Raw genomic sequence first — 279,792 nt, forward strand, 5'->3', positions numbered from 1 at the left:
AGGTTGGATAATGTTGAGCCCAGGGGGTGTGTCCCTGACAGTCTTGGATCACAGGAAGGGTTTGGATAATGTTGAGCCCAGGGGGTGTGTCCCTGACAACCTGGGATCACAGGAAGGGGTTGGATAATGTTGAGCTCAGGGGGTGTGTTCCTGAAATCCTGGGATCACAGGACGGTTTTGGATAATGTTGAGCCCAGGGGGCGTGTCCCTGACAACCTGGGATCACAGGAAGGGGTTGGATAATGTTGAGCTCAGGGGGTGTGTTCCTGAAATCCTGGGATCACAGGACGGTTTTGGATAAAGTTGAGCCCAGGGGGTGTGTCCCTGACAACCTGGGATCACAGGAAGGGGTTGGATAATGTTGAGCTCAGGGGGTGTGTTCCTGAAATCCTGGGATCACAGGACGGTTTTGGATAATGTTGAGCCCAGGGGGTGTGTCCCTGACAACCTGGGATCACAGGAAGGGGTTGTAAATGTTGAGTCCAGGGGGTGTGCCCCTGACAACCTGGGATCACAGGAAAGGGTGTGTGTCAATGACAGCCTGAGCCCACAGACAGTGACTGGAATACTGAGCTCGAAGGTGTATTGTTGACAGCCTGGGCTCTAAGAAAGTGGTTAGATCAGCAATGGGCAAACTACGGCCCGGCGGACCTTTTAATCCGGCCCGCGGAGCGTGATACTGTCAGGATGGCTGTCAGGATGTGTGTAGGCGGGGCAGCGTGATGAACGTGAGGGGAGCTAGGCTCCTCTCACAGTCCGCCCTGAAGACCGGAACGGCGCGGGAACACGGCGAGAGGAACGCGCGGAGCAAAGGTAAGTGAATTGACACAGGGGGGGACTTGGCTTACTACTTGGGGGGGAATAGTACTATGGGGGATGAAATACTATATGAGGGGTGAATTAATATGGGGGATGAATTAATATGGGGGATGAATTACTATATGGGGGATTAATTACTATGGGGGATGAATTACTATGGGGGATGAATTACTATGGGGGATGAATTACTATATGGGGGATGAATTACTATGGGGGATGAATTACTATATGGGGGATGAATTACTATATGGGGGATGAATTACTATATGGGGGATGAATTACTATGGGGGATGAATTACTATATGGGGGATGAATTACTATGGGGGATGAATTACTATGGGGGATGAATTACTATATGGGAATTATTACTATGCTTACTATGGGGGAATATTACTATACTTACTATGGATGACACATACACATCATTCATCTACTCTTGGTCTGGCCCCCGGGTCCAATATATGAACCCATTGCGGCCCTCAAGTCAAAAAGTTTGCCCACCCCTGGGTTAGATGATGCCAAGCCCAAGGACAGTGTCACTAACAGACTTGGATCACAGGAAGGGGTTGGATGATGTTGATCCCAGGGGGTGTGTCCCTGACAGCTGGAAATCAAAGGAAGAGGTTGGATAATGTTGAGCCCAGGGGGTGTGTCCCTGACAATCTGATATCACAGGAAGGGGTGTGTGTCAATGACAGGCTGAGCCCACAGAGAGTGACTGGAATACTGAGCTTGAAGGTGTACTGTTGACAGCCTGGGCTCTAAGAAAGTGGTTTGATGACACCAAGCCCAAGCACAGTGTCACTAACAGACTTGGATCACAGGAAGGGGTTGAATGATGTTGATCCTATGGGGTGCCACTGGCAGCCTAGAAACACAGAAGAAGGGGTTGGACGATGTTGAGCCCAGGGGTGTGTCCCTGACAACCTGGGATCACAGGAGGAGACAACTGTTTTTTTTGTGTATTAAATCTCATCTCCGTCCTTCCCTCCAGTCTTGCACAGTTGTACCGGCTCCTCTCCTGGACTGAAATTATTTCCTCTGCTTTCACTGCACACTGTGAGCTTCTCACAATATGCATTAGAAGCTGCAGCAAGCCAGGCCAAGTCCACCTTATTTTCTAGAGGATGTCCGACATCATAAAGCCCATTCCTCCCCAGCCTTGCATTGAGGATTGGAGGACAGTTCACAGGAGAATTCACAGCAGACCTTGGTGCCCGATGCTCGGCAGAGAAATGTCCATTGCCTTCTTTATAGAGCAGAAAACCGTCCAATAGCAGAGCAGATAACACCGCTTGGATCTGAACTGGTTAATGGAGGTGGAGAGGCCTCCTGAACGATCCTGGTGGCTCAGCTCTGTACAGTCAGGATCTCCATTGTCAATGTAGAAACAAGATGTTCTAGTTCCTCAATGACTCATAATGAGCATCCTTGCTTCCTGCGCTTTTCCTAAAACGGATGAACAAAGTTTTGCCTATGACAATATTTTATATCCGTCCTTTATTAAAGGTCGCGTCCCCTCTCTCTGCCTGTGCTCTCTTCTCTGATCTTTATTCTCTCTGCTGTTTGTTCTTTTTACTGCTCAGCTGTCTTTTTTTTTATACAGTTCTGTACAAGTATGATGCTGCAACGTGTACAGTGCACAATAGCTCATGCAATGGTCTAATGATACCGCCATCTGGCAGCTCATAGGAGCCTCAGGTACTGTTCACTCCTGACCCCAGTATTGTGCCCTCCTGACCCCCCTGTACTGTGCCCTCCTGACCCCCTGTACTGTGCCCTCCTGACCCCCCTGTACTGTGCCCTCCTGATCCCAGTATTGTGCCCTCCTGACCCCCCCTGTACAGTGCCCTCCTGATTCCAGTAATGTGCCCTTCTGACTCCCTGCATACTGTGCCCTCCTGATCCCAGTATTGTGCCCTCCTGACCCCAGTATTGTGCCCTCCTGCCTCCCCCTGTACTGTGCCCTCCTGACCCCCTGTACTGTGCCCTCCTGACCCCCCTGTACTGTGCCCTCCTGACTCCCCCTGTACTTTGCCCTCCTGAATCCCCTCTGTACTGTGCCCTCCTGACCCCCCTGTACTGTGCCCTCCTGACCCCCCTGTACTGTGCCTTGCTGACCCCCCTGTACTGTGCCCTCCTGACTCCCCTGTACTGTGCCTTCCTGACCCCCCTGTACTGTGCCCTCCTAATCCCAGTAATGTGCCCTTCTGACTCCCCGCATACTGTGCCCTCCTGATCCCAGTATTGTGCCCTCCTGCCTCCCACTGTACTGTGCCCTCCTGACCCCAGTATTGTGCCCTCCTGACCCCTCTGTACTGTGCCTTCTTGCCTCCCCCTGTATTGTGCCCTCCTGATCCCAGTATTGTGCCCTCCTGACTCCCCTGTACTGTGCCCTCCTGATCCCAGTATTGTACCCTCCTGCCTCCCCCTGTACTGTGTCCTCCTGATCCCAGTATTGTGCCCTCCTGATCCCCCCTGTACTGTGCCCTCCTGATCCCCCTGTACTGTGCCCTCCTGATCCCAGTATTGTGCTCTACTGCCTCCCCCTGTACTGGGAACCTCAAACATGGCACCACTTGCCTGGAGTTTGCATGTTTTCCCTGTGCCTGCTTGGGTTTCCACCGGGTACTCCGGTTTCCTCCCACACTCCAAAGACATGCAGGTAGGTTAATTGTCTCCTGTCTAAATTGGCCCTAGTATGTGTATGTATGAATGTGAGTTAGGGACCTTAGATTGTACACCCCTTGAGGGTTAGGGACTGATGTGAATGTACAATACATATGTAAAGCGCTACATAAATTGATGGCGATATATAAGTACCTGAAATAAATAATCTCCCTATTTGACAGACATCAGATAGGAGGTGAAGAGAAATCCCCCATACAGGGACCCAGCTAGGCAGTCTTATGTGTACGTGTCATGGCAGAAAAATGTGGCTGCCATTGTTGACTTAAAATGCCCGTTGCCTGGCAGTTACCAACTGGCTTCAGTTCTTTGTAAATGCCACAACTAGAATAACTGCGTCTGTTATACTTGTCTCTGGGCAGAAACTCAAATTAATAAAGATAATCGATCAGCATGCTAGCCAGATAACCAGCATTTTCAGAAGAAAAAGTCAGCACTGGAACTTGCTCTGTTTTTCCCATGACAAATTTTCTTTAATTTAACCCCCAAAGAGCAATTTTCAGCCATATTCTGGTATCCAGTGCAATACCCCAAATCCACCAGCAGATGGCACCATGTTATTATATGCTGACAGCACAGGAAAGCCTTCTCAGAATGAGATATGTGAATACCGTCCATTCTATCACATTTCCCATAGGAGGATTAGTCCTCATTTCAGGACAGTGGGTGGAGCCATGACAATTCCTTGATGCCCCAGTGGCCATATGCACATATAGATCCGGTGGTGTACAATGCAAATGTAGCACTACCTTCTTGAGGGCCGTTGGATTTGTTTTGGGTCCCCCTATGCTCTGCACGGCCAGGCAACACACATTTTACACACTTGCACATTCAAAGTCAGTAAACAGTCCTTGAGCTGGTTTTTAGTTGTTTTTTATTTAGAGGTTAACAACTTGGATGGGGTTTAGGGGTATATGGGATGCCCAAGGAACTGCAAACTTGGGGACAGGGGCGGACTGACAACTCATGGGGCCCACGGGCAATAGGGGATCATTGGGCCCCTGTGTCCTTGCCCAAACTCAAAAAAGCCTTTGAAAAAGGTACCAGGGGCATCTCATGGGGGCCCCCAACTGACCCCGGGCCCTTGAGCAGTGCCCGAGTTTCCAAATGGTCAGTCCGCCCCTGCTTGGGGACAAACTTCTTAGCAACCTGTGCACTATACAAAATGTAGATCTGAAAAAATAACATTGTCTCTTTAAGAAGCTCTAACGTCCCCCTTGGTATACCTCCTCCAACCCCAGATGATCCTACTCTTCACCCAGCTGCACTGAGGGTATCCCTGAGTAAAGGATTCCAAGATCTAGCAGTTATGTAGTCCCAGATGAGAACTAGTTGGGCCTTGCACCTGACTGCCCTCTTCCTTCATCTGGTCCAGGGGTGTAGAAGTACTCACACTGTCCTGTCCTGTCACTGTGGTGGGATGGTAGCTGCATTCAGACCTTTTGGTGGGCTGGTTCATTCCCTGCTGCTCAGGATGTCCTCCCTGGGAGACTTTGGGCAGTGGAGATCCTCCTGTCCGGCAACCAACCTGTAGGTAGGCTCCCCTCCCTGGGGCCCCCTCCCAGGCTCCACACTAAAGCTTTCTTCTCAGTCCACCTTCCACCCAACTCCAACACCACTCCTGTTGCTCAGGTTTTCCAAATGTAAAGGTTCTCTTTGGTCACCATGCCCAGCCTCCTTCCTGGGGATTGGCCAAGGTCCCCCAAACATGCAGATGTGGGCCTCCTCCCCTCCTCTACCCCACTTCCAGAAAGGTCTCTGAGTTTCTGGAAAGGTGGAAGGGCTCCAGAAGCTCTGATCTGTAGAGCCCCCCAGCCTGTCCTAATGTGAACTCCTGCCTCACTCTTAGGCTGACTCATCCCAGGCTGCTACACAGCCTCTGTCTAAAGAATGAAAATAAAGCCTATCTAGCTTTCCTATAGGCTGTTCAAGAAATATAGATTAATATTTATTTATTACAGGTACTTATATAGCACTGTCTATTTACACATTACAAATATACAGTGCTCAGCATAAATCAGTACACTCCAACAGATCCATCAGAAAACCTTTCCTTTCCTTTCAGAATCCACATGCTGGTAGGTGAATTGGCTCCTGTCTAAATTGTCCCTAGTATGTGTATGTATGAATGTGAGTTAGGGACCTTAGATTGTACGCCCCTTGAGGGTTAGGGACTGATGTGAATGTACAATATATATGTAAAGTGCTGCGTAAATTGACGGCGCAATATAAGTACCTGAAATAAATAAGTAATAAATCTCCTCGGAGACATTCTCTATTGCAATACTGCTATTTCTACACCCACGTGGGAGTGATTCATGAGAGCATTCAGGGTTTCACAGAGACAGAAAGAAGGTCTGAAAGAATAGAATAAATAAATAAATATATATATATAAAATGAAGCAACATATTAAGAGTAGCAGGTTCTTGAAATTACCATAGAATAAAATATTTGATATACAGCATGCCAACCAGCAGGACTGCATTCAAGGCGGCTTATTGGACAACTCTTCATGCTGAGACTTATTAGACATTTCTATGTTAGTAGGATGCCAGTCCTGAAGATGTGAGGTACACTCTAAGATTCATGTCAGCATGTTTATTGTGAAAATTTAGGTAAGGAAAGAAGGCAAAATTTTAAATATTTTGTACTCTGACCTATTTTATTTGGTGCTCCTGCACATCAACCAAAAATAAAGGGCATCCTCTATCATTTTTAACTTAGAAACCTCCAAGCAAAGTCCAACCATCACTGAATAAACTACATATGAAATGGTTCTTCCTTCTCTACGTACCTAATTAAATAAAAAATGATGCTCCATACAATTTTTGTAATCTATACCATGCTATTATGTTCACTTTTATGGACCATATGAATGCGCAACCTCCCTGCCCCACTATGTTTTGGGCCCCAATATCCCACCTGCGGGCCTGGGACCCATATGGTGGGTGCAACCTGGTAGAGCAATGGTAGACTGGTGAGCCTTTAATCTGCAGGACTGAGCTATCAATTTGGTAGATTGGGTCCTGCTCTGCATTTACTGTAGTTATGAATGAGAGATGGACTTTTGTTTTTTTTTCAGCCAGAGTAACTATGTAACTATGTAAGAGATACTATTGCAGCTTTCATTCATAAATACTTTTATTGTAAACAATTAAAAATGTACACTTTTTAAAAGCAACATTTTAGCCCTTATTAAGCCTCAGTGGACATTAAATAATTTGTATTAATTATTTAATTACAGGGCCAGATCTGATTTGGGGGTGCAGTATAAAGCATCAGGGGGCAGGGGATGCAGGGTCAGCAGGGTAGTGTACTGGGGGTCAGCAGGGCAGAGAATTGGGTCAGCAGTTTGTAGGGCAGAGTACTGAGGCCATTAGTTTGTAGGGTAGTGTGCGTTCTCAAGGCAGTGCACAGGTGTTAGCAGGGCAGCAGACAGGGGGCAGCAGGGCAGTGTACAGTGGGTTAGCAGGGCAGTGTACAGTGGGTTAGCAGGGCAGAGGATGAAAGGTCAGCAGGGGAGTGTACAAGAGTCAGTAGGGCAGCACGCAACAGAGCTTCCTATCCCATCCTGGCACTGCTCGCCGCATGGGCACTCAGCCGATTTCTTCCTTCCCAGACAGAACATAGCTGAGAGCGGATTCCCTTACAGACACAGCCTCGATCTGCACAGTGTGTAGGAGATCAGTGCCCCACGCTGCCCACCCCTTGTTCCAGCCCTGAGTGCAGGAATAGGGAAAAGGAGCTCAGTGGCCAAGCAAAACATCTATGGGAGGGCCTGCCTGGGGGGGACAACTGAAATCTGGGGGGGAGGGTGGGTGCAGCCCACTCCAGCTTCCCCCTGGGTCCAGGCATACTTCATTATTTTCTTTTAGTATATTTTTTCCAATCTTTTAAAAAATTATTTATTTGTAAACTTTTAAAATTTGCATTGGTTTGTGTTTGTAGTACCAAACAAAACAAAAACAAAAACATGAAATGTGTAATTACTGTATTTAGTTATCCCTTTTTTAGCCATAAAATTTATAGATAAAATTTAAGTTAACCCTAATTCATTTTTTTCTCTCCTTCACTTTTCTCTCCCCTTAGTATTTATTTTTTTAATCATTGTTATAAAAAACATTTTAAAAGCAAAAAAACTTTGTACCAGAAACATGATTTCTTGCCTTGATGAAAAGAGACAAATCACAGAATTAAATTTGAAGTTATCTACGTATCTCTTATTTTTTTAAACCTAAAATTTGTAATTCATTTTTAGTTAACCCTTCTAATTTTTTCTTGATTCTCTTCTTTTTTTTTCTATTTTTTGTTATTCATACAGAATACAGTTTGTGGTTAAACCTAATTATTTGTAGTTAAAATTTTCGTTAACCCTTATGGTTTTTAGTAACCCCTTCATTCTCTTTTCCTTAGCTTTTTTTTTTTTAGTTTTGTAGTATACAGAATAAACGTATTGTGGCTAGCCCTCATTTTTTTTTTTTATTTTAGTTGACTATTATATTTTTTAAATTCATTCCTTCATTACCTTCTCATATTTTTTTTTGTGGTGCCGAATTAATGAGCTTGGAGTGGTTGGGAGAGGGGTTTGGGGGGGAGGGTGCACTTCGGTATCCTCGCCTTGGTGCCAGGGGGCTTTGTTCCAGCATCCTCATTAGCTTCATTATTTTAGACACTGATTATAAATGCTTAAAATAATAAATAAAGTCGCAGCACACTAATAACAATCAAATACACAAAAAGAGGGAAAAACAGAAATACAAACAACACAAAATTAAATAAAATACCTTAAATATACTCCCTTTAAATAAAAAGATGATTTTGCCTAAGCAGCTCGATGAATGAAATGTATTATTTTGCTTTGTTAACATTTTGCTGATGGCAGCGGTTTTGTAATTTCACTTTTAAATACAATTTCCCTAAATCTGTCTACTCATCCCTGGTGGCCGAATGTTGAGGTACACGTCGTGTCATACTGTATCTGCTGAAGGCCAAGATCAGACAATCAACAGCTCTGCTTGAAAATGCCAGCCATAAATGGGTCCAGGGGTGGACTGACAACTCATGGGGCCCCTGGGCAATAGGGGATCATGGGGCCCCTGTGTCCTTGCCCAAACTCAAAAAAGCCTATGAAAAAGGTACCAGGGGCATCTCATGGGGCCCCCTACTGACCCTGGGCCCTCGGGCAGTGCCCAAGTTTCCAAATGGTCAGTCCGCCCCTGCATGGGTCGAAATTCGACCGATTTTTCGTCCGAATAATCAGCCGATTTTCGCTCTGTTAGTGGGTCAATGGCACCAGCTGATTTTTGTGGTCCCTCCCCTTTTCAGTGATCGGGTCGTGAAAAATGACCGATTTTCGACTCAATGATGGTCAAATTGTACGATTATTTTTCCGAAAAGAATATGCGCATGAGCCGTGACCTGGAAGGAACAGAAGTTTTGCCTGTTATATGGGGTGAACTTTATGACTTGGTTGGCTTATTTTTGAAATCAATAAATACATAAATAGTGCAGCGCTACATAATAAATAAACATATATATAAATAAATAAAAATTCAAATCAATAAATGTCTGTGCAACAGTGCAAACAAAGTGTAATTCGTGTGTTCCACCAGGAAACATCAAAAGTGACCACGTGACAAATTAATAAATGAATATCCTAATCAATATATATCATATACATGTGCAAAATTGCAGATAAAGTGTAACACGTGTATTGCACCAAAACATAAAAGTGACAAAGTGACAAATATTGCTTAATAAGTGCAATCAATGTGTTCCCTATACGGGAATATTCAAAGTGACCAAGTGACCTAATAACCTATATAACACAAATGATCTAGAAACCAACACTCTGTGTAAACATGTCCATATATATATATATAGTGTATTTCATACACAATCTTCATGCAAGTGCCATTCAGTGTCCACACTGTGTATATCCAATACTAGCTGCAATGGCCCCTCACCTCCTTACATTGACCCCACAGGGCCAACACGCTTTGGGAAGCAAACACCACTCTGGTTTATCACAGGATCCTCCCCAGCGATGTATGCTCTATACCCAGCTGCTCCTCCGGTTCCTCCTTATATAGAACTCACAGGGACACCTTGCCTCAAGGACCAAACCCCACTCTGTTGTATCTCAGGATCTTTCCAACCGCTGTACACTCTATATTCCTCTCCGGTTCATACATAAACAGAAGACTCCCATAGTGTAAAACCGCATTTAATAAATAGATTATACAGAAAGAAATTTACTCACATTCTTCTTCATCTTTCTTATAACATATATATGGCTCCTTCACCTCATGCTATGCCTGCCTTGCATGGGTAATGAATATAGGGGTTTCAAATATGGCCGCCACGCCGGAAATGACGTCACCGCACTTCCCAGAATCCTCCTCGCGCACCGACGCATTGCATCACGCTGATCACGTGACTTCCTCAGGAGACGTGATCAGCGTGACGCAACGCGTCGGTGCGCGAGGAGGATTCTGGGAAGCGCGGTGACGTCATTTCCGGCGTGGCGGCCATATTTGAAACCCCTATATTCATTACCCATGCAAGGCAGGCATAGCATGAGGTGAAGGAGCCATATATATGTTATAAGAAAGATGAAGAAGAATGTGAGTAAATTTCTTTCTGTATAATCTATTTATTAAATGCGGTTTTACACTATGGGAGTCTTCTGTTTATGTATGAACCGGAGAGGAATATAGAGTGTACAGCGGTTGGAAAGATCCTGAGATACAACAGAGAGGTGTTTGGTCCTTGAGGCAAGGTGTCCCTGTGAGTTCTATATAAGGAGGAACCGGAGAAGCAGATGGGTATAGAGCATACATCGCTGGGGAGGATCCTGTGATAAACCAGAGTGGTGTTTGCTTCCCAAAGCGTGTTGGCCCTGTGGGGTCAATGTAAGGAGGTGAGGGGCCATTGCAGCTAGTATTGGATATACACAGTGTGGACACTGAATGGCACTTGCATGAAGATTGTGTATGAAATACACTATATATATATATATGGACATGTTTACACAGAGTGTTGGTTTCTAGATCATTTGTGTTATATAGGTTATTAGGTCACTTGGTCACTTTGAATATTCCCGTATAGGGAACACATTGATTGCACTTATTAAGCAATATTTGTCACTTTGTCACTTTTATGTTTTGGTGCAATACACGTGTTACACTTTATCTGCAATTTTGCACATGTATATGATATATATTGATTAGGATATTCATTTATTAATTTGTCACGTGGTCACTTTTGATGTTTCCTGGTGGAACACACAAATTACACTTTGTTTGCACTGTTGCACAGACATTTATTGATTTGAATTTTTATTTATTTATATATATGTTTATTTATTATGTAGCGCTGCACTATTTATGTATTTATTGATTTAACTCACACTGGTAGGAGGGCAAGTGTCAGCAGCTATAGGGAGAGGGCCCCATTCTGAGCGCAGGAAGTTGTTATTTTAAATTATCTGATTTTTGAAATCATTGACGGCACCATCGGATTACCGAGTGAACAACGTTTACGATTTTCGGACGAAAAATCGCTTGGAATTTGACCCATGTATGGCCTGCATTATTCAGCAATTATCATGTGGCCTTGGCATTTGATCACTTGATAGGCTGACATGGGACTCCAGAGCAATGGTGTCTTCTGTTGCTGATTATGTTTTCAGTCAGAGTAGAAGACCACCTTGTATTTCATTGTCTACCCCTATCCTGATGTGTATCCAACCCATAGATGAGATGGGGAGATAAATGGCAACAATTCCCATAGAATTCACGTTGAATGATGCCCAAAAGTTCTCCAGGAAACCACAAGAGAAATTGTCCATCTTGTCCCCAGAATTCTCCGCCATAGTCCCCGGGACTGTCTGACTGTGCAGAAAATGTTCTTCATACAGAGTGTCCATGAGGCAGCTTTGAGTTTGCTCCTAAATGGTCAGGACATTTTCGAAGTGTTCCGGCATTAAATGGTAACTCAAGGCTAGATTTCCCATCTCAGCACATGCTGCTTTTATTCTCTTTACTATCAATTAGAGTTTTGAGCTGAACCATTGTCTATATTAGGGGTCTCAGAACTTTCTAAGCCAGATTGCTGTTCTTCAGACTTTAGGGATGGCAGATTTTGGCCAGTGGGAGAAAATGTCTCAGGCTTTGTGGTCAGTGGGAGTATATAGCATCTGTGGTCATTAGAAGGAATAGTGCGCCATGATTGTTGTCAGTGGAAAGAATAGTGCCCCATCATTGGTATCAGCGGGAGGGATAGTGCCCAATCATTGGTGTCAGTGGGAGGAATAGTGTCCCATCATTGGTGTCAGTGGTAGGAATAGTGCCCAATCATTGGTGTCAGTGGGAGGAATAGTGACCCATCATTGGTGTCAGTGGTAGGAATAGTGCCCAATCATTGGTGTCAGTGGGAGGAATAGTGACCCATCATTGGTGTCAGTGGTAGGAATAGTGCCCAATCATTGGTGTCAGTGGGAGGAATAGTGCCCCATCATTGGTATCAGTGGGAGGAATAGTGCCCCATCATTGGTGTCAGTGGGAGGAATAGTGCTCCATCATTGGTATCAGTGGGAGGAATAGTGTCCCATCATTGGTATCAGTGGAAAGAATAGTGCTCCTTCATTGGTATCAGTGGAAAGAAAAGTGCCCCTTCATTGGTGTCAGTGGGAGGAATAGTGCCCCATCATTGGTGACAGTGGAAAGAATAGTGCCCCATCATTGGTATCAGTGGGAGGAATAGTGCCCCATCATTGGTGACAGTGGAAAGAATAGTGCCCCTTCATTGGTGTCAGTGGGAGGAATAGTGCATCTTTGATGGTGTAGGTGGGAGGAATGGCACCCCATCATTTATGGGAGAGGGAGGAATAGTGCCCCATTGTTAGTGTCATTGGAAGGAAATATTCTCCACTGTTGGTGTCCATGGATAGAATAGTGCCTCATCATTGGTGTCAGTGGAAGGAATAGTGCCCTATCATTTGTGTCAGTGGGAGGAATAGTGCACCTTTGCTGGTGTCATTGGAAGGAATGGTGCCCCATCATTGATGTCAGTGGGAGGAATAGTGCCCCATTGTTGGTGTCATTAGAAGGAAAGGTCCTCCACCATTGGTGTCCATGGAAGGAATAGTTCCTTATCATTGGTGTCAGTGGAAGGAATAGTGCCCCATCATTGGTGTCAGTGGGAGGAATAGTGTCCCATCATTGGTGTCAGTGGGAGGAATAGTGCCCCATCATTGGTGTCAGTGGGAGGAATAGTACATCTTTGATGGTGTCATTGTAAAGAATAGTGCTCCTCCATTGATCTCAGTGGGAGGAATAGTGCCCCATTGTTGGTGTCATTGGAAGGAATACTGCTCAATCATTGGTGTCAGTGGAAAGAATAGTGCCCCATCATTGGTGAGAGTGGAAAGAATAGTGCCCCATCGTTGGTATCATTGGGAGGAATAGTGCCCCATCATTGGTGTCAGTGGGAGGAATAGTGCCCTATCATTGGTATCAGTGGGAGGAGCAGTGCCTCATATTAGTGGGAGGTATAGTGCCCCAAGGTCTGGATATAGGCAAGCAAAGGGCCACAGCATATATACTAGGCCACCAGGCTTATTCACTACTCGTTACAGTGAAGTTTTCAAATAGGAATGATTCTATAGTCAACTGGAGCTAAGTGGCATATTTATAAAGCAGTGATTGTACCTTTTGCTGAACATTCACTGGTGGTGAATCAATCACTGCCATTTACAACACATGTACGGTGAATGTTTGCTGAATGTCAGATTTATGGCATTATTAATATGCCCGTTCAAGTGTATCTCAAACCAAACATTTGTTTTCTAAATTCGGATGTAGTGGGGAAGGATAAGAACTCCTGTTGGGTTTATAAAGCTTTTTCGGGGTTTCTTTAGAGATATTTACCGTCACTTCCTGTCCTTCTGGTAACATTTCACCAGACAGGAAGCATGTTCTTGACTTCTCCTACTTCGCCAGAATGAAGCATTTCTGTATATGCCTGGGTTTCTGGTGGAGCGTTCTCCTCATTTCCTGTCTGAGAAAACATTTTCACCAGGAAAGGAAGTGAAGATAAATCTCTAGACTGGAACCGCAGGTGACAGTAAAAACCTGAAAGGGGTTCTAATCCTCCCCTACGTCATGCACAACAAAGACAAGTCATTTGGCTGGACATACACTTTAACAGGAATGTTGAAGAACAGAAATATGTATCTAAGACTCAATACACAGGCAGATGGTGGCAAGACAACTGCTTGACCTAAACACCAGCCATGTACCACTGCCAGACTGGTTAGGTCCCAGGTGGGGCTTCTTTGTGCATATCCTGACTAATAAAGTTTTTTTGAAAGGTGACACTGGGACATGAAACAAGCTGAGGAGCGGCAGCTATTCCTGCTTCTATCTTCTTGACCTTGGCCTGGTGGAACCATCACTATCATCTTGTCTTCCACTCCTAGAGGCTCAAAGTGGTTGCCAGGTCTCTGGAAACTGATCTCTGACCCCAAGCTCATCCCTGCAGCTGCCTGCATCCATCATCCTTAGCCTGAAGCTTCTATATAGAGATGAGCGAATCGAAGTAGGCGAAGTGGAATTCGAGTCGAATATTGGAAAATTCGAAAAATAGCCTACTTCGGACGCGCGAATCGAAATTTTTCCTAAAATGACATGTGCGGCGACGGAGCGGGGATGTCTGGGAAGGCGCGCAGACAAGGCGCGCTGACCCATAATGCATTCCTTAATGACATGTGATCGCATTAGCCAATCAGCAGCCAGGCAGCCAGCACTGTGTAATGGTCGAGCTATAAATAGCGGCCATTTTAGAATTCTTCATTTGCCTCCAGTCATTCAAGAGAGGCAGACCGCTCTGTATTAGGGACAGAGTTAGGGCCACAGAAATGTTACTTGGGGACAGAGAAGCATTACTCAGGGACACAGAATTGTTAATGAGGGCCACAGAATCGTTACTTAGGGCCAAAGAAACGCTAGTTAGGGCCACAGAATTGTTACTCAGGGACAGACAGAATTGTTACTGAGTGCCAGAGAATTGTTACTTAGGGCCACAGAAACGTTAGTTAGGGCCACAGAATTGTTACTCAGGGACAGACACAGAATTGTTACTGAGGGCCACAGAACTGTTACTTAGGGCCACAGAAACGTTAGTTAGGGCCACAGAATTGTTACTCAGGGACAGACACAGAATTGTTACTGAGGGCCACAGAATTGTTACTTAGGGCCACAGAAACGTTACTCAGGGACACAGAATTGTTACTGAGGGCCACAGAACCGTTACTTAGGGCCACAGAATTGTTACTCAGGGACAGACACAGAATTGTTACTCAGGGACACAGAATTGTTACTGAGGGCCACAGAACCGTTACTTAGGGCCACAGAAACGTTACTCAGGGACACAGAATTGTTACTGAGGGCCACATAACCGTTACTTAGGGCCACATAATTGTTACTCAGGGACAGACACAGAATTGTTACTGAGGGACACAGAATTGTTACTGAGGGCCACAACCGTTACTTAGGGCCACAGAATTGTTACTCAGGGACACAGAATTGTTACTGAGGGCCACAGAACCGTTACTTAGGGCCACAGAATTGTTACTCAGGGACACAGAATTGTTACTGAGGGCCACAGAACCGTTACTTAGGGCCACAGAATTGTTACTCAGGGACAGACACAGAATTGTTACTGAGGGACACAGAATTGTTACTGAGGGCCACAGAAACGTTAATCAGGGACACAGAATTGTTACTGAGGGCCACAGAACCGTTACTTAGGGCCACAGAATTGTTACTCAGGGACACAGAATTGTTACTGAGGGCCACAGAACCGTTACTTAGGGCCACAGAATTGTTACTCAGGGACAGACACAGAATTGTTACTGAGGGACACAGAATTGTTACTGAAGGCCACAGAAACATTAATCAGGGACACAGAATTGTTACTGAGGGCCACAGAACCGTTACTTAGGGCCACATAAAAGTTAATCAGGGACACAGAATTGTTACTGAGGGCCACAGAACCGTTACTTAGGGCCACAGAATTGTTACTCAGGGACAGACACAGAATTGTTACTGAGGGACACAGAATTGTTACTGAGGGCCACAGAACCGTTACTTAGGGCCACAGAAACGTTAATCAGGGACACAGAATTGTTACTGAGGGCCACAGAACCGTTACTTAGGGCCACATAAACGTTAATCAGGGACACAGAATTGTTACTGAGGGCCACAGAACCGTTACTTAGGGCCACAGAATTGTTACTCACGAACAGACACAGAATTGTTTCTTGAGGGACACAGAATTGTTACTGAGGGCCACAGAACCGTTACTTAGGGCCACAGAAACGTTAATCAGGGACACAGAATTGTTACTGAGGGCCACAGAACCGTTACTTAGGGCCACGTAAACGTTAATCAGGGACAGACACAGAATTGTTACTGAGGGACACAGAATTGTTACTGAGGGACACAGAATTGTTACTGAGGGCCACAGAACCGTTACTTAGGGCCACAGAATTGTTACTTAGGGACACAGAATTGTTACTTAGGAACACAGAATTGTTACTGAGGGCCACAGAACCGTTACTTAGGGCCACAGAATTGTTACTTAGGGACACAGAATTGTTACTGAGGGCCACAGAACCGTTACTTAGGGCCACAGATTTGTTACTTAGGGACACAGAATTGTTACTGAGGGCCACAGAACTGTTACTTAGGGCCACAGAATTGTTACTCGGACAGACACAGAATTGTTACTCAGGGATACAGAATTGTTACTGAGGGCCACAGAACCGTTACTTAGGGCCACAGAATTGTTACTCAGGGACACAGAATTGTTACTGAGGGCCACAGAACTGTTACTTAGGGCCACAGAATTGTTACTCAGGGACACAGAATTGTTACTGAGGGCCACAGAAAGGTTACTCAGGGACACAGAATTGTTACTGAGGGCCACAGAACTGTTACTTAGGGCCACAGAATTGTTACTCGGACAGACACAGAATTGTTACTCAGGGACACAGAATTGTTACTGAGGGCCACAGAACCGTTACTTAGGGCCACATAAACGTTAATCAGGGCCACAGAATTGTTACTGAGGGCCACAGAACCGTTACTTAGGGCCACGTAAACGTTAATCAGGGACAGACACAGAATTGTTACTGAGGGACACAGAATTGTTACTGAGGGACACAGAATTGTTACTGAGGGCCACAGAACCGTTACTTAGGGCCACAGAATTGTTACTTAGGGACACAGAATTGTTACTGAGGGCCACAGAACCGTTACTTAGGGCCACAGAATTGTTACTTAGGGACACAGAATTGTTACTGAGGGCCACAGAACCGTTACTTAGGGCCACAGATTTGTTACTTAGGGACACAGAATTGTTACTGAGGGCCACAGAACTGTTACTTAGGGCCACAGAATTGTTACTCGGACAGACACAGAATTGTTACTCAGGGATACAGAATTGTTACTGAGGGCCACAGAACCGTTACTTAGGGCCACAGAATTGTTACTCAGGGACACAGAATTGTTACTGAGGGCCACAGAACTGTTACTTAGGGCCACAGAAAGGTTACTCAGGGACACAGAATTGTTACTGAGGGTCACAGAACTGTTACTTAGGGCCACAGAATTGTTACTCGGACAGACACAGAATTGTTACTCAGGGACACAGAATTGTTACTGAGGGCCACAGAACCGTTACTTAGGGCCACATAAACGTTAATCAGGGACACAGAATTGTTACTGAGGGCCACAGAACCGTTACTTAGGGCCACATAATTGTTACTCAGGGACAGACACAGAATTGTTACTGAGGGACACAGAATTGTTACTGAGGGCCACAGAACCGTTACTTAGGGCCACAGAATTGTTACTCAGGGACAGACACAGAATTGTTACTGAGGGACACAGAATTGTTACTCAGGGACACAGAATCGTTGAATTAAAGAGTATGTCAGACAACATGCAGAGGAGTGGCAGAGGAGGCAATGTTTTAGGAGCGAGCAGACGTGGCAGCAGAGGAAGGGGTCGAGGCAGCACTATTCGCAGCCAGAGGCCAGTGCTCCCGGTGTCATCCAGCGGTCGTGTCTCCACCGACAACCCTGCCGTCGTCGATTGGTTGGCTCGGTCGTCTTCCTCTTCCCAGGTCACCTCTGACACCTACAGCCAACGGTCGGTGGGTACGTCAGACACAACCGTTAGTTGGCATGGCCCAGGACCAAGCCCACTGAAATCACATGTCCTCTACCTGCCCCTGTCCTTTGGTGTTCCCTCACCAAACGAAGTATCGCATGCTGTGGGCTCAGCCCCACTGTACAGTGAGGAAGAGCTAACAGAGGGCGGTCAGGAACGGGGGGAGACATCCGCCTTTTCAGCAGCCAGGCGAAGAAGTAGTGGCGAGGAGAGTGGCTCGGTAGCCGGTCTAGAGACAGGTCTGTCTCCTGACCCAGACGCAGCCGAGGGGGCTAGTAGTGAGGCGGAGACCCTACTTGATGATGAGGAGGTTGATCGCACTTGGCAGCCTCGTCGTCATCAGGCAATTTCTTCCGCATCATCAGGAGAAGAGGGTGGCAGCTTGGCAGCGAGCAAAACAGTCGGTGGGTTGCCCAGGAGACAGCAGCAGGGTCGCAGCAGTGTCAGTGGAGCCAAACGGCCACGGAGTAGAGCACCAGCTCCACTGCAGCCTACCACCACGGCCAGTAGTGGTGCCGGTGTGCACGGAGGAAGCAGCAGTCAGCCAGTGAGGAGTATCGGGGGCAAAGTTTCCTACTCGGCGGTGTGGCAATTTTTTGTCAAGCCGCCCGAGGAAGTAAACGTAGCCGTATGTCGACTATGTGGCCAGAAAGTCAAGCGTGGCCAGGGGGCCCATGTTGGGACTACAGCGTTGCGGCAGCATATGCAGCGTCGCCATTTGGTGGCCTGGGAAAACCGTGATAAAGATACGGCGGTTCTGCCCGCCCCAGCCCCCGCTCCATCACCCGCTCCGTTACTTGCTCCGTCACCTGACGTCAATCGCCCTCCATCAGCCAGTCAAGGCTCCAACACCTCTGCTGAGGGGAGTTGTCGCTCGTTGGCATCTTCCGCTCGTTCAGATGCTCCTTCTCCTGCTACTCCTCTTCACGGATTCCGTCAGCAGTCTTTCTTGGAATCCGTTTCCAAGAGACAACAGTTTGCGAGCACGCACCCGACGGTGCAAAAGCTGAACGTCCTCCTGTCCAAGTTGCTGGTGCTGCAGTCCCTCCCTTTCCAAGTGGTGGACTCAGCACCTTTCCGAGAAATGATGGCTTGTGCCGCGCCGCGGTGGAGAGTGCCAAGCCGTCATTTCTTCGCCAAAAAGGCAGTGCCAGCCCTGCATTCACATGTAGAAGAGATGGTGGGCCAGTCTTTGAGCATGTCGGTCTCTGCCAAAGTGCACGGCAGCGCCGACGTGTGGAGCTGTAACTACGGTCAGGGACAGTACATGTCATTTACGGCCCACTGGGTGAACGTGGTGCCGTCACAGCCGCACCAGCAACTTGGACAGGTCACGCCGCTTTTGCCTCCACGTTTGCACGTCCTTGGTCCGGCAAAGATGTCCGCCTCTACCACCTCTTCTTCCGCCGTGTCCTCAGCCGCCACCCCCGTGCCAAGTCCCATTACCCGACCGGCATATCACATGTGCAGGGCGCAACGGTGTCACGCTGTGCTGCACCTGGTATGCCTTGGCGAACGTAGTCACACAGGGGAGGAACTTCTGAGTGTAATGAACAGAGAAATCGACAGATGGCTGTCTCCGCGCAAACTGAAAATCGGAACCATGTTGACCGACAACGGAAAGAACATGTTGTCTGCTCTGCGTCAAGGAAGGTTGTGCCATGCGCCATGCATGGCTCACGTGTTCAATCTGGTTGTCAAGCGGTTCCTAAAATCCACCATCCCACTGCAAGACATCCTTAAAATGTCACGTAAACTTTGCATGCATTTCAGCCATTCCTACACCGCAAAGCACACCCTCCTTGAGCTGCAGCGGCAGAACGGAATTGCACAGCATCGCCTGATCTGCGACGTTGCAACAAGGTGGAATTCAACCCTACACATGTTAGACCGCCTTTACGAACAGCGAAAGGCCATCACCGATTTCCTGATGTTACAAGCGGATAAAGGTACTCCCCTGTGTAACTTTGATGTCAGCCATTGGCAGCTCATGCGTGACACCTGCCACTTGCTCAGGCCCTTTGAGGAGGCCACGCTATTCGTGAGTCGGCAGGACTATGGGATGAACGACGTCATTCCTCTGTTGCACGTCCTGGAACAAATGCTGTTAACAATGGCTGGTCAGGGTGCGGTAGACGTGGCGCACAGATCTCAACGCCACATGACCCCTGTGGGGGCAGGACAGGAAGAAGAGGAGGAGGTAGAGGAGGACATTTGTGCTCAGGAATTATTAAGTGAAATGGGTGGTTTTTCCACTCAGCGGACAGGAGTGGAGGAGCAGGAGCATCTGGTAGAGCAGGAGGAGGAGGAGACAGAGGACCCAGACGCACCGTGGCAGTATGCTGTGGAGATGGAGGCAGGGAGTCCCTCGCATTCCTTGGCACAAATGGCCCATAGCATGCTCGGTTGCTTGCGTAGCGACAGCCGAATAATAACCATCAGACAGAGGGATGACTTTTGGCTGTCCACCTTGTTGGACCCTCGCTACCGTTCAAAAATGGTGGCCTTTTTCACACCTGCTGAGAGGGAGGCCAAAATAACGTACTATAAAAACCACCTATGTAGTCAGTTGGTCTCTGCCTTTGTGCGCCAACGTCCATCCTCAGACACTGTGGGCCCTGTGCGCTCGCGTTCCGCTGCCATGGCAGCAGGGGAGGGGTGGGGTGGTAGGAGCAGTGGCAGCTCCACCAGCAGTGGCTGCCTCAGTCTGCAGTCGATGATGAGTAGCTTTCTTCACCAGCGCAGTGAGGAAACTACTAACCAGCCGCAGCAGCAGCAGCAGCAGCAGCAGCAGCATCAGGTGGACCTGGAGCAGGACCTCAAACAACAGGCTTGGGCCTACTTGGACAGCACCCTGCCAACCGAGGTAGACAATCCCCTTGACTACTGGGCAACAAAACTTGACCTTTGGCCCCAACTAGCTGAATTTGCCCTTGAAAGGCTGTCATGCCCGGCCAGTAGCGTGGCATCGGAGCGCGTGTTTAGTGCGGCAGGAGGTATTGTAACTCCGCGGAGGACACGACTGTCCACCCAAAGTGTGGAGAGACTCACGTTTGTGAAAATGAATCAGGCGTGGATTAGTCTGGATTTCAAACCACCAGTTCCTGACACAACTGACTAAATCCGCCATGAATCATGCCTCAAACATGTGCCACTTTCAGGTCTCCTCACACACTGCTGGTGTGTTCCATTTTTTGTCATAGGGTGCTGGCAGATTACGGGCCTCCCATAGCTGCTGCCAGGCCCCTAATCTGCCATGGGCCCCTATATACCGCCTCCTCATGCTGCTGCCAAGTCCAGAGTCTGTCATGGGTCCCTGTACGGCCTCCCATTGCTGCTGTCTCCATCGCCACACTCTGCCATGTGCCACTTTCAGGTCTCCTCACACACTGCTGGTGTGTTGAATTTTTTGACATAGGGTGCTGGCAGATTACGGGCCTCCCATAGCTGCTGCCAGGCCCCTAATCTGCCATGGGCCCCTATATACCGCCTCCTCATGCTGCTGCCAAGTCCAGAGTCTCTCATGGGTCCCTGTACGGCCTCCCATTGCTGCTGTCTCCATCGCCACACTCTGCCATGTGCCACTTTCAGGTCTCCTCACACACTGCTGGTGTGTTGAATTTTTTGACATAGGGTGCTGGCAGATTACGGGCCTCCTATAGCTGCTGCCAGGCCCCTAATCTGCCATAGGCCCCTATATACCGCCTCCTCATGCTGCTGCCAGGTCCAGAGTCTCTCATGGGTCCCTGTACGGCCTCCCATTGCTGCTGTCTCCATCGCCACACTCTGCCATGTGCCACTTTCAGGTCTCCTCACACACTGCTGGTGTGTTGAATTTTTTGACATAGGGTGCTGGCAGATTACGGGCCTCCCATAGCTGCTGCCAGGCCCCTAATCTGCCATAGGCCCCTATATACCGCCTCCTCATGCTGCTGCCAGGTCCAGAGTCTCTCATGGGTCCCTGTACGGCCTCCCATTGCTGCTGTCTCCATCGCCACACTCTGCCATGTGCCACTTTCAGGTCTCCTCACACACTGCTGGTGTGTTGAATTTTTTGACATAGGGTGCTGGCAGATTACGGGCCTCCTATAGCTGCTGCCAGGCCCCTAATCTGCCATAGGCCCCTATATACCGCCTCCTCATGCTGCTGCCAGGTCCAGAGTCTCTCATGGGTCCCTGTACGGCCTCCCATTGCTGCTGTCTCCATCGCCACACTCTGCCATGTGCCACTTTCAGGTCTCCTCACACACTGCTGGTGTGTTGAATTTTTTGACATAGGGTGCTGGCAGATTACGGGCCTCCCATAGCTGCTGCCAGGCCCCTAATCTGCCATGGGCCCCTATATACCGCCTCCTCATGCTGCTGCCAAGTCCAGAGTCTGTCATGGGTCCCTGTACGGCCTCCCATTGCTGCTGTCTCCATCGCCACACTCTGCCATGTGCCACTTTCAGGTCTCCTCACACTGCTGGTGTGTTGAATTTTTTGACATAGGGTGCTGGCAGATTACGGGCCTCCTATAGCTGCTGCCAGGCCCCTAATCTGCCATAGGCCCCTATATACCGCCTCCTCATGCTGCTGCCAGGTCCAGAGTCTCTCATGGGTCCCTGTACGGCCTCCCATTGCTGCTGTCTCCATCGCCACACTCTGCCATGTGCCACTTTCAGGTCTCCTCACACACTGCTGGTGTGTTGAATTTTTTGACATAGGGTGCTGGCAGATTACGGGCTTCCCATAGCTGCTGCCAGGCCCCTAATCTGCCATGGGCCCCTATATACCGCCTCCTCATGCTGCTGCCAAGTCCAGAGTCTGTCATGGGTCCCTGTACGGCCTCCCATTGCTGCTGTCTCCATCGCCACACTCTGCCATGTGCCACTTTCAGGTCTCCTCACACTGCTGGTGTGTTGAATTTTTTGACATAGGGTACTGGCAGATTACGGGCCTCCTATAGCTGCTGCCAGGCCCCTAATCTGCCATAGGCCCCTATATACCGCCTCCTCATGCTGCTGCCAGGTCCAGAGTCTCTCATGGGTCCCTGTACGGCCTCCCATTGCTGCTGTCTCCATCGCCACACTCTGCCATGTGCCACTTTCAGGTCTCCTCACACACTGCTGGTGTGTTGAATTTTTTGACATAGGGTGCTGGCAGATTACGGGCCTCCCATAGCTGCTGCCAGGCCCCTAATCTGCCATGGGCCCCTATATACCGCCTCCTCATGCTGCTGCCAAGTCCAGAGTCTCTCATGGGTCCCTGTACGGCCTCCCATTGCTGCTGTCTCCATCGCCACACTCTGCCATGTGCCACTTTCAGGTCTCCTCACACTGCTGGTGTGTTGAATTTTTTGACATAGGGTGCTGGCAGATTACGGGCCTCCTATAGCTGCTGCCAGGCCCCTAATCTGCCATAGGCCCCTATATACCGCCTCCTCATGCTGCTGCCAGGTCCAGAGTCTCTCATGGGTCCCTGTACGGCCTCCCATTGCTGCTGTCTCCATCGCCACACTCTGCCATGTGCCACTTTCAGGTCTCCTCACACACTGCTGGTGTGTTGAATTTTTTGACATAGGGTGCTGGCAGATTACGGGCCTCCTATAGCTGCTGCCAGGCCCCTAATCTGCCATAGGCCCCTATATACCGCCTCCTCATGCTGCTGCCAGGTCCAGAGTCTCTCATGGGTCCCTGTACGGCCTCCCATTGCTGCTGTCTCCATCGCCACACTCTGCCATGTGCCACTTTCAGGTCTCCTCACACACTGCTGGTGTGTTGAATTTTTTGACATAGGGTGCTGGCAGATTACGGGCCTCCTATAGCTGCTGCCAGGCCCCTAATCTGCCATAGGCCCCTATATACCGCCTCCTCATGCTGCTGCCAGGTCCAGAGTCTCTCATGGGTCCCTGTACGGCCTCCCATTGCTGCTGTCTCCATCGCCACACTCTGCCATGTGCCACTTTCAGGTCTCCTCACACTGCAGGTGTGTTCCATTTTTTGTCATAGGGTGCTGGCAGATTACGGGCCTCCCATAGCTGCTGCCAGGCCCCTAATCTGCCATGGGCCCCTATACCGCCTCCTCATGCTGCTGCCAGGTCCAGAGTCTCTCATGGGTCCCTGTACGGCCTCCCATTGCTGCTGTCTCCATCGCCACACTCTGCCATGTGCCACTTTCAGGTCTCCTCACACTGCTGGTGTGTTCCATTTTTTGTCATAGGGTGCTGGCTGATTACGGGCCTCCCATAGCTGCTGCCAGGCCCCTAATCTGCCATGGGCCCCCGTACCGACTCCTCATGCTGCTGCCAGGCCCGTAATCTGTCATGGGCCCCTGTTGTCGCTTGTTGGCATATTCCGCTCGTTCAGATGCTCCTTCTCCTGCTACTCCTCTTCACAGATTCCGTCAGCAGTCTTTCTTGGAATCCGTTTCCAAGAGACAACAGTTTGCGAGCACGCACCCGACGGTGCAGAAGCTGAACGTCCTCCTGTCCAAGTTGCTGCTGCCAGGCTCGTAATCTGTCATGCGCCCCTGTACCGCCTCCTCATGCTGCTGCCAGGTCCAGAGTGTGTCATGGGCCCCCGTACCGACTCCTCATGCTGCTGCCAGGCCCGTAATCTGTCATGGGCCCCTGTACCGCCTCCCCATGCTGCTGCCAGGTCCAGAGTGTGTCATGGGTCCCTGTACGGCCTCCCATTGCTGCTGCCAGGCCCGTAATCTGCCATGGGCCCCCGTACCGACTCCTCATGCTGCTGCCAGGCCCGTAATCTGTCATGGGCCCCTGTACCGCCTCCTCATGCTGCTGCCAGGTCCAGAGTGTGTCATGGGTCCCTGTACGGCCTCCCATTGCTGCTGTTTCCATCGCCACACTCTGCCATGTGCCACTTTCAGGTCTCCTCACACTGCTGGTGGTTTCCATTTTTGTCATAGGGTGCTGTATGGCCTCCCATTGCTGCTGCCTCCACCGCCACACTGTGGCTCCACACTCTGGTTTTGGCCCCGTGACTGCCCAAATGAGTGAAGTGTGCGGTGATTCTAAGATCGACGGCACTCATCTGTATGTCATACTGACTGACAGTATTATTTCTCTTCCCCAGCAGACTCCAAGGGCATTTAAATTAAAGGTACAGTGTTCTGCACTAATATTAAGTCTCTCTGAAGCCTAGAAACACCCTTTTTTAAGTTAAATTCACAGTGAATATATTCGACTCGAATCGAAATTTTTCCACGAATTCGCCGAATCAGTCGAATCGAATTTTTGAATACTTCGCTCATCTCTACTTCTATACTTGAATCGACAAATCTAATGACTTAGTAGATTGCCACCGAATACAATTTCTGTAGGCTGTAGACCACTTACCATTACCTAAAATGTAGACTGGTGGCATCATATAGCAAAATAATGTGACCCAAACACTCTACTTGATCCCTGGCCTCTGCATTATTTGGAAAGCCCTCATGGACATGCTCTCTAAGGACATTCATGTCCAGTGCTGATCCAAACACCATTCAGAAACCCCCAGACACCCCAACATACATGATCCTCACTTGCAGCTTGGAGAACCTCTTTGTAGCAGTTGACCTCAGCATTGATCGACTTGGTGAGAAGGAATTCTCAGGACTGCTGGTTCTGTAAGATAAGGATGACTTGTTATCATGGCCGGATCTAGGGAGGTGCCGGGGTGGGCTATGCCCCCCCCCCAGATTTTAGTTGTCCCCCCCCCCCCAAAGCCAACCCTAACCTGCTACTTCACTGCCACTGAACTACCTTAACCTGCCACTATCCTGCCCTAATCTGACACTCAGGGGCGGACTGACCATTTGGAAACTCGGGCACTGATGGCCAGGGGTCAGTAGGGGGCCCCATGAGATGCCTCTGGTACCTTTTTCATAGGCTTTTATGAGTTTGGGCAAGGGCACAGGGGCCCCATAATCCCCTATTGCCTGGGGGCCCCATGAGTTGTCAGTCTGCCCCTGCTGACATTATTCCACCCTAATCCGATACTTTACTGCCCTAGTTTGACACTATACTTTCCTTGACTGACACTCTACTGATCTCAGTTATGCATTGTGTGAAGAGGAGGAGCTCTGCTGCCTGTGGGCAGTGCAGAGATGGGGGAAGCAGCTGTGCCCCTGTCCTCTGCCCTGCCAGCAATGACCCCTGTCCTCTGCTCTGCCTGCATTGACCCCTGTCCTCTGCCCCGCCAGCAATGACCCCTGTCCTCTGCTCTGCCTCCAGTGACCCCTGTCCTCTGCCTGCCTGCAGTGACCCCCAGCCTCTGCCCCGTCAGCAATGACCCCTGTCCCCTGCTCTGCCAGCAATGACCCCTGTCCTCTGCTCTGCCTGCACTGACCCCTGTCCTCTGCCCCGCCAGCAATGACCCCTGTCCTCTGCCCTGCTTGCAGTGACGCCTGACCTCTGCCCCCGACAGCAATGACCCCTGTCCTCTGCTCTGCCTGCAGTGACCCCCGGCCTCTGCCCCGCCAGCAATGACCCCTGTCCTCTGCCCTGCCAACAATGACCCCTGTCCTCTGTTCTGCCTGCAGTGACCCCTGTCTTCTGCCCCGCCAGCAATGACCCCTGTCCTCTGCCCTGCCTGCAGAGTCCCCTGTCCTCTGCCCTGCCTGCAGTGTCCCCTGTCCTCTGCCCCCTGACATTTTTTACTGCTCCTCCACATCAGACAGCCTAGATCCAGCCCTGCTTGTTATTGGGGTAAATTGAACAAACATTAGTATATTATGGCAAACATTTGTGGACACCTACAGTATATGAGTTTGTTGGACATTCCATGTAAACATCAAAGGTCTTAGTATAGAGGTGGATTTCATTTGTGGCTATGACAGCCTCCACTCTTCTGGAAAGACTCTCCACAAGATTTTGAAGGGTGCCTGTGGGAATTTGTGTCTATCAAATCTAAAGAGCACTTGTGAGGTCAGGTACTAATGTGGGATGAGGACAACTGACTTGCAATCGGTGTTCCAATTCATTCCAAGGGTGTTCAGTAGGGTTGAGGTCAGGGCTCTGTGTAGGCCACTTTAGCTCCTCCACACCAAACTGGTCAAACCTTGTCTCTATGGAACTGGCACTGGAAAGGTCACAAGGATGAACGTGCGCAATTGTCTAAAACAGCGGTCTACTTTTCAGTACAAGGGCCGCATCACATATTTTACAAATAATCACAGGCCTAAAAAAAAACAAGTTTTATAATAATAGTTTGATATGATTCAGAACAAACAAGAAAGGACTTTATTAAGAGTGCCCTATCAGAGACCACGTTATATCAGAGCCTCCATCAGAGTCCCATCCTTACACCAGGGTGTAAGAGGAACTTGCAATTGGCTACATGTTGGCTCCAAGAGCACAAGTCCATGCCCCGCTTCTCTCCTTGCTAGAACAGTGACCCTCCTGCTGAGGCTGTACCCTCCATCATTTGTGCCTGCTCCATGCCAGAGGCCTCCTCCTGACCTTCCCAACCAATGACCTTCATATCCCCAAAGAAAGGAATGTCCACACATAAATAGAGTTGCTGCACTTTACTGTTGGTACTTGGAAACATTCACATCACATGGACATACTATCCGGGGTCGCTTGACAGTATATGGTCAAGCACATTTACTGGACAGTCCACAGTAGTTGCATGTGAAAGCATCACACAGCACTTTAAGTAAGCCATCTTTAATTAACAGTCTGTCTCCACCTGGGGTCATTAATATTCACTGGAATAAGATCTCTGCAGTCATCTCCATAGGTACACTTCTCACGGGACGTCTCGTTTGTCTCTGTCATTCTTTATATCCCTCACTCCGTATTGCCCCAATATGTACTCTTTGATTCTCAGTCTATTGACCCGCCCATACAGCCGCTCCACGCCCCCCCATCCCCTATTTAAATGGCCTATCTCAGTGGCCAATTAGATCTGATGAAAAAGCTGATTGCTTAGAAACGCGTCACCTCCCCTTCCTGACGTCACTTCTGCCCGGCGGCCATCTTGGCTGTGTTCCAGGCTGGTTCTCCCTACGTGACCCAACCCATGCTGGCTGGAGAGGCCAGGCACACCTGCTAAGAGACCCGGCTCTCTCATGCTCCCTGGACATCCATCTGCCCTCCTTGCTCCTCCCTTGGGATCGATCAAGCAGTACCAGCTATCACGGTAGCCGTGGCCCCTGGAACCCCAGCCATCCTGCTCATGAGATCCTGCCCGGATGACGTCCTTCCATTATTGATGCCTAATATACATCTACTTCTTGTGAGTTTTTTATATTTGTGTGCAATAAACTGACTTTCATACTACACTTAGTCTGGCGCACCTCTCTCTCCTCTACACTTCTCAGAGGACAATCCAGGGGAATAGCCTCACTAAGGGAACCTTGGCCATGCCTAAAAGGCTTTTTGAAACCCACCCTAGCCCCCACCTCTATAAGAGTCAGGAAGTCCACAGCCAGTTGTCCAAGGTGCGGGTCTAACTCTCCGCGGCCTCCAGCCAGGGGCAGACTGACCATTTGGAAACTCGGGCACTGCCTGAGGGCCCGGGGTCAGTAGGGGGCCCCATGAGATGCCCCTGGTACCTTTTTCATATGCTTTTTTGAGTTTGGGCAAGGACACGGGGGCCCCATGATCCCCTATTGCCCGGGGGCCCCATGAGTTGTCAGTCCGCCCCTGCCTCCAGCCCTGTCCTCTTGTGAGTTCTGGGGCAAACACGCCATTGGTTGCTAGGATGCTGGTGGTCCAAGGGTGGGGGTTGAGTGGGGAGAAGCGGAGAACATAGGCAGCCTCTGCTAACCCGAATCCTTAGTCTGTTCCCATTGAGGATACTATACACCACTGATTTGTAAAGGGCCAGATGGGGCCCACTGGCTGTAGATTTGGGGCCCCTTTTCCTTGTATCCTGTAGCAGTAACAGTACTCTTCACTGTAAACACACGAGCTCCATCATTTTAGAGGGGCGATCATGCGTTTTTGGTCATAAAATAGTTGTGAGGGTCCATTAAATAAAGTTTTCCCCTTGGATGTGTTGTAAACGGTGTCGGCCTACATCAGATTCCTGCTTAAAATATTCAACGAAGCCTGCCTATGACCCTAAAAGTAAAATCAGGAGCGGGATTGGACGGTCTTTTGCTGCTGATGTGAGATGGAGCTTTAAATCTCAGCAGGCCTTGGTACCAAGAGGAGCCGGGATTTGTGTTTAGTGGTTAGAGGGTCAAAGTCTGCCTGTGCTTTCTGTAATGTCAACTCGGCATGTAGAATGTTCACAGCAGGGGCGGGCTGACCATTCGGGCTCTTGGGCACTGCCCGAGGGCCCAGGGTCAGTAGGGGGCCCCATGAGATGCCTCTGGTACCTTTTTATGGGCTTTTTTGGCTATGGTTTTAGTGTGGGCGAGGACACAGGGGCCCCATGATCCCCTATTGTCCGGGGGCCCCATGAGTTGTCAGTCCGCCCCTGGTTCACAGCTCTACCAGTGACTTGTACTAGCCAATGCCCTGTGGACTATGTATTCAGTATTATACAGCTGGATTTTCCACCAAGGTAGGGATCACTGGTGTTTCTTTCTCTGCAGTGATCGCCGCCCTCTGTTCTGACTCTGCCAGTAGAAAAAATGGAGAAAATGTTTTATTCAGGGACAAGCACTTGCTAAATAATTGATCAAAATATGATACTGGCAAAGCAAAGAGTATGAGGACTCTACTGCAGGGCGACACTGCCCTCTACTGGCTATTTGGGGAATGCTCAAAATGTAACATTATAACACTGCCCTCTACTGGCTGTTTGGGGAATGCTCAAAATGTAACATTATAACACTGCCCTCTACTGGCTATTTGGGGAATGCTCAAAATGTAACATTATAACACTGCCTTCTACTGGCTGTTTGGGGAATGCTCAAAATGTAACATTATAACACTGCCCTCTACTGGCTGTTTGGGGAATGCTCAAAATGTAACATAATAACACTGCCCTCTAGTGGTGAATTGCAATGTTATCAGAAGAAAATATTTTAGGACTACTATTTATTTATTTATTTCAGGTACTTATATTGCGCCGTCAGTTTACGCAGCACTTTACATATATATTGTACATTCACATCAGTCCCTAACCCTCAAGGGGCGTACAATCTAAGGTCCCTAACCCAATTCATATACAAGGGCCAATTTAGACAGGATCCAATTAAACTACCAGCATGTCTTTGGAGTGTGGGAGGAAACGGGAGTACCTGGAGGAAACCCATGCAGGCACAGGGAGAACATGCAAACTCCAGGCAGGAGGTGCCGTGGTTGGGATTTGAATCAACGACCCGAGTACTGCCAGGCGGAAGTGCTAACCATTTAGCCACTGTGCTGCCCACTATTTTAACATGTTAATTTAAAAAAAAAAAATACATCATATTTTTCTTGTAAAATCAACATCTTATATTTGTTGAGGTCTTTGCAGTGGATTGTTACTCTCAAGCTCCAATTGTTTGTACTGGTGACACCAGTGAACCAGCTCACTCTCCCTGTTGCATTTACTAGCAAAAGAATGTCTGACAACTCCCTTTCATATGTTACATAATTACATAGTTAGTCTGGCTGAAAAAAGACAAAAGTCCATCCAGTTCAACCAATAAAAAAAAAAAAAGTTATACTTCTACACCCACAGTTGATCCAGAAGGCAAAAAACCCAGCAAAGCATGATCCAATTTGCTCCTGCAGGGAAGAAAATTCCTTCCTGATCCCCCGAGAGGCAATCAGATATTACCTGGATCAACTTTACCTATAAATGTTATATCCAGTTATATTCTGTGTTCCTGATGCTTCTCCTGCCCACTTGGAAGATTTGGGGGTCCAGATTCTCTCCTGTTAGATTCTCTATAATATAAAGTAAAAATAAAGGAGTGAGGTTGGAAACATTGATCTCAACCAGGGGCGGACTGACCATTTGGAAACTCGGGCACTGCCCGAGGGCCCGGGGTCAGTAGGGGGCCCCATGAGATGCACCTGGTACTTTTTTTATAGGCTTTTTTGAGTTTGGGCAAGGACACAGGGGCGCCATGATCCCCTATTGCTTGGGGGCCCCATGAGTTGTCAGTCCACCCCTGATCTCAACAATAAAGTCCCTGAGAGCAGGGGCGGACTGGGCCAGGGGTGGGGGGGGCAATTCTCCTCCCCCACCCCTCGCCGGGTCACTCTGATACCAGTAAAAAGGCCCCACTGATTCTGCCCCAGAATGGTAGCTGTGTCTCGGTGTCCTGCGGATCCAAGCTATGTCCCACCGCTGAGTGAGCCATGTTCTCTGGTACCACACATTGGAAACGCATTGGTGCATTATTGACGGACGTCATCCTGTTCCGGCATCCCAGCAGTATCGAGGTTTGAGAGATAGAACAGACTGTCACTGTCAGATGGTTTTAGGGCTCGTTTGGACTTTAACACACATTAAGGCGAGGTCCAGACCTGTGCGGTTTTTGTGCATTTTGCAGAAACGCAGTACATGCCATTTATCATGATTTCCTATGGATCATGTTCACATCTATGCAGTTTTCGCAGGCACGTTTTTTGGAAAGGGTCAGGGACTTCTTTTCCCCCCAGCAGTTTGCGTTTTTAGTCCAAAAGACTTCAATAGAGTTGCATATAAAACGAAAGTGCTGCATTTTGCGTGCATTTTTTACGTGTTTTTGGCGCATTTTTGATGCATTTTGTGTTTTTAATCTACCCAGCAACAAGTTGGCAAAAAAAATATTAAAAGATAAAACTGCAAAATGCATCAAAAACACATTTGCAAAAACGCAAAACGCACAAATCACTGCAGAAATGGATCAAACGCAAACTACATAGGTGTGAACCGAGCCTAAAGTGTCTACAGCTTCAGCATTCTTTTTTTTAAGCTTTGATGAAGCTTGGCAAATGACCTGTGTGTTAGTTTTCTATTTGTTTCAAAGGGATCAAGTACTGTTGATCCCCAGCTCATTAGTACCCCCCGCTCAGCAGATCCCCAACTTCTTAGTAACATCGTTTAGCAGATCCCCAGTTCAGTAGTACCCCCAGATCTGCTGATCCCCCACTCAGTAGTACCCCAAGCTCTTCTGATCCCCCACTCAGTAGTACCCCCAGCTCTGCTGATCCCTGCTCAGTAGTAACCCCCAGCTTTGCTTATCCCCCACTTAGTACTACCCCCAGCTCTGCTGATCCCCACTCAGTAGTAACCCTGAGCTTTTCTGATCCCCCAGTCAGTAGTAACCTCCAGCTCTGTTGATCCCTCACTCAATATTAACCCGCAGCTCTGCTGATCCCCCACTCAGTAGTACCCTCAGATCTGCTGATCCCTGGATAAGTAGTAACCCCCCAGCTTTTCTGATCCCCCACTCAGTAGTAACCCCCAGCTCTGCTGATCCTCTGGTTTGCTGATCCTCATCTCTCTCTGGTCTCCGCTCACCTCCCACTATATTGCTCCCGTGCTGCGCACCACATGTAACATTTGCTAGTTTCTCCTGCTCTGGTCCCCCAGCTCTGCTGATCATCTGCTGCTCAGTACTATCTCTCTCCGTTCCCCGATCACCTTCCGCTACAGAGTTCTCATGTTGCACACCACGCATGCAGTCTGTTAGTTGCTCCAGTCCGGTCCAGACCTCGCTCAGTTTCCTGCTGCTCCAGAATATATACACATGAACTGGAGGTGACTGCTGATTATGTCTTTTTGCTTTTATGTTTACAAGTGACAGTAGTGAGCAGTGAGCAAGGGCCCAGTGCCGGAGGAAGCTGAACTCAGTTCCACCACCTTTCAGCTGAAAAAAAGCCTAGAGTAAAAATAATGGTACCACATGCAGTCAGTTTTTAGCAGAGAGGATATCTGGTATACTCCCCCCCCCTCCTGTTCAATCCGTATTCTATTAGATGTATTAATGGCAAAACTATGTGTAATGCTTAGTTTTTTTTTCGTTTTTTTTCAGAATGGAAAGCATCTGCAATTTCATCCACAATTATTTTTCTCTGAGTTATGGATGTTCTGGTTTACTGGTGAAATTTTTTGGCTTTCATATTTTGAGAATGGCACAAACCTTTGAGACCACTTTCATGGAATTATGGCCACCCCCCTCTCAGACTGGGGTATGTTTAAACCAATAAGGGGTAGGTTAATCACGTGTGGGGAAAACTTTGGTATTGGTTCCTTTAAATTATGCAAAGCAGTGTTCCAAAGATCCAATCAGGAGGCATGGAAGATTCTGGAGCATTGGCGGGACAGGATATAAGGGGCACCTGGATCATTTGGGATCAGTGGCCAGCCTGCATGCAGAAGAGCTCCCTGCCGGAGCATGGACGTCCCTGCCATGTCTGAAGAATCTGTTCTACAATGCTTCCTGGAGAAGGTACAGAGTGGCGGTGGGGAGAAGTGGCTGCGCCGCTGCCTGGCGTTGGCTGAAGAGGAGAGCCGCGACCCGCACGAGCCGGTCGGCCGCAGTGGGGTGTTGCCTGCAGGGCCAGGAGAGGGTCGGAGGATGCCCAGGAGTGCAGCCAGGGGTCCAGTCCGCTGTGGCAGACAGCAGCGTATTGCTGTGAATGTCAGATCGAGAGCAATAATTCTAGCACCAGCCCTCCTGTGTAACTCTAAACTGGTAACCTGTAAAAGCTTTTAAAGCGTTGCCTGTAGAGATCTTAAAGTACTGTAATTTGTCGTCGTCTCACGGGCGGACACAATTTTTAAATTCAATTTTAAAGTGTTAGGTATCTATTTACTTGGCGTTACATCATCCTTTATATTTTACTGAAAAATAGTTTGTTTTTTTTTTTGCATTGTGTTTATGTGCACTTAAATTCATTAAAGTGTATTTTTTCCAAAAAAATTGCGTTTAGAAAACCTCTGCACAAATACCGTATAACATAAAAAATTACAATGCCCACCATTTTATTTTCTAGGGTCTCTGCTTAAAAAATAATATAATGTTTGGGGGTTCTAAGTGGTTTTCTAGCAAAAAAAAATGATGATTTTATAATGCTTTTGCGAGAAATCTTGTATTCTAGGGTAGGTAAGAACATACTGTATTTCTGGCACATCAACATTGTTTTGTTGTGCCTGCAGTGTGGTTAAAGGGATAACAATTAGGGGAAGTGTCCATGTATTGCAGAGATGTACCAAACAGGGGCGGACTGACAACTCATGGGGCCCCCGGGCAATAGGGGATCATGGGGCCCCTGTGTCCTTGCCCAAACTCAAAAAAGCCTATGAAAAAAGGTACCAGGGGCATCTCATGGGGCCCCCTACTGACCCCGGGCCCTCGGGCAGTGCCCGAGTTTCCAAATGGTCAGTCCGCCCCTGGTACCAAATAAGGTTTTTATTTTTGTTTTGCCTTGATGTATGCTGTATTGCCCACACATGGCACATATGCATCACTAGGCAGCCGTGGTTTCGGTGCATACACACCCTGCAGACGCTGAGCGGGTAGGTGTTAAGAATGTGGCAGGAAGTTTATATGAAGCTATGTGCAAAAATTGGACCCAACTAATAGATGAATCTGCAGACTCTTTAATGAACAATAAAACGACTCCTTTATATTGATGATGATTTCGGCAGAGTGCAGCACAAGTCTTATCGATAATGTGGATTTAACCTCCCTGGCGGTATTCCTGAGTGTGGCTCGGGGTAAAGTTTCAGCACCACAAGCGGTAACCCCCCCGAGCTACACTCAGGAATACCATGCGGCGCTGCTCCAGGATCTGTTCTTCTCTTACCTTGTCCTGCGCTCCCGCGATGTCCCCCCTGCAGTGTCCCCGGCAATGTCCTCCAGCCGATGCTGGCATCTGTCATCTGGGTTCCGTTCCCTGCGACGTCGGGGAGTACGGGGACAGAACGGCGGGAAATTTGAAAATGACAAAAAGTGACATTCACTAAATACACTAAAATCACATAGTATAACATTCCTGTATCAAACCATTTCACATACATTTTGTCCCGAGTTCTTTGTCCGGCGCCCTGCCTGCATTTTTACTGTTCTTTCTGCCTGGAAACTGAGAAACGTCAATGGCGTCCAAAAAGCGTTCCTTTAGGTCAAAAGCGGTTTTAGACCGGCTAGAGAACAGCGATAGTATTTCAGAACCACTTGCAGAATTGAGTGATAATGATTCGTGGGGGAAATTCCTCATCAGACACTGAAAACAATTCTGCGAGTTTGCTCAGCGATGTGCGAACTTGGCGCTATATTTCAAATTTCAGTGTTTTTGGTTTGATTATATTATTGAATTAAATGTATTATTATATTATTCTTTTTTATGATTATTTATTAAATTATAATTTATGATTTCGTGTTGCAAATTGTAACATACCCGGATGTTTACTAGACTCTTGTTCGGACAGATTTCAGTGAGTTATTCCTAAAAATTACAGGCCTACAATAAAAAACTACATATTTCCATGCAAAAAAATGTACCGCTTTGAGCATAGAAATACTGACATAATCAGACCGCTACGGAGGTTACAGTGTTGCCTGGGGAGATCTTTAAGTACTGTAATTTGTCGTTGTCTCACGGGCGGACACAATTTTTGAATTCAATTTTAAAGTGTTAGGTATCTATTTACTTGGCGTTACATCATCCTTTATATTTTACTGAAAAATAGTTTTTTTTTTGCATTGTGTTTATGTGCACTTAAATTCATTAAAGTGTATTTTTTCCAAAACAATTGCATTTAGAAAACCTCTGCACAAATACTGTATAACATAAAAAATTACAATGCCCACCATTTTATTTTCTAGGGTCTCTGCTTAAAAAATAATATAATGTTTGGGGGTTCTAAGTGGTTTTCTAGCAAAAAAAAATTATGATTTTATAATGCTTTTGCCAGAAATCTTGTATTCTAGGGTAGGTAAGAACATACTGTATTTCTGGCACATCAACATTATTTTGTTGTGCCTGCAGTGTGGTTAAAGGGATAACAATTAGGGGAAGTGTCCATGTATTGCAGAGATGTACCAAACAGGGGCGGACTGACAACTCATGGGGCCCCCGGGCAATAGGGGATCATGGGGCCCCTGTGTCCTTGCCCAAACTCAAAAAAGCCTATGAAAAAGGTACCAGGGGCATCTCATGGGGCCCCCTACTGACCCCGGGCCCTCGGGCAGTGCCCGAGTTTCCAAATGGTCAGTCCGCCCCTGGTACCAAATAAGGTTTTTATTTTTGTTTTGCCTTGATGTATGCTGTATTGCCCACACATGGCACATATGCATCACTAGGCAGCCGTGGTTTCGGTGCATACACACCCTGCAGACGCTGAGCGGGTAGGTGTTAAGAATGTGGCAGGTAGTTTATATGAAGCTATGTGCAAAAATTGGACCCAACTAATAGATGAATCTGCAGACTATTTAATGAAAAACAAAAGGACTCCTTTATATTGATGATGATTTAGGCAGAGTGCAGCACAAGTCTTATCGATAATGTGGATTTAAACAGCACAACATATTTTCAGTACCATAAAAAGCTGCTCAAACCAAGATGTGATAACACCTAAAAATGTAATGGCAATTGGCAGAGATGAGGCTGACATGACTGAGGGACATGCAGAATATCGAGGCTAATACTTATCACCCGGGGCAGACTGACCATTTCGAAACTCAGGCACTGCCCGAGGGCCCGGGGTCAGTAGGGGGCCCCATGAGATGCCCCTGGTACCTTTTTCATAGGCTTTTTTGAGTTTGGGCAAGGACACAGGGGCCCCATGATCCTTTATTCCCGGGGGCCCCATGAGTTGTCAGTCTGCCCCTGCTTACCACCTAATCCATAAAACAACCACCCATTCAACCTTCCCCACCTAAAAAACCACGCGACTCTCCTTTTGGTGTAAAACCGTCCATAGCAGCCCATTTATGTAACATAACTCTAACATAACACTTCTTACAGTACACTCAAATAATAACTGACAGTAATAATCCCAACCAGGTCCAAGGTCTTCGAAGGCACTCACATCAAAAACTCGGTTGTATCTGACACCCAATGAAAAGGCCCTCAGCCGCTACTACACCGCCTCGGAGACAATACTACAGTTACGTAGTCCCAGATACAGCCAATGAACTCCCACTTTACCAACCTAACCTTATAATTATGAAGGGACACCCATACCTACGATGGACCCAACCCATAATCCACCAAATGGTCACTCCAGCACCGCCTTCAAAGACCCAGCGACCCCTACCGGCTGCCATGAAAAAACAAAAAAAACAGACAAACACCTCAGGACACTAAATGCCAATCAGGTAAAGAAAACAAAGTCAACAAACCCACACAAAACAAGCAACATGACCAGGGGCGGACTGACACCTCATGGGGTCCCCATGCAATAGGGGATCATGGGGCCCCTGTGTCCTTGCCCAAACTCAAAAAAGCCTATGAAAAAGGTACCAGGGGCATCTCTTGGGGCCCCCTACTGACCGCGGGCCCTTGGGCAGTGCCAGAGTTTCCAAATAGTCAGTCCGCCCCTGAACACGACAAAAACAAAAAGGACAAAACCAATAACCAAAGCAAAGAAAACAAAAACTGCAAAACAAAACAACGAAACAGCTCCAGGGAGGAAGGGCGGGAGAAACCACCCCCGTGCTGGCACAAGCTCCGACTGACCTCCGACAAGTCCCAAGACCACTCTCAAGCTCGAATACTCCAATCAGGTGAGTAACCACCCCCACCTCCTGAATATCCTCCCACCCAAATCCAATCTCCGCCTCGTCTGCAAGCCCCAGTCATGCTGGCCCTCCCCTTAGCTCCGCTCAGTCCAGGCCATGACTTGTTATGAGGGCTGTTATTGCATTTGTTTTAAAAATATGTCTTTTCAGCCTCTTTTTTAACACTTGGTTTCGGTAATCGATTACATAACATCTAGGTCAAATGTTCAATATTCTTTGCAAGAATGGAGGATAATGCTATGCCATGTCACCACCATAAATCGGAAATCTTTGTTAGATGCTGGAATCAGGGGAATCACTAGCACTGGGCACGCAAGGCACATGTCTCGTATCTGTCAACTGGTGCCCTGGTTACCCATGCTGCCAACCCGCCATGTTTATTTGTACACTGCTGCTGCATGACAGAGGCAGAGCTGCTGGTGTGTTCTATGTTTCGCGGTGCCTGAGGTTAGAGTTGTGGCTAGGGGGGTGTTGAGTGCAGAAAGGGGAGCTGTGGATGTGTGTTTGGGGAAGGGGAGGCATAGGTGAGGGTGATGGTTGCAGAGGTAAGAATTGGGGATGGGGAGTTTCTGGGTGCAGAGGCGAGAGTTGTGAATGGGGGGGGGGATTGCTGAGTGCAGAGGCGAGAGCTGTAAATGGGTTTGGCTGAGCGCAGATGTATAAACTGTGCATGGGTGGGGGTTGGGTACAGAGGTACAAACTGTGCATGAGTGGTTTAGAGAAGAGTTGTGGATGCAAGGATCAGAGATAAGCTGTGGATGAGGGGCACAGAAATGGGTTGTGCACAAGGGGCACCAATGTGAGCTGTACATGGCGGGTGCAGAGGTCAGCTGTGGACAAGGAGTGTAGAGTTGAGGTGTTGGGGTGGGGGCATAGAGGTGAGCTGTGGATGGGGAAATACAGAAGTGAGTTATGGAAGGGGGAGAGCAGAGGTAAGCTGTGGATGAGGGTACAGAGGCAAGCTGTGAATTTAGGGGGGGATTGTGCAGAACTGAGCAGTGCATGGGGTGAGCTAACATGAGCTATGGATGGAGGCTGTGGATGGGAAGCCACAGAACTGACCTGTAGACAGGGGACGTGCAGAGGTGAGCTGTAGATGGAGGAGTGCAGAGATGAGCACAGAAGTGAGCTATGGACAAAAGGGTGCAGAGGTGAGCTGTAGGAGGGGAGCAGAGAGATGAGCTGTAGGAGGGGAGCAGAGAGGTGAGCTGTGGGTAGGGGTGCAGAGAAGTGAGCTGTGAGTAGGGGTGCAGAGAGGTGAGTTGTGGGGAGGGGAGCAGAGAGGTGAGCTGTGGGGAGGGGAGCAGAGAGGTGAGCTATGGGGAGAGGTGCAGAGAGGTGAGCTGTGGGGAGGGGTGCAGAGAGGTGAGCTGTGGGGAGAGGAGCAGAGAGATGAGCTGAGGGAAAGGAGCAGAGAGGTGAGCTGTGGGAGGGGAGCAGAGAGTTGAGCTGTGAGAGGGGAGCAGAGACATGAGTTGTGGGTAGAGGTGCAGAGAGGTGAGCTGTGGGTAGGGGTGCAGAGAGGTGAGCTGTGAGAGGGGAGCAGAGAGGTGAGCTGTGGCTAGGGGTGCAGAGAGGTGAGCTGTGGGTAGGGGTGCAGAGAGGTGAGCTATGGGAGGGGAGCACAGAAGTAAGCTGAGCGAGAGGAACAAAGAGGTGGGCTGAGGGAGAGGTGCAGAGAGGTGAGCTGTGGGTAGGGGTGCAGACGTAAGCTTTGGATAGGGGGCACAGAAGTGAGCTAGGGAATGGGGGGGTCGCAAGGATCATGAAGACCTGTGTAGAGTCGAGACACCCACTCACTGTTATATTTGTTCGAAAAAACATGTAGGAGCATACTATATTTCTGGCACATCAACAATTAATTTTCTGCACTTGCAGTATGTTGAAGGAGGTAAAGCAAGGGGGGAAGTAAGCATGTACTGCAGTGATGAACACTTTCGGGTGTATTCAAACTTGCAAATGCACCTGCATCCTGTTTACAGGCAAGAACCCCATTGGGGGTTCCCGAGATTAGCTGCAAGAGACATTTGAAAGCAATGGGAGGCTGCTAGCTAGCGCAGGTAATCATACCCACTTATGTGCAATCTCTCAATCATCCCCAATTGAGGATGGGGAGTTTCTGGGTGCAGAGGCGAGAGTTGTGAATGGGGGGGGGGGGTATTGCTGAGTGCAGAGGCGAGAGCTATGAATGGGTTTGGGTCAGCGCAGATGTATAAACTGTGCATGGGTGGGGGTTGGGTACAGAGGTAAGAACTGTGGATGAGTGGATTAGAGAAGAGTTGTGGATGGAAGGATCAGAGATAAACTGTGGATGAGGGGCACAGAAATGGGTTGTGTACAAGGGGCACCAATGTGGGCCATACATGGAGGGTGCAGAGGTCAGATGTGGACAAGGAGTGTAGAGCTGAAGTGTTGGGGTGGGGGCACAAAGGTGAGCTGAGGATGGGGAGATACAGAAGTGATTTATGGAAGGGGGAGAGCAAAAGTAAGCTGTGGATGAGGGTACAGAGGTAAGCTGTGAACTTGGGGGGGGGGGGGGATTTGTGCAGAAGTGAGCAGTGCATGGGGTGAGCTAACATGATTTATGGATAGGTGGCTGTGGATGGGAAGCCACAGAAGTGAGCTGTAGACAGGGGGTGCAGAGGTGGGCTGTAGATGGAGGAGTGCAGAGATAAGCACAGAAGTGAGCTATGGAGGCGAGGGGAGCAGAAAGGTGAGCTGTGGGAGGGGAGCAGAGAGGTGAGCTGTGGAAGGGGAGCAGAGAGGTGAGTTGTGGGTAGGGGTGCAGAGAGGTGAGCTGTGGGTAGGGGTGCAGAAAGGTGAGCTGTGGGTAGGGGGGCAGAGAGGTGAGCTGAGGGAGAGGTGCAGAGAGGTGAGCTGTGGGAGGGGAGCAGAGAGGTGAGCTGTGGGAGGGGAGCAGAGAGGTGAGCTGTGGGAGGGGAGCAGAGAGGTGAGTTGTGGGTAGGGGTGCAGAGAGGTGGGCTGTGGGAGGGGAGCACAGAGGTGAGCTGAGGGAGAGGAGCAGAGAGGTTAGTTGAGGGAGAAGAGCAGAGAGGTGAGCTGAGGGAGCGGAGAAGAGAGGTGAGCTGAGGGAGAGGAGCAGAGAGGTTAGTTGAGGGAGAGGAGTAGAGAGGTGAGCTGAGGGAGAGGAGAAGAGAGGTGAGCTGAGGGAGAGGAGCAGAGAGGTTAGTTGAGGGAGAGGAGAAGAGAGGTGAGCTGAGGGAGAGGAGCAGAGAGGTTAGTTGAGGGAGAGGAGTAGAGAGGTGAGCTGAGGGAGAGGAGAAGAGAGGTGAGTTGAGGGAGAGGAGCAGAGAGGTAAGCTGAGTGAGAGGAGAAGAGAGGTGAACTGAGGGAGAGGAGCAGAGAGGTGAGCTGTGGGTAGGGGTGCAGAGAGGTGAGCTATGGGAGGGGAGCACAGAGGTGAGCTGAGGGAGAGGAGCAGAGAGGTGAGCTGTGGGTAGGGGTGCAGACGTAAGCTTTGGATGGGGGGCACAGAAGTGAGCTAGGGATTGGGGGGGTGGGGGGCGCAAGGATCATGAAGACCTGAGTAGAGTTGAGACACCCACTCACTGTTATATCTATTTGAAAGAACATGTAGGAGCATACTATATTTCTGGCACATCAACAATTGATTTTCTGTACTTGCAGTATGTTTAAGGGGGGAAGTAAGCATGTACTGCAGTGATGAACAAATTAGGGTGCATTCACACTTGCAAATGTACCCGCATCTCATTTACAGGCAAGAACCCCATTGGGGGTTCCTTAGATTAGCTGCAAGAGACAGCCCCTTTGAAAGCAATGGGAGGCTGCCAGCTAGCACAGCTAATCATACCCATTTATGTGCAATCTCTCAAGCTGCATGTGAGTGATCGTCCCAGACTGCCTGTGTCCAACTCACATGTAATTGCAGCATGAGAGATTACATGCGAGTGGGAGGGATTACCAGTGAGGGCCGACAGCTTCCCATTGGTTTCAAAGGGGCTTCCTCTTGCAGCTGATTGTGGGAACCCCTGCTGGGGTTCCAGCATTTAATTTTTATTATTATACAGGATTTATAGAGCGCCAACAGTTTGCTCAGTGCTTTACAATATAAATGGGGACAGGACAGTACAATATAGAAGGAATAGGAGGGCCCTGGTCATGGAGCTTACAACCTAATGGGAGGGGGAAGTGGTACAAAAGGTAATGGCTGCAGGGGATGATCTGATGGAGTTGGCCAAAGTACAATCGGGCCTCGGGTGCGTTTGAAAACGTGAATACACGCTTCAGAATGTGATAAAATAAAATAACAGGAAGGAGGAAGCTTGTGGTAAGCGAGGTGCAACCATTCTATTCAGCTGATAGACAAGTTAAGGAAATGCTTTTATGAAGAAACAAAATAATTCATTTATTATGATGAGGATTCAGGCAGAGTACAGCTCATGGGCAGCACAGTGGCTAAATGGTTAGCAGTTCCGCCTGGTAGTACTCGGGGTCATTGGTTTGAATCCCAACCACGGCACCATTTCTTCTCTGAACCCACAGTATGTCCAGCTACGCCATTTCATTGGTGGCCTTGCATCCATATGGTTGAGTCTGCACACGTCATGCGAATAGTTGTGTACCAGGAAGACTCCTCATCAGCGTCATTTAATATCTGATATTTACTCGATCTTGTTTTCCAATTACCAACCCAAGAACAGTAGAAGTGCCAGGTGTGGGAGCGGGACTTAAACCTAGATTTGTCTGCTGAAGAGTGGGAAAGATTTTCACGCACTTAAATAAGGGTTCAATAAACTTGTCTCCAAAAGAAAATGGGTACAAAGTACTCTCGAGATGGTCTAGAACCCCTCTAATACTTCATAAATTTGCTCCAGCAACTCCGTCCTAGTGCTGGCGCTGTGCCGATGCTCCAGGCTCCTTTCTACACATTAAGTGGTCCTGCCCCTCCGTCCAGCCTTTCTGGTTGGAGGTCCAGTGGCTAAATGGTTAGCACTTCCGCCTGGAAGTACTCGGGTTGTTGGTTTTTATCTCAACCACAGTACCACCTGCCTGGACTTTGCATGTTCTCCCTGTTCCTGCATGGGTTTCCTCCAGGTACTCCGGTTTCCTCCAATACTCCAAAGACATGCTGGTAGGTTAATTGGCTCCTATCTAAATTGTCACACTAGTATGTATATGTATGAATGTGAGTAAGGGACCTTAGATTGTACGCCCCTTGAGGCTTAGAGACCTTAGATTGTACACCCCTTGAGGGTTAGGGACCTTAGATTGTACACCCCTTGAGGGTTAGGGACCTTAGATTGTACCCCTCTTGAGGGTTAGGGACCTTAGATTGTACACCCCTTGAGGGTTAGGGACCTTAGATTGTACGCCCCTTGAGGGTTAGGGACCTTAGATTGTACGCCCCTTGAGGGTTAGGGACCTTAGATTGTACGCCCCTTGAGGGTTAGGGACCTTAGATTGTACGCCCCTTGAGGGTTAGGGACCTTAGACTTTACACCTCTTAAGGGTTAGGGACCTTAGATTGTACGCCCCTGGAGGGTTAGGGACCTTAGATTGTACGCCCCTTAAGGGTTAGGGACCTTAGATTGTACGCCCCTTAAGGGTTAGGGACCTTAGATTGTACGCCCCTTGAGGGTTAGGGACCTTAGACTGTACGCCCCTTGAGGGTTAGGGACCTTAGATTGTACGCCCCATGATGGTTAGGGACCTTAGATTGTACGCCCCTTGAGGGTTAGGGACCTTAGATTGTACGCCCTTTGAGGGTTAGGGACCTTAGACTGTGCGCCCCTTGAGGGTTAGGGACCTTAGATTGTACGCCCCATGATGGTTAGGGACCTTAGATTGTACGCCCCTTGAGGGTTAGGGACCTTAGATTGTACGCCCCTTGAGGGTTAGGGACCTTAGATTTTACGCCCCTTGAGGGTTAGGGACCTTAGATTGTATGCCCCTTGAGGGTTAGGAACCTTAGATTGTACGCCCCTTGAGGGTTACGGACCTTAGATTGTACGCCCCTTGAGGGTTAGGGACCTTAGATTGTACGCCCCTTGAGGGTTAGGGACCTTAGATTGTACGCCCCTTGAGGGTTAGGGACCTTAGATTGTACGCCCCATGATGGTTAGGTACCTTAGATTGTACGCCCCTTGAGGGTTAGGGACTGATGTGAATGTACAATATACAGGATATATATATAAAGAGCTGCATAAATTGACAGCGCTATATAAGTACATAAAATAAATAAATATGCTGAACTAAACAACAATGCATTTTCAGTGCCACAAATTTGTAGCTGCTTTATCCAGAAAGTGATAACACCGAAAAATGTATTGACAATTGTCACAGATGATGCCAACATGTCATGCAGGATTTTATAACAGTTCTTTAAGAATATTTTTTTTCAGCCTCTTTTTTTTTTTAACCATGGGTTTTGGTGAGAAGACGGTGTACTTGTTTCCATACCATCTATGTGCAGGGCTGGGGAAGACAAAAAAAGTTTTATGCTTGTCTAAAGGCTTTTTGCATCTCTTTTCTCCTGCCTGCCTCTGGCACCTCTACATGCCCCCTGGGTGGCAGAGAATCAAGATCCAGCTTTGTACTTGGAGTTACCATACTAAGGGCTTTGCATGTATAATAACCAATCCTACATGAGATATGTTGCTGTATGCCTTAATGGGACTGATAGAACACTGGGGGGGGGGGGGATTCTGACTCAACTATAGAACGATAAACCTTCTCTCCCACGCAGGGGCGGACTGACAACTCATGGGGCCCCAGGCAATAGGGGATCATGGGGCCCCCGTGTCCTTGCCCAAACTCAAAAAAGCCTATGAAAAAGGTACCAGGGGCATCTCATGGGGCCCCCTACTGACCCCGGGCCCTCGGGCAGTGCCCGAGTTTCCAAATGGTCAGTCCGCCCCTGCTCCCACGATGTATACAGCTATACCACGTAGTGTTGAATTTATCCATTGCATCGGGTCAGATAGTTTAACCCCTTGCCCTCCTGAGGATTTACCCCCCTTAATGACCACGCCTCTTTTTGCTACTTGGCGCTGCACTAATTCAACTGATAATTGCGCGGTCATGAAATGCTGCACCCAAACGTCCTTTTATTCACACAAATAGAACTTTCTTTCAGAGGTATTTGATCACCTGTGCGCTTTTTATTTTTCACGCTATAAACAAAAAAAGACCTAAAATTTTGAAGAAAAACAATATTTTTTACTTTCAGCTATAACAAATATATAGTAAACTCAAAGTTGGTAATAAATTTAGGCCAACATTTTTCTGCTCCATGTTTTTGGTAAAACAAATCCCAATAAGTGTATATTGATTGCTTTGTGTGGAAGTTATAGCGTCTACAAACTATGGTATAGATACTGCAATTTACGCCATTTTTTTGCTATACAGCGCTGCGCTAGTTTAACGGACAATTGCGCGGTCATGCAATACGGTACATAAATGAAATTTACATCCTTTTTTTCCCAAAAATTGAGCTTTCTTTTGGTGGTATTTGATCGCTTGTGCGTTTTTTATTTTTTGCGCTATAAAAAAAAAGGCTGACAATTTTGAGGAAAAAAACAATATTTTGGACTTTTTGCTATAAAACATGTCCAGTAAAAAAAATGTAAAAATCAAATTTAGTCATAAATTTCTGCCAAAATGCATTCTGCGACATGTCTTTGATAAAAAAAACCCAATACGTGTAAATTAATTGGTTTACGTGAAAGTTATAACGTTTACAAATGGCGGGAAAGATACTGGGATTTTTAAATTTTTTTTATACTAATAATGGCGGCGATCAGCGACTTATGGCGGCGATCAGTGACTTATGGCGGCGATCAGCAACTTATGGTGGGACTGCGGCAGACATTCTGACACTGGGGGGGGGAACTGACTTGGGGTCGCTGACATCCCCAGTGAAACCAATACAGTGATCAGTGCAAAAAAAAAAAACACTGACACTGTACTAATGGCACTGGGGAGGAAGGGGTTAACTTTATTATTCAGTGAAAGGGTTAACTGTGTGAGGGGGAGTGTTTTACTAGGGGGCGGGGTGTGTACTGCAGGGAACACAGCTGATCGGGACAGATAAAGTCTTCTGTCCCGATCAGTGTGTCAGGAGCTGTCAGAGAACTGACAGAAAGCACAGCTACTGCAGCTGTGCTCTCTGTCACTGATTGCCGCTAATCGCTGGGACATAGCCGGTAACGACCGGCTGTGACCCGGCGACTGACATCCGCGGCTGTGATCGGCGGGACAGGTAGGGCGGTGGCGCGCCTCCTACCTGTTTTAAAAACACATGCTTTAAAAAGTGGTTTTGCCCAGCCGTGCTGCGCTGCTGCCGTATTTCTACAGTGGCTGGGCGGCATGTGGTTAACTCAATGAATAAACTCACATATTGAGGAAGCCAGATGAAGAAACCCATTCGAATGTTCCGTTTAATGGAGAATATCATAGGTAGAAAAATGTTAATGTTGTAGCCTCATAGAAGATGCATTCAGGAAGAGAGGATACAGTGGAATGATTACAGGGAGAGGCAGAGGGGAGGAGTATACACAAGTACTGTGAGAAAAAGAGCTCAGCTTAGACAGAAGGAGACAGCTTAAAAACACAGAGCAATAATAAACAAGTGATGGTCACAGAGAAATAATAATACATCAAATAGTGTAACACAACAGGGGGACTTTATGGGACTGTGAGGGCTTCCCATTCAATTTGGGCAATATTAGCCTTCTGTTGCACTTCAAACACCAAAAGCGACGATCAAAAATCGTTCCACGTTGTCTTCAATTCAATATGTAATTTGAGTAAAAAACAAATCACTGAATATACAGTATACAGGATAAGGACATACACTGAGAATTACACCCAGCAGAACAGGAGCGATGCTCTGCGGTATTCATGCTTACAGAATAAAAAGTAAACAGGAACATGACTTCAAACTAACGGATACTATAAAAAAAACATAAAGCGCACACACAGAAAGCAATTGAGAACTGAAACCATTCTTCTGTTAGCAAGAAAAGCCATAAGACATTTAGAATAAATATCCGTTATTCGCTGTGATTGGTGCGCGGGTTTGGTATAAAAAGAGCAGTCACGAGGACGCGGTTACAGCTGACGCAGCAGAAAGGTACGAGAACCATTCCGAATAGTTTCTTACAACTTTAGGATAGAATTAAAGCTAAAACAGAAACATTGTAAAATCAAATAGTAGATGTAGAATTGTACATAGATGTATTAGTGGCAAAACTATGTGTAATAATTATCTGTTTTTTTTTTCAGAATGGAGATCATCTGCAAGTTCATTCGCTGTTATTTATCTCTGAGTTATGGGCATTCTGGTCTACTGGTGAAATTTATTGGCTTGCCCATTTTTAGAATACCAATCAATCTTCCCATAGTGATACCTATCGAAGACTGGATTGGGAGGGTATCAACCTGGATTGGAGGCAACTAAATCACCATTCTAAATTTCAAAATGATATCGTATGAAACACGCTTAAGTAGCTCTTTACCCTCCCCGCTCCAGCGCCAGGTCTCTTGGGGCTTGTGGCCATGAACCGGACAGATGCCCATGCAACACGTGTCCTCAGGAGACCAGGCTCCATACCAGCTTACTTATTCTGCGGAAGCAACGTGGTCCATGCAGCTGCTATTCAGAGTATATTCACCTGTAGTTCCTGATAACGAAGTTTAACTGGAACCCACACAGCGACAATGGCTGCCAGGACGGAAAGCAGCAGTAATGTCACAGTTTACACAGTGATGAAGATTGCTGAAACAAAGGTGCCCATACAACTATGGAGTTTCCAGGATGATGGCACCCTTAGAACATCAAGGGATGCACAGAATTGTACAGATTCACAATCAAGACTGTCTGGATTTCATATTTGCTGACTTTCCATACATAAGTATGATCTGCTTTCACATTATAAAAAAAAAATGCAAATCATTAATTTTTCTGATTTATTGAATCATAATGTGGAGAGCTATGCTGTGCACAGAACGCAGGATCGAGGAGCACACCATGCATGGATTGCAGGGTCAAGGAGCGGCGAGAAGGTGAACTGTAGGTGCAGCGATAAAAAAAATGTACTTTAGGTGCAGCGATAAAAAAAGTGTGCCGTAGATGCGGCGCTAAAAAAAAGTGTAACGTAGGTGCGGCGATAAAAAAAAGTGTACCGTAGGTGCGGCGCTAAAAAAAAAGTGTACCGTAGGTGCGGCGCTAAAAAAAAGTGTACCGTAGGTGCGGCGATAAAAAAAGTGTACCGTGTGTGCGGCGCTAAAAAAAAGTGTACCGTAGGTGCGGCGCTAAAAAAAAGTGTACCGTAGGTGCGGCGATAAAAAAAAGTGTACCGTAGGTGCGGCGATAAAAAAAAGTGTACCGTAGGTGCGGCGCTAAAAAAAAGTGTACCGTAGGTGCGGCGATAAAAAAAAGTGTACCGTGTGTGCGGCGCTAAAAAAAAGTGTACCGTAGGTGCAGCGCTAAAAAAAAGTGTACCGTAGGTGCGGCGCTAAAAAAAAGTGTACCGTAGGTGCGGCGCTAAAAAAAAGTGCGGCGATAAAAAAAGTGTACCGTGTGTGCGGCGCTAAAAAAAAGTGTACCGTAGGTGCGGTGCTAAAAAAAAGTGTACCGTAGGTGCGGCGATAAAAAAAATGTACCGTAGGTGCGGCGATAAAAAAAGTGTACCGTAGGTGCGGCGCTAAAAAAAAGTGTACCGTAGGTGCAGCGCTAAAAAAAAGTGTACCGTAGGTGCGGCGCAAAAAAAAAGTGTACCGTAGGTGCGGCGCTAAAAAAAGTGTACCGTAGGTGCGGCGCTAAAAAAAGTGTACCGTAGGTGCGGCGATAAAAAAAAGTGTACTGTGTGTGCGGCGATAAAAAAAGTGTACCGTAGGTGCGGCGCTAAAAAAAAGTGTACCGTAGGTTCGGCGCTAAAAAAAAGTGTACCGTAGGTGCTGCGCTAAAAAAAAGTGTACCGTAGGTGCGGCGCTAAAAAAAAGTGTACCGTAGGTGCGGCGCTAAAAAAAGTGTACCGTAGGTGCGGTGCTAAAAAAAAGTGTACTGTGTGTGCGGCGATAAAAAAAAGTGTACCGTAGGTGCGGCGCTAAAAAAAAGTGTACCGTAGGTGCGGCGCTAAAAAAAAGTGCGGCGATAAAAAAAGTGTACCGTGTGTGCGGCGCTAAAAAAAAGTGTACCGTAGGTGCGGCGCTAAAAAAAAGTGTACCGTAGGTGCGGCGCTAAAAAAAAGTGTACCGTAGGTGCGGCGATAAAATAAAGTGTACCGTAGGTGCGGCGATAAAAAAAAGTGTACCGTAGGTGCGGCGCTAAAAAAAATGTACCATAGGTGCGGTGCTAAAAAAAAGTGTACCGTAGGTGCGGCGATAAAAAAAAGTGTACCGTAGGTGCGGCGCTAAAAAAAGTGTACTGTGTGTGCGGCGATAAAAAAAGTGTACCGTAGGTGCGGCGCTAAAAAAAAGTGTACTGTGTGTGCGGCGATAAAAAAAGTGTACCGTAGGTGCAGCGCTAAAAAAAAAGGGTACCGTAGGTGCGGCGCTAAAAAAAAGTGTACCGTAGGTGCGGCGATAAAAAAAGTGTACCGTAGGTGCGGCGCTAAAAAAAAGTGTACCGTAGGTGCGGCGATAAAAAAAGTGTACTGTGTGTGCGGCGATAAAAAAAAGTGTACCGTAGGTGCGGCGCTAAAAAAAAGTGTACCGTAGGTGCGGCGCTAAAAAAAAAGTGTACCGTAGGTGCGGCGCTAAAAAAAAGTGTACCGTAGGTGCGGCGATAAAATAAAGTGTACCGTAGGTGCGGCGCTAAAAAAAAGTGTACCGTAGGTGCGGCGATAAAAAAGTGTACCGTAGGTGCGGCGCTAAAAAAAAGTGTACCGTAGGTTCGGCGCTAAAAAAAAGTGTACCGTAGGTGCGGCGATAAAAAAAAGTGTACCGTAGGTGCTGCGCTAAAAAAAAGTGTACCGTAGGTGCGGCGCTAAAAAAAAGTGTAGCGTGTGTGCGGCGATAAAAAAAGTGTACCGTAGGTGCGGCGCTAAAAAAAAGTGTACCGTAGGTGCGGTGCTAAAAAAAAGTGTACTGTGTGTGCGGCGATAAAAAAAAGTGTACCGTAGGTGCGGCGCTTAAAAAAAAGTGTACCGTAGGTGCGGCGCTAAAAAAAAGTGTACCGTAGGTTCGGCGCTAAAAAAAAGTGTACCGTAGGTGCGGCGATAAAAAAAAGTGTACCGTGTGTGCGGCGATAAAAAAAGTGTACCGTAGGTGCGGCGCTAAAAAAAAGGGTACCGTGTGTGCGGCGATAAAAGAAGTGTACCGTAGGTGCGGCGCTAAAAAAAACTGTACCGTAGGTGCGGCGCTAAAAAAAAGTGTACCGTAGGTGCAGCGATAAAAAAAGTGTACCGTAGGTGCGGCGCTAAAAAAAAGTGTACCGTAGGTGCGGCGATAAAAAAAAGTGTACCGTAGGTGCGGCGATAAAAAAAAGTGTATCGTGTGTGCGGCGATAAAAAAAGTATACCGTGTGTGCGGCGATAAAAAAAAGTGTACTGTGTGTGCGGTGATAAAAAAAGTGTACCGTAGGTGTGGCGGTAAATACAAATGTACTGTTGGTGAGGAGGTACAGTACACTTTTTTTAAGGGTGCCGTCATCCTGGAAACTCCATAGTTGTATGGGCACCTTTGTTTCAGCAATCTTCATCACTGTGTAAACTGTGACATTACTGCTGCTTTTCATCCTGGCAGCCATTGTCGCTGTGTGGGTTCCAGTGTCTGGAGTGGTGAGGTTCTTGCACAAATGGAAGAGTTAAACTTCGTTATCAGGAACTACAGATGAATATACTCTGATAGCAGCTGCATGGACCACGTTGCTTCCGCAGAATAAGTAAGCTGGTAGGGAGCCTGGTCTCCTGAGGACACGTGTTGCATGGGCATCTGTCCGGTTCATGGCCACAAGCCCCAAGAGACCTGGCGCTGGAGCGGGGATGGTAAAGAGCTACTGAAATTTAGAATGGTGATTTAGTTGCCTCCAATCCAGGTTGATACCCTCCCAATCCAGTCTTCGATAGGTATCACTATGGGAAGATTGATTAGTATTCTAAAAATGGGCAACCCAATAAATTTCACCAGTAGACCAGAATGCCCATAACTCAGAGATAAATAACAGCGAATGAAATTGCAGATGATCTCCATTCTGAAAAAAAAAACCAGATAAGTATTACACATAGTTTTGCCATTAATACATCTATGTACAATTCTACATCTAATGTTTGATTTTACAATGTTTCTATTTTAGCTTTAATTCTATCCTAAAGTTGTAAGAAACAATTCGGAATGTTCTCATACCTTACTCCTGCGTCGACTGTAACCGTGTCCTCGTGACTGCTCTTTTTACACAAAACCCGCGCACCAATCACAGTGAATAACGGATATTTATTTGCATAATGTAGAAGGATTCCCGAAACTTCTAAATGTCTTATTATGGCTTTTCTTGCAAACAGAAGAATGGTTTCATTTCTCAGTTTCTTTTTGTGTGTGCGCTTTATCTTTTTTTTATAGTATCCGTTAGTTTGAAGTCATGTTCCTGTGTACTTATTATTCTGTAAGCATGAATACCGCAGAGCATCGCTCCTGTTCTGCTGGGTGTAATTCTCAGTGTATGTCCTTATCCTGTATACTGTATATTCAGTGATTTGTTTTTTCTGAAATTTCATATTGCATTGAAGACAGTACACAGTACACCTTTTTTTCCGTCGCACCTACAGTACACCTTTTTTTAATGCCGCACATACAGTACGGTCAAAAAAAGTGTACTGTAGGTGCGGCAGAAAATAAAAATGTACTGTAGGTGCGGTGGTCAAAAAAAGTGTACTGTAGATGCGGCGGTAAATAAAAATGTACTATAGGTTGGCGGTAAAAAAAAGTGTACTGTAGGTGCGGCGGTAAAAAAACGTGTACTATATGTGCGGCGGTAAAAAAAAAGTGTACTGTAGGTGCGGCAGTCAAAAAAAGTGTACTGTAGGTGCGGCGGTAAAAAAAACCCAAAAAAACGACTCTGCGTAACCGGGTGCTCGGATAACGCCACGTTCCTTAACCCTGCGCTCCCTGCAGGCCGTGCTACTCAACCCTGCGTTCCGTGTGGCAGTAAAAAAAGTGTACTGTAGGTGCGGCATTAAAAAAAAAAAAGGCACTGTAGGTGCGGCGGTAAAAAAAAGTGTACTGTCGGTGTGGCGGTAAATAAAAGTGTACTGTAGGTGCGGCGGTAAAAAAAAAAGTGTACTGTATGTGCGGCGGTAAAAGAAAATTGTACTGTAGGTGCGGCGGTAAAATAAAAAAACGACTCTGCGTAACCCGGTGCTCAGATAACGCCATGTTCCTCAACCCTGCACTCCCTGCAGGCCGTGCTACTCAACCCTGCGTTCCGTGCACTCCATGCTCGTGGATCCTGCACAGCGTGTGTGGAGGATCCTCAATCCTGCACGCTACGCTCCTCGTCTCTGCGATCTGTGCTACTCAACCCTGCGTTTGGTGCACGGCACGCTAGGCGACCCTGCGCTGTGTGTGCGTCACGCTCCTCGACTCTACACGCAGCGCTACTCATCTCTGCGATCTACACTTGTAGACTCTGCGCAACCCGGTGCATTCATCAATGCTGCGCTCGTCGACAATGCTTTCCATGTGCGCCACTCTTTTCAACCCTGCGAACCATTCATGCCACGCTTGTCAACCCTGCGCAACCCGATGATCTATCCACGCCACATTCCTAAACTGTGTGCTCTCTGCAGGCCACGCTACTCAGTACTGTGACCCTTGCACTCCGTGTGCCACGCTGCTCATCTCTGCAATCTGTGCAACCCACACTCGCTGACTCTGCGCAACCTGATGATTTGTTAACGCCGCACTGCTAAACCCTGCGCTCCCAGCAGGCTGTGCTACTCAACCCTGCGTTCGGTGCATGCCACGCTAGTCAACCCTGCCCTGTATGTGCGGTACGCTCCTCGACCCTACACGCAGCGCTACTCATCTCTGCAATCTACGCTCGTAGACTATACGCAACCCGGCGCATTCATCAATGCTGCGCTCGTCGACAATGCATTCCATGTGCGCCACTCTCCTCAATCCTGCAAACCATGCATGCCATGCTTGTCGACCCTGCGCAACCCGGCAGTCCATCCACGCCATGCTCCTCAACTGTGTGCTCCCTGCAGGCCGTGCGACTCAACACTGTGATCCTTGCACTCCGTGCACCACGCTGCCCATCTCTGAGATCTGCGCAACCCACATTCGCTGACTCTGCGCAACCTGACGATTAATTAACGCCGCGCTCCTGAACCCTTTGCTCCCAGCAGGCTGTGCTACTCAACCCGGCGTTTGGTGCATGCCACGCTAGTCAACCCTGCCCTGTGTGTGCGGCACGCTCCTCGACCCTACACGCAGCGCTACTCATCTCTGCGATCTACGCTCGTAGACTGCGCAACCCAGCACATTCATCAATGCTGCGCTCATCGACAATGCTTTCCATGTGCGCCACTCTTTTCAACCCTGTGAATCATGCAGGCCATGCTTGTCGATCCTGCGCTCCTCAACGGTGTGCTTCCTGCAGGCAACGCTACTCAACACTGTGACCCTTGCACGCCGTGCTCATTACCCCTGCGCAACCCAGCCATTCGTGCATGCTACAATCCTGAACCCTGCGATCCATGCACGCCACGCTCCTCAACCCTGTACTCCCTGCAGGCCCTGCTACTCAACCCTGTGATCCATGCACGCCACGCTCCTCAACCCTGTGCTCCCTGCAGGCCCTGCTACTCAACCCTGTGATCCGTGCAGGCCGTGCTCATTGACCCTACATTCCGTGCACGGCACTCTTGTTAACCCTGCGCTGCATGTGCGTTATGCTCCTCGACCTTGCAAGCACACTGCTAATCTCTGCGCTCTGTGCACTCCATGCTTGCTGACTGCACAACCTGACGATCTGTTAACGCCGCGCTCCTCAACCCTGCGCTCCCTGCAGTCCGTGCTCCTCAACCCTGTATGCCGCACTCCTCATCTCTGTGATTTGTGCACCCTACACTTGTCGACTCTGCGCAGCCCAGCGATTCATTAATGCCACGCTGGTCAACCATGCTCTCCATGTGCACCGCACATCTCAAACTTGCTATGCGTGCATGCCACGCTCATCGACCCTGCGCAACACAGCGATCAGTGAACGCCACGCTCCTCAATCCTGTGCTCCCTGCAGGCCATGCTACTCAACCCTGTGACCCATGCATGCTGTGCTCATCGACCCTGCACAACCCAGCGATTCATGCATGCCACGCTCCTCATTCCTGCCCTCCCTGCAGGCTGAGCTACTCAACCCCGTGATCTGTGCAGGACATGCTCATCGACCCTGCTTTCCATGCATGTCACACTCGTCGACCCTACGCTGCGTGTGCGGTATGCTGCTCGACCCTGCATGCTGCGCTCCTCATCTCTGTGATCTGTGCACCCTACGCTCAGCGACTCTGTGCAACCCGGCGATTATCGACACTGTGCTCCCTGCATGCCCTGCGTGCTCCCTAACCCTGTGATCTGTGCACGCTGTGCTCGTCGTCCCTACACTCTCTGCATGCCACGTACGTCAACCCTGCACTCCATTAACACCGCACTCATCAACCCTGTGCTTCGTGCACGCCAGTCTCCTCTACCCTGTGATCTGGGCACGCTGTGCTTGTCGACCCTGTGCAACCCACTCATGCTGCGCTTATTGACTCTGCGCTCCCTGCACGCTACTCTATTCAACTCTGCGATCTGTGCACCCTGCGCTTATTGGCCCTGTGCAACCTGGCAATTCATGAATGCTATGTTCATCAACCGCGCGCTCCCTGTATACCGCTCTACTCAACTCTGCAATCTGTGCACCCTGCGCTCAATGACCCTGTGCAACCTGGCAATTCATGAATGCTATGTTCGTCAACCCTGCGCTCCCTGTATACAGCGCTACTCAACTCTGCAATCTGTGCATGTTGCGCTCAATGACCCACATCCATGAAGGCCATGCTCATCAACCCTGTGCTGACTGAACGCCACGCTCCTCAACTCTGCCATCTGTACGTGACGTGCTCCTCGACTGTGCTCTCCGTGTGCACCACTCTCCTCAACCCTGCAATCCACTCATTGACCCTGCACAACCAGCGATCTTTGCATGTCATGCTCATCGACCCAGCAAAACCCGACAATCCGTGCTCCTTGCAAGCTGCAATACTCTATTACCCGTGCACACAGTGCTTGTCGACCCTGCGCAATCCAGCAATCCATGCATGTCACGCTCCTTGTCCCTGTGCAACCAGGAAATCCATGCATGCCGCTCTCCTCGACTCTGTGCTTCCTGCAGGCTGTGCTACTCAACCCTGAATTCTGTGCACACCATGCTTGTCGACCCTGCGCTCCGTGTACGGTACGCTACTCGATTCTGCTCTCCATGTGCACCGCACTCCTCAACTCTGCAATCTGTGCACCCCACCAGGGGCGGACTGACCATTTGGAAACTCGGGCACTGCCCGAGGGCCTGGGGTCAGTAGGGGGCCCCATGAGATGCCCCTGGTACCTTTTTCATAGGCTTTTTTGAGTTTGGGCAAGGACACAGGGGCCCCATGATCCCCTATTGCCCGGGGGCCCCATGAGTTGTCAGTCCACCCCTGCACCCCACGCTTGTCCACCCTGTGCAACCCAGCGATCTGTGAACACCGTGCTCATCGATCATGCACCCCCTGCAAGGTTACATAGTTACAGTGAAGGAAATAAGTATTTGCTCCCCTGCTGATTTTGAATATTTGCCCACTGAAAGGAATTGGCTCTTATTCCTCTCAAGACACATGACCCCCGTCTGTCCCTGGTTGACCAGTCACTGTCCTCAGGCCTGGAGCTCACTCTGAGATATAGGAAATGCACACATAGACACATGGTGGTATCTCAGACTGAACTGAGTTTTATTCTTCCGTGAATTTTGTATATATGTAAAACTCAAACAATGCACAGGAATATAAGAACCAATCATATGTCAAGGAATATAAAAACCAATCATATGTCATATACGTCATATTTGAACTTTTAAGCACTTATGGAAAGTTTCAAATTCTCAAAAAAAAATGCCTATATTTATTTATAACATACTCCTCAGGATGCGCCTAACCACAAACTTTCAGTTTAATCTGAGTAGAAGAAAAGGAGAAGTTGGAGCTTAAGAAAAAGGGGAAGTTTTAAACTTCTTGGAAAAAGTAAGAGACACTTAATTATTTCTATAAGTACTGAACAAGTTTAAAATAGATACTTATTCTAAAATGGCAGAACTTAAGCTAACAGGAACAAGATGGCTTTGCTTAGGTTAAAGATTAATTCTTAACACAAAATGGCAGTACATTAACCTCCCTGGCGGTATTCCCGAGTGTAGTTCGGGGTAAAGTTTCAGTACCAAAAGCGGTAACCCCGAGCTACACTCGGGCTTACCATGCGGCGCTGCTCTGTGGGTCCCTGCAGCACTTCCCTTGTCCTGCACTCCCGCGATGTGTCCCCTGCAGCGTCCCCGGCCATCTCCTCCGGCCGATGCCGGCATCCGGCTCCTGTGTTCCGGTCCCTGTGATGTCGGGGCGTACGGGCGCCGGCAGGAAATTTGAAAATTTAAAAAAAATTTCATTTTTTTCAAAACGAATTTTACATAGTATAACATTGCTGTTTCAACCCATTTCACATACATTTTGTCCCGAGTGCTTTGTCCGGCGCCCTGCCTGCATTTTGACTGTTCTTTCTGCCTGGAAACTTAGAAAAGTCCATGGCGTCCAAAAAGCGTCCCTTTACGTCAAAAGCGGTTTTAGAACAGCGATAGTAAATCAGAACCACTTGCAGAATTGAGTGATAATGATTCGTGGGGGAAATTCCTCATCAGACACTGAAAACGATTTTGCGACTTTGCTCAGCGATGTGCGAACTTGGCGCTCTATTTCAAATTTCAGTGTTTTTGGTTTGATTATATTATTGAATTAAATGTATTATTATATTATTATTTTTTATGATTATTTATTAAATTATAATTTATGATTTCGTGTTTCAAATTTTATCCTACCCGAGATGTTTACTAGACTCTTGTTCAGACAGATTTCAGTGAGTTATTCCTAAAAATTACAGCCTACAATAAAAAAAATACATATTTCCATGCAAAATAATGGTACCGCTTTCAGCACCAAAAATCTGAAATAATCATACCGCCAGGGAGGTTAAGCTAAAAGACTAATTCCTTCACGCACTCACAAAGAAATGATCGGTCTACAAATCGAATGTTCAGTGTATTGTAACACTGAGAGACAGAATAGCAACAACAAATTCAGCAGAAATGCGTCTAACAAATGATGACTGATCTGCATGTTCATGAGGGAAATAAATATTTGATTCCCTTCACAAAACATGACTTAGTACTTGGTGACAAATCCCTTGTTGGCCATCACAGAGGTCAGACGTTTCCTGGAGTTGGCCCCCAGGTTTGCACACATCTCAGGAGGGATTTGGGCCCACTCCTCTTGGCAAATCCTCTCCAAGTCATTAAGGTTTGGTGGCTGACGAAACTCGAACTTTCAGCTCCTCCACAGATTTTCAATCGGATTAAAGTCTGGAGACTGGCTAGGCCACTCCAGGACCTTAATGTGCTTCTTCTTGAGCCACTCCTTTGTTGTCTTGGCCGTGTGTTTTGGGTCATTGTCATGCTGGAACACCCATCCACAACCCATTTTCAATGCCCTGGCTGAGGGAAAAAGGTTCTCACCCAAGATTTGATGGTACATTGCCCGTCCATCGTCCCTTTGATGCGGTCCAGTTGTCCTGTCCCCTTAGCAGAAAATCACCCCCAAAGCAGAATGTTTCCACCATGTTTCACAGTTGGGATGGTGTTCTTGGGGTCATAGGCAGCATTCCTCCTCCTCCAAAAACGGCAAGTTGAGTTGATACCAAAGAGCTGGATTTTGGTCTCATCTGACCACAACACTTTCAACCAGTCCTCCTCTGCATCATTCAGATGTTCAGTGGCAGACTTCAGACGGGCCTGGACATGTGCTTTCTTGAACAGAGGGACCTTGCGGGCACTGCAGGATTTCAGTCCTTGTCAGCGTAGTGTGTTACCAATTGTTTTCTTGGTGACTGTGGTCCCAGCTGCCTGGAGATCATTGACAAGACTGTAGTAAAGAACAAAAGAAAAGAGTGCACCAACCCTGCGCATTACCTCAGTAAACAGTTCATGTATTTATTAATAAATTATACTCACAAGAGTAGCAGTAAAAAAGGCATTTAAAGTATACTGCTATTCTTGTGAGTATAATTTATTAATAAATATTCTCCCTGTGCCTGCGTGGGTTTCCTCCAGGTACTCTGGTTTCCTCCCACACTCCAAAGACATGCTGGTAGGTGAATTGGCTCCTGTCTAAATTGTCCCTAGTATGTGTATTTATGATTGTAAGTTAGGGACCTTAGATTGTACACCCCTTGAGGGTTAGGGATTGATGTGAATGTACAATATATGTGTAAAGCGCTGCATAAACTGACGGCGCTACACTGCGTCCCAAATTATTATGCAAATTCTATTTAAGTGTCACAAAGATGAAATATTTTGTTTTTCAGTGTAACTTATGGATGGCATTGTGTGTCAGGGCTCTTTTGATCACTGAAAACAATCTCGGACACCTGTGATAATTAGATTGGCCGGTGAGCCCAATTTAAGGAAAAACTACTAAAGGACGGCGTTCCACATTATTAAGCAGAGCACCATTTTCAAGCAATATGGGGAAGAAAAAGGATCTCTCTGCTGCCGAAAAGAGTGAAATAGTTCAATGCCTTGGACGAGGTAGGAAAACATTCGATATTTCACGAAAACGTAAGCGTGATCATCGCACTATTAAGAGATTTGTGGCTGAGTCAGAGCACAGACGGGTTGGTGCAGATAAAGGCACATTGAGGAAGATTTCTGCCAGATCCATGCATCGGATCAATAGAGCAGCTGCTAAAATACCATTACATAGCAGCAAACAGACATTTGAAGCTGCTGGTGCCTCTGGAGTCCCACGGACATCAAGGTGTAGAGTCCTCCAGAGTCTTGCAACTGTGCATAAACCTTCTATTTGGCCACCACTAACCAATGCTCACAAGCAGAAACGTCTCCATTGGGCAGAAAAATACATGAAGACTAATTTTCAAACAGTCCTGTTCACTGATGAGTGCTGTGCAACCCTGGATGGTCCAGATGGATGGAGTAGTGGATGGTTGGTGGACAGCCACCCTGTTCCAACAAGGCTGCGACGTCAGCAAGACGGTGGTGGAGTCATGTTTTGGGCCAGAATCATGGGAACAGAGCTGGTCAGCCCCTTTAGAGCCCCCGAAGGTGTAAAGATGACCTCTGCAAAGTATGTGGAGTTTATGACTGACCACTTTCTTCCCTGGTACAGAAGGAAGAACTATGCTTTCCGTAATAAAATCATCTTCATGCATTACAATGCGCCATCTCATGCTGTAAAGAATACCTCTGCATCAACGGCTGCTATGGGGATAAAAGGAGAGAAAGTCATGGTGTGGCCTCCATCCTCCCCTGACCTCAATACTAGAGATGAGCGAATCGAACCAGGCGAACCGGAATTCGAGTCGCATTTCAGGAAATATTCGATTCGCGTCGAATCCGAAATTTTGCCTACTTCGGGTGCGCGAATCGAATATTTCCCGATCAGCCGGCAAAAGTGTCCCTGCAGTGAGCTCCGCTATTTCTGACAGTTCTCTGACAGAAGGAACACATGTAAAGAGGTTGAAACATTGTATCTATTAGTTTCCATTTAGGATACAGATGTTTCAACCGCTGTACATGTGAAGAAGCTGTCAGAGAACTGTCAGAAATAGAGGAGCTCTGCACATACACTTTTTGCCGGTTTGGAATTCTTATTTTCATCCTACTTCTTCTTCTTCTTCTTCATCCTCATCCTCATCCTCAGAAGAAGAAGAAGAGGATGAGGATGAAGAAGAAGAAGAAGTAGGATGAAAATAAGAATAATTCCAAGCCGGCACAAAGTGTATGTGCAGAGCTCCTCCAAGTGTATCTGCAGAATAGAGGAACTCTGCACATACACTTTTTGCCGGCTTGGAATTAATCTTATTTTCATCCTACTTCTTCTTCTTCTTCTTCTTCTTCTTCTTCTTCTTCTTCATCCTCATCCTCAGAAGAAGACGAAGAGGATGAGGATGAAGAAGAAGAAGAAGAAGAAGTAGGATGAAAATAAGAATAATTCCAAGCCGGCAAAAAGTGTATGTGCAGAGTTCCTCTATTCTGCAGATACACTTAGAGGAGCTCTGCAGATACACTTAGAGGAGCTCTGCACATACACTTTTTGCCGGCTTGGAATTAATCTTATTTTCATCCTACTTCTTCTTCTTCATCCTCATCCTCAGAAGAAGAAGAAGAGGATGAGGATGAAGAAGAAGAAGAAGTAGGATGAAAATAAGAATAATTCCAAGCCGGCAAAAAGTGTATGTGCAGAGCTCCTCTAAGTGTATCTGCAGAGCTCCTCTAAGTGTATCTGCAGAATAGAGGAACTCTGCACATACACTTTTTGCCGGAAACCGCTGTATGGAGGGAATGTCCCAGAACTGTCAGAAATAGACTATTTATGACAGTTCTGGGACATTCCTTCCATACAGCGGTTGAAACATTGTATCTATTTGTTTCCATAAATGGATCCATTTATGGAAACAAATAGATACAATGTTTCAACCGCTGTATGGAAGGAATGTCCCAGAACTGTCATTAATAGTCTATTTCTGACAGTTCTATGACATTCCTTCCATACAGCGGTTGAAACCGCTGTATGGAGTGAATGTCCCAGAACTGTCAGAAATAGTCTATTTCTGACAGTTCTGGGACATTCACTCCATACAGCGGTTGAAACATTGTATCTATTTTTTTCCATAAATGACATTCTGCAGATACACTTAGAGGAGCGCTGCAGATACACTTTTTGCCGGCTTGGAATTATTCTTATTTTCATCCTACTTCTTCTTCTTCATCCTCATCCTCATAAGAAGAAGAAGAGGATGAGGATGAAGAAGAAGAAGAAGTAGGATGAAAATAAGAATAATTCCAAGCCGGCAAAAAGTGTATCTGCAGCGCTCCTCTAAGTGTATCTGCAGAATGTCATTTATGGAAAAAAATAGATACAATGTTTCAACCGCTGTATGGAGTGAATGTCCCAGAACTGTCAGAAATAGACTATTTATGACAGTTCTGGGACATTCACTCCATACAGCGGTTTCAACCGCTGTATGGAGGGAATGTCATAGAACTGTCAGAAATAGACTATTAATGACAGTTCTGGGACTGTCCTTCCATACAGCGGTTGAAACATTGTATCTATTTGTTTCCATAAATGGATCCATTTATGGAAACAAATAGATACAATGTTTCAACCGCTGTATGGAGTGAGTGTCCCAGAACTGTTAGAAATAGTCTATTTCTGACAGTTCTATGACATTCCCTCCATACAGCGGTTGAAACCGCTGTATGGAGTGAATGTCCCAGAACTGTCAGAAATAGACAGAAACTGTCACAGAACTGTCCTTCTTCTCATCCTTCTCCTTCTTCTCATCCTTCTTCTCATCCTTCTCCTTCTTCTCATCCTTCTCCTTCTTCTCATCCTTCTCCTTCTCCTTCTTCTCATCCTTCTCCTTCTTCTCATCCTTCTTCTCATCCTTCTCCTTCTTCTCATCCTTCTCCTTCTTCTCATCCTTCTCCTTCTTCTCATCCTTCTCCTTCTTCTCATCCTTCTCCTTCTCCTTCTTCTCATCCTTCTCCTTCTCCTTCTTCTCATCCTTCTCCTTCTTCTCATCCTTCTCCTTCTCCTTCTTCTCATCCTTCTCCTTCTCCTTCTTCTCATCCTTCTCCTTCTCCTTCTTCTCATCCTTCTCCTTCTGCTTCTCCTTCTCCTTCTCCTTCTTCTCATCCTTCTCCTTCTTCTCATCCTTCTCCTTCTTCTCATCCTTCTCCTTCTTCTCATCCTTCTCCTTCTCCTTCTTCTCATCCTTCTCCTTCTCCTTCTTCTCATCCTTCTCCATCTTCTCATCCTTCTCCTTCTTCTCATCCTTCTCCTTCTCCTTCTCCTTCTTCTCATCCTTCTCCTTCTCCTTCTTCTCATCCTTCTCCTTCTCCTTCTTCTCATCCTTCTCCTTCTCCTTCTTCTCATCCTTCTCCTTCTCCTTCTCCTTCTTCTCATCCTTCTCCTTCTTCTCATCCTTCCCCTTCTCCTTCTTCTCATCCTTCTCCTTCTCCTTCTTCTCATCCTTCTCCTTCTCCTTCCTCATCTCCAAGGGCATTTAAATTAAAGGTACAGTGTTCTGCACTAATTTAAAGGCTCTCTGAAGCCTAGAAACCCTTTTAATAAGTTAACTTCGTAGCGAAGAAATTCGCATCGAATCGAATTTCATACTGGAATTCGCCGAATCAGCCGAATCGAATTTTTGAGAAATTCGCTCATCTCTACTCAATACTATTGAGAACCTTTGGAGCATCCTCAAGCAAAAGATCTATCAGGGTGGGAGGAAGTTTACATCCAAACAGCAGCTCTGGGAGGCTATTCTGACATCTTGCAAACAAATTCAAGCAGAAACTGTCCAAAAACTCACAAGTTCAATGGATGTAAGACTTGTGAAGCTGCTATCAAGTAAGGGGTCCTATGTTACAATGTAACGTGATCTGTTAAAATGTTTAAAAAGTTAAAATGTTGTTAAAAGTTTGATTGAAATAGCTTTTGATTTCAGTAAATATGCTGCAAACACAACAAATGACAATTTTCAGTTCTTTACAACCTATAAAGTGTTTTGAAACTTACTGTACGGAATAATTTGGAACAAAAATCCTGTTATCATTAGGAGGTTTGTGCAATAAAATGTGAATTGTACTCTTAATAGTTGATAACATGAGAATTATGCCGACTGTTATTTACATCAATTATTTAGGGAAATGAGAAAAATATAATTTGCATAATAATTTGGAACACGGTGTATATAAGTACCTGAAATAAATAAATAAATAAATAGATATCAATATATTTGGGAAGAATATATAAAAAATATATTTAAAATATAATTTTTTTCCATGTGGGATATCATGGATAATGGAATCCCCTTATAATGGGCACAGGAGGTGAACTCAGAGATCTCTTCAGTAGAGTTGTCGAGAGAAGAAACTGTCCACAAACACTGAGATAATAGTTTTAGGTGGACTGATCCTTTAACGTGGCTTTCATTATTCAAAGAATATTCTTCATCATTCACAACTGTAATGAAATTCATAACTCTCTTCTATACAGCCAAATATGATATATTTTACTACAGGAAAATAAATACTCTTTTATCATTAAATACAGATTTTTGACAATAAATATTTCATGTGAACATTCAGAACACTACAAGATGATGAAATGTGAATCCATACATGCAGAAAAATAGATATTTGATATTCCTCTAGATCAGTGATTCTCAACCTTCCTAATGCTGTGACCCTTTAATACAGTTCCTCATTTTGTGGTGACCCCCAACCATAAAATTTACCCAGTAATTATAATTCATGAGTGTCGTTTTACCTCCAATACTGCTGCTTTCAACACAGTAGCTGCTTTTAACAGAGTAGCTGCTTTCAACACAGCAGCTGCTCTTTACACATCAGAAATATGTGTTTTCTGATGGTCTTAGGGGACCCCTGTGAAAGGGTCGTTCGACCCCCAAAGGGGTCGCAACCCCCAGGTTGAGAACCACTGTTCTAGATTCACTAAAACCAAAGTATCATTCCTAAGGGACAGGGGATTCTAGGGACAAATTCCTAAAGCCTTGAAATAAGTTGATCTATCGGAGAGGATCAGGACTTATGTTCTTATACAGAAAGTTCCCAGGTCTCTTGGGATGTCTTCATCAGATTTTATTTCAAGATGTTGTCCTGTCAAAAGAAGAAAAGATGAAAGTCAAGATATGGATTAGATCTTTATAGGATTTTGAATTTATCATTTATAGAAAATCTGACAAAACACCACAGCTGAGACACTGGGATTGATTTACTAAATGATTTATACATACGATGAGACATTGATCCTGCGCAGACAAGCAAATCATTATTTATTTATTTCAGGTACTTATATAGTGCCACCAATTTATGCAGTTCTTTACATATATATTTACATTCACATCAGTCCCTAACCCTCAAGGGGTGTGCAATCTAAGGTCCCTAACCCTCAAGGGGTGTGCAATCTAAGGTCCCTAACCCTCAAGGGGTGTACAATCTAAGGTCCCTAACCCTCAAGGGGCGTACAATCTAAGGTCCCTAACCCTCAAGGGGTGTGCAATCTAAGGTCCCTAACCCTCAAGGGGTGTGCAATCTAAGGTCCCTAACCCTCAAGGGGCGTACAATCTAAGGTCCCTAACCCTCAAGGGGTGTGCAATCTAAGGTCCCTAACCCTCAAGGGGTGTGCAATCTAAGGTACCTAACTCTCAAGGGGTGTGCAATCTAAGGTCCCTAACCCTCAAGGGGTGTACAATCTAAGGTCCCTAACCCTCAAGGGGTGTGCAATCTAAGGTCCCTAACCCTCAAGGGGTGTGCAATCTAAGGTCCCTAACCCTCAAGGGGTGTGCAATCTAAGGTCCCTAACTCTCAAGGGGTGTGCAATCTCAGGGCCCTAACCCTCAAGGGGTGTGCAATCTAATGTCCCTAACCCACATTCATGGGCCATATTAGACAGTATCTAATTAACCTATGGGAGCTGATCCATTTGGAGTGACAGCAGAGTTGGAGGATCTTTGAGAGGGATCCAATCGAGCGTTTTGACCTGCAAGGGTCGAAGTTTTGAGGTGAGAGGCTGATCTAGCCGGTGGTCGAATTATCGTCTGTCAACCATTCACCCACGTGTTCACACAAATATCAGCATGAGTGTTTGATCCGAATGTGGTCATCTATGTGTTTTTTGGACTTTAGGAGCACAGAAATAGAGTTTTTGGTGTGTGCAGTTGCAGTTTTGTTTCTTCACTATTGTACACAGTTTATGTACTCAATTATTTGATCACCTAATGGGGTATTTGTAGTTACATGTGTGTATTGATGTACACGTTTGCTCACATTTTTTAGATTTTTTCATGAGTCAATTATTATTTGAATGTGATTATATATTTTTACAGCTGGAATTAATATTTTTCACCATCACTGCTGAGCCTTTTTTGTGTTCACATATAGTAGTGTCACTTGTTATTAATTATTATTTTGCATGATTTCACTTAATTTGGCACTATATTACATATAGTATATGTATTTTTTTCTCACTTATATTTTTTATGTATTTATATGTAGTAGTTTATGGGAGTAGTGCTACATTCCTCCATGCAACTAACGTACCAGCATGTCTTTCCAAAGAAATTAGTGTGGGAGGAAACTGGAGTACCTGGAGGAAACCCACACGGGCACAGGGTGAACATACAAACTCCAGGCAGGTGGTGCCGTGGTTGGGATTCGAGCCAATGACCCTAGTACTGCCAGGCGGAAATACTAACCATTTAGCCACTGTGCTGCCTGTACTTACTGGAATGTATTATGCACTGAAGATGTGCATGAAAAAGCATACATATAGCTCTTAGATTGTAAGCTCCAAGGATCAGGGCCCTCCTAACCCTCTTGTATTGAACTGTATTGTTGCTGTATTGTCTCCCGTTATATTGTAAAGCGCTGAGCAAACTGTTGGCGCTGTATGAACCCTTTATAATAATATAATAGTAATAATAGCATACATTATATAAATTGAATTTACTAACAAGAGAGATGTGTACACATCATTGTCTGAACACACCCCATCTAAGCCTTGACATTCCTAAAATAAAAATGTGATTTTCTCTAATGTATTTGGGTCTATTCAGCCATTTTATTTCTATGTCTATAGATTGTGACATATGAGCAATGTTTCCTCCATCATTATGCAGTGTGATGATGGTGAACCCAGGGATGTATCACTGACACCCTGGGATCACAGAAAGGGGTTGTATGAAGTTGATCCCAAAGGATGTGCCATTGACAGCCTGGGATCACAATTAGGGATTGGATGAAGTTGATCCCAGGGGGTGTCCCACTGACAGCCTGGGATCACAGCAAGAGATTAGATGATGTTGAGCCCACGGGGGGTGCCACTGACAGCCTGGGATCACAGGAAGGGGTCGGATGATGCTAATTCCAGGAGGTGTGCCACTGACAGCCTGGAATCACAGGAAGGGGTCGGATGATGCTAATTCCAGGAGGTGTGCCACTGACAGCCTGGGATCACAGGAAGGGTCGGATGATGTTAATTCCAGGAGGTGTGCCACTGACAGCCTGGAATCACAGGAAGGGGTCGGATGATGCTAATTCCAGGAGGTGTGCCACTGACAGCCTGGGATCACAGGAAGGGTCGGATGATGTTGATTCCAGGAGGTGTGCCACTGACAGCCTGGGATCACAGGAAGGGTCGGATGATGTTGATTCCAGGAGGTGTGCCACTGACAGCCTGGGATCACAGGAAGGGGCTGGATGACAGCCTGGGATCACAGGAAGGGGTCGAATGATGTTGATTCCAGGAGGTGTGCCACTGACAGCCTGGGTCCACAGGAAGGGGCCGGATGATGTTGATTCCAGGAGGCGTGCCACTGACAGCCTGGGATCACAGGAAGGGGCCGGATGATGTTGATTCCAGGAGGCGTGCCACTGACAGCCTGGGATCACAGGAAGGGGCCGAATGATGTTGATTCCAGGAGGCGTGCCACTGACAACCTGGGATCACAGGAAGTGGTCGGATGATGCTGATTCCAAGAAGCGTGCCACTGACAGCCTGGGATCACAGGAAGGGGTCGGATGATGTTGATTCCAGGAGGTGTGCCACTGACAGCCTGGGATCACAGAAAGGGGCTGGATGATGTTGATTCCAGGAGGTGTGCCACTGACAGCCTGGGACCACAGGAAGGGGGCTGGATGATGTTGATTCCAGGAGGTGTGCCACTGACAGCCTGGGACTACAGGAAGGGGCTGGATGATGTTGATTCCAGGAGGTGTGCCACTGACAGCCTGGGACCACAGGAAGGGGCCGGTTGATGTTAATTCCAGGAGGCGTGCCACCGACAGCCTGGGATCACAGGAAGGGGTCTGACGATGCTAATCTCATTGACTGCCTATGGATTACTACTATTCATGTGATCACTGATTGGCCAATCGGGGATCACATGATCGGGACCTCACACAGAGGTTCCGTACAGCAATCGGTGTTCCGGATCACGGTGCCACAAGCTCCTAGGGAGCGCACACAGGCAGGGAAGCGGGGAGGATGTTTATAAACGGCCTCCCGCTCCTGCACTGCTCCCGTCCGGCCATTTCTATACATGGGCCGAACGGGAAGTGGTTCAAAGTGAAGTCCAGATATTTGGGAAGGCAAATTTCAATGTGAACATCAGTGATTTTTCGTTTCTTTAAACGTGCTTTTAGGATGTCTGCTTTTTTAGACGGATTCCTTTATTGTGTCCATTAGTAAATTTGCTTTTTTTGTCTATTTGTTAGATGCTTTCTTTAGTAAATATCTTTGCCATCTAAAAGTGGACGGATTCCAATAAAAAGTAGACTTTAGCCTACGGAAGTGCGCCTAGACGCCATTTATGCACTTTAGTAAATCAAGGACCTTGCGTCATGTACTTTGTATATCCAGAGGTGTGGGCTTCTTGCTGGGCTGTCTGGGGTGGGCTCCTGGCTGGTCTGGGTGCCTGGCTGTTGATTAGCTTATGTTAACCACTTGCCGCCCGGCCAATAGCCGTTTGGCGGCCGCAAAAATGCACTAGCTTTCTGGGTGGACGCCATTTAGCGCCCTCCCGCACATGCGCAGTTTTCGCGCTTGCAGAGCCGTGCAGCGGCGTGATCTGTCACCGGCCGTGTACCTCGGACACGGCCGATGACAGATCTGAGTATCGGCCCTGTTGCCCGTACCATATGACCTGCTGTGACCAATCACAGCAGGTCACATGACAGTTGTATACAATGGATGGCTTCATTCATGCCATCCATTGTATACTAGTGTCTAGTTGTGAATGGTCACAGCGATCACATGCACATGTCATGTGATTAGCTGTGGCCAATTCACAGCTAAGCAAAAAAAAAACCCTGAATGAATCGATGTCATTCAGGTAAATGCTTGCTTATAGCAAAGTAATTCTTTGCTATAAGCAAATTGTGTAAAAAAAAAAAAAAAAATACTGATCACTTCCCCAAAGTAGTACAATGTTACTATGGTAACATTGTACTACTTTGGTCATAGTAAAATATGAAAAAAAAATCTTAAAAAAATAAAAAAAAAATGTAATAAAAAATTAAAATTAATAAAATTAAAAAAAAAAAATATATATTTTTTTTTCATACTGTCACCAGTCAGTGTCCCTGTTCACCGCCATGCCAGTTATATGATGATGCTGTACTGCACTGGTGACAGTATGCAAAATAAAATAGTGAAAATAATTTTTTTAATTTTTTCATTTTCCAAAAAATTATGACAAAAAAAATACAACTTCAAAAAACTCGCCATGCCTCTTATGAAATACGTCGGACTGTCTACTCTGCAAAAAGGGGTCATTTGGGGGATATCTGTACTATTCTGACATTCTTGGACCTCAAGAAATTAGATTGGCTGTCAGTACTTCAGGATTGATCAATATTCAGATCTATACCATAGTTTGTGAACTCTATAACTTTCCTACAAACTAAAAAATACATCCTAATTTGGGTTATTTTCACCAAAGACATGTAGCAGAATACATCTCGGCCTAAATTTATGAAGAACAATTATTTATTTGTAAACTTTTATAACAAAAACAAAGAAAAACGTGTTTTTTTTTCAAAATTTTTGGTCTTTTTTTGTTAATTTAGCAAAAAATAAAAACCCCGGCGGTGATTAAATACCACCAAAAGAAAGCTCTAGTTGTGTGAAGAAAATGATAAAATTTTAGTTTGGGTACAATGTTGTATGACCGCGCAATTGTCATTCAAAGTGTGAGAACGCTGAAACCTGAAAACTGGCCTGGGCAGGAAGGTGTAAAATTGCCCGGTATTGAAATGGTTAATTAGATCGCTGTTACGGCTCATACACACGATAATAAAATCATATGAAAATTTTCATACGAGGACCGATCGTCCGATAATCAGATCGTTAGTACACAGCTTTTGAGAGCTGATCATGACAATTCATGTGACGATACCAAATCGTACGTTTTTCATTTAATCAGTACAGTAGTCAGCTGAAAATACAATACAAATACATGACATCACTTTCGAAATTCTATTCAGTCGTACGAGAATTTTCGGAAGTTGATCAACCTCTTCATTCTCGATATGGAGATTAGCATGCAAGAAAAAAAAACCAGACGATTATTCGTCTGATATGAAATTCTGTGACTCCTAAGGGGGTAGTGCTACATATGTCATGGCAGAAAAATGGGGCTGACATACTTCTGAAAATGCCAGTTTCTTGGCTTCAGTTCTTTCTAAATCACACTCCTAGAATGAATATGCAGGTCTGGAATGATGGATTAAAGTTAGGACATGCCATCTGCATACTTGCTACAGGACAGAAGATCAAAGTAATAAAGTTAGGGGTCAGCATGACAGCCAGACAACCAGTATTTTCAGAAGGAAAGGTCATCCGTTGGTTTCACAAATTTCCTTGAATTTAACCTTAAATTGCAATTTCCTCAAGCATAGATACTCTGGTGTGCAGTACCCGAAATCTACCAGCAGATGGCACTATGGTAGCAGTTATTTTTCACTGACCCAAGAGGCATGCAGGAGCTCAATTATGAGGAAAGATTAGAGGAACTGAATGTATTCTCTACTGAGAAGAGATTAAGGGGGGATATGATCTCCATGTATAATACATAAGGGGGGATATGATCTCCATGTATAATACATAAGGAGGGATATGATCTCCATGTATAATACATAAGGGGGGATATGATCTCCATGTATAATACATAAGGAGGGATATGATCTCCATGTATAATACATAAGGGGGGATATGATCTCCATGTATAATACATAAGGGGGGGATATGATCTCCATGTATAATACATAAGGGGGGATATGATCTCCATGTATAATACATAAGGGGGATATGATCTCCATGTATAATACATAAGGAGGATATGATCTCCAGGTATAATACATAAGGGGGGGATATGATCTCCAGGTATAATACATAAGGGGGGGTATGATCACCATGTATAATACATAAGGGGGGATATGATCTCCATGTATAATACATAAGGGGGGATATGATCTCCATGTATAATACATAAGGGGGGATATGATCTCCATGTATAATACATAAGGGGGGATATGATCTCCATGTATAATACATAAGGGGGGATATGATCTCCATGTATAATACATAAGGGGGGATATGATCTCCATGTATAATACATAAGGGGGATATGATCTCCATGTATAATACATAAGGGGGGGATATGATCTCCATGTATAATACATAAGGGGGGATATGATCTCCATGTATAATACATAAGGGGGGTATATGATCTCCATGTATAATACATAAAGAGGGATATGATCACCATGTATAATACATAAGGGGGGATATGATCACCATGTATAATACATAAGGGGGGGATATGATCTCCATGTATAATACATAAGGGGGGATATGATCTCCATGTATAATACATAAGGGGGGATATGATCTCCATGTTTAATACATAAGGGGGGATATGATCACCATGTATAATACATAAGGGGGGATATGATCACCATGTATAATATATAAGGGGGGATATGATCTCCATGTATAATACATAAGGGGGGATATGATCTCCATGTATAATACACAAGGGGGGATATGATCTCCATGTATAATACATAAGGGGGGATATGATCTCCATGTATAATACATAAGGGGGATATGATCTCCATGTATAATACCTAAGGGGGGATATGATCTCCATGTATAATACATAAGGGGGGATATGATCACCATGTATAATACATAAGGGGGGATATGATCTCCATGTATAATACATAAGGGGGGGATATGACCTCCATGTATAATACATAAGGGGGATATGATCTCCATGTATAATACATAAGGGGGGATATGATCTCCACGTATAATACATAAGAGGGGATATGACCTCCATGTATAATACATAAGGGGGGATATGATCTCCATGTATAATACATAAGGGGGGATATGATCTCCATGTATAATACGTACGGGGGGATATGATCTCCATGTATAATACGTACGGGGGGATATGATCACCATGTATAATACATAAGGGGGATATGATCTCCATGTATAATACATAAGGGGGGATATGATCTCCATGTATAATACATAAGGGGGGGATATGATCTCCATGTATAATACATAAGGGGGGATATGATCTCCATGTATAATACATAAGGGGGGATATGATCTCCATGTATAATACATAAGGGGGATATGATCTCCATGTATAATACATAAGGGGAGGATATGATCTCCATGTATAATACATAAGGGGGGATATGATCTCCATGTATAATACATAAGGGGGGGATATGATCTCCATGTATAATACATAAGGAGGGATATGATCACCATGTATAATACATAAGGGGGGGATATGATCTCCATGTATAATACATAAGGGGGGGATATGATCTCCATGTATAATACATAAGGGGGGATATGATCTCCATGTATAATACATAAGGGGGGATATGATCTCCATGTATAATACATAAGGGGGGATATGATCTCCATGTATAATACATAAGGGGGATATGATCTCCATGTATAATACATAAGGGGGGATATGATCTCCATGTATAATACATAAGGGGGGATATGATCTCCATGTATAAACACATCAGTGGTTCATATAGTGAGCTCGGTGTAGAGTTATTCATCCTGAGATCATCACGGAGGACAAGGGGGCACTCTTTACATCTGGAGGAAAAGAAATGTAATCTCTAAACACGGAAAGGTTTCTTCACAGTGAGAGCTGTGAAAATGTGGAATAGACTTCCTCGGGAGTTGGTTCTGGCCAGCTCAGTGGATTGCTGTAGGAAAGTCCTGGATTATTTCTTAGATACACAGAATATAACTGGATATAACATTTATAGGTAAAGTTGATCCAAGGAATATCCGATTGCCTCTGGGGGGATCAGGAAGGAATTTTTTTCCCTGCAGGAGCAAATTGGATCGTGCTTTGCTGGGATTTTTGCCTTCCTCTGGATCAACTGTGGGTGTAGGATTATAAATGTTTTTTAATGGTTGAACTGGATGGACTTTTGTCTTTTTCCAGCCAGACTAACTATGTAACATCGCACAATAAAGCCTTCTTAGAACAGAAGTTATTCACATGTATCATTCCATCGCATATCCCACAAATAGGAGAATTATTCCTCATTTCAGGACAGTTGGTGGAGACATGCACATCATTCCTTGATGCCCCCATTGGCCAGATCCAAATCCAGAATTCCATAATGCAAATATGGCCTGATAATATAGAGCCATTTATTCCAAACTGCATCCCCCCGTCCTGGAATGAGAAATATTCCTTTTATTTTTGGGATGTGATAGAATGAATCATGTCATATACGGGGGTTGGGGGGGGGGACATGCATGTCATATATACAGGGGGGACATGCATGTCATATATACAGGGGGTTGGGGGGGGGACATGCATGTCATATATACAGGGGGGGACTCACCGTTATCTTGTCCTCTGGGGAGCTCTCGCTGCCTTGTGCGCTGCAGAAGCTGCTGCTATTGGACGAGGAGTAGGACGGCATTGGTTTTCGGCAGAACTCCAAAGTCTGGTTTGTCAGATTTCTTACATATGGAGAGAAACAAAGACATCAAGGGTTAATCATTTCCTGCATTTTCAAATTGCTTACACACATAATGATAACAGGGTCAGCTCACTCCAAAGTGATATTTTAATTACAGGTGGAGTCTGGTGGGCTGAGCCAGTCCCTGGTTTCTTATAGGTCTGGGATACTCCAACTCTGAGATCTCTTGGGCATAATTCTCAGATATGTACATGTCTACCTGAGAGTATTGGGTGTTTCTGCTCCTGCTGTTATGTTCTCCAGGATAAAGATTAAATATAATAAATCAGAGATGGTTGGAACCCCTTATAATGGGCACAGCGGGTGTACAGACCCGGGCACCCGGTACAGGGATGGTGGGAACCCCTCATAATGGGCACAGCGAGTGTACACACCTGGGAACTCAGCATAGGGATTGTGGGAACCCCTCATAATGGGCACAGCAGGTGTACAGACCTGGGAACTCAGCATAGGAATGGTGGGAACCCCTCATAATGGGCACAGCAGGTGTACAGACCTGGGCACACGGTACAGGGATGGTGGGAACCCCTCATAATGGGCACAGCAGGTGTACAGACCTGGGAACTCGGCACAGGGATGGTGGGAACCCCTCATAATGGGCACAGCAGGTGTACAGACTTGGGAACTCAGCACAGGGATGGTGGGAACCCTCATAATAGGCACAGTGGGTGTACAGATTTCGGAACTCAGCACAGAGATCTCACTGATAGCATCCATTGGAGACAGAAGAGGGTAGAGGGGGTTCAATTCTGTGGCATCCACCTGCATCAGTTTTAAGTGGACTAATAAACCTATCACTAACCATTCACATCACTGTTTAGCCCAAAGGAGGTTACAATCTAGTGTTCTTTTTTCAGTCATACAATTTTATACACATATATATATATATATATATATATATGTCCAGATTGGAATCCAGTTATCCTTACTGCTATTTATTAGGGCTGTGTTAGGAGACCATAAGACCTAAAGGGGTATACACAAGGAGGACATGTACTCTTCATACAGATAGTGTCCCTGATAGGATTTGAGATCACAGCCCCAGTGCTGCACAGCAATAGTTCTGATGACCGAGATCAGCCATTCTCAACCAAGGGGCATTTTTCCGAATGACTCTCAACGGACTAATCCTACGAGGGCTTCCCTGAGACCTGAAAATTCATTCAAGGGTTCCTCTGGGGAAAAAAGGTTGAGAAAGGATGACCTAGATCAGGCCTTGAAATTTCCACTCGCCTGCTCGCCAATGGCGAGTGGAAATTATGGTGGGGGCGAGTGTTTCCCCCAGGGCCGTCTTGCTGAGCAGGCTCGGAACTCAGGCCGGATCGTTCATTGGCACTGGGAGCCGTCAGACTGCTCAATAGCTGAGCGCAGTGAAAGCAAAGGAAGGAGTGTGTGCTGTGCTCTCTACCTCACCCAGAGTGCAGTACCCGGCTCTGTGAGTGAACAACGAAGTACTGCAACTTTTTATAGGGATGTGTGTGTGTGTGTACATGTGTATGCGTGTACAGTATGTACATGTATGTGTGTGTGTGTGTGCATTTACATGTGTATGTATGTACATGTGTCTGTGCGTGTGTATTTCTATGTATGTACATGTATCTGTGTGTATGCGTGTCTGTACGTGCCTGTGTGTGTATACATATGTCTGTATGTGTGTGTGTGTACATGTGTCTCTGTGCATGTGTGTATGTACATGTTTCTGTGTGTGTGTGCGTGTATGTACATGTCTGTGTGTGTGTACAGGTGTCTCTGTGTGTGTTTGTTGGTGGCGAGTAACTCTTAGGCCTGGCTAGTAGCTCAGGACTTGAAATTTTAAACATTGACCTCGATTATTTAAATCCTCTATAAGTGCAGCATGTGGAATGCTGGATAAATTCATTATAATTTTTGGCAGCTCTGCTGTAATCAGGGCCGCTGATAGAGGGTAGAACCGGCCCACCTGTACCAGGTCCTGGCCCCATCAGTTCAGCACTTGGCCCAGAGGCAGAGAGGGGCCTCTTTAAGTAACTTTGAGTGGGTGAGGGGAGCGGCCCGGTCAAGCAGACAGCATGGGGCCCCAAGATTTCTAATGGCTGCCCTATCTGTAATAATGGAGAAAGGTTGTACTTGTCTGAAAACTAGACCCATATATGTTGGCTGACATTTTCAGTTTGCCATTAAATGTCACATTTAAGCAGAACACAATAGTTCTGGTGAGGCCGCTTCCAGCACAAATGGTGGTACCCCTTAGCTAGGGGACCCAGAGTTTGGAATCCAGGAATAGAAAGTCTAAGGAGAGCACCAGGCCAAGGGACTGAGAGCCCAACAATTTTAATATTGGTGCGAATTCATAACAAGAAGACATGAAACAGCCGACACGCTTCGGGGATCAAAGCTCTCCCCTTCTCAAATACTGTATGTGGTGAAGAGGACTCAAAAAACTGCGCAATCAACAAAATGAATTATTTGAAGACTGGACTTGTGGAGGGTCACTGTAGAAGCTGCGCTGTGCCTTTTTTTGAGTTCTCCTAACCCATATACAGTATTTGAGTCCTGAAGAAGTGGGGGAGATCTTTGAACCCCGTAACGCATTCAATGTTTTACTTCTTCTTCCTTTGATCACAGTAATATTCAATATTAACAGGTCACAGTCACCTTTAAAACAATGGTACCCCCCTCCCCCCCAGCCAGATGCCCTGTCTACCTTTTCTCCTCGGAGACGCTCTCAATGGCAATGCTGCTACTTCTACACCCACGTGAGAGAGCGTCACGGGAACGCTGGGGACTCCGCAGAGACAGAGAAAAGGTCTGAAAGAAACAGAAATTACAACAAGGCAATATATTGAAGAGCGGAGGAGATTGTTGAGATCATACAGCATGCTAGCCAGCAGAAATGAATACAAGATAGCTGAGACTGTATTGTGTATTATATGATGTGGGATGGCAGACTTGGAAGCCCTGAAGAAGTGAGGTGCACTCTAAGATACCTGAAGTGTGTCGGTTCATTTATCTTGCAGATCTAAGAAAGGAAAAGAAAGACCAAAAAAACCCAACCCAAACTGTCCAACAATCACTAAATTAAAATGTTATTAAACCTCGGACCCTGCATTCACTATATCTGTTCTCCCCGGACCCTGCATTCACTATATCCGCTCTCCCCGGACCCTGCATTCACTATATCCGCTCTCCCCAGACCCTGCATTCACTATATCCGCTCTCCCCGGACCCTGCATTCACTATATCTGGTCTCCCCGGACCCTGCATTCACTATATCTGGTCTCCCCGGACCCTGCATTCACTATATCTGGTCTCCCCGGACCCCGCATTCACTATATCTGGTCTCCCCGGACCCCGCATTCACTATATCTGGTCTCCCCAGACCTTGAATTCACTATATCTGGTCTCCCCAGACCTTGCATTCACTATATCTGGTCTCCCAGGACCCTGCATTTACTATATCTGGTCTCCCCGGACCCTGCATTCACTATATCCGGTCTCCCAGGACCCTGCATTCACTATATCTGGTCTACCCGGACCCTGCATTCACTATATCCGGTCTCTCCAGACCCTGCATTCACTTTATCCGGTCTCCCACGGTATACAGAACATGGAAATGCAATTAGTTTAGTAAATATAAACTGCTAAATACCTTTTCTTATCAGCAGTTAGAGCAGTCTTGTGACTTCTATCAGTGTCCAGCAGAGTTCTGGTTAATCTTGTAGGAGGAGTTTTCATTCTCTCACTGCGCTATGAGATTGCATAACCCCTGACCCTCTGTCTGGACAGTGCTGATTGGCCCTGTGCTGATCACATGCACCCTCCCAAGAAAAAGAAAAAAACTCTCTAGCAGTACACACCAAACTGAGCATGTGCAGAGTGTCCCCAAGGCTGTGTTTTATCAGGACATGGGGAACGTGGAAGAAGGGGAGGATCAGAGAAGACAGGATCAAACATCCTTTTTACACAATGCAGAGGATTAACCCCTTAGGTTCCACAGTGAGTATAACAAGCATGCTTTACTGCATCTACAGACTGAATGTACTGTTGTGGGTTTAGTAACACTTTAAATGGTTGCATCACTTTCCTTCCGTCATACCTAGTGAAATAAAGATTGATGCTTCATACAACGTTTTGTCCTATATCATATCTCTATCTATCTATCTATCTATCTATCTATCTATCTATCTATCTATCTATCTATCTATCTCTCTATCAATCATCTATCTATCTCTCTATCTATCTATCTATCTATCTATCTACCTACCTATCTATCTATAAAGTGAGTCCAAGGATATAACACGTGGTTCCATTCAGCAAACTAGTTATACATTTTCATTTTAGGGGAACATGTCACCATAGGTGGGATACATATATTACTGAGCCTCTATTCACTCTTCAGCGTGAGAACAGCCAGGTGGTTTAGAGGTTGGCAACCCCACCTTGAGTGCCAGGGGGTCTGGCACTGCTTTCATTGACCTCCTTATACTGGACACATAATATTGAAACTCATTTGAAAAATAAGCATTCAAATAAAAATCAAATACACAAAATAGAAAAAAAAATATATTAAATAAACTAAAATACCCTTTAAATGAAAAAAGCATTTTTTTTTCAAACAAATTTAGCCTAAGCAGCTCAATGAATTTCATTTAGGTTGTCCGCTTTTGGCAAACGTTTGCCACAGCAACATTGTAGTTTTGTTACTAATACAATTTTTCAGAAATTAGTGACCTAGGTACTGGTCAAGGAAGGCCCAGAGTAAGAAGAAAGAAGACCTGAACGAAGGGCCGGCATGACGGGGGTTAAAGGGGGTTGGGAGAGGCAGAGTTCCATTAGTATAAGGGGGAGTCAAAACAGTTAAGGAAGGAGTCGGGGGGGGAGCTACGAGGGGTGGTCTTACAGGGTGTGGCAGGGGGTTTCAGTCTGAAGAGAGTTTTCACAGGGCAAACTTCCCTCCCGCCTGCCTGTTTGATGGTTTGTCTTGGTGGTGGTTGTGCCATATTGATGCTGGGGGACGTTTGGCGGGGTGCAAGGTCCTCGTTGGTTAAGGTGGGCACAAGAAAAGGCACTTTGTAGGAACCCGTCTGAGGTACAACTTCCAGTTGTGCTGGTGGGGGTATCTGTGGTGGTGTCTCCGAGTCGGTGAAGTTGCGGCTGAAGGCCTAGTTAAGCAGGACGCAGGTATTCATTTTTCTTCATGCCTATTGGGACCTTGCAGGAACGTATGTTTATACTGTGTGTTTCTGTTATTTAAAAAATGTTATTTATTGATGGTTGTAATAAAAGGCTGGTTTTGGGCCATTAACTCCATTTGTTGTCTGTGTAGTTACTTAGGTTAAGGATGGGGGGTAGGCATTGTTTTAGTGGGACTTACAAGCCATCTTTAGTCCCTTGGTCATGTGATGTCTGCTGATGGGCAAGATCAAACAATCAGGAGCTTTGCATGAATTTCTATCCTCTTATTCATCTACTATTATACGCCCAACGCCTTGGCATTTGGTCGCACTACAGGCTGTCATGGGTGCCCCAGAGCAGTGGTAAGTTTGTCTACTTTTACCTATGATAACCTTCAAGCAGGGTAGAAGACCACATTGTCACAAAGTTGATGGATACAAAAGAAGAAATTCATGGTCTACTATTACCCTGAGGTGAACCCAACCCATAGACGAGATGGGAAGATAAATGGGAAAAAAATCCATAGAATTCACATTGAATGATGCCCACCCCTCTGTCACTTACTTTAAAGTTCTCCAGGAAACCACTAGAGGAGTTTTCCATCTTGTCCCCAGAATTCTCCTCCATAGTCCCCAGGACTGTCTGACTGTGCAGAAAGAGTTCTTCATACAGAGTGTCCATGAGGCAGCTGCGTGTTCGCTCCTGAGGAGACAAGTGTTCAGACATTACCTGGCAGTTCAATAAGATTGGGCATTTCTGCATTTAGCAATTTTTACTATTAGCAAGTATGAAAAGTTTTGAGCCCAACCATTGTCTATACCAGCAAATATGCTGAGTCACCTTGGCTTATCCATTACGTTTTACAATGAAGGCTTCAAATAGGTACTATATGATTCTAAAGTCATCCGGAGTTCAATACTTAGAGGCAGGGCTGTTGTAATGCATGGGCTTCCCTGGGTACTGCCCAGGGGCCCAGCTGCATGGGGACCCTATGATAATCTTGCAGTACATCATATTTTCCAACTGTCCCAGATTTGCTTGGAAAGTTACTGATCCCAGTATTGTGCCCTCCTGACTCCTCCTGTATTGTGCCCTCCTGATCCCAGTATTGTGCCCTCCTGATCCCATTATTGTGCCCTCCTGACTCCTCCTGTACTGTGCCCTTCTGATGCCAGTATTGTGCCCTCCTGATCACAGTATTGCGCCCTCCTGTCCCCCCCTGTACTGTGTCCTCCTGACGCCCCATACTGTGCCCTCCTGATCCCAGTATTGTGCTCTCCTGAGTCCTCCTGTACTGTGGCCTCCTGATCCCAGTATTGTGCCCTCCTGACTCCCCTGTACTGTGCCCTCCTGACCCCAGTATTGTGCCCTCCTGACTCCCCCTGTATTGTGCCCTCTTGATCCCAGTATTGTGCCCTCCTGACTCCCCCTGTATTGTGCCCTTCTGATCCCTGTATTGTGCCCTCCTGATCCCTGTATTGTGCCCTTCTGACCCCAGTAGTGTGCCCTCCTGACTCCTCCTGTGCTATGCCCTTCTGCTTCCCCCATCCAGTCCTGTGGCCTTTATGTAGATTAGTCTTTGATTTATGGCATTTTTTTATTGATTAAAATATATTGTATTGAAAGTACTAATAAATATATGTTTATCAACTATTTATACTTTAATTCCTGAGAGTAGGTGCCTAAATTTGGGCAGGCTGGTAGGGGCCCCAGTGCTTTACTTTGGCCAAGGGCCCATGATGTTATTAGGACAGCCCTGCTTAGAGGTATATTAATAAAGCAGTTAATGTAACTTTCACTTTGTGGAACCATCACCATCATCTCTGACTAAAAGTGTTTCAATTTGTACTTTATTAGTGGTTCAAATTGTACTTTGGAGGCGCAAGTAGCTGGTCTTGCCTAGGCAGTAAAATAGTCTAGCACTGGCCCTGGGTGGATGGGGTTTTAACCAGCAGCCTACCACCTAATGTACCACTTAAGCCCTCAACCCTTGACACAAGCTTAACCTAGAATCTGATCCCTAACACTGAATTACCTTCTACAGTTGTCTGCATAACTTATCTTCAGCCTGAAGCTTCTCAACTACGATAGCACTGAGAGCAACCCATCCATTCTTTGTAGACTGTAACAGAATACAGCAATTTCCATAGACTACAGACCACATATTACCACATAAAATTTGCAATAGTGACATCATATAGCAAAATGGTTTGACCTCGGAAAATATTCTACTCGATCCTTGGCCTCTGCAATATTGACTTCATGGTCATTCTGGCTAGTGTGTTCCTTACCCTTAATGTCCAATGCTGATCTAGATACGATTCAGAAGACATCAGATACCCCAAAATACTTGTTCCTCACCTGAAGCTTGGAGAACCTCTCTGCTTTGTAGCAGCTAACCTCAGCATTGATCAATTTAGTGAGAAGAAATTCTCGAAACTGCTGGTTCTGGAAAGGAAGGAACACTTGTTATTGGGGTAAATTGAACAAAAATTATGTATACAACATGGGCAAGCCTACACCTACAATATGAAAGCTCATTGGACTCCCCAATCCAAAATGGTGGGCATTCATATGGCAGCCTCAAGTCTCTAGGGAAGGCTTTCCACACGATTTTGGGAGGTGTCTGTGGGAATTAGTGCCCATTTAGCCAAAAGAACATTTGCCAGGTACTGATGCTGGATGAAAAGACTTGGCTCACAATTGGCATCCAAATTCATCCGAAAGATGTTCAATAAGGTTGAGGTGAGGGGTCTCTATAGGTCGCTCATGTTCTTCCACCCCAAGCTGGACATAGCATGTCTTTATAGAGTTGGCTTTGTACAGAGGGGAACATCCTAATTTAGACCCACTGATATCATCACTGGGTTTCTGCACATCTCTGATGGGAGGAACTGGCAGGGTGTTGTACATAGCTTTCTGAAAACATCACAACACCCTGCTTCAGTACTCCTCTCAAGAGCCCTCAGTCCTGATGCAAGCAGTGGGCTGGCTCTTGGAAGGAGTTACACAAATATCCAAATGCTTTGATGGGTGCATCTCAGTCTGGAGGTGTGGGCGTTCCTAGGTAAACTGTATTTGCATCCAGCCCACCCTAAGTAACTCCCACATGTCAACCTGAGCCTTTATGATTGGATGAACTGAAACCCAATCAATAAAAAGGGTGGGCCAGGGACAGTCAGCCTGAGGAGGAAAGTGATAGATGATGCTGGATGTCCTTCAGCCAGCAAATGAAGTGGGCTCTATCTGACTTGCTGCAGCTTATAATACACACTGTGAGCATGTCAAAGGTATTCTTCTCATGTATACTGTTGCTTATATAATTGCTCTCATCATGCTCTATGTTCAGCGGTCAGCCCTCTGTAGTTTATATAGCACAGCAGTCAGGTGTCTATTGTTTAACGTTCAGCAGTTACTGGATGCCCCTGTAGTCTATACAGCACAGTGATCAGGCCATTGCAGTGTATAGAAATCAGTACTCAAGTCTAGTGCATACAGTTCAGTAGTCAGGCTTCTATAGTGTATAGAGTCAAGCCATCAGGCCCCTGTAATGCATAGAGTTGGGCAGGTAGGCCTCTGTAGTGCATAGAGTTGGGCAGGTAGGCCCCTGTAGTGCATAGAGTTGGGCAGGTAGGCCTCTGTAATGCATAGAGTTGGGCAGGTAGGCCCCTGTAGTGCATAGAGTTGGGCAGGTAGGCCCCTGTAGTGCATAGAGTTGGGCAGGTAGGCCCCTGTAGTGCATAGAGTTGGGCAGGTAGGCCCCTGTAGTGCATAGAGTTGGGCAGGTAGGCCCCTGTAGTGCATAGAGTTGGGCAGGTAGGCCTCTGTAGTGCATGCAATGGTCTCTGCAGTTTATAGAGTTCAACCATCAGGACTACATAATGCACAGAACAACAGTTCAGTGGTCATGATAGTGATGCTGGAACACCCTCCTTGCTGCCTTTCACACATAATAAAGAAAATGTCAGCTTCTCACAGCCACCAACCAGGTTCCTGTTCTGGAAGTTGAAATATAATTAGCAATAAAGGAAGATAGACAAAGTGCATGCTGCAGGAAGTACACCACTACTACTACTACTACTACCCCCTGCTGACCACTTGTCAAGGTATGTATGCATATTCTATTGGGTAATGGTACAGATATGCCTGGTCTAGTTCCCCTTTCTGGCCTGCAAGAGTTTATAGAGTAGGTGGGGTCCAGGACCACTTGAATTGATAGGCAGGGTAGGTGTCTTAGGAACCACAAGAGGTCCCCATAGGTAGGATGCCAGTGGGGGCATTTAGAGGAAACACCACTTCTATCCTGGGCACTGTTGGTAGGAGGCTAAAAGTATAGATTGTTTTGTTTTGTCCAGGGCAACAGGATTCAGTCTTGATGGAAAGCTATAGCAGGACATAAGGATTCATCTTCTTAGAGCTTCCCTTTAGAAAAGAAGGAAGCAGAGGAGGAGGACTTTTTAGATCACTTGCATCCCTAGCTAGGGATGTAGGACTTAGGCAACCCTTGTAAAATACAGGCTACTCCTCCGCTCACACTCTTTATAACTATCAAATGCTTTTGCTTTCATTTAGGGGATTGGGCCGTTACCTGGGATCAGGATGACTGGAGGATTTGATGGGGTATGTCAGTAAACAATTTGAAAAGGTCTTCTGCTTTTGCTCTTCTCCTAACCTTTGTTTATAATATCTCCTGGTAACAGGCTTATGCGAATGTGGGCTGTTGTTGGACTTATTGCTAGAAGGCCTAAGGAGGGTATGTGGAGAATACTGCCAGGTCAAGCCAGGTGTCACGAATGGGGTAAGCTCTTGGAGTCCCTGTTCTCCTATCACCTGTTGCTGTCAGTAACATGGCATCTAGATTGTCAGGTTTTCCTTTGTTACCAGAGCATGCACCTTTAGAACTGCCATTGAGCTGCGAAAGTGATGGGGGAGAATCTAGGGGTATCCTGAGAATACATCTCCCCTCTGCTACAGTGCCAGGTATGAACCATTTGGGGGTTCTAACTGGTGTGGCTCTGGAATTCTCTCAGGATCCTAATTGGCTGGTGTTCGACCACAGAACGTTGGGAGTACTTGTCCACTCATGGAGGACAAAAGCTATGGCCTGATAGGAGAGACATTGTGGCCTGGTCCTTGAGAACCACCGAGCTAGACCGCAGTTACCACAATCTACTGCTGTTCAGAATGCAGTGCTCATGCCAGAAAACAAGATGAATAACCTCCCAAGTGATATCATACTGACGGTGGTAGTTGTTGGGGAGCCTACAAATATAGGAGAACACACAGAAGAAGCCATGAAGGAGAAGATATGAACCCCAGGTATAAAGTATTTGGGAATGATGTACATTTCTTCAGCAAATCATCAAGGCATATGTCTTGTGTTAATATATAGGTATCTTCCCTGTGTAAGGTTGGCATCATGATTACCTTTTGAAACACGGCAGGATTTGGCAGAGCTGGCCCGAATCCTGGCACATCATCGCGAGCTGTAACCGAGACCTGGGAGGACGATATATATGAGATTACTGTAACCTAAAAAATTCTTGTCCAGATAAATATGAGTTATAACAGAAAAAAGTCATCCAAAATGGTTAAACATTTTTTTATTTTTCTTCTTACTTTATTTAATGTCAGAATTTTTTTTTCTTATTTCAAGTATGTATATTTTATATTTACCTGAAATACTGAATATCTCAGGTAACGATAAACTACTGTATAGCATTTGATTACTTTGTATTTTCATTTATGTCCAGTAGGTGGCACTTTTGGCTTCTTTTCCAATGTATTCCTATCCTGTTAGCAGAGCTCAATGACTGAAGCTGAGGTTTATACACACAAGTGAAGGAGTCAGACTGAGTGATAATCACTGTTATAAGCAATAGTTTTAATTGTTAAGAATGGCTTTGTTAGGGATCCGGGTATGACCAGAAATGTGTGGACTGACGCAGGGAAACACAGGCTCCAGGTATAGTATAAACAATACAATTTATTAAGACTAAATAAAACATAAACGCAGTGCAAGACTAAACAAACACAGTGCAACCAAACCTTCAACAGATAACAATAATAACAATACTAAACTTAGTCGGGCAGGCCGGGTCGGTAGCAAACGGGCAGGCAAGGTACAAGGAGCAGGCGGAAGCATGGTCAGGAATAGCCGAGGTCAGGACAGGCGGAGTTCATTCAGGGTCAGGGTCAGGATCAAGCAGAATCAGAAATCAGGCAGGATGCAGGTACAGGGGCTCATGGGAAACATACACCAAGGCCCTGATCACAGGCCTGGCCATTCCTTAAATACACCTGCTGTAATCAGCCTCAGGTGATGGCTCATCGCAGGAGTGAGCCTCTGGTTGCTGAGAGCACCCGCTGGCCAGCCCTGGTACTGCAGCCCACAAGGCAGGTAAGGCCCACCACCACTGGCAAGTCCATTCCTGACAGGCTTCCACTCGTGACAGCTTACTTACTATTGTTATGCTGTGATTGACTACAGCTAGACACATGGTGCAGGGGGCCAGGTACCATGTGATAGCTGTGGGCCAATCACAGCATCACAAAAATAAGCAAGTTGTCATGAATGGAAGCCATTCTTGACAGTTTTGCTTACATTATAATCGTGTGATCGCTATGGTTGGTCATTGCAATCACATGATACCCGGGCCGCTCACAGCAGGGACAGTACCGAGCGTCATGACCCACTGTGTTCAGCGGACACAGCTCTCATGGGATCACGCCTCTGCGTACCCCAGCGGGAGCTCCAGTGCGCATGTTCTAAGTGACGTTTGGGTACATGGCCTAGCCTATAGCTGCAGCCCGCTCGCAGTAAATGTAGTGTGGACAGGCAGCAAGTGGTTAAGGGCTCATGCACAAGGGGTGTTGAAAATGCTGCTTCTGCAGGCGTTTGATGAAAGGAGCCTCCTATGCTAGCCTATGTGTCCATGCACACATAGTCATTTACAGTCACTTAGAGGCAGAAAAAACTTGCGCCTTCAGTAGATAAGCATTTTGGCGGACTAAACGCCTGTAAACGTGTCTATGCGTTTAGCGCTTGAGCATTCATTCCAATGGCCAGAATAAATTAATATTCTGCCCAATGAAATGAATTAACACCCAAACACTGTGGATCACTCTTCAGAGGACAAACGCAAATGTAAACAAGCCCCATCAGACTGCTGTGAAAATTCAGGTTTAGCGTACCTCCCAAGCATGGTACTTAAACAACTTGGGTATTTTTAAAGTTGACGTTTAAGTTGCATTAAAAGACTCTCTCCAAACTGAATACTATTTTTAAAACTTTTTTTTTGCATTGGTACATGTCCCCCATTGCAGTGTCACCCTACCTATACTCTTTTTTATTATTTTTTTTTTTTACAAATGTGCAAATTAGCCATGAAAAAATGCAGAAAAGGGCTCTGTGGATGGCCTCATCCTCTTGAAGTCACATAAAAGGCTCTCACCTTGTACAGAGTATTACCGCTGTGGCTTCTGCAGGACTGTACAATGATGAAACAATGGAGGAAATGGGAAGTTATCATATCTGGTGAGAAAACGGAGCCATCGTCCTGGTACACCAATGAGACAATATCATTCCCAATGTGACGTTTTCTCTGCAGCTGGAAAGAAATTTGGAATTGAGAAGAGCAGAATGTATTAATCCCTTTGTGACCCTCCCCTGCCTACAATTCCAAGGTGTTCCCAAGATTTATTTATTTATTTATTACAGGTACTTATATAGCGCTGTCAATTTACGCAGCTCTTTACATATATATTGTACATTCACATCAGTCCCCAACCCTCAAGGGGTGTACAATCTAAGGTCCCTAACTCACATTCATTATTACACATACTAGGGCCAATTTAGACAGGATCCAATTAACCTACCAGCATGTCTTTGGAGTGTGGGAGGAAACCGGAGTACCCAGAGGAAACCCACGCAGGCACAGGGAGAACATGAAAACTCCAGGCAGGAGGTGCCGTGGATAGAAGATGTTCACATGTAGAGCCACCTACTGGTGAAATTTGGCAATGATGCATTTAAAATGAGTGCAAAACTGGCAAGAGGGTACTTTCCTCACTTTGGAAAGTCTTCCAATCACTCCATATTTTGTGTATAGGTCAGAAATCTCTCCAACAGATCAAAGATTTAAAAGAAAATGCTCAAAGGAAAATACACAGAAAGTATAAGGAGTGTGGAAAACACACAGAGGATTCTATAATATTGTACCAAAAAGCGATTTTATCATGTGTACCATGTGAGTGCACTATAATTTGTTTAAGAAATACATTTAAAAGGAGATAAGGCACTATATTTTATTATTTTTTATTTCAGGTACTGCTTGGACCTTGAAAAAGGGGACATACCCCGAAAGCTTGTCCTGAAAATTGTATGTTAGTGTAAATAAAAAAAGTATCACGGACAGTACTCAATTGTTTCTGTCGCAAGTGCACTAATACGGCTACAATCACCTAAGAAAAAAAAACAAAACAAAAAAAACCTGACAGGAGTTTACTTATAAAAAACTGGGATGCCCTTGGCTGAAAAATAGAAAAAAATCTAAGGGGTTCCAACCATGGCGACCCCAAATATAACAAAACAAGCATAGCCGACTCACATGTATATAATTATGTGGTGTCCTCGGAACCTGTAAATGCACAAGGAAAGGAATGAAGACCAAGGGAAAGAGATCCCTAAGGTCAAGGGGTGCCAATGAGGAGACTTGTCCTCATTGGGACCCCTTGACCTTAGGGATCTCTTTCCCTTGGTCTTCATTTCTTTTCTTCTGACAGGAGTTTAGCCTTTCCCTACTTTAGCCAAAACAGGTAAACAAGTTTTGGCTTTAGATATACTTCATTCATCATCATGTCTGTCCAGTGAGCATAAAGCTGCCCCATATGATCATTTGTACTCTTCTTTTCTCTACTTCTTCCAGCTGCTGCAATGTGGCAAGGAACGGCATTGCTGTAATATAACAGAACATTTCATGACTGGACCTAACCTCCCAAAAAATGGGTTTTGTTAAGCTCTGCTGTTCCCCAAAGGACATAAAAACCAGCCAAGGCTTTTTAAATCTGCAGCAAATGTAGCTGGATTATTTTGGCAAAAAAATTCATTTCTTAAAGGGTCCATGTCCTGGTGGACCTACAAAAATTGGCCACCTTGCTTCCTGTGAAGACAGCCATTGGCTTAGTAGTGGCTCCTCACTTCTTTTAGACCTTTAGCTGTAACACTGCTAAGAGACAATACTGATCGCATCTTGTACCATTCATAAAACTAAGAAACAAAGCTACAAACCGCACGGACCTGCTGCGTGTCCCCCGGGGTGTATGGGAGTTTCGTTGACACATGGAACATGATTTCATGACCCCGGAACATCGTGTACACAGACTCTGTTCCCGTCTGACCTTGGGACACGTCCAGACCCCCTCGGAACCTGCACCAGATGAAGACTGTTAAACGGTCAGAGAACATAGAGGTGATACATTTTTGGTTGATGCCAGAAAGTTTAGATACTTAAAGCGGAATTAAACCCAAATGCTATGTTTTATACAGGGTGACCAATGGGAGTCGGACATTTTTAGAACAGGTAGAACACAGTAAGTGGTGATGAGAGGGGGACTAGCTAGATGTCTTTCCCCTTCCCCACTGGAGTGCCAACTGAGTCACAATGAAGCAGTGGACGTTTGTTTGCTTACCACAGCTTTGTTCGAAGTGGTGAGTCTTACATGGCTATTTCGTTGAGAATTCAATGTTGGTCGACATGGGGTCATTCCCATTCCTGAGGCCATTCCCCAGGTGGGTTGAACATTTCAGAACAACAGGAAAAATTATGAACAAGAAACCACCAGGCCCCAGCCGCACTGCAAGGACACCGAAAAACATTGCAAGGATGAGAGAGGCACTGGTTAGGAACCCGGGACGATCTACTCAGAGACATGCAAGTGGAAGAAAATGAAAATGCAATAATCATGATAAGCAATGAAGCTCATTTTCATTTGAATGGAACAGTAAATAAGCAGAACCTTCATTACAGGGCTCCTGAAAATCCTAGGAACACTCAAGAGTCCAAGTGCGGTATGTGGTTGCCCCTTTTGGAGTTATCGGCCCATATTTTTTCAAGGAAAATGGCCTAACATTTACTGTTAATTCGGAATGTTACATTCACATGCTGAACAACTTCTTATGACCAGAACTAGATGAATAAACATGAGAAATGTTTTTTTTTCAGTAGGGTGGTGCCATAGCGCATACTGCCAACGCACCAATGGAAGTTATTTGAAACATGTTCCCTGGGCACCTCATTTCACGGTTCTGTGATGTATCATGGCCCCTAAGATCTTTTCACTTGTCATCATGTGATTTCCTATGGGGGTACCTGAAGAGCCTTGTGTATACCCCGTAATTTGAATGAATTGAAGGATGCCATCTAACAAGAAGAGCTCATGATTGATCAACAGCTGTTGGCCCGAGTGATAGACAATTTCAAGTGAAGGATTGAAATTCTGCATTCAAGAGGATGGTCGTCATCTGACATTATTTTTATAACTGAATAAGTAACTCAAATGGCATGTCTTGACCTTTATTTTTGTAAAAATAAATACAGTTCGATTTGAAAATCTACGAAGTACTGTTTTTCTCAAACTCCCGTCGGTCACCCCGTATTAGAATGCAACTGTATGCATCTGAATAGTAAAAGGAACCCCCTGCTAGAAAGCCCATTGACATGAACTCTTGGTGTGGTGTCAGTGATCAGCAACTGTATTTCTGGCAAACAGGGAGACACATAGCAGAAGCGGAAAAATTGCACAATATCAGGATCAATCATTTTTATAAAAAAAAACAATTTTGACTTTTTAAGAAAAGGCCCCTGTGGGGTATTTTTCTCACCCTTTAAAATTTTGCAGTTGAATCTTTTCCCCTAGAAAGTCGATAAATTCTGTGAAGCCCAAACTCTCCTCTGTGTTACTGAACAGCTCCGACTCTGTGACCTGAAACAAGGAGAGGCAACAAGGGTGACAGTACTCTGATGGCGGCCACACACCACCGATAAGATCACTCAATCCATCATTCCATCAATTCACCTACACTGGTTAAATTGAATAAAAATCACAAAATGACCATATTAGTAACCTCAATAATGTGATTGAGCATCTTCTTTATTCTTCCAAAATTAATATCTATGCAAAATCTTTTTTAAGTTTTGGGTGCTAAAAGGTTAGACCCTCGGCCAAGTTGTAAATGCTGTGTGTGTTACCACTGGAGAGATTCAACCTCCATCATTTCTACTGCGGACTACTGTCACAGAGGAAAAAATGTGTGGGAAAATCAAACATTTTAGAGCTGTCTCAGAACAAGGGTACAGGGCAAATCTTCCAATGTGGACCCCTGGTCTGAGGACAGCTGTATAGAAGGGGAATTCCCTTCATTTTGGGAACATTTCCCTAACTACCTGTTGCATCTTTGGGACATGAAGTGAAAGGATATTTTCCAAATGGTACACAGTCAGCAAAAAATAAATGTGTAAGAGGTGGTAGATCTCCCATCATTAATGTTTAGAATTACGAATGGCCGTCTCTTTTATAATTTGGCTGGATTGCTTCAGTGAGACTGCTCACATGTAGGAGTATTCCTGAACAGGGGAGGGGGCCTTGTGGAAGATCCAAATATGCAGAACACAGCAAGGGTGCCACACCAATGGCAATAGAGTTCAGAAAGATCTATAAATATTTTTTAATTGTTTTTGTGTCCAGGTGCTGTTGAATTGATATCTTTCCTAAGTCCTGAAGAAGGGGGAGTGTGTGAGTTCTCAAAATGTGTTGGCCTTTTTTTTAAATTATTGCTAGTCATCTAGTAAACTATCTTTCTGGATTCTGTTACCACTGGCATTGGGTCCTTGCTGCATTCTGCATATTTGGAGGAAAAAAATAAATGGAAGGGGTTTAACTCTTTCCTACTTTATCCAAAACTAAAAAGAAAGTGTAATCAGGTGCTGGGATGCAATAACATGGAGAAAGAGACATTGCTTTTTGTTTTTTTTTACCCTCTACCACGATGCTGATGTTACGCTGCACTATCACCTCCAGCCAGCAGGGGGAGAGCCATAGCCAAGCCAGCCCATAGACTTCTATGCAGAGCACTGAGAATCATGGAAGTTGTTGTTCGAGATGGCAGCCATATAATGGAGCTTATGGACTCTTTGGACTGTGATTTCTAAGAGGCTCTGGGCAGTAATAGGAGTGAGGAGATGGCTTTTATTGAACTTCTCTGGATATTTCTTCCTCTTGGCAGCGAGGGAACTGAGGAGAGCACATATGTTGCATAATCACCACACTGATCAGACAAGAGTATCTTCTCACTCTCTGCTTCCCACCACTGAATCTCCTGAGGAATTCTGTGGAGAGACCCTTTATACAGCGAGCTGCACAGCTGTTTTTTTCACCCTCTACCATGATGCTGATGTTATGCTGCACTATCCCCTCCAGCCAGCAGGGGAGAGCCATAGCCAAGCAAGCCCATAGACTTCTATGCAGAGCACCGAGAAACATGGAAGTTGTTGTTCGAGATGGTAGCCATATAATGGAGCTTATGGACTCTTTGGACTATGATTTCTAAGAGGCTTTGGGCAGTAATAGGAGTGAGGAGATGGCTTTTATCGAACTGCTCTGAATATTTCTTCCTCTTGGCAGCGAGGGAACTGAGGAGAGCACATATGTTGCATGCTGACCACACTGCTCACAAAAGAGTATCCTCTCATCCTCTCCTTCCCACCGATGAATCCGCTGAAGAATTCTGTGGTGAGACCCTTTATACAGCGAGTGATCACAGCTGCTCAACAGGGTCTGGTAAGAGTAAATTACCCATTATTCACACTGCTAGCAGGGACTTAGTTACTGGAGGCAGTACATTGAGTATATCGCACCTATACTGCACCTTACCACACCTCTACTGCACTTTTACTGCATCTTTACCACAACTATACTGCATGCTGGCTTACTAAAACTGCTAAGTGCACCACCGCTTCTTAAAGGGCCCCAACAAAGAGCAACATAAAACACTACCTTTCAAGCAAAACCATCCTGCAAGTTCCCTTTGTTCCTTTCTATCTTTCTTTCATTCCTACAGACAGTGCACACCCAGTCGATCTAGGCCTAGCATAGTCACCATTAACCCCTTGGCGCCGGCACTTCCCGGCCCTTTAAGGGTTTCAGGAGGTGGACAGGGTTTTAGTGTCATGTGACCGCCGTGATTCGCTGTCATGGCAGTCACATGATTGGAAAGGGTCCCGATCACAAGAGGAGATCGGGACCTTTCTGTGGGTACTGGACATGTGTGCTGGGAGCGTGCAGGGCACGCGCTCTCAGCACATATGTTTTTTTTATTTCCACACGAATGTGCGGCCGCTCGGCATCAGATGCCGAGAGGCCGCACATTTGGGTGAGCTCGGCGTAAAGAGGTTACAGAACTTCAATAGTATAGTCTCCTGTATTCAGTACAGTAAATCAAACTTTAATACTGCTCACTGCTGCACTTTAGGTGACCGTGCTACTGTTTATGCTGATCTGGATGGCAAATGTCATCTTATGCCTAGTCCTTATTGCTAATCACTCTGTATGCTAAATTGTGTCATTACCTTTTTTAACCCATTTTCATGTTTGCCTTGTTACCAACCATATCAGGTGAAAATTTATTAAGCTTGCTTTTTGTACCTGTTTTATTTGATATAGCAATACTATTGTGTATTAAGTATTACTTTCAGTGATTTTCTGTGATATTGTATGTTTGTACATCCAACCTGGTGTATCAGAGGGGCTAAAGTTCTTGAGAAGGTCGAGGCAAAGAACAGACGACTCATCCTATCCAGCGGCTCATTGGCGTTAGCTCTACAAAAGTCTTGACTATACATATACTTTAAATCAAGATCAGGACACCTTATCTACTGTGAGTCAGTTACTACAGCCCTGTATGAGATTATATATATATATATATATATATATATATATATTTATATAATTATTCAGAAATAAACCAATTTCATGTGTCAACATTTTTTTCCCTTACCTGTGCTGGTTTCTGATAGATGACCCCAAATTTGAAGTTATTGGTCATGACGTGTTCATCAAATGTCACCAGGAGCTGAGAGGCCTGAAGAAAGAATTTTTGGTAGAGGAGATCAGAGACTTCTTAGATAGCCAAAAAATGTCCATAACCAGCAAGGTCCTCACATGTGGACTTATGAACTGCAATATGCAAAGAATAAAGCTATAACCTATCTCCGCCTTTCAGAATTTAACTTTTAGCACTCTTCCCAGACTCATGAATTGTAATAGGTCACTGCCATGGAATACTGTGAGCCAGTGCAGGTCAACACCATTTCCTTTAAAGGAGGACCTTGCTATTCCTATAGGAGCTGAAGGTAGGAGAGACTTTAGAGAGGAGTTGGGTCACTCATGCTTGCTCCATACCTCCTCTTTCATTTCGGTATCCAGGGCAGGAACTTCTATTTTATTTAACTTTCTTCAGCTAGCACTAAGAAGGGGATATTAGGATTTAATACAAAGAGGCATTGCAGAGTTACACAAAGTACATTTTTCATATACATCGGTAAATAAATCCATAAGGACACACATAGACCAAAAATAAGTTTCATATTTGCTGGAGATTTTTTTCTGGCACATGAACATGTTATGTTCTGGAAAGTGCTGACCAATCAGAAAGTGCCATTTTAGGACCTCACCTTCATGTAAAGGACTGGAAAGAACCTCTCCACAGACAATTCTTCACATAAGACCTGACAAGGAGAAATTTGAGAATTATAGCTTAACTTGAGTAGACATACATGCAGGATATTTCTACGGTCTACTGGGTGTGAACAGTAAATATTGGTGGATCTGCATGGGTTTAATTTGCCAAGAGTTCAATCAACTGCTTTCCCGCCGCCCTATAGCAGAAATGCTGGTACAGGCGACGGCTGCGCAAAATCACGTATATACACACACGTGATTTTGCATTTCCGGGTAGGCGATGTCAATCACTGGGTCCCGGCTGGTGATTCTCGGCCAGCACTTGGCAATCATCGGGGTAAGCTGACAGGAGAGACCTGTGTGTAAACAATACAGGTTTCTCCCCTGTCAGCGTGGACATGCTGCTTTGTATTGCTCTGCATAGCAGAGAGATACAAAACAGCATGCCTCCCTAGTAAAACAGCACACAGTTAACCCTTTGATCGCCCAGCAGTTAACCCCTTCCTGCCCAGTGTCAGTGCTTTTTAGTAGCACTGATCACTTTATTAATGTCACTGGGGATATCAGTGGCTGTTAGACAGTGTCAGAATGCCTGTCACAGTCCCGCTATAAGTCGCTGATCACCACCATTACTAGTATAAAAAAAATTAAATTTCCAGTATATATACCGCCATTTGTAAATGCTATAACTTTCACATAAACCAATTAATTTACACGTATTGGGCTTTTTTTTTTGCAAAGACTTGAAGCAGAATACATTTTGGCCTAAACTTATGAAGACATTTGATTTTTAGAATTATTTTTATTGGATACGTTTTATAGCAAAAAGTAAAAAATGTTGTTGTTTTTTTTAAATTGTCACTGTTTTTTTTGTTCATAGCGCAAAAACAAAACAAAACACAGAGGTGATCAAATACCACCAAAAGAAAGCTCTATTTGTGTGAAAAAAAGGATATATATTTAAGTTATATACAGCGTTGCATGACTGCGCAATTGTCAGTTAAAGTAACGCGGTGCTGTACTGCAAAAAATGGCCTGGTCAGGAAGGGGGGGGGGGTAAATCCTCTGGAGGGCGAGGGGTTAATATTGTTCAAAGTTCAGCAAAATCAAATTTATAAACGAATCCCCATGATGTCTATGATGTCTATAGGGGTGAATCTTGTTGCTACATTCTGGCCATTTTTATGGCTAAGAGGCAAACTACTGTCGCAAAATGGCGCAGAAAGCTGGACACTGCAGTCAGGAACATGTACCAATGCAGAAAAACATATAAAAAAAAAATATTCTACAGCTGGGAGAGGATCTTTTTATGTGACTTTGAGTTTAACATTGAAAATATGCAAATCCTTTAACCAGGGGCGGACAGACCATTTGGAAACTAGTGCGATGCCCGAGGGCCCGGGGTCAGTAGGGGGCCCCATGAGATGCCCCTGGTACCTTTTTTCATAGGCTTTTTTGAGTTTGGGCAAGGACACAGGGGCCCCATTATCCCCTATTGTCCGGGGGCCCCATGAGTTGTCAGTCCGCCCCTGACTTTAACTAACCTCCTTGGGGGATGTATTAAAGCTGTACGCAGTGTTACAGAAACAGTTCAATTTTCACAGGCAGCTTTAGTGACAGGTTACACTGGCAGCGCATATTTGGCTGAGGAATGGATTTTTCTACATTTATCTTTGATTACAGGCAGCAGCACCCCAATCTGATTCATTTCTTTTTTAATAAAAAAAGATTTAATTTTCATTTTTCAATTCCAGAATATATATGCCATTTGTAGATGCTAAAACTTCCACATAAACCAATGAATTTACATATATTGGCAATTCTTTTTAGCAAGTGGTTCTGATTTACTATCGCTGTTCTCTAGCCGGTCTAAAACCACTTTTGACCTAAAGGGACGCTTTTTGGACGCCATGGACGTTTCTCAGTTTCCAGGCAGAAAGAACGGTACAAATGCAGGCAGGGCGCCGGACAAAGCACTCGGGACACAATGTATGTGAAATGGTTTGATACAGGAATGGAATACTATCAGATTTTAGTGTATTGAGTGAATGTCACATTTTTACATTTTTGAATTTCCGGCTGTTCCGTCCCCCGTACGTCCCGACGTCAAAGGGAACGGAACCCGGAAGACAGATGCCGGCATCGGCCGGAGGACATTACAGGGGACACTGCAGGAGGGACATCGCGGGAGCGCAGGACAAGGTAAGTTAAACAGGGATCGCTGGACAAGCGCTGCAGTGTATTCCCAAGTGTAGCTCGGGGTTACTGCTTCTGGTACTGAAACTTTACCCCGAGCTACACTCGGGAATACCGCCAGGGGGGGGGTTAAAAAAAAAAAACAAGACTTTAGTATCTTTAAACCCATGGTAGCAGCAAACCCGAACCTAATCACTAGTGCACAGTGCAGGGAGAGAAAACAAGAACAAATTAAGGAGAAAACTGTATTTTTTAAATCAAATATTATCCACGTTGCTCTCCCAGCCCCTTACCTGCGCCATCTGCACCGCATTTGGGAAATGCTGGAAGCTGGATGTTTCAACCACATGATGTTTGGTACCAGACTTGGTTCTACAATAAAAAGATGAGACACATTTGTCATCATTTGTCATCACTTCCATATTTTTATATTTTTTCAATTTATAGTATTTCACAATCAATGGTCTAAATAATGTAAATAAATACTATGTAATCTACATATAGTATGTAATGAAGGAGCTGTACAAATGTTACATATGAATGTATCATCTTGCTTTGTTTTCTGACTCTTAGAAACGACTGATTATCCGATGAAATGAAAACTAAAAGCTTTCCAATTTCTGACCCCCCGGAGGGTTTGGGGTCCACTCAGTCTATCTGCATTTACAGCATATTTTAGTATATATGAACCCTTACTTTCTTACCCGTGAATGGCTGTGCTGGGGATATGTCAGCACAAGTCTGATCGTTGGAGGACAGGCAGGCTGTGCTCCCAGCACTGAGAGAAAACTGACCAGGCTGGGATGGATGTGCTTCTATACCTAGCATGGTCAGTGTGAAATAGGAAAGCCGGGTATTTCAACAAAAAAAGTAATACAAAGAGAACAGGATACTTTTTAATTCGGGTATATGGTTGCACAGACACATATCAGAAATATGAAAGTTTGGGGTAACTGTTTAATTCAAACTCTCTTTTCATTTTTCAATTTTGAATAATGCCCATATGCCTGATCACAATGCTCACTGGTGCGTTTTGATGTGCTGTGTTGAGATAAAATGTGTAGGTGTGTTACAATCTGCATTGCAGCGCTTTGATAGTCCACACAATTCTTGGGCTGCTGTAAAGCAGGAACACACCAGGACGATGTGAATCTGTCATTAGTGTCCGGGCTTTTTTTCTTTCATTTTGCATCTTAATATGGAGATATAAAGGAAAGGAAACAAAGGATAAATACCATAGATTGTACGCCCTTTGAGGGTTTGGGACTGATATGAATGTACAATATATATGTAAAGCGCTGTGTGACGGCGCAATATAAGTACCTGAAATAAATAAATAAATATATAAGACCCCTGGAGGACAGAGGGAGAAATCCATCCATCCTAATCATACACAGCCTGAGCCTGAGAGACCCCCAGAGGGAAAATTGAAGCACTACATCCATAAACCTTTACTTTTGGAAGTATACCAACTCTGGAAATTCCCTTTTCTGTCCAATTTAGCACAAAAAGTTGTTTCAGCCCAATCACAAGTTAGGCTGACATCAGGGGCGGACTGACCATTTGGAAACTCCTGGCACTGCCTGAGGGCCCGGGGTCAGTAGGGGGCCCCATGAGATGCCCCTGGTACCTTTTTCATAGGCTTTTTTTGAGTTTGGGCAAGGACACAGGGGCCCCATGATCCCCTATTGCCCGGGGGCCCCATGAGTTGTCAGTCCGCCCCTGGCTGAAATTAAGGTGAGCAGATATATAAGAAAGGTGTACCTGATTGTTTGGAATACGATCACGGAGTGGACACAGCATTGGATCTCTATATAATATAATTTTTACAATTTGGGACACTTTTTGTGAATCTAAAATTTTTTTGGACACATTTTTTTTGGACACAATTTTTTTTTTTGTACACATTTTTGAACATACACATATATAATCTAATTTTTATGAAATATTTCACATAATATATTATTGCACATTATAAAATTATATTCACATTTGCTCATTTATTACAGTAGTTTTATGCAAGCTATTTTTTTAATACTTTTTGAATATCAATATATATATTGAGCACTGTTAGCACTTTATAGCAATTTGTTCACATTTATTGAGTGGAGTGCAACACTAATTATAAATTTATTTTTAGCATTTTCTTTTACAAAGAATTTTATTATAGAATAGATAACAGCAGAGAATCAATCAAAAACAGACGCATCGACCGACAGGAATAAAACATACAAGATTTTTGATGAATAATACAGAATATGTACTGATGGAAAGACAAGAAAATAAACTGCGTACACAAGTGCCGTATATATTAAAAAAAAAAAAAAGAAAACAATAAGTTGCAAAACTGGTAGACATTTAGAAACCAATGACATAATAAACTGTTAGGAAAGGTTGTCACTCTATCAGCATACAGAAGGGGGGGAAGATAGGAGATGGAGCCTCACTGAATGCAAATAGGTACTCCACACGCAGGGCTCTCAATGGAGTCCAGCATATGGATTATTTTTGGCATTTTCACACAGGTATATGAGTATGTGTAATAGTGAACCACATTAATATTATTTAAGCACATTAATTTATTTAAGCCATAGTAGCTCACAAGCACAATTTTATTTAATTAGTGTCTGGCCCACCATGTCCATATATCAGGATTAGGGATGAGGTACAGATTCGCCACACAGAGGGTTGGTGACCCCAATCAAGGGCTGCTAAGGCACTATCATCTTCTTCCCCCCACTGTTCTGCTAATCCTGCCATAGCCCTGAAGAAAGAGGAGTCTTCAGAATTATTTGATCACACAATCACTGACCTGCTGCAGGCAGCTCTTGGTCATACTGCAGCATTCCTCTTTTTAGTTATTGAAGATGAGGAAGAGAACACCAGGGTCATGAAGGGAGAGGAGGGTTCAGCCATACAACAGTGTCATGTTTCACATGACTGTCATATTCTTTTAACCAGTACACACCTGGCCAATAGCCAAAAGGCGGCCAGCAAAATGTACTGCATTTCCGGGTTGGATGCCAAATGGCGTCCTCCCGCACATGCGCAGTTTACGCTCCTGCAGAGCCGCGCTGTGGCGCGATCTGTCACTGGCCGTGTAACTCGGACATGGCCGATGACAGATCTGAGTATCGGCCCCATTGCCGGTACCATGTGACCTGCTGTGACCAATCACAGCAGGTCACATGACAGTTGTATACAATGGATGGCTTCATTCATGCCATCCATTGTATACTAGTGTCTAGCTGTGAATGGTCACAGCTAATCACATGCACATGTCATGTGATTAGCTGTGGGCAAATCACAGCTAAGCACAAAAAAAAAAAAAAACCCTGAATGAATCGATGTCATTCAGGTAAATGCTTGCTTATAGCAAAGTAATTCTTTGCTATAAGCAAATTGTGTAAAAAAAAAAAAATACTGATCACTTCCCCAAAGTAGTACAATGTTACTATGGTAACATTGTACTACTTTGGACATAGTGAAATATGAAAAGAATATCTTAAAAAAAATAAAAAAAATGTAATAAAAAATAATAAAAAAAAAATATATATATATATATATTTTTTTCATACTGTCACCAGTCAGTGTCCCTGATCACCGCCATGCCAGTTATATGATGATGCTGTACTGCACTGGTGACAGTATGTAAAAAAAAAATAGTGAAAATAATTTTTTTAATTTTTGTCATTTTTCGAAAAATGACAAAAAAAATACAACTTCAAAAAACTCGCCATGCCTCTTATGAAGTACGTCGGACTGTCTACTTTGCAAAAAGGGGTCATTTGGGGGATATCTGTACTGTTCTGACTAGAGATGAGCGAATCGAACATGACGAAGTGGAATTCGTTTCGAAGATTTGGAAAAATTCGATTCGGTACGAATCCGAAGATTAGCAAACTTCGGATGCACGAATCAAATTTTCCCAAAAATGGCGGCGACATGTGTGGCGACGGAGCGGGGATCTCTGGGAAGGTGCGCAGACAAGGCGCGCTGACCCATAATGCATTTATTCATGACATGTGATCGCATTAGCCAATCAGCAGCCAGCCAGCCAGCACTGTGTAATGGTGGAGCTATAAATCGCGGCCATCTTAGAATTCTCCATTAGCCTCCGGTCATTCAAGAGAGACAGACCTGTGTGTATGAAGGGACAGAGTTAGGGCCACAGAGACTTTAGGGCCACAGAATCGTTACTCAGGGACACAGAATCGTTACTCAGGGACACAGAATCGTTACTCAGGGACACAGAATCGTTACTCAGGGACACAGAATCGTTACTCAGGGACACAGAATTGTTACTCAGGGACACAGAATCGTTACTCAGGGACACAGAATCATTACTCAGGGACACAGAATCGTTACTCAGGGACACAGCTATCAAAGAATCGAAAATTTAAAGTGACATACACCCTTTTTTTTTTTGGTGGCTGTCGTGCACAGTTGGTGCTGCAATTGACCGATTGTGCTAAATACAATAGTACAATAGTGCTTCACAACCACTATTGTACGTTCAAAGAGTTAAATCCATTTACACGCCGGCTGGCGGTAATATTTTTTGGGTGATTAGTGCATTCCAAAGACATAAACGTACAGTTTCCAGCCAACGGCAAGCTGCAATTGACCGATTGTGCTAAATAAACTGACTTTCTGCTTCACAACCACTATTGTACGTTCAAAGAGTTAAATCCATTTACACGCCGGGTGGCGGTAATATTTTTTGGGTGATTAGTGCATTCCAGTGACATAAACGTACAGTTTACAGCCAACGGCAAGCTGCAATTGACCGATTGTGCTAAATAAACTGACTTTCTGCTTCACAACCACTATTGTACGTTCAAAGAGTTAAATCCTGTTTTATGTTTGGGGTGCTTATTGAATTAAAGAGTATGTCAGACAACACGCAGAGGAGTGGCAGAGGAGGCAATGTTTCAGGAGCGAGGAGACGTGGCAGCAGAGGAAGGGGTCGAGGCAGCACTAGTCGCAGCCAGAGGCCAGTGCTCCCGGTGTCATCCAGCGGTCGTGTCTCCACCGACAACCCTGCCGTCATCGATTGGTTGACTCGGTCGTCTTCTTCTTCCCAGGTCACCTTTGACACCTACAGCCAACGGTCGGTGTGTACGTCAGACACAACCGTTAGTTGGCATGGCCCGGGAGCAAGCCCACTGAAATCACGTGTCCTCTACCTGCCCCTGTCCTTTGGTGTTCCCTCACCAAGCGAAGTATCGCATGCTGTGGGCTCAGCCCCACTGTACAGTGAGGAAGAGCTAACAGAGGGCGGTCAGGAACGGGGGGAGACATCCGCCTCTTCAGCAGCCAGGCGAAGAAGTACTGGCGAGGAGAGTGGCTCGGTAGCCGGTCTAGAGACAGGTCTGTCTCCTGACCCACACACAGCCGAGGGGGCTAGTAGTGACGCGGAGACCCTAATTGATGATGATGAGGCTGATCGCACTTGGCTGCCTCGTCGTCATCAGGCTATTGCTTCCGCATCATCAGGAGAAGAGGGTGCTAGCTTGCCAGCGAGCAAAACAGTCGGTGGGTTGCCCAGGAGGCAGCAGGGTCGCAGCAGTGTCAGTGGAGGCAAACGGCCACGGAGTAGAGCACCAGCTCCACTGCAGCCTACCACCACGGCCAGTAGTGGTGCCGGTGTGCACGGAGGAAGTAGCAGTCAGCCAGTGAGGAGTAGCGGGGGCAAAGTTTCCTACTCGGCGGTGTGGCAATTTTTCGTCAAGCCGCCCGAGGAAGTAAACATAGCCGTATGTCGACTATGTGGCCAGAAAGTCAAGCGTGGCCAGGGGGCCCATGTTGGGACTACAGCGTTGCGTCAGCATATGCAGCGTCGCCATTCGGTGGCCTGGGAAAACCGTGATAAAGATACGGCGGTTCTGCCTGCCCCAGCCCCCGCTCCATCACCCGCTCCGTTACTTGCTCCGTCACCCGACGTCAATCGCCCTCTATCAGCCAGTCAAGGCTCCAACACCTCTGCTGAGGGGAGTTGTCGCTCGTTGGCATCTTCCGCTCGTTCAGATGCTCCTTCTCCTGCTACTCCTCTTCACGGATTCTGTCAGCAGTCTTTCTTGGAATCCGTTTCCAAGAGACAACAGTTTGCGAGCACGCACCCGACGGTGCAGAAGCTGAACGTCCTCCTGTCCAAGTTGCTGGTGCTGCAGTCCCTCCCTTTCCAAGTGGTGGACTCAGCACCTTTCCGAGAAATGATGGCTTGTGCCGCGCCGCGGTGGAGAGTGCCAAGCCGTCATTTCTTCGCCAAAAAGGCAGTGCCAGCCCTGCATTCACATGTAGAAGAGATGGTGGGCCAGTCTTTGAGCATGTCGGTCTCTGCCAAAGTGCACGGCAGCGCCGACGTGTGGAGCTGTAACTACGGTCAGGGACAGTACATGTCATTTACGGCCCACTGGGTGAACGTGGTGCCGGCACAGCCGCACCAGCAACTTGGACAGGTCACGCCGCTTTTGCCTCCACGTTTGCACGTCCTTGGTCCAGCAAAGATGTCCGCCTCTATCACCTCTTCTTCCGCCGTGTCCTCAGCCGCCACCCCTGTGCCAAGTCCCATTACCCGACCGGCATATCACATGTGCAGGGCGCAACGGTGTCACGCTGTGCTGCACCTGGTATGCCTTGGCGAACGTAGTCACACAGGGGAGGAACTTCTGAGTGTAATGAACAGAGAAATCGACAGATGGCTGTCTCAGCGCAAACTGAAAATCGGAACCATGTTGACCGACAACGGAAAGAACATGGTGTCTGCTCTGCGTCAAGGAAGGTTGTGCCATGCGCCATGCATGGCTCACGTGTTCAATCTGGTTGTCAAGCGGTTCCTAAAATCCACCATCCCACTGCAAGACATCTTTAAAATGTCACGTAAACTTTGCATGCATTTCAGCCATTCCTACACCGCAAAGCACACCCTCCTTGAGCTGCAGCGGCAGAACGGAATTCCACAGCATCGCCTGATCTGCGACGTTGTAACAAGGTGGAATTCAACCCTACATATGTTAGACCGCCTTTACGAACAGCGAAAGGCCATCACCGATTTCCTGATGTTACAAGCGGATAAAGGTACTCCCCTGTGTAACTTAGATGTCAGCCATTGGCAGCTCATGCGTGACACCTGCCGCTTGCTCAGGCCCTTTGAGGAGGCCACGCTATTCGTGAGTCGGCAGGACTATGGGATGAACGACGTCATTCCTCTGTTGCACGTCCTGGAACAAATGCTGTTAACAATGGCTGGTCAGGGTGCGGTAGACGTGGCGCACAGATCTCAACGCCACATGACCCCTGTGGGGGCAGGACAGGAAGAAGAGGAGGAGGTAGAGGAGGACATTGGTGCTCAGGAATTATTGAGTGAAATGGGTGGTTTTTCCACTCAGCGGACAGGAGTGGAGGAGCAGGAGCATCTGGTAGAGGAGGAGGAGGAGACAGAGGACCCAGACGCACCGTGGCAGTATGCTGTGGAGATGGAGGCAGGGAGTCCCTCGCATTCCTTGGCACAAATGGCCCATAGCATGCTCGGTTGCTTGCGTAGCGACAGCCGAATAATAACCATCAGACAGAGGGATGACTTTTGGCTGTCCACCTTGTTGGACCCTCGCTACCGTTCAAAAATGGTGGCCTTTTTCACACCTGCTGAGAGGGAGGCCAAAATAAAGTACTATAAAAACCACCTATGTAGTCATGCAGTATATAGCCCTATCGGCCACTTTCTGGCATCCAGTTGCTGTAGCCCCCATCACCACACTGTGCCACGGGCCCCTGTACCGCCTTCTCATACTGCTGCCAGATCCATCCTCTGCCATGTGCGTCTTTGTCGTCTGCTCACGCTGCTGGGTTCCAGTTTTAAACCTAGGCCTGTGTATGGCTTCCGAATACTGCTGCCTCCACCGCCACCCTGCGCCATGTGCCTCTGTCGTCTGCTCACGCTGCTGACGGCTTCCGCTTTTTAAACTAGTCCTGTGTATGTCTTCCGAATACTGCTGCCTCCACCGCCACCCTGCGCCATGTACCACTTTCAGGTCTCCTTACACTGTTGGTGGGTTCCATTTTGTGATAGGGTGCTGTATGGCCTTCCATTGCTGCTGCCTCCACCGCCACCCTGCGCCATGTGCCTCTGTCGTCTGCTCACGCTGCTGACGGCTTCCGCTTTTTAACCGAGGCCTGTGTTTGGCTTCCGAATACTGCTGCCTCCACCGCCACCCTGCGCCATGTGCCTCTGTCGTCTGCTCACGCTGCTGACGGCTTCCGCTTTTTAACCTAGGCCTGTGTATGGCTTCCGAATACTGCTGCCTCCACCGCCACCCTGCGCCATGTGCCTCTGTCGTCTGCTCACGCTGCTGACGGCTTCCGCTTTTTAACCTAGGCCTGTGTATGGCCTTCAATTGAAGCTGCTTCTGCTCCGCCACTCTGCCATTGGACTCTTGATAGTCGTCTCCCCACGCTGCTGCTGGGGGGGACTTTTTAACATAGGCCTCTGTATGGCCTTCACTTTTAGCTGCTTACGCTCCGCCACTCTGCCATGGGCCCCTGTACCGCCTCCTCATGCTGCTGCCAGGCCCGTAATCTGCCATGGGCCCCCGTACCGACTCCTCATGCTGCTGCCAGGCTCGTAATCTGTCATGGGCCCCTGTACCGCCTCCTCATGCTGCTGCCAGGTCCAGAGTGTGTCATGGGTCCCTGTACGGCCTCCCATTGCTGCTGTCTCCATCGCCACACTCTGCCATGTGCCACTTTCAGGTCTCCTCACACTGCTGGTGGGTTCCATTTTGTCATAGGGTGCTGTATGGCCTCCCATTGCTGCTGCCTCCACCGCCACACTGTGGCTCCACACTCTGGTTTTGGCCCCGTGACTGCCCAAATGAGTGAAGTGTGCGGTGATTCTAAGATCGACGGCACTCATCTGCATGTCATACTGACTGACAGTATTATTTCTCTTCCCCAGCAGACTCCAAGGGCATTTAAATTAAAGGTACAGTGTTCTGCACTAATATAAAGGCTCTCTGAAGCCTAGAAACACCCTTTTTATAAGATAAATTCGCAGCGAATATATTCGCCTCGAATCAAATTTATTCCGCGAATTCGGCGAATCAGCCGAATCGAATTTTTGAATAATTCGCTCATCTCTAGTTCTGACATTTGGGGGATATCTGTACTGTTCTGACGTTTGGGGGATATCTGTACTGTTCTGACATTTGGGGGATATCTGTACTGTCCTGACATTTGGGGGATATCTGTACTGTCCTGACATTTGGGGGATATCTGTACCGTTCTGACATTTGGGGGATATCTGTACTGTTCTGACATTTGGGGGATATCTGTACTGTCCTGACATTTGGGGGGTATCTGTACTGTTCTGACATTTGGGGGATATCTGTACTGTTCTGACGTTTGGGGGATATCTGTACTGTTCTGACATTTGGGGGATATCTGTACTGTTCTGACATTTGGGGGATATCTGTACTGTTCTGACATTCTTGGACCTCAATAAATTAGATTGGCCGTCAGTACTTCAGGATTGATCAATATTCAGATATATCCCATAGTTTGTGAACTCTATAACTTTCCTAGAAACTAAATAATACATCCTAATTTGGGTTATTTTCACCAAAGACATGTAGCAGAATACATCTCGGCCTAAATTTATGAAGAACAATTATTTATTTGCAAACTTTTATAACAGAAACAAAGAAAAACATGTTTTTTTTAACATTTTCGGTCTTTTTTTGATAATTTAGCAAAAAATAAAAACCCCAGTGGTGATTAAATACCACCAAAAGAAAGCTCTAGTTATGTGAAGAAAATGATAAAATTTTAGTTTGGGTACAATGTTGTATGACCGCGCAATTGTCATTCAAAGTGTGAGAATGCTGAAACCTGAAAAATGGCCTGGGCAGGAAGGTGTAAAATTGCCCGGTATTCAAATGGTTAAGTGTTCTCTATGTTTTGTCTCGGCTCCTCCCTTTCCTCTGGTTTAGTTCATGCTGTATAGATAGCTCCACCCCTTTTCCCAGTAAGGCATTTCAGCTTCTAGCCTCATGTTATGAAGCAGATCCAGGGGCGTATTTACCACAAGGCAAACAAGGCATTTGCCTAGGGTGGCATTTTTCAGGGGGGGGCAGCAGCATTTTTCAGGGGGGCAGTGACGTCCCCTGAAAGAAGGAAAGGAAGAAGGGACACGCAGCACAGGGACCAGGTGGGATCTGAGAAAGTCTGTGGGCTGCTTGATGATGTATGTAGAGCCTGACTCTTGTTCCCAAAGATGTCCGGAGCTGTGAAGTTGAGTGTCTTATCTCTTCCCGGGGTGGGGGTTGCCAGGGTATGGGGGGTGGTGGTAGTGGAAGGCTCTCTCGGGTGGGGGGCTGGGGTGTTGTTGGTCAATGGGGGGACCCAAATTTTGTGTTGCCTAGGGCAGCACGAAACCTAAATACACCACTGAGCAGATCACATTATGATCTTTTGACCTATCCGATGTCCATTGTTCTCTCAGTTTATGGAATAAAATTCACAAGATCTACAAGGTGTCATCTGGATTGAGTCACTGCCCGTGTCATTCAACTAAGATTGGAGTTATCGCTATCTCACCACAACTGTAAGTTACAGAGATCACACTATCAATACTTAGATTGGAGAGACAGAACCAACAGTAAGGGAACATAAGGCTACAAGCAGTAAGGCTCCGTTCACACCGATGTGGTTTGTAGTGCATTTTGCAGAAACGCACTACAGTCCATTTAACTTGGTTTCCTATGGGACACGTTCACATCTATGCTTTTTTGAGCTGCTGCGTTTTTAGAAAGGGTCGGGTACGTATTTAAAAGCAAAAAACAGCATTTTGCTACAATAGAGTTCAATGGAAAAGCTGCTGAAATGGTAGTGCATTTTTGCTGCGTTTTTGAAGCATTTTGCATTTTTATTCTACCCAGAAACAACCCCCCCCCCCACCAGAAAAAAAAAAACACAAAATGAACTGCGAAAAGCGCTGCAAAACAGACAAAAAGCAAACTGCATAGGTGTGAACGGAGCCTAAAAGGACAGCGATGTTCCAACAGTTGCTCACTTGGAATCCGGCTCTGGCGATGAGGAGCTGGTAGATGATCATGTGGCAGACCGTCAGTGGGTGCCACAAATCAGAGAGGAGGAAAGTTCAGAGGGAGAAGCAGAACAACAGAGAGGAAGGATTTTGTCCAGGTGCAGAGAACTGAAAATAATCTGGCAGCACTGCACCACAGGCAGGGCTGCTGTTAGAAACCACAGGGCCCCATACAACCAACCTGACAACCCCCCCCCCCTCCCCAAAACAAAACACAGTCTACGATGCTTCAATTATGAATGAAAACAGTGAGTGATTGCTACTGATCACTCATTGTGTTCATTCATGAAAGCAAGGGGCTGGTGTTGTCACAGAAACAGTTCATAAGACAAATCTGTTGTCTTATATCAATGATGGAGGACACATGACCAGTGTATATTTATAAATGTACTTTTCCCTCAGCAACCAATAGTTCTTTTCCAGAGAGATGCATTTATTCGGATAAAGATATTTGTTACAGATGACAGAAATCCAGCTGAATACTTGTAGATATTACCAGTGGTATCCCGAGGCAGGTGCGGGGGGTGTGGCCCACACCAGGTGACACCGACCACACAGGGTGACACCGGACCCGCTCTGCGAAAAGGTAAGTTGTAAAACAAGCCAATGATCCCCACATCCTGAGGGGATCGTCGGCTTTCTTTACAACTTACCTTTTTCGTGGAGCAGGTCCGGTGTCACCCTGTATAGGTTACATGCCGAATAGGTTACATGCCCCGCAGGATGAATGGGATCTGCGGATTGGGGAGCATAATGGATCGGACTCCGATCCATTATGCTCCCTAATCCGCATATCCGAACCATCCTGTGGGGATCGTCGGCATGCAATTTATACGGGTTGACACCGGACCCGCTCCACTTCCAGCTCGGGCTGATTCTGACATTCCTCTCCTACATGTAAAAAATATTTTTTTTTGCTAGAAAACTACTTAGACCCCCCAAACATTAAATATTTTTTAAGCGGACACACTAGAGCAGTGGTCTCCAAACTGCGGCCCTGGGGCCAGATGTGGTCCTTTGCTTACCTCTGTTCAGCCCTTGGGACACTATCCCATCCACAGCAGACACCTATGTTGGGTTGCTATTCCTCCCACTGACTCCAATGATGGGACATTATTTCTCCCACTGAAATCAATGATGAGGTGCCATTCCGCCCACTGCCACCAATGATGGGGAGCCATTTGTCCCACTGAAACAAATGATGGGACGCCGTTCCTGCCATTGACACCAATGATGAGGCATCATTCCTCCCACTGGCACCAATGATGGGGTGCTATTCCTCCCACTGATACCAATGATGGGGCACTATTCCTCCCACTGATACCAATGATGGAGCACTATTCCATCCACTGATACCAATGATGAGGCACTATTCCTCCCACTGACACCAATGATGGGGCACTATTCCTCCCACTGACACCAATGATGGGGCACTATTCCTCCCACTGACACCAATGATGGGGTACTATTCCATCCACTGATACCAATGATGGGGCGCTATTCCCTCCACTGATATCAATGATGGAGCACTATTCCTCCCACTGACACCAATGATGGGGCACTATTCCTCCCACTGATATCAATGATGGGGCACTATTCCTCCCACTGATATCAATGATGGGGCACTATTCCTCCCACTGACACCAATGATGGGGCACTATTCCTCCCACTGATACCAGCAATGGGGCACTATTCCTTCCACCTAAACTAATGAAGGGGCACTGTTTACTTTCACTTATGCTGGGGCATTTTCTAGTCCCACTAACCACAGCCCCCATAGAGTCTGAAGGACAGTAAACTGGCCCTTTGTTTACAAAGTTTGGAGACCCCTGCACTAGAGAATAAATGGTGGGTGTTACATATTTTTATTAAAGAAAACCGACTTGACTCATATATGAAAATCAAATACTGAAAAAACATAACAGCCATGTGCCAAACCCTAGATAAAAAGGCATAATACTTGTAAAAGTTAAAAGTCTATGTGTAGTAAGTCCGTCACTGGCTAACTATATGGGCTGGAGCAAGACTGCCTTCTCTGGAGGGCTGGGAAGCCAGACAATGAAACAGGTTGGGGAAAGGGAGGTGCCAGACCACCTTTAGTGTAGCACAGTTTATCTCATCAGTGGTCTCCAAACTGTGGCCTGGGGTCCAGACGAGGCCCTTTGATTGCTTTTATCAGACCCTTGGGGGGGCATGATTCCCCCCATGTCACAACAGTAGGACATAGTCCCTGACACTGACAATAAGGCACTATTCTTCCCACTGACACCAACAATGGTGCGCTACTGCTCCCACTGACACCAATGATTAGTCATTATTTCACCCCCAATATTAAGATGGGGCACTATTCCTCCCATTGACACAGATGGGGCACTATTCCTCCCATTGACAAAGATGGGGCACTATTCCTCCCATTGACACAGGTGGGGCACTATTCCTCCCATTGACACAGGTGGGGCACTATTCCTCCCATTGACAAAGATGGGGCACTATTCCTTCCACTGACGCCAACCATGGGGCACTATTCCTCCCATTGACACAGATGGGGCACTATTCCTCCCATTGACACAGATGGGGCACGATTCCTTCCACTGACGCCAATCTTGGGACACTATTCCTCCCCCTACTACCAAAGAGGGGACGCAATTTACTCCCACTGGCAACAGGATATTTTCCACTCCCACTGGCCACATTTCAGCCCCCTAAAGTTTGGGAGGGCAGTAAACTGGCCCTATGTTTAGAAAGCTTGGAGACTCCTTTATTAGATCAACAAGGTTAAACAATAAATTCACACTCACAAATGTCGAAGTGGACCGGCAGGGGTCACCACATTGAGCTACCCCTCACACGGTATCTGCACAATGCTTTTTCAAACGCAAATCTTTGGGAAAAATATATTTTAATGAATTCTAATGTACAAAAACACAATATAATACCCAATTTTTTGTAAAATATAAAAGATGATGTTATGCCGAATAAATAGATACCAAACATATCACGCTTTAAAATTGCGTATAGCCCGTGGTACCTAAAAATCTCCATAGGCAGCGATTTAAAGCCTTTACAGGTTACCATTTTAGAGTTACACAGGAGGTCTGGCACTAGAATTATTGCTCTCGATCTGAAAATGCACTTGTGCTGCGATTTCCGTTTACGTATGCGTGGGAGACCAACTCGTATGTTCGACTTTGCATGTGAGCATGGTGGTGGGACAGAACGCTTTACTTTTTAAAAATTATTTATTTAAATTAATTTGTTTTACATTGTAACTCTATTTTTTTTTCTTTTCAATTCACTTCATCACCAGCAGCATATGGTCAACTAATGATGTTTGGGAGTCATTGGGTGGGTTCCCAATAACAACAGCACTATGCAGCCAATCAGAGTATGGCAAGATCATAAACCCTGCCTACTGGCTCCTGGCATTATGGCTCAGTTAAATTATTATTATACAGGACTTCTATAGCTCCGACAGTTTGCTCAGCGCTTTACATTATGGAGGGAGACAGTACAGTAACAATACAAGAGGGATTAGAGGGCCCTGCTCCTTGGAGCTTACAATCTAGGAGGGAGGGGCTAGTGGTACAAGAGGTAATAAGCTGTGGGGGATGGAGTGGTAGGAAGAGTAGAGGATTCCAGTATTAGCTGGGGTCGGGATAGGCTTCCCTGAAGAGATGGGTTTTCAGAGTGCGCCTAAAAGTGAACAGAATAGGCGATAGCCTGATAGATTGGGGTAGGGAGTTCCAGAGGATGGGTGAAGCCCTTGAGAAATCCTGGAGATGGGCATGGGAGGAGGAGACAAGGAGCTAGAGAGTAGGAGGTCTTGCGAGGAGCGGAGAGTACGGTTTGGGTGATATTTAGAGACAAGATCGGTGATGTAATTAGGGGCAGAGTTATAAATGGCTTTATACGTCAGTGTTAGCGTTTTGAATTTTATCCTTTGGGCAATTGGAAGCCAGTGGAGGGATTGGCAGAGAGGGGTGGAGGACACTGAGTGGAGGCCAGTGGAGGGATTGGCAGAGAGGGGTGGAGGACACTGAGTGGAGGCCAGTGGAGGGATTGGCAGAGAGGGGTGGAGGACACTGACTGGAGGCCAGTGGAGGGATTGGCAGAGAGGGGTGGTTGACACTGACTGGAGGCCAGTGGAGGGATTGGCAGAGAGGGGTGGTTGACACTGAGTGGACGCCAGTGGAGGGATTGGCAGAGAGGGGTGGAGGACACTGAGTGGAGGCCAGTGGAGGGATTGGCAGAGAGGGGTGGAGGACACTGAGTGGAGGCCAGTGGAGGGATTGGCAGAGAGGGGTGGAGGACACTGAGTGGAGGCCAGTGGAGGGATTGGCAGAGAGGGGTGGAGGACACTGAATGGAGGCCAGTGGAGGGATTGGCAGAGAGGGGTGGAGGACACTGAGTGGAAGCCAGTGGAGGGATTGGCAGAGAGGGGTGGAGGACACTGAGTGGAGGCCAGTGGAGGGATTGGCAGAGAGGGGTGGAGGACACTGAATGGAGGCAGTGGAGGGATTGGCAGAGAGGGGTGGAGGACACTGAATGGAGGCCAGTGGAGGGATTGGCAGAGAGGGGTGGAGGACACTGAATGGAGGCCAGTGGAGGGATTGGCAGAGGGGGGTGGAGTACACTGAGTGGAGGCCAGTGGAGGGATTGGCAGAGAGGGGTGGAGGACACTGAGTGGAGGCCAGTGGAGGGATTGGCAGAAAGGGGTGGAGGACACTGAATGGAGGCCAGTGGAGGGATTGGCAGAGAGGGGTGGAGGACACTGAGTGGAAGCCAGTGGAGGGATTGGCAGAGAGGGGTGGAGGACACTGAGTGGAGGCCAGTGGAGGGATTGGCAGAGAGGGGTGGAGGACACTGAGTGGAGGTCAGTGGAGGGATTGGCAGAGAGGGGTGGCAGATACAGAGCGGTTATTAAGGTGAATTCTGTAGCTGTTTCTGGGTGGTGTAAAGAAGTTAAACATGCTTGAGATTTGGGAAATGTCTAGCTATAACACTGGTCTATTTCTGCTATCACGCGTCAATGTTTCTATGCTTCATGTTTTGTTTTATGTTTTGTATTTTCTTATATGCCATGTACAGTATGTGGCAGAGTAGATGATGAGTTGTCAGCACACTTTTGACCATACGGTGTATCAGAGATTGCCATGGCAGCTAAATTCTTTGCTGACAGCAAAGACAGTGAACGAGGTCTGTTACAGTGATACATATTTAAAAACAACCTGATTGTTGTTAGAGAACTTGTAAATCTACATTTCTTTGCTACTTTGTCTCATGTTTTCCACTGTTGGCTAATAATACACATCTTTGTCAGGTTTGTCACCAAATAATGCTTCCTTGGAATACAATCAGATCACACATTGGCAGCATACCCCAACAAGACACTGATGGGATGTCAGTTTCTAAAAAATTAAATTCCGCATAATCATTCAATGTGCACTCTTGTGACCCGTAGGGGGTTATTTACCAACACTGGAGAGAGCAAAATCTGGTGCAGTTCTACATAGAAACCAATCAGCTTCCAGGTTTTATTGCCAAAGCTTAGTTGAACGAGCTGAAGCTAGAAGCTGATTGGCTCCCATGCACAGCTGCACCAGATTCTGAGTGCTCTGGTTTTAGTAAATCTCCCCCAGTGTCCCTTGTAACATAAAGAAAACCCTGAAAACTTCCAGAGGACCCAATCAGCTGTATTCTGACTCAGTGGTGGTGGTCATCTGCCAGGTTGACAAGTCTCACATAATTAACCACTTCAAGTCCGGACACTTTTACCCTCTTCCTGTCCAGCCCAATTTTCAGCTTTCAGCGCTATCACACGTTGAATGACAATTGCGCGGTCATGCAACACTGTACCCATATGAATTTCTTAGCATTTTTTTAAGACAGATAAAGCTTTATTTTGGTGGCATTTATTCACCACTGGGATTTATTTTTTTTTTTTGCTATATAAATGAAAAGGTCCAAACATTTTGAAAAAAAGTGTTTTTCTTATAAAAGTTTGCAAATATATAATCTTTCTTCATAAATCTTGGCCAGAATTCATTCAGTTATCTTTTTAGTAAAACAAAGTAACCCAAAATTAGTTTATAACCAAAAATTATAATTAAAAATTTTTTTTTTACATTGTTATTTTATTTTTTTATATTATTTACCGTATTTGCCGGCGTATAAGACGACTTTTCAACCCGTGAAAATCTTTTGAAAAGTCGGGAGTCGTCTTATACGCCGGTATACGGCGAGCCGGTGTCAGGGCGGCACTTTTTCGAGGGGCGGCGCCACCCCCCCTCCTCCTCCAACGGACACCAAGTACAGGGGTGGGCAGAGGGGCTGCTGTACCTTACCTGGCTCCGGTCCCGGTCCCACAACGATCCGGTCCAGGAAGCACGGCTGCTCCTTCTTTCAGTTCGGCCACTCGATGGTCCCGCCGCCCGCTCGGCTCCGCCTCCTCACCGGTGATTGGGCGCCATCACTGGAAAGGCACACAGGCGACCAATCACCGGCGAGGAGGCGGAGCCGAACGGCCCCGCGAAAATCAAGCGGCCGAACTGAAAGGAGCAGCCGCTCCTCTCCCCCACTGACACTAACGATGGGGCACTATTCCTCCTCCACACTGACACCAACGATGGGGCACTATTCCTCCCCCACTGACACCAATGATGGGGCACATTTCTCCCCACTGATACCAATGATGGGGCACTATTATCCCCACTGACACCAATGATGGGGCACTATTCCTCCCCCACTGACACCAACCATGGGGCACTATTCCTCCTCCCCACTGACACCAACCATGGGGCACTATTCCTCCTCCCCACTGACACCAATGATGGGGCACTATTCCTTCCACTGATACCAATGATGGGGCGCTATTCCTCCCACTGACACCAATGATGGGGCGCAATTCCTGCCACTGATACCAATGATGGGGCGCTATTCCTCCCACTGACACCAATGATGGGGTGCTATTCCTCCCACTGACACTAATGATGGAGCACTATTCCTCCCACTGAGCAATGATGGGGCACTATTCCTCACACACTGACACTAATGATGGGGCACCATCATTGGTGTCAGTGGGAGGAATACTGTCCCATCATTGGTATCTGTGGGAGGAATAGCGCCCCATCATTGGTATCAGTGGGAGGAATAGTGCCCCATCATTGGTATCAGTGGGAGGAATAGTGCCCCATCATTGGTATCAGTGGGAGGAATAGTGCCCCATCATTGGTGTCAGTGGATGAAATAGTGCCCCATCATTGGTGTCAGTGGGAGGAATAGCACCCCATCATTGGAATACCATACTGAAATACCATACCATATTGAAATCAAATCTGATGTTTTTTCATTTTTATTTGGTGTGCGTTGGAAGAGGGGTAGTCTTATACGGCGAGTATAGCTCAAACCCTATATTTTAACAGGAAAAGTAGGGGGTCGTCTTATACGCCGGCAAATACGGTATGTGTTTTTTTAACATACTGTCACCCTAGCAGTATAGTGTCACCATAGTGACACTATACTACTTGTGGGGGGTGATGAAGATTTTTTTTTTTTTACACTGATTGCTTTTACACCCATAAAGGCTGTAAAAGCAATCATTTCTCCTCCTCTCTGGCTGCATTCTTGCAGCCATTGAGAAATACTGTGTGAGCTGTGATTAGTCACAGCTTGTCACATGGTACAAGGCTGTTGTGAATAGCCCTGTACCATGTGATCTCTGTGATCATTCACTGATTTCACACGTAGTAAGTGAAACACCGATCTTGTCTCCAAATATCATCCAAACCGTACTCTCCGCTCTTCGCACAACCTCCTGCTCTCTGGCTCCCTTGTCTCCTCCTCCCATGCTCGTCGCCAGGACTTCTCCAGAGCTTCCCCCATCCTCTGGAACTCTCTACCCAATTTATCAGACTATTGCCTACTCTGCTCACTTTTAGGCGATCTCTGAAAACCTATCTCTTCAGGGAAGCCTATCCTGCCGTCAGCTAATAATGGAATCTTCTACTCCTTCTACCAGTCCATCCCCCACAGTTACTACCTTTTGTACTATTAGCCCCTCCCTCCTAGATTGTAAGCTCCGAGAATCAGGGCCCTCCTATCCCTCTTGTATTGAACTGTATTGTTGCTGTATTGTCTCCAGTTATATTGTAAAGTGCTGAGCAAACTGTTGGCGCTATATAAATCCTGTATAATAATAATGATGTCAGAAGTGACATCTTGCTTACACCTATTCATGTGATCACTGATTGGCCAATCAGTGTCACTGCCACTATCAGAATGTGTTATGGAAGTCTTCTTCTTGAGAAGTGTGTCAAGCACCTTCAGCAATTTGCCCTGGATCTCTGCAATGTTGTCAAAACCGCGACCTTTGAGCTGGATCTTCATCTTCGGGACGAGGGTGAAGTCTGAAGGAGCGAGTAAGGTGGGTTCGGAAGTTGCTGAATGGTTTTGACATTTTATGGATTGAGCTAGTTGACGGTCCATGATCTCTCGTCCTCTTCCAGTGATGTTCTTCCACTTTTGAAGTGCATGTGCCACTCAAAACACCTTAAAAGACTCATTGCAGCATTGCCGTAAACTTGCCGAATCATGTCAAACGTCTCTGTGACAGATTTGCCCAGTTTCATGCGGAATTTCACATTTGCTCTTTGTTCTAACTTCCTGTCCATGATGAAATAGCAGATGTGGTAACACACGTAGTCAGAATAACACCAGTTGCACAGCTCCGGATGTACACAGGATGCTGTCTTTTGGCACACTAACTTATGATGGTCGGTGCTCCCTGTGACCGTTGCATGCAGCCTTGAGCTGCCATCTGTTGGCGTGTTACAAAACTAGACTTGAAACTTTTTGATACCACCTCGTATAGTTTATAAAGAAATGTAGAAATGTATCAACTCGTTTTATTTCCATAATTTATAGGGTGTTTTTTTAAGGTTTTATTTAGCTTATCTTGGTTTCATTCATTTACTTCTCTTTTTGCATGTTTTTGTTTTTGTTTATTTGATCATTATTTGTATATTATCACTTTAGTTTTTTTTTTAACTTTTTCCTGCTTTCTATCTTCTACCTTCTGTGAACAATGTAAACAATGAAGCTAATGAAGGCCATTTTTTGAGCAAAGAACAGGTCCAAGATAGTTTGTAGGAGCTTTCATAACTCTCAAAAGACATTAAAAGCAAATTGTACCCTTAAAATGCCCCAAAACATAGTTTATCTTCCCCCATTAATTTAATTTCACCACAATCCCACAATTTGTGCTAAAATTTCAGGGAAATGAAAAATCTCAGTTTTGCTCATCCTTGTTAGACACCTAGCATATAGTGAAAACTTTTGGACTTAAAGTGTCCATCTTAAAAATCCAATTTATTTCATTTTTTAAAAGTTCCCATTTTGTATCAAAGCACATTCATGCCTGAAAATCCCATGGCAAAAAGTGAGATGAAACACTATGATGTTTACAACCCTTGATAACGTTATGATATACCCCACATACTGCAAGTCACAGAGAAGTACATGTGACATAGGGCACATCATGAGAAAAAAAAATATTTTTAATATTGAAGAATGCATATTATCCGCAGGCAAAATGGTATACAGAGCCTCGCCCTGCACCTAGATTTTCCAGTTGAAACAGTTTTAAAAGAAACACATACCATTCACATTATGAACTGTTGTGATGCTGATCTTTTAAAAAAAATCTGCCACGCCCAGATAGGAAAGTAACAAATTTTACACTTATTTGTCAATGTTCCTAAGAACATTCACAGATTCAGCTTAATGATTTTTAAATAACATTTCATGAAAGAAAATGCATTAGTAAATGGGTCTTTGTTAGCCAATTTGTAAGATGCATGGGGAGGGGGGGGGGGGGCGGGAGAAGAGGTGTAGATGGCCTATCTGTATATTTCTATTGGGTGTCACGTTACATAGTTACATACATAGTTACATAGTTAGTCTGGCTAAAAAAAGACAAAAGTCCATCCAGTTCAACCATGGAAAAAAAAAAAGTTATAATCCTATATCTACAGTTGATCCAGAGGAAGGCAAAAAAAAAAACAAACAGCAAAACATGATCCAATTTGCTCCTGCTGGGAAAAAAAATTCCTTCCTGATCCCCCAATAGGCAATCGGATATTCCCTGGATCAACATTACCTATAAATGTTATATCCAGTTATATTCTGTGTATCTAAGAAACAGTCCAGGACTTTTTTGAAGCAATCCACTGAGCTGGCCAGAACCAGCACTTGAGGGAGTCTCTTCCACATTTTCACAGCTCTCACTGTGAAGAAACCTTTCCATGTTTGGAGATTAAATTTATTTTCCTCCCCACATAAAGAGTGCCCCCTTGTCCTCTGTGATGACCTCAGGGTGAATAACTCTACACAGAGTTCACTATATGAACCACTGATGTATTTATACATGGAGATCATATCCCCCCTTATGTATTATACATGGAGATCATATCCCCCCTTATGTATTATACATGGTGATCATATCCCCCCTTATGTATTATACATGGAGATCATATCCCCCCTTATGTATTATACATGGAGATCATATCCCCCCCTTATGTATTATACATGGAGATCATATCCCCCCTTATGTATTATACATGGAGATCATATCCCCCCTTATGTATTATACATGGAGATCATATCCCCCCTTATGTATTATACATGGAGATCATATCCCCCCTTATGTATTATACATGGAGATCATATCCCCCCCTTATGTATTATACATGGAGATCATATCCCCCTTATGTATTATACATGGAGATCATATCCCCCTTATGTATTATACATGGAGATCATATCCCCCCTTATGTATTATACATGGAGATCATATCCCCCCTTAATCTCCTCTTCTCAAGAGAGAATAAATTCAGTTCCTCTAATCTTTCCTCATAGCTGATCTCCTCCATGCCTTTTATCAGTTTGGTTGCCCTTCTCTGTACTTTCTTCAGTTCCCCAATGTTCTTTTTGTGAATTGGTGCCCAAAACTGAACTGCATATTCCAGATGAGGTATTACTAATGATTAGTACCGGGGGAATGATATCTCTCTCTCTGGAGTCTATACCTCTCCTAATACAAGAGAGGATTTTGTAAGTTGTAGGCTTATGCTGAGAGGTCTAACCCTGGGGTGCTTCTGGGCTATGCTAGGCACTGTGGATGGGGTCACTCGCCCTGTACCTTTACTGTGTTGTGCACTCATCGATCCCCCTGCGATAACGTGGGGACCGTCTTCAGGGAACCCTAAGGCAGTCCTCCAGCTTAGAGATGGCAGTACACCTTGTACACTGTGAATAAACTGGACCCCAGTTAATCCTCTGGTCCCGTGTCAATGCACACCTTGACTGTAACTGTTGCGTTTAGGAGGGACACGCTGAGCTTATGGCCACTTCACCTGTCCACCTCAGTCCCAGTGACAGAATAGGGTCCCGCTGCGTGCACAGCAAGGACCTCATGCATGCACTTTGTTCCTCTTGCTATCCCGTACCTGGTGGCTAGGTCGATCTGCTCCCATTGCTATGAGAGACAGACCGTTAAAGGAGGGAGTCCCAGAAGCAACCCCCTCACTACTGGAGTATGTCTCACCTGACACAGGTGTCACGATTCACAATAGGCTGCTTGTACTGGTTACAAAAATAAATAAAACTTGCGCCAAAGGATAAGACAACTCGATGAATAAATGCTGCTCACCGATAGAAATATCAATAAAAATAAAAACCAAAAATGCAGCGCAAAAAATTAACCCTAAAAATTAAACATAAAAAAAGTCCAAAAGTCTCAAGAAGAACATGTGCTTCAATCACAGAAGGAAAGGTGATGAAAAAATATCTATTTTCAACGTGCTCACAACCATCCGTGATCTTCAATCCAAAACACACTCATTAGATGAAGTGGACTTTAAGCTGTTATGGCTTAAAAGTCAAACAGGCTTAAGGTGGGGAGTGACCACCACAGATGTATCCCACTCAGGAAATCATTCTCAGACAGCCTCCAATGGATGGAAAAAGATGCAAAAAAACTAATAGTGTAATACTGTATGGATTTCAATAATTCAAAATAATGCCCCTAATTGCACTCACATTTGATAGATAAATAGCCAGCTTTGGTGGACATATTATTAGATGTCTCTCCACTCCTGAAATCCTTCCTTAGCCACCTCCAGGTGCTCACCCATGGATGGATGACAGTATAGAAATAATAAGAGAGAAAGCCAATAGTGTAACACTGTATCAACTTTTAATAACTAAAAAGAATGCCCATGTTGCACTCACATTTTCAAAATTAAAAGTAAGCTGTTATATATACCGTATTTTTCGCTCCATAAGACGCACCTGACCATAAGACGCACCTAGGTTTTAGAGGCAGAAAACAAGAAAAAAAATATTCTGAACCAATGGACTGCAGACATAGTACAGGAGATGACCAGAGACTGCAGACATAGTACAGGAGATGACCAGAGACTGCGGACACAGTACAGGAGATGACCAGAGACTGCGGACATAGTACAGGAGATGACCAGAGACTGCGGACATAGTACAGGAGATGACCAGAGACGGCGGACATAGTACAGGAGATGACCAGAGACTGCGGACAGTACAGGAGATGACCAGAGACTGCGGACAGTACAGGAGATGACCAGAGACTGCGGACAGTACAGGAGATGACCAGAGACTGCAGACAGTACAGGGGATGACCAGAGACTGCAGACAGTACAGGGGATGACCAGAGACTGCGGACAGTACAGGGGATGACCAGAGACTGCGGACAGTACAGGAGATGACCAGAGACTGCGGATAGTACAGGAGATGACCAGAGACTGCGGACAGTACAGGAGATGACCAGAGACTGCAGACAGTACAGGAGATGACCAGGGACTGCGGACAGTACAGGAGATGACCAAAGACTGCGGACAGTACGGGAGATGACCAGAGACTGCGGACACAGTACAGGAGATGACCAGAGACTGCGGACATAGTACAGGGGATGACCAGAGACTGCGGATAGTACAGGAGATGACCAGAGACTGCGGACAGTACAGGAGATGACCAGAGACTGCGGACAGTACAGGAGATAACCAAAGACCGCGGACAGTACAGGAGATGACTGCTGACCTTTGGGGAGGGAGGGAGGGCGGGTACCTGAATTTGACAGGTACCCGCTCCCACTTCCACGGAGTTGTGTGCCTTGTCCCTTTAGTGTGGGCACCCGGCTGTCAGCCGGGTGCCCAGTGCGCATGCGCGAGAAGCGTTGCACTTTGTGATTGGTCGGATGCCTTCTGGGACCTGTCATGTGTCCCAGAAGATGCCGTACCATTCACAAAGTGCAGCGCTTCTTGCGCATGCGCACTGGGCACCCGGCTGTCAAGCCGAGATCCTACACTAAAGAAGCTGGCATGGGAAGACTGTGCAGCGCTGGACCGAGGAACAGGTAAGATCCTGCTGCAGAGCTGAGCGGCGGGCCCGGTATTCTGACACGGCGGTGGTGGAAATACCGGACCGGCTGCTCCATATTCGCTCCATAAGATGCACTGACATTTTCCCCCCTTTTTTGGGGGGAAAAAAGTGTGTCTTATGGAGCGAAAAATACGGTATATCCTTCAAATTCCATAGTTAATGGCAGATCACACAGAAAGTGGATTAGCAGCAGTCCCTGGAGATAAGCTCTAATCTCCAACAAAATGGCACCAGTGTGAGTTCCACTTACCGGATGTGACGTCACGTACCACCAGTCGGAACCAGAAATTGCGTCAACGCGTTTCGCCCCTCCTCCAAGGCGTCATCACAGACCAAGACCTCCGGTTTCTGGTGGAAGTTATACCTCCCCACTACTCTTCCTACGAAGATGATTGGCTGATAATTAAGAAAAGGACTGCCTATATCACTCCGTCTTGGTTCTCAATCAGAATCTTGCCAAGATAAATCCTACTACTGTGAATTCACTTCCTGGTTGGAATGTTTTAGCCGCCACTGAAAAAACCATCTCATTAACAACATCGATATAAAATAACAATCTTCACAATGAATTTCAATGCCAATATTAATTAATCCTTACTAAACACAAATAAATACACACCATATACATAGAAAATATATGAGAAATAATATTATAAAAAATATTAAAAAAAGAAAAAAAAATTCTTTCTTTTTATGACCAAATCACACACATTCTCCCCGCATTTCTTAAAAAATTATTATATTGAATAAATCGGTATTATCTCATATAAATCCATGCCCGCAGTTCCTTCACCAATTGTACAAAAAAAACAGTTCGAATCTATGTCTACATTTAACCCCCTAGGGGCCAAGGTACCCAATTTCAAAATCCACTTTGTCTCGTTCTGTGAAACTGACTTTCTCATGTCTCCAATGGGGATCAATTTTGTCAATTCCACAGAATTTGAGCAAAGATGGATCTCGATTATGAAATTTCCTGAAATGATAAGACAGACTTTGATGTTTGAAACCTTTTTTAATATTCCTAATATGATCACCAAGCCTCACGGCAAGTTTCCTAGTTGTCCTCCCCACATATTGCAAATGACAGGGGCACTTCAGGAGATAGGTTACATGATTGCTATCCCACGAGATAAATTTCCCAATTTTATAAATCTCTCCTTTTGACTTGGGACTGAAATTGCAATAATCTCTTATTATTATCCTTTATTATTTTGCATGCTGAACATCTGCTACATTTGAAAAAACCCAACTGACCCAAGAAGGTAACCCTTTTAGAAGGTTGGTCTGGGACATTCTTCACAAGTTTAGTTCTAAGAGTAGGTGGTCTCCTATAAATTAATTTGGGTTTCATGGGTAAGAGCTTTCCTAACACTTCATCATGCAATAAAATTGGCCAGCGATTCCTAAAAACCTTCTCAACTAATTTATGTTGTTTCGAAAAACCCGTAACAAAAGCCAGGTCAAAATTATCTACCGTTCTATCCTTTTTCTTTAGTAAATCCTCCCTGTTCAAAACCCCAACTTATCCCTGATATCCTTCAACTCTTTTTCTTTATACCCTTTCTCCTCAAATCTTTTATTTAAAATATCTGTCCGATTCCTATAGTCAAATTCCTCATCACAAATCCGCCTGATCCGCATAAATTGACTTTTTGGGATGGCTTTCAGCCATCCATAATAGTGACAACTATGTGTAGGGATATGCCCGTTCTTAGCAACCTCCTTGAAATAGGTGCGTGTATATAATCTATCCCTCTTCCTAAAAATAGTGAGATCTAGGAAATTTATTGATGCTGTACTGATGCTCTCAGAGAATGATATATTATAATTATTCATTCCCATATTTTTGATGCATTTTTCCAAATATTCCTTCGTTACTTCCCAAATTTAATGAATTTTTCCAAAGATTCCTTCCCAAATAATAAAAATATCGTCAATGAATCTCTTGTAAAGCTTTAGCTCTGGTCTCTTATTAGAGAAAATACATTCTTGTTCCCACCTACTCAAAGAGATTCGCCACCGAGTGTGCATATTTTCCTCCCATGGCAACCCCGTTTTTTTGCCTAAAATACTTCTCATTGTGCCAAAAGAAATTATGGCTCATAGCTAGATCTAGACTCTGCAGAAAAAATTATTTTTGTTTAGTTTTCATTTCAGTATTATTCTCGAAAGACCATCTTTCAAAGCATGATTTGCCTAATATTTGCATATAAAGAGTTAACATCAACACTTGCCATAGTACATGGCTTATCAATTTGCACCTCCTTCATAATATTAATAAGATCCCCACTGTCCCTCAGATAAGCTGGAGATTCCTGAACAAGTGGCTGAAGAAACTTATCCAAATACTCCCCTATCCTAGCGAATAGGGAGTCAACCCCACTCACTATGGATCTCCCCGGGGTTTCTTTAAATTTTTGTGTATTTACGATCAGGAAACCTATGAATTCTTAAAACGAAACTCAATTGTCCAGAGTGACAATTTCCATGATGCTGGTGTCTTCAGGATGGACTGTGAGACCCAGCAGTCCCCCTACATGGCGTGCAGCTGGAATTCCCATCAGGACTCGACTAGCAAGGTAAGCAAAGCAGGACAGACCAGCTCTCAGGGACCCGGACCCCTGTCCCTTTTATAATTGCACAGGACCAGTGGGTCAGGCCTAATAAAGGCAGCAAATTTAGACTGGAAACGGTAGCAAAAGACATTAACCCCTTACCCCTGGCTAGGACAGCCATGCTAACATACAGTAGGCAACATGCCAACCTGCCTACAAATTTAGTTACACTTTTATCTGTTAAGGCTGATTTGGGCAAGGGAAGCCTTGCTAAGCTCCTGATTAAGTAAACTTTGGTTTTAATGAAAAAACTTTTGCTGAGGTGCTCCTTGTCGCAAACGTGTGCAACACACAGTGAAGGACGCAGACTCCATTTTGTTAAGAGTATCCATTTTCTCCCCTCACTCCCTCCCCCTCCCTCTCTGAGAGGAGACATGTGCCCAGCGTGTGTGTGTGTGTGTGTGTGTGCTGGTTGTGGGTCACTGGCAGGCCAAGGCATCTCTGAGCTAGGTGCCTAGCTGTCTCAGAAAGCTGTACCATTTCACACCTCGGAAGAGATAAGGCAAACTTTCTCTGGAGTTGAGAGAGATTCCAACCTCATAAAACCTAACTCAGCGTAGGTGACAGAATCAGATAACCTCAGTTAAAACCATTTTTCCCCTATGTCTCAATATCTTGGAATATGAGAGACTTACATAAAAACCGAACATATCGTCAGATGAACGATGAGCAGGCAAACAGTTTGATGGGTTACTCGCCTTGTCTCGGACACACAGGAAAGCAGAAACATAGATCTCGTGAACCATTTAGTGTACACTTTCATAACTCATATTTAATCAATCCTCAGACTTGTCTGCATAATAATCTACCCGCGAGTCAAATGTCACTTGTGCAGATGAAAAGTTATGGGCCAAATATGAGTTATGGGAGATTTTTGCTCTAGTTGAGGCATCCACTCATCTCTCCACGCCCTAAGCGGAGATTGGTCCTTGACGGCAGAGCCACCCCCTGCTGGGGACTACAAAACAGGCTGTCAGGCCTAAGAGTAGGAAGTTGAAGACGTCTCCCATTTTAACATCAATACCACTTGGGGGAGACCAGTGCCCCTTCTGTTCAGAAACTTGACCTGCTTACATCCAAGGCTTAATGGCAAGTACCTTAACCCTTTAACCGCTCTCTGTTATCTCTTTGCTGTGCTGTTATGCTCTGTATATTTATATATATATCTTAGTTACATCTTTTTTTCTGTAAATATTTTTATTGCACCCGTTTGACCTTTTAGTAATAAATCTTTGTTTCTGAAAGTGTTGAAATGTTTCTATAGCTCTGTATTGCAATTTACGAATCCCTGCCTTTAAAGAGAACGCTACTGTTTGCTTAACTCTCTGTATAACAGGCCTGTGTTATGACTGTTTTATATGGACGATTATCTCAATCATTATAGTGTTATAGCTGATAATGCCGAGTTTCCTCTTTCTCTGTACAAAAAGGAGGTGGTGGTGGTGTGAAGGGTTAGTTAACCTGGTGGCGGTGTGAAGGGTTAGTGTAATTATCCTGACCGAGTAACAATCGCCCAGGCTGCCGGTACATCGATTGTGGCCCATTAGCTGGAAAAGTGTTGTGCAGGGTGCAGCTGGGTGTGGCATTGTTACGCACGTCACATCGCGGTTTTAGATCGGCTAGTCCTTCGGTCACGAGTTTGGGTGAGAAGGTCTGGGGTCTGACGCCGCGATCGTGACACTCCTTTTGATGTGTTTTGTGGGCAGAAGAGGATGACAAGATGTCTATTATATCAAAAGGAACTTTGTTGTCCTGCTCTGTTTCTCAATTTTTGTGTGGGTCAACCTACATATTGCATCAACTAACAAACTACCTACACTCTCTGGCCACCTTATCAGGTACACCTTGCTAGTACCGGGTTGGACCCCCTTTTGCCTTCAGAACTGCCTCAGTTCTTTGTGGCATAGATTCAACAAGGTGTTGGAAACATTCCCCAGAGATTTTGGTCCATATTGACATCACACAGTTGCTGCAGATTTTTCAGCTGCACATCTATGAACAATTGATACAGGATGGATCCATGCATTCATGTTGTTTATGCCACATTCTGACCCTACTATCTAAATGTCGCAACTAGAATCGAGATTCATCAGATCAGGCCAATCTCCTATTGTCCAATTTTGGTGAGCCTGTGTGAATTGTAGCCTCCATTTTCTGTTCTTAGCTGACAGGAGTGGCACCTGGTGTGGTCTTCTGCTGCTGTAGCCTATCTGCTTCAAAGTGTTGTGCATTCAGAGATGGTACTGTATTCTGCATACCTTGATTGTAACAAGTGGCTATTTGAGTTATTGTTGCCTTTCTATAATTTTGAACCAGTCTGCCCATTCCCCTCTGACCTCTGACATCAACGAGGCATTTTTGTCCACACAACTGCCGCTCACTGGATATTTTTTCTTTTTCGGACCATTATCTATAAACCCTAGAGATGGTTGTGTGTGAAAACCCCAGTAGATCAGCAGTTTTGAAATACTGAGACCAGCCCGTCTGGCACCAACAAGCATGCCACTTTCAAAGTCGCTTAAATCCCCTTTCTTCCCTATTCCGATGCTTGGTTTGAACTTCAACAAGTTGTCTTTACCAGGTCTAGATGCCTAAATGCATTGAGTTACTGCCAGAAAAGGGGCCTCAGTAGTTTGAAATAAATTGGAGGAACTCAATAAAGCTACTGCCAGGGGCGGACTGACCATTTGGAAACTCGGGCACTGCCCGAGGGCCCAGGGTCAGTAGGGGGCCCCATGAGATGCCCATGGTACCTTTTTTATAGGCTTTTTTGAGTTTGGGCAAGGACACAGGGGCCCCATGATCCCCTATTGCCCGGGGGCCCCATGAGTTGTCAGTCCGCCCCTGGCTGTTGCACCACTTTTCTGGAGTTAACTGCTCTTCTTAATGCATTGTGCCTAATTCAAGAAACATCTGTGACAGTTTTGGTTCTGACAGCGACTTGTGTGCTAAATTCAAGTAGTTCTAATTTGAGCCACATACATAAGGGGGGGATTTTTTTCTGCATACTGAATAATGGAGGACGTGGTACTTGTAAATCCAAACAGTTAGAGAGGTAGCTATTGTACCCCCACTCCCCACTTTGTTGTATTTATGTTCATATTTAGTGGGGATTGGGAATCTGACTTGCCAAAGAACTTGGCAGTATTGGACTCCCTGAAGTATAGAGTATGCTGTCCAGTTCTGGCCAACCAATCCTCATAAGGGATGTCCTTGAACTGGAAAGAGTTCAGAGAAGAACAACAAAGCTAACATGGGGGCTGAAGGACCTCAGTTATGAGGAATAACTACATACTTTGAATTATTTACCCTGGAGAAGAAACGCTTTGGAGGAAATATGATTGCATTTAGGGATGAGCCAACGGTATGACTGCTTCCCCAATGACATCCCAATCCATTTAAATAAAGGGACAGGGATAGCAGTGACATAACTTCCCACATATGGCTACTGATCATTTTTGAGCAATTACATTGATCACTAACACCACCCCTTCCCTTATATAGCTGATAACAGCTCAGGAAGCTGTCATTTGACTAGTGTCACTGTCGGGATCGTTCACATGTATTAGATGTCGTTGTTTTTTTTTTCAGTGAGTCAGCGGAGGCAGGCATTGTGATCACGATGAATCTATGACAAGGGACTTTTATTGGATTTTAATTTTTTTAATAGAGGACTTGTCAAATGTTTGGGTGTCTTTATTTCTAGGTTACAACTTTTTTTTTTTTTATGTGAATGGTTCGACTCTGGTGAGCAAGCTGTGGTTTGCATACTTGCTATTGCTTGAGACTGTTCTCGATTGCCATGGATGTGGTTACAATCAATATGATATGCAGCTGCTCTCTGTACTCAAGTGAGTAGATTTGATGCTTGGCTGTTTTTCATAAAAAAGCTTTTACACAGAGAGCACTAGATGTCGGTTTTATTATTTTGAGGGGCAATTGAGGAGATTGGTCAATCAACCTGTGGATGGGCTTGGAGTAAGATCCTTTGGGCAAGATCCAAGTTTCCATTTTGGGTGAAAATGTGGAGCAATTCTCTGCCTGCCTGTTTTGGTCTTTTTTTTTTTGTTATCAGGCATCAGTTACTAGGTGAGAAGACTCACAAATAGTGCACAAATGGGGTTATTATTATTATTATTATACAGTATTTATAAAGCGCCGGTAGTTCACTCAGCGCTGTACATTACAAAGGGGGGTTGGAGAGGAATTCATTTTTTTATAAATTGAAGATCACTCTGAACTTTGGATGCATGATTTTGCAGGATTTTATCACTGGCAATATTGATTTAATATTGATTGAGCATTTATGACATCATTAATTTATGGTTTTTATATACATTGTTATGTTTTGTGGGGTGCACAAAGTCTGAATGAATTTTCACTATTTTTATATTATTTATTAAAGTGTTGATTGATTAGTGCTGCAAATGATTTATTGTGAATTTGTTGAAGATTTAGTTCTGTGAATGATACACAGAGTTATTGCATGGACACATCCAACTTTTATATTTATTAATAAAAGGACTTCTACACTCTGATAAGCCCCCCACCTGCAGATCCTCCAATTAGGTAGGAGCTGTGGGGAAAATGCCCTTGTCCTCATCAACAATGGGACAAGGTGCTTTTCTGGGGGGCCCAGCTGGTGGCAAGGCATCCCTCCATGCTGAGGGCATGTGGCCTAGTATTGTTCAGTAAGAGAAGCGGAGGCACACGGTACAGCCAGCCAGGATTCAAGTTCAGATTAAGAGTCTGGTATGGATTTTCTAGGGGACCTCCACTTTTTTTTTATCTGGTATTTATTTTGGGAGGGACACAATTAAAAAAAAAAATCTTGCTGGCTTCTTAAACAAAAAAGACAGCACACAGTTCCCTCCAAAGGTCCCCCCAAATATATAGCAGACCATTGTAGGGGCTGTATGCTGTTTCCTTTAAAAAAATAAGGAAGCTGTTAAAGTCCTATACTTGCAATTTTAAAACTTTCCATTGTAAATGTCAGTGCTGCAGCAGCTCTTTCTTTACATCAGAGAAGTGTTTCACAAGCAGGATTAAGACACCTCCAGGCAAGTTATTTAAAGAAAATTTGCCATTTTTAATGTTCTACATTAAACAATCAAAAAATTACTGGCTAAACTAATTTGTTTTTTTCATTGTCACATTGAAACTACCTAATCTTTGCTGTTTCTCAAGAAAAGGTTAACTCCTTGGTATCATTGGGAACCATCAGTGATTTATGCTACATTTTGTGAAACTGGTGGCTCCTTTGACTGACCCAACTAAAGGCTGGAAGTCAGCCATGGTAGAATGTAACCTATAGGCTGAAAGGGATTTCAAGGTGGTCAAATCTGCATTTTGTCAACATCTAGTCATGGTAGGTCCCATATTTCTTTAATAACTTTCTGTCTCAGGTCATCCACGGAAAGTTACATCCCATAGTTTTTCTCAACTGAAAGGTGACTATGGCTGAGAAAAACTATGCCATTGTGGAGCGAGAGTGCCTGGACATAAAATGAGCTCTGGACTCACTCTATTATTATCTCTTGGGAAGAAAGTTTAGGTTGATCTTTGGCAGTGCTCCTTTGACATGGATGTGGCAGGATAAAACGGCAATACCTAGGGTGACATGGTGGTTAGTAGCACTTGAGGGGTTTGGGTTTTTGGTGGAGCATAAACCTGGGAGATAGCATCAACCTGCTGATGCTCTTTCCTGGGTCCATTATTTGGGCTCCTCTACTACCTCATCCACCCCATCAGGGTTCAGGCACCGTGGGTGGCCGTGTGCCAGTCAAAAGCGATATATCCTGCATAGCATGCATACACACAAGGTGTTGACACTCCTCAAAGATTTTGGTCCTTATAGACATCATGAAGCATTGATACATGGCAGGATGGATCCATGCTTTCATGATGTTTATGCCAAATTCTAACCCTACCATCTGAATGTCACAGCTTAAATTGAGACTCATCATACCAGGTAACATTTTCCAATCTTCTATTGTCCAATTTTGGTGAGCCTGTGCGAATTATAGCCTCCATTTCCTGTTCATAGCTGACAGGAATGGCACCCTGAGTGGTCTTCTGCTGCTGTAGCCCATCTGCTTTAAGGTTCGACATGTTGTGCATTCAGAGATGGTATTCTGCATACCTTGGTTGCAATGAGTGGTTATTTGAGGTTACTGTTTCCTTTCTATCATTTCGAACCAGTCTGCCCATTCTCTTCTGACATCAACAAAGCATTTTCGTCCACACAACTGCTGCTCACTGGATATTTTCTCTTTTTCGGATCATTCTCTGTACACCCTAGAGATGGTTGTGCTTGAAAATTCCCAGTAGATCAGCAGTTTTTGAAATACTCAGACCAGCCTGTTTGGCACCAACAACCATGACATGTTCAAAGTCACTTAATTCCCCTTTCTTCCCCATTTGGATGCTCTGTTTGAACTAGTTTGATCTAGACGTTGTCTTCACCACGTCTAGATGCCTAAATGCATTAAGTTACTGGCATGTGATTGGCTGATTAGCAATTTGTGTTACCAAGCAATTCAACAGGTGTACCTAATAAAGTAGACGGTGAGTGTTCAATACACCCTTATTTTTTGGATGTGGGTGCTTTAAGAGGCTATGCTGGGTTAATGAATGGGGAAGATGAAAATTAAATCGGAAGAGGAGGGGGTCTCCGGTGTGTCGAGACTGCACTGGGTTTAACATAGACAGGAGAAAGTTTATTCCTTGCATGGCTGGGTGAGAATGCTGCTTCTGTGTATTTGGACGTCCACTTTCTGGATGGACATTGTGCTGTGGATGTAAGTCAGTGACTTTTGTATTCACTTCACTGAGTTTCCCCTTAGAAGCATTACATTATGTATGTTTATTTTATGTGGCTGAAGATATACCTGCTAAGGTTACAATAGACTTTGTTTTGTGCCAAACATTTTGGTGTCCTGTGCCCCAGCTAATCCCCTGACTATCATAAAAAAATTTAAAAACCTGGGCAAAAGCCAAAAAAAGTATATAACCAGTGTTCCCTTCCCCTTTGGGGTTTTAGTTGTTTTTTGTGTTTTTTTAGATAATGGGGAGAAATGGATTAAAAAAGAACCTACGGTCTAAGAATCTACGTAAAGAAAAACACTTAATGGGGGACTGTAGGGGATTCCCATTCCATTTGGGTGACATGAACTTGTGTAGTAGCCCTCCAAACACCAAAAGTGATCATCAAAAATGGTCCCCCATTGTCTTCAATGCAATTTGAAATTTTAGAAAAAAAAAATGAAATCACCGAGTACATACAGGAAAAGGATATAGAAAAGCAAAAGTGTTCAGTGTTCACACTTTCAGAGTAATAGGTAGGTGAGAAGATGATGACAAACTAACTGGAGGTCTATACTCACACGAAAATGTAAAAAGAAAAAAAAAAAGACAAGGCTAAAAACAATGCACACACAAAAAGAAGAAAACAAAACTGTTTTCGAGAACGATCTATGGGTACCCCTCCCACCGAGTTCGGGGTGGTTGCTGGATGAATGCCTAGAGACAACTAGAAGATTCTAGAACCCTTAGAAATCCTCCAATCAACATATCGGATCGTATGACGTTACTCACTGTGATTGGTGGGTGGGTTTGGTATAAAAAGCGCTCATGAGTGCGAGGTCACATTCAGCAGTGGAGTAAGGTAAGTGAACCTTTCCAATCTTATCTTACAGCTTTAGGATAGAATGAGAGTTGGAACAGGAAGATTGTATAATTAAACTGTAGATACAGAATTCTAAATAATGGAGATGATTGAAGCGAAGGGTTTTGTAACAGTTTGAATTAATATAATTCGATTACCTATTGCTGTCTGCTAGGGGGATTTTTCATCACACCCCTGTCTTGGAGACGCAACAGAATCTCTCCAAAGTGAGGAGAATTTAGGATTTTCCCTTACTTTCTGTCTCTGGGGCAGTGCTGACATGAACAAATAGAGGGATCAATCGCTCCAGCAGAAACACAGACAGCAATAAAAACTCGGTGGAGGATCTGAATCTTCTCTTACTTTTTAACCACTTGCCCTCCAGAGGATTTACCCCCTTTCCAGGCCATTTTTTGTGTTACGGCGCTGCGTTACTTTAAATGACAATTGCACGGTCATGCAACGCTGCATGCTCATTTTTTTCCACGAATAGAGCTTTCTTTTGGTGGTATTTGATTGACTGTGCGCTTTTTAGTTTTTGAGCTATAAACAAAAAAAGACAATTTTGAGAAAAAAAAAATATTTTTTACCTTTTCTTATAAAACATGATGGTGTCTCTCATGCGTTCTCAAATTGCACTAAATTCACGTAGCTGTCTAGAACATGTAATTGAATTTGGCAGCGGTATAGGAGAGTAAATCTGGGATAAATCCCCTCTTACACAGTTCTCAACGGATCGAAGTCCCCATTTGAAAATTTCCTCTTTATTTCCATAATGATGGCAATCAGGGGCGGACTGACAACTCATGGGGCCCCCGGGCAATGGGGGATGATGGGGCCCCTGTGTCCTTGCCCAATCTCAAAAAAGCCTATGAAAAAGGTACCAGGGGCATCTCATGGAGCCCCCTACTGACCCAGGGCCCTCGGGCAGTGCCCAAGTTTCCAAATGGTCAGTCCGCCCCTGATGACAACTCAAAGTTTCAGATTTTCTACCACTTTCAAAGCTCACCAGAACAAGCAGAGAGGGTGAATCTCCCCAGAGTGACACAGACAGCAATAAAAAATGGACAAGGGTTTTAAAAAAAAAAAGTTAAAAAAAAAAGTGTTGGCTTTGAATACAGGTTAACCCCTTGCCCTCCAGAGGATTTACCCCCCTTCCTGACCAGCCCATTTTTTGCGTTACGGCGCTGCGTTATTTTAACTGACTATTGCCCAGTCATGCAACACTGCACCCAAAACGAAATGTCCTTTTTTTCCCCACGAATAGAGCTTTCTTTCCGTGGCATTTGATTGCCTGTGCTTTTTTAATTTTTTTGTGCTATAAACAAAAAAAGACCGACAATTTTGAGAAAAAAAACTGTATTTTTTAATTTTTGTTATTAAACATGCCCAGTAAAAAAATTTTAAAAATCAAATTTCTTCATATATTTAGGCCAAAATGTATTCTGCTCCATGTCTTTGCTAAAAAAAAAAAAATCCCAATACGTTTTTTTTTTATTTTACTTGTAATGGCAGCAGTGACTTATAGCAGGACTGCAGCGGGCATTCTAACACTGGGGGGAAAACTGACTTGGTGTCACTAACATCCCCAGTGATACTGTATATATATAATTTTTTTTTTACTAGTAATGGCGGCCAGCAGCGACTTATAGTGGGACTGCGGTGGGCATTCTGACACCAACTGCCACTGACTAACTGCCACTGACATCCCCAGTGAAACTAATACAGTGATCAGTGCTAATAAAAAGCTCTGACACTGTACTAATGGCACTGGGCAGGAAGGGGTTAACATGATCAAAGGGTTAACTGCGTGCTGTTTCACTATGTTGGCTGTGGCTACGTTTCACTGTAAGCACACTGCTATGCCGAGCCATACAAAGCAGTGTGCAGGAGCTGACAGGGGAGAGATCTGTGTTGTTTACAATCACACGGTGATGGGGGTGAATGTCCACAGGACCCCGGTGATGGCCCTCTTCCATAAATTTCCAAATACAGTACCAAAGAAATCCCTTAAATTGCTTACCTATACGCTGTTAGCAGCAAGAATTTCTATAGCTAAACATTGGCAGAGATCAATTATTCCACTTGATCAGGGGCGGACTGACCATTTAGAAACTTAGGCACTGCCCGAGGGCCTGGGGTCAGTAGGGGGCCCCATGAGATGCCCCTGGTACCTTTTTCATAGGCTTTTTTGAGTTTGGGCAAAGACACAGGGGCCCCATGATCCCCTATTGCCCGGGGGCCCCATGAGTTGTCAGTCCGCCCCTGCACTTGAATATGCTAAAAACAAATTGAAATGGATCATGATTAAGGACAGAATCACTTGTATTCTACACAATACTACCAAATTTGATAAAACGTGGGACCCGTGGATTCAATATATGTCCTTGCGTTGATTTTACCTGAATTGACCTCTTCTTTTCTTACTCTCCCTTACTCCTTTTCTTACTTTATACTGTCCCTTTTGTATTCCTCCGTGTTCTGAGGCTTGTTGAGCCTATTTTTATTTCTTCTACAACATTTGTCATGAACGCTGTTCAGTGTAACTCATGAGGCTACAGTTACTGACTCATTTATCTGGGGGACTTCATGCGCGGTATTTTTACCTTGACCTACCAGGATGACTTCGCACTGAGCTTCTAAATTCCTGAGACCTGTCTGTTGTTTGTTAACCTCCCTGACGGTATTCCTGAGTGTAGCTCGGGGTAAACTATCAGTACCAAAAGCGGGAACCCCGAGCAGGGGCGGACTGACCATTTGGAAACTCGGGCACTGCCCGAGGGCCCGGGGTCAGTAGGGGGCCCCATGAGATGCCCCTGGTACCTTTTTCATAGGCTTATTTGAGTTTGGGCGAGGACACAGGGGCCCCATGATCCCCTATTGCCCGGGGCCCCATGAGTTGTCAGTCTGCCCCTGACCCCGAGCTACACTCGGGAATACCTTGCAGCGTTGCTCAGTGATCCCTCCAGCACTTACTTTGTCCTTCGCTCCCGCGATGTCCCCCCTGCAGCGTCCCCAGCCATCTCCTCCGGCTGATGCCAGCATCCGTCTTCCGGGTTCCGGTCCCTGCGAGCGTCGGGACGTACAGGGACGGAAGTTTTAAAAGTGACATTCATTCAATACACTAAAATCACATAGTATAACATTCCTGTATCAAACCATTTCACATACATTGTGTCCCGAGTGCTTTGTCCTGCGCCCTGCCTACATTTTTACTGTTCTTTCTGCCTGGAAACTGAGAAACGTCCATGGCGTCCAAAAAGTGTCCCTTTAGGTCAAAAGCGGTTTTAGACCGGCTAGAGAACAGAGATAGTAAATCAGAACCACTTGCAGAATTGAGTGATAATGATTCGTGGGGGAAATTCCTCATCAGACACTGAAAATGATTCTGCAACTGAGCTCAGTGATGTGCGAACTTGGCGCTATATTTCAAATTTCAGTGTTTTTGGTTTGATTATATTATTAAATTACATTTATTATTATATTATTTTTTTATGATTATTTATTATATTATAATTTATGATTTCATGTTTCAAATTTTATCATACCCGGGATGTTTACTAGACTCTTGTTCGCACAGATTTCAGTGAGTTATTCCTAAGAATTACAGGCCTACAATAAAAAAACAACATATTTCCATGCAAAAAAAGTACCGCTTTGAGCACAGAAATACTGACATAATCAGACCGCTAGGGAGGTTAAAACAGGTGTTCTTATGTATTGATCGATATCTTCTGTTATACCAGGACATTTGTCTTTTGCATTATTTGTAATCTGAAAAAGTTTCAATAAAAACTATTGGAAAATAAATAAAGTATCGCAGCGCCATAACGCAAAAAAAGTGGCCTGGTCAGGGAGGGGGGGTAAATCCTCTGGTGGGCAAGTGGTTATTCCACCAGGTGGATCACAAACAGTCGTTTGATGAGGGTACAGGGTCATTTTGAAGAGTGGATTTTCCATTCTTCACGCATTGATAAGGACTCCATCACAGTAACAAAATTTTAGTCAATGATATTTTTTGCTGGGGAGTTTGTTTGAGAGGCTGCAAGCCTTTAGTAAAATAAACCACTTTACTGCACACGTTTTTGCTTCTCTGTCACATATAGGGGTTGATTAACTAAAGGCAAATAGACTGTTCATACTCAGCTCTGCTGACTTTTCATCATCCAATCATTCACAAGCAAAAATGCTTTTTTTTTTTTCCTGTGGATGGGATTGGGTATTGGGTATCTGATCCTGATCTGTGTATGTGTTCTGGGTCACTGAAACTTTTGGATCAGCAAAACATCCAGCAGGGGCGGACTGACAACTCATGGGGCCCCCAGGCAATAAGGGATTATGGGGCCCCTGTGTCCTTGAACAAACTCAAAAACGCCTATGAAAAAGGTACCAGGGGCATCTCATGGGGCCCCCTACTGACTCCGGGCCCTCGGGCAGTGCCCGAGTTTCCAAATGGTCAGTCCGCCCCTGACATCCAGGGAATTAACATTTTTAAATAGATTGGTGAACAGCAAAAGTAACGATAGGCACTTAACACAGATTCACTTTAGGTAAAAATAATGGTAACACATGCATTCAGTACAGTTGGTGCTTACCAGAGAGGATATCTCTTATGCTCCCCCTACTTTTCAATACTGATTCTATCAGATGTAGTAACGGCAAAACTAAGTGTAATACTCATCTTTTCTTTTTTTAGAATGGAGAACGTACGAAGTTTGATAACCAGTCACTTTTCTGTAAGTTTTCTGATATATATTTCAGCCTTTCCCATTTTGAGAGTAGTAGTCTCGTTCATACCACCCTATATTAGCATAGAGCCACCAATCAAAGAATGGATCGCATGGCTGGTTCGCTGGATTGTACGTAGAGTAGCCAATTCTTATTCTTCATTTATCCCCATTTAATCAGCAGTAGCCTCCTTGGTCTCAAGGCCATGCTCTTATACGTGTTTTACCTCATACAATCCAGCTACCGCTAATCATGTCCTTCCATGTCACCAAGCTGCATTCTTAAAGGGACGATGTACGCAGACGTGCAACATTTGTCCACCCCAGTTCTCATGCGAGTTACCTTCCCTTCATTCTAGCACCCTCTGATAACACGGGGGATACCCGTTTGGAAAATATGCACGCCAGTCCTCCTGGCCAAGAATCTTCAACACGACGATTGCTGGAATATGAAACTGCACCACTGGCATTACTCGTGTTTCATGTCGTGTAGAGATGCTACACTGTGGCTTGCCACTTGCCTCTTCTTTATGCCAGAAATGTGCAACATTACTATTAAACGTGATTTATACAACGCCGACCGTTTGCTCAGCGGCATACGATATAACGGCAGACGATACAGCAAAAATATGGTTACATCATGATTGGCTCCGTATGCCAGAAACGTGCAATGTTACTATTAAACGTGATTTATACAACACCAACCGTTTGCTCAACGGTTTACAATAAAACGGCAGACAATGCAGCAACAAGACGATTACATTATAAACGGTTTTTATTTCAGGAATGTGCAACATCATAATCATAACCAAAACGAAATCTGACGTACTCTGACGACACTGATACTAGAAGTTCATAAAGCTTGCCAATTGTACACATATAAATTGTAATAAAATTTTGTATATGATTTTTACTGTGTCCAATTTATTTATTTACACTACATTGACTGTGGACAGCACAGTAGCACTCGTCTTGCAGCACCAGGGTTCTCAATTTGAATAGTAACCAGGACACTACCTGAGGCTAGTGTCACGCTATTCCATTTTCTGCATGCTGGGTTTGCAGAAGCACAGTAGCCCATTCATTTGAACAGGCTGTTGCACCTGCAGGAAAATGAAGGGAAACTGTCCCTGCACCTTTTCAAAAATCACACTAGCACAGAAACCACATGGTGTTTTTTCACCATGTGGTTTCATGCACCCAAAAACTTTCTGCATTTTCCGATGCATGGGAATGCCATTAATAATTAAAGAGTAATTCATTTCGGCTGCAGGTACAGAAATGCAAATTTACATGCTATGCCGCACCCACAACCTATAGTTTGATGCCTGACCTACAGACTAACCAGGATTGGCTGGCCCTGACCTGCCTACGTTTGAACATGTCGACACCCTTGGCCCACGCAGTGCAGATTTTAACAACATATTGAATTTTTAATGATATTTCCTTTATATTTTTATCTTCCTTCTTTGTATGTTATATTTCTTTATGTATATGTTTTATTTATTTATTTATTTATTTATTTATTTCAGGGTCAACGCAGCAGAGTGAGAGCCCTACCCTGTAAGGGTCTAGGTGAATAAGCTACGGCCCCAAAGAACTGCCTGACTCCTCCGTGGGATCCTGATGTTTTAGCATTAAAGTCATACTAAAGTTAAAAAATTTTTTTACCTTAATGCAATTCTTGCATTACGATAAAAAATGTTTTCTTTTCCTCTGTCCTCCTCCTTCCCTGTGTGAAGTAGAGGAGAGGGGAGAATAGGTCCAGCGCTGTGCAAGGTTGCATCTCTTCTCCCCTCTTCTCCTTACACAGCACTTGAGCAGCAGCAGGAGCCATTGGTTCCTGCTGCTGTCAATCAAATGCAATTAGGAAGAGGTGAGGGGCGGGGCTAAGTCCCACTGTGTAAGTCACATACCGTATTTTTCACTCCCTAAGGCGCACCTGACCATAAGACGCACCTAAGTTTTAGAGGCGGAAAACAATAAAAAAATATATTCTGAACCAATAGACTGCGGACACAGTACAGGAGATGACCAGAGACTGCAGACACAGTACAGGAGATGGACCAGAGACTGCGGACACAGTACAGGAGATGACCAGAGACTGCGGACACAGTACAGGAGATGACCAGAGACTGCGGACACAGTACAGGAGATGACCAGAGACTGCGGACACAGTACAGGAGATAGACCAGAGACTGCGGACACAGTACAGGAGATGACCAGAGACTGCGGACACAGTACAGGAGATAGACCAGAGACTGCGGACACAGTACAGGAGATGACCAGAGACTGCGGACACAGTACAGGAGATGACCAGAGACTGCAGACAGTACAGGAGATGACCAGAGACTGCAGACACAGTACAGGAGATGACCAGAGACTGCGGACACAGTACAGGGGATGACCAGAGACTGAGGACATAGTACAGGAGATGACCAGAGACTGCGGACATAGTATAGGAGATGACCAGAGACTGCGGACACAGTACAGGGAATGACCAGAGACTGGGGACAGTACAGGAGATGACCAGAGACTGCAGACAGTACAGGAGATGACCAGAGACTGCGGACAGTACAGGGGATGACCAGAGACTGCGGACAGTACAGGGGATGACCAGAGACTGGGGACAGTACAGGAGATGACCAGAGACTGCAGACAGTGCAGGGGATGACTAAGAGACTGCGGACAGTACAGGGGATGACCAGAGACTGAAGACCTTTGGGGAGGGAGGGGGAGCGGGTACGTGAATTTAACAGGTACCCGCTCCCACTTCCGCGGCGTTGTCCTCCCTTTAGTGTGGGCATTCGGCTGACAGCCAGATGCCCAGTGCGCATGCGCGAGAAGCGCTGCGCTTTGTGATTGGTCCGGCGTCTTCTGGGACCTGTCCAAGAAGACGCCGTACCATTCACAAAGAGCAGCGCTTCTCGCACATGCGCACTGGGCACCCGGCTGTCACAGCCAAGAGCCCACACTGAAGAAGCCGACGCGGGAAGACTGTGCAGCGCTGGACCAAGGAACAGGTAAGGTCCTGCTGCACAGAAGAGCTGAGCGACCGACCCGGTATTCTGACATGGCGGCGGTGGAAATACCGGACCAGCCGCTCCATATTCGCTCCATAAGACACACTGACATATTCCCCCCTTTTTTTGGGGGAAAAAAGTGAGTCTTATGGAGTGAAAAATACAGTATATTTGCAAATGTGTGCAACTAAACCCTCTGTTTTCAATGTAAATTGTTAGACAGGGACAATTTGGCTTGTTTGCAGACTAGCTGGTAAGCGTGCATGGACATTTTTGCTTGTTTGCGATGTTCATTGCCCTTCCATGTGCACCTTACTGCAAAGGCTGGTTATAAATTAGGGGTGGTTGCCATCTTTCTGTACAGCCTGTTGGCTGATTTGGTGCGGGGACACATGGGATGCCTTCAGCTGACATTGTGCTCTTGCTGGGCATCCAATTTGTCCTTGTGTCTTTAAGGAGGAGTGGGCTCCCTCCAGGCAAACCTGCCGTTAATTTATCCACTGCTATTTGCGCTCCAACTTGGAGACTCCCAAAAATATAGTTAGGACCGCAGTATACAGAGGAGCCTTGGCGTGGGCACTGCGGCTTCCACATATATTTGCAAATGTGTGCAAGGAAACCCTCTCTTTGAATGTAAATTGTTATACAGGGTCAGTTTGGTTTGTTTTCAGGCAAAATGGGAAGTGTGAAGGAAAAATGCTGTTTGTGACTTGTGTTGCCCTTTCATGTGCACCTTACTGCAAAGGCTAGTTATAAATTGGGGCAGTTGTATGACATCGCCTGTGAATCCTGCAAAAGCCAGAAGCAGGGGCCGAGGTGTGTGTATATATATATATATATATATATATATATATATATATATATACATACAGTATATATATATACACACACATACCCAGTATATATGTATATATATGCAGCACTACCCCCTTAGGAATTGCTGAAGTTTTGGATCCCCCTTATAGTCCTGCACAGCCAGGCAACACACATTTCCACACTGACTTGCACTCAGGAGTCAGTAACCAGTCCTTGACCTTGTTTTTTCATATTTATTAGGGGGATTTCAACTTGAATAGGGGTGTATGGGATGCGCAGTGGAACTGAGAAACCGAGGACAACTTCCTGAACTATGTACAGTGGTTACAGCAATCAATCTCTTCTGGAGAGCTAGCCTGCATCCCCTGTAGTACCACCCCAGATCCTCTTCTTTACTCAGCTGCCTGGAGGAATCCCTGAGCAGAGGATCTGGTGTCTGCTACATAAATTGTGAAACAGTCCTGGGTGGCAGGCTAATCCAGATTCCCACTAGAGTGCTCCTTACCCTGTCTGGCCCAGGGGGTGCAGGTGTACTCACTTAGTCCTTCTCCTGTGTTGCTGTTGGGTTGGTGGCTGCTACCAGGCCTTCTAGCTGGGCCACTCCTTCCAAGCCACACAGGGGTCCTCTCTCAGGGGAAGTATTAAGCTTTTAGCCTTCCCAGGTCCTTCTGCCTGGAGCTGAGCCCCTCTCCCATCTTGGCCCTCTCCCAGGCTCCTGCTTCTCAGCCTCACAACTTCCTCTTCCACCCAAACTGTCCCTCTGCTGAGCAGGCTCCATTAGTCTTAAAGGTTGTCCTGGCCCCTTGCAAAGCCTCCTGTTGGGGACTGGCCAGGATCCTCTAAAAGTACAGACCAGCCACTCCTCAGATCCACCCACTGCTTCTAGAACTTGTTCCAAAGTTCTAGAGCAGGTGGAAATTCCAGAGGGCTGGTCTGCAGAGCCTCTCAGCTCTGACCACACTTTGACCCCTGCTAGCTAGTACACCCAGGCTACTATTCAGCCCTTCTTGCTAACAATTGGAGTCTAGCCTAGGAGAGTGCTACATATATATGTTTATATGCTCTTTTATATGAATTATCTTTGGTGGGGGGGTCAATATAATGGAACTTATGTTTGTATGGAGGATTCACTTTAATCATTAATAAAATGGGTCAACTCACTAGGTTAGGAAGGCCCAACACTAAACCTCCCGAACAGTTTTGGTGTCCCATAGCCTGTTACTGTAGTTGATGCTTTAGGCTGGACCTTTCCACTCTACCTCTGCCTATTTGATGACTTGGGTATAGTATATGAAAGGAAGTGTCCCACAAAACCTAAATGTCTTGCGGCCCATCGGAACAATTATTGCAATGGCAATGCTCCTTTCAAACTCCAACTACATCCTATATAGGCATAGATTCCGTGGAAGTGGCCTGCTTAATCGATTACAATGATGAGCAACAGGGCCTATGTGGGGCAGAATCTGGGACTGTTGGGAGATCTGGCACTTGTTTAAAGTAATGAGATAAGATATTTGCCCTGGAATTAACATTTCCTTAAAGCAGTTTGATAACCCAAAAATACCAGTCTAACATGCCTGCTGTATAGATGACATATATAAGGCTACCACTTATTTTTATGGCCCTAATCACTGAATTAAACTGAAAAAAATTTGTAAGAAAAAAAAAAAAGTACAATAAAAAATTGTATTTACAAATCACAGGGTGTTAATTTATGCACCATAGGACGTTTAGTAGATTTTTTAGCTCTGATATGCGTTTGTTTATTTATTTGTTTTCTTTACATTTTTTATTTTATGTTTTTTTTACAATTTTTTAAGTGATTAGCGCTGTAAAAATAAGTGCTAGCCTAGATATGTCATCTGTTGAGGGGTTGTTATTGCGGTAGCACATTATATTTAACCGCCTCCCGCCCGCCATATAAGGAAATGACGCACGCAAGGCGGTTCTCTCGTTCTGGGAGGACGTCATATGACGTCCTCCACTCTAACTGCGCATGCACCACAATCGGCGGTGCGCTGTGTCCCGGGGACACAGTGGACCACTCATCAACGGAAACAACCGAATACGTCGGCTCGGTCATGTGATCAGCTGTGTCCAATCACAGCTGATCGCATGTAAATAAGGAAGTGCAGGTTATCGGCATTTCTCTCCCCATGATCTGTCACGCTGACAGATCATGAGGAGAGGAGAGCCGGTAATCAACATTACTCAGAGGGGAAATGTACACTGATCATCAGGGCATTAATGATCAGTGTAGCCCCAGCAGTGCCACCTGTCAGTGCCCATCAATGCCACATATCAGTGCACATCTGAGCTGCCTTTCAGGGTCACCTATCAACAGGGGCGGACTGACAACTCATGGGGCCCCGGGGCAATAGGGGATCATGGGGCCCCTGTGTCCTTGCCCAAACTCAAAAAAGCCTATGAAAAAGGTACCAGGGGCATCTCATGGGGCCCCCTACTGACCCCGGGCCCTCGGGCAGTGCCCGAGTTTCCAAATGATCAGTCCGCCCCTGCCTATCAGTGCCAGCCAGTGCCACCTACCAGTGCTGCCAATCAGTGCTGCCTATCAGTGCCAGACAGTGCCATCTGTCAGTGCCACCTAACAGTGCCAATCAGTGCCAGTCAGTGCTACCTAACAGTGCCAGTCAGTGCCGCCTATCAGTGCCATGAGTGCTGCCTATCAGTGCCCACCAGTGATGCCTGTCAATGCCCATCAGTTCCACCTACCAGTGCCTCCTCATCAGTGCCCATCAGTGCTGCCTATCAGTGCCCATCACTGCAGCCTCATTAGCGCACATCAGTGAAGGAGAAAAATCACTTATTTACAAAACTTTATAACAAATCAAAATTTTCAGTTGTTTTTGGTTTGTTTAGCAAAAAATAAAAAACCGAGTGGAGATTAAATACCACCAAAAGAAAGCTCTGTCTCAAAAAAGTGATAAAAATTTCATATGGGCACAGTGTTGAGCAATTGTCATTCAAAGTGCGACAGCGCTGAAAGCTGAAAATTGGCTTGGGCAGGAAGGGGATGAAAGTGCCCGATAGGCAAGGGGTTAAAGGATTCACTCACAAAAATTTTCAGGTAAAAAATGTACATTTACTATATTTTTTTTTTGGAGTCTGGAAAGCATTGCACCAGCGATCAGCAGATTGCTGGTGCCATGCAGGTCTCCTGCAAACCTGTCAGTGTATCTGTGTTCCTGTATGGGCAAGCAGATACAGTCTGATAGGAAGACTCAATGACCTACCATGGCACTCAACAGTGCCGTGGCAGCTCATTGAGAACTGCAAGCCGACAGCAGCAAAGGCTGTTGGGACTTGTAGCTCATTCATTCACAACTCCAAACCAGGGGCGGACTGACCATTCGATCACTTGGGCACTGCCCGAGGGCCCGGGGTCATTAGGGGGCCCCATGAAATGCCCCTGGTACCTTTTTTATAGGGTTTTTTGGGTGTGCTTTGAGTGTGGGCAAGGACACGGGGCCCCATGATCCCCTATTACCCAGGGGCCCCATGAGTTGTCAGTCTGCCCCTGCTCCAAACTTCTCCCTATACTGCTGTCACGGGTGAGGGGGGGGGGATTGGGCAGCGGCGGCAGTAGTGGGAACACTTTACATGTTCTACCCAGAAAAAGGGTAGAACATGTAACATGTTCCCAAAGGTGAACTTATCCTTGAAATACTTAAATCTTAGATTTTTTGATGTGTGATTCTAGTGCAGAGTGGGGGGTTTGTATTATTCACGACTGCTATACTGTACAGTGTTATGTTCTAATGTAATATGTGTTTGTTTTTATCCTTTTTGACAGGTTTATTGTTGCTCCAAGACCAGATCTATCCTGGTTGGGTTTGTTAGTTTTTTTGTTTTGTTCCAGTACTATAAAAAATCATATATTATGGCGTTCTTGGAGATAGACCCTGAGAGCCTCATTGTATTTTATTTTTAGATATTAATAAGACAGGTAAAACTCTGCAAATAGACTGCAAATTACCTTGGAAAATAGCAGTTTAATGCAGTGAATACACAAACCTTCTAGAATTGAACAATAACATCAATAAACACAATATTCATGTATATATGTACCGTACAGGGGCGGACTGACAACTCATGGGGCCCCCAGGCAATAGAGGATCATGGGGCCCCTGTGTCCTTGCCCAAACTCAAAAAAGCCTATTAAAAAGATACCAGGGGCATCTCATGGGGCCCCCTACTGACCCTGGGCCCTCGGGCAGCTCCCGAGTTTCCAAATGGTCAGTCCGCCCCTGTTCGGATCGTTGTCCTGCTGCATAACCCAAGTGTGCTTGAGGCCACAAACTGATGGCATTCTCCTTCAGGATTTTCTGGTAGAGCACAGAAAGGGAACATACTTTTTTTCACAGCACTGATTATAGCTTTAGCTACAGTATTGTATTTGGAGGGTCTAACCCCTTTACGACCACCCAACACATATGAGTGGCAACAAAAGGGTGGGCTTCAGCGGCCACATGCTACTCACTGTGCGCTCTCAGCTCATATATCTGTATGTTGAGAATATTGAGTTGAAATCATTTCATCACAAATAAGAAATCTTTTCCTGTGACAGGAAGAAAACAATAAAGAGGATGTCTGCGGTCAGCTTTGTGCAACAGTTGAACCTTACTGATGTATCTTTAAAATAAAGAAAAATTAATCAATTATTTCAATGGTTTAGGCAATGTGCAGGACACGTCTTATTGATACGTTGATTTAAACAACACAATGGGTCATCAGTGCCGTACAGAGCTGCTGCGAGCAGTGACATCCAGGGGCGGACTGACCATTTGGAAACTTGGGCACTGCCCGAGGGCCCGGGGTCAGTAGGGGGCCCCATGAGATGCCCCTGGTACCTTTTTCATAGGCTTTTTTGAGTTTGGGCAAGGACACAGGGGCCCCATGATCCCCTGTTGCCCAGGGGCCCCATGAATTGTCAGTCCGCCCCTGGTGGCATCCCTAGGCAGGTGCGGGCCGCACCAGATGACACTATCACACGGGTGACACCGGACCCTCTCCACGAACTCCACAAAAGAGAAAGATTTAAAGCAAGCCGATGATCCCCCGCAAGAAGGATCGGATCTGCGGATTGGGGAGCTCCCCAATCCGCAGATCTGATCCATCTTGCGGGGATCGCCGGATTGCAACCTATACGGGGTTAACTGATCCTTCAACGCCGATCCGGTGGCCACCCCGGACCGGTGTTTGAAGATCAGTTAACCCTGTATAGGTTGCAAGCCGATTATCCCCGCAAGATGGATCGGATCTGCGGACTGAGCATAATGGATCGTACTCCGATCCATTATGCTCCCCAATCCGCAGATCCATCTTGCGGGGATCATCAGCTTGCTTTAAAACTTTCCCTTTCATGGAGCTTGAGGAGAGGGTCCGGTGTCACCCGCCCACCTCTGGAGGGGTGACAACAAGTGTTACCGCACCGGGTGAAACCAAGCCTAGGGATGTCCATGTCTGCGAGGGACCAGTCACAGCACTGGAGGGGGCCTGCTGCAGCAAGAAGCACACCAAAAATGCACCTTCCTTTGAAATCAATAACCCATCAAAAACGCATCAAAAGCACCACAGCAAAAACACAAAGTAATTAGCAAGGAAGGCGCCTCTAAGTGCAGTATACAGCAGTTTATTGAGTAGGCGGTCTGAGGAAGGAGTGTCTGCACATGAAACGCCTTGGAAAATGTATGGCTCCAATCGCACCGCACACAAATCGCATGTGATTTGCACAGGAATGCAGTGCGGTTCCTGTGCCAATCGCATGCAATATACCGCACCGCACAAGTGTGAACCCAGCCTCAAGATCGTCTCACTCATTGGGATTTTTGTAGCTAAACTACACCTCTGTGGACTTTTTGGACTCTTATTTTTGCACTAGTTTCACTTTATTTTTCTTTAGAATGCCATGGTTTTATATGTTTTTGCCTAGTTTTGTTCACTTGCGCTATCACTTTCATGAATTGTTTCATTGTATTGCACTAGCGCTTTATTTTCACTCCTTTGGTGAAGAGTTTAATATAGCAATACTTATTTATTGCTCATTTAGATATTGACTTTGGCTGATTTTTTGTTATTTTGTAGCACTACACTATTTGTCTGCATATCAATCGATAAACAAAATACCATGTGGACCGCGCCTAAATTAAGTGCATTAAATTTGACAATACATGAGTAATAATGCTTCACATATACAAAGTGAATAATTGTCACATTCAGTCCCAATTTGGAAAAAATAAAGTGCCCAGGTGTTGAATACTCATTGGTGAACCAGGCAGTAAACCAAGTTTCAGGTTTTTTTTTTAAGTTTTGCACTATGGGATGTTTTTTTTTGTTTCTGTTCACATGCTGAAACTTGGTGTGTGATGGATTTGGTAAAATGCCTATTTAGTTTCCTATTGAATATATATATATATATATACGCTATTTCTATAAGTTTTATAAATATTTACTTTTATACTTTAATACATATGTTGTGTGAATATTTTCTGCCTGCTGGGCTTTGTGGTACTATAAGAAATCCTTGCTTAAGAAATGTCTGCTCACACACACAGACCCCCTCCCACCGTGTGATTTGGGAAACAAAGGAATGTTTTTCTTCTCTATAAGATAAGATGGAAGAAGATCACACCTATACCATGACGGAGATTGTTTTCGTGTGGAAATGACCAATCAAAGACTAATATAATGCTTATGCTGTTGTCACATGACTCTCGCATCATTCTGCATATATAAGCTCACTTTCTCATTATAATAAACTAGAAGTATTCATAGACTGAACTTGTGTGTCAGCGTTAGTTTCTTCCAGTGTGCGCACATTCCAAAGCTAGCGTCATAAATTAGGACAGGAACAGATAAGCACTGGACAATTAAGTCCTCGACTAAAACAGGTGTACTGTCTGGGAGGAGAGGAGAAAGTTTAAAAAGGCTCTTTTGAAACTACACTGTCATTTATATCCACGCTGGTCATCATCCTATTGGTTACTATCAGCCAGATCGCATGATTCCCAGGAACGAATATTGGTGCCATTCTTGCCATCACGCATTGGGCTAGTCCCAAACCAGGCGCTTAAGACCAACCTAGAGATAGGTGGTCCACGGCTAACGGTGAGTGCGCATCCATGTGGGGCACCGATTGAGCACAGAGGAGCACCTGTCATTTTTGCACGAAGTTCACCAATTAGTATTTAACCTGGGCACTTTATTTTTCTGAATTGGGACTGAATGTTACAATTATTCACTTTAAATATGTGAAGCAATATTACTCATGTATTGTAAAATTTAATGCACTTAATTAATGCGCAGTCCACATGGTATTTTGTTTGTTTTTGTGTTATTGGTTCACAAATTAGGACTGCAGCGTATACTTATCAAAGTTGCATGAATATTTATTCCTAAGCGCAACAGCACTACTGTATATTTTATTCATATCAAGCGATGTAAGCATGTAGTAAAAACACCGCTGGTGCCGGCTCCAGACATGGGTGATGTCAGCACAAATCTCCGTCCAGCCACAACGTACGTTACGTCGCAATAGACGTTGTCAAGGGGATCAGCTGATTGTGCTGATGTGCGTACTAGGTTTAAATAGACATAAACAAACATACGAGAGCCGCATCCTCACTCAAACTAACATATAACCTCTAAACAACAAATCAAATCAAGCAAAGGCACTATTATTAATATTATAATGGGGAGAAATCTCAAAGGTTGACCTATATTATCATTTAAATCCAGAGACTAATTACCATAACCATTAGCTCCCCAGGGCAAGTAAATATATTATTATGAAGCTGCTTGGTCAAATTCAAAAATGCCGAAAAACACCTGATTACAGTGATAGAATACATGATAATGCAACAGTTTAGGTGAAGATGCCTGCTCCTTTTACAATAAAAATATATGACAAATTGAGTCAACTATTGAGATTTCTTCCCATTACTACTACCCCATACTCGTTCCTGGTGCCCCCTTATTACTAACCCCCTTATTACTAAAGGGGGCTTCAAGATTCCAGTAGACATCCCACCCAATGATCCCCACATTCACCAGCCAGAGTTGTGAGGTAGAGGTAAATATAAAAAGAAGGGGAAAAAAGGGAAGCCGGGGAATCCACTGGAATTCAAGAAAAAGTGACGAGGTGCCTCCAGAGCAATCTGGAAGGATGCTACCTAAAGCATATAATACAAAAGCCAAGGAAAAAAGAAAATAGGCTACACATCTAAAAGGCTAACCTCAAAAACATATTTATTCGTAGAAAACATACAACGTAAAATCACATTGCATCGGGGACCTGGTGATCACTCCCAATCGTAAAAGGCCCCCACCCCGGCATGGAGGAACCCTCCACAATAGACACTCACCAATAGACACTCACCAAAGATGTCCCCTGTATGCACACAGCACCCAGACCTCCCCAATAGGGACATAACTCCACCCTACCACCACCACCACCCCCAGAAGAGGCCCTTGCTCTCATCAGTCAATCAATCATCAATCAATGCAATTCAAAATTTGAGAAAAAAGAAATTCAAATCACCAAATGCATACAAAATAAGTACATATACCGATAAATACATCCAGCATACAGAACAGAAGTGCTACTGTTCTTTATTCATACGTACAGAATAACAAGTACATCCGAACCTGACTTAAAACTAACAAGACGTATATACTCAAACAAACATGTAAAAAAAAAAAAATAATAATAATAATAAATAATAAAATAAGGCTAAAATCATGAATGAATAAATGCAACCATTCTTCTGTGTTTGTGAGAAAAGCCATATACGTTTAATTTCAATATTTGGACAATACCTACACACAATACATAAAAAAGTGTAAAAAACCCAGGTAAAAAAAAGTTTTCTTGCATGTTTTCATCAGTTTTGCTTTCTATGGAAGAGCCAGCATTCCCTTTAAGGGTTTTAGATGTTTTATTGAAATGTGTATTACTATTTGTATTATTTTTTTAGACATGAGGACAAATTAATAACAAAGGTTGCACTAATAAATATGCATAAATACCAAAACATTGTGACTGTCTTATTATAAATACAAATAAATAAACATAAACCATATATGAAAAGTGAATAAGAAATTAATCACATACAAGTGAAAAAGTGCTCAATAATTGTGTGTGGAAGACTATCCCAAAAAGAAGAGGATATGTGCAAAATTATTTTCTAAATATAACAGTGCCCTTTAACCTCGCTAGCGGTCTGATTATGTCAGTATTTCTTTGCTCAAAGCGGTACATTGTTTTCAATGGAAATATGTTGTTTTTTTTATTGTAGGCCTGTAATTCTTAGGAATAACTCACTGAAATCTGTCCCGGTACTGCAGCCCATAGAGGAGGTGAGCCACAGCACCACCAGCGGTGAGCCCTTTCCTGACATTGGTCTTGCCACTGGCCTGTCCAAGAATGAACAGTATATGTTTCAATATCTACAATACATACAGCATATACTGTATCATATACTATAATTAAAAGTAGCTGAAATCAAGTTAAATTTAGATTAGTATTTAGATTAGTTGCATTTCAAATGCATGATATGATTTTTCTTAACCTCTCTAGCGGTCTGATTATGTCCATATTTCTGTGCTCAAAGCGGTAAATTTTTTTGCATGGAAATATGTATTTTTTTTATTGTAGGCTGTAATTTTTAGGAATAACTCACTGAAATCTGTCCGAACAAGAGTCTAGTAACATCCCGGGGATGATAAAATTTGAAACACGAAATCATAAATTATAATTTAATAAATAATCATAAAAAATAATAATACATTTAATTCAATAATGTAATCAAACCAAAAACACTGAAATTTGAAATATAGCGCCAAGTTTGCACATCGCTGTTCTCTAGCCGGTCTAAAACCGCTTTTGACCTAAAGGGATGCTTTTTGGACGCCATGGACATTTCTCAGTTTCCAGGCAGAAAGAACAGTCAAAATGCAGGCAGGGCGCCGGACAAAGCACTCGGGACAAAATGTATGTGAAATGGTTTGATACAGGAATGTTATACTATGTGATTTTAGTGTATTGAGTGAATGTCAAATTTTAAGATTTTTGAATTTCCCGCCGGTTCCGTCCCCTGTATGTCCCGTCGCTTGCAGGGAACAGAACCCCGGAGACGGATGCCGGCATTGGCCAGAGGACATTGCCGGGGACACTGCAGGGTGGACATTGCGGGAGTGAAGGACAAGGTAAGTGCTGGAGGGATCACTGTAGAAGCGCTGCAGTGTATTCCCGAGTGTAGCTCGGGGTTACTGCTTCTGGTACTGAAAGTTAACCCCGTGCTACACTCGGGAATACCGCCAGGGTGTTAAGGTATATGAAACAGTCCCTTTAAGGTGAACAGTCCAAGATCTTCCCTAACCCTAGGTTCACACCTAAGTATTTTCCATTTATAGGACACGTTCACATCTCAGCATTTTCACCTGCTGCGTTCTTTGGAAAGGGTCAGGGACTTTTATGAACGCAGTTGCGTTTTTGGTTCTATAGACTGCAATGGAAATGCTGCAGAAAAGCATGGAGTGTGTTTTTGCTGCATTTTTGATGCCTTTTAAATTTGCCTAGCAACAAGAAAAATAAAAAAAAATGCAAAGCACACTAAAAACGCGGCAAAAATGCAAAAAACAACGCAAAATGCAATGCAGAAACGGATCAAACACAAACTGCATAGGTGTAAACCTAGCCTTAGTCTTCAACAATCACCAGTGTCACCCAACACCACAGTGGACACAGGATGGATGCTTACCAGATTTACTGACCCCTTATTCAGATAGGTCAACATGCATTTTAGCAGAAATCTTATGAGTCAAGCCAGACCACATTAACTCAAGCCATTCCTCAGATGATCCCGATCACACAGCATGTATATATATTCATATGGGAATAAAAGATATGCCTCTTATTGTGTAGAAAGTTAAAAACTCCATTTATTGCACAAGAAACACACTTGTGAAGACATACCTGCTAAGGTCCTGCGTCCCTGCTACTTCCCCCAACTATCACAATACTTGAAAAAGTGTTAAAACCCAGGCAGAATAATTGTTTTCTTGCATCATTTAGTCAGTGTTGCATTCCATTTTTAGTTGCTTAAAGAAATGTATATTATTATTATATTTTTTTATGGGTTAAAACTACATCTTTTAGCTGGAATTATTGTTTTTTTTCAGCTTTCAGCCAACTTTCTCTCCATTTGATGCTTCTTTGTACTATTTCGCCAGCTCAACATAGGCAGATACAGATTAGGCAGATACACGTAACGCATCTGATCTGTCTCTCCAATCTAAGCATTGAAAGTGTGATCTCTGTAACTTACAGTTGTGATGAGATAGCGATAACTCCAATCTTAGATGAATATCACAGGCAGTGACTCAATCCAGAAGACATCTTGTAGATCTTGTGAAGTTTATTCCATAAACTGAGAGAATCTTACAACAATGAACATCGGATAGGTCAAAAGATCATAATGTGACCTGCTTCATGACATGAGGCTAGACACTGCAATGCCTTACTGGGAAAAGGGGTGGAGCTATCTATACAGCATGAACTAAACCAAAGGAAAGGGAGGAGCACAGACAAAATACAGAGAACACTTAAAGGCATATGACAGTCATGTGAAACATGACAGCGTCTATGATCCTGACTCATTTTGATTTTGTCCCATGGCTCGTTGAAGTACTTACTGGAGAGGTGTCCTTTTTCTTTTCTTTTTTTTTTTTTAGATATCTGCATATGCAATTATTTATGACATCTTGTTGTACAACCTGAAATCATCTTACTATATGTCATGCTGTTAACTAACTTTGTCATAGGTTCACTTTACTGGATCTCGCATTGGTTAGGAATCAGTTGTATACTTGAAACTAAAACAACTTAAATTGTAGAGATTGCACACCTTTTTTCCTTTTTTTTTTTTTTGCATTTTTTACAAGTATTGCATAACTATATGTTAAGAAGTCAAAGAAATATACTAGCGAGCGCATATATAAAACAATAAATATAGAACAATAATTCCAGGTAGCTGCTACCACTGAAGGGCATAGGCAACAGTCCCAATTGACGTTTAAAATTTCTACAAGTGCAGCACTGTGATAGATATAAATATGACAACGTATTCAAATAATAAAGTCATCAGTGCACAGTATATAAAGTGCTATTTGTGCGATATGTGCAATAAGTGAAATAAATCAATGATTGTCCATATTAATTATTCTGGTTTCAATAGATAAATAAATAACGATAATTCAAAGGAAGATATAATCTTGTGACCAAGGTGCAGTAGTGCCTGTGTCTTTAAAAAAAAATTCACCACTTCTGATGGGTGCGCACTCACCAGAACCTAGATGTATACAGGCATTGGTAACAATCTGTCCCATCTGGGCGCAGGGGTATTAGGACAGCTTAAGGGTTAATCCAGCATCCTCACAGTACCGGTGGTGCGTTCCTCTTTAATTCTGGGGAAGATTGCTCAACCACAGGAGGTACTCATATAGTGTAGTATTTATTGTTAAAAGATGGGTATACATAAGTCAAAGTAATCCTCGTGGAAGATAAAAATATATCAGGTACCAAAATTGCCGCCGCTCCTTACCCAGGAGATGACGGCGTGACGTCAGCAATGTGGCTCCTCCCACATTAATAAAATAAGCAAGTACAGTGCACAGTTTTATGTTACCAATCATTAAACACACATAAACACAAAGGATCCTACGCACCTATGTGCAAAAGAACACTCATTAGCAGACTGTATGGGCTTCCCATTCTATTATCTGGTGTAGCAGCCCTCCAAACACTAAGTGACCCAGGGGCAGACTGACCATTTGGAAACTCGGGCACTGCCAGAGGGCCCGGGGTCAGTAGGGGGCCCCATGAGATGCACCTTTTTCATAGGCTTTTTTGAGTTTGGGCAAGGACACAGAGGCGCCATGATCCCCTATTGCCCGGGGGCCCCATGAGTTGTCAGTCCACCCCTGAAGTGATCATAAAAAATAATAAAATTCCCCTTTGCTTTCAATGCAATATGAAATTTGGGAATAAAATAAATCAAATCACCATTTTTCATTTATAGGTAAAGTTGATCCAGGGAATATCCGATTGCCTCTCGGGAGATTATGAAGGAAGTTTTTTCCCTGCAGGAGCAAATTGGATCGTGCTTTGCTGGGTTTTATTGCCTTCCTCTGGATCAACTGTGGGTATAGGATTGTAACTTGTTTTTTCCTATGGTTGAACTGGATGGACTTTTGTCTTTTTTCAGCCAGACTAACTATGTAACTATGTAACCCAATATGTACAAGATAAGGACATAGGTGTCCGTTTATGACACAGAGAATAGCTGCGATTCAACAGATCTCAGCTATTCTCTGGTCATTCAGAGTTTATGACACTCAGGAGATCATGTCAGCCCTTCTCTGGAGATCTGTGTTCTCCCTCCAGATTCTCCAGCCCAGAGCTGGAGAATCAGAGGGACCGAAAACTAAGCAGAGATAATTTACCTCTGCTTAGTAGACTGATCTTTTACTGTAATCTCACGAGATTATAGTAAAATGAGCCGTTTTCCAGAGTTTGTAGACCGTTCTCCAGCGTTTGGAGACCGTTCTCCCTTCGTTCGGAGAACTGCTTCATAAACTGCATTCACAGGAGAACTGTGTTCTCCGAGAATGCCGGAGAACTCAGCAGCGATCTATTACCGCTGGTTCATAAAAGGACACCATAGACTGAGAATTACACCCAGCATACAGAACAGTAGTGGTACTGTTGGTGTTCTGTCAGGGCAGGAGCTGAGGAACGGACAGGCAGGCCTAAACAATGTAACACACTGGCTGACGACAACCACCACCCACAGACCGAAGTCCCTCAGGGCGCGGAGTCTAAGTCCCAGGTTGCCCTTCACCAGGGCCCCTGATGGTGGGGATGGACTTGACGCAGCCAGGAACCAGGTTGCGGCCCCCGAGACACCTCAGTTGCGGTAATGGCCGCCGCCAATGGCGTGTAGCTGGTGGAAAAGACAATAGAGTAGTCAGGCAGGCCGGGTCAACAACAACGGGACAAAACGGTACAGGACAGCAGACGAGAATCACAGGTCATGAGCCGGGTTCAGCAACAGAGGGTCAGATCAAAGGAGAATGCAAAGAATAGTCGAGTCACAAGCCGAGTCAGATACCAGAAGAGTCACGAGAGTCAGAACAGAGTAATAGCAACACAAAGACACAAGACACAAGTGCAAAGAGCATGTGCGGACCACAGGCTTATACAGTCATGGCCGAAATTGTTGGCACCCTTGATATTTTTCCTGAAAATCAAGTATTTCACACAAAAAAGGTATTGCATTAACACATGTTTTGCTATACACATGTTTATTCCCTTTGTATGTATTGGAACAAATATAAAACAGAGGCAGAAAAGCAAATATGACATAATGTCACACAAAACCCCAAAAATGGGCTGGACAAAAGTATTGGCACCCTTAACTTAATATTTGGTTGCACACCCTTTGGAAAACATAACTGAAATCAGTCGCTTCCTATAACCATCAATAAGCTTCTGACACCTCTCACCCGGAATTTTGGACCACTCTTCCTTTGCAAACAGCTCCAGGTCTCTCTTATTGGAAGGACACCTTTTCCCAACAGCAATTTTAAGATCTCTCCACAGGTGTTCAATGGGATTTAGATCTGGGCTCATTGCTGGCCACTTCAGAACTCTCCAGCGCTTCTTTGCCATCCATTTCTGAGTGCTTTTTGACGTATGTTTGGGGTCATTGTCCTGCTGGAAGACCCAGGATCTTGGACGCAAACCCAGCTTTCTGACACTGGGCCCTACAGTGCGACCCAAAATCCTTTGGTAATCCTCAGATTTCATGATGCCTTGCACACAGTCAAGGCACCCAGTGCCAGAGGCAGCAAAACAACCCCAAAACATCATTGAACCTCCACCATATTTTACCGTAGGTACTGTGTTTTGTTCTTTGTAGGCCTCATTCCGTTTTCGGTAAACAGTAGAATGATGTGCTTTACCGAAAAGCTCTATCTTGGTCTCATCTGTCCACAAGACGTTTTCCCAGAAGGCTTTTGGCTTACTCAAGTACATTTTGGCAAACTGTAGTCTTGCTTTTTTATGTCTCTGTGTCAGCAGTGGGGTCCTCCTGGGTCTCCTGCCATAGCGTTTCATTTCATTTAAATGTCGACGGATAGTTCGCGCTGACACTGATGCTCCCTGAGCCTGCAGGACAGCTTGAATGTCTTTGGAACATGTTTGGGGCTGCTTATCCACCATCCGGACTATTCTGCGTTGCAATCTTTCATCAATTTTCCTCATCCGTCCACGACCAGGGAGATTAGCTACAGTGCCATGGGTTGCAAACTTCTTGATAATGTTGCGCACTGTGGACAAAGGCAAATCTAGTTCTCTGGAGATGGACTTGTAACCTTGAGATTGTTGATATTTTGCCACAATTTTGGTTCTCAGGTCCTCAGACAGTTCTCGTCTCCTCTTTCTGTTGTCCATGCTTAGTGTGGCACAGACAGACACACAATGCAAAGGTTAAGTGAACGTCTCTCCTTTTTATCTGCTTTCAGGTGTGATTTCTATATTGCCCACACCTGTTACTTGCCCCAGGTGAGTTTACAGGAGCATCACATGCTTGTAACATTCTTATTTATCCGCAGTTGTGAAAGGGTGCCAATACTTTTGTCCAGCCCATTTTTGGAGGTTTGTGTGACATTATGTCGAATTTGCTTTCTTTCCTCCCTTTTTTTGTTTTGTCCCAATACACACAAAGGGAATAAACATGTGTATAGCAAAACATGTGTTAATGCAATACGTTTCGTGAGAAATACATGATTTCCTGGAGAAATATCAAGGGTGCCAACAATTTCGGCCATGACTGTATGTCATCAGCCACACCCCTCTGGGGGATGGACCTCAGAGACCTGAAGGCATAAAGGATTCCCACCATGCTCAGCAGAAATCCAAGATGGATGCCAGCACATGGAGTAACATAACCTCTGGGAAAAGGTAGGACCTTGACATGTTCATACTTACAGAATAATAAGTACATGGGAACATGACTTTAAACTAATAGAACGTCTATAAAAAAAAGAAAAAACACACAAGACGAAACAATCAAGAAATGAAACCATTCTACATTTCCGAGAAAACGAAAAAAAAAAAAAAATCCTCCTCCCTCCTCCCCGCCCAGAGAGATGTAGAAGATTGGAAATCCCCAGCTGATGCAATTATCAGTTCATGTAACACGTTCTGCGCTGTGATTGGTGGATCGGTTTGGTATAGCAAAGCACTCAGGGGTGTGAAGTTGTCGTGGATCACGACAGGGCTCTGAAAGCGGAAAGCCACGTTGTTCTGTTCTGTTTTATGTTTGCTGTTCTTCTCTATTTCTTTGTCCCGTGGTCCCAGTGTACAGTGGCTTTGGCCCGAATTACTCTATCTATTCTTTATATCACGTACAGCCATGGAAACTGGAGCAGGATCCACTTATCAGCTCCAGAGAAGGGAACGACCTGTTATCCAGGATTCCTTGCCCGCATATCCCTAAAGGGGACCTCGGGCATTCCGGATCCATCTTCACCATACGAGGGCATCCCATCTTCATCATCTCCAGTTCCAGTCCATATCCTGACCAGAGAGAGGGGGGATCTTCATGATACTTACACACCGCATATTTTAAATACGCCTCTGGTTAGTGCGCATTTATACTATATGCACTGGGAACACAAGGAGCACCATTACAGGACTTTATTTTTCTTGCAGTCTATGATCAGATTATTTACATTAATTTATTCTTGATTATTATATACTGGTACTTTTCATTGATTTTTAGCGCTGCATTTTATATTTTATGCTATTTCTCACAAGGTTTTATGTGGTGTCCTTGAATGTTTAGCTGCTTTTACCCTAAGAGCGCTCACTGTAGCAATTAATTTTATATATATAAATATATATATATATATATCATATACTATAATTACAAGTAGCTGAAATCAAGTTAAATGTAGACTAATATTTAGATTAGTTGCATTTCAAATGCATGATATGATTTCTCTTAATAAATAATTAACTGAAAAAAAAAAAAAAAAGAATGGCTCCAAGCACACAGCACTGTTGTGTCAGGTTAGGGGGTCCCCAAATATATATATATATATATATATATATATATATATATATATATAAAAAAAACACAATATACTATATATTCCCCCGCTTGAATCGGTTATACCAAGAACTGATCCATAAATAGTGAACATATAATCAACTATCAGGGTTGCATTGTGATTTGAGGTATTGAATGCTTCATAATGGCTCATATAAAATACGAAATTGAAACTGGTTGCATAAAAATAAAATAATTATTATATATATTATATATATTAGACAAGGTTCGTCAGCACCAAAGCACATACTCAGTGTGTATAAATATCAGCCAAATTTGAATAATAGTGCCGCGCTCCTAATTTATAATACAGCATACAATGAAAAATAAATTCATACACTCATAAAAAATGAAAATAGTGAAAAATGTCCATAGTGACAATGTGATATAAATCAGACAAAGTGATCAAAAGAATCCACTATTGATAAAAGTTACCCATCCAACGGTGAAAAAACGTAATTCCCAGTGACTTCTTAATGTGTTCACAATATGCGCTCACCTCATTTAGTGCCTACTAGGAGGCTAAACCAGCTTTTGTTCACCAAATGGAACTTTAAATCATCTATTGCATCATGGCAGTAGTGGTGAGTATCTCCCAATTGTTGATGGAACGCGGCTCTCCTCTCCTATTATCACTGCAGGGATCTCTCGCTTACTCTCCTCCTTAGAATATTCCTCAGTACAAAAAAGACATGGACATAGTGCCTTATCCTTAAAAAAGATCAAGCCTTTAACCTCCCTGGCGGTATTCCTGAGTGTAGCTCGGGGTAAAATTTCTGTACCAAAAGCGGTAACCCTGAGCTACACTCGGGCTTACCATGCGGCGTTGCTCAGGGATTCCCTACAGAGCTTACCTTGTCCTTCGTTCCCGTGATGCGTCCCCTGCAGCGTCCCCGGCCATCTCCTCCGGCTGATGCCGGCATCCGGCTTCTGTGTTCCGGTCCCTGTGACGTCGGGACGTACGGGTGCCGGAACCGGCGGGAAATTTGAAAGTTTTAAAAAATTTCATTTTTTTTCTAAATGAATTTTACATAGTAAAACATTGCTGTTTCAAACCATTTCACATACATTGTGTCCCGAGTGCTTTGTCCGGCGCCCTGCCTGCATTTTGCCTGTTCTTTCCGCTAGGAAACTTAGAATAGTCCATGGCGTCCAAAAAGCGTCCCTTTAGGTCAAAAGCGGTTTTAGACCGGCTAGAGAACAGCGATAGTAAATCAGAACCACTTGCAGAATTGAGTGATAATGATTCGTGGGGGAAATTCCTCATCAGACACTGAAAACAATTTTGCGACTTTGCTCAGCGATGTGCGAACTTGGCGCTCTATTTCAAATTTCAGTGTTTTTGGTTTGATTATATTATTGAATGAAATGTAATATTATTATATTATTATTTTTTATGATTATTTATTAAATTATCATTTATGATTTCGTGTTTCAAATTTTATCATCCCCGGGATGTTTACTAGACTCTTGTTCGTACAGATTTCAGTGAGTTATTCCTAAATATTACAGCCTACAATAAAAAAACTACATATTTCCATGCAAAATAATGGTACCGCTTTCAGCACCAAAAATCTGAAATAATCAGACCGCCAGGGAGGTTAATTTGTGCCCATATGCACTCACATGTAATATAAAATAACAAGCGTTTTGAATATAGTATCCACGATCTCTCACAGCCAGCGTGTGTGCCGTTCACAGCCATGCTGTATTATAAATTAGGAGCGCAGCACTATTATTCAAATTGAAACTGGTTGCATCTCTCTTCACCAGCCTCTAAAATTTCCCTGTAAATCAGTTATTAGATAATACTTTAGACCATGACAAGCACAGGATTTGGTAAACATCAGTGGCCCATATAGCTGGAAGGCCTATTCCATGGCTTGTAGTTTCTTCCGTGTATCCCACCACAGTCATGAGTATTGGGTAATGATAAGCTGACCTCACAGTCCAGTCCTGGGTTGGACTTTTTACATTATTATTATATAGGATTTATACATAAATCATCTTTCACCATCTTACTGAAAGTAATTGCTTGGTCCACTGAAAGTAATTGCTCCAATCCACATACATCCAGGATTGTCGCCATTCAATGCACAGGGGTTTTCATTTTTAAAGATGAATTGATCAGCTGTAGCAATCTTCATCAAAAATCCAAAATGAAACTTCCGCCTGCAGCGATTTGCTTTCACCATTTTGCTGTAGGACGACCCCATATTGCCTTCAATAGAGCAGTTACTGTGATCATTCAGTATATAATTCCACTGAACAGAATCCTAAAATGGTTTATATAGCAAACCTTTTAGCGCTATATAAATACTGTATAATAATATAGTATCAGCTTGACATTTATGCTTATCAGATCATCCGTCCAGACAAAGCAGCAGAAGAAATTCTTGCCAGTAACTTCACCATGAAAGTAGAAAGTTCCTTACATCCATACATGTCATAGCCTTCAGCATATTATAAACAACTGATTCAATAAAATTCAAATTCTGACCGGAGTGATAACTTTCACTCATCCCTCTTATATTTTTAGAGAAAGCCTCCCAAAGTATTATATTCTAGACTTATTCTACCCAGTCTGAGCTTCAGTGTGCAAATACTCAGACACCCAATAAGTTATGCCATGCAAAGCCATTTTGTAGCATCTCACCTCAGGAGTTACATACAGGTGGTTTTAAAATGATTATCAGGTTTAAATGCCTCTTTCCGGTTTTAAGACAAAGATCAAGAGCAGGGGCGGACTGACAACTCATGGGAATAGGGGATCATGGGGCCCCTGTGTCCTTGCCCAAAAAAACCTATGAAAAAGGTACCAGGGGCATCTCATGGGGCCCCCTACTGACCCGGGGCCCTCGGGCAGTGCACGAGTTTCCAAATGATCAGTCTGCCCCTAATCAAGAGATAACTGATAATGAAAATAAGAAAGAAAGAAAAAACAATTAAATAGAATAGAACAAAAAGGTCACAATGTAAAGTCCATTGCTTGATGGCAATTGAAAGAGTCCATTATTCGTAAAGTCCTCGTAATTAATTTTATAGAGGTGTCAGTGCAAAATAAGACATTTTCTTGTTCCTCCCCCATTAGCAAAACAGTTTCACATAGATTGTTTAGATTTCTCATCCTTCTGTCTTTCACTTGCAAACAAGTATTTCTGGTCACACATATTCATACGTCTTCAACATCTGAAAGACAAGAAATTCTCAAACAAAGGTTTATTGGTCACGTCCTTAAATATTGTGCTTGAAGATAACGCAAGGTATTATTTACATCTTTACAGTTTCAAGCTAATTCACCCCCATAGAGGTCTAATTTACATTCAAAGACAGATCTGAAGGACCTTCACCTTCTGCTATGTCTACATTTATGACACCTTGTACTCTCCTCAACTGTTTGTGAAGATTTGCATTTGCTTCCAATCATTTGTCACGGTCTGCCTTCATTTTATTATATTCAATTTTCAAATGGTCATATTACTCTTTCAACTGATAAAATGGTATTCAGGTCTTGGACTTTTGCTTATTATTATTTTGATCACAATTCTTTGACCTGGTAAATCCCCCTCGGCTGTTTGGATTATTTGTCCTAAACAATGTGGCTACATCAACTTTTAAGCCTTCTTGTTTGATTTTCTCCATAAATGATCTGCTCTTAATAACATGTCATTTAAATCATGAGGATTTGGGGTAACCAATAAAATATTTTCCTGGACATCCTCACACAAAGCACCTAGAACCATACTCCTGTGTATCAAACCTCCATGCTCCAATGCAGCACTATAACCAACCAACATTTCCATATAGTAGCTATCCTATTCATAGGGAGATTCATTCAGCATTTGTTTGATCCTCCCATGAATAGTAACATCAGAATGTATACCATACAATACACACAATAATTCCAGGAATATAGCTCTTGTTGTTAGAGGCTGAATACAGATCTGATTAATTCTAAACCAAAGCCCACGACCTATAGAATTTTGCACAACTCTTTCTACATCAGATGGATTTACATTGTACATATCTCTGGATGCTGCAAGTCACAAAACCATTTTAAAAATCTGTTTAAATCATGGCGAGGAACCATTCCTATTTCTTTAAGAATTGTGCATAATTCTTTTGGTTTCAAAGGTTTCATTACAAGCCGTACTTCACCGGGATTATTACTATTGTTGTTAACTGGGGTAGTCACAGTGGGTGCAGCTGGCAACAAATTATCAGATTCGATATGAGATTCTTTATCATTTATTGGGAAGTTTAAGTTTGTATTTTGTAGCAGATTGCTGGATTTTAGATTTGATGCATATCTGCATTCTTGTGAATTTCTCTCCAATTCCATAATTCTTAATTTTAGTTTCTCAATTTCCTCTGATAATTCTTCACCAAGTTTAGATTTCTCAATCAATGCTTCCTCAATAGTAACTGCATGCAATTTTAAATGAACAGCCTCCGCTTCTGATTGGTTCTTTAATATCTCACAGCTCTTGTTACTACTATCAACTGCATTCTGTAACTGGGCAATTTCATTGCCTTTTCCTATCACAGAATTTTCTAAAGTTAAACAGCGAGATAACAAGCCCTGCACAATACAACCTTTTCTCTTACTTTCTGAAATTTTGCTATCAAAAACATTTTTCTCTAAAAATTCCTTCATTAAAGTCCATGTCTGCTTACATTTTTCTGGCATGTCAAAGGGACCACCATGGCGTTTAATACATTTTAACACCCATCCGTTAACTCTGTCAGAATGGATACTATCTTCACACTTAGTAAGCATTTTGACTATAAGACTAATAATTACATAAAGGAAATATTCACTCACCACATTTGGGGCTCTGTCTTGAAGTTACTTCCTCGGTGTCAATTTCTGGTCTCCTGGTTCAAGGCACAAACTTTTGTACAGTTTTTCAGTCTCCAGATATTTCTGCGGTTTCAAAACATCTTCAACTTGTGGGTCAGACTCTTAAGTCCCAACCAGACATTAGAGTCACAGCACAGATTCTGGGTCCACCTCACACGACTGTTGTCACCACTGTTACTGAATCTGAAAATGCTCTTCTGGTCACTTGGATGGCACCAATCTGTTGTCTTCTATTAAAAGTACCAATCTGTTGTCTTATATTAAAAGTACCAATCTGTTGTCCTATATTATTATATGTCCACACAGGAACAGTTCATAAAACAAATCTCTTGTCTTATAGTAATAAGGAGGAGGAATGATATATATATATATATATATATATATATATATATATATATATATATGTACTCTTCTCGCAGCAACTAGTCCCACAGTTCTTTTCCAGAGAGTTGCATTTATTTGGATAAAGATATTTGCAACAGATGACAGAAATCCAGCTGAATACTTGTAAATATTACAATGAACAACAGCCCTCAGAGTCCAATTTAATATACTTCACATCAAGCATAGAGATACTACACCGTCCAGCACATGTCCGATCTATAATATGCACCTCGGTAGCTTCCATCCATGCAATAATGTGAGTTATGATCTATACCCGTGCTCCCATACTAATGAAAAGAAGAAGCTCCTCTCCCAGCCAAAATAACTTCCCTTGAAATACGCAACCGTACTGGCAACTGAGATTCCCGTGTGGGCTGCGTTTTCCAAAGAAGTGCTGGGACTTCTTCCCTGTGTGTCATGGGCACGGGAATCCATTCAAATGAATGGGCTCTCGTGCCTGTGCAAAACGCGGCCCACACGGCCGCATATATGTGAACCGGAGGTTACAGAATAATAGGTACACGGGAACATCACTTTAAACTACAAAAAAAAGAAAAAAAACCCACAAAAGACAAAACAATCAAGAAACGAAACCATTCTTCTACATTTCCAAGAAAAGGAAACAAAAATCCTCCTCCCCACCCAGAGAGATGTAGAAGATTGGAAATCCCCAGCTGATGCAATTATCAGTTCATGTAACACGTTCTGCGCTGTGATTGGTGGATGGGTTTGGTATAAGAAAGCGCTCAGAGGTGTGAAGTTGCAGTCGACACAGGAGCAAGGTAAGAGAAACATTGCGATCTGACCGTACGGCTTTAGGATAGAATTAGAATTGAAGCAGAAACATTGTTTACAGTAATCAGTGTAGATGTAGAATTGCAAATCTTGGAGATGATTTTAAAGATGGTTGTTGTAACAGTTTGATTTAATATAATTATTATCATTTGTCTATATGTTTAGCTGGTACAAATGCTTTTCTTTTTTTTTTCCCCAGGATGGAGGTAATATACAATTTCATATGCAATAATTTTACTTATAGTTTTGAACCTAATGGTGTGCTGGTGAAATTTATTGGTTTTCCCCTTTTTACAATACCAATCCAACATCCCATAGAGTTACCTATTGAAGTCTGGATTGGAAGGCTGTTGGATTGGATTCTACGTAATCTAATCAGCCAACTCTAAATTTAAAAAGTATTATATTAAAGATGATCCAGCAACTGCTTACCCTCCCTGCTCCAAGCTTACCGATCCTGTGTTCTCCAGTCCTGAATTTTTCTGTGCTTCTGCCGATGCCCTCTCAGTGACGCCAGCAGGTTGAACGGCTCCGAGCACACGGCAACGAGAGCGGTCCGGACACCTGCGGTCTCCTGGCGACGCCAGCAGGTTGAACGGCTCCGAGCACACGGCAACGAGAGCGGTCCGGACACCTGCGGTCTCCTGGCGACGCCAGCAGGTTGAACGGCTCCTAGCACACAGCAACAAGAGCGGCACGGACACCCGCACTCTCCTGGTGACGCTAGCGGGTTGAATGGCTCCGAGCACACGGCAACAAGAGCGGCACGGACACCCGCACTCTCCTGGTGATGCTAGCGGGTTGAATGGCTCCTCGCACACGGCAATGAGAGCAGTCCGGACAGCCAGTCCCTCATAGGGACGCCAGCAGGTATGAACGGCTCCGAGCACACGGCAACAAGAGCGGCACGGACACCCGCGCTCTCCTGGTGATGCTAGCGGGTTGAATGGCTCCGAGCACACGGCAACAAGAGCGGCACGGACACCCGCACTCTCCTGGTGACGCTAGCGGGTTGAATGGCTCCGAGCACACGGCAACAAGAGCGGCACGGACACCCGCACTCTCCTGGTGATGCTAGCGGGTTGAATGGCTCCTCGCACACGGCAACAAGAGCGGCACGGACACCCGCGCTCTCCTGGTGATGCTAGCGGGTTGAATGGCTCCTCGCACACGGCAATGAGAGCAGTCCGGACAGCTAGTCCCTCATAGGGACGCCAGCAGGTATGAACGGCTCCGAGCACACGGCAACGAGAGCAGCCCAGACATCTGCGCTCTCCTAGTGTACTGGAAAATCAAATAAAAGTTATATATATAAAAATAAAAAAATAAAAAAAACAAAATGAATAAAAAGATGCTACAGCTTCATAGTCAGACTATTATTGTTCTGCATTGTCTGCTCACCCTCATGCAATTTAGACCATTTGCATTGTTAATCTTAGCAAAATGATCAGATATGGTAGATTTAACCTGAATTTTATCAAACAGATGCAAATGCCTCCTACCCATCACAGAGACTACTCTATGCAGCCCCATGTTACCCTGTTTCAATCACAGAGACACGGCATGTTTTTTGCAATCCTGAACCTTATTGCTTCTTACTGCACCTGTTTGGTAAACTGCAAGTTACAACTACTCACTATCTGATCATTCAGCCAATTATCCATTCTGCTAAATTGTGGTAAAGGGGATTACGGTTGTCTTATATCATGATGAGGACGGATGACGAGTGTATATATTTATAAAAGTACTTACAATGAACAACAGCCCTCAGAGTCCCATTGAAGATACTTCACATCAAGCATAGAGATCCTACACCGTCCAGCACATGTCCGATCTATAATATGCACCTCGGTAGCTTCCATGCATGCAATAATGTGAGATATGATCTATACCCATGCTCCCATATTAATGAAAAGAAGAAGCTCCTCTCCCAGCCAAAATAACTTCCCTTGAAATACGGTTTACTGGAGGGTTTCTGATTGGCTGACAAAACACTTTTGATCTTCCATGAAAAGACTTCACTTGTCATTACTATAGATAACAATTAAGGTCACTATAGTGCAGGGGTGGACTGACATTTCATGGGGCCCCCGGGCAATAGGGGATCATAGGGCCCCTGTGTCCTTGCCCAAACTCAAAAAAGCCTACGAAAAAGGTACCAGGGTCATCTCATGGGGCCCCCTACTGACCCCGGGCCCTCCGGCAGTGCCCGAGTTTCCATATGGTCAGTCCGCCCCTGCTATAGTGTTTACCAGGTAATCAAGTCATCCTTTCACCATATAATACCACCTGGAGTCTAATTACCATCAACAGATACTTCTTGTTTGGTCAAATCACACTCTTTATCACCCTGAAGCATGTATACAATGTACCCTTTAAAATGTCTAATTAGATAAACAGGCGATTCCCCAAATACTCAGGTGACCTGCATACAATTAACAAAGAAAAGAGTTCTGTTGATGGGTAAAGTGGTTGTCAGTAATCCGGATATGACCAGAGATGTGTGGACTGACACAGGGAATATCAGGCTTCAGGAGTGATGTAAATAATGTAATTTATTTGTGAGACACACCGATATACAAACACACAGTGCAAGCAACAACCAAACAACAAAAACCTTCACCCAATATATACATGTGCAGAACAAAGGAGTAGTCAGGGCTAGCCGGAGTCCAGGGGTGGACTGACAACTCATGGGGCCCCCGGGAAATAGGGGATCATGGGGCCCCTGTATCCTTGCCCAAACTCAAAAAAGCCTATGAAAAAGGTACCAGGGGCATCTCATGGGGCCCCCTACTAAGCCTGGGCCTTCGGGCGGTGCCCGAGTTTCCAAATGGTCTGTCCGCCCCTGCCGGGGTCATACACAGTTGATCAAGCGTGGGGCGCATAAATAATATATAAAGCAGTAAATATACGAGCGCTGGGTAACATCTAAAACAACAAACAGGATAAGCAGCCAGCAAGATAAGAGGGAATACCTTAAATCCTCCAATAATATACAAAATAATCAATAAAATGCAGCGCTATAGTATACAGATTAAGATGAGGGAAATAAATAAATGAATAAAATTACACATTATCAAAGGGTAAAGGGTACTATATATATAGATCATCTAAATGATCTATATATATAGTAGAGCGCGCATGCGCTGTATCGCGGTCCCGCATCACCGCGGGCTTCCCACGCATGCGCGCTAGGTGTTTGCGGCTGTTATGTCGAAAAAGGGCAATTTAAGATCGCGCATGCGCAATAGGCCGTGATATGGGCCGTTTTGTTGTGGATCACATATTAACAGGAGTGAGAGGATGTGTTCCAGGTGATATGCAGAAGTTAGATATCGCATTTGGTTAAATAGATGATCTTAACCATAATGTGGCCGTAAAAAGTGGGAATTGAAAACATCCACTGACCCCAGGGAGTTAATAGGGGGAAAAAATGGATGATATTTTCTCATGAGGATAAGTAATGCACTGTGATGGGCCATAACAATGCTGCCACCTAGAGGATGTAAATAAAATGGAATGTGGCCCAATTATGACCAAATTGAAGGAACATATCCTCTGTCACCCTGAATGGCCGGTTTAAGTATGAATTAAGACAATATACATAAAATGATCAAACAATATTAAAAATAGGGATGGATGTGAAAAAATTCATAAATAAGAAATATAAACCATAAAGGGGATAAAAACTCCCATCTCGTATTATTAAAAATATATATACCTATCATCATATATACATAAATAAGTACGTATTATAATATGGTGAACAAAGTGTCATAAAAGGGAACAAATGGTAAATGGTAAATAACTAAATGAGCTCAATAAAATAAATATCAGCACAGCTAAAATTCGCCAGTAAAATATAATATGAAACAGACAGTATAAGCCGATGTATCTAAAACAACGAAAAATGAGAACTAAAATCTGCCAAAATACCGAAAAACGGCCGAACATTTAGCCCACTAACGATCCGAAAATAGACCGATTTTACAGGCGAAAATAAAATCGGTCGATTTTTCGGCCGAAAATAAAATCGGGCCATTTTTTCGGCCGAAAATAAAATCGGACCATTTTTTCGGCCGAAAATAAAATCGGGCCATTTTTTCGGCCGAAAATAAAATCGGGCCATTTTTTCGGCCGAAAATAAAATCGGGCCATTTTTTCGGCCGAAAATAAAATCGGGCCATTTTTTCGGCCGAAAATAAAATCGGACCATTTTTTCGGCCGAAAATAAAATCGGGCCATTTTTTCGGCCGAAAATAAAATCGGGCCATTTTTTCGGCCGAAAATAAAATCGGGCCATTTTTTCGGCCGAAAATAAAATCGGGCCATTTTTTCGGCCGAAAATAAAATCGGCCGATTTTTCCGGCCTAAAATAAAATCGGCCGATTTTTCGGCCGAAAAATTCAGTCAATTATCCATTCTGCTAAATTGTGGTAAAGGGGATTACTGTTGTCTTATATCATGATGAGGACGGATGACGAGTGTATATATTTATAAAAGTACTTACAATGAACAACAGCCCTCAGAGTCCCATTTAAGATACTTCACATCAAGCATAGAGATCCTACACCGTCCAGCATATGTCCGATCTATAATACGCACCTCGGTAGCTTCCATGCATGCAATAATGTGAGATATGATCTATACCCGCGCTCCCATACTAATGAAAAGAAGAAGCTCCTCTCCCAGCCAGAATAACTTCCCTTGAAATACGGTTTACTGGAGGGTTTCTGATTGGCTGACAAAACACTTTTGATCTTCCATGAAAAGACTTCACTTGTCATTACTATAGATAACAATTAAGGTCACTATAGTGCAGGGGTGGACTGACAACTCATGGGGCCCCCGGGGCAATAGGGGATCATGGGGCCCCTGTGTCCTTGCCCAAACTCAAAAAAGCCTACGAAAAAGGTACCAGGGTCATCTCATGGGGCCCGCTACTGACCCCGGGCCCTCCGGCAGTGCCCGAGTTTCCATATGGTCAGTCCGCCCCTGCTATAGTGTTTACCAGGTAATCAAGTCATCCTTTCACCATATAATACCACCTGGAGTCTAATTACCATCAACAGATACTTCTTGTTTGGTCAAATCACACTCTTTATCATCCTGAAGCATGTATACAATGTACCCTTTAAAATGTCTAATTAGATAAACAGGCGATTCCCCAAATACTCAGGTGACCTGCATACAATTAACAAAGAAAAGAGTTCCTTTGATGGGTAAAGTGGTTGTCAGTAATCCGGATATGACCAGAGATGTGTGGACTGACACAGGGAATATCAGGCTTCAGGAGTGATGTAAATAATGTAATTTGTTTGTGAGACACACCGATATACAAACACACAGTGCAAGCAACAACCAAACAACAAAAACCTTCACCCAATATATACATGTGCAGAACAAAGGAGTAGTCAGGGCTAGCCGGAGTCCAGGGGTGGACTGACAACTCATGGGGCCCCCGGGAAATAGGGGATCATGGGGCCCCTGTGTCCTTGCCCAAACTCAAAAAAGCCTATGAAAAAAAGGTACCAGGGGCATCTCATGGGGCCCCCTACTGACCCCGGGCCCTCGGGCAGTGCCCGAGTTTCCAAATGGTCTGTCCGCCCCTGCCGGGGTCATACACAGTTGAACAAGCGTGGGGCGCATAAATAATATATAAAGCAGTAAATATACGAGCGCTGGGTAACATCTAAAACAACAAACAGGATAAGCAGCCAGCAAGATAAGAGGGAATACCTTAAATCCTCCAATAATATACAAAATAATCAATAAAATGCAGCGCTATAGTATACAGATTAAGATGACGTAAATAAATAAATGAATAAAATCACACATTATCAAAGGGTAAAGGGTACTATATATATAGATCATCTAAATGATCTATATATATAGTAGAGCGTGCATGCGCTGTATCGCGGTCCCGCGTCACCGCGGGCTTCCCACGCATGCGCGCTAGGTGTTCGCGGCTGTTATGTCGAAAAAGGGCAATTTAAGATCGCGCATGCGCAATAGGCCGTGATATGGGCCGTTTTGTTGTGGATCATATATTAACAGGAGTGAGAGGATGTGTTCCAGGTGATATGCAGAAGTTAGATATCGCATTTGGTTAAATAGATGATCTTAACCATAATGTGGCCGTAAAAAGTGAGAATTGAAAACATCCACTGACCCCAGGGAGTTATTAGGGGGAAAAAATGGATGATATTTTCTCATGAGGATAAGTAATGCACTGTGATGGGCCATAACAATGCTGCCACCTAGAGGATGTAAATAAAATGGAATGTGGCCCAATTATGACCAAATTGAAGGAACATATCCTCTGTCACCCTGAATGGCCGGTTTAAGTATGAATTAAGACAATATACATAAAATGATCAAACAATATTAAAAATAGGGATGGATGTGAAAAAATTCATAAATAAGAAATATAAACCATAAAGGGGATAAAAACTCCCATCTCGTATTATTAAAAATTTATATACCTATCATCATATCTACATAAATAAGTACGTATTATAATATGGTGAACAAAGTGTCATAAAAGGGAACAATGGTAAATGGTAAATAACTAAATGAGCTCAATAAAATAAATATCAGCACAGCTAAAATTCGCCAGCAAAATATAATATGAAACAGACAGTATAAGCCGATGTATCTAAAACAACGAAAAATGAGGAGAACTAAAATCTGCCAAAATACCGAAAAACGGCCGAACATTTAGCCCACTAACGATCCGAAAATCGACCGATTTTATTTTCGGCCGAAAATAAAATCGGCCGATTTTTCGGCCGAAAATAAAATCGGCCGATTTTTCGGCCGAAAATGAAATCGGCCGATTTTTCGGCCGAAAATAAAATCGGACGATTTTTCGGCCGAAAATAAAATCGGACGATTTTTCGGCCGAAAATAAAATCGGACGATTTTTTCGGGCAAAAATAAAATCGGACGATTTTTCGGCCGAAAATAAAATCGGTCGATTTTCGGATCGTTAGTGGGCTAAATATTCAGCCGTTTTTCGGTATTTTGGCAGATTTTTTTTATCTGTAAAGTTGGAAAAAAATTGGCCGATTTTGCAGATCGGCCGATTTTCGTGGCAATGATGGGCAAATCGGCCGATCTTTTACCGATAAAAAAATCTGCGCATGAGCAGTGACCTGCAAGAGGAAGACAAAAAGAAGAAGAAAAAAGAAGAGGATGAAGAGAAAAAGAAGAAGAGGATGAAGAAGAAGAAGAAGAGGAAAAGGATGAAGAAGAGGATGAAGAAGAAGAGGAAGAAGGAGAAGGGGAAGAGAAGAGGATGAAGAAGAAGAAGAAGAAGAGGAAGAAGGAGAAGAGGAAGAGAAGAGGATGAAAAAGAAGAAGAGGACGAAGAAGAAGAAGAGGATGAAGAAGAAGAAGTGGAAGAAGAAGAAGAGGATGAAGAAGAAGAGGATGAAGAAGAGGATGAGGAAGAAGAGGAAGAAGAAGAAGTGGAAGAAGAAGAAGAGGATGAAGTAGAAGAAGAAGAGGATGAAGAAGAGGATGAAGAAGAAGAAGAGGATGAAGAAGAAGAGGAAGATGAAGAAGAGGATGAAGAAGAAGAGGAATAAGAGGAAGAAGAAGAGGATGCAGAAGAGGATGAAGAAGAGGAAGAAGAAGAGGATGAAGAAGAAGAGGATGAAGAAGAAGATGAAGAAGATGAAGAAGAGGATGAAGAAGAGGATGAAGAAGAAGAAGAAGAGGATGAAGAAGAAGAAGAGGATGAAGAAGAGGAGGATGAAGAACAAGAGGAATTCCAGTCCGGCAAAAAGTGTCCCTGCAGAGAGCTCCGCTATTTCTTTGACAGTTCCTTGACATTTACAGCGGTTGCAACAATGTATCTATTTGTTTCCGAATAAAAACATCTGTATCCTAAATGGATACAAATAGATACAATGTTGCAACCACTATAAATGTCAAGGAACTGTCAAAGAAATAGTGGAGCTCTCTGCAGGGACACTTTTTGCCGGCTGTAGACGGGATGAAAATCGTCCGATTTTTTTTTACCATTGCTGGTGACGTTGGCCGCTTGAATGACCGATTTTTCATTTTTTTAAAGAAAAATCGGCCGATTTTCGACCCGTCTATGGCCTGCATAAGAAAACAAAAATGTCAGTGCGTGTCAGCTGTATAATGTATGGATGTGTGTCTGTGAGTGTGTGTGTCCCTCTATCTCTAAGGCACATCTTATATATATTTTACCAGACCAACCCATTAAACAGTTATTTCCTAATTCAGTGTGAGCTAAATAAGTAAAAGCCTTTTTTGTACATCTTCTATACTTATACCTCTTAGTGTGACGTTATCTTCGAACCTCTCAGACGACAGAAATACATGATACGTGATATACAATGGCTTCACATATCTTTAGAAACAACAATGATCACATAAATGCATAAATATAACCAACAATAATTGATATTAAACTTATCACACACTATTCCTAACTAATAAATTAATTACCGTATTTTTCGCTCCATAAGACGCACTTTTTTCCCCCCAAAAAAGGGGGGAAAATGTCAGTGCGTCTTATGGAGCGAATATAAAGCGGCCGGTCCGGTATTTCTGCCGTCACCATGTCAGAATACCGGGCCGGCCGCTCAGCTGTTCTCTTCTGCAGGGCCTTACCTGTTCCTTGCTCCAGCGCTGCACAGTCTTCCCGCGCTGGCTTCTGTGACAGCCGGGTGCCCACTGCGCATGCGCTGCGCTTTGTGAATGATCCGGTGTCTTCTGGGACACATGACAGGTCCCAGAAAGCGCCGGGCCATTCACAAAGCGCAGCGCTCCTCGCACATGCGCAGTGGGCACCCGGCTGTCACAGAAGCCGGCCCGGGAAGAAGAGAAAAGGATAACTCCGCGGAAGTGGGAGCGGGTACCTGTCAAATTCAGGTACCCGCTCCCCCTCCCTCCCCAAAGGTCAGCAGTCTCTGGTCATTCCCTGCACTGTCTGCAGTCTCTGGTCATCCCCGGCACTGTCTGCAGTCTCTGGTCATCCCCGGCACTGTCTGCAGTCTCTGGTCATCCCCTGCACTGTCTGCAGTCTCTGGTCATTCCCTGCACTGTCTACAGTCTCTGGTCATTCCCTGCACTGTGTCCGCAGTCTCTGGTCATCTCCTGCACTGTGTCCGCAGTCTCTGGTCATTCCCTGCACTGTGTCCGCAGTCTCTGGTCATTCCCTGCACTGTGTCCGCAGTCTCTGGTCATTCCCTGCACTGTGTCCGCAGTCTCTGGTCATCTCCTGTACTGTGTCCGCAGTCTCTGGTCATCTCCTGTACTGTGTCCGCAGTCTCTGGTCATCTCCTGCACTGTGTCCGCAGTCTCTGGTCATCTCCTGCACTGTGTCTGCAGTCTCTGGTCATTCCCTGCACTGTGTCCGCAGTCTCTGGTCATTCCCTGCACTGTGTCAGCAGTCTCTGGTCATTCCCTGCACTGTGTCCGCAGTCTCTGGTCATCTCCTGTACTGTGTCCGCAGTCTCTGGTCATCCCCTGTACTGTGTTCGCAGTCTCTGGTCATCTCCTGTATTGTGTACGCAGTCTCTGGTCATCCCCTGTACTGTGTCCGCAGTCTCTGGTCATCCCCTGTACTGTGTCCGCAGTCTCTGGTCATCTCCTGCACTGTGTCCGCAGTCTCTGGTCATCTCCTGCACTGTGTCCGCAGTCTCTGGTCATCCCCTGTACTGTGTTCGCAGTCTCTGGTCATCCCCTGTACTGTGTCCGCAGTCTCTGGTCATCCCCTGTACTATGTCTGCAGTCCATTGGTTCAGAATATTTTTTTTCTTGTTTTCCTCCTCTAAAACCTAGGTGCGTCTTATGGTCAGGTGCGTCTTATGAAATAATTATCCAACTAACTATATTATAGATTAGACATGATTTTCTTTATAAAAGACATATTCTTTCTTTGCTCTTACTGCATATCTTATTACATTCCAATTGCTTATTCTTAAAAGAAGCTTATGAGCTGCTGACCTCGTAGACATGAATATACCGTGGTTCATCGTTAAAACCTGTTTTTCAAAGCCTTCATACACACGCAAAGTTAAAACTGTACTAGCTCAGTGACTTTACTTGTCATTTAGAGGAGACAGAGATATGAAAAAATACAGACGTCTGTTTTATGCTGAATTAATTTCCTAAAATATTCCCCCTAAATATAATTTATCACAAAAACTGCTGAGACGCAAGAATCGCTGTGACATTGGCAGGGGCGGACTGACAACTCATGGGGCCCCTGGGCAATAGGGGATCATGGGGCCCCTGTGTCCTTGCCCAAACTCAAAAAAAGCCTATGAAAAAGGTACCAGGGGCATCTCATGGGGCCCCCTACTGACCCCGGGCCCTCGGGCAGTGCCCAAGTTTCCAAATGGTCAGTCCACCCCTGGACATTGGTGATGTATAATTCATGAGTTTACCTTTGCCATTATCAATACAACTATGAGTGCAATAACAGAAAATAAACTACACGGCTGTGGTGCGCTATTGTTCGCTGGGTCGCCGATTTGTCGAATGCTTTTACATTGACTGATTTTTTTTTTCTTTTAGCGGACTCCTAAGCTAGAGGGTGATTTGGGACGCCGGGATCCAAACATGGCTGAATTATTAGAGGTGGTCACATCGACTCTTCTAGACATTTCATATTCTGCACCTCTTACCTTAGTATTAGTCGCAGCCTCTCCGCTTTCTGCTCCAGCTTTGCAGACAGGATGATGGCTCCGAGCCGGGGGTCCTGGGCGCAGAAGTTGTAGTGTTCCTAATGGACCATCAGCAATGATTATTATTATTATACAGGATTTATAGAGCGCCAACAGTTTACACAGCACTTTACTACCTAAGGGCGATCACAATACACATGAATACAGGAGGACTCAGAGGGCCCTGCTCGTTAGATCGTACAATCTAAGAGGGATGGTAATTAGACGCCAGTTATATTTCTGACATTACTCTATAGAAAAAAAAAATTGGCTGTACAATTGCCTGAACCATTCACACAGCGATCACAAATAATCACTGTATGGTGTCTAATATGTGTATTTCCTATGATCGTCAGCTCCATCTAGTGGCTATAATGCAGCATTTTCTTGAAATACCTCAACCAAATTATAATAGAGTAATGTCAGTTATATTTCTGACATTACTCTATTTATATATATATATATATATATATATATATATATATATATATATAAAACTTGCCGTGCCATTTCCTGAACCAATTACACAGCGATCACGAATAATAACTGTATGGTGTCTAATATTTGTATTTCCTATGATCATCAGCTCCATCTAGTGGCTATAATGCAGCATTTTCTTGTTCTCCCTGTGCCTGTGTGGGTTTCCTCCGGGTACTCCTGTTTCCTCCTACACTCCAAAGACATGCGGGTAGGTTAATTGGCTCCTGTCTAAATTGTCCCTAGTATGTGTATGAATGTGAGTTAGGGACCTTAGATTGTACACCCCTTGAGGATTAGGGACTGATGTGAATGTACAATATATATGTGTAAACAGACAGCGCTATATAAGTACTTGAAATAAATAAATAAATACATTTTCTTGAAATACCGCAACCAAATTGTAAAAGAGTAATGTCAGTTATATTTCTGACTTTACTCTATTTATAGAAAAAAAAAATTACCATGCAATTTCCTGAACCATTCACACAGTGATCACAAATAATCACTGTATGGTGTCTAATATGTGTATTTCCTATGATCGTCAGCTCCATCTAGTGGCTATAATGCAGCATTTTCTTGTTCTCCCTGTGCTTGCGTGGGTTTCCTCCGGGTACTCCGGTTTCCTCCCACACTCCAAAGATATGCTGGTAGGTAAATTGGCTCCTGTCTAAATTGTCCCTAGTATGTGTATGTATGAATGTGAGTTAGGAACCTTAGATTGTACGCCCCTTGAGGGTTAGGGACTGATGTGAATGTACAATATATATGTAAAGCTCTGTGTAAATGGACAGCACTATATAAGTACCTGAAATAAATAAATAAATACATTTTCTTGAAATACCTCAACCAAATTGTAATAGAGTAATGTCAGTTATATTTCTGACATTACTCTATTTATTGAAAAAAAAAAAATTACCGTGCAATTTTCTGAACCATTCACACAGCGATCACAAATAATCACTGTATGGTGTCTAATATTTGTATTTCCTATGATCGTCAGCTCCATCTAGTGGCTATAATGCTGCATTTTCTTGAAATAGCTCCATCAAAGTGTTTTAATTTGTTGTGATGGTGCAGTCTAACCTATGAGAGATTTCCTTTTGTTCCCTGTTGTAGCTTTACAAGCTGTCTGTTGTTTGTCCCATCAATAAACAGCCTCTCCTTTGGAATGAATGGGATTTTTCTGCATATGCACAAAAGAAACAAAGGACCAGCCTGGAGAATCATTAGCACGGGATATGTGGGGTAGAGTGGCTCTTCCAGGAGAGCGGACAGGTGAGTATAGGACGTTTTGGTGGGGACTGAGGTGGGGTGTTGGGGAATAAAGGATAACTGTATAAATGTACAATTATCCCTCAAAGTGGTTCTAAAATTTTAAGGGTTTTTACTTTAATTCATTTTCTTCATTAATTTAAAACATTTTCTGTTTCAAGGATCCCCCCAGCCTACTTCTATACTTACCTGAGCCCAATATTGATCCAGCACCGTGCATGAGAGCAGCAGCTCTCTCCATTCTGTCTCCTCACAGGGCAGAGAGACAGCAACAGAAGCCATTGGCTCTTGCTGCTGCCAATCAAAAACGAGGGAGCAGTGGGCTAGGCCAACCTTACTGTATGTGTCTATAGATGCAGGCAGCGGGGCTCAGGAGTAAGCTTGCATGAGTACCCCCATAGGAAGCAACGTGTATAGCAGAGCCATACAAAGCAGTGTGTTTACAGTAAAACAGCACACAGTTAACCCTTTGATCGCCCCAGATGTTAATCCCTTCCTGTCCAGTGTCATTAGTACAGTGTCAGTGCTTTTTATTTTTATTAGCACTGATCACTGTATTGGTGTCACTGGGGATGTCAGTAGCAGTCAGACCCCCCCCCAGTGTCAGAATGCCCGCCGCAGTCCCGAAATCCCGCTATAAGTCGCTGATCGCCGCCATTACTAGTATAAAAAAAATAACAAATCCTACTATATATACCGCCATTTGTAGACGCTATGACTTTCACATAAACCAATTCGTTTTCAGTTACTGGGATTTTTTAGCAAAGACACAGAGCAGAATACATTTTGGACTAAATTTATGATGAAATTAGATTTTTTTTTATTTTTTACTAGACATGTTTAATAGCAAAAAGTCAAAAATATAGTTTTTTTCTCAAAATTGTCGTTTTTCTTTTATAGCGCAAAAAATAAAAACCGCAGAGGTGATCAAATACCACAGAAAGAAAGCTCTATTTGCGGGGAAGAAAAGGACGTACATTTCATTTGGGTGCAGCGTTGCATGACCGCGCAATGACTTGTTCTCACTTAATTTGTTGCTATATGTCTCCCATGTAATTCTCTGCACAGCACAGCGATACACAGCAGCATGTCTCCCTAGTAAAACACACACAGTTAACCCTTTGATCGCCCCAGATGTTAACCCCTTCCTGCCCAGTGCCATTAGTACAGTGTCAGTGCTTTTTATTAGCACTGATCACTATATTGGTGTCACAGGGATGTCAGTGACACCAAGTCAGTTCCCCCCAATGTCAGAATGCCCACCGCAGTCCCGCTATAAGTCGCTGATCGCCGCCATTACTAGTATAAAAAAATAAAAATAAAATTTACTGTATATACCGCCATTTGTAAATGCTATAATGTTCACGTAAACCCATTAATTTACACGTATTGGGATCTTTTGGGATGGAGCAGAATACATTTTGGCCTAAATATATGATGAAATTTGATTTTTTATTTTTTTATAGTGCAAAAAATAAAAAAAAATCACTGAAAGAAAGCTCAATTTGTGGGAAAAAAGGGATGTAAATTTCATTTGGGTGCAGTGTTGCATGACCGCGCAATGTTCTCACTTAATTCGTTGCTATACGTCTCCCATGTGATGATTTTCTATATAAGACTAGGACCGCACAATACAGAGGCGCCTTGGCGTGGCGTGTGGCTTACTCATATATTTGCAAATGTATGCACCTGAGAGCTCTGATTTTATTAAAGGTTTAGATACGGGGCGTTAGTCCCCACTAGTGAGGCCAAGGTGCTATTACATGGTCCTTACTAGCGGATTATAGACTATTATTATCATTTTCTCTTTTTGCTCAGTTTGGTGCAAAATTGGGAAAGAGGAGCTAAGTTTGTTATATACGTCAATGCCAGAACTCTCAGTGAGTGGACACCATGGTGTTCTGATTTGGCACGCATAGATATTTGCAAATGTATGCAACTGAGACCTCTGTTTTTATTAAAATGTTAGGAAACAGTTTAAATGTCTCATGACTTTTATTGTACATCATCTTATCTAAGTGTTCATGGCTGAATGCGGTGTATGGTCACCCCAGATGGATACTCCAGCACAGGTAAATGTGGTTGTCATACGAAATCAATAGTGATAGTGGTTTTGCTCACACCCAGGGGCGGACTGACAACTCATGGGGCCCCCGGGCAATAGGGGATCATGGGGCCCCTGTGTCCTTGCCCAAACTCAAAAAAGCCTATGAAAAGGTATCCAAATTGAAAAAAAATGTTGGCTTTAATATACCTTAATTGCAGAAGGTGATGGTCCGAGGCTGACTCCTAACACGCTGGGGATGGACACATAGGATAACATGCCGGGGATGGACACGTAGGATAACATGCCGAGATGGACACGTAGGATAACATGCCGGGGATGGACACATAGGATAACACGCTGGGGATGGACACACAGGATAACATGCCGGGGATGGACACGTAGGATAACATGCCGGGGATGGACACGTAGGATAACATGCCGGGGATGGACACCTAGGATAACATGCCGGAGATGGACACGTAGGATAACATGCCGGGGATGGACACGTAGGATAACATGCCAGGGATGGACACGTAGGATAACATGCCGGGGATGGACACATAGGATAACATGCCGGGGATGGACACCTAGGAGAACATGCCGGGGATGGACACGTAGGATAACATGCCGGGGATGGACACGTAGGATAACATGCCGGGGATGGACACGTAGGATAACATGCCGGGGATGGATACATAGGATAACATGCCGGGGATGGACACATAGGATAACATGCCGGGGATGGACACCTAGGAGAACATGCCGGGGATGGACACGTAGGATAACATGCCGGGGATGGACACGTAGGATAACATGCCGGGGATGGACACGTAGGATAACATGCCGGGGATGGACACATAGGATAACATGCCGGGGATGGACACGTAGGATAACATGCCGGGGATGGACACGTAGGATAACATGCCGGGGATGGACACATAGGATAACATGCTGGGGATGGACACACAGGATAACATGCCGGGGATGGACACGTAGGATAACATGCCGGGGATGGACACGTAGGATAACATGCCGGGGATGGACACGTAGGATAACATGCCGGGGATGGACACGTAGGATAACATGCCGGGGATGGACACGTAGGATAACATGCCGGGGATGGACACGTAGGATAACATGCCGGGGATGGACACGTAGGATAACATGCCGGGGATGGACACGTAGGATAACATGCCGGGGATGGACACATAGGATAACATGCCGGGGATGGACACATAGGATAACATGCCGGGGATGGACACCTAGGAGAACATGCCGGGGATGGACACGTAGGATAACATGCCGGGGATGGACACGTAGGATAACATGCCGGGGATGGACACGTAGGATAACATGCCGGGGATGGACACATAGGATAACATGCCGGGGATGGACACGTAGGATAACATGCCGGGGATGGACACGTAGGATAACATGCCGGGGATGGACACATAGGATAACACGCTGGGGATGGACACACAGGATAACATGCCGGGGATGGACACGTAGGATAACATGCCGGGGATGGACACGTAGGATAACATGCCGGGGATGGACACGTAGGATAACATGCCGGGGATGGACACGTAGGATAACATGCCGGGGATGGACACGTAGGATAACATGCCGGGGATGGACACGTAGGATAACATGCCGGGGATGGACACGTAGGATAACATGCCGGGGATGGACACATAGGATAACATGCCGGGGATGGACACATAGGATAACATGCCGGGGATGGACACCTAGGATAACATGCCGGGGATGGACACATAGGATTACATGCTGGGGGGTTTACTGGCTGTAGAAAAAAATGTCAAAAGCCAAAAGCAGCCGCTGTAAAAACATCCCGTGTGCATGAGGACTAAAACCTGGAAGCTGATTGGTTTCTATGCAGAGCTGCACTAGATTTTGCACTCTCCAGATTTAGTAAATTAACCCCATTGCATTTCTGCAGCTGTTTGAATTTTTCACATGACAATCTCTTTGAAGTAGAACCCGCGGCACAAAAAAGTTGTATTCAAATATATTCCTCAGCAGCCACGAGAATGATATAAATCCACTTTGTGTGCACCAAATGTCTTTATAAACCCAGATATTATCTTATAAAGGTAGCAGTGACATCATCATTGTGCTGTACATAGCCTGTACAAAGAGAAGAGAAGTGGGAGGGGCCCAGCAGGCTGCACCCACTACAGGCTACCTATAAAAAACTACATGAGGGGGCAGAGACAAGACCAGTCCCCCTGCACAAGGAGAGAGGGCAGCAGTGAGTGGTCTTTATTACAGGAAATGTGTCACTCTGGATCAGGGGCGGACTGACAACTCATGGTGCCCCTGGGCAATAGGGGATCATGGGGCCCCTGTGTCCTTGCCCAAACTCAAAAAAGCCTATGAAAAAGGTACCAGGGGCATCTCATGGGGCCCCCTACTGACCCCGGGCCCTCGGGCAGCGCCCGAGTTTCCAAATGGTCAGTCCGCCCCTGCTCTGGATTACTGCACAGATCTGGAGGAAACCCACATGGAAGAAAAATATATTTGAAATATATTTTAAAATTATTCATCCCAAATATATTGCCATATATTTGAAATGCTACAATTTTGGCCGTATTCAATATATTAAAAAATATATTTCAATATATATATATATTATTATTATTATTATTATACAGTATTTATAAAGCGCCAATAGTTCGCTCAGCGCTGTACATTACAAAGGGGGACAGAACATGTGACAGAACAATACCAATACAATGCAAAACATGAGGGGATTGAGGGCCCTGCTCTTTCGAGCTTACAATCTAGGAATATAATATATACTGCATGTTGAAATGCGTTTTTATTAGAAAAACTAGGAAAAATATTTTTAAAAATACATTTCAAATATACTGTATGTCTTTAAAAAAACAAATCTACATTTTCGGAATGCATTTACAAGTATATGCAAAAATTAAAATGTTAAAATGACTTTTTTATATGTTAAAAAAAATCTAAAAAAAAAAATATTTTTAATTATATATTTTTTTAAAATAAATTCTTCAGGATGAACGGACTTAGATAACATTTTCTGATCCAGGAGTTCAGCCTTAAGGTGTTTTTTATATTCTTCCACATGGAAGAAAAATATATTTGAAATATATTTTAAAAATATTCTTCCCAAATATATTGCCATATATTTGAAATGCTACAATTTTGGCCTTATTCAATATATTTCAAAATATATTTCAATAAATATATATATATATACTGAATGTTGAGATGCGTTTTTATTAGAAAAACTAGGAAAAATATTTTTAAAAATACATTTCAAATATACTGTATGTCTTTAAAAATACAAATCTACATTTTCGGAATGCATTTACAAATATATGTAAACGTTTAAATGTTAAAATGACTTTTTTATATGTTAAAAAAATCTAAAAATACTGTATATATATTTTTAATTATATATTTTTTTAAAATAAATTCTTGACTTCCGGTTCCGGCGCCGCATGTAGCAGGGGCGGTATCCCGCGGCTCCGGCATACCCCGGCATATAACGCCCGCTTCCTGCACCAGAGAGCCTCAGCATTAGGCACAGAGGTGCCCCCTGTTGACCCACTACCCGATCCCCATGGATCGGTACCTGAAACCGGCGGCACCCGGCCACGATCCCGCCGCGATTCCTGGGAGGGATGTCTCTCCCTCTCCTGCAGCCAAGATGGCCGCCGAACACGCTGCTGTGGGCGGCTGCAGCAGTGGCACCACAGGTCCCAGGGCGGACAGCAGTAATGTGGAGATGGACACACAGCCAGGGACAGACCATGGATCAGGTAGGAGGGAACCACAACCTCCCCATACCCCCACACTGGGGCTTGTGGGCACCTGTAGTCCTACAGATCAGCAAGGCTATGAAAAAATTGCACAAGCCGTTGCCTCTCTACTATTGCCTACCATTACACAGGCTGTGGATAGGGCTGTGACCCAAGGCATAGAACAACTTAGAAGGGATCTCGGCGAAAACGTAAAGCGCATTTCAGATGTAGAACACCGCCTCTCTGATTTGGAGGATGAATTTCAAGCTATGCAGGCAGGAGTTACACAATCTAAACGTGAGCAACAAAGTATTCTGGACAAACTGGATGACTTAGAAAATCGGTCACGTAGAAACAATTTACGCGTAGTGGGTCTCCCAGAATCCTATAATTCGGGCTTGCTAGCTGAAATCTGCTCTAAACGTATACCTGCTGCACTAGGCATACTGACACCATGCCAGGTCGAAAGGGCTCACCGCCTAGGCGCACCTTCCAATGATAGACGTACGCCACGCTCAATAATTGTCAAATATCTCAATTACGCGGACCGGCTTGCTATACTAAATTCATTCCGTAATTCACGTTCCCTACAGCTGGATGGGCATAAGCTTTTACTTTTTGCAGATTATTCCCAAGAAGTTTCCCGCAAAAGAAAAGCGTTTCAATCAATTTGTGCCATACTGTTTCAAAAGGGGGTCAAATTCACTCTGGCATATCCTGCCACACTACGCTTCACCACGCCCACAGGGGAACCCAAATCGTACACACACCCAGAGGAAGCCCTTTTGTTCCTGCAGAATTTAACCGACAACCTGGGCCCTCGACAAATACAGCAGTCACCACGTGACCCCGGTCCGAGAGACCAACGCAGTCCTCGAAAAGAGCCGCCTAAGCGCCAACGCATCAACTTCTCACCGGCAAAACATAGGCCGTCTTAATTCCCGCTGATAATTTTCCCTGCAGGTTCACGTTTTCGCGGTTATTGATTCATGTAATGGTACTCCTCTGTCTTATTTTGTGGCTACCTACATGCTCCGTTCTGTTTAGATACACCTAAGGTTCTTTGGCTCGTTTTTATATCCGCTCACAATGTTATGGCGCAATTACTTTTCTTCTTGACTGCTGTGCCGATGTTGAGCACGGGCTGCATCTCACCCACAGGTGCTGCCGAACCGCACAATATTTTGGGGCCTCCCTTCTCTTCCCGTTTGCTGATAGACAAGGCTGCCCTTCGGTGCAGGTTTTACATCTTACCTCCTCCGGTAACGCAGGTTAAGGAGCAAAGATATCATGCGGAATAATGTGAAGTCCATGAAACTTATGCTGTTTGTTAATTTTTTGTCTGTATTTGACCCCTGTTGGGTCATTCTGACAGATGTTTTTTCCCCTTCCCCCTCCTCTTTCTGTCGCTTTTCCCATTTCACTATCCATATGCCCGGAGACCCCATGCTGTGCCAACCTTTAACAATGCAACGAGCGATCGGGAATCTTAGAAAGGAACACGTTGAGTTACCACCTTACAGAGCTCCTACTTCATTGCTGAACACCCCTTGGCCTATATCCACATGCTTCATGTAGTTTCATGGAATGTAAAGGGTCTGAGATCACCCCATAAACGTATGGCCATTCTACGCCATCTCAAACGCTTGAAAGCGGATATTGCGTTTCTCCAAGAAACTCATTTAAGCCAATCAGATTTTTCGCGCATGAAAAAACTATGGGTCGGCCAGGTACTGGGCTCACCTACAAACAACCGCAAGGCGGGGGTGCTTATCCTCATACATAAACGCCTCACCCCAGACATTAGATCGCTAGTTACGGATGAGGAGGGGCGGTACGTTGCTGTACACATTAACTTGGATTCCTCTCCTCTAGTCTTAGCCAACGTTTATGCACCAAATTCTGCACCTAAACCGTTCTTCCAAGATCTGTCCTCAAAACTGTCACATTTTACGCACCTTCCACTGGTGTTAGGAGGAGATTTCAACCAATGTATGAACACTCAGGAAGACAAATTGAAACCAGACTTCCCTAGTTGCCCTCCTCCTTCCGCTCTCTCCCCAAGTCACTCACTATTGTCTGACTTTACAGAAGCGCTACAACTTACGGACGTTTGGCGTCTGACCCATCCAGATGGTAGAGATTTTACTTTTTACTCCCCTGTCCATCATACTTTGTCCAGAATTGATTACTTCCTTGTCAACTCTTACTCACTACAAAGCGTTAGGGACTCCGATATACACGATATAGCGATTTCTGATCACTCCCCGATTTCAGTCTCCATTCAGCAGGCACAACATAATCATCGTTCGCGCACTTGGCGTTTCCCGTCCTTCCTAGCAAACAATCGGGACCTACTCTGGGCTTTGAACACTGCCTGGGATGAGTTCTGCGACACAAACGCACAACATCGAACAAACCCTAACCTCTTTTGGGAGACGGGCAAGGCGGTCCTACGAGGTCGAATCATAGCGTTCACTTCCACGTATAAGAAAAATCTTCTTCGTAACTACACAACAGCGAGCCTGCGTCTCCAACAGGCACAGAGGGACATGGCAAGTCTCAACTCCCATGAAAATAGGAAAGCATGGGCGGAGGCCAAGCAACATTTTGACACTTGGGCAGCGGCCCAGGAAGCCGTGCATAAATCGCATATTGACCTCCGTTACCATAAATTCGGCAATAAACCGGGCAAGCTGCTAGCTAGGCTCTGCAAAAAACCGTTCACTCCCACTCTCATTACAGCGTTGAAAGATGCACAGGGAATGTTGCAAGGCGACCCCTTAGATATTATTTCCATTTTAGAAAATTTCTACCAAACCCTGTACGGCTCGGACCCAATAGACACTAGCAAAGCCACCTCTTTTCTGGACCTCATCCAGCTGCCACAGATAGACTCTGCTACACTCCAAGCTTTGAATGCTCCCATCACTCAGTCAGATATATCCCAAGCTATAAAATCGCTCACGACTGGTAAAGCCCCGGGACCTGATGGCTACACAGCCGAGTTTTACAAACTCATGTCTGATACTCTCTCCCCTACATTGCAATCGGTTTTTCAAGGTATTCAGTTGGGAGGGAACTATCTCCCCTCAGGTCTTCAAGCACATATCAAACTGATTGCAAAAAAAGACAAAGATCCGACGGAACCGGGTTCATATCGGCCGATATCCTTGCTAAACCTCGACGCGAAACTCATGTCCAAAATTATAGCATCACGCCTTGCAACAATATTGCCAGATCTCATTCATCCCTCACAAGCGGGATTTGTGCAGGGGCGCTCGGCAACGTCGAATATCCGCAAAGTGATCTCTGTTTTGAGCCAAACCTCGACCGGCACACCCCATGATGCGGCTATCATTTCCTTAGACGCCGAAAAGGCATTCGATAACGTTAACTTCGAATGGCTTTTCTTAACATTACGGAGATTTGGATTTGATGGTTCTTTTCTACATGTGATTCAAGCCATGTATTCATCCCCTTCAGCCCAAGTTATTGCAGCGGGTCACATATCCAATCCCATCGCGCTTCACAAAGGCACTAGACAGGGATGCCCGCTTTCCCCGTTACTTTTTAACTTTTTAACCTCTAGCACGATTCTTATTATTCCATTCAAACCTTCATGGCATCACCATTGGGGATCAGGAGTTGAGACTTGCCCTGTTCGCTGATGACATTTTAATTTTTACCTCGCACCCGTCCCTCGACTTACCCTATATTCAACATATTTTTTCTTCCTTCCGCTTTTGTTCAGGGCTTCGCATAAATTTCTCTAAAAGTGAGGTGCTTCCGCTATTCCACGCACGCCCCCCGAAATGGTCGCAGACTTCAGTATTCAAAATCGCTAACAGGTGTATCACTTATCTAGGCATTAAGATAGGGAAGTCCGCTTCGTCTCTGTGCACACTAAACTACACACCTGTCCTTGCTAAAATTATTGGGAAGTTGGAAATGTGGAAGGATTTACCATTGTCTCTTTTGGGGAGATCTCACCTCTTTAAGATGGTGTGCTTCCCAAAGCTTCTTTACCCACTTCAAACCATACCCCTTCTACTACGACATAGTGACATAACGAGATTGAATCGGGCAATTTCCAATTTTCTTTGGAAAGGCAAACGTCCTCGCATAGCACTTGCCAAACTATTTCTACCACGTAGTGAGGGAGGCTCTGGCCTTCCAAATGTTCGAGCTTACAACCTGTCATGTCTTCTACGTATAAGTCTGGACTGGCTCACCCACTCCTCCCAGTACTCTAATTTCCGCATTGAATCGGCCCTAGCATTGCCTTTATGACCTCTCGGCCCTATTGCACTCCAATGTTAATTCCTTGCCAGCGCATCTAAAACATAACACACTCTTTCGTGACACCCTTAGCACTTGGAGGGAGGTCAGGCGCAAATTGGGGGTTTCTCCGTGGCTCTCTCGCTTTCTCCCTATTCATCGTAATCCTTCATTTACCCCTCCGCAATTACATGATGCCTATGGTACCTGGACAGCTCAGAATTTAACCCTGATACAACACCTCTACGATACTTCAACGGGTACACCGAAACCTCTCAACAGCATCCTTCAAACTTATGGACTACCAGCACACCACTTCTTCTACATTCTTCAAGTAAGGAACTTTGTCAACTCCGTTGTGCCTAATAAAGCAATTAGATTTCAGTCGACGTTTATTGATGTCTTGGCAAACTCTCGAAAATATAAAATAGCAAACATCTACAGACCTCTAAACCTTCTGTGCGCCAAACCTTTCGAATCCTTCAATGCAGTGAAATCCTGGATCAAGGCGTTCGATAATAGCTTGACAGCGGAACAGCTGCTCTCAGGCTTTAACTCCACCTGTGCCTTCAACCACAACGAATTTTGGCGTGAGCAACAGCTAAAGATTCTTCACCGTGCCTATATGCCATGCATCTACTCTAAAAACGATCCGGCTCTCTCAGCCTGCCCTCTATGCGGTAGTCAATCTCCGTCATTAAAACACAGACTCTGGCTTTGTCCAGCCATTGCGGCATTCTGGAAACAAGTGGTTAACTTCATACATGTCATTACTTCTTTCCGATTACCTATCCACCCGTTACCACTCCTCTTTGGCTTCCTGGAACAACCGGTCATTGGCCTCTTCTCATCTCAAACGTCGTCCTTCAGGAACAACAAAGCCTGGATATCCTCATGTCTACTTATAGCAAGACGGGCTATTCTTCCGAAGTGGATCTCCAACTGCCTTCCATCCTTGGCTGACATTAAGCAGGAACTCAACTTCCTTCTACGTCTTGACAAACTAAATTTAATAATGTCTCCGACTTCCTCTAAGGAGTCTCAATACCTAGGCAAATGGACTTCCTATATCACAGGTTCTCTATCCGTACGTGAACAGGCATTCTTTCTTCAAGATCCATGTTGCTCGAACCGCCCAATGTATCAGTCTGTAAACTCGTCGGCATTGGGTCATTCATCTTTTTGATTAGGTTATACCGTTTTTGCATTGCTAAACTGTATATGGTACAATGTTTTTCTCCACTGTTCTCCTCCTCTTTATCCATAGGCCCACTTATGTTATCTGGAATGTGAACTCTCCGAGATATCTCTTGTGACGGAACCCACAAGTCCTGATTTCTGCCTCCATTTTCCTTTCTGTAGCTTCTCTACTACTTTTTTTCTTTTTCATTCTGGTCGGACAGGTCCCCGGGTAACCCTCCACTCTCCCCCTTATTCCTTTAACCTAGCAATCGCATTCACCTATTATTTTTTTTTTTTTTTTCATACCAGTTCTCATTCATACCACCTATTCTGATTGCTTTCTCTGCTCACGATTCTTCCCCCCCTATACTTTTATCTTCACTCTCCAGCTTTCCTATTCTTTTATACACTCCCAATTCTTACATCCTCGGGTCTTTCTTTTTTTTTCTGATCCTTCCTCGACATGTTAATGTTGGGCAAATTCACTCGGCCTGTGTCACCTCTGTTTTATATAAGAGCTACGCACTCATCACTCTCACGTATTCTTTTTCCGTCACCTACTTATGCAAGCTCTATTCTCCAGCAATCCTCAAACGTCTCTCATGTCTGCTTCTATTTCTTTAAGTTTGTGCTATTTGCCATCAGCTAACCTTTATGACTCGATACATTTGATGTAATATTCATGTCATAACTGCCTCATCATTTTGACTTTTCCTACCTTGTCCTTTCTTGTTAAACCTTAATAAATTTTCTTGAAAAAAAAAAAAAAAAAATTCTTCAGGATGAACGGACTTAGATAATATTTTCTGATCCTAGAATTCTGCCTTAAGGTGGTTTTTATATTCTTCCACATGGAAGAAAAATATATTTGAAATATATTTAAAAAATATTCTTCCCAAATATATTGCCATATATTTGAAATGCTACAATTTTGGCCTTATTCAATATATTTCAAAATATATTTCAATAAATATATATATATATATATATATATATATATATATATATACACACACTGAATGTTGAGATGCGTTTTTATTGCAAAATATATGAAAAATATTTTTAAAAATACATTTCAAATATACTGTATGTCTTTAAAAATACAGGTCTACATTTTTGGAAAGCACTTACAAATATACGTAAAAATATATGATGAAATTACTTTTTTATATGTTATAAAAAATGTAAAGAATAAATTAAAAAAATATATTTTTTTTTAAATATTTTTTTTAAATATATTCTTCAGGATGATTTTCTTATCCAGGAGTTCAGCCTTTAGGTGGTTTTTATATGTGGTGGATTATCATTGTCCATCTGCTCACATCCTGAATACAATCATAATATATTGTATACATTCATAGTGTAAAAAATAAAGTCAAGGGATGAAATGGTTGTACCTTGCCCATGAAGTGCTTTCTGTAGAATCGAGCTGTGGGATCGGATTGGAGGATCCGCAGTCTGTCATATGGAGGGGAGAGGTCGGGCTCAGGAGAAGACAAGGAGTGGTTGGTGCCCTCTATCCAGTATCCACCACTGGGGGGCACTATAAGAAGGGGGAAAGGGCGGCCTTTTCTTAGTACCTGCAGACAACATTTGCACAAGTTTAACAAGAAATAACAAATAATGATAGAAAAATCACAAGTTTTGAAAAATCAAAGTGCACCTGTTAACAGACTATGGACATTAACGCCTTGCTATCCGCTATGACCCCTTAACTAGGTCTTAAGGTGGGGGGCTGTCACAATGGTCACATGATTGGAAGCCCATCCCGCCGGTTTCTGATCCTAACTAGAGACCAGGAGCTGTCAATGACAGTTCGGGCAGGGTGCACACTATCAGCACAGAAACCTCAGCCACCATGGACGCATTTGTGTGACACGTGGCCCTTAAGGTCCACCCCCTTGGCCACCACACATATGTGTTCCATGGTTAGTAAAAGTAGGATTTACATGTTCTTAACAAATAGCAAAATAGCTTTAACACAAGTTTATATTGTAAAGTGCTGAGCAAACTGTTGGCACTATATAAATCCTGTATAATAATAATAAGTCCTCACTCACCTCTCTAACTGTTTGTACTGTGAAGTAATTCATTCTCAAAATGCATCAAAGATCTTGAAAGTTAAAGAAGAATTCCAGGAATGGCTATATTATACAGAGTTACATTTGTCCAGCCTGGATCACTGTAACTATGCATATACCATACCTGGCCGATGCTCCTGGAAGCTGGAAATCACTGTATAGACACCACTAACCCTGTGATCTCCACTAGCTTTCGGGTCCTTGAGAGGCTGCCCTGCCGAATTCTGAATACAGGAGGTTGTCTGCTCTGTACTAGCGCCATTCAGAAAACTCTATGTATTTTCTGAAAGGTTGCAAAATTTTTTCTGATTGGATGCGGTGGAGAGCATGATGTCACAGCCTCCCCTTTCTGCCTCATCCAATCAAAGAATGCAAAGCGTTCTTTGGATAGTGCCTATTCTGAGCTGCCGACCTCCTGTGTTTAGTAAGAAGGAGTGCAGCTGACTGGCAATAGGGGAAAAAAACGAAGATTTTGATGTTTCTGTTGTGAATATTGAAGATGAACTTCTCCACTATGTCTGCAGCTGCAGAGGTGAATAAGGACTTGTTTGAAAGTGCTAGCTCAGAATCTCTAAATATTTTAGTGTGCTTAGTCTATGCACAGGTTCACTTTAAGCAATTGTTTTAGGCCAACAAGGTTGACCATGGAATAGTAAAATACCTTGTACAAAGAAAGAAAAACATGTTTCCTCTGATGGTCAATGTTATCTGAAGTAATCCAAACTACTGGAGACCAAGCGCTGGTACTCAGACCCAGTAGATACCTTGTACAAACCCAAATATCAGTAGATCCTCCAGATACATGTACATCTACAGTCAGCATAGCAACGTGTTTTGCAATGCGTGTTTTAGCATTTGTTTGTCGTTTTTTTTTCGTTCGACAGCCCATTGAGTTGAATTGGCTGCCTGCGAAATGCGCCAAAATGCACCAAATTTGCTCAAGTACCTAATTTTGGCTTCTTGCCAAGTGCACTTTTTTGCATGGAAAATGTGTGACAGGACACATGACTGATACCTGCATTTGGAGTCCCATTAAGAAATAATGGCATTGCAAACGCATCACATGTTTTAGCGCATTTAAACACAGGCACAAACAGACAGACATGCACATGTTTCCACCTCACTCAGACGTAAACAGGACCTATGTGTCCCACATAATTAATCAAAGTATAGTCAATGCAGCACCACAGTGGCTAAATGCAGTGGTGTATTTAGACTTTGTGCTTCCCTGGGCAACACAAAAATGTTGGCCCCCCCATGAGAGAGCGAGAGAGTCAATAAGTGTGTGTGTGTATATATATATATAATTCTCCCTCTCTTCCCTCGCCCCCTCTCTCTGCTCCCCCCTCCCTCTCCCCCCTCTCTTCCCTCTCTCTCTCTCTTCCCTCTCTCTCTTCCCCCCTCTCTCTCCCCTCACTCTCGCCCCCCCACCTCTCTTCCCTCCTCTCTCTCTTCTCTCTCTTCCTCTCTCTTCTCTCTTCCCCCTCTCTCTTCCCTCTCTCTCTCTTCTCTCTCTTCCCTCTCTCTCTTCCTCTCTCTTCTCTCTTCCCCCCCTCTCTCTCTTCTCTCTCTTCCCTCTCTCTCTTCCTCTCTCTTCTCTCTTCCCCCTCTCTCTCTCTTCCCTCTCTTCCCTCTCTCTCTTCCTCTCTCTTCCCTCTCTCTCTTCCTCTATCTTCTCTCTTCCCCCTCTCTTCCCTCTCCCCCCCTCTCTCCCCCCTCTCCCCCCTCTCTCTTCTCTCTCTCTTTATTCCCCCTCTCTCCCCCCTCTCTCTTCTCTCTCTCCTCTTTCTCCCCCCCCTCTCTCTTCTCTCTCTCTCTTCCACCCTCTTGCTCTCCTCTCTCTTCTCTTTCTCTCTCTTTCTTCTTTTCTCAGATCATATGGGGCTGCACACACATACCGCTGCTGATCTCAGGGTAGCAGGAAGGAGGGAGGGGGTTGGTGTGTGCAGTCCCATACAATCTGTCAGTGTAGGGAGGGAGATCCCACAGAACACAACACAGCTCACCTCCTCCGGGTCCTCTCCTCTCCCTGCTCCAGGCTGTCCCCTGGTCCTGGCTCTCCAGCTGCTGGAGGGAGAGGTACAGGAGCATCGTTCTGCAACTGCCCTCCCCCACATCAATCCTCCTGCTGTCCGGGACACTGCAAGAGTACTGAAGGTACCCCTCTGATGGCGGCCCTGCATGGCTCTGTCTGCCGCTTCTCAAAAGGTCCCTTCTTCCGCCCCCCTAAAAATTGCCGCCCTAGGCAAACACCTTGTTTGCCTCGCGGTAGATACGCCCCTGGCTAAAAGGTGAGCACTTTTGCCTGGCAGTACTAGGGTTGTTGGTTCAAATCCCAACCACAGCACCACCTGCCTGGAGTTTGCATGTTCTCCCTGTGCCCTCGTGGGCTTCCTCCGGGTACTCTGGTTTCCTCCACACTCCAAAGACATGCTGGTAGGTAATTGCCTCCTGTCTAAATTGTCCCTAGTATATGTATGTATGAATGTGAGTTAGGGACCTTAGATTGTACACCCCTGGAGGGTTAGGGACTGATGTGAATGTACAATATATATGTAAAGCGTGGAGTAAATTGATGGCGCTATATAAGTACCTGAAATAAATAAAAGAAATAAGGCCTCCTTTTCCCATAAATACATCTCTCACAAGAATCAATATGCTGAATATATACTAGCAAAAACACTCAAAAAGTCTTTATTCTTCAAAGACACAATCCCTAAAAACAATTAATAAGCTGCAAGACATATAAATAGATATAGATTAGATTGTAAGCTCCCAGGATCAGGCCCCTCCTAACCTAATGATAATATTATGGTGTTCGTATTGTGCATGAGCTCTTAGCAAGGTTCACAGTCAGCATGTTTTAGAAAAAAAAAGGCTTTATATTTATATTTTTGCACATTTTTCTTTTTTTTATTATCCTACTTAAAGTGATGCTAAACCCAGGACCCTGCATTCACGAAATCTGGTCTCCCCGGACCCTGCATTCACTAGATCCGGTCTCCCCTTACCCTGCATTCACTATATCCGGTCTCCCAGGACCCTGCATTCACTATATCTGGTCTCCCCGGACCCTGCATTCACTATATCTAGTCTCCCCGGACCCCGCATTCACTATATCTGGTCTCCCTAGACCCTGCATTCACTATATCTGCTTTCCCTGGACCCTGCATTCACTATATCCTGTCTCCCCGAACCCTGCATTCACTATATCCGCTCTCCCCAGACCCTGCATTCACTATATCCGGTCTCCCAGGACCCTGCATTCCCTATATCTGGTCTCCCCAGACCCTGCATTCACTATATCTGGTCTTCCTGGACCCTGCATTCACTATATCCGGTCTCCCCGGACCCTGCATTCACTATATCTGCTCTCCCCGGACCCTTTATTCACTATATCTGGTCTCCCCGGACCCTGCATTCACTATATCTGGTCTCCCCAGACCCTGCATTCACTATATCCGGTCTCCCCGGACCCTTTATTCACTATATCTGCTCTCCCCGGACCCTTTATTCACTATATCTGGTCTCCCCGGACCCTGCATTCACTATATCTGGTCTCCCCGGACCCTGCATTCACTATATCTGCTCTCCCCGGACCCTTTATTCACTATATCTGGTCTCCCCGGACCCTGTATTCACTATATCTGCTCTCCCCGGACCCTGCATTCACTATATCCGGTCTCCCCGGACCCTGCATCCACTATATCCGCTCTCCCCGGACCCTGCATTCACTATATCTGGTCTCCTCGGACCCTGCATTCACTATATCTGGTCTCCCCGGACCCTGCATTCACTATATCTGGTCTCCCCGGACCCTGCATTCATTATATCCGGTCTCCCCAGACCCTGCATTCACTATATCCGGTCTCCCCGGACCCTGCATTCACTATATCTGGTCTCCCCGGACCCTGCATTCACTATATCTGGTCTCTCACAGTACACACAACGTGGAAATGCAATTATTTTAGTAAATATAAACTGCTAAATGCCTTTTCTCATCAGCAGTTAGAGTAGTCTTGTGACTTCAGCAGAGCACTGGTTAAAGCTAGTAGGAGGACTGTTCTTTCTGCTCTAGGAGGATGTCAGTCCCCTCACCCTCTGTCTGGACAGTGCTGATCACATGCACTATCCCAAGAACAACAACAACAAAAAAAAAACCTCTCTAGCAATACACACCAAACTGAGCATGTGCAGAGTGACTACAGATTCAGTCTGTATCAGGTGGACAATTCAACAAGAGGAGGGGCAGAGAAGACAGGATCAAACAGCCTTTTTACACAATGCAGAGGATTAACCCCTTAGGTTCCACAGTGAGTATAACAAGCATGCTTTACTGCATTTACAGACTGATTGTACTGTTGTGGGTTTAGGAACACTTTAAACACAAATAAATAAAACAATTTTTAAAAATTGTTGGACGAATGTGACAAGCGTTTGCTCATCCTTGATAGATTTTCACCTTATTGATTGTGAGCTTGTCAGTTCCATGGAGTGGCCATGATGCAGCAAAAAAGATACCAGATTATGGCCATTAGATGGTGCTGATGAGCATATTAAGAAAAACATGGTCAGAATTCATCATGGATGGGCAAATGCTCGGCACCTTCGTCCAATTATTGTTTTTTAAATAGACCCCTTGTGCAGGCCATAGATGGGTCGAAAATCGTCCGATTTTTCGGCCTGAAATAAAATCGCCCGATTTTCGGATCGTTAGTGGGCTAAATGTTCGGCTGTTTTTCGGTATTTTGGCAGATTTTTTTTATCGGTAAAGTTGGAAAAAAAACGGCCGATTTTCGCAGCAATGATGGGCAAATTGGCCAATCTTTTACCGATAAAAAAAAACCAACGCATGAGCAGTGACCTGCAAGAGGAAGACAAAAAGAAGAAAAAAGAAGAAGAGGATGAAGAAGAGGATGAAGAAGAGGATGAAGAAGCAGAAGAAGAGGATGAAGAAGAAGAGGATGAAGATACAGAAGAAGAAGAGGATGAAGAAGAAGAAGAGGATGAAGAAGAGGAAGATGAAGAAGAGGATGAAGAGGAAGATGAAGAAGAGGATGAAGAAGAAGAAGAGGGTGAAGAAGAAGAGGAAGATGAAGAAGAGGATGAAGAAGAAGAGGAAGACGAAGAAGAGGATGAAGAAGGAGAAGAAGAAGAAGAGGATGAAGAAGAGGATGAAGAGGAAGATGAAGAAGAGGATGAAGAAGAGGATAAAGAAGAAGAAGAAGATGATGAAAAAGAAGAAGAAGAAGAGGATGAAGAAGAGGATGAAGAAGAAGAGGAAGATGAAGAAGAGGAAGATGAAGAAGAGGATGAAGAAGAAGAGGAAGAAGAGGATGAAGAAGAAGAGGAAGAGGAAGATGAAGAAGAGGATGAAAAAGAAGAAGAAGAAGAAGAAGTGGATGAAGAAGAAGAAGAAGAGGATGAAGAAGAAGAGGAGGATGAAGAAGAGGATGAAGAAGAAGAGGAAGATGAAGAAGAGGAAGAAGAGGATGAAGAAGAAGAGGATGAAGAAGAGGAGGAATTCCAGTCCGGCAAAAAGTGTCCCTGCAGAGAGCTCCGCTATTTCTTTGACAGTTCCTTGACATTTATAGCGGTTGCAACATTGTATCTATTTGTTTCCGAATAAAAACATCTGTATCCTTAATGGATACAAATAGATACATTGTTGCAACCGCTATAAATGTCAAGGAACTGTCAAAGAAATAGCGAAGCTCTCTGCAGGGACACTTTTTGCCGGCTGTAGACGGGATGAAAATCGGCCGATTTTTGTTACCGTTGCTGGTAACGTCGGCCGCTTGAATGACCGATTTTTCATTTTTTTAAAGAAAAATCGGCCGATTTTCGACCCGTCTATGGCCTGCAATAGTGTCAGTTTGTTTAGGTAGGATAAAAAAATGCAAAATGTGCACTATTGTTCCTGGGCCTTACTATGGCTGCACAGAACAAGTAATGCACACGCATGTAGTATCCTCATCAGGAGTAGCAGAGCTGCAAATTCGCTTGCTACTTACCTCTTGGATGCCGGGGTGCAGCTTTTCTCCTCCCTTTCTCTGGAAAAACAAACATATATTTAAAAAAAACCGAAAAAAATATGAATTACTGTTTTTGGTTAAAATCTTAAAAAAAGTTTTATATCCATTTTTTTGCTTTTTATAAACCTTTATAATACATCTTTGTTTTACAAATAAATATTAAACTACATATAAACCCTTACGCATCGCCATTTAGTTTGCTAATGCACCGTGAATCCTAAAAAATGTTTATTTGGCTTCAATAAAATACTGATTTCACCATTTTTATCCTTTGCTGAATGTAAGCATTGTCGATCTCCTGCTCCCCATTTGCAGCCACTTCCTGTTTCCATGCACTCCAGCAGGGGTGTATGAACCACAAGGCAAACAAGGCACTTGCCTAGGGCGGCATTTTTCAAGGGGGCAGCACCTTCCCCCAGAAGAAGGAATGAGAGAAGGGACACGTGCGCCATGGGAACCAGGTGGGATCTGAGAGAGGCTGCGGGCTGCTTGATGGTGTATTTAGAGCCTGACTCTTGTTCCCGGGAATGTCCAGACTGTGAAGAGGAGTGGGGGGGGTAGTCAAAGGCTCTGCCAGGTGGTCGGCAGGGGTGTTGTTGGTCAATGTCGAGCTCTCTCCACGGGAAGGGGAAGGAGGGGGTGGTGTTGGTCGGTGTCCATAGGGGGCAGACGATTTTTGTGTTGCCTAGGGCAGCACAAAACCTAAAAACATCACTGCACTCCAGCAATGGCTGCATGCCATTTTTCAGAGTGGGTTTCCTGATGGTGATACCAGTGGACCACCTGTGTAATGGGTGTTAAAAAGTCCACTTCTCACTTCAGAAGTCAGGGTGACAACGCAGGAGCATGACTGGGAGGCAGGGACAGAGTGTTGTCACCCTATAACAGGAAGTGCCCAAACAAGGACATTCATGGCAGGATCACAGGATGTAGATTTAAAAAGATTGAAAATGATAAGATTCTACATCTTCTTTAAGAGGTCTATTTATAAAATGCACTGAGAAAATGTCAAACACTTCGTACACCCATCCTGAATAATCCCCATAATGCATCTGTTTATTTCCTATCATGTCAGCTCCATCTAGTGGCCATAATGCAGATTTTTGCCTGGTTGGGTTATTTCGGGAACATACTGCGTTACATCAGCTGGATGGAGCTGACAATCATAGGAAATAAATATATATACACATATACAATACAGGTGGCACAGTGGCTAAATGGTTCATCCTTCCACCTGGCAGTACTAAGGTCGCTGGTTTGAATCCCAACCACAGCACCACCTGCCTGGAGTTTGCATGTTCACCCTCTGTGGCTTTCCTCCAGGTTTTCCAGTTTCCTCCTACACTCCAAAGACATGCTGGTAGGTAACTGGGCAGCACAATGGCTAAATGGTTAGCACTTCCGCCTGGCAGGACTGGGGTTGTTGGTTTGAATCCCAACCACGGCACCACCTGCCTGGAGTTTGCATGTTCTCCCTGTGCCTGTGTGGGCTTCCTCCAGGTACTCCAGTTTCCTCCCACACTCCAAAGACATGCTGGTAGGTTAATTGGCTCCTGTCTAAATTGTCCCTGGTATGTGCTACAAAAGTTGATCTAGCAGACTGGGCCAATTTAGACAGGAGCCAATTAACCTATCAGCATGTCTTTGGTTTGAACCAACGGCCATAGTACTGCCAGGTGGAAGTGCTAACCATTTAGCCACTGTGGTGCCGCATTGATTATACTTCCACACTCCAAAGACATGCTGGTAGGATAATTAGCTCCTGTCTATGTATGTGTATGAATGTGAGTTAGGGACCTTAGATTGTACGCCCCTTGAGGGTTAGGGACTGATGTGAATGTACAATATATATGTAAAGGGCTGTTGACAGTGCTATATAAGTATTTGTAATAAATAAAATATGGTGATTATTCATAACAACTGAAAAATGACTTTGAAATGGTTGTAGGGGTCCCCTGCCTTCTACTGTCTGTAAATGGCTCTGCTGCGTAATATTCTCAGAGATTATGTACATCACTTCCTGTCTCTGTGAGTCTTGGTCAGAAAACCCCAGAAAAAAAAGTGGAGAGATAGACAGAGAGCTGAGCCATACTGCTGCTGTATTTTTACCCAGATCAGCAGAGACTATTAGGCAAGTATTCCTATGTTCAAATAGTTTAGCTGCAGCTGTCCATATCTTCTTGAGTGTGTATCTAAATCCTTGTGATAGACAGAGTATCTCTGTCCTATTGTTATTATCTCACATGCATCAGACAGCTAGTTCTGTGATACTCAATGTGTGTAGTGATCACCTTTTAGTATATTAGTAGGTGAACCTGTTTATTCCAATAGAGTTTATGTATACAGCTCCTGTTATTTAACCCTGTCCCTTCTGGTATGGGATTTTACAGCTAGTTTTAACTTAGGGCTTGATAACCAGCATAGGCTAGAGCCAGCTTAGCCATCTGGCGACCACTTCTGGTAGACAGAGGTCCGGTTGCATGTCAGATTAGAAATGACTATGAAAGGACTAACATACAGAGTAGACAGGCTGATTTTGAATTCTATTGCCACACCACAGTCTCTGCGTGTGAGAAGCTGCATTCCAGGCTGGTTGGACAACAGTTGGAGGCAGGGGCGGACTGACCATTTGGAAACTTGGGCACTGCCCGAGGGCCCGTGGTCAGTAGGGGGCCCCATGAGATGCCCCTGGTACCTTTTTCATAGGCTTTTTTGAGTTTGGGCAAGGCCACAGGGGCCCCATGATCCCCTATTGCCCGGGGGCCCCATGAGTTGTCAGTCCACCCCTGGTTGGAGGATCTCCCCATCACCACTGATCTTGTCTTCAGGTCTCTAACACGAAGATGGACACCACATTATGAACATTCTCAGGGGCCCCTGCAACTGGCCTTTTGTGCAACATTCATCTGGAGGAATCTCTATTAAGAACTATATATACCCGGGTATATGTGTACGATTCCACCTGCACTCTTGTCGGACACTTTGCTGATAATCCCTGCTTGGACATTGAATGTATGTACTGTTAATAATCTCTTCTTATATAAAGCTTGTATTATTTCCAATTTAAAGTAGAACCAATGACAACATTTTTAGGGGGTTTGGATAAAGTGGAGATGGATCATTAACACCTATCAGGTTTTTATTGATGTCTGTGCCCCCGTTAGGGAGATTCACCTGAAATTTCATCACTGAAAGTGAAAGTTAGAGAAAATCCCAAATTTTGGATTGCCCCCAGAAAAATAATAGAGAGGAAACCTTCTAATGGAATTACTAGTTCTGGTGACCTGGGGGCCCCCAAGGAATGCCCTTAACCCTTTTGAGGACCAAGGGACGTATTTGTCCCATGTTTTTAATTATGTGTATCATCTGATTAAGAACTTAAAACTCTTTTTTTTTTTTGGTTTGAGTCAAAATATTAGTTTTTATCAACAAACAACAAATGGATCTAGCTTTTTGCCAATTATTTCATGAAATGGCTTAGTTACAGCAACTGAAGTGTACGAACTTTAAAAACAAAAAAATTTATTCTTTTGGCGTTCCAAAATCTTATGGTCCTCAGAGGGTTAATTAGCAGGGATCTGCTCTCACTTCATGTTTTGGCTATGGGACAGGAAGTGAAGGTAAACCTCCTCAGTGGGACATGTGGCAATAAAAAACTGACAGAGGTTATATCCCTCCCTTATTCTATCCAAAATGGAAAAACAAAATGTTTTGCCTACTTGTTCTATTTTAATTCATGGTAATAATGGTGTCCAGGAAAAATAGGGAGGCTGAATCTCCCGAGTGAAGACAAAGACAGCAATGAAAACCTACCAGGGGTTCTATACCTTCCACACTCTATCCAAAACTTAAATTGAAAAGATTGGATGTGGATACACTTTATATGTCAAAAGTAGCTAACATGAATGGTGCAAGTAGTGACCAACCTTCATAGGAGAGGGGAGAACACAGCGCTGGTCTTCTAAGCGGGTGCACTGAAACAAAGCAAGGTATATTATTATTAAGGTGCAAGGCAGATAGCAACACAAAAAGGAAAAAAAAATACTTTAACATTTACACCAGCCTTTCTTAGCTCGGGTTCCTCCAGTGGTTGCTAGGGGTCCCTTGAACAAGTCATTTCTACCTCTCAGAAAAGCAACCAAGGATGTTTTCAACTATATTTAAGGCGGCATTCCTCCCACTGACCACCAATGTAAGAAGCATTCTTACCAATGACCACAAATGCAAGGAGCAGTCTTCCCACTAACAACCAATGTGAGGGGCATTCTTCTTATTGATCACCGATGTAAGGGGCATTCTTCCACTGACCACCAATATAAGGAACAATCTTCCTGCTGACCCCTAATGTAAGAAGCATTCTTACCAATGACCACAAATGCAAGGAGCAGTCTTCCTACTAACAACCAGTGTAAGGGGCATTCTTCCTACTGTCCACCAATGTAAGGGATGCTCCTCTCACTGATCACCAATGTAAGGGGCATTCTTACAATGGTCACCAATATAAGGAGCAATCTTCCTGCTGACCCCTAATGTAAAGGCATTCTTTCCATTGGCCACTTATGTAAGAACATTTTTCCCACTGACCACCAACGTAAAGGGCATCATTCCTACTGTCCACCAATGTAAGGGACATTCTTCCCACTGACCTCCAATGTAAGAAGAAACATTCTTCCCACTGACCACCAACGTAAAGGGCATCATTCCTACTGTCCACCAATGTAAGGGACATTCTTCCCACTGACCTCCAATGTAAGAAGAAACATTCTTCCCACTGATCACCAATTTAAGAAACATTCTTCTCACTGTCAACCAATGTAAGGGGCATTCTTCCCACTGCCCACCAATGTAAAGGGCATTCTTCTCACTGACCACCAATTTAAGGGGCATTCTTACCAATGGCCACCAATATAAGGGCATTCTTCCACTGACCACCAATATAAGAAGCAATATTCCTGCTGACCTCTAATGTAAAGGCAGTCTTTCCATTGACCACTAATGGAAGAACATTCTTCCCACTGACCACCAACGTAAAGGGCATAATTCATACTGTCCACCAATGTAAGGGACGTTTTTCACACTGATCACCAATGTAAGGGGCATTCTTACAATGGCCACCAATGTAAGGGCATTCTTCCACTAACCACCAATATAAGGAGCAATCTTTCTGATGACCTCTAATGTAAAAGCATTCTTTCCATTGACCACTAATGTAAAAACATTCTTCCCATTGACCACCAACGTAAAGGGCATCATTCCTACTGTCCACCAATGTAAAGGACATTCTTCACCCTGAACACCAATGTAAGGGGCATTCTTCCCATTGTCCACCAATGTAAGGGACATTCTTCCCACTGACCTCCAATGTAAGAAGAAACATTCTTCCCACTGACCACCAACGTAAAGGGCATCATTCCTACTGTCCACCAATGTAAGGGACATTCTTCCCACTGACCTCCAATGTAAGAAGAAACATTCTTCCCACTGATCACCAATTTAAGAAACATTCTTCTCACTGTCAACCAATGTAAGGGGCATTCTTCCCACTGCCCACCAATGTAAAGGGCATTCTTCTCACTGACCACCAATTTAAGGGGCATTCTTACCAATGGCCACCAATATAAGGGCATTCTTCCACTGACCACCAATATAAGAAGCAATATTCCTGCTGACCTCTAATGTAAAGGCAGTCTTTCCATTGACCACTAATGGAAGAACATTCTTCCCACTGACCACCAACGTAAAGGGCATAATTCATACTGTCCACCAATGTAAGGGACGTTTTTCACACTGATCACCAATGTAAGGGGCATTCTTACAATGGCCACCAATGTAAGGGCATTCTTCCACTAACCACCAATATAAGGAGCAATCTTTCTGATGACCTCTAATGTAAAAGCATTCTTTCCATTGACCACCAACGTAAAGGGCATCATTCCTACTGTCCACCAATGTAAAGGACATTCTTCACCCTGAACACCAATGTAAGGGGCATTCTTCCCATTGTCCACCAATGTAAGGGGGATTCTTCCCACTGATCACTAATTTAAGAAACATTCTTTTCAATGTCCACCAATGTAAGAAGCAGAATTCTTCTCACTGTCCACCAATGTAAGAGGCATTTTTCTCACTGACCACCAATGTAAGGGGCATTCTTACCAATGGCCACCAATATAAGGGCATTCTTTCAATTGACCACTAATGTAAGAACATTCTTACCACTGACCATCAATGTAAGGGTATTATTCCCACTGACCACCAATGTAAGGGTATTATTCCCACTGATCACCAATGTAAGGGTATTATTCCCACTGATCACCAATGTAAGGGTATTATTCCCACTGACCACCAATGTAAGGGTATTATTCCCACTGATCACCAATGTAAGGGCATTCTTCCCACTCTCCACCATGGCAAGGGCCATTTTTTTGTACTGATCCCCAATGTAAAGGTCATCTCCCCCCACCCATCACTCACGCATGGTGTAAGTTACCTTTTGCACAGTGATCTCATAAGCCTGGCTGGAACTAACCTGTGCTTCCTTCTACACAATATGTACAATATAGTCACTTACCTGCATTTTCTCAATCATTTCAAACAAGTCGGCAGGCTAGAAGAGAGCAGAGAAGCAGAGAGTAAAGACAGATGTACAGCTGGGTGAATGTATAAAAATATGAATTCACAAAGACCAGGGACACACATTGCAGAGAGCTGCTGTCAGGGACGGGAGTCCGTATCCACTAGGAACAAGATAACCAGGAATGTAGGGAATGAAATGGGCTGTGTGGAGGCCCTGGAGTGTGACAGCTGCAGATTGAATTAAATAACTACTTACTGAGCTGCACAGTAACTTTGATTGCTAGGATGTAGGAAGCCTGGCTGTCCTCACCCTAGCAACCAATGACCATGTGCAACCCTATGCTACAAAGCATATTGCCATTTACTGGGGAGACACACAGCGTCCCTGTTTGGGTAGGAAGCAGGAAGACCGGCCATCTGCACCCTAGCAACCAATAACTTTGTGCAACAAGGTCTTAAAAAAGCATATTGCCATGTACAGGGGAGACACACAGCATCCTTGGTTGCTAGGATGCAGGAAGCCCAGCCCACTGCACCCTAGCAACCAATGACCCTGTGCAACATGGTCCTACAAAGCATATTACCATGTACAGGGAGACACACAGCATCCTTCATTGCTAGGATGCAGGAAGCCCAGCCGTCTGCAACCTAGCAACCAATGACCCTGTGCAACATGGTCCTACAAAGCATATTACCATGTACAGGGAGACACACAGCATCCTTCATTGCTAGGATGCAGGAAGCCCAGCCGTCTGCAACCTAGCAACCAATGACCCTGTGCAACATGGTCCTACAAAGCATATTGCCGTGTACAGGGGAGACACGCAGGGGAGACACGCAGCATCCTTCGTTGCTAGGATGCAGGAAGCCCAGCCCTCTGCACCCTAGCAACCAAGGACCCTGTGCAACATGGTCCTACAAAGCATATTGCCATGTACAGGGGAGACACGCAGCATCCTTGGTTGCTAGGATGCAGGAAGCCCAGCCCTCTGCACCCTAGCAACCAATAACCCTGTGTAGCAGTGTAGCATGGTCCTACATACAGGGTGGAACAGGGGTACTGGGTGGGAGCCTCTAGCTGACATGCCCCTTCCCTCGGGTACACCAATGGAATAGGGGGCAGTGGCAACTAAGCTGACCATTAGTAACACCCACAAAGTGGGCTTATATTGCAAGAGGAGCAGAAAAGCTTGAAAACGAATAGTAAAGGAGGGGGTTTCTTCATGTTTTAATAGCAGTTCAATAAAAATACTAATACAGGTGTGAATGTATGGATCTGTGTTTCATTTTTTATTGATTTTTTTAATGAATTTAAAGCAGAACCCCATACTCACTTGCTTCTACCTCATCTGTCAGCATGCAAGGACCTTTCCAGAAGCACATTTGTCAGGTCAGGCTCTGATGTCGGGGGAGGAGGCCTGGCTCACAGTCTCCGCTCTAATTCATCCCAAAGGTGTTCTATGGGGTTGAGGTCAGGACTCTGTGCAGGACAGTCAAGTTCCTCTACCCCAAACTGGCTCCTCCATGTCTTTATGGACCTTGCTTTGTACACTGGTGGGAAGTCATGTTGGAACAGGAAGGGGTCATCCCCAAACTCTTCCCACAAAGTTGGGAGCATGAAATTGTCCAAAATATCTTGGTATGCTGACACCTCAAGAGTTCCCTTCACTGGAACCAGGGGGCCAAGCCCTACCCCTGAAAAACAACCCCACACCATAATCCCCCCTCCACCAAACTTTACACTTGGCACAATGCAGTCAGGCAAGTACCGGTCTCCTGGCCACCGCCAAACCCAGACACGTCCATGGGATTGCCAGACAGAAGAGTGATTGGTCACTCCAGAGAACACGTCTTCTCTGCTTTAGAGTCCAGTGGTGGCGTGCTTTACACCACTGCATCTGACACTTTGCATTGTACTTGGTGATGGAAGGCTTGGATGCAGCTGCTCGGCCATGGAAACCCATTCCATGAAGCTCTCTACACAATATTGTTGTGCTAATCTGAAGGCCACACCAAGTTTGGAGGTCTTTAGCTATTGACTCTGCAGACAGTTGGTGACTTCTGCGCACTGTGCGCTTCAGCATGTGCTGACCCCGCCCTGTCATGTGACGTGGCCTACCACTTGGTGGCTGAGTTGGTGTTGTTCCCAGTTGCTTCCACTTTGTTATAATCCCACTAACAGTTGAGCATGGAATATTTAGTAGCCAGGAAATGTCACGGATGGACTTATTGCCCAGGTGGCCACCTATCATGGGGCCACGCTTGGAGTCACTGAGCTCCTGAGAGCGACCCATTCTTTTACCAATGTTTGTAGAAGCAGTCTGCATGCCTAGGGGCTTGATTGTATACACCTGTGTCCATGGAGGGGATTGGAACAGCTGAATCACATGATTTGGAGGGCTGGGCAATATAGTGTATGTTGTTCCACCTGCTGTTATCATACTTTTCTTTGTTCTCATCTTAATTTGAAGTGGTTGTAAACCCTCATGTATACCCAGTGAAGTGAATGAAACAAATTCTCCTACATAAGTTGTACCTGTCTATCTGCGTTATTCTCTTCTCTACATTCATTCAAAGTGCTGAATTGTAAAGCTTGTCTGAGAGTTCAGAAAAAAGGGGGCAGACGGCTGAAGTTAAACTCTGCAGAGCTCAGTGAGGAGCGTTCTGAATGCTGATCGGTGGGAAAGGATACACCCCCTCCACACAGCTCACAGGAACAGCGCTGAGGTTGTCTGCTGGAGGTCCCTCCATTTTTCTTTTTGAGTCAGGAAACCTTGTCAGAAGCTATTCATGCTGATAGCAGAGGAAGGAAGTAGCAGACAGAAATGACACTTAGTGCTCTGGATTGAGACAAGTATACACTATAGAGCAGGGGTCTGCCAAGTGGAGGGGAGGGAGACGGGTGACTGGCTGTAAAGTACCCAGAATAAATGTGTATTATTTATTTATTTCAGGTACTTATATAGTGCTGTCAATTTACGCAGCGCTTTAAATATATATTGTGCTACATGAAACAATGGTACAAACCATTATATAACCAAAAAACAAAGTGAAGAAATAAATATATATTAGAAGAAAAAATTGTAGAAACAATATTAATATTGAAATAAAAATATAAATATATGTATAATTTGACTTGATAAAGTCATGTGACTGGTGACAAAACGCGTCGGGGAGGAGTGTGCGGATGACATCGCGACATTGTCATTCATTGGGATAGCAGCTTGTAGTACTCCACAAACGGCTCTTGAAACATTACAGCAGGCAACAGCATTCATTGAGTGGACCGTGCTTTGCCTTGCAATGTATCATGGATGGTGTCTGTTTTCAGCTTGTACAGGACTTTGCTGCTGAGATGATACTGCCATCTAGTGTTTAATCAGCACATCACGGGATCTTCATCATACCTGGTGCAAAATACACCTCCGGAACCTGAGTGCATTTCATATGTTTTACTTGATGAATAAAAGTTTAAAAGGATAAAGCACCATGTCGAGTTCTTTTTAATGAGGAATACGGCTGATACAAAGACGCTTATCAGGAGGGAGTTTACTTTGGAGTCTTCATTCAGCAAGCTGATCTTCTGAGTCCATATGGGACCAAAAGTGCAGTTAGACCGTAACATTGTATACTGTGCGGTCACACTGCGTGAGGTGAGCAGATATATGGTGGAGGATGTCTTTGCACGGGAATTGATGACAGATGTGCATATTTTTCATTATCCAATGGAGGGTTCACTGAATGAACACTTTATTGATTGAACTTGATTTTTTGAATGACTTTTATTTGATTCATACTTAAAATATTATTTAATTTTTATTTTTTGTGTGGTTTTTGTTTTTTTATATATATATATATATATATATATATTTTTTTTTTTTTAATTTATATATATATATATATATATATATATATATATATTATATATTCATATTTTTATTTCAATATTAATATTTTTTCTACAATTTTTTTTCTTCTAATATGTATTTATTTCTTCACTTAGTTTTTTGGTTATATAACGGTTTGTACCATTATTTCATGTAGCGCAGCATTTTTTCACTTCACATTATGATTGTATAATTTGCCCCACTGAGACATGGGTTGTGTGCACCAGTGGCTACAGCATTTCATTGTAATTTTTTGTTTTCATTTTTTAATTTTTTGTTTTTATTCAGCATAGTTAGCGCTTGAGTTATTCAATTTATTTTAGCTCTACATATATATATTGTACATTCACATCAGTCCCTAACCCTCAAGGGGCGTACAATCTAAGGTCCCTAACTCACATTCATACATACACATACTAGGGACAATTTAGACAGGATCCAATTTACCTACCAGCATGTCGTTGGAGTGTGGGAGGAAACCCACACAGGCACAAGGAGAACATGCAAACTCCAAGCAGGTGGTGCCATGGTTGGGGTTTGAGACAATGACTCTAGTGCTGCCAGGCAGCGGTGCTAACCATTTAGACATCTTACTGCCCATGTATAACACCCCTTCAGGTGCCACCAAAGCACTTTACACCCCCCCTCCATAAAAAAAATATTTGAGTCTTCCCCACATACACACCCATCAGGGCACCTATGTATTAAAATTCACTACACAATAAATATGGCCACACATGCCAGAGTGGGAGCAGACATTTGAGGGTCTTTAGTCATTGTTAACTGACTAAATCCCTCGCTAAACTGATGACCTTTAGGGAGGGATTTGAACAAATGATTTTTTATACACGTGTGCAATAAAAAAAAAAAAAAAATGTCTCTGGCAGCAAAAGGGTTAAACAATCTTTTGCTTGTCTTAGGATGGTTACCTGCAGTCATGTAAAAGTTTGATGCTCTGATGCAAATGGAACAAACAATTCCAGATGTACAGATTAACTGTCTCACTTTCATCCATGGAAAAAATGATCTTTTTAGGACACGTCTTGATGAACTGACCACTCATTGGGGATTTTTTTTTTTCCGGACCAGAACAGATATTAGGTATTCTCTGGAACTGTTTAAAACTATTGCATTGCCTCCTCTGGCCACTAGATGGGGTCATTCACAAATGAATCTGCAGTCTGTATTAGATGAAGGCGTATCACATCTTACACTTTCACCTTTAGGCTCCATTCACTAGTACCTCTCCAAAGTCGTACAATTTCCAGTGCGTCTTTGGAGGGCTACTTTGATGGGACCTATGGTGCGACTTTGATCTGACTTTTCATTGGCTGAACTAAAGTCGCTTCTAAATTCCTACCAAAGTAGTGCAGGAACGACTTGAAGTTGCACAGATTTGAATGGTACTCAGAGGCGTCCCTAGGGTAGGTGTCACCTGGTGCAGTAACACTTGGTGACACCCCCTCCGACGATCCCCGCAAAATGGATCAGATCTGCGGAATGGGGAGCATAATGGATCGGACTCTGATCCATTATGCTCAATCCGCAGATCTGATGCATCCTGCGGGGATCGTCGGCTTTCTTTACAACTTACCTTTTCGTGGAGCGGGTCCGGTGTCACCCCGTATAGGTTGCATGCTGACGAGGATAGGTTGCTTGCTTTACAACTTACCTTTTTGTGGAGCGGGTCCGGTGTCACCCCCCGCACCTGCCTCTGGACGCCACTGATGGTACTCATTGGAAAATTCTGATCCCTTCACTGACAATTGCTGGTTCTCGGCAGTACTTTCCTTACATTGTGACAGCGTGCAATCTCCTTTAGATCTACCCTCGATTATGTAGTGCAAGGGCCTGCCTGATTGAATACAGAGTGATTGGGTAGATAGGTGAGTCATCCTCCTCTGATTTTACAGATTGTACAGTGTATGGCCATCTTTATACAAGTACATAGGAGGGAGTGGATGGAGACACTCAGCTGTCAAGCCCCGTTCACATGCGTAGCGGGAACTCAAATACCCACATGCATTTTTTTGAGGGGGCATTTTGGAGCATTTTTGCTTGTCACATATAGGGCAGCTCAATAGTAACCCCCAGCTCTGCTGATCCCTTGCTCAGTAGTACCCCAGTTCTGTTGATCCACCACTTAGCAGTACCCCCAGCTCTGCTTTTCCCCTGCTCAGTAGTAACCCCCCGCTTCGCTGATCCCCCACATAGTAGTAACTCTTAGCTCTGCAGATTTCTAACGCAGTAGTACCCTCAGCTCTGCTAATCCCCCATTCAGTAGTAACCCCCATCTCTGCTGATCCCCCACACAGTAGTACCCTCAGCTCTGCTAATCACCCCATTCAGTAGTAACCCCCAGCTCTGCTGAAGGCCCAATCAGTAGTACCCTCAGCTCTGCTAATCCCCCTGTTCAGTAGTAACCCCCAGCTCTGCTGATCCCCCAATCAGTAGTACCCTCAGCTCTGCCATTTCCCCCATTCAGTAGTAACCCTCATCTCTGCTGATCCCCCACACAGTAGTACCCCCAGCATCTGCTAATCACCCCATTCAGTAGTAACCCCCAGCTCTGCTGAGGGCCCAATCAGTAGTACCCTCAGCTCTGCTAATCCCCCTGTTCAGTAGTAGCCCCCAGCTCTGCTGACTCTCTGGTTTGCTGATCCTGCTCTCCGGCCCCCACTCACCTCCCATAATATTGCTCCCATGCTGCACACTATGTTTGACATTGCTAGCTTCTCCTGCTTCGGTCCCTTAGCTCTGCTGATCCCCCAATCAGTAGTACCTCAACTCTGCTAACCCCTTCGTTCAGTAGTAAGCCCCAGCTCTGCTGATCCCCCAATCAGTAGTACCTTTAGCTCTGCTAATCCCCTCGTTCAGTAGTAAGCTGCAGCTCTGCTAATCTCCCAATCAGTAGTACCCTCAGCTCTGCTAATCCCCCCGTTCAGTAGTAACCCCCAGCTCTGCTAATCCCCCTGTTCAGTGGTAACCTCCAGCTCTGCTGATCCCCCAATTAGTAGTACCTTCAGCTTTGCTAATCCCCTCGTTCAGTAGTAAGCTGCAGCTCTGCTGATCTCCCAATCAGTAGTACCCTCAGCTCTGCTAATCCCCCCATTCAGTAGTAACTCCCAGCTCTGCTGACTCTCTGGTTTGCTGATCCTCCTCTCTCTCTGGCCCCAGCTCACCTCCCACTATATTGCTCCCATGCTGCACACTACGTTTGACATTGCTAGCTTCTCCTGCTTCGGTCCCTCAGCTCTGCTGATCCTCTGTCGCTCAGTCCTCTCTCCGGTCCTCACTCTCCTTCCATTATAGAGTTCCCATGTTGCACACTACTCGTATTGTCTGATAATTACTTTGCTCCAGCACAGACCTCGCTCACCTTCCTGATGCTCCACGCTGCACTCCAGATGTGGCATCTGCACCAGACACTCACAGAATATACACACGGCTGATGACGTGTTTTCAATTCACTTGTTGGTTTCCCAGTGTATCTTGGGATATCTCACACCTGCAATGCCTCCAAAACAAAACAAAACTAACGCTGAATAAAAGCCCCTCAAATGCTGCAGGTGCTGCTAGCAAGCTTTGTCATAGACCTCTATGGAGGCTTTGGAGATGATTTGATGCACCAAGAAAGCGACGTGGGATATCATTTTTGAAGTGAAGCAAAGAGAACACAACATGTGAACAGGGCTGTAAATTTATCATTTTATTTAGTGACAGGTTCCCTTAGCGCTGGTTCACACATGCTTCAAGATTTGCATTGGACACAACTTTTTTTTAAAGCATTCCAAATGCCAATCAAAGCCCCTGTCACTAAATAAAATGGTAAGCTTACAGTCCTGTTTACATGTTGTGTTTGCTTTGCTTCAAAAATTATACCTCATGTTGCTCTTTTGGTGCTTCAAAACATCTCTGAAGCCTCCATAGAGGTCTATGACAACACTCGCTTACAGCACATGCAGCTTTTGAGAGGCTTTTTTTCAGCTTTAGCTTTAGCTTTGCTTTGTTTTGGAAGTATTGCAGGTATGGGATATCCCAGGATGCACTGGGAAACCAACAAACAAACTGAAAAGACATCATCAGCAGTCACTGCCGGTTCATGTGTGTATATTCAATAGGTGTCTGGTGCAGACTTCATCTGGTGTGCAACAAGGAGCAGCAGGAAGGTGAGCAGGGGACTGGAGCACAGCAACTATCAGATGGTACACATGGTGCACAATGTGGGAATGCTATAGCAGAAGGTGAGCAGGGAATGTAGCAGAAGGTGAGCAGGGAATGGAGAGAGAGGAATGAGTGGCAGAGGATCAGCAGAACTGGGGGACTGAAGCAGGAGAAACTAGCATTGCCATACGTGGTGTGCAGCGTGGTAGCAATATAGCGGGAGGTGAGTGGGGACCAGAGAGAGAGAGAGGAGGATCAGCAAACCAGAGGATAAGCAGAGCTGGGGGTATTACTGAGCGGGGGATCAGCAGAGCTGGGGGTATTACTGAGCGGGGGATCAGCAGAGCTGGGGGTATTACTGAGCGGGGGATCAGCAGACCTGGGGGTATTACTGAGCGGGGATTCAGTAGAGCAGGGGATATTAGTGAGTGGGGGATCAGCAGAGCTGGGGGTATTATTGAGTGGGAGATCAGCAGAGCTGGGGGTATTACAGAGTGGGGTATCAGCAGAGCTGGGGCTATTACTGAGTGGGGGATCAGCAAAGCTGGAGGTATTGCTGAGCGGGGCATCGGCAGAGCTGAGGGTATTACTGAGCGGGGGATCAGCAGAGCTGGGGGAAGTACTGAGCAAGGGATCCAAAGAGCTGGGGGTATTACTGAGTGATGGATCAGCAGAGCTGGGTGTATTACTGAGCGGGGCATCAGCAGAGCTGGGTGTATTACTGAGCGGGGAATCAGCAGAGCTGGGGGTGTTACTGAACGGGGCATCAGCAGAGCTGGCGGTATTACTGAGCAGGGGATCAGTAGAGCTGGGAGTATTACTGAGTGGGCATCAGCAGAGCTGGGGGTATTACTGAATGGGGCATCAGCAGAGCTGGGGGTATTATTAAGTGAGGGATCAGCAGACCTGGGGGTATTACTGAGCGGGGGATCAGCAGAGCTGGCGGTATTACTGAGTGGGGGATCAGCAGAGCTGGCGGTATTACTGAGCGAGGGATCAGCAGAGCTGGGGGTATTACTGAGTAGGGGATCAACAGAGCTGGAGGTATTGCTGAGCGGGGCATTGGCAGAGCTGAGGGTATTACTGAGTGGGGGATCGGCAGAGCTGGCGGTATTACTGAGTGGGGGATCAGCAGAGCTGGGGGTATTATGAGTGGGGCATCAGCAGAGCTGGGTGTATTACTGAGCAGGGAATCAGCAGAGCTGGGGGTATTACTGAGCAGGGCATCAGCAGAGCTGGGTGTATTACTGAGCGGGGCATCAGTAGAGCTGGAGGTATTACTGAGCGGGGGATCAGCAGAGCTGGGGGTATTACCGAGTGGGGGATCAGCATATCTGGGAGTATTACTGAGTGGTGGATCAGCAGAGCTGGGTGTATTACTGAGCAGGGCATCAGCAGAGCTGGGGTTATTACTGAGTGGGGCATCAGCAGAGCTGGCGGTATTACTGAGCAGGGGATCAGTAGAGCTGGGAGTATTACTGAGTGGGCATCAGCAGAGCTGGGGGTATTACTGAATGGGGCATCAGCAGAGCTGGGGGTATTATTAAGTGAGAGATCAGCAGACCTGGGGGTATTACTGAGCGGGGGATCAGCAGAGCTGGCGGTATTACTGAGCGGGGGATCAGCAGAGCTGGCGGTATTACTGAGCGAGGGATCAGCAGAGCTGGGGGTATTACTGAGTGGGGGATCAACAGAGCTGGAGGTATTGCGGGGCATTGGCAGAGCTGAGGGTATTACTGAGTGGGGGATCGGCAGAGCTGGCGGTATTACTGAGTGGGGGATCAGTAGAGCTGGGGGTATTACTGAGCGGGGGATCAGCAGAGCTGGGGGTATTACTGAGTGGGGCATCAGAAGAGCTGGGGGTATTACTGAGTGGGGCATCAGCAGAGCTGGGTGTATTACTGAGCAGGGAATCAGCAGAGCTGGGGGTATTACTGAGCAGGGCATCAGCAGAGCTGGGTGTATTACTGAGCGGGGCATCAGTAGAGCTGGAGGTATTACTGAGCGGGGGATCAGCAGAGCTGGGGGTATTACCGAGTGGGGGATCAGCATATCTGGGAGTATTACTGAGTGGTGGATCAGCAGAGCTGGGTGTATTACTGAGCAGGGCATCAGCACAGCTGGGGTTATTACTGAGTGGGGCATCAGCAGAGGTGGGGGTATTACTGAGTGGGGCATCAGCAGAGCTGGGGGTATTACTGAGTGGGGGATCAGCAGAGCTAGTGGTATTACTGAGTGGTGGATCAGCAGAGCTGGGTGTATTACTGAACAGGGCATCAGCAGAGCTGGGGGTATTACTGAGTGGTGGATCAGCAGAGCTGGGTGTATTACTGAGCAGGGCATCAGCAGAGCTGGGGGTATTACTGAGCGGGGCATCAGTAGAGCTGGAGGTATTACTGAGCGGGGGATCAGCAGAGCTGGGGGTATTATTGAGTGGGGGATCAGCAGAGCTGGGGGTATTACTAAGCGGGGGAGCAGCAGACCTGGGGGTATTACTGAGCGGGGGATCAGCAGAGCTGGGGGTATTACTGAGCGGGAGATCAGCAGAGCTGGGTGTATTACGGAGCGGGGCATCAGCAGAGCTGGGGGTATTACTGAGCGGGGGATCAGCAGAGCTGGGTGTATTACTGAGCGGGGGATCAGCAGAGCTGGGGGTATTATTGAGTGGGGGATCAGCAGAGCTGGGGGTATTACTGAGCGGGGGAGCAGCAGACCTGGGGGTATTACTGAGCGGGAGATCAGCAGAGCTGGGGGTATTACTGAGCGGGAGATCAGCAGAGCTGGGTGTATTACGGAGCGGGGCATCAGCAGAGCTGGGGGTATTACTGAGCGGGGGATCAGCAGAGCTGGGTGTATTACTGAGCGGGGGATCAGCAGAGCTGGTGGTATTACTGAGCGGGGGATCAGCAGAGCTGGCGGTATTACTGAGCGGGGGATCAGCAGAGCTGGGTGCATTACTGAGCGGGGCATCAGCAGAGCTGGGGGTATTACTGAGCAGGGGATCAGCAGAGCTGGGTGTATTACTGAGCTGGGCATCAGTAGAGCTGGAGGTATTACTGAGCGGGGGATCAGCAGAGCTGGGGGTATTACTGAGCGGGGGATCAGCAGAGCTGGGGGTATTACTGAGCGGGGGATCAGCAGAGCTGGGGGTATTAAAGAGTGGGGGATCAACAGAGCTGGAGGTATTGCTGAGCGGGGCATCAGCAGAGCTGAGGGTATTACTGAGCGGGGGATCAGCAGAGCTGGCGGTGTTACTGAGCAGGGGATCAGTAGAGCTGGGTGCATTACTGAGCGGGGCATCAGCAGAGCTGGGGGTATAAATGAGCAGGTCATCAGCAGAGCTGGGGGTATAAATGAGCAGGGGATCAGCAGAACTGGGTGTATTACTGAGCGGGGCATCAGCAGAGCTGGGGGTATTACTGAGCGGGGAATCAGCAGAGCTGGGGGTATTACTGAGCGGGGCATCATCAGAGCTGGGGGTATTACTGAGCGGGGAATCAGCAGATCTGGGGGTATTACTGAGCGGGGGATCAGCAGAGCTGGGGGTATTACTGAGTGGTGGATCAGCGAAGCTGGGTGTATTACTGAGCGGGGCATCAGCAGAGCTGGGGGTATTACTGAGCGGGGGATCAGCAGAGCTGGGGGTATTACTGAGCGGGTGATCACCAGAGCTGGGGGTATTACTGAGCTGGACATCAGCAGAGCTGGGGGTATTACTGAGAGGGGCATCAGCAGAGCTGAGGGTATTACTGAGCAGGGGATCTGCTGAACAACAGTACTAATAAGCTGGAGTTCTGCTGGACAAGGGTACCAATGAGCTGGGGATCTGCTGAACAGGGATAGTAATGAGCCGGGGACCTGCTGAGTGGGGGTACTAATGAGTTAGGGTTCTACTGGGTCCCTTTAAAATAAACCGAAAATCAACACACACACGGCATTGGCCAAGCTTCATTAAAGCTTCTAAGAAGTATCATCAAAGCACCACCAAAGCATCAAAAACACATCAAAAAGCATGCGGAAGCAGTAAGCGCTTTAATGTGAGTTAAACTCTAAGCAAGTGTAGATGAGCCCTTAAGGTGTCTTTATTTATATCTTTTTGCCCTGCGGGTAGGATTGTGTTTTAAGCTCTCACATTCCTCTCGGTATCAGAGAGCCAGAGAGACAATCCGGCAGTGTGCGCCGATTGTGACACAAGGAAGACTCGGGGGAAACTCCGTCACACTCCTTTGTTATCTATAGCCTGAAGAATAATTTACACACAAAAACAGAAGAGGGATTCCGAGAAGAAGACACAAGTGACCCAGGGGCGGACTGACCATTTGGAAACTCGGGCACTGCCCGAGGGCCTGGGGTCAGTAGGGGGCCCCATGAGATGCCCCTGGTACCTTTTTCATAGGCTTTTTTGAGTTTGGGCAAGGACACAGGTGCAACATGATCCCCTATTGCCCGGGGACCCCATGAGTTGTCAGTCCGCCCCTGCAAGTGACACATACCAGAGGAGAGGGGAAATTTACAATCAAGGAACGTTCCCAGATACAATATCTTCCTACACTCACCGGCCACTTTATGAAGTCCACCTTGCTAGTACCGGGTTGGACCCCCTTTTGCCTTCAGAACTGCCTTCATTCTTCATGGCGTAGATTCTACAAGGTGTTTCCTCAGAGATTTTGGTCCACATTGACATGATGGCATCACGCAGTTGCTGCAGATTTGTCAGCTGCACATCCATGATGCCAATCTCTCATTCCACCACATCCCAAAGGTGCTCTATTGGATGGAGATCTGGTGACTGTGGAGGCCATTGGAGTACAGTGACCTCATTGTCATGTTCAAGAAACCAGTTGGAGATGATTTGAGCTTCGGGACATGGTCAGGGGCAAACTGACAACTCATGGGGCCCCCGGGCAATAGGGGATCATGGGGCCCCTGTGTCCTTGCCCAAACTCAAAAAAGCCTATGAAAAAGGTACCAGGGGCATCTCATGGGGCCCCCTACGGACCCCGGGCCCTCGGGCAGTGCTCGAGTTTCAAAATGGTCAGTCCACCCCTGGACATGGTGCATTATCCTGCTGGAAGGAGCCATCAGAAGATGTGGACACTGGCACCTGGTGTGGTTTTCTGCTGCTGTAGCCCATCTGCTTCATGGTTCAACATGTTGTGCATTCTGAGTTGGTATTCTGCATACCTTGGATGTAACGAGTGGTTATTTGAGTTACTATTGCCTTTCTATCATTTGGAACCAGTCTGCCCATTCTCCTCTGACCTCAACAAGGCATTTTTGTCTACACAACTGCTGCTCACTGGATATTTTCTCTTTTTCGGACCATTCTCTGTAAACCCTGCAGATGATTGTGTGTGAAAATCCCAGTAGATCAGCAGTTTTTGAAATACTCAGTCCAGCCCATCTGGCACCAACAATCATGCCACGTTCAAAGTCACTTAAATCCCCTTTATTCCCAATTCTGCTGCTCGGTTTGTGTCATGTTTCACATGACTGTCATGTTGACTATCATATACCTTTAAATGTTTTCAGTGTTTTGTCTCTGCGCCTCCATTTCCTTCAGTTTAGCTAATGTTGAATAGATAGCCCTCCCCCTTTCCCAGAGATGCATTGCAACGGCCTCATGGCATGAAGCAAGACACAGTATGTTCTTTTGACCTATGGAATTTCATTGTTGTAAGATTCAGTTTATGGAATAAACTTCACAAGATCTACAAGATGTCATTCTCATTGAGTCACTGACTGTGGTATCCAACTGAGGTTGAAGTTATCGCTATCTCATCACAACTGTAAATCACAGAGATCACACGATCAATGCTTAGATTGGAGACACAGAACAGTTTGAATTTCAGCAAGTCGTCTTCACAACGTCTAGATGCCTAAATGCATTGAGTTACTGCCATGTGATTGGCTGATTAGCAATTTGTGTTACCAAGCTATTGAACAGGTGTACCTAATAAAGTGGTCGGTGAATGTATATATCTTTTATTGGATATCCCCATCTAAACCATAAGTGGCCTTTGAACTGCAGTGAAGATACCAGTAAGATTCCTAAATGTTATTATGTATCAATTCTATTATTCCTGTCCTGGGAGAACTGTTAACCTCTTGGCGCCGGAGCCCTTTAAGAGTTTCAGAAGTCGGGAGGCGGGGCTGGGTTTTAGGGTCATGTGACCGCCGTGATTCACCGCCATCGGAAAAGGTCTCGATCGAAAGGGGAGATCGGGACCTTTCCGGGAGTGGCGGATATATGTGCTGGGAGTGCGCAGGGCGCGTGCTCTCAGCACATATGTATTTTTTAATGGCACGCAAACATGTGGCCGCTTGGCGTTAAGGCCCAGACACCGAGAGACCACATATTTGCGTGCGATCGGCATGAAGGGGTTAATATGCATATTAGCAGCTTTCTGTTTCCAGACACCCTGACAGATTAAGATGTCTATGTATAAAAAATTCACTGTGTGATGTCTTCACCACTTGCACAGGCCCAACGAATGATCACCGTAATGTTTGTTATATAATAATCACCTATGATCGTTAGCTCCATAAAGGGGTACTTTTTAATGGTGTTATTTCAGGAAAATACCGCATTATGGCCACTAGATGGAGCTGACAATCACATATCATTATGGTACAAACAATACAATACAAGTCCTGAATATGTTCACACAGCAATTTTTTGCAGGGTGACTGTTCCTGTCTCCGCCCCCTCCTGTTTTCTGCAGGCAGCCTGTAGTGGGAGGGGCCTACTTGGTCCCTCCCACAGTGCTGCCCTCTGCTTAGGCTATGTACAGCCCAGTGATGATGTCACAGCTACATTTACAAGGTAATATCTGTGTTTACAAACGCATTTGGTGCACACAAGGTGGGTTTATACGCTGTGAGGCTATTGAAGAATATATTTAAATAACTGTTTTTGTGCCTGGAGTTCAGCTTTAACCTTCCCTTACACTATCCAAACCTATACCAAACAGTTTTACATAAACTGAACAGGAAACCAAAATATGGAGGATGCCATTGGTGGTTCCTCCTGAAAATGATATTTGCCTGGTTGTCATGTGGATCTGATGGCTTCAACACTTTCCGAGCAGGGACGGACTGACCATTTGGAAACTCAGGCACTGCCCGAGGGCCCGGGGTGAGTAGGGGGCCCCATGAGATGCCCCTGGTACCTTTTTCATAGGCTTTTTTGAGTTTGGGCAAGGACACAGGGGCCCCATGATCCCCTATTGCCCGGGGGCCCCATGAGTTGTCAGTCCGCCCCTGTTTCCGAGGCACCAATCTGGAACCAGTATGTAGATCAGGGCTTCTGATGTCACTCCAGCTTTATATTCTGTTTGGTGGTCCCAGTATGGGAACTCAGAAAAGTGTTGCAGTCAGAGATAGCCAGGCAGGGGCGTCCCTAGGGTTGGTGTCACCCGGTGCAGTAACACTTGGTGACACCCCCTCCGACGATCCCCGCAGGATGGATCGGATCTGCAGATTGAGCATAATGGATCGGAGTCCGATCCATTATGCTCCCCAATCCGCAGAGCCGATCCATCCTGCGGGCATCGTCGGCATGCAACCTATATGGGGTGACACCTGACCCGCTCCACAAAAAGGTAAGTTGTAAAGAAAGTCGACGATCCCCGCAGGATGGATCGGATCTGTGGATTGGGGAGCATAATGGATCAGACTCCGATCCATTATGCCCAATCTGCAGATCCGATCCATCCTGCAGGGATCGTCGACTTTCTTTACAACTTACCTTTTTGTGGAGCGGGTCAGGTGTCACCCCGTGCGATCGGTGTCACCCAGTGTGGGCCGCACCCCCTGCAGCTGCCTCGGTGATGCCACTGTAGCCAGGCAAATAGTATTTTAAGAAGGACATCAGTCTACATGTTCCTTTAGGGCAGGTTCACACCATAGAAATGCAGTCCAGATGGGTTTACACATGCGCGTTTTTGATGCATTTTTGATACATTTTGATGCGTTCCAGTGTATTTTTTATGTGTTCTGGTTCATTTTTTCCTTCTTTTTTTCTTCCATTTAAATAGGAACATGTGAGTTCTATTGTGTTTTGGTGCTTTTTTGATGCGTTTTACCGTGTTCCAGTACAGAACTGTGCAGGAAAAATGCAGCCTGTTCTACATTTTTTTTTCTGCATCCGGAACGCAATGGAACTGCAAGTACTGATGTGAACTATGACATTGACAACCATATCACCTATTTTGTGTGCATTTTGGATGCAGAAAAAAATCAACTGAAATGCATGGAGTGTGAACTGGTCCTGTCACGATAGGCATATAGAGGCTGTTATTGCTGACCTTCTTCTGAAAATACTAGCTGACTGGCTGTGTCTGGTGAGTTTAACTTCCACAAGAAGCTTGCAGAAAATCCTGCGGGCCACCAACACGCACCAAAAACGCACTGGAACGCACATATTCCTATTTAAATTGAAGAAAAAGAGGGGGGTGGAAATAAACCAGAAAGTATCAAAAACACATTAAAAAAATGCACCGGAACATGCCAAAAATGCATAAAAAACGCGCATGCAGAAACTCATCCACAATGCATCTGGACTGCGTTTCTATGGTGTGAACTGGCCCTGAAAACAGGAAAAATTCCTTATATTAGCACTTGTTCCTTGCCAGGGACTCAAAGTTTTGAAGCTATTGGATCAGCATAACATACAGGCAACTATTATCTTCAGATACGGTGGCAGTTCCCATATATTTTATTGGGACAGGTGAGAATAGAAATGCTGAAAAAGTTCTGATTGCTGCCTTGTATGGAGTCAGGGACTGTCATCCTTATCCTGCCATCACCAACAAGGCATTCCTGATGACCCTGAAGAAGGACAGAAGAAGGACTTTACAGATCCATACATACAGACCTATATGCTGGTCCTAATCAGGGGAATGCTTTTAGCACTATTACCACTTTTATGTAACTTTAAATTGTAAGTCGATCAAATGGTTAAGAGCAATGGTCTCCAAACTGTGACCCTTTAATTGGTTTTATCTGGCCCTTGGGGCACTATTCCTCCCACTGACACTAACAATGTTGCAGTGTTCCTCCCACTGACACCAAGGATGGGGCATTGTTCCTCACACTGACACCAAGGATGGGGCATTGTTCCTCACACTGACACCAAGGATGGGGCACTGTTCCTCCCACTGACACCAATGATGGGGCACTGTTCCTCCCACTGACACCAAGGATGGGGCGCTGTTTCTCCCATTGAAACCAAGGAAGGGGCACTGTTCCTCCCACTGATACCAAGGATAGGGCACTATTCCTCCCACTGACTGCAACGTTGGGGCACAATTCCTTCCACTGACACCAACGATGGAGGGCACCATTTATCTCACTGATACCAATGACTGGGCACTATTCTTCCCACTGACACCAATGATGGGGCACTGTTCCTCCCATTGACACCTAGGATGGGGCACTGTTCCTCCTATTGACACCCAAAATGGGGCACTGTTCCTCCCACTGACACCAATGATGGGGTACTGTTCCTCCCACTGATACCAATGATGGGGCACTGTTCCTTCCACTGACACCAATGATGGGGCACTGTTCCTCACACTGACACCAAGGATGGGGCGCTGTTTCTCCAATTGACACCAAGGAAGGGGCACCATTCCTCCCACTGATACTAAGGATAGGGCACTATTTCTCCCACTGACTGCAACGTTGGGGCACAATTCCTTCCACTGACACCAACGATGGAGGGCACCATTTATCTCACTGATACCAATGACTGGGCACTATTCTTCCCACTGACACCAATGATGGGGCACTGTTCCTCCCACTGACGCCAAGGATGGGGCACTGTTCCTCCCATTGACACCAAGGATGGGGCACTATTCCTCCCACTGACACCAAGGATGAGGCACTATTCCTACCACTGACACCAAGGATGAGGCACTATTCCTACCACTGACACCAACGATGGAGGGCACCATTTCTCTCACTAATACCAATGACTGCGCACTATTCTTCCCACTGATACCAATGATGGAGCACTATTCCCTCCCCAATTCAATACATTGTAAACTTCCACAGTCCGGTCCCTCTAAATTCTGCAGGACAGTAAATTGGCCCTTTGTTTAGAAAGTTTAGAGACCCCTGGTTTAGGGAATACCTGTGATAGGAAATTCTCTTACCTTGCTGTGAGAGGCCGGAGGATGAGACATCTCCTCTGCTGGTTTGGTAGGAGGGTCCACAATATACGGCTCGGTCTCTTCTGGCTTTCTGAATGCAGAGAAAAAAATACAAGAAATTAAAGCTTATATTTATTGACTGGCTTGTATGGAAGAGAAGGAAAGGGCACAGGGCCGCCATCAGGTAGTGACATCCAATACACAAGGAGGGGGTCCAGGTGTCCTGAGGGGCCCAGACCCCAACCAGGGTCGTGTTTAATGTGGGGCAGCTGCCCTGGGTGTCTGCTGTCAGAGAGGAATGGCTGCAGAGGAGGGCGGAGTGGTTGGGGGATCCCCAGTGTGCACCAGTCAAGATCTGCAGTGTGCGCCAAGCTGTGCGGGGTGGGTGAGGCCAGGGGATGCCACCGGAGGGCCCTGTGGTTGAGGAGGAAGAAGAGGACGAGGTCAGGGTGGAGGAGCTGCAGCTGCTGCCAGAGATTCTGGTGTAGATGGGACACAAGCTCAGCTACTGCTCCTGGCACCAGATCCTGACACCTTCTGGAGGAGCCACTGCTGGACAGGTGAGAGCTTGGAGGACTGGTGTTTCCCAAGGTGTGTGAGAGCCCACAATGAGTGACACTCCCCATTCCTGCCATGCCCTTCATCCTGTCATGGGAGGAGATGGGACTGGAGGAGGAAATGGGATGGAGGAGATGGTACTGGAGGAGCACATGGGATGGAGGAGATGGTACTGGAGGAGGACATGGGATGGAGGAGATGGTACTGGAGGAGGACATGGGATGGAGGAGATGGTACTGGAGGAGGACATGGGATGGAGGAGATTGTACTGGAGGAGGACATAGGATGGAGGAGATGGTACTGGAGGAGGACATGGGATGGGCCTTTGTGGGATGGCCAGTGGGCGGATTCAGTGGGATAGCCAGTTGGAGTATCTTGGGGGGGGGGCAGACCTAAAGCTTTGTAAAATTTCTGATAGCTACCCTGAAAGGGCAAAAGAAGGAAAAGAAGGGGAAATAAAGGAAAGGAAGGGGAGGGGAGGAAAGGGGAGAGAGGAGGAGAGAGGAAGGGGAGGGGAGGAAAGGGGAGAGAGGAGGAGAGAAAAGAGGAGAAAACAGACAGGAATGGAAAAAAAGAAAGGAGAAGAGAGTAAATGAATTGAGGGGTCCAAGGGAGATGAAAAGAAAGGTAATGAGAAGAGGAGGGGAGGCAAGGGAAGATGAGTGAAAAGGAGAAGATGAGAAGAAAAGGGGAGGGTTGGGGAAGAGGACAGTAAAGGAGGGGAGAGGGAAGGAGAAAAGGGAGGTGAGAATAGATGAGGAGAGAAGGGGGGGGGGTAAGAAGGGAAGGTAGAGAAAGGAAGATAAAGGGGCAGTGGTGTATTTAGTTCATGTGCTGCCCAGGGCAACACTACAATCGGGCACCCCGAACGCACCAGAACATCCCCCTGCCCCACCACCACAGCCCATTGCCACAATCCTCCCCCCATCCAGCCACTGCCCCTTCCACCACCGACCAACACACATCCCCCGCCATTCTCCTGAGGATTTACCCCCCTTCCTGAACATTTTTTGCAATACGGCACTGCATTACTTTAACTGACAATTGCGCAGTCATGCAATGCTCTTCATAAATTATATTTATGTATTTTTTTTCCCCACAAATGAAGCTTTCTTTTAGTAGTATTTGATCACCTTTGCGGTTTTTATTTTTTGTGCTATTAATAAAAAAACACCGACATAAAAAAAAAAAGAAAAAACTATATTTTTTACTTTCTGCTATAAAACATATCTAATAAAAAAATTTAAAAAATCAAATTTCTTCATAAATTTAGGCCAAAATGTATTCTACTACATATTTTTGGTAAAAAATCCCAATAAGTGTATATTGATTGGTTTGTGCAAAAGTTATAGCATCTACAAATGGCGGTATATACACTGGAATTTTTTTTTTATACTAGTTATCAGCGACTTATAGCGGGACTGCGATATTGCGGAGGACAATTTGACACTAACTGACACTTTGTGGGAGCCAGTGACACAACTAAGGTGATCAGTGCTAAAAAATATGCACTGATCTCTGTACTAATGACACTGGTTGGGAAGGGGTTAAACATCTAGAGCGATCAAAGGGTTATTTGTGTGCCTAGCCAATGTTTATGTGTTGACTATGTGCTGTTTTTACTAGGCAATCTGCTAGATTTTATTCCCTGAATAAAATCTAGCAGATCGCCATTGACATAACACAGCTCTGCCTTATTTACAGAGCTGTGTTATTTCAGTCTCCTCGGCGATCAGCAGGTGCCGGAGCTCATCCATTGGCTGGCACCTGTTAATACGCTTCTGTTGCGTCCAAACATAGCAGAAGAGGCGCTCCGGACGGCGGCAGTGGCGAGCCCCCAGTGGCGGAAGTGCAAAATTACGTTTATATATGTGATTTTGCACAGAACGTCCGCCCTGTAGCAGTACATCTGCTATAGGACAGACAGCAAGTGGCATAGACAGCAATAAAAACTGACAAGTGTTCTAATCCAGTGTTTCTGAACCTTTTCTGTCAAGGCACCCTTTAAAATTATGGACAATCTCAAGGCACCCCATTCTAAAATGTAAAAAACGAAACTAATAGTTTTACATATTGCAGCAACAGCCACACATGTAGGACATCCAACATTGGAGGTGATTTATTCTTTCAAAGTAAATGCACACGGGTAGTGACTAGTATTCCAGGAGTTCTTCTTCAAAGAAAGGGTTCAAAGAAGAATTCTGGTGCCCAATGTGATCCTAATGACATCAGCAGTTGTTAGGATGCCACTGGTGGCTGACCTGTACAGTGCCCAAGGTTGTAAAGTTTCACAATGAAAACCTGTGGCTTTTGTGGATCTTTGTGCAATTTGGGGCAAATTTTGGGCATTTTGCCAAGGCACCCCTGAGGAACGCAGAAGGCGCCCCAGGGTGCCTAGGTACCCTGGCTGAAAAAGACTGTTTTAATCCCTCTGCACTCTATCCAAGACTAGAAAAAAGTTTTGATTTTAGTTATACTATAACCTACCAGCATGTCTTTGGAATGTGGGAGGAAACCCACGCAGGCACAAAGAGAACATGCAAACTCCACATGGGTAGTGCCGTGGTTGGGATTCAAACGGCCCTAGTGCTGCTATGCAGGACTGCTGTTAGAAACCACGGGGCCCCATACAGCCAATCTGACAAAAAAAAAAACAGTTTACTCCGCTTCAGTTATGAATGAACACAGTTAGTGATGTGTACAGATCACTCATTGTGTTCATTCATGAAAGGAAGGGGCTGGTAAATGTGAAATTTACCGGACCCTTCCCCCACTCTCCATCCTGAAGGATCTTATTGTGTGCTTGCAGCTGCCGGTGAGAAGGAGAGGAGGAAAGCCGGCAGCACTGTGGGGGTCACACAGGGGGGGCCTGGCAGAAGGGGGAAATGTATAGTGCACAGGGAGGGTGATGGGTGTGGCGAGGGGGGCAATTACTGGAACCGATCCCCTGTATGGCTCTCTCTGCAGCAGCTGAAAGCCAGCGGGAGGGAGAGGAGAAGAAGCCAACTTTCAGCTGCTGCAGAGAGAGCCATACAGGGGATTGGTTCCAGTAATTGACCCGTTACTGTGCCGATCACCCTCCCTGCTCACATCCAATTCACTCAGCTGCCTGGGCCCCCCTGCTGGCATGGGCCCCGTACAGGAGGACTGGTGGTACCCCCTTATCCACGGCCCTGCTGCTAGGTGGAAGTGCTAACCACTAAGCCACGGTGCTGAGAACTGAGGATATATTTGGTGAGATTTGGTAAGCTCAAGAATCTTTTCAAAGATAAAGGAACTTTGCAAAAAAGATGTAGTTGAGAAAAGGTTTAGCTAAAATTTAGGAAACATCTCTTGGACCGGTAAGGTTTTCTATGGTAAAGAGCAGAGGACTTTTTCTTCCAGCAATTTTCAAACCAAAGCATGACAGTGCTGCTTATGCACCCAAATGTCCAAGTCGAATGATATTACATACTAAAATGACGACAGACGTTAATACTCAATAAAAGCAAATTTGTCAGCAGGGGGGTTTTGTCTCCTCCAAGGTCCAGTAGATGGGTCAGGACCAGGGGCGGACTGACAACTCATGGGGCCCCCGGGCAATAGGGGATCATGGGGTCCCTGTGTCCTTGCCCAAACTCAAAAGAGCCTATGAAAAAGGTACCAGGGGCATCTCATGGGGCCCCCTACTGACCCCGAGCCCTCGGGCAGTGCCCGAGTTTCCAAATGATCAATCCGCCCCTGGTCAGGACGATAAAAAAATAACCCCAAAAAGTGAAAATCAGCATTGAAGATAGGAACAAATCCCTCCCCTTTTGTATAAAATACCCGGTAGGTACTCACCCTCCATATGCACCGAACGTGAAGCTTCGCTTGCGAGAGAACATCTGGAATCGTTCCATATGGACCGTCTATCCCGCGTCCTGGAATCTCTGAAGTTCTCATGGATCTGAGCAGGAAGAAGAACTGGAGTTATCGAGAGGCCACCTGCATGGCAGAGGCTGCGAAATTCTCAGCCTGTCTAATGAATGTCAAAGACAACACATGAAAGGGACGGGAAAATGTCATCGAGACAATCAGTGAGTGTCCCCTATGGAGATTGCAGGCCCCCCTCACAGAGACAGACAAGGTTCTGTCTTATGGGCCTTCTCCTCTGCGCTCCCGTCAATCTCTTCATCTCTCTCCTCTTCATTGTCTCTTTCTGGCCTCTAAACTGTCAAACGTTATGGGACCCCCCGCTGCCGATTCCTCCTGTGGGGACGGTGACATTAACTAGTGAGAACAGCATGGGGCTCTCGCAGTAGACGTAGGAATGGGTTTGCTTATTTAAACACGTCAATACAGACAAGCAGGTATTATGCTCGCTGGGCTCCGGAAGGCCGAATTTCTCCTACAATTTACTATCGAACTAATATATAGCCACTTATGTAATATTTAAAGTCTATTTGAACCTTTCTGTAAATGTTACACTAAAATGCTGCGTATGGCAATTTAACCACCGGCCCTCCAGAAGGTTTAACCCCCTTCCTGACCAGGCCATTTTTTTCTGATATGGCGCTTTAATTGACAACTGCACGGTCATGCAATGCTATACATAAATGAATATTTATGTAATTTTTCCCCACAAATAGAGCTTTCTTTTGGTGGTATTTAATCACCTCCTTTTTTTTTTTGCGCTATAAACAAAAAAGCCTGACAATTTAGGAAAAAAAACAATATTTTTGACTTTTTGCTATATAACATATCCAACAAAAATATAGAAAAAAATTTCTTCATAAATTAAGGCCAAAATGCATTCTGCTACATGTCTTTGGTAAGAATAAAATCCCAATCAGTGTCTATTAATTGGTTTACATGAAGGTTATAGCGTCTACAAATGGTGGTATATGTACTGGAATTTTTATTTATTTATTATTTTTTTATACTAGTATAAGTATACTATCTCATGGCGGCGATCAGTGACTTATAGCAGGACTGCGGTGGGCATTCTGACATTAACTGACACTGGGGGGTGAAACTGACTAACTGCCACTGACATCCCCAGTGACACTAATACAGTGATCAGTGCTAATACAAAGCACTGACACTGTACTAATGGCACTGGGCAAGAAGAGGTTAACATACAGTTGCAAGAAAAAGTATGTGAACCCCTTGGGATTACGTGGAGTTTTGCATGAATTGGGCATAAAATGTGCTCTGAGCGTCATCTAAGTCACAACAATAGAAGAACACAGTCTGCTGAACATAATACTACACAAACATTAGATGTTGCCATGGTTTAATTGCACATAACATGTAAACATTCACAGTGCAGGGAGGAAAAAGTATGTGAACCTTTGGACTTAATAACTGGTTAACCCTCCTTTGGCAGCAATAACCTCAACCAAACGTTTCCTGTAGTTGCAGATCAGACCTGCACAATGATCTGGAGTCATTTTGGATCACTCCTCTTCACAAAACTGTTTCAGTGTAGCAATATTCTTGGGATGTCTGGTGTGAATCGCTCTCTTAAGGTCATGCCACAGCATTTCAATCGGGTTGAGGTCAGGACTCTGTGTTGTTTACACACAGATCTCTCCCCCGTCAGCTTCTCCACCAATCACCGAGTCCCGACTGAGAATAGCTGGCCAGGACCCGGTGAGCGACATCTTCGGGAGCCAATGACAGCGCGGGTACCCCCTACCCAGAGATGCAAAATCACATATAATTACGTGCTTTTGGGGTTGTGTTAAAGCGGTTAAAGATTCCTGGGAATCAGGAATATGGCACTGTCTATACACTGGCTACCAGAAAACTAGCACTGTATGTGCAACAGAGTATTAGAAAATTAGAAATAAGGAAGGAAATTGCACAAAAAAATGCTTTATGTAAATGAAAAAATTCTATAGAAGCAGCAATCAAAAAAAGGGGATATCCTCTCTAATATTAGACCATAGAAAGTAAGTGTTGCGCTATAACAACAACAAAAGAAAAAGTTAACTTTTATATATATATGTACACTATATTGCCAACAGTATCAATACACCCCTCAAAACCCTTGGATTCAGGTGTTCCAATCCCCTCCATGGCCACAGGTGTATACAATCAAGCCCCTAGGCATGCAGACGGCTTCTACAAACATTGGTGAAAGAATGGGTCGCTCTCAGGAGCTCAGTGACTCCAAGCGTGGTCCTGTGATAGGTGGCCACCTAGGCAATAAGTCCATCCGTGACATTTCCTGGCTACTAAATATTCCACGCTCAACTGTTAGTGGGATTATAACAAAGTGGGAGCAACTGGGAACAACAGCAACTCAGCCACCAAGTGGTAGGCCACGTCACATGACAGGGCGGGGTCAGCGCATGCTGAAGCGCACAGTGCGCACAAGTCGCCAACTGTCTGCAGAGTCAACAGCTAAAGACCTCCAAACCTTCAGATTAGCACAGCAACAGTGCGTAGAGAGCTTCATGCCTTACATCACCAAGTGTAAAGCATGCCGCCACTGGACTCTAGAGCAGTGGAGACGTGTTCTCTGGAGTGACCAATCACCCTTCTCTGTCTGGTAATCTGATGGATGTATCTGGGTTTGGTGGCTGCCAGGACCTCAATCCTACAGAACACATTTGGGATGAATTAGAGCGGAGTCTGCGAGCCAGGCCTCCTCCCCCGACATCAGTGCCTTACCTGACAAATGTGCTTCTGGAAGAATGGTCCAACGTTCCCATAGACACCCTCCTAAACCTTGTGGACAGCCTTCCCGGAAGAGTTGAAGCTGTTATAGCTGCAAAGGGCGGGGCCAACTCAATATTGAACCCTACGGACTAAGACTGGGATGCCATTAAAGTCCATGTGCGTGGAAAGGCCGGAGACCAATACTTTTGTCAAAATAGTGTATTTATAATGAATAATAACGGTGTGCAAAAAAAGGAGAGCTCAAAATGTAATACTGAAAAAACCCAAGTGAAAAATAAAATAATAATAAAGAACTAGTCCTCAGTGGAATACATGAGACAGTCCCTTTAAGGAGGAATACTCCAAAACTCTTCTCCCTTTTCTTCACAAACACCAGTGTCACCCAACACCACAGTGAAGACAAGATGCGACCTTATCAAATATACCGACCCCCTTATTCAGAGTGGTCAGTAAGTGCTTAATGCGCTGTATCTCAATGGCAACTCTCTGCTCCAATTCAAGTGCTGATATCCAATCCTGCTTCTCAGATGGAAGGTGATTATGCACTCATATAAAAACAAAGAGATAAACATATCTTGTGGTGCAAATATTTTTAAAACACCATTTAATCAGCAAGAGCTGCACTTACAAACATCAAAAAGCACATGCATAACATCATATTCACCAAACGACAGAATTAGCCTCAACTTCCGGTATAGTGTGCGTGATGACGTCACGTGGGGAGGCTCCACCAGACGCATTTCATCACAAGAAGACGTCTTCCGGTTTTTGAGTATGTCACATATCTTAGGAAATTGGCACTTTCAATAATAAATTGGCCTATACAACTGGCCACCAGAAAATGGCATTATCTATTCCACTGCACACCAAGAAACTGCCACTTTATATACCAATCAGCATCTGGAAATTATCTAATCAAATAGTGCAGCGCTAAACATCTACTAACTCAATAAGTGCAAATATAAACCATTGTATATAATACATCTAAATAACACAAATACAAATCTACGTGATGAATAATATGCAGAAAACAACCCCCTTCCTGATCCTCATCTGAGGGATCATAAATAAGTGCAATAAAGTGAATGCATCCCTGACCAGGGATGAAAACAATGAAAAATGTGAACCACACTAGTAGGACTCACAATAACCCCCCCAATGTCCATATAAACCCCCCCCCCCACGTATAAAGAAAATGTAAGTCCACAACAAATCAGTGCTCCAAATGGTCATCACACACATGCAGGTGATATTCTTGTGACCGTGATCATAGGTGCCACTCCTCCAATAGCCAAATTGCCCCCTCACCTTCTTACAAAGACCCCACAGGGCCAGCACGCTAAATGGATCACCCTTCAATCCTCACAGGGGGTACTCTTCCTGGGTCAATACCCCACTTGTGGTCATCAATAGTGGCACTCTCTCCTCTCCTTACAACTCTCCTCCAGCCACTGATTTGTTGTGGACTTACATTTTCTTTATACGTGGGGGGGGGGGTTTATATGGCCATTGGGGGGTTATTGTGAGTCCTACTAGTGTGGTTCACATTTTTCATTGTTTTCATCCCTGGTCAGGGATGCATTCACTTTATTGCACTTATTTATGACCCCTCAGATGAGGATCAGGAAGGGGGTTGTTTTCTGCATATTATTCATCACGTAGATTTGTATTTGTGTTATTTAGATGTATTATATACAATGGTTTATATTTGCACTTATTGAGTTAGTAGATGTTTAGCGCTGCACTATTTGATTAGATAATTTCCAGATGCTGATTGGTATATAAAGTGGCAGTTTCTTGGTGTGCAGTGGAATAGATAATGCCATTTTCTGGTGGCCAGTTGTATAGGCCAATTTATTATTGAAAGTGCCAATTTCCTAAGATATGTGACATACTCAAAAACCGGAAGACGTCTTCTTGTGATGAAACGCGTCTGGTGGAGCCTCCCCACGTGACGTCATCACGCACACTATACCGGAAGTTGAGGCTAATTCTGTCGTTTGGTGAATATGATGTTATGCATGTGCTTTTTGATGTTTGTAAGTGCAGCTCTTGCTGATTAAATGGTGTTTTAAAAATATTTGCACCACAAGATATGTTTATCTCTTTGTTTTTATATGAGTGCATAATCACCTTCCATCTGAGAAGCAGGGTTGGATATCAGCACTTGAATTGGTGAACTTTGAGGGTGAAGTTTCTAGTGCCAGCAGCTTAGAGGGAGGGATTGCCCATATAAGCGCAGGAGGAGTTTTCCAGATACATTCAGCATCTGGAAATTGCCATTGACTTTATCAATAAGTAACAGGAAATTGACACTGTCTATACAAATTGGCACCAAAATGTGGCACTATGTAACCACTGGGGACCAGGAAGACCTGGCATAACAAATTGGATTTGTGCCAATATACAGTAAACATAGCCAAGAACAGGGGCGGACTGACAACTCATGGGGCCCCCGGGCAATAGGGGATCATGGGGCCCCTGTGTCCTTGCCCACACTCAAAAAAAGCCTATAAAAGGTACCAGGGGCATTTTATGGGGCCCCCTACTGACCCCGGGCCCTCGGGCAGTGCCCGAGTTCTCGCATGGTCAGTCCGCCCCTGGCCAAGAATCAAAAAACTTAAACTATACCACTAGCCAACAGGAGAAGAGAAGAGGGGAGTAGAGAGGAGAATAGGAGGGAGGGAAGAAGAAGATAGGTGAAAGAAAAAGAGGGGAGAAGGAAGCGGAGGATGGGAGAGGTAAGAAGGGAAGATGGAGGAAGGGATAGAAGAGAAGGGGAGAAAAGAGGAGGGGCAGGGAAAAGAAAAGGTGGAGGAAGAGAGGAGAGGAGAAGAAAAAAGAAGAGACAGAAGAAGGAGGAGAGAGAGGGGAGTAAAGGGAAATGGAAGAGGAGAGGAGAAAGGGAAAATGAAGAGAGGGAGGAGGAAGGGCAAGAAGAGCCCCCCACCCCCATCACATCAGAAGCCCTTCTATCACAACAGAGGCCCCCCATCACACCAGAGGACCCCTCATCACATCAGAAGCTCCCCATCACATCAGAGGTCCCCCATCACATCAGAGGTCCCCCATCACATCAGAGGCCCTCTATTACATCAAAAGCACCCCACCCACATCCCATAAGAAATTCCCCATCACATCAGAAGTTCCTCATCACATCATAAGCCCCCCATCACATCAGAAGTTCCTCATCACATCATAAGCCCCCCATCACATCAGAAGTCCTCCATCACATCAGAAGCCTCTCCATCACATCAGAGGGCTCCCATCGCATCAGAAGTTGCCCATCACATCATAAGCCCCCCATCACATTAAACCCCGCTCCCAATTACATCAGAAGTCCTCCATCACATCAGATGCCCCTCATCACATCAGAGGGCCCCCATCACATCAAAAGTCCCCCCATCACATCAGAAGTCCTACATCACATCAGAGGGCCCCCCATCACATCAGAAGTCCCCCATCACATCAGAGGGCCCCCATCACATCAGAAGTCCTTCATCAAATCAGAAGCCCCCCATCACATCAGAAGCTCCTCATCACATCAGAGGCCCCTTATTACATCAAAACCCCCTCATCACATCAGAAGTCCTCCATCACATGAGAGGTCCCCCATTACATCAGAAGTCCCCCATCACATTAGAAGGCCTCTATCACATTAGAAGCACCCTAAATCACATCAGAAGCCCGCCCATCACATCAGAACCCCCCCATCACATCAAAAGTACCCCCATCACAACAGAGCCTCCTCCCATTACATCCGAAGTCCCCCATCGCATCAGAGGGCCCCATCACATCAGATGGCCCCCATTAAATCAGAAGCACCCCAATCACATCAGAGGGCCCGTCCATCACAGCAGAGGTCCCCATCACATCAGAGGGCCTGTCCATCACAGCAGAGGTCCCCATCACATCAGAGGGCCTGTCCATCACAGCAGAGGTCCCCATCACATCAGAAGTCCTCCATCACATCAGATGTCCCCCATCACATCAGAGCCCTGCCCCCCCCGATTACATCAGAAGTCCCTCATCACATCAGAGGGCCTCCATCACATCAGAAGCACCCCAATCATATCAGAGCTCCCCCATCACATCATAAGCCCCCCCATCACATCAAAAGCCCCCCCCATCACATCAGAAGTTCTCCATCACATCAGAAGCACCCCAATCACATCACAGAGCCCGTCTATGACATCAGAAGTCCTCCATCACATCAGACGCTCCCCATCACATCAGAAGCTCCCCATCACATCAGAAGCCCCCCATCATATCAGAGGTCCCCCATCACATCAGAAGCCCCCCCATCACATCATGAGTCCCTCCATAACATCATAAGTCCCCCCATCACATCAGAAACCCCCCATCACATCAGAGGGCCCCCATCACATCAGAGGTCCCCCATCACATCAGAAGCCCCCCCATCACATCATGAGTCCCTCCATAACATCATAAGTCCCCCCATCACATCAGAAACCCCCCATCACATCAGAGGGCCCCCATCACATCAGAGGTCCCACATCACACCAGAAGCCCCCCATCACATCATGAGTCCCTCCATAACATCATAAGTCCCCCCATCACATCAGAAACCCCGCATCACATCAGAGGGCCCCCATCACATCAGAAGTCCCCCATCACACCAGAAGCCCCCCCATCACATCATGAGTCCCTCCATAACATCATAAGTCCCCCCATCACATCAGAAGCCCCCCATCACATCAGAGGGCCCCCATCACATCAGAAGTCCCCCATCACATCAGAGGGCCCCCATCACATCAGAGGTTCCCCCATCACATCAGAAGCCCTCCATAAAATCAGAAGCCCCCATCACATCAGAAGCCCGTCATCACATCAGAGCCTCCTCATCACATAAGAAGTCCTTCGTCACATCAGAGGTCCCCAATCACATCAGAAGTCCCCCCATCACATCAGAGTCCCTCCATCACATCAGAGGTCCCCCATCACATCAGAAGCATCCCAATCACATCAGAAGCCTGCCCATCACATCAGAGGGCCCCCATCACATCAGACGTCCCCCATCACATCAGAGGGCCCCCATCACATCAGAGGTTCCCCCATCACATCAGAAGCCCTCCATAAAATCAGAAGCCCCCATCACATCAGAAGCCCGTCATCACATCAGAGCCTCCTCATCACATCAGAAGTCCTTCGTCACATCAGAGGTCCCCAATCACATCAGAAGTCCCCCCATCACATCAGAGTCCCTCCATCACATCAGAGGTCCCCCATCACATCAGAAGCATCCCAATCACATCAGAAGCCTGCCCATCACATCAGAGCTCCCCCATCACATCAGAGGTTCTCTCATCATATCAGAGCCCCCCCCTCCCTCCATTACATAAGAAGTTCCCCATCACATTAGAGGGCCCGTCCATCACATCAGGGGTTCCCCATCACACTATAAGTCCCCAATCACATCAGAAACCCCCGTCACGTCAGAAGACCCCCATCACATCAGAAGTTCTCTCATCACATCAGAAGTCCTCCATCACATCAGAAGTCCTCCCATCACATCAGAGCCCCTCCATTACATCAGAGGTCCCCCATCACATCAGAAGTCCCCCCCATCTCATCATATCAGAGCCCCCCCTCCCTCCATTACATAAGAAGTTCCCCATCACATCAGAGGGCCGTCCATCACATCAGAGGTCCCCCATCACACCATAAGTCCCCCATCACATCAGAAGACCCCCGTCGCATCAGAAGACCCCCATCGCATCAGAAGTCCCCCCATCACATCAGAAGTCCCCCCATCACATCAGAAACCCTCCATCACATCAGAAGTCCCCATCACACCAGAAACCCCCATCACATCAGAAGTCCTCCATCACATCAAAAGTCCCCCCATCACATCAGAGCCCCTCCATTACATCAGAGGTCCCCTATCACGTCAGAAGTTCTCCCTTCACACCAGAAGTCCCCCACCACACCGGAGGCCCCCTCTTCACATAAGAACTCTTCTTCACTTAAGAGCCCTACATCAGCATCCCGATTCATGTCCCCCCCCCCCAACATCAGGGTCCTTATCAGAGTTCCCCCTTACAACAGGGTCTGAGGATATACAACTGACCCTAGCTGTGGGCAGAAAGAACTAAGCAGGCCAAATAGCTTGAAGACCCCCCCGGTCACAAGAAATCAGGTATGGTCCACACCACTGGAGAGTGCCGTGAATGTGCCACACCTGTAAAGTGTTGGGTACATTGTCAGCACTATAGAAATATCAAAATTAATTAAAAAAATATAAAATGTTGAGTGACAAGTTTAAAAAAAAAATCTGCATTGACTGAGAAGAGAAGACGGCAATTATACAAAATATTTTCGGAGCAGTTTTGAGGCCAAACAAAGAACATTGTGTCCGGTTCCAATGGTTTCATCTGTCACGGCGATGTGAATGTTTTTTAATCAATTATACTGGGTGTATCTCTGGACTCTGCCAAACCAGTGATCCGTTTATCAGGAAGCCGGAGGGGAATCCCCCTGGCCGCGCATTCACCGGTCTGTGTAGAACACGGCCAAACAAAGCACACGATAAAAGTGCCGCCAGTGAAACACAAGGAGACAAAGATATTATTATTATAGTTCACATTCCACGGGACAAAGATGTGAAGTGTCTATCGTTTATGCAACACGCCATTAAATCTATACATAGCTGTCCTTGTCATGTCAGAACAATTGAAGTTTCATTACAGTTAATTACAGAAAGTGGAATATACAGGGTTAACCATGAAATCATCTATTCGTGGACTTTTCCCATCAGGTTTAGGGCTCATGTACACTGCAGCTGCTAAACTGACGTTTCAGAGCAGTTGTGCGTTTTTTTCAGCAGCTCCTGAACTCTCCTTTATGTTTTCCATGTACACACAGACGTTTACAGTCGTTTACTGGCAGTTGAGGTTACGGACTTTTTTTTGAAAGCACAAAAATCGCGTTCAGGAGCAGAGTTTACCGACGTTTCAAACGCCAAACGCTTGTAACTGCGTGTAAACGCGTTTATGCGCGTTTGGGTTTAGATGCGTTTTGGGACTGGTCCATATCCAGATGCTGCCCAAAGCCTTTTTTCATCATCAGAAATGCATGCACAGTGTTTTCCATGTATTCAAATGGACCCGGTACACAAGCGCAGTCAGTTCTAGGTTTCGCACGAAGGAAAAAATGGTAGAACGCGCCGCATTATGCTCATGATGGGATCCATAGTGACTACAACCAGAAAAGACAGGTCATCTCAACACATACTGCTCTCTCTGCTTCTGCTCTCTCTATTCCTCTCAAAATGTCTGAAATCGGTGTCCGTTGATGACAAACCGAATAGCTGAGATTCAGAGGATCACAGCTATTCTCTGGTCATTCACAGTTTATGACACCCAGGAGAACATGTTCAGCCCTTCTCTGGAGATCTGTGTTCTCCCTCCAGATTCTCCAGCCCAGAGCTGGAGAATCAGAGGGACCGAAAACTAAGCAGAGATAATTTACCTCTGCTTAGTAAACTGATCTTTTACTGTAATCTCGCGAGATTATAGTAAAATCAGCCGTTTTCCAGCGTTTGTAGACCGTTCTCCCTTCGTTTGGAGAACTGATCTACATATGCTTCATAAACGGCATTCACAGGAGAACTGTGTTCTCCGAGAATGCCGGAGAACTGAGCAGCGATCTATTACCGCTGGTTCATAAACAGACACCTTAGTTCATTATTTACTATTTTTCAGTGCATTCTGGGCATTTGGGAGGGTCTCCTGAGGTTATCTTGTAGCCTCCCTGGCGGTCTGATTATGTCCATATTTTTGTGCTGAAAGCGGTACATTTTTTGCATGGAAATATGTTGTTTTTTTATTGTAGGCTGTAATTCTTAGGAATAACTCACTGAAATCTGTCCGAACAAGAGTCTAGTAAACATCCCGGATATGATAAAATTTGAAACACGAAATCATAAATTATAATTTAATAAATAATCATAAAAATAATAATATAATAATAATACATTTAATTCAATAATGTAATCAAACCAAAAACACTGAAATTTGAAATACAGCACCAAGTTCGCACATCACTGAGCTCAGTCGCAGAATCGTTTTCAGTGTCTGATGATGAATTTCCCCCACGAATCATTATCACTCAATTCTGCAAGTGGTTCTGATTTACTATCGCTGTTCTCTAGCCGGTCTAAAACCGCGTCTGACCTAAAGGGACGCTTTTTGGATGCCATGGACGTTTCTCAGTTTCCAGGCAGAAAGAACAGTAAAAATGCAGGCAGGGCGCCGGACAAAGCACTCGGGACAAAATGTATGTGAAATGGTTTGATACAGGAATGTTATACTATGTGATTTTAGTGTATTTAGTGATTGTCACTTTTTCACATTTTTAAATTTCCCGCCGTTCCATCCACCATATGTTCCGACATCGCAGGAACGGAACCCGGAAGACAGATGCCGGCATCGGCCGGAGGACATTACAGGGGACACTGCAGGAGGGACATCGCGGGAGCGCAGGACAAGGTAAGTGCAGAAGAGATCCTGGAGCAACACTGCAGTGTATTCCTGAGTGTAGCTCGGGGTTACTGCTTGTGGTGCTGAAACTTTACCCTGAGCTACACTCGGGAATACCTCCAGGGGGGTTAAAAGCGAATATAAATGCAAAAACGCGCATAAACACGGCTAAACACGCGTAATTATTAATTATAATTATTAGTCATCTGTACTCTTTTTAGTCCTCATGCACACTGAATGTTTTTACAGCGGCTGTTTTTATCTTCTTTTTTTTTTTCTACAGCCAGTAAACTCCCCAGCATGTTATCCTATGTGTCTGTGCACACATAGGCTTTAAACAGCATTTTTTGGCAGGAACTAAACAGGAACTAAGCATTTTTTGGCAGGAAAAAAAACAGAACTAGTGGGTTTCTAGAGGAGTTTTTTTTAGCTATAAAAATGCCCTATCATTGGGCACATATTTAACCCCTTGATCACCCTAAATGTTAATCCCTTCCTACCCAGTGTCATTAGTACAGTGACAGTGCATATTATTAGCACTGATCACTGTAAGAATGGCACTGGACTAGATCGCATTGCAGTACATTCTTTTCCCAGCTATGCTGGCCTGGAAACTGTTAACGGGGACCTAGAAGTGATGGGAAGTGAGACCTCCCTCCCCTCTACCCTGCGGGGCCTGCTAAGCCAATCACAGGTCCAGGGGTGGACTGACCATTTGGAAACTCGGGCACTGCCCGAGGGCCCGGGGTCAGTAGGGGGCCCCATGAGATGCCCCTGGTACCTTTTTCATAGGTGTTTTTTAGTTTGGGCAAGGACACATGGGCCCCATGATCCCCTATTGCCCGGGGGCCCCATGAGTTGTCAGTCCGCCCCTGCACAGGTCCGCAGATGGACAAGTGAAGCCCAGGATACATAGCTGGAGGCACGCATGGGGGGGAACACTTTATCTGTATGTGTGGAAGCAGGCAGCTGGGGAGCTGCTCAAATGCTTCCACCTGACAAGTGAGCCCTGCTACTTGCCTGTAGCAGTGCTAAATGCAGAGAAAAACTACCTACCCGGCAACCAGAACTGCATGTCTCAGGCGTTGGATGAAACAGATTGTGCATCCCTGCAACAGTAAATGGGCTGACAAAATCCCAGGTGCCAAGATGCAATCTCTAGTCACCATGGCAACCTGGCGCCTGGGATTTGTCGAGCCCTGTTCTAATCGAGGTACAGCTGTGACATGACCCAACTCTAACCCAGTGCCAGGAGGAGCTTCTAGTCCTCTGCTGCTGGTCACATGTTCAAAGTAAAAAAAAAACCCAGCCTTTTGGATACAGAGTAAAAATAAATAATTCATATCAATAAACCCCTTTAAATTGGCAAAATCTTTACTATTTTTGGCAATGATATGGTATGCAAGGATTTCTGCCAGTCACAGGCTGTGTCACTCCCCTCCAGCCTGTGACTTAGAATAACAGGGAGGTGAAGCCTCCATCAGTCAAGATGTAATCTCCCACCTCCCCACTGTGTTTAGCTGGTTAGTGGACATGGAGGAGGAGGTAGGGAGTGGGCTGTCATTTACCACGGTGTATACGCCTACATGTGTGACTCTATAGCAGTGGTTCTCAACCTGTGGGTCGCAACCCCTTTGGGGGTCGAACAACCCTTTCACAGGGGTCCCCTAAGACCATCGGAAAACACATATTTCCGATGTGTAAAGAGCAGCTACTGTGTAGAAAGCAGCTACTGTGTTGAAAGCAGCTACTGTGTTAAAAGCAGCAGTATTGGAGGTAAAACGACACTCATGAATTATAATTACTGGGTAAATAATTTTATGGTTGGGGGTCACCACAACATGAGGAACTGTATTAAAGGGTCACGGCATTAGGAAGGTTGAGAACCACTGCTCTATAGTCACAAGGGCTGCTCAATTGTGATAGGGAGGAAATGCTCAGGGTAGAAAATACACTTAAACTGAGCATGTGCAGTAACTGCCAACACTGCTCTGCAAAATCCCCAACTACATTGGGGACATGGACAGGAGGGGGAGACAGAGAACAGCAGGATCAACCAGGTTTTTTGCAGAATACAGAAATGAATTCCATAGTGACTGAGTGAGTATGAACAGCATGTTATTCAGAATTTATTGATACTTTTAAATAATGTGGATTTAATGACACTTTAAATAGTTATGTAGGCAGGCATCGTGACCCTTGTTACTGCTTGATTGGCTGATGCGTTGCATTGCGTGCAGATTCTCTGCTAGTTGTAGGGCAGATGGTTTTCCCTCCTAAGAAACCTCTACAATACGTTCTTAGACTTTGAAACTTCTGCAAACCAACATATTGATGGATTCCAGTGTTATCTCTCATTTTTCTTTGTACTAAAAAGCCCAGAATAATCAAAGCATGTAAAGTACTAGGAGGCGACAAAACAACATAATGTTTGTGAGGTATAGAACACAGGTCAGTACAAACCTTTCCTGGTCCATACCATGCCTCCAGAAGGTCTGCCAGACCACCGATGACTGCCAGACCACCGATGACTTAAACTGATTTAAAGTAGATCTGAACACTAAATACTTTAATAAGAATGCAAATATTTTTAAAAAAAGAACATTTTGGAATGGCATTAACACTTTAAACCATTTCAATACCGGGCAATTTTACCCCTTCCTGCCCAGGCCATTTTTCAGGTTTCAGCGCTCTCACACTTTGAATGACAATTGCGCGGTCATACAACATTGTACCCAAACTAAAATGTTATCATTTTCTTCACGCAACTAGAGCTTTCTTTTGGTGGTATTTAATCATCGCTGGGGTTTTTATTTTTTGCTAAATTAACAAAAAAAGACCAAAACTTTTGAAAAAAAAACACGTTTTTCTCTGTTTCTGTTATAAACGTTTACAAATAAATAATTGTTCTTCATAAATTTAGGCCGAGATGTATTCTGCTACGTCTTTGGTGAAAATAACCCAAATTAGGATGTATTTTTTAGTTTGTAGGAAAGTTATAGAGTTCACAAACTATGGTATAGATCTGAATATTGATCAATCCTGAAGTACTGACAGCCAATCTAATTTCTTGAGGTCCAAGAATGTCAGAACAGTACAGATATCCCCCAAATGTCAGAACAGTACAGATATCCCCCAAATGTGAGAATAGTACAGATATCCCCCAAATGTCAGAATAGTACAGATATCCCCCAAATGTCAGAACAGTACAGATATCCCCCAAATGTCAGGACAGTACAGATATCCCCCAAATGTCAGAACAGTACAGATATCCCCCAAATGTCAGAACAGTACAGATATCCCCCAAATGTCAGAACAGTACAGATATCCCCCAAATGTCAGAACAGTACAGATATCCCCCAAATGTCAGGACAGTACAGATATCCCCCAAATGTCAGAACAGTACAGATATCCCCCAAATGTCAGAACAGTACAGATATCCCCCAAATGTCAGGACAGTACAGATATCCTCCAAATGACCCCTTTTTGCAGAGTAGACAGTCCGATGTACTTCATAAGAGGCATGGCGAGTTTTTTGACGTTGTATTTTTTTTGTCATAATTTTTCGGAAAATGAAAAAATTAATAAAATTATTTTCACTATTTTTTTTTTACATACCGTCACCAGTGCAGTACAGCGTCATCATATAACTGGCATGGCGGTGAACAGGGACACTGACTGGCGACAGTATGAAAAAAAAAATATATATATATATATATATTTTTTTTTTTTATTATTATTTTTCATTTTTTATTACATTTTTTTAAATTTTTTTTAAGATTTTTTTTACCATAGTAACATTGTACTACTTTGGGGAAGTGATCGTTTTTTGTTTTTGTTTTTTTTACACAATTTGCTTATAGCAAAGAATTACTTTGCTATAAGCAAGCAATTACCTGAATGACATCGATTCATTCAGGTGTTTTTTTTTTTTTTGGTTTTTTTTTGTGCTTAGCTGTGATTTGGCCACAGCTAATCACATGACATGTGCATGTGACCTGCTATGACCATTCACAGCTAGGCACTAGTATACAATGGATGGCATGAATGAAGCCATCCATTGTATACAACTGTCATGTGACCTGCTGTGATTGGTCACAGCAGGTCACATGGTACCGGCAATGGGGGCCAGTACTCAGATCTGTCATCGGCCATGTCCGAGGTACACGGCCGGTGACAGATCGCGCCGCTGCACAGCTCTGCAACCGCGTGAACTTCGCATGTGCGGGAGGACGCCAAATGGCGTACACCCCAGAAAGCTAAAGCATTTTTGTGGCCGCCAAACGGCTATAGGCCAGGCGGCTAATGGTTAAACTTCTAGCAATTGGGTTTAGATCTACTTTAATAATACTTGCTGCTAACCTATATCCCACCATGATGAGGTCTCATTGCCACGTGGCATAGGAGCTGCACTGGGAATTGTTGGAGCTATGAGTGGCTGGTGCGTATGTATAGAGGAGATGTGTACTAATACTGCAATGTGCTATAGAATAAAACCAGAAGTGGGTAAGAGTCTGCCATGAACTTTGTGAACTGTTCAATATATATACAATCATGGCCAAAAATATTGGAACCCCAGCAGGGGCGTCCCTAGGCAGGTGCAGGGGGTGCGCGCCGCATGGGGTGACACCTACCACTCCACGAAAAAGTAAGTTGTAAAGCAAGCCAATGATCCCCGCAGGATGGATCGTATCTGCGGATTGAGCATAATGGATCGGAGTCCAATCCATTATACTCAATCCGCAGATCCCATCCATTCTGTGGGGATCATCGGAGGGTGTGTCACCAAGTGTTACCGCACCGGGTGACACCAACCCTAGGGACGCCCCTGCACTCCTGGATTTCTAGCAGATAATGCACCACTTTGCCCAGAAAATTGTTTAGGCATTCTCATGTTTATTTCTTTTGTTTGTATTGGTATGACACAAAAAAGCGGAGAAACAAAAAGCTAAATCTGACATATTCCACCCAAAATCCCAAAAATGGACTGGACAGAATTATTGGCACCCTCAATTTAATGTTTGGTAGTACACCCCTTAGAAAGAATAACTGGCATCATTCACTTCCTGTAACCCTACCTGTCCCGCGGGTGTCAGCAGCAGGTGTCAGCCGACAGGTCACGGCCGATTTTTACCGGCCGTTTTCCCGCGATTGCCGGTGATCGCTAACACAGAGCAGGGCTGTATTGTTTACACACAGCCCTGTTCTGTGTCAGTTCTCTGACAGTTTGTGAGAAGCTGCAGAGTTTCTCTCCCTCGATCAGCTCCCCCCTCCCTCCCCCCCCCTCCAGTACACACCCCCGCCCCCTAGTAAAACACTCCCCTTACACTGCAAATTCTAAAAATGTTAACCCCTTCCTCCCCAGTGACATTAGTACAGTTTCAGTGGTTTTTTTTCACTGATCACTGTATTGGTGTCACTGGGGATGTCAGTGACCCCAAGTCAGTTCCCCTCCCAGTGTCAAAATGTCCGCCGCTGTCCCGCAGTCCTGCCATAAGTCGCTGGTCGCCGCCATATTTCGCTGATTGCCATCAAAAGTCGCTGATCGGCGCCATTATTAGTATAAATAAAATTTTAAAATCCCAGTATCTTTCCCGCCATTTGTAAACGCTATAACTTTCACATAAACCAATTAATTTACACGTATTGGGATTTTTTTTTAGCAAAGACATGTCGCAGAATGCATTTTGGAAGAAATTTATGACTAAATTTGATTTTTGCATTTTTTTTTACTGGACATGTTTTATAGCAAAAAGTCCAAAATATTGTTTTTTTTTCCTCAAAATTGTCAGCCTTTTTTTATATAGCGCAAAAAATAAAAACCGCACAGGCGATCAAATACCACCGAAAGAAAGCTCAATTTGTGGGAAAAAAAGGATGTAAATTTCATTTATGTACCGTATTGCATGACCGCGCAATTGTCCGTTAAACTAGCGCAGCGCTGTATAGCAGAAAAATGGTGTAAATTGCAGTATCTATACCATAGTTTGTAGACTCTATAACTTCCACACAAAGCAATCAATATACACTTATTGGAATTTTTTTTACCAAAAACATGTAGCAGAATACATTTTGGCCTAAATTTATAACCAACTTTGAGTTTACTATATATTTTTCATAGCTGAAAGTAAAAAATATTGTTTTTCTTCAAAATTTTTGGCATTTTTTTGTTTATAGCGTGAAAAATAAAAAGCGCACAGGTGATCAAACACCACCAAAAGAAAGCTCTATTTGTGTGAAAAAAGGATGTAAATTTCGTTTGGGTGCAGCATTGCATGACCGCGCAATTATCAGTTGAATTAGTGCAGCGCCGAGTAGCAAAAAGAGGCCAGGTCATTAAGGGGGGTAAATCCTCCGGAGGGCAAGTGGTTAATGAGGTTCTTTATCCAACATTCAAAATATCCTTTATTCAAGCTTTTCTCTTTTGTCCACATCCATGGAGATTAGCTACAAGACCATGGGCTGTAAACTTCTTGACAATGTTGTGCACAGTGTACACAGGAACATTAAGATCTGTTAATTAATACAGGTGAGTTTAATTCCAAATTACAGGAGCATCAGAAACTTGGAATGCAATAATTTTTTACAATTTTGAGAAGGTGCTAATAATTTTGTCCAGTCCATTTTTGGGTTTTTGCATGCAATGTGTCATATTTAAAAACAATAAACCTGTGCTTGGGTAAATACACTGGTCATATAACTACAGAACATAAAAATCAAAGAAAAGTAGCTCACATATTACATATATTACAATATAAATAATACAAAATATAAAATTGCGGCGCTAATCACAAGCATATAATCATAAAGTCCAATTAATCAAAAAAAATTTCAATTAAAATGTCCTAAGCGAAGTTTCCACGATCCACCATCACCAAAACACCCGAATGGTTCAGCCTCTTGCCAGAAATTCTAACCGAAACACACCGGTCAATATACGCAACTCAAATGGGAGATAAATATTTACAGATAATGGAACTGGCAATCCTCACCAAGATAAATTTAAATCTTCCTCTCTAGGGTGGAGCTTCGGTGTGTGACGTCATCACGTTTTAGAGGGATGGCGGCCATTTTCCTGGTTGGAAATTTAGTTCAAGTGCTGGTAACCATCCAATACAATGTACGAGTAACTTGTAATAAACAGGGTGATTTTATTATATAATTACTACACTATGAGTGGTCTTTTTCTTTTATTCCTTATCTAAATACTGGATGGGAGTCTTCTTTCAGGATCTGTAAAGATGTTTTGAGATTCAGATTGAAACTTATCTTGGTGAGGATTGCCAGTTCCATTATCTGCAAATATTCATCCTCCATTTGAGTTGCGTATATTGACCGGTGTGTTTCGGTCAGAATTTCTGGTAAGGGGCTGAACCATTCGGGTGTTTTGGTGATGGTGGATCGTGGGAACTTCGCTTGGGACATTTTAATTGACATTTTTTTGATTAATTGGACTTTATGATTATATGCATGTGATTAGCGCCGCAATTTTATATTTTTTAATGTATCATTTTTGGATTTTTGTTTCTCCACTTTTTTGTGTCATACCAATACAAACAAAAAAAAAAATAAACATGAAAATGCCAAAACATTTGAAATGGCAACATTTTTCTGGGCGAAGTGGTGCATTATCTGAAAGAAATCAGGGGTGTCAATATTTTTGGCCATAACCATACATTAAAAAAATGGGATCCTCATTTTATTTCCATTTGATTTTGGAGCTAAAAAACGGCACATGGGGAACAGTGCCAATCCTAGTGCTGAAGAACAGCATACTATACCGGGCACCACGCCAATCTTCAGATGGCAATAGGAGATAGGTCTGTAGTATGTAAATAGTAGGAACTCTGCAAAGAGGAAGCACAGGGCTTCCATTGGCACCCTCCCCTTATGAAAGTGCATGTTCCCTCCCTGTCATGCTGATCAAATGGCTTTTGTACTTGCTGCATCACTTACCCAAAACAAATATGCAGACCAGAAGTTCTGACTTCATTTCGGCTGAAGTCATTAAGACCTGGTTCACACCAGTGCGGCTTTGAAATCACGTTACTTCAGCCCGATTTCAAAGCCACAGATCAGTGCGATTTTGCTGTGCGATTTCATTGCGGCCTGCGACTTCATTTAACAGATATCAATGCAAGCCGCAATAAAATCGCAGACATGTGTATCATGCGATTTTTAACTGTCAAATCACACGACAAATTGCATTGTTGTGAACCAGGGCTTAATCAGTATGGCAGCTAAGTGACTGACATTTGCAAAATAAGAGCAAGAGCAATCCCTGGTAACTAGTCAACCCAGTTAGTGAGCTAGTAATGTGCTAAGGTTAACTTAAAGCCCCAGAGTATCTGGGGTCACTGGAGTGCAGGGATCACAGGGACACAGGAGAGTCTCTGGGGTCACTGGAGTGCAGGGATCACAGGGACACAGGAGAGTCTCTGGGGGCACTGGGGTGCAGGGATCACAGGGACACAGGAGAGTCTGGGATGCGGGGATCACAGGGACACAGGAGAGTCTCTGGGGGCACTGGGGTGCAGGGATCACAGGGACACAGGAGAGTCTCTGGGGGCACTGGGGTGCAGGGATCACAGGGACACAGGAGAGTCTCCAAAAGCCCTGAGGTGCAGGGATCACAGGAGCACAGGATAGTTTTCAGAAGCATTGGAGTGCAGGGATGACAGGAACACAGGAGAGTCTCCAGAAGCACTGGGGTGCAGGGATCACAGGAACACAGGAAAGTCTCCAGAAGCACTGGGGTGCAGGGATCACAGGAGAGTCTCCAGAAGCACTGGGGTGTAGGGATCACAGGAGAGTCTCCAGAAGCACTGGGGTGCAGGGATCACAGGAACACAGGAGAGTCTCCAGAAGCACTGGGGTGCAGGGATCACAGGAACACAGGAGAGTCTCCAGAAGCACTGGGGTGCAGGGATCACAGGAACACAGGAGAGTCTCCAAAAGCAATGGGGTGCAGGGATCACAGCAACACAGGAGAGTCTCCAGAAGCAATGGGGTGCAGGGATCACCCTGCCTTTGATAGCCCCTGCGTGGGCGTACCTTTTGCCCTGTTGGCATTAGAGCATTGTTTTTCCCTTTTTTTTTATTTGGCATTTTGTTTATCTGTGCAATTGATAGCCCCTGCGTGGGCGTGTTTTACTGCCTCTGTTTATACTGTTTAAAAAATTTAATAAAAACCATTGACATAGAAAATCATGTCAAAATCACACCATCTTTGGGGTGCCATTATGAATCATTGGCACTCAAATGCATGTGAACCAAATAAACAATAGCGTGAGCTACTCAGGCTTAGAAGGAATGCTAATCCTATGTCCACTACTCTGAGTGCCGGCTTGGAAGGAGCTTGTCCAGGCTCGGAAGGAGCTTTTCCAGGCTTGGCAGGAGCTTGTCCAGGCTCGGAAGGTGCTTTTCCAGGATTGGAAGGAGCTTGTCCATGCTTGGAAGGAGCTTTTCCAGGCTTGGAAGGAGCTTGTCCAGGTTCTGAAGGAGCTTGTCAAAGCTCGGCAGGAGCTTGTCCAGGCTTGGAAGGAGCTTTTCCAGGCTTGGAAGGATCTTTTCCAGGCTTGGAAGGAGCTTGTCCAGGCTTGGAAGGAGCTTTTCCAGGCTTGGAAGGAGCTTGTCCAGGCTTGGAAGGAGCTTGTCTAGGCTTGGAAAGAGCTTGTTCAGGCTTGGCAGGAGCTTGTCCAGGCTTGGAAGGAGCTTTTCCAGGCTCGGAAAGAGCTTGTCCAGGCTCGGAAGGAGCTTGTCCAGGCTCAGCAGGAGCTTGTCCAGGCTTGGAAGGAGCTTGTGCAGGCTCCAAATGTCAGTGTAAAATAAGATGAATGTCCCATAAGCCACACATCAAGATAGACCCGCTGTAGTATGGAATGTGGCAACCTCAGCCTGGGCTCCAACCAGGCCACACCCAAACGTGTATCGCTCTGCTCCTCAGAGCTTAATCATGGGGACGGCTTGTTGGAGCCCTGGTGGACGTTGCCACTTACCACACTATAGTGGGGTTGTCTTGATCTGCTGCTTATGGGGCATTTATTTTACTTTAATCATATGCGTTTCACATGTTATACCGCAATTTGGAATCATGGACAGAATCGCAGCACTGAACGGGGCCTAATAATGGGTTAATCTTTACTACTAATTCGTCATTTGATAACAGGTTAGTCTGCTTAACCTTTCAGATGGCTGGGTGCGGTGCAATAATCCGACAAAGTACAAAAATTATAATAATAAAAAAGTACACATTTTGTAGTAAAGATATTTTACATTTAATTAATTAGATAAATACAGCATCATTCCATTCCTGGTAGGCAGCCAGTGCCTGGGACCAGAACATCCTTGCCTTCCAGAATATTGGAAAATCTTCGATGTATGATCAAACTTTCCTGGAATACTTACTAAGTCATTGGCCTGAAAAAATTAATGATTATCAGAATAAACTTCCAGGTGCATAAGTCTTAAAGTGTTACTAACCCTGCATTCACTATATCCGCTCTCCCCAGACCCTGCATTCACTATATCTGGTCTCCCCGGACCCTGCATTCACTATATCCGCTCTCCCCGGACCCTGCATTCAGTATATCCGCTCTCCCCAGACCCTGCATTCACTATATCTGGTCTCCCCGGACCCTGCATTCACTATATCCGCTCTCCCCGGACCCTGCATTCACTATATCTGGTCTCCCCGGACCCTGCATTCACTATATCTGGTCTCCCCGGACCCTGCATTCACTATATCCGGTCTCCCCGGACCCTGCATTCACTATATCCGGTCTCCTCGGACCCTGCATTCACTATATCCGCTCTCCCTGGACCCTGCACTCACTATATCCGGTCTCCCCGGACCCTGCATTCACTATATCCGGTCTCCCTGGACCCTGCATTCACTATATCTGGTCTCCCCGGACCCTGCATTCACTGCATTCACTATATCCGGTCTCCCCGGACCCTGCATTCACTATATCTGGTCTCCCCGGACCCTGCATTCACTATATCTTGTCTCCCCGGACCCTGTATTCACTATATCCGCTCTCCCTGGACCCTGCATTCACTATATCTGGTCTCCCCAGACCCTGCATTCACTATATCTGGTCTCCCCGGACCCTGTATTCACTATATCCGCTCTCCCTGGACCCTGTATTCACTATATCTGGTCTCCCCGGACCCTGCATTCACTATATCCGGTCTCCCCGGACCCTGCAGTCACTATATGTGGTCTCCCCGGACCCTGCATTCACTATATCCGCTCTCCCTGGACCCTGTATTCACTATATCTGGTCTCCCCGGACCCTGCATTCACTATATCCGGTCTCCCCGGACCCTTCAGTCACTATATGTGGTCTCCCCGGACCCTGCATTCACTATATCCGCTCTCCTCGGACCCTGCATTCACTATATCCGGTCTCCCCGGACCCTGCATTCACTATATCCGGTCTCCCCGGACCCTGCATTCACTATATCCGGTCTCCATGAACCCCGCATTCACTATATCCGGTCTCCCCGAACCCTGCATTCACTATATCCGGTCTCCATGAACCCCGCATTCACTATATCCGGTCTCCCCGGATCCTGCATCCACTATATCCGCTCTCCCCGGACCCTGCATTCACTATATCCGGTCTCCCTGGACCCTGCATTCACTATATCCGGTCTCCCCGGACCCTGCATTCACTATATCCGGTCTCCCCGGACCCTGCATTCACTATATCCGGTCTCCCCGGACCCTGCATTCACTATATCCGCTCTCCCCGGACCCTGCACTCACTATATCCGGTCTCCCCGGACCCTGCATTTACTATATCCGGTCTCCCCGGACCCTGCATTCACTATATCCGGTTTCCCCGGACCCTGCATTCACTGCATTCACTATATCCGGTCTTCCCGGACCCTGCATTCACTATATCTGGTCTCCCCGGACCCTGCATTCACTATATCCGGTCTCCCCGGACCCTGCATTCACTATATCCGGTCTCCCCGGACCCTGCATTCACTATATCCGGTCTCCCCAGACCCTGCATTCACTATATCTGGTCTCCCCGGACCCTGTATTCACTATATCCGCTCTCCCTGGACCCTGTATTCACTATATCCGGTCTCCCCGGACCCTGCATTCACTATATCCGGTCTCCCCAGACCCTGCATTCACTATATCTGGTCTCCCCGGACCCTGTATTCACTATATCCGCTCTCCCTGGACCCTGTATTCACTATATCTGGTCTCCCCGGACCCTGCATTCACTATATCCGGTCTCCCCGGACCCTGCAGTCACTATATGTGGTCTCCCCGGACCCTGCATTCACTATATCCGGTCTCCCCAGACCCTGCATTCACTATATCCGGTCTCCCCGGACCCTGCATCCACTATATCCGCTCTCCCCGGACCCTGCATCCACTATATCCGGTCTCCCTGGACCCTGCATTCACTATATCTGGTCTCCCCGGACCCTGCATCCACTATATCTGGTCTCCCTGGACCCTGCATTCACTATATCTGGTCTCCCCGGACCCTGCATTCACTATATCTGGTCTCCCCGGACCCTGCATTCACTATATCTGGTCTCCCCGGACCCTGCATTCACTATATCTGGTCTCCCCAGACCCTGCATTCACTATATCTGGTCTCCCCAGACTCTGCATTCACTATATCCGCTCTCCCCGAACCCCGCATTCACTATATCCCACAGTACACAGAACATGGAAATGTAATTATTTTAGTAAATATAAACTGCTAAGTACCTTTTCTCATCAGCAGTTAGAACATTTTTGTGACTTCTATCAGTGTCCAGCAGAGCACTGATCTATAGGAGGATGCAAAACCCCTGATTTCTGTCTGGACAGTGCTGATTGGCCCTGTGCTGATTACATGCACTCTCCAAGAAAAAAAAAAAAACCTCTCTAGCAATACACACCAAACTGAGCATGTGCAGAGTGTTTCCACAATATATGTCTTATCAGGAGATAAGAGGGGGGGCACTGGAATAAGGGCAGGATCAGAGAAGACAGGATCAAACAGCCTTTTTACACAATGCAGAGGATTAACCCCTTAGGTTCCACAGTGAGTATAACAAGCACGCTTTACTGCATCTACAGACTGATTGTACTGTTGGGGGTTTAGTAACACTTTAACTGAAATACCCCCCAAACAGTTTATCAGATTCAGTCAAGTCAAATATATACAGAGTTAATGTTTTGACTTGTTTTATTATCCTTTTTTACAAGTACACTGTGTTGTTGCACCCAGCATATCTACTTTATGTCTTGTCCTTAGATAACCTCAGTGTCCCATCTTCAGCACACCAGCCAACCTCATGTCCTTGAGGCTGAAGTAAAGAAAGATCCTTAAAGAGAATGCGTGGTCATGACCACATATTATCCTGCTTTCCTGAACTTGACCTGGCATTAGCCTATCCCTGTACAGCAGAGCTCAGACTGGAAGATGTAGAAGAAGCACAAGGATCAGTGCAAAGAACATGCTGATAGGAAGAGAGAACAGGGTCATGGAGAGGAGTCTGCTGCTTCTCATTTTGCTGTACTATCACAGGCTGGGGGCGAGAAAAGACTTGTAAGTGGTACTGATCCACAGTAGAGAAAAATCAGGTCTCCAGCCCAGCCAAACAGGGCTTTGCTGTATAGTACAGCTGCACTATATTGCCAAAAATAATATGCTCAGTTTGGTGTGTAGAGAGTTTTTTTTTCTTGGGAGAGTGCATGTGATACGCACAAGGCCAATCAGCACTGTCTGGACAGAGGGTCAGGGGTGGACTGACAACTCATGGGGCCCCCGGGCAATAGGGGATCATGGGGCCCCTGTGTCCTCGCCCACACTCAAACCACACCCAAAAAAGCCTAGGAAAGGTACCAGGGGCATCTCATGGGGCCCCCTACTGACCCCAGGCCCTCGGGCAGTGCCCGAGTTCCCGAATGGTCAGTCCGCCCCTGGTCAGGGGTTATGCAGCCTCATAGGACAAACAGGGGAGAATGAAAACTCCTCCTACAAGCTTTAACCAGTGCTCAGCTGGACACTGATAGAAGTCACACAACTGCTCCAACTGCTGATGAGAAAAGCTATTTATCAGTTTATATTTGCAAAAATAATTGCATTTCTATGTTCTGTGTACTGTGGGAGACCAGATATAGTGAATGCAGGGTCCGGGGAGACCAGATATAGTAAATGCAGGGTCCGGGGAAACCGGATATAGTGAATGCAGAGTCCGGGGAGACCAGATATAGTGAATGCAGGGTCCAGGGAGACCAGATATAGTGAATGCAGAGTCCAGGGAGAGCAGATATAGTGAATGCAGGGTCCGGGCAGACCAGATATTGTGAATGCAGGGTCCGGGGAGACCAGATACAGTGAATGCAGGGTCCGGGGAGACCAGATATAGTGAATGCAGGGTCCAGGGAGACCAGATATAGTGAATGCAGGGTCCGGGGAGACCAGACATGGTGAATGCAGGGTCCAGGAAAAGTGGATATAGTGAATGCAGAGTCCTGGGAGACCGGATATAGTGAATGCAGGGTCCGGGGAGACCAGATATAGTGAATGCAGGGTCCGGGGAGACCGGATATAGTGAATGCAGGGTCCTGGGAGACCGGATATAGTGAATGCAGGGTCTGGGGAGACCGGATATAGTGAATGCAGGGTCCGGGGAGACCGGTTATAGTGAATGCAGGGTCTGGGGAGACCGGATATAGTGAATGCAGGGTCCGGGGAGAGTGGATATAGTAAATGCAGGGTCCGGGGAGACCAGATATAGTGAATTCAGGGGTCCGGGGAGACCAGATATAGTGAATGCAGGGTCTGGGGAGACCGGATATAGTGAATGCAGGGTCCGGGGAGACAGGATATAGTGAATGCAGGGTCTGGGGAGACCGGATATAGTGAATGCAGGGTCCGGGGAGACAGGATATAGTGAATGCAGGGTCTGGGGAGAGCGGATATAGTGAATGCAGGGTCTGGGGAGACCAGATATAGTGAATGCAGGGTCCGGGGAGGGCGGATATAGTGAATGCAGGGTCCGGGGAGACCAGATATAGTGAATGCAGGGTCCGGGGAGGGCGGATATAGTGAATGCAGGGTCCGGGGATACCAGATATAGTGAATGCAGGGTCCGGGGTTTAATAACACTTTAAAGGGATATTTAAGGCAACAAGGAAAACAGTAAGTAAATGGCTAATGCTGTGCAGCACATACTGCAAGTGTGGTAACATCAGAAACTTTACTCAGTTCATCCTAATTAAAGTTGTTCTAAAGCACCACAACCAGGTTTTACGGTGCTCCTCACATGTTGAGTTGATGGGTCTGTGGGTAGGTGCAGAATGGTGCTGCAGCAGTAATGACACCAGGTCTGGTTGAAATATAATTTGAGATTTTTATTGGGGAGAATGCCAAACTACAAACAACCCCAGTGGGAGACACCACTCAGGGTGAAACTCCTAGTTCAGTTCAAGGCAGAGATGCAGCCATGGCCTGACCGTCCGGTCCCAAAGGGAAGGCTTTGTTGAAGAACTGGCGAGGCCCTAACCTGTCCCTGCTCATCTGAATCACTTTCCCTGACAGACAGTTGCTCTTTCCTTACTCTGGCCACTTCACCAACAGCTTCCCAAAACCTGGAGGAAGGCTTATAAAGGCTCTGCTGACCCATGCTGGCTGCCAGAGGTCACCTGGGTGCAGCGCAGCCAATCGGAACGCTGACTTCAGGAACCAGTAAAGCATCAAGAAACCATGTTCCTCCTGACTTCCTCTCTAGGCTGTGATACCGCTCCAGTCAGGTGCCACCTACAATGGAGAAAGCAGACTGCACAGGGCAGATGCAGGAAGCAGATCTGTAGGCAGGTGCAATTTCCCCACTCCTTGTTAAACATAACTAACTATTGTGTTACTGCCCTTTCAAAAAAAAAGCCAAGGGTTCCCCTTCACGTGTTCCAAGGAGGCCTAGGAGGAGTTCCAAGGGCTAGAAGCCACCGTTGGAAAGCATCAGAGTTACTTCTTCAAGTTGGGACCCTTCACGTGACACCATGTAGTTTCAGGAAAACCCAAGTGTGCTCCCTTTAAGCTGGCCATGCATGGTTCTGTTTCCTCACTCAGCCAGCCAACAAAAAAAGGTCCTGGGGGCTAGAAACTGCCAGCAGTTGGAAAGATTAGTCGGATAGACCAAAACACTATATCCCAGAGATGTTCTATTGGATTTAAGTCTGGAGAGCGTGGGGGCCATTCAGTGCTATCAATTCCTTCATCCTCCAGGAACTGCCTGCATACTCTCACCACATGAGGCCGGGCATTGTCATGCACCAGGAGAAACCCAGGACCCACTGCACCAGGAGGAACCCAGGACCCACTGCACCAGGAGGAACCCAGGACCCACTGCACCAGCGTAGGGTCTGACAATGGGTCCAAGGATTTCATCCCGATACCTAATGGCAGTCAGGGTGCCATTGTCTAGTCTGTAGAGGTCTGTGTGTCCCTCCATGGATATGCCTCCCCAGACCATCACTGACCCACCACCAAATCGGTCATGCTGAACCATGTTACAGGCAGCAGAACGTTCTCCACGGCTTCTCCAGACCCTTTCACATCTGTCACATGTGCTCAGGGTGAACCTGTTCTCATCTGTGAAAAGCACAGGGTGCCAGTGGTGGACCTGCCAATTCTGGTGTTCAATGACAAATGCCAATCGAGCTCTATGGTGCCGGGCAGTGAGCACAGGGCCCACTAGAGGACATCGGGCCCTCAGGCCACCCTCATGAAGTCTGTTTCTGACTGTTTATTCAGATACATTCACACCAGTGACCTGCTGGAGGTCATTTTGTAGAGCTCTGGCAGGGCTCATCCTGTTACTCCTTGCACAAAGGAGCAGATACCGGTCCTGCTGATGGGTAAAGGACCTTCTACGGCCCTGTCCAGCTCTCCTGTAGTAACTGCCTGTCTCCTGGAATCTCCTCCATGCTCTTGAGACTGTGCAATGGCATGTATTGATGTGCCATCCTGGAGGTGGTGGACTACCCTGTAGGGTCCAGGTATTGCCCTATGCTACCAGTAGTGACACTGACCCTAGCCTAAGCCAAAACTAGTGAAAAACAGTCAGAAAAGATGAGTAGGGCAAAAAAAACCCACCTCTAAAACCATTCCTGTTTTGGGGGTCATCTCATTGTTGCCCGTCTAGTGCACCTGTTGTTAATGTCATCAGCTGAAACTGAATAACAACCCCCTCTGCTACTTACCTGACCAGATCAATATCCCAGGAGTTTCACTGGCTTGATGCTATACTCTGATTAAAAAGTGTTCCTTTCATTTTTTTGAGCAGTGTATATCGATATAGCAGTGTGTGATTTGACTCAATGACACCCACTAAGTCTGACAATACTGGAATTGGCTATTTATCACAAATTCAGTCACGGCATGATGACTTGCAAAACTTTAATCAATATGTCATATTTGCAGCCAATGACAAATTTTCACCAGTGACCCCTTGTGCACCACCCATCAATTAACTTGTACACGGTGCAGATAAATTATTGAATAACCTACAATATTGCCACCAATAAAAAAACATCACAAAAGTTACCGAGAATGTTAATAGTTAAACATTACCGTCCTTTTATTGGATTTTTTTTCATCTCTTTTAAGTTCAATACCTCTAAATACAGAACAGGTTCCTAAGGAGAGGCCATTTAATGCTCCCAAAATACTCTGGCATGTTTTATAAACTTTCATAAATAAAAAAAGTTTTTGGGGACTGTAGATGGCGTGGCACTTCACTTGGTTGATATTTTACGGCCCTTACCCAGGGTCCCCCTTAGGACACCCCCCCCCCCCGTGTGTACAGGAGCCTTGTAACTGGAGTCATTACACCAAACTAACCAGGCACTACCTATTGCCCTCCTGAGGATTTCCCCCTCTTCCTGACCAGGCCTTTTATTGCTTTACTTTAACTGACAATTGCGCGGTCATGCAACTCTGCACCCAAATGAGATTTACGTCCTTTTTCCCCACAAATCAAGCTTTCCTTCGGTGCAATTTGATTGCCTGTGCAATTTTTTTTTTTTTTTTGCACTGTAAAAAAAAAAGCCAACAGTTTTGAGAAAAAAAAACAATTTTTTTGACTTTTTGCTATTAAACATGTCCAGTAAAAAAATTTAAAAAATCAAATTTCATCATAAATTTAGACTAAAATGTATTCTGTGACATGTCTTTGCTAAAAAAAAAATCCCAATATGTGTAAATGAATTGGTTTATGTGAAAGTTATAGTGTTTACAAATGGCGGTATAGATACTGGAATTTTTAATTTTTTTTTACTAATAATGGCGGCGATCAGTGCATTATAGCGGGACTGCGGCGGGCATTCTGATACTGGGGGGGGACTGACTTGGTGTCATTGACAAAAAAAAAAGCACTGACACTGTATTAATGGTACTGGGCAGGAAGGGGTTAACATCTGGGGTGATCAAAGGGTTAACTGTATGCAGGGAGTGTTTTACTTTACTTCACTCAGTGACGTCACTAGGAGGGTGCGGGGGGTGACACCATCACAGGGGGTGACACCAAAATGAAAGAAGAGCTGTCAGTGGCTGTCAACCGTCTGAGCGGAGTGTCCCCCATCCTCTCCCCAGGAACCAGGGCTCCTCATCCCTCCTGCAGCCTCTGGAACAGCCGTGCCATGCGGGGGCTGAGATGTCCGGTCCCGGCGGGGGGGGGGGGTCCAATCCCTGGGATCATAGCAGCTGCTGCAGGCCAATTCACATCCAGCCCAGGGGTGGACTGACCATTTGGAAACTCGGGCACTGCCCGAGGGCCCGGGGTCAGTAGGGGTCCCCATGAGATGCCCCTGGTACCTTTTTCATAGGATTTTTTGAGTTTGGGAGAGGACACAGGGGCCCCATGATCCCTTATTGCCCGGGGGCCCCATGAGTTGTCAGTCTGCCCCTGACCCAGCCTGTCCCCCGTACGCCGGAGGGGAACTGCCACCGCCCTCTGATTGGATGGCTCCTACTCTACATGTCAGTCCATAAATGGTAATGACTCCGCCATTGCCTCTGACTTCACTGTAAGTTTCACTGGTTAACTGTGTGTTGGCGCTTCACTGTAAGCACACTGCTCTGGATGGCTGTGCTGTGCACAGCCATCCAGAGCAGTGTGCCCAAGCCAACAGGGAGGAGGACTGTTAGTAAACAAAGCAGTCTTCCTTCCTGTCAGAGATGCTCGGTAATCACCGGGCGCCGGCGGGTAATCACAGACCGGGATCCGGTGATTGACAGCCGCGGCCAGAAATGCAAAATCACGTATAAATACAAAATACATGATTTTGCGTACCCCTGCCGCCCTGTAGCAGTATATCTGCTATAGGGCGGCGGGGAAGCAGTTAATTTAGGAGCTAGCACCTTGCACCCCTTGAGCCAGCAGTTGCTTGTCTCTGTCATCAGATCAGTCCAGGAAGTAAATGCCGAACCTGGATGATGCCTGAACAAAGATGGCACCTTACGTCTGGAGAGAAACGTAAAAGAAGTGATTGTCAGGAGTACTGTGATCAATGTGAGAGGTAATAAATACTTGTAAGCGTTACATTGATACATTATCTACCATGAACTTATGAAAATGATACAGTTGTGGCCAAAATTATTCAACCCCCAATGCTGTAAAGGGGTTTAGGGACTATAGTGTACATTTGGAATTGTATTCAGAATCAAATCCTACAAGGACGTTGTAACTACCCAAATGCAACTAAAATGACATCAATTGTTTATGTAATACAGTAGTAAATGGTTCTTATGTGGTTTCTTCATTGCCACAATTATTCAACCCCTTAAAGACTACCACTCTGAAGAACAGAGGTTCATACAGGTGCTTTCCATCAGGTATTGAAAACACCTGTGGATGTCACCGAGCAGCAATCAAGCATAATAAGCACCAATTAGGCAGCTTTAAAATGACTGTGATACTCAGCTCCTTCTAGACATTTACTGGTGTGGTTACAAACATGGTGAAGGCAAGAGAATGGTCCAGGAAGACAAGAGAAGAGGTGATTTCTCTTCACAGGAAGGGCAATGGCTATAAGAAGATTGCAAAGATGTTAAACATACCAAGAGACACCTTAGGAAGCATCATTCGCAAATTCAAGGCAAAGGGCACTGTTGAAACGCTACCTGGTCGTGGCAGAAAGAAGATGCTGACTTCGACTGCTGTGCGCTACCTGAAGCGTAGAGTGGAGAGAAGTCCCCGTGTGACTGCTGAGGAACTGAGAAAAGATTTGTCAGATGTGGGTACAGAAGTTTCAGCCCAGACAATAAGACGCACACTGCGTAATGAAGGCCTCCGTGCCAGAACTCCCAGGCGTACCCCCTTGCTGTCTCCAAAGAATAAGAAGAGTCGACTGCAGTATGCCAAAAGCCATGTGGACAAACCACAAAAGTTGTGGGATAGTGTTCTGTGGACTGATGAAACAAAATTAGAACTGTTTGGGCCCATGGATCAACGCTATGTTTGGAGGAGGAAGAACAAGGCCTATGATGAAAAGAACACCTTGCCTACTGTGAAGCATGGTGGAGGGTCAATCATGCTTTGGGGCTGTTTTGCTTCTGCAGGTACAGGGAAGCTTCAGCGTGTGCAAGGTACCATGAATTCTCTTCAGTACCAGGAGATATTGGATGGAAACGTGATGCAGTCCGTCACACACCTGAGGCTTGGGAGACGTTGGACCTTTCAACAGGACAATGATCCCAAGCATACCTCCAAGTCCACTAGAGCATGGTTGCAGAGGAAAGGCTGGAACATTTTGGAGTGGCCATCGCAGTCACCAGACTTAAATCCGATTGAGAACCTCTGGTGGGACTTAAAGAAAGCAGTTGCAGTGCGCAAGCCTAAGAATGTGACTGAACTGGAGGCCTTTGCCCATGAAGAATGGGCGAAGATACCCGTAGATCGCTGCAAGACACTTGTGTCAAGCTATGCTTCACGTTTAAAAGCTGTTATAACTGTAAAAGGATGCTGTACTAAGTACTAAGATTGAATGTCACTTGGGGGTTGAATAAAACTGATAATGCTGTGAGCACAGAAAAGACATTTGTGGTTATTTCATTATAACTGTTATGTTATATTTGTCTGACCTACAAGTGCCTCTTTAATGTAAATGTAAGCAAGATGACTGAATGATCAAAAGCAATGTCAAACTGGCCAAAACACTCAATTTCAGTGGGGGTTGAATAATTTTGGCCACAACTGTATCTGAGGAAAGGTCTACTCTAGGGATTAGGATAAGGACGGTGGGTTGATTTTTAATTTTTTCAGGTTAGGTTAAGAGGAAAGTTTGAGTTGGGGGGGCTTAATGTTAATTTTCAATAGAAATATTACTGGTAATTGTTAGAGCTTAGTTTATGGTAGTGTTCAGTGTTGGAATCAGTCATGGTCATTTGGGGCATGTGGGTAACAGTTGTTTTCCCCAAATCTCTATGCAAACTAAAAACGTATATATTATATTTATCTACTCTTGTTTCTCCCTCTTATCAAATATTTTTTTTTTAAATCTTCGTTTTCATTACATACCTAATTTTAGACCCACTGACATAATCACTGGATGTCTGTGCACCTCTATGCAATGTAGGCAGATCATGGCTGGTGGGAGGGGCCAACAGGGTGCCTGAAAACATCACAGCACTTTGCCTCAGTACTCCACTCAAGAGCACTCAACCTGATGTAACAAGTGGGAGGAGGTATGCAAATATAAATATGATGGCTGAATGTCAGTCTGGAGGAGTGGGAGCTCCTAGGAAGGCTGTATTTGCATGCAGACCTTCCTGTTCCTCTCCTTTCCTCTCCTCTCTGTGCTCCTCTTCCTCTCCTCTTCATCTCTTCTTCACTCCTCCCCTTTTCCCCTCCCCCTCCTTTTGCTTTATCTCCTTAGTTTTCCTCTCCTCTCTACTTATCCCCTCCTTTCTGCTTACCTCTCCTTTTACGCTCCTTATCTCCATCTCATCACCTCCCTCTTCTTTATCCTCTCCTACCATTTAGTCTCCTTTTTCTCTCCTACCTTCTGCTCTCCTCATCTCCTATCCCCTCTCCTCTCTTCCCCTCTTCCTGTTTTTCTCCTCTTCTCTTCCTCTCCTTTACCTCTTCTCCCCTTTTCATCTCCTCCTCTCCTCTGTACATCTTTCCACCTTTCTGCTTTCCTCTTCCCCTCCTCTATACTCTCCTATTCCCCTCTCCTCCCTTCTTCTCTTCTCTCCTCTTCACCTCCTCTGTACCCCTCCCCTTCCTTCTGCTCTGCTCTCTGCTCCTCTCCCTAGTCATCTCCTCTCTTCATCTCCAGTTCCCTCTACTCTCTTCCCCTCCTCCTCTCCCTCTCCTACACCTCTCCTCCCTTCTGCTCTCCTCTCTTCTTTCCCTCCTCTCTAGTCCTCTCCTCATCTCATATTCCCTCTCCTCTGTTCCCCTCTCTTCTCTTCTCCTCCCTTCTGCTTTATTCTCTTCTTAATGTCTTCTCTGTTCCTCTTCCTTTTCCTTCTGTTCTCCTCTCCTCTTCCCCTCCTCTCTACTCCTCTTCCTTCTGCTGTCCTCTCCTCTTCCCATCCTCTCTACTCCTTTTCCTTGTGCTATCCTGTCCTCTTTTCCTCCTCTCTACTCCTCTTCCTTCTGCTCTCCTCTCCTCTTCCTCTCCTCTCTACTTCTTTTCCTTCTGTTCTCCTCTCCTCTTCCCCTCTTCTCTACTCCCCTTCCTTCTGCTCTCCTCTCCTTTTTCCCTCCTCTCTACTCCCCTTCCTTCTGCTCTCCTCTCCTTTTTCCCTCCTCTCTATGCCTCTTCCTTCTGCTCTCCTTTCCTCTTCCCCTCCTCTCTACTCCTCTTCCTTCTGCTCTTCTCTCCTCTTTCCCTCCTCTCTACTCCTCTTCCTTCTGCTCTCCTCTTCCCCTCCTCTCTAGTCCTCCTCCTTCTGCTCTCCTCTTTCCCTCATCTCTACTCCTTTTCCTTCTGCTCTCCTCTTCCCCTCTTCTCTACTTCTTTTCCTTCTGCTCTCCTCTCCTCTTTCCCTCCTCTCTACTCCTCTTTCTTCTGCTCTCCTCTCCTCTTCCCCTCCTCTCTACTCCTTTTCCTTCTGCTCTCCTCTTCCCCTCCTCTCTACTCCCCTTCGTTCTACTCTCCTCTCCCCCTTCTCTCTAGTTCTCTGCTCCATCGCCTCTCCTCATCTCTTCCCGATCCTCTCCCATCCTCTGATTTTTGCCATGTAATCAGCAAAGAGCCAATGACTGGGGCCATCATGTGTAATATATTGTAAATAGTATGTGTTGTACTGTAAATACTGCGATGTTACTGTGACCTGGAATTTCCATCAATGAATGAGTAAAGCCGGATGTTGATGTACAACAGTAACTTTTTGGCAATGAGATTCGCCCGTTGGTACACCGCCACCTTGATAATCATTAAAGAAAACTTGGCCCAAATGAACTATATAAAGCAACAGGAAGGCTAGAGCTCCAATTTATAGTCAAAGTAAAGGAACAACTTTTTTTTTTTTTGCTTCTTTTGCATAGAGTAAGGTAGGGTTATACCCTCTGTCAGTTTTTTTGCCATCTGTGTCCCCATTTGGTAGATTTCACTTCACTTCCTGTCCCATAGCCAAACCAGGAAGTGAGAGAAAATCCCTCCAGTTCTGGGGAACGAACATTGTGCCCAACTTCAGAATAATCTATGGCCAGTTCCAGGTACCGGCACATGATTGCCCTTCCCTTCACCTTAGTAATAATTACAGAGGATCTGGAGAAAGGAGATAACACTCTAATGACTGTGATGCAACACGTGCTCTTACATAATAGCATACTCCTAGTTTATAGGACATAGACAACCTAAAGTCGATGTAAACCTAATTACAAAAATGTAGTCTAGCGTGTAGCATGTTAAAGCGCACACCAACATCATGTTCAACATTTTTAAATCAGCAGCTTTAACTTAAAAAAAACATACAAACAAACAACACCCCAACACCCGCACCGAAATAAAATAATACAAAAAAAATTACGTAAAATAAAATATAATCATCCATAACAAAAGAATATACAGCCAGCTGCTGACAGGAAGACTGATATAAAAGTCCTTCTAATACTGTGTACATAAATCCTGCAGCACTAGAAGTGAGACTCCACCACAACCATTACAGGATTAGGAGATAGGCACCACCAGGGGTGGACTGACAACTCATAAGGCCCCCGGGCAATAGGGGATCATGGGGCCCCTGTGTCCTTTCCCAAACTAAAAAAATCCTATGAAAAAGGTACCAGGGGCATCGCATGGGGCCCCCTACTGACCCTGGGCCCTCGGGCAGTGCCCGAGTTTCCAAATGGTCAGTCCGCCCCTGGGCACCGCTCTACCCTGTCCCTGTGAGGGTAGGATGGCCTCAGCGGTGCCACAGTCCTTCACAACCATTATCACTCTTCCAAGATTGTAAGCTCCAAGGAGCAGGACCCTCGAACCCCTCGTGTATTGTATTGTTACTCTACTGTCTCATGTACAGCGCTGAGAAAACATTTTGGCGCTATATAAATACTGTATAATAATAATAATTCTACCACATTATTCAAAATAAAAGTTCCCAAAGTGTAGCTATATCACTCCATTTGCAAGGCTTACCAGCAGGTTGAACGGAGCTTTAGGATGCTGACGTCATCACGCACGCTGCAAGTCATGCAGGTGGCAGCTTATTTGAACATATGAAACTTTTTTTATATGCAATTTTATTTTGAATATTGTGCTGGAAAATGTAATGGTCAACTTCCAAAGGAGATGCCTTCCAGTGTGTTTATTTAAATCACATCAAGGAAATTGGAGATCAGATATATATTTCCTCAGCGGTGCCACAGTCCTTCACAACCATTATCATTAAGTCCTCTACCACATTGTTCAAAATAAAAGTTCTCAAAGTGTAGCTATATCACTCCATTTGCAAGGCTTACAAGAAGGTTGAACGGAGCTTTAGGATGCTGACGTCATCACGCACGCTGCAAGTCATGCAGGTGGCAGCTTATTAAGGTTGAACCTCAGAGTACAGAGATCAATATATTCATAACTATGGTACAATCCCCATACAAGATTTACAAATGTACGCCAACTGCCTAATTCGCTTCCAGTGCGGCATTAAGTCACCGATATCCATCAGGAAGGAGCACTCCAATACTGCAACTCACTGAGGGTTTTTTTTGCATATGGAAATGATTCATATGTTCAAATAGGCTGCTACCTGTAAGACTTGCGGTGTGTGTGATGATGAAGCTTTTTTCTATGCGTTTCGTCACATAGGACATCCTCAGGGGATCGTAGGACAGAGCTTTAGGATGCTGACGTCATCACGCACGCTGCAAGTCATGCAGGTGGCAGCTTATTTGAACCTATGAAACTTTTTTTATATGCAATTTTATTTTGAATATTGTGCCGGAAAATTTAATACTCAACTTCCATAAGAGATGCTTTCCAGCAGGTTTCTTTAAATCATATCTAGGAGATTGGAGAACAGAGATATATTTCCCTAATCATCTGATCTTCACCGCACAAGACCATGCAGTGGTAGTTCATTGCTGGATCGCAGGGGAGCGCTGTTTGCCAGTGTCCTTTGCACAAAATGAGCAGTTGACCTGTGCAGTGCGGGCACAGCCCCACTGCACGGGAAAACCTTTTTTTGCCCGGAGTTGGGCTTTAGGTCCTTCAGTAGCAGCCCTAGGTAATGGTAGAGATAAATGGGACAGCCAGCTAGTCAGAAACTCTGTAAGAGCAATCACAGTCCTTTGGCATCCAACCCTCAAAGCACAGTCACACCTGGAGCTCTAGGCAAAAGGTTCTATTCAAATCGTCCAGAGACAGCTCCCCCAACCAGCTTCCCTGCAACACCCTTCAGTAGCAGCCCTAGGCAATGTTAGAGATAAAGGGGACAGCCAGCTAGTCAGAAACTCTGTAAGAGCAGTCACAGTCCTTTGGCATCCAACCCTCAAAGCACAGCCACACCTGGAGCTCTAGGCAAAAGGTCCTATTCAAATCGTCCAGAGACAGCTCCTCCAACCAGCTTCCCTGCAACACTCTTCAGTAGCAGCCCTAGGTAATGTTAGAGATAAAGGGGACAGCCAGTTAGGCAGAAACTCTGTAAGAGCAGTCAGAGTCCTTGTAGCTACCTCTGGCATCCAACCCTCAAAGCATAGTCACACCTGGAGCTCTAGGCAAAAGGTCCTACTTAAATCGTCCAGAGACAGCTCCCCCAACCAGCTTCCCTGCAACACTCTTCAGTAGCAGCCCTAGGTAATGTTAGAGATAAAGGGGACAGCCAGCTAGTCAGAAACTCTGTAAGAACAGTCACAGTCCTTGTAGCTACCTCTGGTATCCAACCCCCAAAGCATAGTCACGCCTGGAGCTCTAGGCAAAAGGTCCTACTTACATTGTCCAGAGACAGCTCCCCCAACCAGCTTCCCTGTAACACTCTTCAATAAAAGGGTTTTTCTCTCCAGCCCAACTTCCATAGGTGATGTCTTCCACCAGGTTTCTTTAAAGCCCAAATAGGAGGTTTGAAGAACAGAGATATACTTCCCTAACCATCCGATCCTTCCCACACAGAACCAGTCCCTGTGGCTCCTGCACCCCAAATACCCTGCCCCCACAGTCTAGCATTCTTGTGCAGTTGACTCTTACTGACGTCATCACGCCCACAGACTTGCTCTGGATGTGAGGATAGCAGGAATAGTCCACTGCTGGATCGCAGGGGAGCGCTGTTTGCCTGTGTCCCTTGGACAAAATGCGCATTTAACCTGTGCAGTGTGGACACAGCCCCACTGCATGGGAAAACCTTTTTTTTGCCTGGAATTGGGCTTTAGGTCCTTCAATAGCAGCCCTAGGTAATGTTAGAGATAAAGGGGACAGCAAGCTAGTCAGAAACTCTGTAAGAGCAGTCACAGTCCTTGTAGCTGCCTCTGGCATCCAACCCTCAAAGCACAGTCACACCTGGACCTGTAGGAAAAAGGTTCAAATTACATTGTCCAGAGACAGCTCCCCCAACCAGCTTCCCTGCAACAATCTTCAGTGAAAGGGTTTTCTCTCCAACCCAACTTCCATAGGTGATGTCTTCCAGCAGGGTTCTTCAAAGCCCAACTAGGAGGTTTGGAGAACAGAGATATACTTCCCTAATCATCCGATCGTTCCTGCACAAAACCAGTCCCTGTGGCTTCTGCACCCCCCAATACCCTGCCCCCACAGTCTAGGATTCTTGTGCTCTCCAACCAGCTTCCCTGCAGCACTCTTCAATAAAAGAGTTTTCTCTCCAGCCCAACTTCCAGCCCATGTCTTCCAGCAGGTTTCTTCAAATGCAGCACAGTGGCTAAATGGTTAGCACTTCCGCCTGGCAGTACTCAGGTTGTTGGTTTGAATCCCAACCACAGCACCACATGTCTGGAGTTTGCATGTTCTCTCTGTGCCTGTGTGGGTTTCCTCTGGGTGCTCTGGTTTCCTCCCACACTCCAAAGACATGCTGGTTGGTGAATTGACTCCTGTCTAAATTGTCCCTAGTATGTGTATGTATGAATGTGAGTTAGGGACCTTAGATTGTACACCCCTTGAGGGTTAGGGACTGATGTGAATGTACAATATATGTAAAGCGCTGCGTAAACTGACGGCGCTATATAAGTACCTGTAATAAATAAATAAAATCCCAGCTAGGGGATTGGAGAACAGAGATATACTTCCCTAATCATCTGATCCTCCCTGCACAAGATTGGCTCCTGTGTTCCCTGCGCCCTCACCCTGCAGTCTTGTGCAGTGGACTCTTCCTGACGTCATCATGCTCATAGACCTGCTCTAGATGTGAGGACAGCAGGAATAGTCCACTGTTGGATTGCAGGGGAGTGCTGTTTGCCAGTTGGATTCTTTAAAGAATTATTTCTTCCACTCCAACAGCTGCACATGAGTGGTGCAATCACTATTTATGAATGCGTTTGCAATTGTGTGTATGCACATGTGGACAGGGGGGCTTTTAATTTTTTTAAATTAAATTTATTGTTTTTTACACTTTGTTTCATTTACTTTTATTGCTCACATAAGGGCTAAAAAGCTTTGGACAGTGACAGTTCCTCTTGATGGAGACATTGGAGGTCTATTAGACCTCTGTGCTCTTTTTTTGCCCACTCTTTTTGAACAAATTGTGGGCGGACATTCAAATGGTTGTAAAAGTGATTGGGCGGTTGTGAGCCTCCTGGATTCCTTTTACAAAACAGCCAATCACCAGTTGTTAAAAACCCCAGCAGCAGCCATGATCTTGTAGTAGCCACTAGTCAACAGGATGTGTACATACGTATGTCATCAAGTGGTAAGTATCTACTGGTAGTCCAGACATCAGCGAAAATCTGTTGGGACGACAAGGTATCAGATGTCGCCTCGCAGTTGCCACGAAGCCATGGCTTGTCATGGGAGAGAACATTCCACAACAGCAGCAAATGTTATCATGTTCGTAATGTGAAAAATGTCCATTTTAACGTGTCGTTCATCACGGTGACACCTAGGTGTTTACTTTTAAGTATTGACTGTTCTTTCTCTTTTAGATTTCATAGTTACTTTTCTTGTTTTTCCAGAACACAGAAGAAAGCATCCAAAACATGAAGGCATGAAAAATAGGGGAAAGTACGCAGTTCCTTGTTTTGTTTCAAATATCCATCTAATGTATACAGTAGTGTTGTGTGTGAAAATAGACAGTGTTTATTTTTTGTGTAAAAAAAAAAAAAAAAAAGCGCAAATCCAATTTTAAAAAAAAATATTATTAATACATTATAATAAAATAATAACTTTGTTTGTATTATTTTATTCTAAAAGGTAAATTGTCCCAAAATAATACATTTAAAAAAAAAAGTTAGTTGTATTTTTTTTATGCCTTTACCCCATTAAAAAAAATAAAATACAACTAACTTTTTTTTTTTTTTATTTATTATTGTGGGACAATTTACCTTTTAGAATAAATAAATATAAATAAATAAGTAAATAAATTTAGGGGTATATTTTGTATAGTATGACCCAGAAACAATGATGTGCATTTGTATTATTTTATTATAAAAGGAAAAGTGGCCCAAAATAATACAATTCTTTTAAAACTTTAGTTGTATATTTTTTTTGCAGTTACCAGGACACCCCCAAAAAATAAATAAATACATGCATTCAGGGGTACATTTTTGTTGTGCATTTTTGTGTATTGTTATTAATTTATTTTAAATGGAATATTGGCCCAAAATTACAGTCACTGTTTATTTTTATGCTATTACCAAGACCACCCACCATCCAAAATAAATAGTATAAATAAATAATTCATTAAATACATTCAGGAGTACATTTTTGCAGTATGGCCAAGAAACAATAATATGCATTTTTTTAATCAAAATATAAAGGATAAATTGGCACAAAATAATACGAAGGAAAGGAGGTTCTGCACTGGAACAATTTTATTTTGGGTATTTATATAGCGCCATTGATTTACGCAGCGCCTTACATATATATTGTACATTCCCATCAGTCCCTAATCCTCAAGGGGCGTACAATCTAAGGTCCCTAATCCTCAAGGGGCGTACAATCTAAGGTCCCTAACCCTCAAGGGGCATACAATCTAAGGTCCCTAACCCTCAAGGGGCGTAGAATCTAAGGTCCCTCACCCTCAAGGGGCGTACAATCTAAGGTCCCTAACCCTCAAGTGGCGTACAATCTAAGGTCCCTCACCCTCAAGGGGCATACAATATAAGGTCCCTAACCCTCAAGGGGCATACAATCTAAGGTCCCTAACCCTCAAGGGGCATACAATCTAAGGTCCCTAACCCTCAAGGGGCGTACAATCTAAGGTCCCTAACCCTCAACGGGCATACAATCTAAGGTCCCTCACCCTCAAGGGGCGTACAATCTAAGGTCCCTGACCCTCAAGGGGCATACAATCCAAGGTCCCTCACCCTCAAGGGGCATACAATCTAAGGTCCCTCACCCTCAAGGGGCATACAATCTAAGGTCCCTAACCCTCAAGGGGCATACAATCTAAGGTCCCTACCCCTCAAGGGGCATACAATCTAAGGTCCCTAACCCTCAAGGGGCATACAATCTAAGGTCCCTAACCGTCAAGGGGCGTACAATCTAAGGCACCTAACCTACATTCATATACTAGGGCCAATTTAGGCAGGATCCAATTAACCTACCAGCCAGGGGCGGACTGACACATGTTCCATGGTTGGCAAGAGGTTAAAGGCGTACTCATAGAACATGGAGCCATGATTGACCTCCCAACTGAAAGTGATTGCCATGTTGATCTGACGGATTCAGTACCCAAAATGTAGCATGCAAACAGTATTCAGGCCAGGAGTTCAGACTTTCAATGGCAGTCCTGGTCAGGGGCGGACTGACAACTAATGGGGCCTCCGGGCAATAGGGGATCATTGGGCCCCTGTGTCCTTGCCCAAACTCAAAAAAGCCTATGAAAAAGGTACCAGGGGCATCTCATGGGGCCCCCTACTCACCCCGGGCCCTTGGCCAGAGTTTCCAAATGGTCAGTCCACCCCTGCTACCACAGCATGTCTTGTGTGAGGGGGAAACCCACACAGGCACAGTGAGAACATGCAAACTCCAGGCAGGTGGTGCCGTGGTTGGGATTCGAACCAACAACCCTAGTACTGACAGGTGGCAGTGCTAATCATTTAGCCACTGTACTGCCCAATGGTAATATACTGTTTGAAATTTGAGAAAAGTATAAAAAGAGGATTGGAGATAGGAAAAATAGAAGAGGGGCGTATGGAAGGAAAGAAGAGGCCTCAATTTTTTTCATACTGACTTGCTGAAAATTTCAACCAGGCTTGCGGTGGGAGTGTCTGCTTACCAAGCTGATGATTTGTTGGCGGAAGTGCTTCGCTCACATCAAAGCTACGGTGAGCATCATCAGTGCACTAGTAGACCAAAATACTGCCATAACGTAGCAATTTGGCATGGGCTTTACAGAATTGTCAGCATTGAGGGGTGTTGTCACCCCCCTTGCTCAGAGCAGCTATATAGAACAGTCATGGTGGGAGGGTCACAAAGGTATGTTAATTGGCGCACAAATATTTTGGCAGGTCACGTAATGTATATCTACCTGCCTACAGCTGCTATTTAATTGGAAGTGATCTGGTTTTGCATGAAATGAAATCTACTTCCTTGTAAGTCAAGCATTACGATTGATCTGCTCCGGATATGACTGTTCACAGGTAGTGAGGGGGGCGGAGGATTGTGAAAGAGGTCAGTGTGCCCAGACTTTGCTTCATACCACAAACACAGCCTAATGGGGTCATTTCCCTGTTCTTGGCCAGAGAACCGCCTGACTCATCTGCTCCACTGAGCCTCTGTATTATGGTCAGTGAGGATCCATGACATGGACAAAATGGTACTTTGTTATATCAGAGGCCACAGAACTATGACACTCTTCCTCTTGAGAGTTACAGATTATTGACACACTGGCCCTTGGGGCCACAGAACAATGACACACTGTCCTTTGGGGTCCCAGAACAATGACACACTGACCCTTGGGGCTCCAGATTAATGACACACTGGCCCTTGGGGCCCCAGAACAATGACACACTGACCCTTGGGGCTCCAGATTAATGACACACTGGCCCTTGGGGCCACAGAACAAAGACACACTGACCCTTGGGGGCTCCAGACCAATGACACACTGACCCTTGGGGGGCTCCAGAACAATGACACAATGACCTTTGGGCACTCAAGATTAATGGCACACTGGTTTTTCGGGCCTCAGAACAATGACACACTGGCCCTTGGGGGCTCAAGAAGAATGACACACTAACTCTTGGGGCACCACTACAATGACACACTGACCCTTGGGGGCTCTAGAACAATGACACACTGGCCCTTGGGGGCTCCAGAAGAATGATACACTGACCTTTGGGGCCCCACAACAATGACACCCTGACCCTTGGGGTCTCCAGATTAATGACACACTGGTCCTTTGGGGCCCCATAACTATGACACACTGACCCTTGGGGCTCAACATTAATGACACACTGGTCCTTGAGGCCCCAGAACAACAAGACACTGACCCTTGGGGGCTCCAGATTAATGACACACTGACCCTTGGGGCCCCACAACAACAACACACTGACCATTGGGGGCTCTAGAACAATGACACACTGGCCCTTGGGGGGGCTCCAGACGAATGACACACTGACCCTTGGGGGCTCTAGAACAATGACACACTGGCCCTTGGGCACTCCAGATTAATGACACACTGACCCTTGGGGACACAGAAGAATGACTCACTGACCCTTGGGGTCTCCAGAAGAATGACACACTGACCCTTAGGGCCCCAAAACAATGACACACTGACCCTTGAGGGCTCTAGAACTATGATACACTGGCCCTTGGGGCCCCAGAATTATGACACACTGACCCTTGGGCACTCCAGATTAATGACAGACTGGCCCTTGGGGGGGCTCCAGAAGAATGACACACTGACCCTTGGGGTCCCACAACAATGACACACTGACCCTTGGAGGCTCTAAAACAATGACACACTGGCCCTTGGGCACTCCAGATTAATGATACACTGACCCTTGGGGCCCCACAACAATGACACACTGACCCTTGGGGGCTCAGATTAATGAGACACTGGCCCTTGGGGCCCCAGAACTATGACACACTGACCCTTGGGGGCTCCAGATTAATGACACACTGGCCCTTGGAGATCCCAGAACAATGGCCGGTTGAACTAGATGGACTTTGTCTTTTTTTAACCTGATTAATGATTCGACTATGTAATGACACACAAGCTTGTGGGGACTCCAGAACTATGAAACATTGACAACTGGTAATCTCAGAACATTACCACACTGACCCTTGGGGGTCCCACAACAATGACACACAGATACATGGGGGCCCCAAAACATTGACACACTGATACTTGGGGTTCTCAGATCAATGACATACTATTGATCCTTGGGGATTCCACAACAATGGCACGCTAACCCACTTGGGGTCCATAAGAACAATGATACATTGACCCTTGGGGGTCCCACAACAATGCACACTGACCTTTGGGGTCCCAGAATAAAGACAAACTGACCCTTGGGGGTCCCAGAATAACAACATATTGACCCTTGGGGGTCCCAGGATAATGACATACTGATCCTTGGCAGCCTTAGAACAATGATCTTTGGGAGCCCCAGAACAATGACATCCCAAAACAATGACATACTGATCCTTGGGGGTTTCAGAATAACGACATACTGATCCTTGGGGGTCCAAGAGCAGTGACATACCGACAATTCAAAATCCAAGAAAAATTACATACTGACCCTTGGGGTCCCAGAATAAAGACATACTGACCCTTGGGGGTCCCAGAAAACCGACATACTGACCCTTGGGGGTCCCAGAAAACCGACATACTGACTCTTAGGGGTCCCAGAATAATGACATACTGACCCTTGGCAGTCTTAGAACAATGATCTTTGGGAGCCCCAGAGCAATGACATCCCAGAACAATGACATACTGATCCTTGGGGGTTTCAGAATAACAACATACTGACCCTTGGGGGTCCAAGAGCAGTGACATACCGACAATTGGAAATCCAAGAAAAATGACATACTGACCCTTGGGGGTCCCAGAATAACGACATATTGACCCTTGGGGGTCCCAGAATGACATACTGACCCTTGAGGATCCCAGAAAAACAACATACTGACCCTTGGGAATCCTGGAACAATGGCATACTGACCCTTGGGGGTTTCAGAATAACGACATACTGACCCTTAGGGGTTTCAGAATAATGACATACTGACCCTTGGGGGTCCCAGAATAATGACATATTGACCCTAGGGGGTCCCAGAATGACATACTGACCCTTGAGGGTCCCAGAAAAACAACATACTGACCCTTGGGAATCCTGGAAAAATGACATACTGACCCTTGGGGGTTTCAGAATAACGACATACTGACCCTTGGGGGTCCCAGAATAATGACATACTGACCTTTGATGGTCCCGAAATAATTACATACTTACCCTTGGGTGGTCCCAGAATAATGACACACTGACCCTTGGTGGTCCCAGAATAATTACATACTGGCCACTGGGGGTCCCAAAATAATGACACACTGACCCTTGGTGGTCCCAGAATAATGACATACTGACTCTTGGCAGTCTTAGAACAATGATCTTTGGGAGCCCCAGAATAATGACATACCGACCCTTGGTGGTCCCAGAATAATGACATACCGACCCTTGGTGGTCCCAGAATAATGACATACTGACCCTTGGTGGTCCCAGAATAATGACATACTGACCCTTGGTGGTCCCAGAATAATGACATACTGACTCTTGGGGATACCAGAATAATAACATACTGACCCTTCGTGGTCCCGGAATAATGACATACTGACCCTTGGGGGTCCCGGAATAACAGCATACTGACTCTTGGGGGTCCCAGAATAATGAAATACTGACCCTTGGCAGTCTTAGAACAATGATCTTTGGGAGCCCCAGAATAATGACATACTGACCCTTGGTGGTCCCAGAATAATGACATACTGACCCTTGGTGGTCCCAGAATAATGACATACTGACCCTTGATGGTCCCAGAATAATAACATACTGACCCTTGAGGGTCCTGGAATAACAGCATACTGACCCTTGGGGGTCCTGGAATAACAGCATACTGACCCTTGGGGGTCCCGGAATAACAGCATACTGACTCTTGGGGGTCCCAGAATAATGACATACTGACCCTTTGTGGTCCCAGAATAATGACATACTGACCCTTGGCAGTCTTAGAACAATGATCTTTGGGAGCCCCAGAACAATGACATACTGACCCTTGGGTGGTCCCGGAATAATGACATACTGACTCTTGGCAGTCTTAGAACAATGATCTTTGGGAGCCCCAGAACAATGACATACTGACCCTTTGTGGTCCCAGAACAATGACATACTGACCCTTGGTGGTCCCAGAACAATGACATACTGACCCTTGGAGTCCCATAAAATGGTGCTTGGTAGCCTCTTCACACCAGAGCGCGGTGCAGGAAACCTGAGTTCTGTGTGTGTTTCCAGCATCATGGTCAAAACGCACTACACTTGTGATCTGCAGCATAGGTCAGTGCTATTTTCCCAAACAGGTCACAAACGCGTTGCATTTGCCTGCCCCGGATCGCATGCTACAATAATACCATGCAACTCCGTTCCTGTGCCTTTAATAAGCCCCGGTTCACAATGATTGCAGTTCAGGAAATGCAGCGATTTCATACAAATCGCACCGTGTTCTGCCATCTGCTGTGGGTGTCAATGACACCACAAAAGCAATGCACTTGCCTGAACCGGATCACATGGGTGTAATAATTATTCGCCTTGTAGGATCGCAGTCGGCACGCAGGGGGTGTGTCGGTGTGAGCAGTACCATGGAGAGTGGGATCGCTTACACTGACCCGGCTTATCATTTACAAATATCACAAGTGGTGGATAAGAGATAACATGTCATAAAACTTCATGTTGTGGAACATTGTTGTCATGGGTTGTAGACATATGTAACACCTTTATTGCTTGTACATGTCTGTACCATACTAGGAACATTCTGTATTGCCTCATAGAGCTCTCATGATGTGTTCATTTAAAGCCAACTGTAGCCTTGTGTTATATATTAGTTATGCAATCAAGTTGTACAACAAGATTGTGTTTAAAAAAAAAAGATTTACCAATAAGGTCTCATTTACACAAGTGGGCAAGGGTTTTACCGCCCCCCTTCCCCGCCTGCTCTAATTACATTTACCTGGCTTGGTTAGTACCCACTGTTGCACTGTCACAGTGCAGCAAACGTGATATCGCAGGTCATGTTCAGCAGGCAGTACTGCCGCCAGGGGCAGACTGACCATTGGAAACTCGGGCACTGCCCGAGGGCCCGGGGTCAGTAGGGGGCCCCATGAGATGCCCCTGGTACCTTTTTCATAGGCTTTTTTTAGTTTGGGCAAGGACACAGGGGCCCCATGATCCCCTATTGCCTGGGGGCCCCATGAGTTTTCAGTCCGCCCTTGACTGCCGCCGATTGCTCCCCATTCAAGCGAATGGGGCTGTGGTGCAACTGCCCAGATACCGCATTTGGTGGAAATGAAGATGCTAATTTTGCTCATCCCTAGTCAGCCTACATAAGCCATACACATCCCGTTAGATCTTTAGTTAGATTTACCAATAAGGTCTCATTTACACAAGTGGGCAATGGTTTTACTGCCCCCCTTCCCCGCCTGCTCTGATTACATTTACCTGGCTTGGTTAGTACCCACTGTTGCACTGTCACAGTGCAGCAAACGTGATATCGCAGGTCATGTTCAGCAGGCAGTACTGCTGCCGATTGCTCCCCATTCAAGCGAATGGGGCTGTGGTGCAACTGCCCCGAAACCGCATTTGGTGGAAATGAAGATGCTTCGTTTTGCTCATCCCTAGTCAGCCTACATAAGCCATACACATCCCATCAGATCTTTAGTTGGACCGTTCTTTAGAATACTGTGTCCAGTTCTGGAGATTTCACAAGATATTAATAAAATAGAAGGAGTCCAGAGACAGACAACAAAAATGGTGAAAGGTCTAAGGCAGTGGTGTAACTAGAACCTTCAGGGCCTTGGTGCAGGAAACCATGAAGGGATCCACTGACTCTCAGCCGAGGCCCTTCCCTCCACACCCAGTGGAGGAACGGCAGGGCTCGGTCACAAGTGCGACCTTTGTGACCCTGGTAGTTCTGCCACTGGTGTCAGTAGTTTGTTATTTATTTTTTTTTTTTTCTTACTATTTATTTATTTATTTCTATTAAGAGGGCTTTGGTGATATATCAAGGGTCTATACAGACCTCTGATGTCCCACCTTTGAGATAGAGAAAAAAGATTGAGGACACAGCCTTCAATCTCCATCTCTGCAGCCTCAGCTGCACAGAATGAATGGGAAGGAATAGCTCTGTACAGAGCTTCCGGTCCATTCACAAACTGAAACATAGTAAACACAGTTTACTACGTTTCAGTTATGAATGAACAGAGTGATTGGTATGGATCACTGACTCAGTCCATTTAGACAAGGAAGGGGCCAGTAAATTACATATCATGCCCAGGGGCAGACTGACCATTCGAGCACTCGGACACTGCCCGAGGGCCCGGGGTCAGTAGAGGGCCCCATGAAATGCCCACGGTACCATTTCTAGGCTTTTTTGGGTGTGCTTTGAGTGTGGGCAAGGACACAGGGGCCCCATGATCCCCTATTGTCCGGGGGCCCCATGCGTTGTCAGTCCGCCCCTGATACTGACACATCCCCCCCAGCAGACAGAGGGAGAGGGGAGGGGGAAACTCAGCAGCATTGCAGGGGGCAAGGGGAGCCAGGAGACTACACAGAGAACCAGGGGCAGCTGGACCTGGATAGTAGGGGTTCCTCCATATGCCACCCCCCTCCACCCCTCTTATCCAGGTGTATAGGGGAGCCGCAGGAGCATGGGGCTGATTCACAATTGTGATGCCCTACATAAAGGGGGTGAATTAGGTTCAAGAAGGCAGTGTTTTCAATATGCAGTTAAGACCGAGAACATGAGGATATGACCACAAGTTAGCAGGAGGAAAGCTCAAAACTGAAATTGGAAAGTATTATTTTAGCAAAATCGTAGTTGATGCTTGGAACTGACTTTTAGCAGAAGAAGGGAGTCAGTCAACTGTAAGTGAATTGAAATACGCTTAAAATAAAAGAAGATAAAAAGGTTGAAGATAAAAAAAAGGGGCAGAATTGATGGACCACTTGATTTTTCTGTCACCGCTCATCTGTTCAATCAGCTATCTGGGCACTTGATAAATGCCACTGAGATCTGATTTGGTGTGCAGGATGATCCCATTTTATGCATTTAATACTTCTTTGCTCCAGGATTGGATTTGCTTAGGTCGTGGTCCCTAGGAGGCCTGTTGAACATCTGCATGAAAGTGAGAATAGAGTCTGGGGTGAAACACGAACAGTCGTAGCTCAGTATATTTCCTATTGCAGTGTCAGGGCTCTGTCCACAGCAGAGGTACTAGGAGACCTGGCACTCCTGCCAGTACCTTGCATGGCCGCAGAAGTGCACGTTGACGAAAATCTATGCGCATTGGTGTCAGCACCTGGGGTAGTGAGCTCTTTTGATCCACGACTTGGGGTTCCCCAGGGCGCGGAGTCTAAGCCTCAGCCTGCTTGTTCACCAGGGCCCCTGATGGTGGGGATGGACTTGCAGCAGGCTGGGACCAGGTCGCGGCCCCCAGGTACACCCAGCTGAGGTAGAGGAGACCGCTAGGGAGCAGGGTACAATGGGAGAAGACACAGGGAATCCAGTAGGCAAGCCGAGGTCAGGACAGGTGGAAAACAAGCAAGGTCAGGAACGAAGCCGGGGTCGGTACACAGATAGACAACATAGGATTCACAGAAAACACAAGGGAGCTCCAACAGCTAAGACGTTGCTCGGGCAAAAAGGGCTAGACTGAGCATGCCTTATATAGACAAGCAAACTAGGAGGCGGGCCAGGAAGTGATGGAAGGGAAGGAAATAAAACCCAGAGGATAGCAGACGACGCCCACAGGTGAGTGCAGACAAACACACGTGACGCAATCAGAAGCAGCAAGGAGGTAAAAATAAATAAACAAGAGTCTGCAGGCTAACTTGTGACAATTGGCGCAGGGACGCGGGTCGGAACACGCATGCGCACTGGCACATAGTTGCGCACGCATTGGTTCAGTTTGGCACCAGACGGCCTTTATAAGGAGGCCCATCACTCCCTCAAATTTCTGGTTGATCTCTGGCTCCCCAGTACCGTACGCCGTGTTTCTTTGCTATTGTGATTTCCTGTTACCAATTCAGCTTGCTCTTGGACTTGTCTTCTCACCCTGACTCCTGACCTGACCCTGGCTTGGCTAATGGATATTCTCCCTCGCTCCTCTGTGTATGACCCCAGCTATCCTATTGACTACATCTGTTCCAATCTCCTCCTGGCACTTGACCTTGGCTTTGAACTGACTATGCTGTGGTCCTCTGTTTCCCTAAAGGCTTGCATACCTCTCACGGGCACCACCTGTCTGCAGACTCCATTCCAGTGCATCAGCTGTGCTCCTGGGTCTACCTCTGACAAGCACTCCTACAGGCGACCTGTGCTACTTTGGTGCCCGACTCCTGCTGTCCCATATCCAGGGGAGTCTGGAACTTAGCAGTAAGGGAAGCCCTCTCTCCATTGGCCTCCAACACCAGGTATGTGATATGCAGAGTCACGAATGCAGATGTTATAAACAACATGAGTTTCCTGCAGATCCTGAAACCCCTGTTTGTACAGCATCTTCATAAGACACGCATTCCTAGGAAGAGTACCAACTGTATGGCTTCCTCTCCATCAGTCCAACTCTGCCCTACACAACCCTTTCTAGTGTTATATGAGTATCAGGAACTTTTCTGAACTCTTTTTTTATTGGGCCATATTGTATTTCAACAAAACGTTGTTGTGAAAAGCAGGAAACTGAAATTGTTGTTTTTATATAGCAAGGCCACACCTAAGTTACCCAGAGACTTTAAAAGATATCAACCATTTTCAGCTTGATCAAAATATTTTCCAAAATACTGTATATGGGGACAGCCTCCTGTTGTCACGACAGTCTACCTCAAAATACATATTAGTGTTAGTGTAGGTAAATCTATTATGGTATGATCATGGTAACTGTGTGAGTCTGTAATTAAGTCGGGTTACTGCTGGTCAGGCTGGGTGACTCAGCAGGTTGGGATTATCGCCTCCACCTGGTTCTGGAAGACCATGGAAGCTCTCAAAAGTCAGTGGGCAGGAGGGGTGGAGACTCAATATACCGCATCATGACCACTAGACAGAACTGACGATAATATTGCATATTTACTCCTATGATCTTAAGATCCATCTAGTTTCATGTTCCCCCTTTCCTATCTTTCCTCCAGACTGTACATATTAGGTTCCCGCAGTCTCTCCTGATATGTGTTATCCCTCAGAGCTTTCACCATTTTTGTTGTCTGTCTCTGGACTTGTTCTATCTTCTCAATATCTTTTTGTATGTGAGGTCTCTAGAACTGGACACAGTATTCTGAACGAGGTCTTACTAAAGAGCTACTGTCTATAGAGGAATCAGGACCTCCTTCCTCCTGCTGGTGACCCCTCTAGTGGTATAAGGATCTATATAGAGAAATCAGGACCTCCTCCTTCCTGCTGGTGATCCCTCTAGTGATAACTAAAAATCTATATAGAGTAGGGTTACTCAACCAGCGTTCCATGGAATCCTAGGGTTCCTCCAGAGGTTGCTAGGGGTTGAGCAATGAGCAACTTTTGCCTTTCAGATAAGTTCCCTCTGACACCATTTTTCTTTTTAGCTATCTATAAAGAGGTAATGCTTCCCAATGACCACAAATATAAGGAGAATTCTTTCCACTGACCATCACACTAATGTATCATGAGTTGTAGATATAGTAATTTGTAGCACAGGTTCTCTGAGAATGTAAAGTTATTTCAAGGCTTCTTCTGTGCTGCAAAGGTCGAAAAAGGCTGATATAGAGGAATCACGACCTCCTCCCTCCTGCTAGTGACCCCTCTAGTGATATAAAGATCTATGTAGAGGAAACAGGACTCCTCTGCATTAAAAAATACGTCAGTTCGCACATTTTTTATTTTGTGAGTAAAGATTCATAACTGTTATCTCCGAGATTGAGTGAAGGAAAATTCCAAAATGTTGGGTTGTCACCAGGTCAGGCATAGAGGGAAAATCATCTTCTAGTATGGACACTAGTTCTGGTGACCTTGGTGACAACCTCACTTTTATTTCCTCTGACTTCCTTTAGGAACTCTCTAGGGAGATTCACCCTTTTTGTCCTGTTTACCATTATCACTGAAAGTTAAAGTAAAGGGAAATCCAAAATTTTGGGTTGTCCCCAGAAAAGTAATAGAGGGGTAACCTTCTAATGGAATTACTAGTTCTGGTGACCTGGGGGCCCCCAAGGAGTGCCCTTTATTTTCAGGGATTCCCTCTCACTTCCTGATTTGGCTATGGGACAGAATGTGGTAAAAATCTCTGGAACACAGAAAAAAAAAAAATAAACAGATAAAATTTAAATATATCAAGCATAGGCGGGTGCTGGAACTATAAAGCAAATAGCACCAAGCAGGGGCGGACTGACCATTTGGTAACTCGGGCACTGCCCGAGGGCCGGGGTCAGTAGGGGGCCCCATGAGATGCCCCTGGTACCTTTTTCATAGGCTTTTTTGAGTTTGGGCAAGAACACAGGGGCCCCATGATCCCCTATTGCCCGGGGGCCCCATGAGTTGTCAGTCCACCACTGGCACCAAGGTATAGGTAACAACTCCTTATAGGTAAATATATAGAAAGTGCATCGCTAAAATAAGTGAATAATATAATAGTGAAAATAAAGTGCAATGTCAATCTGACATATAGCAGAAAAAAAATTGATCAGCAGAACAGTCAAGTGCAGCATATAAAAATCAAATATAAAAAATGTTCAATAAATCATTCAATAAATGTGAAACAGTAAAGTGCATCATAAAGTGAGAATATATAAAGTCCATAAAATATCAGTGGAGTAAGAGCTATAAATTGTCCATAAAGACGTAAGTACGGCTATCACAGTGAGATATTGTGAAGTGATCCAATAGGGAATCCACCGCCTCTGTCAGATGTACACTCACCAGACATCTCCTGGTAAACAGCATGTAAGCACATCTCATCTGGGTACAAGTAACAGCAATGAAGCCTCTGCAAGGGATGCTCAGCCAAGGGCAAAAAACGCAGATGGACCCTCTCCTATGAGGAATAGCTCACCACAGGAGACAAAAGTAGTATATAGTGTAGTATTTTATTAAATATTGCATAAAAGACAATCCACGTGGAAACAAGTAAGAATGACGGTAAAATGGAGTACCGAGATGGCCGCTGTTCCGACCTTCAGCAACGACGGCGTGACATCAGCAAATGCGGCTCCACCCGACACGTTTCGTGCGCATACACGACTTCAGGAGTGCCTGAAGACGTGCATGTGCATGAAACGCGTTGAATGTATTTCAGTTGATCATATTATCCAATTATATGGCGGAAACAGAGAAGTAATTTAGAATCATATCTTAACTATCAATCGAAATCCACTTTTCCATTTGTAGCATATCAAGTAAATTTCTTGTTGACTATAGATCGATGTTTAATATTGGAAAAGATTGTTCAGAAAATAAATCGACCATTTATCAAAGGCCTCCATTAGATTTCCAAAAACTATATAATATGAGGACCTACCTAATCTAGCTAGAGTTGCAAGAAAAAGTATGTGAACCCCTTGGGATTACGTGGAGTTTTGCATGAATTGGGCATAAAATGTGCTCTGAACGTCATCTAAGTCACAACAATAGAAGAACACAGTCTGCTGAACATAATACTACACAAACAATAGATGTTGCCATGGTTTAATTGCACATAACATGTAAATATTCACAGTGCAGGGAGGAAAAAGTATGTGAGGCCCTAGCTTAATGACTTCTCCCAGAGCTAATTGGAGCCAGGAGTGAGCCAACCTTGACTCCAATCAGTGTGATGATATTGGATGTGTTGCTGACAGCTGTCCTGCCCTTAAAAAACACACACCTGTTTTGGGTTTACTGGTTTCAAGGAGCACTGTCTGATGTGAACCATGCCTCGCAGAAAAGAGCTCTCAGAAGACCTACGATCAAGAATTGTTGACTTGCATGAAGCTGGAAAGGGTTACAAAATTATCTCCAAAAGCCTTGATGTTCATGCAAAACTTCACGTAATCCCAAGGGGTTCACATTCTTTTTCTTGCAACTGTAAACAATATGTATTTAAATCAAGCAGGCCCTTATAATCCATACAGTGAGAGCACAATTTGTGTGTTGAGGCTGAAAGTGTTTTACTATAAACTCACTGAAACAGCAAGATCTTCAACATTACAGAAGAATCCCAGTTGAAGAACTGAAGAAGTGTCTTGATTGGGCTGTGAAAGGTCTTCAACATTATAGAAGAAGCCTATATCATTAGTACTATGGATACGCTATGAAATGTCTTCAACATTACAAAGGAAGTCCAGTTGAAGATTTGAAGTATTGTCTTGCATAGGCTATAAAATGTCTTAACCTCCCTAGTGGTCTGATTATGTCCATATTTCTGTGCTCAAAGCGGTAGATTTTTTTGCATGGAAACATGTATTTTTTTTATTGTAGGCTGTAATTCTTAGGAATAACTCACTGAAATCTGTCCGAACAAGAGTCTAGTAAACATCCCGGATATGATAAAACTTGAAACACGAAATCATAAATTATAATTTATTAAATAATCATAAAAATAATAATATAATAATAATAAATTTAATTCAATAATATAATCAAACCAAAAACACTGAAATTTGAAATATAGCGCCAAGTTCGCACATCGCTGAGCAAAGTCGCAGAATCGTTTTCAGTGTCTGATGACGAATTTCCCCACGAATCATTATCACTCAATTCTGCAAGTGGTTCTGATTTACTATCGCTGTTCTCTAGTCGGTCTAAAACCGCTTTTGACCTAAAGGGACGGTTTTTGGATGCCATGGACTTTTCTCAGTTTCCAGGCAGAAAGAACAGTCAAAATGCTGGCAGGGCGCCGGACAAAGCACTCGAGACAAAATGTATGTGAAATGGTTTGATACAGGAATGTTTTACTATGTCAGATTCATTTCTAAGAAAATGACAGTTTCAAAACATTTTTAAATTTGCCGGCGTTCTGGAGCGAAGGACAAGGTAAGCGCTGCAGGGATCCCGGAGCAACGCTGCATGGTAAGCCCGAGTGTAGCTCGGGGTTACCGCTTTTTGTACTGAAACTTTACCCTGAGCTACACTCGGGAATACCCGCCAGGGAGGTAAACATTAGTGAAGAAGTCCAGTTGAAGAACTGAAGAAGTGTCTTGGAAGTCCAGTTGAAGAACTGAAGAAGTGTCTTGGAAGTACTGTTGAAGAACTGAAGAAGTGTCTTGGAAGTCCAGATGAAGAACTGAAGAAGTGTCTTGGAAGTACTGTTGAAGAACTGAAGAAGTGTCTTGGCAGTCAAGTTGAAAAACTGAAGAAGTGTCTTAGAAGTACTGTTGAAGAACTGAAGAAGTGTATTGGAAGCACTGTTGAAGAACTGAAGAAGTGTCTTGGATAGAACCGTCTTCACATTATAGAAGAAGTCAAGTTGAAGAACTGAAGTAGTGTCTTGAACAGGGGCGGACTGACAACTCATGGGGCCCCCGGGCAATAGGGGATCAAGGGGCCCCTGTGTCCTTGCCCAAACTCAAAAAAGCCTATGAAAAAGGTACCAGGGGCATCTCATGAGGCCCCCTACTGACCCCGGGCCCTCAGGCAGTGCCAGAGTTTCTAAATGGTCAGTCCGCCCCTGGTCTTGAATAGGCTATGAAATGTCTTCAACATTACTGAAGAAGTGCAGTTGAAGAGCTGAAGAAGTGTCTTGGATAGAACTGTCTTCACATTATAGAAGAAGTCCAGTTGAAGAACTGAATAAGTACAATGGATAAGCTATAAAATGTCTTCAACTTACAGAGGAAGTCAAGTTCAAGAAATGAAATGAAGAAGTGCCTTGTATAGGCTATAAAATGTCTTCTACATTACCAAACAAGTTCAGTTGAAGAGCTGAAGAAGTATTTTGGATAAGTTATGAAATGTCTTCAACATTATGGAGGAAGTCCAGTTGAAGAACTGAAGAAGTGTCTTGAGTAAACTATGAAATGTCTTCAACATTATGGAGGAAGTCCAGTTGAAGAAATGAAGAAGTGTCTTGGACAGGCTATGAAAAATCTTCATCAGTATTGAAGTCCAGCTGGAGAACTGAAGAAGTGCTATGAAATGTCTTCAACATTACAGAAGAAGTCCAGTTAAAGAACTAAAGTAGTGTCTTGACAGAAGAAGTCAAGCTGGATGTGACTAAAACTGGCCATAGATAAATCAAAATTTGTCCAAGTTCAGCAGGGACTGGTCAAGTTTTGATCCATCTCTGGCCATTCCCATTCACGAGAAGTCAATCTAATGATCAACTTCTCATGAACGGGCTTGTTGGAAAATTTTGCTTCGGTCAGCGGTGCAGCCAACCGGGCTCTTATAGGTGTATTGTGATGGCAAGGGAGTCTCGCTGTCAGAATACATTGACACAGCAGGAAGGATTCCCCTCAAATGTGTGGAGGAGGGAATTAGTTGATTTTTTTTTTTTCTCAGCCCATTGGCTGTACGGAAAAAAATTGAACCATGTATGGCCAGCTTAACTACTACAACCCAAGATCTAGGAACATGGCTCTAAGCACAGCATTTAGGGCAGGGCTGTAAAGCAGCATTTCTGGTCTTTGGCAGGTTGCACGTAGCTGAGTTTACTATGCAACTCCCTGGTGCAGGAATGACCTGACATATCAGTGCAGGGAAGGGAGGGACACTTTGTCATCAGAGTATATTACAGACTGCAGCTTCCTGGACTGGTAGACAAAGGTGAGAGTGACTGGCAGAGGAGGGAGGCTTTGCACACAGAATTCCGCTGACTCACACAAGAGACTCTGGGAAATTCCAGCATCCACTCTGCAACATAGTAAAACTTCAGAAGCACTTTCCAAACTTTGAGCACAGAATGCAGAGAATCCACTGAATGGTTCAAGCAGTGCTGGATATGAGTGAAAATTAACACATTGTTGGATATGAAGCTCTTCATGATGAGAAACGCCAGGAGACACTGGGACAAACCCGAGAGAGCGACATAACGGACATAACCTGACTTTACACAGCGAGCGCTGATAATTTCCCAGATCTATCTGGTAAGCTGCATCAAAAATGTAGAAATATATCTAAACTCAAGAACAAAAGTTTTACGTTTTTTTGGTGTTCCAGTCCTTAGATGTGATAGCCGCACTAGGTTTCTTTTTTGGGGATTTTTTGTTATATACTTTGTAATTTTTTTTTAGGATATTTTGTAATATATTTAATCTTACCAGTCCTTAGATGTAAAGGCTGCATTAGTTTTCTTTTTTTTCAAGATTTTTTTTTGTAATATATGACTTGTGATAGATTGTCTTCTTTTGGGATTTTTTTTTTGTAATATATTTCATCCTACCAGTCCTTAGTTGTGGCGACTGGTGATTTTTGGTTATATATTTTGTTTTTTCAAGGTTATTTTGGGTGATTTTTGGTTATATATTTTGTTTTTTTCAAGGATATTTTGGGTGATTTTTGGTTATATATTTTGTTTTTTTCAAGGATATTTTGGGTGATTTTTGGTTATATATTTTGTTTTTTTTCAAGGATATTTTGGGTGATTTTTGGTTATATATTTTGTTTTTTCAAGGATA

General features: G+C 45.0%; 2 protein-coding genes and 1 long non-coding RNA gene across 3 annotated transcripts in view; 2 read left to right on the forward strand and 1 right to left on the reverse strand.

Moving 5' to 3' along the window:
- Positions 1-62,765: 62,765 nt before the first annotated feature.
- On the reverse strand, positions 62,766-222,227 carry LOC149444948 (rap1 GTPase-activating protein 1-like). Its single transcript, XM_089654347.1, has 19 exons — positions 222,083-222,227; positions 217,706-217,793; positions 199,490-199,525; positions 196,845-196,892; positions 192,898-192,936; positions 186,200-186,382; positions 171,705-171,802; positions 94,660-94,738; positions 92,164-92,217; positions 91,488-91,571; positions 88,317-88,417; positions 86,733-86,862; positions 84,889-85,044; positions 82,862-82,933; positions 79,796-79,882; positions 77,999-78,136; positions 74,964-75,067; positions 72,140-72,260; positions 62,766-63,328 (listed from the first exon to the last, which is right to left on the reverse strand). Exons 1-19 carry the CDS (start codon positions 222,139-222,141, stop codon positions 63,311-63,313), a joined length of 1,695 nt encoding a protein of 564 aa, XP_089510473.1. The 5' UTR covers positions 222,142-222,227; the 3' UTR covers positions 62,766-63,310.
- On the forward strand, positions 173,341-174,993 carry LOC149444949 (uncharacterized). Its single transcript, XR_016306500.1, has 2 exons — positions 173,341-173,498; positions 174,396-174,993. It is a non-coding gene; the product is annotated as an uncharacterized LOC149444949 (long non-coding RNA).
- A 56,693-nt stretch (positions 222,228-278,920) lies between the features above and the next one.
- Positions 278,921-279,792, forward strand: part of LOC149444950 (uncharacterized) — a 24,062-nt gene continuing 23,190 nt past the window's right edge. The window contains exon 1 of the mRNA XM_089654365.1: positions 278,921-279,261. The gene's annotated coding sequence lies outside the window, so the exon portion shown is untranslated. The remainder of the gene's footprint in view (positions 279,262-279,792) is intronic.

Source organism: Staurois parvus, unplaced genomic scaffold (assembly GCF_062004578.1).
Source record: "Staurois parvus isolate SC_StPar_1 unplaced genomic scaffold, SC_StPar_1.0 ptg000758l, whole genome shotgun sequence".
NCBI classification, from domain to species: Eukaryota; Metazoa; Chordata; class Amphibia; order Anura; family Ranidae; genus Staurois; species Staurois parvus.

Excerpts from the sequence above, each read along its gene's own strand:
- LOC149444948 (XM_089654347.1), bottom strand. The coding sequence starts at position 222,141 with ATGGAACGATTCCAGATGTTCTCTCGCAAGCGAAGCTTCACGTTCGGT. Across the intron at positions 199,526-217,705 it reads CTCCGGCCTCTCACAGCAAG|CCTGCCGACTTGTTTGAAAT; the intron begins GTAAGAGAATTT and ends GCTCTCTTCTAG. Across the intron at positions 88,418-91,487 it reads TCTATCAGAAACCAGCACAG|GTCACAGAGTCGGAGCTGTT; the intron begins GTAAGGGAAAAA and ends TCCTTGTTTCAG.